Here is a 204,544-nt window from a genome sequence, read left to right as displayed (position 1 = left end):
TCAAGACTCCTTTATCATGGCAAGCCAGTGGAATTTAAAAACTATGTTTATTGGGCCTCCCTGGTGGCACAGGCGTTTGAGCGCTGCACTATGAAGCAATCCGCAGCCTCCGCAGCACGAGTTGGATCCCCGGCCAGCCAGGGAGAAACCCACGTGGCGAGGCAAACCTCTCCTGTTTCACCCTCTGCTCCCCTCAGCAGTGTATTTCAGTCAGTCTGCCTGTTCTGTTCCCCACTCTGTCTCTGGTGAATCCTCTCACCCTCCCGCACATCTGGCCTATACCCTGATTCTTGTATAAATGAATAAATCTTTAAAAAACAATTAAAAACAAACAAACAAACAATAGGAGGGGTCCCAGCCCCCACCCATCTCAGTATCACCCTATTGGCATGGGCTCAGTAAATATTTGTGGACTGAATGACAGATGGACCCAGAAGTCCTCTGTGATAGAGGTGGCTGAAACAATGGCCATGGAAGGCAGTGGAAAGATGCACTGAATCGATCCTGGGGCCTATAGACTTGTTAGCCTATAACAGGCATCTGAGAGGAGAAAGGACACAGCAGGAAGGCATGGCAGATGGGGGTAGGTGCCTGAGCAGGGTTTTGAAGGTAGAACTGGGTTTTTAGGAAAGGGTCTTCTAGAAAGAGAAGTTGAAATCTGAGTTGGTCCTGCTCAGGAGCCTCACTCAGAAAGCTTATTTGAAATAGGCCTGGCTTTCCTATGACAGTCACACAATCACAGCCTCATGAGCCTTGCACAGGCCACACTAAGTGATACACTGAGTGCTCCCTACCCAAGGAGGGGGGAGGTAAACCCAGGCAGCAGGCATGAACCCCATGCTTCAACCCCAGCAGCACTCCAGGGTGACCACCTACTCTAGACACAAGTGCCCTCTGCTTTCAAAGCACTCTGCTTGGTCCCTTCCTCCCTTGGCTGCTCCCTCCTGCCTGCACTGCCTTCAGGCAGGGAGGCCTGAGGCTCCTCACCTGACTGCACCTCCCCTAACTTATGTTCTGCTCTCTTTCTACAGGGCCCTTTCCTAAAAACCTAGTTCAGCCTTCAAAACCTCGCTCAAGCACCTACTCCCATCTGCTGTGCCTGCCTGCAGGTGCCTCACACAGAGCAGCTCCTTGTAGTGCCTGTCGGTCCCTCTCTGGCCTCACTGTCTCCCCTCACCTGCATGCAACATGAGGCCAAATACCCAGACCCAGAAGGGGCTGGTGCTGAGGAGGTGTTTTATACTGACTGCAATTCTTCATAGGGTTTGCGTGGATAGAAAATCAGTATGATTAAAAATTTGCATCTCAAGATGGCAACTCAGACTCAAGATTCCAGCAAGAAAAACATGCTTTCCTAAATAATACCCAAGGCAACATTAAAGGACATTTTAAAAGGAAAGCCATGCACCACCCTTCCAGCCTTCAGCATCACTGTGTCCATTGTTCTGCACGCCCTGTTAGCCTAGCTGCAGAAAAATATACACGGATAATGATGCTTTCGTTTTCTGCCAACTCTGCAGTCTTTCTGCTGTGGTTTTCTTGCCTTTCGTATCTAAGGGATATAACTTGGAAAAAAGATCTATTACCTACTGTGGCATTTTTGGCTCTTGCCTCTCCCTTTCTCTCAGACTGTGAGGGTCAGGAAGGTGCTGGGGGTTCATTTCTAGATGTTTCCTGTCAGAGATTTACCAAGAGCCCTTTGGGAGCTTACCTCCCATAGGTAGAGATTTTCCAGTGAGGGGAGGGGTGGGAGAGGGGTTCCTGCAGGCAGAAACCCCCATCTCTTCTCATCCCTCCTCCCATTCTTCCCTCCTGCCTGAGGGGTTGACCTTCCCAACCCCTCACAGTTCAGTCTGCTACAGGGCAGCTGGTGCTCCCCTTAAAGTTCCCATGCGAGGGCCTCCCTGGTGGCGCAAGGGGTTAAGCACCGCACTATGAAGCGATCCGCAGCCTCTGCAGCATAAGTTTGATCCCCAGCCGGCCAGGAAGCTACCCACATGGCGCAGCACTGTCTTGCCCACTGCTTCCCTCAGCAGTGTACTTCGGTCATCTGCCTGTTCTGCTCCCCACTCTGTCTCTGGTTAGTCCTTTCACCCCCCCCCCCATCTCTGGCCTGTACCCCGGCTCTTGTATGCATAAATAAATCTTTAAAAAAAAAAAAGCTCCCATTCAAGGAGCCATCCACCCCTTTCAGTGGGCTGGGCTGGGAGAGGGCGTCTCCCTGGCAGAGTATCAGCGCACCTACTCTCTTCCCCTCCCCAGGACAAGCTTCTGGACAACAGGGGATCAGGAATGCCCAGGTACCACCTGATATATTTTCACGTGTCGAGAACATTAAACCCAGCTAGACCAGGGCTTAAAATCATCAAGATAAATGTTCTTATAATGAAAATATCTGCCTGTGGGTCTGAGAGTGGTGATGAAGATCTGAGAAAAAAGCCTGAGACATGGTGTGAGCATATATGTGCACATGAGTGTGATGTGTGCTTACATGTGTGTACAGGGGTGTGAGGGGTGTGACACATGCACACACGTGAGCGTGCAAGTATAGGTATGATGATCACATTCTTCATGGCTTGTGGCTATCCCCTGAAGCATGAGTAAGACATGGCCAGGGAGGCCTGCTCCCAAGGGGAAGGGCAAATGTTCCAACCTGCATCACCCTACACAGAGTGCCCGGTCCAGACTGAGTCAGCAGAGGGGCCAGGGTCACCCCAGCCTGAGGAAGAGCAGTGCTGGGTGCACAGTAGGCACTGAGAAAACACTAGCTCCTTCCCTCCCCCTCTCCTCCCTCCCCTGGCTTCACAGCAAGTGGAGTGGGCAGAAAGCCTGGGATTCTGATGCCAAAGTCTTTATGGAAGCAATGAGAAGTCCAGCCAACATTGCTGGGGAGAAAGGGTGGAGCTGCATGGCCCATGCAGACAGCAGAGGAAGAACCAGGGTCTGAGGACCAGGCTCAGGCAGCAGGCCCAAAGGTCAGGAGGAATAAGCAAGGGAGTGGGGGGGTGACAGCCTCGATGAGGGGGTAAGACGAATGCTAAGTATTCAGGCATAGCCAGGCTCTCACCTGACAAAAGGTGGAGGGAATATTTGGGGAAGGTTCTGGGGCTAACGGGGAGAATGGGGTTCCAGAGAATGGGATGAGATGCCTGAGGTAGAGGATGGGGTGAACGTAGATCCAAATGCACGAGGGGGAAACAGAAGGAGTTAGTTCTCCATCAGCAGTTAGAGCAGCACAAGGGTGAGGCTTCACTGAACATTAGATCCTTATCAGCAGCTGCACGGTACCTGGCTCTGGGCTGCACCGCAGATGTCGCCTGCCTAGCAGTGAGCAAGGTACACAAGGCCACTTATCTGGTGAAACTCGCTTTCCGGTGCAGGAAACGGGCAAAGACAAGAAGACAAACAGGTAAGCCCAATTCATGCAGCGTGTGATAGGTCCTCAGAAGAGTAATACAAATGAGGAAGGAGAGAGACAACCCTGGTGAGTCAGAGGGACACTTCTGGAGAGGGGGCCACTTAGCAGAGCCCTGCAAATGTCCTGGGAGTGGCCAAGCCAAGGCTCAGGAAGAGGGTCCCAGGAAAACAAATGACAAGGGCTCAACATTGAGCTGGGAGTGTGCACTGCAGGCAAGGAGCAGCCAGGAGGCCAGTATGGCTCAAGGACTACATGTGGGGGAGTAGGTCTGGCAGGCGTGGGACATAGGAGCAGCCCCTACTCCTAGATCCCTTCCAAATGCCAGCATCTCATCTCAGGGCCACCTGTCTTTGCTCTGTCTACCAGCCTGCTGAGACTCAATACCTCTGTTATTCACAGTAGCTCAAAGGTGGAAACAACCCAAATGTCCACTGATGGATGAACGGGTAATCAAAATGTGGCATACTTAGTCACACATCACTTAACAATGTTTTGTTCAATAATGAACTTCACATATGATGGTGGTCCAATAGGTCACAGCATATTGCATATGTGTGTAGTAAGTTATACCTTCTAGCTTTGTGTAACTGCATTCTATGACCTTCAAACAAGGATGAAATGGCCTCACGATGCATTTCTCAGAATGTATCCTCATCATTAAGCAATGCATGACTGTATGTACAATGGAATTTTATTCAGCCTTAAAAAAGGAATGCAGTTCTGATACACATTATTGTATGAATGAATCTTGAAGACATTATGCTATGTGAAATATGCCTGATACAACAGGGAAAATATATAATTCCACTGATATGGGTACCTAGAATACTTAAATATTAGAAACTAAAATAGTGGTGACAGGCTGGAAAAGCGTGAATGGGGAGTTACTGTTTCCAGAGCACAGGTTTCAGTTTGGGAAGATAAAAGGGTTCTGGGGGCCTCCCTGGTGGTGCAAGGGGTTAAGCACAGCACTATCTGAAGCTATCTGAAGCCCCTGCAACATGAGTTCGATCCCTAGCCAGCCAGGGAGCTACCCACATGGCACAGCAGACCTCTCCTATTTTGCCCGCTGCTCCCCTCAGCAGTGTATTTCAGTAGATCTGTCTGTTCTGCTCCCCACTCTGTCTCTGGTGAATCACCCCCCACACCTCTGTCCTATACCCCAGTTCTTGTATGCATAAATAAATAATTAAAAAAAAAGGTTCTGGAGATGGTTGCCAATGATGCTTGCACAACAGGAATGTACTTAAAGCTGCTGAACTGTACACTTAGATGTGATTAAAATGGTAACTTTTATGATACAGTTTACCACAATAAACAAAGTAAAACAAAAGGAAAGAAATACTTTGACACACTATTATGTGGATGAACCTCAAAAACATTATACTAAGTGAAAGATGCCAAACCACAAAAGGACACATAACTTATGATTCCATTTATACGAAACATATCTTTTATGATTCCACTTACATATGCAGAATAAACAAATAGATGGAGATAGAAACAGACAAGTGGTTCTGGGGATTGGGGGCAGGAGGAAATAGAGAGCAATTATTGCTTAACCGACATGTGGTTTTCTTTTTAGGGGTGATGAAAATGTTTTGGGAGTAGATCAAGTGGTGGTCACATAACACTGTGAATGTACTAAATGCCAGTGAGTTGTGCACTTTAAAATGGTTAATTTTATGTTCTGTGACCTTCAGTTTAATTTAAAAAAAGACGGGGGGGGGGGTGGAATAATCAAAGAATGGCTCCACTGGGCTGCAAAGGTCCTCTTCTCACTGCAGCCCCACTGTGAAGCAGTCCCCACCAAACCCAACCACAGTCTGTGCCTGGTCTTTCCCTCCTGTGGCAACACCGAGGATTGTGGTCTTCATGGTCGTCTCCTCCTCAGGTTCTTGGTTTGGTCCTCCCCTTACCTCTCTGATGTTTCTGCTTCAATCAATGAGTATTTATTTAATCATTTTTTTAAGGTAATTCACTTCAAATCTGTTTCCCTTCCAAATGAACTTCACTCATCAGTCTTTAATTATCATAGAGCAGTGACTAGAGGATCCTAAATGCTCAAAAAATATCTTGCTTCCTCTCTGAAAGCTCTAACAGAAATTGGACATGGATCCAGAACTTCTAAAGGTCTAGGTACAAAAATACAATAGACATTTGCACTTGGAAGCTCATTCCAGAACCCTCTGTGACAGTAAAACCAAGGAAACCACCCCAAAACTGTGGTCCAGTCACATAATGGGATATTCACAGCTGGGAAAAGGAAGGAGAAAGGTCTAGTAACTCTGCCTCTGACTTTGTTCCCCAGGCAACTCCTGTGACACACCCTGTGTAGTCGAGAACCTGAAGAAGGGCTCAGGCAAAGCTGGAGGCATCATAGCTTAAAGGCAACATAGCCCCTTCAGCTGCCCCTACAGGAGGAAGCCCCCACTGGCCGGAAGCACACCACCACCAGGCAGAGATGAGAGTCGCACAGGCCGGCACTTCATGTGACAGCTCAGAACTGTGCCTCTGGGAGAGTAGACCAGGGAAGCAGCCGAGTAGTGGCTGGACCCTTCAAGAATGCCCAGACTGGTTCTCCCAGAGCAGTAGAGGATCCTGCCTCGATAAGCCCAGTCCCTCCTGTGGGTATAGATGACCAGGCCTTAGCTCCCCACAAGAGGCAGGTATGTGAGTGGCCAAGTGGGTCAGGTCAACCTGCTGACTGAGCATGAGGCTCTGGGAGCACCTTGCTCCAACACAGAGCTGCCGCTCCTCTGCGGGGAGCTGCGTGGGTTGTCAGCATCTTCTGTGCTGTGCCCTGACTCACAACGCACCTCTTCTTTCACTCTGCACATGAGAACAATCTGTCACTGATGAAAAAGGAGAGTGCACAGAAGAGAGTAGGCCAGACCGGGGTGGGGAGTGGGGGCGGCAAGGAATCTGGTCATTTTTAGCTCATGCAAGACTTCACGTTCCTCATTCCAGTTAACCCTTAACAACAGCTCTATATAAGAAGTTCAGATGAGGAAACCAAGAGAGGAAGTGAGGTGTCTAAGGCAAAGCATGACTGGTACCTAGGCCTCTCTTACCCCAAACCTGTGCCCTTACTTCCATATTGTTCCATACCCTCCTGACCTGAGGCATTGCCACCTGCCCTCAGAGAGCCAGTTCAGTCAGGAGCAATCTTAGGGTCCCAGGGACATGGGGAGAGCATCAGGGCACAGGAGGCCAAGAGGAACTGAGGAAACCATTTCCATGGTGGATGCTTCCCCAAGGGGCAAACTCAAGGGTGCTCCAAGGACAGAGCTGGCAGAGGAGTCCTTGGCTCCTGGCCCTCACTCCTCACCTGAGCACAGTGGGCCAGTTGTAAAGCTCTCAAGAAGGGAAGCGCTCAGGAAACAGGGTCCACTTCTACACATCTTTACTTGGTAGGCTTGTGTCTGACAAACAGGACCAGCCATGAGGAGCTCACAGAACACCGAGTTCTCCTGCTTCCTTTACAGCTCACTCACAGAGAATAGAACCAGGACCACGTAAAGGCGACAGATGGAGTCCTATCTATTTCAGCCAAGTATGTGACTCATTTAAACAAATTCCAGTTTTCAGAGATCTAATAACTACCTCCTATTGAAAAATAAAAGAATAAATTCTTCAGCAGCAAACTGAGCCAATGATACACACAAAAAACAAGAAAACTGTTTTGGTGTCATTCTGAGACTAGATATAAAACAGGCTAGACTGAGACTCAGCCTTCACTCTGAAAGAGACACCCTGGAGCTGACTTTGGGGAGGAAAAAAACAGCACTGAAGGGATCTGTATCACCAGAGCCTTGGGTCCAGTCTACCAGCTCTGGACCTGCATCCCCCTCCAACTTTTTGGGCCAAAACAAACAGCTACAAGTTTGCGCTGGACAAGATGTTATACTCAGAAGACCAAGCTCAGCAAAACCATGCTTTACTAAGAGCTCTTGAGGCTTTTGGTCACTCACACATCTCATGAAGACTTGGCAAGAAAGCAGAGCTGAGCCCACCGGATGCTGCCATGTCCAGGAGAACAAGTAAGCACCTCCTTAACTTCTGCAGAACCTTTGGAGAGGTCTCATGTGTGGTGTTAGGCAGCTCTGATGATTACTACCTGCACTACACACCACCTCCTTTACTCCTCTAATTTTCCTGGCCATATTTCCAGGCAACCTTCCCCTTGGTTTCCTTTCTCTGGAGCCCAGATCTTCCCTATGCGCCTTCTTTTTCGCGAACCCACCCTCCTGTCTGATCTTCCAGCAGGGTTTCTCTGATAGATTGGTCACAGGTGCTAAGAAAAAGAACTGGGCCTTCCTAACCTGCTTTAACCCAGTCTTGAAGATGACTCCTCACTTTCCCTTCCTCATTTCCTGCGGGTCAGAAGCAAACTGTGTGAGTGATAACATACAAAAAACCAGAAACACTGTTTAGGTGTCATTCTGAGACTGGCTGCCTCAGTCTGTCAACATTCTCTGTCACTGGCTCCAAGGTAGGGTCCTGGGCTGTGATTATAGCCTCCACTCATTCTCAAGGTTTCAGGTTACACCATCATGCATATCATATAGAGCAACCGAAAGAATTTTCCTAGCAAACCTCAGCAATCTTCAACAACTCCCCTGCCACCTTTAGTCTCAAATCCAAAACCTTCGACCTGCCATTCCTAACCCTCTAGCCTCTGACCTCACCACGCCACTCAACCTAATGTCCTCAGTCCAGCCATCCCTCCCAGTCAGATTGGTCTCCGCACAGCTCCTGCATACGTCACTGTCTTCCTCTCCTAGGAGAGCTTCCTCTCCTAAAGGCCAAACATCCCAGCCACCATCCCAATCCCAGGGCCAGAATCAAGCCTAGCTCATCAAGACCCAGGCTCAGGTCACCCAATCTAGGGTCCTCTTCTGAGCTGCTCTTTCTCTCTCCTCCTCCTGAACTGACACAGTTGTTGTTGGCTTCATCCACCCACCATCTGAGCACCAATGCATATATTACACCCCAAGATACTTGATAACGGGCCACTTTCTTCCCACAGAGGTTTCTTCCAGCAGCTAGCGTGCAAGGGCCCATCCCTGTGCAGCCCCTGGCAGCAGGCCAGAGCATAAGCACAGAGCAGTCCTCCCTCACTGATTAGATGGGGAAGGAAATTCAAGGGGATTCTCTTTACTAGGCAAACCCTTAAGAGCAAAGTCAGTGCTTAAAGATTCTTAGGATCGCTCAAAACTCACAGAGTAAATATGAATTGATGAAGAACAACGTCTGGCTTTATACCAAAGAGTAACAGTATTACTTTTTTAAAACTCTGGAAAAGATTTCCAGAAGACTGGAATGAAGAGATTGGTGAACCTTCTTTCCACTAAAACAAACACTGAACTCAAGAAAACTGTGAAGAAAATCAGAACAGTAAGAGTCTGTGGCACTTGGGCCACAACCCCCTCCATCTACTCATCCCTGGCTCTGACTTATCGAAATGTGATTGCAGGGGTGGCCAAGAAGACAGGGCTTCTTGCCCCCTCACCCCCAGCTTCCATTTTAAGGGTATAATTTCACCCCCAAGGTAGGGAGGCCTCCAGATTTCTCATTTCCCTCTTATAACACCATATACAATCATCCAAAGAAAATAAAATATTGGGCCTCCCTGGTGGCACAGGGGTTAAGTCTCAGCACTATCCCCCTGTGGCCTGAGTTCAATCCCCAGCCAGGAACCTAACCTATATGGCACAGCAGACCTCTCCTGTCTTACCTGCTGCTCTCCTCAGCAGTATATCTCAGTAGATCCACCTGTTCTGCTTTCTAAACTGTCTCTGGTGAATCCTCTCACCCCCTGCACCTCTGGGCTACACCCCAGCTCTTGTATGCATAAATAAATAAGCATTTTAAAAAATTAAAGAAAAAGAAAATATTTAGATACACACTTAAAAAAAAAACTCTTATAGGAGCCTTATGCTAAAAATTACAAAATACAGATTTAAAAAATACACCTAAATAAATCAGGAGGCATACTATGTCAATGAACTGAAAGACTCAACATATAAAAGATGATGAGTCTTCCCAAATTGATTTTAGGTCTAATGCAATTCTTACATAAATCCCAGTAAGATTTTTAATAGACACTGACAAACTTATCTTAAATGTATATGGAATAGTATGGGCTCTAGAACAAAAGTCATCTTGTCAAAAAATAGTCAAGTAGGGCCTCCCTGGTGGCACAAGGGATTAAGATACAACCTATAAAGCTGTCTGCAGCCGCTGCGGCACGAGTTCAGTCCCCGGCCAGGGTGATACCCACATGGCGCAGCAGACCTCTCCTGATTCCCCTGCTGCTCCCCTCAGCAATATATTTCAGTCAATCCGCCTGTTCTGTTCCCCACTCTGTCTCTGGTGAATCCTCTCACCACCCCCCCAGACCTCTGGCCTGTACCCCAGTTCTTGTATGCATAAATAAATAAATCTCTTTTTTTTAAAGATTTATTTATTTTTATACAAGAACTGGGGTATAGGTCAGAAGCTTGGGAGGGTGAGAGGATTCACCAGACAGAGCGGGAAGCAGAACAGGCAGGCGAACTGAAATACACTGCTGAGGGGAGCAGCAGGCGAGATAGGAGAGGTCTGCCGCACCATGTGGGTATCTCCCTGGCCAGCCAGGAATCGAACCCGCACTGTAGAGGCTGAAGACAGCTTCACAGCACTGCATTCAAACCACTGTGCCACCAGGGAGGCCCAATAAATAAATCTTTAAAAAAAAAAGTCAAGTGGCAGGAATTATTCTATCCAACATCAACTCTCTCCATGTAACTACAGAAATCAAGATAGTGTGGTATCCATAAAAGAACAGGCACAATAAATCAATGGAATAGAACAGAGGATTCAGAAATAGATCCATACAAATAGTTACTTGGCTTTTTACAAAAGTACAAAGCCTACGCAATGGGGGAAGGATAGCCTTTTCAACAAATGGTGTTCATGCAACTGGACATCTGCAGGCCAAAAAGAAAAGAACTTTTCCCTAAGCCTCACCTCTTACACAAAAATTAATTCACAATGAAAAATAGATGAAAATGGCAGGAAAATCTTCAGGATCTAGGTTAGGCAAAGAGTTCTTAGACTTGATACTAAAATTATGATCCATTACAGGAAAAACTGATAGAGAGGACTTCACCAAATTTAACAAGTTTTGCTTTGTTAAAGCAATGTAAGAGAATGAAAAGTTAGAGACTAGGAAGAGGTATTTGAAACCACATATCCAATAAAGGACTGGTATCCAGAATATATAAAACTCAAGAGAAGAAAACATTTAATTAGCAAAACAGGCAAAATAAATTAAGAGACATTATACCAAAAAGGATACACAAATAGCAAATAAACATATGGAAAATGTTCAATGTCCGTAGCCATTAAGGGAAATGCAAATTAAATCCATAATGAGTTAGCATTATAGACCTATCAGAATAACTAAAATAAAAACAATGACAATACCATATGCTGACAAGGATGCAAAGAAACTGGACCTCTCATACACTGATGGTGGAAAGGTGAATGGTACTGTCAAACTGGAAAACAGTTTGGCAGTTTCTTTAAAAACTAAGCATGTGGGGGCCTCCCCGGTGGCACAGCGGTTGAGCGCTGGGTTGTTAAGCTGCCCGCAGCCTCTGCAGCGCTGGTTCGATTCCCAGCTGCTCCCCGGGTGCCAGAGGAGGGTCCCACATGGCACACAGACCTCTCCTGCCGCCCACTGCTCCCCTCAGCAGTGTACTTCTGTCCTCTGCCTGCTCTGCTTCCCGCTCTGGCTCTGGTGAATTCTCTCACCCTCCCTCGCTTCTGACTGTACCCAGTGCCTGTATAAATAAATAAATAAATCTAAAAAAAAAAAAAAAATCACTGCTATCTATTAAAAAAAAAAAAACTAAGCATGTGGGCCTCCCTGGTGGCGCAAGGGGTTAAAACACAGCACTATGAAGCTATCCACAGCCACTACAGCACAAGTTCAATCCCTGGCCAGGGAGCTGACCCAAATGACCATAGCAGACCTCTCCTGCCACACCTGCCGCACCCGCCGCTCCTTCAGCAGTACTTTTGGTCTATCTGCCTATTCTGCTTCCTGCTCTATCTCTGGTGAATCCTCTCACCCTCCTGCACCCCTGGCCTGTACCCCAGCTATTGTATAAATAAAAAATAAATCTTAAAAAAAAAAAAGAATCAACTATTAATAGACACAACTTAGGTGAATCTCTAGGGAATTAGGCTGAGTGAAAAAAAAAAAAACCCAAAAAGATTATTTAGTGTGTGCTTCCACTTTACATTTTTGAAATGACAAAAAAAATTTAAGTGGAGTCAGTTGGTGGTTGCCAGGGATGGGAGAGGCAGAAGGGAGGTGGATGCAGTTGTAAAAGAACAACACAAGAGATCCTCATGGCTGGAACTTTTCAGAATCTTGACCTTGGTACTGGATACAAAATCTACATAGGTGATAAAACTATATACACTATAATAAGCACACACAAAAATGAATACAAGTAAAACTAGGGAAATCTGAATAAGACTGGGGAATTGTAGGAATATCAGTATCTTGGTTATGATAATAGAGTACAGTTTTAGAAAATGTTACCACTGAGACATTAGGAAAAATGTAAAAGGAACATCTCTACATTATTTCTTACAAATGCATTTGAATCTATAAATAATCTCAATTTTCAAAAAACCAAATATCTCTCAAATTATCCTACTCCACTGGCTTGCCATTTGAAAATGATATAAATAAGAAATGCATTGATATTTAATCATTTCATAATGTTACTCTGTCTTCATTCTAAACCTTATCAGAAGCCACAATCTTTTATTTCTTTTATGATGAAAAAAATACATATTTAGAATTAGCCAGCTGGGCTAGGCTTAGATGATACCAATTTGCTGGCAATATCCAAAGCATCGTAGTCAGGAGCCAATGGAACACATGCCTTCTCCCTCAGGTCTGATCAGGGCCTTGACCTTGGCCACATCACTGTCACAGAACTTCTCACGGCCTGTCTGACCTGGAGCTTGACCCCCACTCCCCACCTCCTGCCACGAACAAAGTGTGCTGCTGTCTTCTCTCTTCTTCATGGCTGACTGGGAGCCACTTGATGACGGCGCAGCTCTCCAGTTGTTTCTCCCGGGGGTGCGCTCCCCGGACATCAGGGTTGTCTGCAGAGTCGCAGCGCCCCGGGCCTCTGAAAGGTGGGTGACGTGCGGGTCTTCTGTTTCCTGTGGCTGTGGACGGCTCTCAGCACTGCTTCCTGGCCTGCAAAGCTTTTGCTTTGTCTTCGACTTTGGCAGGAGCAGGGGCTTCCTTCTTTACTTTTGGCACCATCTTCATGAAAAGGCAGAATCCACAATCTTTTAATAATAAATATAAAATGAGCTTTAAAAATCTCTGGAAAGTAGCTATTTTTTAAAGTAAAGGCAAAATAAAGACCTTCTCAGATAAACAAAAGCAGAAAAAACAGTTAGTAGGAGATTGCCTTATATGAAATAATAAAGGACAATCATAGCTCAATAAAGCTGTTGAGGGTATAAGGAAATAATAGAGGAAGTTTTACAAGCAGACAGCATTCAACACCACACAGTAATTTGAATCTACACAAAAAAACAAAGAGTGCCTGTGAAGGTAATTATGTAGATACATATAAAAGAAAGTGCAATCTTCTCTTTTATTCTCTTAAATGATTAAAAGGCCATCTCATAAAACCATGTGTATGTGTTACTGAACTTATAACATATAGAAATGCAATGTGTTTGACAAAAAGAGTACAAAGGAGGTGTTGGGAAGAAAGCTGTACTGAAGTAAGGGAATGACATTAGATAGTAACTTGTAGTCACAAGAAAAAATTAGGATAGTCAGAAATGATAAATAAGAAAGTTAGTATAACAAAATCCACAAATATATATTTGTTTTCCTTTGTTCTCTTAGCTTCTTTAAAAGGTCTATATAAGATTACACATAACATAAAATAATATTATATAGAGTAATAATAACAATGTATTGTTGGATTTGTAACATATACAGATGTAATAGGTAACAGCGCAAAGAGAGAGGGGAAATAATGGAGCTATATAGGAATAAAGTTTTTATATTTCAATGTAATCAAGTTGGCATAATAAAGTCAACTCTAGGGCCTCCCCGGTGGCGCAGCGGTTGAGCGCTGGGTTGCGAGGCTGCTCGCGGCCTCTGCAGTGCCGGTTCGATCCCCGGCTGCTCCCCAGCCACCGGAGGAGGGTCCCACATGGCGCGCAGACCTCTCCTGCCGCCCGCTGCTCCCCTCAGCAGTGTACTTCGGTCCTTCTGCCTGCTCTGCTCCCCGCTCTGGCTCTGGTGAATTCTCTCACCCTCCCGCGCTTCTGACTGTACCCAGTGCTTGTATAAATAAATAAATAAAAATCCTTAAAAAAAAATATATATAAAAAATAAAGTCAACTCTGTCAAGGTAAGAGGTATATTGTGTGTAGTCTTAAAGCAAACAGTAGACAAATAAGTTAAATACGTGTAACTTAAAAGTCATCACAGTAATTAAGATATTATTCTAGAAAGTGTCCACTTAATACAAAATAAAGCAGTAAAGGAGGAATAGAGGAATAAAAAAGTATGAGATAAACAGAAAAGAAAAAGCAAACTGGCAGACTTAGGTCCCACATATCACTATTATTATTTAAATAAACATTGGTTAATCTAATCAAAGTGTAGAGATTATCAAACTTGATTTAAAAAGACTCAAATACATGTTATTTATAAAAGATAATCTTGGGCCTCCCCAGTGGCACAGCAGGTTGAGTGCAGCGCTGTGAAGCTGTCTGCAGCCTTCGCAGCACCCGTTCAATTCCCGGCTGGCCAAGAAGATTCCCACATGGCGTGGCAGACCCCTCCTGTGGCGCCCACTGCGCCCCTCAGCAGTGTATTTCAATCGTCTGCCTGTTCTGCTCTCCACTCTGTCTCTGGTGAATCCTCTCACCCTCCCATGCCTCTGGTCTGTACCCCAGCTCTTGTATAAAAATAAATAAATCTTTAAAAAAAAACAAAAACCAAGTCAAATCTGAATGCACTTTAAAAAAAATAAAATAAAAGATAATCTTAAATTCAAAGATACAAATAGGGTGAAATATTTTTAAATGCTTTAAAATGATTACCAAGCCAAGAGCAACCACAGAGACTACACTAATACAGTCTCTATACTATAACAATATCAGTATACTGATACTTTGCTGATATCAGACTATACTAATATCAGACAAATAGACTTTAGAACAAAAGAAAATGTTACTGAGGTGGAGACTGATAAAAAGGGGCGATCCATTAGGAAGATTTAAATTATATATAATTATTATAATTATATACAATTATATGTAACTAATATATAGCTTAAATACATAACTATATACAATTACAAACATAAATATATATATATATATATATATACTTAACAACAGAGTCCCAAAATACATGAAACAAAAACTGAAAGAATTAAAGCGGAAAGTAGACAATCCAACAATAGTTGGAGTCCTTCATACTTTATTAATAATAGATAGAATTACAAGGCAGAAGACCAACAAGAAAATAGACTTGAACACAATAAACCAATTGGAATTAATAGGCACCTATAAGACACTAACCAACAACAGCAGAATGCACATACTTCTGAAGTGCACTTGGAACATTTCCATGTTAGATCATAGGGTAGACCATGAAACAAGACTCAATAAATTTAAAGGATTTAAATAATACAAAGTATGTTCTCTGAACACAACACAATTATTTCAGAAATCAATAACAAAGAAATTTGGAGGATTCACAAAATAAGTGTTAAGTTAAATAACACATTCCTAAATAACAAAGAGATTGAAAAGAGATCACAAGGGAAATTAGAAAATACTTTGAGATGAATGAAAATGTAAATGCAGTATACTAAAACATAGGATACAGTGAAAGCAGGGCTCAGGGGAAAATTTATAGTTATAAATGCCTCTATTCAAAAAAAGAAAGACTTCAAATCAATAACCTAAACTCCTAACTTAATGACTAGAAAAAAAAGAGCAGACTAAACACAAGGTAGGTACAATGAAGGGAATAATAAAAATTAGAACAGAACTAAATGAGCAGAAAATAGAAAGAAAAAGAGAAAATTGTGAAATGAAAAGCTGATTCTTTGAAAAGATCAACAAAACCAACAAATCTTCTTGTGATGAAAACACTCAAATGACAAAAACCAGAAATGAAAGAGAGGATATCATTACTAACCTTAAATAAATAAAAAGGATTACAGGAGATTACTATGAATAATCACATGCCCTTAGGCAATTTAGATTTAATGGACAAATTCCAAAAAAGATGCAAACTATCAAAGCAGGAAGAATCCTCACTGGCTTCTTCACAAAAATTGGATAGAAATAAAAAATCTGAATAGATCCATAAGGAGTAACAATTGAATTAGTAATTTAAAAACTTCTTATAGGGGCCTCCCCAGTGGCACAGCAGTTGAGCGCTGGGTTGTGAAGCTGCCCGCAGCCTCTGCAGCGCTGGTTCAATTCCCGGCTGCTCCCCGGTCACTGGAGGAGGGTCCCACATGGCGAGCAGACCTCTCCTGCTGCCCGCTGCTCCCCTCAGCAGTGTACCTCGGTCCTTCTGCCTGCTCTGCTCCCCGCTCTGGCTCTGGTGAATTCTTTCATCCTCCCACGCTTCTGACTGTACCCAGTGCTTGTATAAATAAAAATAATAAATTTAAAAAAATAAAAAATAAAAACTTCCTATAAAGAATAGCCCAAACCCAGGCTTCACTGGTGAACTCTACTAAACATTGAAAAAGAATTCATATCAATGTGTAAGAAAAAAAATTACAGATCAATATTCCTTACAGATGCAAAATTCCCCAAGAAAATACCAGCAAGCTGAATTCATCAACATCACAAACAAGTGGGACTTATCCCTGGAATACAAAGATGGTAATGTCTCAGATCTATAATTTGCCTGCTAGTTTTTTCTTTTTTTCTGACCCTTTGTTCAGTTTCCAAATATTCTTTCTATAAGTGAAACCATCCAATAATTTTCTTTTTCCTTCAGACTTATTTTGCTTAGCATAATCCCTTTCAGCTCCATCCATGTTGCTGCAAATGGCATGAGTTTATCTTTTTGATCGCTGAGGAGTACTGCATTGTGTGTATATAGCACATTTTCTTTTTTTTTTTTTTAAAGATTTATTTATCTATTTACACAAGCACTGGGTACAGTCAGAAGTGCGGAAGGGTGAGAGAATTCACCAGAGCCAGAGCGGGGAGCAGAACAGGCAGAGTGACGAAGTACACTGCTGAGGGGAGCAGCGGGCAGCAGGAGAGGTCTGCGTGCCATGTGGGACCCTCGCCCAGGGGCCGGGGATAGAACCAGCGTTGCAGAGGCTGTGGGCAGCTTCGCAGCCCAGCGCTCAACCGCTGCGCCACCAGGGGAGGCCCACACATTTTCTTTTTCTTTAAGATTTATTTATTTATGCACACAAGAACTGGGGTATAAGCCAGAGGTGTGGGGGGTGAGAGGATTCACCAGAGACAGAGTGGGGAACAGAACTGGCGGACCCACTGAAACACATTGCTGAGGGGAGCAGCGAGCGAGACAGGAGAAGGTCTGCTGTTCCGTGTGGGCCAGCTCCCTGGCCAGGGATCGAACTCTGCCGCAGTGGCTTCGGACAGCTTCAGAGTGCTGAGACTTAACCCCTTGTGCTACCAGGGAGGACCTATACCACATTTTCTTGATCCACTCATCTGTTTTTGTGTGGCCCCATTTTTGCTAAGCCTCAGGAGAAAAGGGGACTAAGCATAGCTTTGTGTCCCCTCCTAGGCAACACATCTTTCCCCAGAGCATTGATTTCTGGAGTAGGTACCACTTTATTATTGTGACCTAATATTTTGCTTAGAGCAGTCCTTGGGCACTCAGGGGTCACAAATTTTGTTTGGTGATTAAATATTTGTTACTATAGGGCCTCCCGGGAGGCGCAGCGGTTGAGTGCTGGGTTATGAAGCAGCCTGCAGCCTCTGCAGCGCCGGTTCGATCCCCGGTTGCTCCCAGGCCACCGGAGGAGGGTCCCACATGGCGAGCAGACCTCCCCTGCCTCCCTCTGCTCCCCTCAGCAGTGTACTTCGGTCCTTCTGCCTGCTCTGCTCCCCGCTCTGGCTCTGGTGAATTCTCTCACCCTCCCGCGCTTCTGACTGTACCCAGTGCTTGTATAAATAAATAAATAAATCTTTTAAAATAAATAAATAAATAAATAAATGTCTGTTACTATAGAAAATGAAATGATGCCCCTCCCTGCTGGGTAGCCCAGCGCTCCCTGTGACCTAGTCTGGGATGGGAATCTGGTAAACTTGCTCCCTGTGCCTGGTTCATGCAAAGTAACCACACAGACTGTGATCGGTGGTATCATGCTCCCAGGGGAAGCCACCATGGGTAGGACTTCCTGCCCCAATTCCCCAATGCACCTCCATTCTCTCCTCTCTTTGTCTCTCCTCCTTTCATAAACTCAGCCAGACAATGGGGTCAGACCTGGGGGGGGGGTGGGTCTCTGTTAAGTATCTCTAGAGGCCTGGGCGTGACTTCCTAAGGTGTGGCTTGTGATCCTGGGGTTTTAAGAGGCCCATTCTACAGACAAGTGGCAAGGAAAGCCTCCCTAGGGGCCCTGTCACAGGCTGATATGGCTATGAGGGCTAGTGGCCTACCTCTAGGGTGCCCTTGCTGCACACCTGCTTAGAGAGAAGACATTGGCAGCATCCTTAGGAAAGACCCAGTTGGGACAGACCAAGCTTCTAAATCCAGGAGAAACCTGGGCCCACCCACTGTAGATTCTCCACAGGGAGGCCACACTTTGCCAAGACTGAGCTTAAGCACCTGTTTTTCTGAAGAGTTCCTTTGCGAAGCCTGGTGAGTCGCAGTAGCTGTTGATAGTTGCTCAGCATTGTTCTGCTATGAGAAAAGGAGCAAAGGCCCTCCCTGACCCTAACCTCAACACCAAGCTTTTGGACTAAGGCAACAGTCAGAGCAATGCCACAGGGAGGCTGTGGTCATGGAAAAGAGAAAGAGGCCAGAGGCCAGGACCTGGCTGGGAAACAAAGGCCATCAGATAGAAAAGAGCATGGTTCATGCTCTTGGACCATTGTTCATGGTCCAAGAACAAAAGGGGGCCCAGAAGCAGGTTCTGGAAGAAAAGCTGAAACATAGCTCTGCATGGGAGTCTTAGGATGGATGAGAGTCTGAGGCTACTGGAATAAGTTCTCCTCTTCCTGGACAAGCAGTGGGACCCAAGAGCCATCCTCCATTTTGTTGTGTGCACACCTTAGCAATCGTTCTGACCCACATGGCCTTCTCTGTCTTACCTGGATACCAGATTCTCTGGGGTATGAGAGACCCAGGAGAAAGGACCACACATGGAAGAGGTTTAAAGGTCATCTTGACATGCTGGCCAGCAGAAGGGATCCTGCAGGTGACCCCTGAGGTTAGAGAGTGAGTTTTCCACTCAATGGGGAAATCTGTGCAATGAGCCTTGGCCAGCAGTTACATCTAACAATGCCTCTACTCCTGGGAAAGATAGGAATTTGACTGTGCATCCAAAAATGTCTTAAAAAGCATTGCTGCTACCTTTCTACTTTTCTTCAGGGAGCTGGAGCCCCTGCCCAGTGGCAGGGGGCGTCAGCTGGACAAACAGCCCAGAAGTGGGGAGTGGAAGTGAACTTCTATCGGAGCCCAGAGGAAAAAGCAAAACTAGGGTATGGTCGGAGGGGACACAGGAGGCAGACTCCATCTAAACAACCAGCTCACAGTAATATGTCCTGGCTGGAAATAGGCCCATGTACTATTGCTCCCCCTTTGCTCCCATATATATTTCTAACTTTTCATTCACTGAAAATGACCTCCTGCTCATTCGAACACAAGCCTCGGGGTCTTGGTATGTGTGGGTCATCTTGCCTAGAAGGCTCAGCCCCCTCGAATCTCCTACATGCTTCTTTGGCCCCTTTTCACCTTGCAGACATCCCATTCCCATATCCTCACCCTGGCACCACTTTCTCCAGCACTACTTCTCATGGTTTCTGATCCTATTCCTTCATCAGTATTTGCATTTGAGTGTGATTAATGTCAGTCTCCCCAACTAGCCCTTAGGTCTTCAAGAATAGGGCTATGTCTGCTTTGTTCGCCATGGCAGCTCAGACCATGGCATAGTGCCCAAGAAGAGGAGGATGGACAAGTTTCCATGAGCCTGGGTTCCTTAAGGAGGCCTCCCTGAGTCTAAGGGTACCTGAGAGCTGTCCCCAAGAGAGGCATCTGGCAGATGCCACCTATCCACTGCCCTTCCCCTACTGCACATGTAGCTGACGGATCCGAGGAGGCCATGAAAATGAAAGTTGATCTCAATAATGAAAAGGGACTGGCAAGAAAAGCACAATCCCATCCTCTACAAAAGCAGAGACTGGAGAGCCTGGCAGTGCCAGCTCTCAACTAGGGCAGCTGAGCTCAATAGACAACTGGAGACTGGTAGCCTCAAGATGCTTGGAGGTCAGGCTAGAAGAGATTGAACAGGTCATCAGCGAAGCAAACAGCTGGGAGACGGTCCTTGCTTTGAGAAAAGAGGGGAGAGGGAATAAGGGGAAGAAGAGTAGGGAAGATGAACTAGCCTTTTGGAATTTTCCCTGAGTTTACCTCTTATCTTAGTCTCCCTTGCTCAACTGTGAGGCTGCTTTTGGGGCCACCCCAGGTGTGTAAAAGGGGCCTGTGCAGGCTGTGTACCTGTACTGGGGATCAGAGCTCTCCTGGGCCCTGCGCCACATTGAGCCTCTCAGCCTGCCCCCTGGAAATCTGAAAATGGAAGAGAGAGAGAAAGGAAAAGGAGAGAGGGATATGTGAGCTTTGAGTTGCCAAGATTCCCAAGGAGCCCAAAGAAGCCAGAAACACCAGATTAGAGAGAAACAGCAGGGAGAACAATAAGAGAAACAAGCAGGGGTGTCCAAGTCGGCTGGTATTTCCCACCGGAAGTGTTCTTTCACCATCCACACCCTGCTCAGCCATTCTCAATGACCTGGGGTCCCAGGAAAAGCCGGGTCTGTGTCTGGGGAGAGGTCTGCTCCCTTCCCAAACAAAAGAGTTTTAGGATCTGTTATGGACACCAAACAAAGTCTTTAAATCAGATTAATTCCATCATGGAACAGGCTCAAGTTTTCCCAAGGAAAAGGTCCTATAAGCCCAACACTAAGTACTATTTCAGCCCTACAGAAGGTGTAGGGTAAGTGATGGCACAGTGCATGAAAGGTAAACAAGGAGGTGCCGCTAAAACCAAGGAGGGGCTTTCCAGAGGAAAGCTGGTCAAATGTAGCTGAACCCTTAGGCGGCTAAGAACAAGAAAATGCCGTCCTAGGAGGAGGTAGCAGGGTCAGGGAATGTGTGCACACGTGCATATGTGTACTTGTGCACATGTGTTTACATGTGTCAGGGGATGAGCATCCCCTGAGGTCATCTGAGGCCCGGCCCTCAGCAGGTAGAGAAGAAATGCTGCCCGAGGCTGACAGGACATGGGCACTGAGAGCTATGGTGAAGGCTCCAGAGCTCTGCTGCTCCTTTCTCGCTCCTTCCTCGAGACTGAGTGGTTTTTCCTGGGCTCTTCACGCTCACACAGACCGTGGAATCCAGAGAGCCTCACTGTTCTGTTTCTTCCACGAATCAGAGCCTGCACAAACCTAATAGTCAGTGAGGCTAATCACGTATGTTGAACGAACAAGAGACTGAACAAAAATAAACAGTGAACAAAATGTTGCACAAAGAAACAATCTCAAAGTGAGGCTGCGTGTTTTGGGAACAAAACCTTCCCTGGGGATAAAGCAGGGTCTCTGGAGAAGTTAATCTGTGATGGGAAGATACTGCTAGTGACACCTGCATCCTGTGTATCAAAACCCACCCTCACATCCTCCGATAATACCCACACACTTTACCAGAACCACCTATAGTTTTGAGTCTTTCTCCTGAAGGCGGTACACTCCCTGAGGGCCAAAATCTTACAGTTTATTCACTAAGATAGCGCCTGTGTCCATGGCAGCATGCAAAAGAAAGGACTGAACAATCTCTGTTCTCATTCCCGACTGCACCCTGAGGACTCTGGGGCCTGGCACAAGGGTACACACCACAAAGTGGGTCACTCCGTGGAGTCTCTGCAGCAGAGACCTCGCCCCCAAACTCCATCGAGTGGGGCCTGCACTCTTCTCTTTTCATTCTGAAGCCTCATATCCCAAGACCACACTGAGGCTGTCTCTTGCTTCCCAAACCCAGCCCACTTGACCTAGGGGCAGGGAGGGCGCCAGACCAGTTCTGCACACCGGATGCCGAACCCCTTCACTAAACATATAAAAGCTTCCTCATCCCAAAGTAGTCAGGAAGATTCACCCAGCAGACGCTGGAGCTGGGAATCTCAGGTTCTTCCTCCCCCTTCTGTTTCATCACCCACACTCTGCTTAGCCATTCTCAATGACCTGGGGTCCCAGGAAAAGCCGGGTCTGTGTCTGGGGAGAGGTCTACTCCATTCCTGAACAAAACAGTTTTAGGATCTGTTATGGACACCAAACAAAGTCACTGACATTCCCATCCTATGGGGTTCTTGCTATGGCGTTCTTGAAAAAACATTTTTTGCTCTCTGACCTCTGTATGCCAACCCGTGGTCCTGACCCTCCATTAGTCAGAGCTACACAGAGGAAAAAAGTGTATATACACAAAATTACTGTTAGCACCAAGGATCATTACTATCTTTTCAAAGGCAATGCGTGCCCTTATAGGAATGTCATTTTTTTCTCTCAGAACTAAGGACTAAGAACTAAGGAAAAGGAAGCTGAGGGAACCTGGCAGAGGCCCATGTTCCCTGCCAAATCTCAACAGGAGGTGAGCCTTAATGGCTTGTGGGGTCACTGTCCCCCCAATCCCTTGTCGCACAAGCCTGTGAGTTCCCAAGTGAATGCTCAGACAAGGAGTACAAGGGGCACAGGGTGCTTTCCCAAAAGGAAAAACTTCTCGCTTCCTTTCTTTGTGCCTCAGAAGACAGGTTCTCAGCACCACCAGGCAGACCCAGAGCGGTGAGCTGGAGTCTTGGCAATTGAAGGGGTGGTGTCTCCCCCAAGAGGCCCCACCAGGCTCTCTGGCTCTCTGAGTTGAGAACAGAGAGGACATGTTTGGTTTCATCACTCCACACTAAGGGCTGTAGAGGTTTCTACCAGTTAGAAAAGAAGCAGGTTGTGTAGCTCTGGCACCTGTCCCTGGAGTCCTGGATGGGTTTTCCAGCTCCTCACACCTGACTGGGTGCTGGGGAAGGGACAGCGCAGAGACTGCCTGCCGCTCCTCAGTCTGTCTCCACAGCTCAGGCAAGCCAAGGCGCACACCAGGATGGCCAGGGAGCTGCAAAGTACTAGTAAGAGCAGGGGCTCCTGGGTGGGCTCCTATCACATTCTGATAAAACTAGGGAGTAAAGGGGTTGAGTGGGGAGAGATAGTGTGGCAGGTGTGGTCTATTGGGAGCATGCAGAACAAGCTGCCCTTTTCTGCCTGCTCCCCACAGCCCTTCTTCCACAGGCTCAACCTGCAGCACAGCTCCCCAAAGGTGCCTTGGCAGGAAGTTTCTTTGACCCTGGCAATCGGCACTGAGCACTATCATTTGCAAAACAACTTTCAGTACAGGAGGGAGCAAGGATGAATTGGGAAAACCCTGCTCCAGTCCACCGGCTTCTGAGCCACTGCAGGTGCCACAGTCGGCATCCCAGGCCCTGGATGCAGAGAAATGCATGACCCAGAGTTTAAATTATGGTATCTCTACCCTATTTTCCACCAGAAGATCACCACTCCAGAGCAGCTGCCCCACACCAGGGGCTCCCACTCTCTTGCCCTCTTCTTAATTCCTATATTTCCGAGGGGACCCTGCCCCACACTACTGTCTAAACTTCCTGAAGTTTCTTGAACACAAGTGAGAGTTAAGAAGCAAAGTGACACTCTTCCCATAGAGGGGGGTGTTCTCTGTGGCTCTGGTGGCCTAGGCTTCATCCCTGCCCAGCAGTGGATTCTTAGAGCCTATAGGAAGTGCCAAGTAAACTCTCCAGTCTGCAGTCCAAATTCTGTATCTGTTTTAGCAATTGTATGTGAAGATGAGGCGCATGAGGAGGGTCCTGAGCCCCCCCAAATGCTCCCTACCGAGTCAGAACTCTCAGAGGGCTGAGGCCATACCTTAATCAAGTATTGTTCAAATATGTTGTATGGCAGGAAATAAGGATGCTAATCTCTACCTGTTCACCTGTACATCCTCAGCCCTAGGCAGGAAGTAGGCACCAACTGGTATTTAATGCCAAGGCTCATGCTGAGTGTTTTCATTTATGACACTTCATTTGATAAGATAAATGTTTGTTGAATTAAATGTACTTGATTCACCCTCTTGGAACTCCAGTATTGCCTCAATTTCTTCTTCTTCCTTACTCTTTCCCTGGGTACTTGTAGGAAGCAGGTGGCATTAATAGTAAAGCATTTACAGGTGAAGTGCTACTTTATTTCTCATGGAGAACTGAATACCCAGCTGCCTACCTGACAGCTCACTTGGATGCCTCTAAAACACAGCATATCAGGAACAAAGTCTCCATCATAGTCCATCTCCGTTGCATCCAGTGTGCACCAACGTTCAAGTCAAAACTCAGGGGTCTGGGCCTCCCTGGTGACACAAGGGGTTAAGACGCAACCTATGAAGCTCTCTGCAGCTACTGCAGCACAAGTTCGATCCCCAGCCAGCCAGGAAGCTACCCACATGGCGCAGCAGACCTCTCCTAACTCGCCCGCTGTTCTCCTCAGCAGTGTACTTCATCAGTCTGCCTGTTCTGTTCCCCACTCTGTCTCTGGTGAATCCTCTCACCCCCACACACACCTCTGGCCTGTACCCCAGTTCTTATATGCATAAATAAATAAATCTAAAAAAAAAACCCTCAGGGGTCTGCCTGACTTCTCTCTTTTTCTAGTTCTGTATAGCCAACACTTCAGCAATCCTTCTGGCTCCACATCCAGAATATATTTAGAAGATGAGCAGTTTTCAGCACCCTCATGCCCTCCTTGCTTCCCAACCCCCACCCCTGTCCTGGTCCAGTGACATCCTCTCACACCCAAATACTATCCCAGCCCCTCACTAGCTCCCTGCTTCTGCCCTTGCCCCTCAGGCGTGGCAACACATAAAAAAACAACTTGTGGATCTACCATTTGGTTTCAGAAATCCTACTTCTAAGAAACTATCCCACAGATACATAGGTAAAAATACAAAATGGCATATACAGTGAATTCCTCACTGTGGTGCTCTTTGTAAGAACAAAAGATTGGATACGGGGCAACTGCTGTGGAAGAACCATGGCAGTTCATATGCAGAGCACTGTGCAGATGCAAGGAAAAGTCAGGAGGATTTCCATTTCTGTTACAGGGTGATCTTACAGATATGTGAAAAAATGCAAAGTACAGAAGAAGGTTTGGAATCTGTTATCATTTATATTGAAAAGAGAGATAAATAAATGCATACTTTCCCTTATATTTTCAAAACACAATGGAAAAAATGACAAAAATGGCTTTGTCAGAGAGAAAAGAACAAGGTAGAAGGGAACAAAATGGAACCTGACCTCTCTCAATATACCTTGGTTTATTTGCAATCACACATAATTTTAAGAAAATCAAAAAAAAAGTAAGTTAGATGGCATTATTGTTCTCAATTCTTCACCTTTGTGGATTGGCTGCCTTTTGCCATGTGACTCCCCAACTCTCTAGCTGTGGCACTGTTTTCCAAACATGGTCTCAGCAAGACTTCCAATCCCACATGGTCTTATAGAACCTGAACATCTCTCCTCTCAAACTCGGGCAGGACTTTGTGATTGTCTCAATGACAGAATGCAGCAGAAGTAACATGTATAAGACTAGATCGTAAAAGATAATACACCCTCTATCTATCTCTCTCTTTTTCAGAACACTCTTGGGACCCCACAACCAGGTAGTAAAGAAGCTCAAACTAGCCCACATGGAGAAGCAGGAAGGCCCGCAGTAGACAACCAGTATCAACTGTGACACATGAAAATGGTGAGGACATGGTAGATGGCTCCAGTCCACAGCCTTCAATTGAGTCTTCCAGCTGAACCTCCAGACACTGGCACAGAAATAGACCATCCCACTGTCAGCTGTCCAAATTTCCGACCTACAGAATCTGTGAGCGCAGTAATGGCTGTTTTATGCCACTAAATTTTGGGGTAATTTGTTACACAGCCATAGTAACCACTCCCTTAACTTTGGGTTTAAATATTAATTGCTTTGACTAAAGGAACGCTAGCAGATGTGTCATTTAAAAGAGAGGCTTTAGGGCCTCCCTGGTGGTGCAAGGGAGTGGCATTAGGGCCTCCCTGGTGGTGCAAGTCTCAGTACTATGAAGCTATCAGCAGCCACTGCAGCACGAGTTCGATCCCCAGCCAGGGAGTTAACCCACATGGCACAGCAGACCTCTCCTGTCTTGCCTGCTGCTCCCCTCAGCAGTGTATTTCAGTGGATCCGCCTGTTCCGTTCCCCACTCTGTCTCTGGTGAATCCTCCCACCCCCCGCACCTCCAGCCTGCACCCCAGCTCTCGTATGCATAAATAAATAAAATTTATTTAAAAAAATAAAATTTATTTTAAAAAATAAAAGAGAGGCTTAAAATCTGTGTGTGTGTGTGTGTGTGTGTGAGAGAGAGAGAGAGAGAGAGAGAGATTAGGCCTGCCGTCTTGTGTGTCTGCATCACCATGGGGAGAAGATGCCCTGGGTCACCAGCTATCCAAGGAGGATGAGAGAAACAAGCAGCAGACCTGGACTCAACTGCAGCACAGAGTCCAGTCCGGATTAGTGAATTCTAGCCAGCATGAAATGTAGGTCTAAGAATAAAAATTGCTGTTTGAGCCACTCTGTTTTGAATGGTTTATTATGCAGTAATGATGATGGCAACAGATATCTAATCAAAAAGCAATCCTTACAAAATGAACAGAAACTGAGAAAAAAAGAGCTTCACTTTATATCCTCTTAATAGCATAACCACACAGAGAAGAAATATCTCTAAAACTCAAAATCACAGAACTTTGTACATCCTACAAAGATATAAACTAAGGATGAAAGAAACCACAAGGAACTCTTAAACAACATTCATTAGTATTATAGTTAGTAAAAATATGCAAATTATTCTCTTGAAACAAATACATACATACGCTACACACATCTTCTACATATATGCAAGGTTTGTTTAGATCTTGATTTGAACAAACCAAATCTAAAAAGTCATTTTTAAGATAATCAAGGAAAGGGCCTCCCTGGTGGCCTAGGAATTAATCTTAACACTACCGCCGCAACAGCCTGAGTTTAATCCACAGTCAGGGAAGTGACCCACATGGCACATAAGACCTCTCCTGTCTCATCTGCTCCCCTCAGCAGTGTATTTCAGTAGATCTGCCCGTTCTGGTCCCCACTCTGTCTCTGTGAATACTCTCACCACCCCACCCTGCCCCTCCAGCCTGCATCCCAGTTCTATGCAAAAATAAAATAAACAAAATCTAAAAAAAAAAAAAGAGGAAAATTGAACATAGGTTTTAGGTTATATTAAGATCTAGCTACTTTGTTGGCTGTGATAAAGGCATTGGAGTAAAATAAAAACACCTTTTAACTATTAGAAGGAAGTACATCCTCAAGTATTTGTGATTGAAATGACACGTATGGATGTTAACTGAAATACTCAAGCTAAGACAAATGTTGGAGGAATACAGATAAAAACAAGTTGGCAAAACACTTCATTGCTGAAGCTGGGTGGTGGGTTTACAGTCCATCTCTTCTCCTTCTATGTGTGTTTAAAATATTCATCTGCAGAGCACCTGCTGCCCCTGGGGACATGCACACTACAGAATGAACGCCAACACACCTCAAAGATCAGCATGACACCAGCCACCGAGGAAGGACGGGCCTATAGTGCATTCCCTCCACAGGGCACAGAGGCTAATGTGTGGCTGGAGTGCCAGGAGCGGTGGCCTCTCCAATCCAGCCATGGCTCTACCACTGTCCTCAGCTAGCAAACCCAACCCAAGCTGGCAAGACGTTGGCCTGGAGAGCCCAACACTGGCCACCCGAGGTCAGACATAGGGGTCTGGGAAGTGGGCTCACAGTTTTGCAGCATAACTTCTGAAACAAGCACACTGCCTTAGTTATTATCCCATTTAGGGGACAGAGTCTGGATTCAATAAGACCTTCACCTGTCTGGAAAGGATCTCTAAGCACAACCAGAGAAACATGGCAGAGACCCAGGCAGGCCCCCACAGACTCACACAGGGTGCACAAGTCCAGGATGAAGGGAAAATGGTCCTTGCACGGAGATGACCAGCAGGAGGCTGAACAAGGGCGGGGGGTAGTGCCAGAGCATGCTCAGAAAAGTATAGGAAAGTGTTGTCAGGCTGCATGAGCAAAGGGCACTTGTCCTTCAGACTGTGTCAGTCACAGTCCATGTGACATGCTGAGCTCTGGCCTGAGCCTCCCTGCCCTTAGGATAGTGAAGCCTTGGGCAGCGCAGCCCAAGTCACACCCCAGCAAGGGTCCCAGGGACACATTCCAGCCACAGAAGCTGAAGAAGTCAGTCTAGAGAAGAAGACTGGAGCTGAGGAGGTGAGAGCACACGGAGCTCCTGCTAAACCTGTGATCAAAAACATCAGCTGTGCCAGAGGGCAGAGCCTGGACCGAGAGGTGGGAGGAATAAGGAAACCCACTTTAGACAAAGAGAAAGTAGAACTTTCCAACAGTGAAATAATCTGTTTGGGAGGGAACAAAGGCTCTTAACCACTGGGGTTTTCATACCAAGGCAAGGTTCCTGCTTCAGAGAACACGAGAGCTGACATTCTGGCATCCGTCAGGAGTTAGATTAGATGCTCAGAATAAAAGGACAGGACCTTGATGTTGGAGGAGACCTAGCCTGAGCCCTCAGAACTCACGGAGCTGCAGAAGGAAGTGCATAGAGCCACACCCTTCTCACCCTACGAGTGAAGGAATCTGCACAACTGGAGGGAGCAGAACTATAGCCTTTTTCAGACCAGCCTTTTCCATGCGCCAGCTTCCCCCACCACGAAACACTGGCCAATCCAATTCCCCTGGAATTTATGTACCCACTGGCTGCTGCCAGAGCCCCTGTGGGATATGGATATATGGATAGAACAACACTCGGGAGATAAGAAGCCGAACGCAACTGGGAACAAGGAGCCAGCAGCAGGCTCTGCTAGCCTAGGTGGGAATCTTGCCGGCTGGTCAGCCAACCCAGTAGAAGAGCTGCTGCCTACAAGGAGCAACCAAAAGGCAAGGTGCCAGCCAATCCCTCTTGGAATCAAGGTTCCAGGCTTGGGCCTCCCTGGTGGCGCAGGGGTTAAGTTTCAGCACTATCAAGCTATCAGCAGCCACTGTGGCTGGAGTTCGATCCCCAGCAGGGAGCTACCCACATGGTGCAGCAGACCTCTCCTGTCTCCCCCCACTGCTCCCCTCAAAAGTGTGTTTCAGGGCCTCCCCGGTGGCGCAGCGGTTGAGCGCTGGGTTGCGAAGCTGCCCGCGGCCTCTGCAGCGCCGGTTCGATCCCGGCTGCTCCCTGGCCACCGGAGGAGGGTCCCGCATGGTATGCAGACCTCTCCTGCCGCCCGCTGCTCCCCTCAGCAGTGTACTTCGGTCCTTCTGCCTGCTCTGTTCCCTGCTCTGGCTCTGGTGAATTCTCTCCCCCTCCCGTGCTTCTGACTGTACCCAGTGCATGTATAAACAAAACCATCAAGCAAACAAACAAACAAACAAATAAATAAATAAATAAATAACATGCCTCTATAAAAAAAAAAAGTGTGTTTCAGTCAATCTGCTTGTTCTGCTCCCCACTCTGTCTCTGGTGAATCCTCTCACCTCCCCCCTCCCACCCCTCTGTCCTGTACCCCAGTTCTTGTGTGCATAAATAAATAAAAATAAATCTTAAAAAAAAGAAAAGGTTCCAGGCTTGATTGTGAGGTCATCTTGTCCACTCTAAAGATCTCTGAAGCAAGACAGAAGAGCAATCTTCACTTAAAGCTCTTCAATTAACCTGAAGTCTGCACATCCATTGTACTTGTTTCTTCTCCCCCGTGGGGCTGAAGAACAATGGGAAGCACCACTGTTCCTCATCTCACAAAAATAAATTGTCAGACATACAGGGGACTTTGGATATCATCTAGTTAGATCTCTCATTTTACATATGGAAAAAAACTGAGGCCCTACTCAACCTGTACAGCCAATTTGGGGCAATGTTTTAAGGATTGATTAAAACCTGAGTTTCTGACCCCCACCCAGGAGGTTTCCACTATTTTTAACCCCCATCACACACTACGCTGTCCTTTGCTCAAATGTCCTACTTCCTGGCCCTTTTCTGTCCTCCAAGCACTCCCCACCCTCTTGCTAAATTTTCCATCTTCTCAGAGCAGGAGGCAGGAAAGTGACGCGGCTCTCCAGCTGTGCTCAGTGTATGGCATTTCAGTTTGCTCAAGTCAGCTAGCTGGCTGTTCTTCTAGATCTCTCATATTAGGCCTCTGGAGCTCCCAACAGAATAAGCTAATGTTGTGAATGTGTTTTGTAAGCTGTAAAACACTACACAAATACATGCTGCACTATTTTAAAATATGAAATAATACAATTCCTTTAGATCACGCTCTCATGTGTCTTACCTCTGTGAGACAAAGAGAAAGCCAAAGCAAACTCTAATTTAAGGAAGTTGAGGGTTAAGATTTGTATCTCTCTCTCCCACCAAACTGTGCACCCTTGAGGGCAGCACCCATTTCCTGCTCTTTCCTTTGTTCCTCAGGAAAAGGTCCCCCAGGAAAAGCATGCAGAAGATGCTCAACAAGAGTTTCCTGAATATGCGGATAAAATTTTACTTTGAACTCCTTCTACCTTTTTTTTAAAAAAAAGATTATTTATTGGGCCTCCCTGGTGGTGCAGCGGTTGAGTGCTGGGCTGCGAAGCTGACGGCAGCCTCTGCAGTGCTGGTTCATTCCCCAGCCACCAGCGAGGGCCCCACATGGCGGGCAGACCTCTCCTGCCGCGCCCGCTGCTCCCCTCAGCAGTGTACTTCGTCAGTCTGCCTGTTCTGTTCCCGCTCTGGCTCTGGTGAATTTTCTCGCCCTCCCGTGCTTCTGACTGTGCCCAGTGCTTGTATAAATAAATAAATAAATCTTTAAAAAAAAAAAAAGATTTATTTATTTATGCATACAAGAACTGGGGTATAGGCCAGAGGTGCGGGCAGTGAGAGGACTCACCAGAGACAGAGTGGACAACAGAACAGGCAGATTAACTGAAATACACTGAGCAGCAGGCGAGACAGGAGAGGTCTGCTGCGCCATGTGGGTTAACTCCCTGGTCGGGGATCGAACTCATGCTGCAGTAGCTATGGATTGCTTCATAGTGCTGACGCTTAACCCCTTGCACCACCAAGGAGACCCCTCCTTCTACTTCTTTTTTTTTTTTTTTTTAAAGGGAGTTTATTACAGACTCGAGTCCGCGCTCATGGCACCTACCAACGCATCACATCGGCAGATATCGAGAGCCCCGAACGAAGGAAGCAGGGTTTTTTTGTTGTTTGTTTGTTTTAAAGATTTATTTATTTATTTACACAAGCACTGGGTACAGTCAGAGGCACGGGAGGGTGAGAGAATTCACCAGAGCCAGGGCGGAGAGCAGAACAGACAGACTGATGAAGTACACTGCTGAGGGAAGCAGCGGGCGGCAGGAGAGGTCTGCACGCCATGTGGGACCCTCGCCGGGCTGCCGGGGATCGAACAAGTGCTTCAGAGGCCGCAGGCAGCCTCGCAACCCAGCGCTCAACCACTGCACCACTCCTTCTACTTCTAAGTAGAATTTAATTGTAGAAATATAAAAAGTATAAACAACCCTTGTTACCTACTTGCAAGTACTGCATGCAGACATGTATTGAATGTACGGCAGGACTGCAGGGAAATTTCCTTACCTCCCTTTCTTCCCAAGCATCCAATGCCTTATTGGTTCTTCCAGCATTCTTGGGAGAGACAGTTCCATCTCCAAGCCAGAATCACTGGAGAACTTGGGCTTCTCTGAGTACAGGGGGCAGTCCCAGATTGGGGGGGGGGTAAAGGGAGGCTGTAATCTTTGTGAGAGCTCATCAACAGGCTATCGAGGCTCTTTGCTTTCATCAACAGTTGGGATCCTGAAGCCAACCCTTCTATTTCTCCTCAGGGAAAATCTCTTCTTCACATATAGCTGTGACAGTGGCCCTACCCATGTCAAGAACAGCCAGGACTCACACTCTAAGCAGTTCTGGATTTGATCCCAGGGGTGAGTAAAAGTCCCTCGGAGACTCCCAATGTGCCTCCATGTGACTCCCCTGATGGCATGGAGTAGGGGTATTAGGTAAAGGGTGTCTGCTAGAGCAAGGTTCTCTTCAGAACCCTATATGCCCATAAGAGCAAAGAATAGGAAGGAGGGATCAGAGCAGTCCTGTGACTGGCCTGAGTCCCAAGGTGCAGCACACATGAATCAAGCAGAAGGCTAACCCGCTCCATCCCACGGGCACAGCTGACCAGAACCTAAAGTATAAGGCACATGGGCTGAGAGAATGTCAGGGGCCAACAAATCCTCACTAGAAACAAAATCTGCAAGGCAGGAGACAACACATTCCACCTCCATTACCACAGCAGATTTTGGGAGGGCAGGGTCCCAGTTCATCCCCCAGCTAAGACCAGTTTCTACCATTGTACTGGTGAATAGGTAGCAAAGAGCCCTGCAGGAAAGGAACACTGATACAAATGCAGTATCAACACCTGCAATGCATGTCCCTGGCACCAACTGAGAGGCCTGGGACAGAAGACCCCACCGCTAGATTTTCCACCATGTCCCAGCATACCAGGAGAGCCTCGAGTCCTAAAGTGACACTGGGCCCTTGCTGCAGGCATGCAGGTCTCAGCCACCATTTCACCATTTAAAACTGTGATTTCTGAGCAGGAAAGATGTGCAAGTTTATGCAGGTGGAGAGAGGAATAAGTGTGTAAAACATCTACAAGCATGCTTGTGATGAAGCAGGCATTCAGGAATAGTAGTTATAACTGTTTTGCCATAGCCAGCTCCAATTTATTTTATATAGGCTAGAGACCCCAGGAACAGATTCCCCCCAAATAGCCCATACATGGCAAGGTCTGTCCCTCCCCACCTCCATCACTAACAAGAGAAGGGGCCCCATTTTAGACACACAGGATTAATGACAAGAGAGAGGATTTATAGGAGCCCAAATCCTGTCTCCTAGCAGCCCTCCTCCTTACATATGCACGGAGAGCGCCCCAAAACTGAGGTAGAAAAGCATGACCCTGGAACCTCTGAAAGTTTTGTCTTCTGAAACTCATATCCTAACCAACTCAAAGGAGAAAAACTTTAGGAAAAGAACAGGAAAGTGACCCAGTGCACTGTTCCTTGCTTACCACACTCATGCAAATTCTGGCTCTACATTGACTGAACTCCCAGTTCTTCCTGTCAAAAGCCCTCAACATATTCTCTTTTAAAAACCTAAAATTGGGGCCTCTCTGGTGGTACAAGGGGTTAAGGTGCAACCTGTGAAGCTGTGCGCAGCCACTACAGCATGAGTTCAAATCCCCGGCTGGCCAGGGAACAACCCACATGGCACAGCAGACCTCTCCTGACTCGCCTGCTGCTCCCCTCAGCAGTGTACTTCAGTCAATCTGCCTGTTCTTTCTCCACTCTGTCTCTGGTGGATCCTCTCACCGCCCACACCTCTGGCCTGTACCCCTGTTCTTGTATGCATAAATAAATAAACCTTTAAAAAAATAAAATAAAAAATAAAAACCTAAAATTTCCTGGCCAAAAGAATTAAATTTGAATCTGAATGGCTTCTAGATATAATTCCCAGTTTATGGGTAAACAGAGGACAGAGGAATATCTTAAATGACACCAGAGGGATACAATCGCATAATCCAGAATACGAAATACCTTAGGACAAATGATACCCTTTCCAATCATAAATGACTAGAGGAAAACAGAAGGAAGCTATAGGTTTAAAGAAATGGAAGAGATACATCAAACAAATTAAATGCATTAGATTACAGTTCCAACAAACCAACTGTGAAAATAAATTCCTAAGATAATCATAAAAACTGATTTTTGCTGAGATTAAACAGGGATTGTTAGGGCCTCCCCAGTGGCGCAAAGGTTGAGTGCTGGGTTGTGAAGCTGCCCGCAGCCTCTGCAGCGCCAGTTCGATCCCCGGCTGCTCCCGGCCAGGAGGGTCCCGCATGGCGCACAGACCTCTCCTGCCGCCCGCTGCTCCCCTCAGCAGTGTACTTCGGTCCTTCTGCCTGCTCTGCTCCCCGCTCTGGCTCTGGTGAATTCTCTCACCCTCCCGCGCTTCTGACTGTACCCAGTGCTTGTATAAATAAATAAATAAATAAATCTTAGAAAAAAAAATAATTCTTAAAAAAAAAAAAAAACAGGGATTGTTAGTCTGCTTGGATGTGACTATGATGCTGCGGTAACACACAAAGGCCTTATTTTGTGGAAATACATAATGAAATATTGATAATACATTGGGCTATCTGGAAGTTGCTTCCAGGAGGGAAAGTGAGAGAGATAAACTTGGTCAGTCAAGAGTTGATGATGGCTGTGAATGAACAATGGGAACACGGGGGTTTGTTAGCTTATTCTCTTTGCTCTAATGTACATTTGAAGTTTTCTATAACACTTTTTAAAGATAGCCTTTCTCTCCCCTAATATCTCCACACTTTTTAAAATCAGCAGCATATTATCAATGTGAATAATACTGGGAACAACTGTATTATCATAACCACCTCTCCCTGACACGGTACAAAAATGGCTGCCTGCTTTGAGTGAAATTTAGATATCATCACCACTCAGAAGTTAGATGACTTTAATGCAAACCCCATGACATGTCCTCCATGAGAATCCTGCCACCAGGGCCAACGTGATCTCTAAATGGTAAAGGACCATTGACCATTATTTCCAAACCTAGCAATTGTGTGCTTTCATTTTATCCTTACAAATTAGTCTCAGATTTTTCCAGACTCTGGTTGTTAGCTGACTTATTATAACAAGTCTGGTTAATTGCAGACCGGAGATACTGCACCTGACCACCCACTTCAAGAAAGGAACTCGGGGTGTGGCTCTCAGAGCAGCCCTTTCCACCTTCCCACAAATGAGCAGGTACTCTGTGTCCAGCTGTCTTTGGCTCACAATGTCTCCATGGCATATGGGCTGGAAGTGAGCAAGAGGCAACCTCAACCTTGATCAGAGATTTCGAAGGGTAATAAAGAGATGCCTCCTCCAGTTCATCCCACCTCTCCTCCATACTCCTGAACTCGGTCCCATTCTGCTCACTCTCTCTACGTGTTTAGGCCACACCCATATGCCATTTCTGCCTTTCTCTACCTCTCACCACTATTTTTCCAGCATGCCTTTTGAAGCCTGGCTCTGCCTCTCTTCTAACTTGACACTGCTTCTATAAGTACTGCCTATTTGACACTTCCCAGCACTGAACTGCCCACAGTGTTGCTCATAGAATCCTTCAATGATTTGTCTCTTCCAGAGATGTCTGATCAACCAGACTGCAAAGTACTAGAGAACAGGGAGCACTGGATGCCCTTTCAGATCCTACACGAAGTCCAGCATAGAGCCTATTTTTGGTACTGATAAATACACCTTGGCTGATTGACTGAAGATGAATTTGCAAATGTCAAAATACGTGCAAAGCACAAGACTGGTGTAGATGAGACAGTCTGCCACTGATCTACACGGCTGCTTTGTGCAATTTTTTAATTAAAGGTGCTTCCTGGGCTGATAAAATTTCATCTTGAATTGGTGGTTTGGCATGGGTAAAACCTTATCGACTTGAGCACTTCGCTGCATACCTCTGTAAAAACAGGTAACTGTATCCATGACTGTATACATGAATGAAAGGTTTCCCTTCCTTTAGGAAGACGCAGCTCACACAGTTTGGATAGTGGAGCCTGGGGCAGCGTTCAGCCTTCCCTGATCTTCTGCTAAGCAGAACCTATATAACTGTAAATACACCCCTTAGACCAGAAGCAGAGAGCCCCGCCTTGTAGAACTCTCCAATGTCCATAGTGCCGAATCATCCAAAAGGGCTAAGTGGTACATGGATGTGGTGGTGCTGCTACTCATGGAATTCAGGTCAGGCTCTTCAGCCACAAATGCTGTAGCCACCCCCTCACAGAGCCCAAGTGAGCTGAGTATGAGCAGGAAAAGACTAATTCAGCCTGGGGTGACAAGGGGTAATATGGCAACAGGAAAGAGTCAGGATTCAGCTTCCCCAAAATCTTAATTCTGTTTCCCTCTGGGGTTAGTAAAATGATCTTCCCCCTTACCTCACCTTCCACCTACCTCTATGAGGTTTCCAACTGCTCCCAAATTCACAAGCTTGCTGGAAACTGAGCTAATGCTCTTTCCCTGAATGCCCAGAAGCACATGCCACAGGGTTTTTTCTCCATCAATGGGCCAATCTGTTCAGCGGCATCTCAGAACAGAACATGCTAAATTTGGCATCAGGTACCTGAGACGCTCTGGTGAGAGGAAGCAGAAACCATTCTGATGCTGAAGGAAAGGTAAGCCATGGAGGTGCTGCTCAGCTGAAATGCTGTGACAAACTGAGCTTCAGCTTAGAAGAGTAAATTCCCCTAGTCCTGAGCTTTAGGGACAAACAGCTCACACCCTGAGCCTGACAGCCACAGGACCTTGGCGCCACAGGCCCATTTGTGAGCCTTACCCACAGCCAGGAGAGAGATTATGTGACTGCTGATCCAGCAGGAGCCATGGTTCCTCTAACCCATGCTGGGGTTTAGCCCTGTAGCAAAACTCAGATAGAGGGAAGTGAAACAGTAAAAAGGAACACGAGCAAGAGACACCATCCTCCTTTCCATCCTTATAAAATTTCACATTCTGGGCTCTACAACATCAGACCAATGATGAGCAGAGTAGCCTGTTTGGTTACCAGAAGAGAAATGTCAAATTCCCCATCTAAAGAGCTCTCCAAACAAGGGTTTTTTCCATTCAGCTATGGATGCTTTCCCCATGGAGGGAGGGCTCTAAAGCCTGGATGAGCCTCCTTCAAGCTAAAACTCAAACAGCAGTTCAACACATAGCAAAATGGACGGTATTTTCAGTGTTAAGAACTGTGTGCTATCTAACTGCATTACTGTAATAGCTAATGTAAAATGGACAAATTCCACCTCTAAAAGGGATGCTCACAGGCTGGCCTGTTTGCGGTAGGTTTCAGGGTACTAAAAGCTGTTCATTACTATTAGCTGTCAAAAAAATTACTTCTGAGGAGATAAACACATCAGAGGCATAGTTGGGCAGCTGAAAAATAAAAAATTATGCTCTCTTACAACTGGTGAGCTCCCACACCAAGGCATCATTATCAGCAGACTCACACGAAGACATAAGCACTCCTGGTTTTGCTACTCCCCAGGCATATCTGGCGTAAAGATAATACCTTCATTTTATTCTGTTGTCTCTTGGTAGCTTTCCTGAGTTTTTGGTCTACTGATTTATTACATATTGGTATTCTCTTCCACTGCATTCAGAACCACTTGACTTTTTTAGAAACTAGATTGGCATAAATTCTAAACAAACTGTCTTCACAGTATTTGGTCATTCATGTTCTAGTTGAAGTAGTCTGTGTGGATTTCACGCTTTTCCACTGGCTTGAGGTGGTAATAAAAATCATAAGACAACAGGAACATATCCGGTGCCAGATGATTCGACACCATTTTTACTTCACCCCAAAGTGTTTTTACTAAACCTTGGTGAAAGCACATGACCTGTTAGTATCGCTGAGCTTAAATAACTACCTTTTGGTGTCCAGAGGCATTTTCCTCCCTCCCAAGATGGTTATGGTTACTAAATACCTGAGGACAGCACATGACCAAGTTCATGGTTCAACAATTTCTATGTCTCTCTGCTCCTCACAGTGACAATTATCTTTCCTGACAGCCACTCCCATTGTGCTCTTTCCTCGACCCAACACAATGGACACATGCAGACAGAGTGGACGTTTTCCATCCCACTATTTCCCAGTGCAGAGGGAACAGAGTGAGGTTACATAAGCCCCTCCTGAGTCCAGCTTTGGGGGGAAGAGAATTTGGGGTTCGTGACGGAGTCATGGTCTGTAGGCCCCAGCTGACCCTGCGCTCACCACCCTGCCTTGCCAAGACAGGGAGGTCGGAAAGGGAGGGTCACTTGGCAGGACCACTTAGTTCACCCCAAGGGGGATGCATTCAAAGTGCGACCAGACTCCGACCTAGCTGTCCAACCAGACCGTGGACGGCGGGCCCTGGCCCCGGCCTCAGACTGCAGCTCCCCGCCCCCCACCCCCACCCCGGGTGCCGCGACGCGCGCTTACCTGCCCGGGCCGGGGCCGCCAGGGCCGGGGCCAGGGCCCGCGCCGGGGCCGGGTGGTCCCGCAGGCACCCGAGCCGCGCCCGCCGCGGGGAGCTGTCCGCCGCCGCCCGGTGCTGAAGGCGGCTTCCCAGCGCCGGGGCCCAAGCCCGGACCCGGGCCTCCGGGCGGCAGCGGCCCATCGCCAGCGCCACCCTCCAAGCTGGCCTCGTTGCCCATGGCGGGCAGGAGGGCGGGCGGGGTTGGGGTAGTGCTGGGCCCGGGCCGGCGGCTCCCGGGCGGCTGCTCACACGCTCGCCGCCGCCATCTCCCAGCTCAGCTCGCGCCTCCGCCTGCCGCTGCGCATGCGCACAGGCGTCCCGCGCGCCCCTTCCCTGCACATGCTCCCCCCAACACCACCACCCCTCACGCGCGCTCCCGCCAGCCCGAGAGGACGCGTGTCCAAGAGCTCGCGGCGGGGTCGCCGGGAAACTGCCACCAGAGCGAGCGCATGCGCTTTTGGGGACCAACGCAGCCGGCGTGTTACCTGGAGCCCCGCAGGAGTTGGCGGGAGCCGTCCACCCCGCGTGAGAAGAGGCCGGAAAAGGGGGGTGGAGGTGTCACACCGTGCCTTCCTCTGGATTCAGTGGCGCTTCCTGTCCTGGGGAGCTTGGAAGGGCGGGGCGGGCCGGCGGGGGGTGTCTCTCCTTCGTGTAACCTCAGTACGTTAGCTGGTAGGCTTCTTAGGGACAGGCCTCTGAGAGGAGCCACTCCAGTGTGACCTGAAAGGATATTTAGGAGTCGAAAAGGTAAACGAACAGGGGTCTTCAGAGGTGCAAAGTCATGGAAGTGTTACGGAGCAATCCCCATATAAAACGGGTTGCCTGGCTGTGGGTCCTCACCAGTGTCTTTTGGCTTTGGTCTGGAGTGGGGGTGGAGTCCACAAAGCCTGTATGCAATTAGCTTTAGGACATCCTTTTCCCCTAACAGAAGGATGTAGAAAGAGGATACTGGGTGATGAGGCCGGACTGTGACAGTCTCCAAGGCCAGCTAGGGAGTGAATATCCAGATGACAATGGAAACCATCTGGAATTCATGGTGAGTCCTGGTCCCACCGGACAAGAGCCCCAGGAAGCCTACCTGGAAAAGATGGAGGGTGTGTCAGGGCTGCCCTGAAGCCAGCTGGATGTTAGCCTCAGCAGGCCTTGGGACAGTGACCTTGGGGATGGAAGAAGATCTTGAGCTATGGCTCCCAGGGACTGTCTAGGTGAGGGGCTGCAGGCCACCTCTCATTAATCTGAGAGCTCACCAAACTAGCTTTCCATTACCACATTTTTACAGTGTTTGCATATTACTCAGTGATCTGCTTCATGGCTTCTCACATAAGCCTGTGCTTTCCTGAGGGAGAACACTTCCTAGAAGAGCCAGACTATATTCCAAACAATTCCTGGCTTCATAAATCATGGCTATGTACTTGAGTACACTTGGACCTATTTTACAAACCCATTTAATTCTCCTAACAATGAAGAATGCATCAGATGGGGTGTCATCAGTTCTGACCTGACCTGGAATAATCCAGGGATCAGTGAGCACTGATAGCCAGCCTGATGGACCGACCCTGGCTGAGTCTTCTATACACTCCAAATTGCTCCTTCCGGCCTCTGGGAAGGAGTTTCCATGAAGTCTGACCTGGCGGGCACTCCCTGGGTTGATGAGAGCCTCTCCACCTGTCATGATGTCCTTGCTGTTTCCTCCTGTGCTGCAGGATGTTTTTATCAGCTTCCTGAGTGTCTGGTGATTACAGGTGCACATCTAGGCTCCACAAGGATCTGCATCTCAGCACCGTACCTTCCCAGATGGAAACTAGGCGACTGCCACGGGCTCACCAAGCCTCCATTGCCTAGCCTGCAAAGTTATGATAACACTAGCCCTTCTAACATAGGGGGTTGTGAGGGTGACGTGCTGATCTAAGTAAAACAAGGGCAAGTACCTGGCATACACATGACCAACTCTTATTGTCTCTAGTGAGTGGTCTGGGCTCAGAGGGTTGGTGCCGCACCTTTTCTCCTAGAGAGGAACATGAATATAGGCAATATAGGCAAGCTAATGACCTGATCTTAGCCCCACCCAGACTCTCTGGCTTCACAGACACACCAGTCAGGTGTGAGTTGGGCTACTTGGAGAGAAGGATGTTTGTTTTCTGTTTCTGTAAAAGTCATGGGAGCTGCGGCTTTCCGCAGATTTAAATCAACATGTTCCTGGTTCCTATGGGGGTAATTAGCCCTACCCAGCCACCAGGCCTGGGGAGTTGCCCTTCACAGCGCAAATTCCTGCCTGTTAGCTGACCCCCAGAGTCTCTGCTGCCTTGGTGCAGACCCAAAGGACAGCACAGTGGAATCAGGAGGACCAGGAAGTATGGGTGAACGGCGCCTCTGCCTTCCTTTCAAATTCTCAGTTCCATGTCTTCTGAGAAAAAAGTCCCCAGGAATATGCCTGCCCTACCTGCATCCAGCCTGGAATTCAGACTAGGGGCTCCCGCTGGCCATGGGATGGTTTTTGTCTCGGGTTGTCTGGGACTCTAATTCAGTTTTCCATTTTTATTCACTGTTCTAGGGTTGTTTTCTTCCTCTTGATCAGACTAGAGACGCCTCAACAGCAGGACCTTGTACAACTTGTCCTGTCCCCTGGGCTGGTCTTTAGCAGGACCTCAGGGACTGATGTTTGGGCTGAGTTCTCCATGGTGCTCTGAGCAGTTCCTTCATCTGCACTTCCAAAGGGCTTCATCAACCACCAGTCTTCAAGGCAACCCAGAGGAACCTTTGGTTGTAGCTCCTGCGCATTTAGGTTCTTGACTTATTAAGTACCAGGGAGGGTCCTGAGGTTGCCTTCAGAGTTTCTCCTCATTGGAGGACTCATAGATGAGACATCTACACTCACCTAGGAGAATTCACTAGCATTGACTGTTCTTTATGATAAGTAAATGAACAAATCTGTGTGCAAAACAGCTGTGTGGTATGGTTAGTACCATCCTTCCTGGATCCAGCTGCTGCCTGGCTAGGGACTGCATGGGCCTGGAGACCCAGCAGGAATTTCCCTAAATTTCACTGACTGAAGGTAATGTCTTCCCACTTGAGTGTGATATGGAGAAAGGCTGGATGAGAGAAGAAGCAATTCATATGCCAAAATAAAACTGATGGATGAACACACATCCACTTACTTTTCCAGTCTGCATTCTCAGTCACTTGTAGAAAACCAGAGGGGCAATGCAATCAGGGGTGGCCAAGAGTGGGGGGGGGGGGAGGGAGGGGATACATCCAGGTGGGAAAAGGCTCAGTTAGAGCGAATTTACTGCTGGGATTTGTGGAAGTGATTAGTCATTCGAAGGAAAATCTTGGGAGAATAAAGACCTGGCAGGGCTCCAGGAGCTGCACTCAAGGCCGGTTGGGTCATGGACAAGGCAATATGCAGATCAGCTCCAGGAAGGTGAAAATGGGCACAGTGTAGACATTGGGGCTTTCCTGCTTCCCCACGTCCATTTCACTCTGGGCTGCTACTTTCTTCCACAGAGAGGCTCAGGGTCCAAAGATGGCGACAGGCAGGGATGAAGAAGAATGGCAAAATTTGCAAGAGGAAGCAGAGAGTGAAGAAGGATGACTGAGGGTAGTCATGGGTTACAGGGTGCCATGGGATCTGGACTCTTCCAGAGAGGCTGGGAGCTGGGAGAGCTGGCTCCTAACTAAGGGATCCCCTGAGCTCCACACTCTTCATTTCGTTCTAGTGCTGCTGAGCCCTGTCTCACCTCCCGGTGAGTATCAGTTCAGGAAATTGGCTCCCTGTCTCCACTCTTCCTCTGGGATGGGAAAACAGAACCGAAGAGGAAGGAAGGAAGAAACAGAAGGCTTTCCTCCTGGCTGAGCTTTGTTGACACCACCCACTAACATGGGGAATAAGATATTTCAGGCTGGTATGAGGTTACAGATGAGACCCATCTGTGTCCTGCACAGCAGCCCACCTGGATTGGCCTGGATGATCTTTCTTGTATATGAGGGTTTTCCACACTCACCTAGAATTCACTAGCATTGACTGTTCTTGATAAGTAAATAAACAAATCTCTCAGTATGCAAAACAGCTGTGTGATATCTTTCTACTTGCAGCAAGAGTGTTGCTTCCCCATCAGAGGTCCCACCCCTCCCCCATCTGTCCTTTTTTACAAGGTAGGAACTCTTCCAGCAGCCCCTGGAAGTTTCCCATGCACTCAGTAATGGTGGGAGACAAGCCTATGGCCCTTGGTAGAGTAGGAAAAGGAAACGAAGCTGGAAGACACAAGATTTGCTTGATGCCTTGTCTGCATAATTCCTTTCCTGTTGCAATGTACAAATCTTTACTTACAGTATGTTTTAAAAGCCACTAAAAAAAAATCATCAGAAATGTTTACCACCAGCCTAACCCCACCGCCTATGCATTGCTCCCAAGAAAGCTAATTAAACCCCTTTGCTATTACAGTTATGTGCTTCTGAGGGCTTGTTATGACAAGGAAAAATAAGGAAACCAGGGTTTCTCCAAGATGTAAGTATCCAAGTCAAAACATGCAGTTTGCCTTGCCCTTCTAAACTCCCCTAGTTAGGCCTCTGGGTTGACTTTGCCTGTTTCATTTGTGTGTGCTTGAGCTTATCCTCCTTCAGCCACTGCATACCCAGCTCCAACTCGGTGCCAGATTCAGAGGTAGATCTTCCCTGGATGAGCTCAGTTTGCAGAGGAAAGAGACAAACACACAAATCATTTCTCATAACCTAAAAAAAAAGTGCCACTTCAATCCTTATTGCCATCCTTTCCACTAGGATTTCCACTCTGTACCATACATGGGGGTGGAGGGATAGACCAGGCCCAGATGGAAAACCTGATGCCTTCTCCTAACAAGTCCACATGTCCTACCCCAGGCAACAGAAGTTTAGATATGACTTGGTCACTTCAGGGGAAGGGGTATCTTGCTCAGTCCTTCCAGCAGGTTCAGTTCCACGTGTTCATGGAAATCCCTTAGAGGGGGCCTTCTGTGGCTCTACTACTATAAACCCAATCACATTACTGAGAATCACCCTTTACCACCAGGATTTCAGGCATGGGATGCAGCCACTCTCTCTACCGACTTTCATCTTTGTCCAGCTCAAAGTGTATAGTGATAGAGCTTGTCTGTCCCATCATCTTTCCTGACTGCCCAGGAAACTTCCAGGGACTGCTGGAAGAGTTCCAGCCCTGTAGGAGGATGGACAGAATCAGGGAGGGGAGGGGTCTTGGATGGCGAAACAATACTCTTATGGCAAGTAGAAAGGTCCATAGCCCCTGAGGCCTCTGCCAGGATAGATGATTTCAATTCCATTAAATAGAAATTCCAATTACATTTGAGTCCTAGGACAAGAATAACACCGTGCTAGAACCCACATATGCAGCAGAAACCAAGATCGTTGAACCTACTCTACCCTCACAGAGCTTGCACTCTCCAGGTCTGGTCATGCCTGGCTGCTGCTCAGACAGGCCCTGACCTAGAGGGCTTGGCTTCTGACCCTCAGTGCATGACCGCTGTTCTGTCCTCTGGTGGTGGATATGGCCAAAGCACCACCAGGCCAAGCAGTGAGGACTGAAGTAATATCCAGGCATCGGAGTTTCTGAGGAAAGCTCTCCCTGGTGCCCCAGGTACTGGGCTGGGTGGCAACCGGTATCACTTGGGCAGCAACATCTGGATTACCATGCTATTTATGTACTAATTACCCCTCCAGCTGAGAGACCTGGCATGGGCTTCAGCTATCTGGGAAGGTGGTCTTTTTGACAAGGACATGAGAGTGCAGTCTGAGGAGTTCCTAATAAGGCTGGATAAAGCACATCCTCCATTTTCCACCAAAATAGCAGAAAAGTTATGTGTTCAGATGAACCCGGTCCTCTCCTAAACTTTGGTGATGCCAACCAAGCACGCTTCCAGATCTCCTTGGGGCTCACAGGGTGAATATGACCTCCTGGCCCTGCCTGGCCAGTAGAAAACTGATGCTGGAATCTAGGGCAGGGTTTGGGGGACATAGTGGTTGCTGAGTTGGAGCCATTGGGATCACAGTGAATGACTCCTCAGCTTTTAATTTGCACTCAAATCACTGTATTGGACACAAGAAGACAAAGCTGCCTTCCCTCCCTCACTCTCCCCACACACACCACATGTTCCTTAAACAAGAGTGGAATTTCATCCCCTTAGCATCCACCAGTCCAAGCTCTTTGCCCAGTCCAACAAGGCATGTGTCCTGAGAATGAGTTCATCTGGGACAAAGCTGATTATAATCCTTCAGGCACACCCAGAGACAATCTGTTGCCACCTCCAGGGGTGGGGTGCTCCAACCTGGAGCTCCAGATTGGAGCTCCCCACCCCTGGCTGCTTGTCACAGCCAGTCCATTCACCTTTCTCTCCCAAGACCTTTTATGACAGAGGTCCTGGAGGAAGCAGGAATGAACCCTGGAAGGGAGCAGCTATTTTGGCAAGTCCCAAACTTGGCCTTTGTCCCCTAATGCCTGAGGCTGTGATACAGTGAGGACAGAAGGCAACAAGTACCCTCAGTCGTGTAACAAGTAGCCTCAAATCACTGTATTGGACACAGGAAGTCCAATACAGAGTTCTGGCCAGCTGCCAACTAGATGTCCCCTGCCATCCTAAGCATGTGCCCAAAGCTGTGGTGACAACTTTGGTCAAGGTGTTCGTTGGGGCTTTAGGGTGCCCAGGATCAACCCAGAGAAAGTTATCTGCTGCCCCGGCCCATCTGCTTCCAGTGCCAAATGTGGGGCACGGACTAGAGGGGCCACCCATCAAGCAACTGGAGACATCTTCCATCTAGGACCCTCCCAGAGCCCATAGCATTTTTTAGGTCGTGAAATCAGAAGCTCTCAGGCTGGAGGGAGTGGAGACTTGGAGAGCCTAAGACATAGGCCGAGCCCTACTGAGCGCTAGCCGCCACCGGTAGAAGCCTGGAGGCATACAAAAGTGAAGGGGAGGGAGTGTACACAGAAAGGGCGCTTGTTTGTTCAAGTAATGCACATCTGAACTTGAGGGTTGCTGGTGGGGTCGCAGGAGAAGTTATTCAGACGCCTGGGGTCCATACTTGCCCCTCCTATCACCACCGACAGGATCCGAATCCCAGCTAGCATCGCCTCAACGCCCTCAGGAACTGCGTAGGTGTGGCTAAACGAAAGACTCACCCAGCTATACCTCCAGAGTGAGGCCTAACTCAGCAGCTCCCGGCAGCCAGCCCGGCGGTCTCAGCTGCCCACAGCCACTCCGCCCCGCCAGCCTTAGGCCTTGGTCCAACTCCACGCCGTCGTCGCAGCTCTGCTCGAGGCGAGGTCCCGCCCTCTCCTCCCTGGGGGGCCTTGACCCCGCCCACCCCTGGCCGCACCCAGGTCTAACTCCGCCCACAGCCCGACTCGGCGGCCCCGCCCTCTGCTGGCAGGCTTGCTCTGGCCTCTGGCGCCACCTTCTGGGAACCCGTGGGCTATGTCCTTCCATTGAGCCCAGGGCTGCAATGTGCAGCCCTCTGCTGGGTTTACCTGACACCTGGAGCCAATGCCAAGGTTGGCTGCTGCTTTGTCCCACCCGGAAACTGCCCAGAAGCACTGTCTTAGCCCCAAGGAAACTTCCATGGGACATGAACAGACCAATTTTACTCTACCCTAGCTGAGACTCCACGGTCACCCCACCAAAGCTGGGGGCAATGGAGGTAGTGAGGGGCCGCTCAAATGGCCAGGTCTCTGGGGTGACTACCTCAGGCTACCCTCAGGCCTCCCTCCTGCAGGAGTACCTATTCCCATCAGATGGGAACCCTCTCTTTGAAACTCTTGTATTATCTCTTCTTCTGGGTCTTCCAGAATCCCCATAAAGGAAATGGTACCCAGCAATTCCCAGTGAGGGCTTCAAGTAATATTTTGCTGCTCTGTAATGTGCACAAAAGTTTAGTCAGAAAAAAAACTAGAGTTTGGCCCTCCCCGGTGGCGCAGCGGTTGAGCGCTGGGTTGCGAGGCTGCGCGCGGCCTCTGCGGCGCCGGTTCGATCCCCGGCTGCTCCCCGGCCACCAGAGGAGGGTCCCACATGGCGTGCAGACCTCTCCTGCCGCCCGCTGCTCCCCTCAGCAGTGTACTTCGGTCCTTCTGCCTGCTCTGCTCCCCGCTCTGGCTCTGGTGAATTCTCTCTGTACCCAGTGCATGTATAAACAAAACAAACAAACAAACCAGCAAACAAATAAATAAAGCATGCCTCTATAAAAAAAAAAAAAAAAAAAAAAAAAAAACTAGAGTTTGGTTTCACACTTTGAACTGAACCTGCCTTGCACTAGCCATAAGACCTGGCCCTTGCCCTGTCTGAGTTTCCAGACACCTTGCCTCAAGATAGTGATTGACAAGGTAAGCACAGCAGGAAAAGAGTAAGAAATAAGCCAATTTGTATTTTTAAGATACGGTAATACAGAGAGGAGTAAAGCTGACCTTCAAAGACTGGTGCTTGAGTGGGGACTTCTGCGCTTTAGAGGACCCAAGGGCCTCTCCTAGGAGCTTTTCAACCTGTTGCAAACAAGGCCAGGTGGGGCTGCATGAAGGGGAGTTGGTCCCCACCAAACTGTTGATATTCTAGAGGGCTTGGCTCACCAGAAGTTTCTAGACACCTCACTATGGTCCCCTTTTGTAGGCAGACACATTGGGAGTGATTCATCCTAATTCTACCCTCTATACCTGCACTAGTTCCTAGGGTATCTCAGAACACCTTGGAAAGGATTGCTGTCCCCACCTCACAGGTGGTCAGAGGGATCCCAGAAACTTACTCTATATGAGAGGTGGGCAGGAAGAGATTTACATGGATCTGAAAGCTCCCTCTTTCCCTCCCCCACAATGTCCCTTTCCTTCTGCCCCTTCCCTCCACCACCCTCTCTCCAGATCAAAAGACCTTAACCAAAGAAAGGTCACACAGACAAGGTAAGAACACTGGGGGGCAAAGATGTGCTGGGCCAAGTATCAGGGGTCCTCAGTGAGATTAGGGCAGGGCAAAGACCAAGGGTCCTTGTGGCTTCTCTTCCTCATGCCCTGCCTACCATAATTACTACTCTCTGTTGACACTGAGGATCCCTTTACTCACGTTCGTTGCAGTGAGTTCACTGATAACCCAGTGGCTTCAAGTTAGACTTTAAGCGGAATTTCCTGGGGTTATGAGATCAAGAGCAGGGTCATTTTCTGGGCTCTCCTGCTAGTCCCGAGGGGTGAGGCGTCTCTGAATACCTACTGGGGGCAGCATTTCCTGGCATTTGTGTTTTTTCTTAAGTAGTTGTTTGACCCTCAACAACTCCCCAAACTGGGACCTGGCTCTACCTGCAATGTGGAGCTCCGACAGCTGTGAGCAGAACAGCAGTCTGGGGCCTGTAGGTAGAGATGGTGAGGACCCCATGGCAATGGAGTGAGCCCAGAAGAGGTATCACTTAGTTGTTCTGTGACCCTTGATCCTATCTCTGAAAACACAGCTGTGGCATCCGCTGTCTCTCACACCCTGGGCACCGTCCCCTGACCACTAGTTTCTTTCTGAGTACTGAGTCACACTAAGCCTGAGTACTCAGCTGGCCTGCTTGTCCCAAAAAAGGGCACTTAAGGAAAGGCTCCCAGAATCACTAGGTCCAATCAGGGCAGAACACCCTTACCAGAATCCTTTCTCTCCTTCTCCCCACTCCAAAGCCTAAGCTGCCTTGTGACTACCTGGGAGATTTACTAACCCACAAGGCAGTGTGGGCAGAGCTAGGGTGATGCTACAGCCAGAGGAATCTTTAAGTCCTCATCTTTAGAAGCCTGAGGGACCCTGCCCAGGAGTTGCAGAGCCTGACACACTCTGGGGCAGACAGACTGTAGCAGGACCTGTGGGAGGAGGCGCCATCCTCCCTTCCTACCCAGTCTCACTGGGGTTTCTGCACGCCCCACCTTACATTGAGGAAACTGAAGCTCCAAGCCTATTTCAGTTGGTTTGCAGCAGAAGAGGTGCTAAGGGGGCCTGTGTTTTGGCAGAGCTTCTGGAACACACCCGCCTGCGCTCCAGAGGCACAGAAATGGAAAGGCCGTGGAAGCTAGCTGGTCAGCTGCTCAAAGGCCACCTCTGAGTAGGCTGGCTGGTTCCCATCTTCCTCTGTCACATGGACTCCAGCCCCACCACCACTCATCCTAGAACATTAGGGGCCAGAGAAATAGATGCTTGGAGGCAACGGCATTGTAATAAAGACACTGCTTTTATTTAGTTTGATATGTTTCTATACAGAATGCAGAAAACACATCTTGAAATCATATAGAAGGAAATAAAAACACATCAGTGGTTGGTGAACACTTGAATGTGAGATTGGCTCTCTGTCTCACAGAGTTCAATGGCCATCGCCAGCCCAGCGCTCAGGGGAGGAGGCGGCCTGCAAGGGCATTGTTGCTGTTGTTATTCCGTTCACTGCCCCATCGCCTCCGGTTGCTATGGCAACAGGCCATTCTGGGCCAGCCTGTCTCAGCATGGCAGTGCCCAATGGTGGGGTTGCTAGGGGCAACGGAGCTGTTGGAAGGCCTTTCAAAGCCCTCACCTGGAATACTGGGAATTGTTTATTTTTTGACGAAGTCATCAGAAATAATCTCACCAGGTCAGACTCTGCCCGTGCTCCTGACTCTGGGACAGTGGGGACACTTTGGCTTGGAGGCACAGGCCCAGTCGCCAGAGGTCCGCTGAGCTCTCATCTACAGGCTCCCCCAACAGAGGCACTGCTCACTATGTAGCCCCCCACAAGGATGGGCAGGGGAGAAGGGGTGGGTCCTGTGGGAGAAGGCGCAAGGGGAAACGCTCTCCAGAGAAGGGCAGGGTGGAGAAACCCTCCCTTATAACTGGCCCTCCCCTCCTGAGGCAGCACACACGAATCCTCTGAAAAATGGTTCGATATGGCTTAGAAGTGGCTGCTCCGTGTGCAAAGGGAGCCTGGGTCCACCCACCTGCCCTCAATCATGGAAGGGATACATTATTGCAAAAGGCATTCCTCCCTCAAAGGTACCCAAAATAACTCCCAGATGTCAAGAAAGTCATGCTCAAAATGGTTTCTTCCAGCCGAGGAGAATCAAAGCAGAGTGGGCACCCCTGAGTCACCCGACAGAGACGCAGATGGACAGACAGACATTCTGCTACAAAAGGCAAAAGAAGTCCCAGTGTAATTCCGGAATTTAAACTGTTAGGGAAAAAGGGAGGTGGGGGGGGGCGGGGTACGGGGTAGGAATCAAAATGAGCAAAGCCGTCAGTTCCATGGAATCAACACTAAGAGCTTGTACAAACTGCTGTAAGCATCACCATTTTTAAACTTTTTTTAATAAAACAATTTGAGGCTGTATAAAAACTTTAGTAAAAAATTAGCTTTGAGAGCCCACAGATTTTTACTATGAACTATATTGCTGGCACTCCTCCCCAGCCACCAGACCTTTTCCAGCCACTGAGGCCTATTGTCTGGGACTGCAGTGCCAGAGGAGGGGTGAGGTGGGTCAAGGTAGGGTTCTGGACGGTTGGGACAAAGCGGCCAAAGTCAAGTGAGGAAAGAGCATCACATGACATAAAAATATTGCATCTTCACCAAAATGTCCCCCACTGAGTGTTTCAAAAACCATGATATTCCTTTTAGAAGGGAAAAGAAAAACACAGAAGGGTAAAAGAAAGAAAGGTGATGTAGTAGAGTCCCTCGACCTCCTCAGGTCCCACCACGAGCAGCTGGCCCACCCTGGAGCACCTAGGTTGGGGGCCATGGCCACCACTGCCTCTTGGAGTCCCCTTTCCATGAAAATGAAGACCCCTAGATGGCGGGCCACTAGCGTGCATGGGGTGAGGGTGCGGATGTCCACGGCCCAAGAGGCCCCTCCAGCTTCCAGCCCCTGGCAGCAGCGGGAGAGCAAGCCCAGCACCAGGGCCGGGAGGCCCCCAGGCAGGCTCTGGGGTATCAGAGCAACCAAGTTACATAGTGTGAAAAAATAGGATTCCTTTGATAAAAAATACTGTCCCTTGGTCTTCTCTAAGTTTGAAACACCCTGGGAGCTTATTTTTAGCAAAGCAATTCCCCATACCCACCCCGAAATTATACATACAAGTTTAGGTAAACAGCAGATTAAATGTAAAAACTTAACCTTAACTTCTGAAAGTCCTTTGAACTTAATCTTTAGCTACTGTTTTCCATGTTACATCCTGCAGCTAGACACACGTGAATAGAAAAAACAGTACAGTTAGTGTTAAAGGCAAAACGCAGAGAGCCGGGGGGCCGCCCAGCACTGCCTGCAAGTTCATTCACGGTTCCTCGCTCCCTCCATCTACCTCTACTCCAAACAGTGCTTTCAGAGCCAGCCATCAAGAACGTAGCGAAGAATTTTCTATGAACAAACAAAAAGCTGTTAGGCAAAAAATAAAAGTAAAAATGTCCCCAAAGTCTCTCCAGCTGCTTTGGGGTTTAGGAGGACCAAAGAGGGTGGGCTTGTCCAGGCCCTGTGTGTGTCAGTATGTGCTAGGTCAGGTGTCGGCTCCCAGTGGGCGATGGTCTGCAGGCCACCGGTCTCCACAGACAACACCATGTTGTCTCCAGGGCCCTGCCCTACCCTTGCCTCCACCCAGGCGCTTGTGGGTTAAGGGGGGACATAGGGCGGGGGCGACCGGTATGGGGTCATGTTCTTGGGACGGGAGCCCTTGCCCTCCATGGGGGCTGTGAAGGGCGGAGGTGGCTGGTAGGGAGGAGCATTGGGATCCTCATCCCGCAGGGGTGTGTACTCTCCCACGGTGTCCTGGTTCAGAGGAGTGGTCTCGGGCACACTCTGGTTGGGGTACTCGGGAGGGGGAAGAGGGGCTTTCTCCTCCTGCAGGATGAGTGGCATGCTGGAGGAGGGGGGGGGCTTTGAGTCATCCAGCTCATCCGCAAAGATGATAGGCACCCCCTTCTTGATGAAGGTGGCCTGGTCCTCAAGGGTGAGTTTGCCCTTCCGCTTCTTGCGATAGCAGATCATGGCGATGATGCCAGCGATGAGCAGGATGGCTGCAACCACCACAGCCGGAATGACTGTGTGCAGGTAGACATCATCCTCGCTACTCTTCTCCGGGTCCCTGTCTGGCGCTTCGGTGGACGGTGCCACTGAGGATGTCCTCCCAGGTGGCATCACAGGGATAAACTGTACATGCCGGCAGCTGCCAGCACCTGTCACAGTAATGCTGAGGGCCTTGAAATCGGGCTCCAAGGCATTGGAGAAGGCGGCCCGAGGTTTCCCATCATCCTCAGCAATCCTCTGGCTCAGTCCCGTGATCTGCTCCTTGGGACAGGGCTCCAGGGGGAGTGTGTTGTTGGTCCATTCCACCACAATGGAGCCCCGGGTGATATTCTGCAGAGTGATGGTGCTGCAGTTGCGGTCCCCAAAGGCAAAGGCTAGCTTCTTCACCAGGGCAATCTTCTTGTGTATGTCATTCACCACTGGTGCTGGTTCACCCATAAACACAGCCTTGAATCTGGCAGGAGCCCTGTCCCCTTGAGGGCGCCTGTGGACATGGATCTCAAAGGCATCCACAGCTGATAGCCCCCCCTTGTCTGTGGCATGCATGAAGTACTCATGCTTACCCACGTGGCTGCTATCGGGCAGGCCATACATGAGCTGGCTGTTACTATTGAACTGCACCCAGGACTTCTCGCCTACCAGCTGCTGCTCCCGAAGCTTCAGTGTCAGCTTCAGCTTGTCGGTAGTAGTGTCCTCTTTATCATAGAAGGTGTCAGGCGGGATCTTCACCTCAAAGTAGGTGCCAACCCAGGCATCTACCTTGTCAATGTGGTTCTTGAGCTCTGGGCGCTGGTTGGGTTCTCCGCGGGGCATGCCGCTGGTGGTGGTGCGGATGCGCGTGGGCGGGGAAGCAGTTTCCAACCTGGTGATAGGAGCCTTGGTGGTGACCCGGGGCACTGGCCGGGGGGTCCGTGGTTTCTTGGTTGGTCTGCGGGTGGTGGTGGTTGAAGAGTCAGTTGAAGGCGTAGCGGGTTTTGGTGTGGACACCCGTGGCTTCTTGGTGGTAGTTGTGGGAGGGGTAATAACTGCTGTAGGCTCCACATAGCCAGGAATCGTCATGGTTGGGCGAATCTGGCCAGGAACCGTGGTGCCAGCTTCTGTTACCCTAGTGGGCTGGATGGGGCCTAGGGTTGGGGTCTGAATAATGGCACCACGAGTCCGAATGGTGACCGTGGGCTTCCCAGGGACAGGATCCCTGACTGGCGGAGCTATGGTCTCTGTTGGAGGAGCAATGGCTGGAGATGTGGGGGTGGGCACGATCCTGGATGGTGGCTCCTGGATGGCTGTAGTTGGAGGCCCAATGGCAGTGACAGGTGTGGGTGTGGCATGAATCTGTCTCCGGATGCGTTTGGGAAGAGGGGGCTTCTTGTTGGCGATGTGCCAACCCACCACAGGGTAGCCAAGCTGGGCAGACATTGCACCCTCCCTGGCAGGAGCCTCCACACCACGAATGTCAGGCACGGTGTTCTGATTCAGGGAGCACCCGAGTTTCCAGGAGAGCAGGGCCCCATTCTCTACCACCTTTTTTGCATTTCCCGGGCCAGCCATGAAAGCTGACATATCAAACAGTCTATTATTCACCACCGGCACTAACTTCATGTTATGAAGCTCCACTTCTGAGAAGCTCCGCATCCTGTGTAAAAGGTCAATCCTTTGCTTTGGGGTCATCTTCGTGAGGTCAGCATCCAGAATCACAGTCAGGACAGTCACAGGCTCATCGGCAGCACAGGCAGATGACATCACCTCACCAGGGTCTGGTGAAGTCGCTCGCATGGACTGTGGCTCGCTGTGGTCTTCAGGGTAGACCTCAATAGAGAACACGCTGGAGGTCTGGGGGACATGGCTCCCATTGGCCCCCAGTCGTGCGGCATTCACTGAGATGTAATGTACACCCTTATCGGTGTCAAGGGGAAGGCCCTCCAGGGTGTGACTCTGTGGATCCCAGTGTAGCCAGGATGGCAAGGCCTCCTTTCCCGCCGCTGATACCTAGAAGAGACACCAGCACGAGGTAAGTGCTACTGTCACTGCATAACCTAAAAATGATCACAACAGTTAAACACTGGCCTATCCTGAACTGTGTCATAAGCTTGAGGTACAGTTCAGAATTCTTAGTGGGGAACTAACTCCTTTCTCCCGGAGTTCATTTACACCTGTCACTAAAGCCTGGGGTTGCCAGATGGGCTACTTGGGGAGGCAAATGATTCACCCAAGGCCACACAGTGGGGAAACAGTGATGCTGGCACTCACAAAGCTTATCCAAGGCGCAAAGCTCAAGAATGTTCCAGATTTTTATACTCGTGACATGCTCTGCCACCTACTTGCCTACTCTCCCTGCAAAGCATCTCATCCCTCAGCACTCCTTCCCAACCTCACCGCAGACTTCTCCCCTGCCCTGTGCAAACACCACAACTCTGCTTGAGTCATAGGCCTGGCATAGAGTGCTTTTAGAAATCTGGGTGCAAGGAACAACTCAGTACTCCAGAATGACTCTCCTTACAACCACCATGTTAAACTCAAACCTAGTGGAACATCTTAATTAACCCTGCTTTTCTCTTTTTTCTCTTTTTAAAGATTTATTTATTTATGCATACAAGAACTGGGGTACAGGCCAGAGGTGTGGGGGGCAGGAGTGAGAGGATTCACCAGAGAGAGAGTGGAGAACAGAACAGGCAAACTGAAATACACTGCTGAGGGGAGCAGCAGGCAAGACAGGAGAGGTCTGCCTCATCATGTGGGTAGCTTCCTGGCCAGCTAGGGATCAAACTTGTGCTGCAGAGACTACAGATAGCTTCACAGTGCTGTGCTTAACCCCTTGCGCCCTAACCCTGCTTTTCAAAAGCTCAAGAAAAACTGCAATGCCCAGGATGGGAGATTGGAAACAAATATTTTAAAAGTGTCTACTATCATAGGCATTTCAAGGAGTTCTGGTCCCTAAAAGAGTTCTTGAGCCAACTAAGTTTGGGGAATGTATAGAGCCCATCTCTGATGCTGGAGAACCCAGGCACGGAAGCAGACTTGAGCTCTTATCATTACCCCACCCAATAGCACAGCACCTCCCAGACTTATTTCAGGTTGGAAGCCCTTTTCCACAGGGACATAACAGGTATTACTCAGAACACCCAAAGGAATACCACTATAAAAACATCCACCACTGCTGGCAAGACAGAAACAAGACTTGCATCTCGCCCAGCCTCCATCTATGACTTCTTTCACCTTTGGGAAATACCTATGCCCGCCTGCAGCACAAGAAACATGGCACCCACTCTCTGGTCTACCTGGAGTCACCAGTTACACCCTCCTATATCATCCAGTGCAGAGACACACTGACCAACAAATGGCATGCCTTGCTGTCAGTCTACGCCCAGGACTGCCCTTCACTGATGCTTATCACTGTGACAAAAAGGCCACAATCATGTTTGCTGGACTCCCCAGTGGGTCTGGTTCTTGGAGCTTCGTTCTGTGAACAGACAGGTGCCTACATGACTGGGGAGGAGACATGGGTACTCATTCTGAATCTTCTCAGCTTGTACATGATCTTCCCTGAACCAAGGTATCCAGGCAGCATGCTGCAATTCCATCAACTTTATCAAGAGACCAGACACTTAGATCCCTATAAACAGGTTTCCTACCTCCAGCAAACATCCAGAAGACATCTGACATTAGGAGTTACTGTACTTTTCTCACTGCTCTGAAATCACTGAGGGTCTGTGAATGCCATTTCTTTTGTGATACCTCATCCCATTAACTCTAAAGTGCGCCATCACCCAGTCAATGCACAACTAAGAACCCTGTCTCATCACTCATCATCTATTGCAAACACAGCCACCCCTGGAGATGGTAAAATATCTATAAATATGGATCTCTTCACATCCATGAAAGATACTAAATATATTTTTCCTCTAGAATCCTTTTTAACTACAAAAATAACTTATTTCAAGTGTTTTGACTGAAAAATCTTTTCAGTTCAATTATGTTAAATACAAAAACTACCACATGCACAAATAAGTATATAAAGCAAAAACTGACTGCTTTTGTTTTGCAAAACACATGAAACAAAGATGTAAGGCCTAAATGTAGTCAGGGAATTTTAAAATGTTTTACAGAAGTGGGTTAGGAATGAGCGATGGAGAATAAACAAGTCAGGCTAAGACCCATGTCTCAGATCATTATAACAAGAGGATAATGGTCACCACCAGGATGACAGTATTCCAGGCAGAGGGAGGGCAGAGACAGGAGAAAGGGAGGATCTGGAATGGAGCTCTGGGTGAAGTTAGCCAAAGAGAAGACACTATAGAGGACACTGGTCCCGCAGGAGAAACCAGGAGAGGTTCCAGAGGTGTCTGCCAATTAGGTGGCCAGGCTGATGGGCCATTCCTGAGTTGTCAGGCAGCTAGGCCTGTGTGTTCCACCAGCACAGTCAGTAAGCAGCCCCAGTGTTTTCCCAGCTATCTCCAGCTACACACTTTGTAACAGAAGGGCATCTTATAAGGGGGAGGTGGGGGGAAGACCTCGCCTTCTCAAAGTTTTCCTGCCTGACTCATTTCCTACTCTGCTCACCCCAAGAGCCACAGTTCCACTGTCAGATATTTCCTAAGGAATAAATCTTTGGCCAAGGCTCCAACACAATCAGCCTTGGAAGACATACTCATTTAAGCTATGGTAAATAACTTTATAACATTAATAATATGCAATAAAAATAGTAAACATTGAGGAAAAATCCCAGATTTTTACCAAATAAAGTTCTAATGCTTAATTTCAAACTGAGATATGGAAGCTCTATTTTGATTACTGAAACAAAATTTTTTCACTATTATCTACCCACAATTTTACAACCCTGTCAGAAAAAAAGCCAAGCATCTGCAACCTACATACACCTGCCATCCTCTCTGCAGATTCTGGCTCCTCAGGATCCTAAAGCCCTGGTCACAGGACAGGTGTCCAACAATGGCTCCACAGAGGCTAAAACAGACAGTCACCAGGGTCTTGGGAACTCCGCAAAAATGAATATTCCAAAACCCATGTATCTCCAAGCATCCTAATACTGGGAACTCTGTCAGATCCAGGCAGCACTTTGATAGGCAATGATTTATTTTATTTTTTTAAAGATTTATTTATATATATATATAAGAACTGGGGTACAGGCCAGAGGTACAGGGGGTGAGAGGATTCACCAGAGACAGAGTGGGGAACAGAACAGGTGGATTGACTGAAATACACTGCTGAGAGGAGCAGCGGGTGAGACAGGAGAGGTCTGCTGCGCCATGTGGGTAGCTCCCAGGCCAGGGATTGAACTTGTGCTTGAACTGCGGATAGTTTCACAGTGCTGCAACTTAACTCCCTGTGCCACTAGGGAGGCCCCAATGATTCATTTTAATAGTAGGACCACAGGAAAAAAAACAAATCTGAGCTCCACAAGGAAACTAGCCAAGTCACAGGCAAGTTGGCATATCTGCAATTTCAAGGTCATTTGGGGAAAGCCCCTGAAATGGGAAGTCTGAACATGACTGAAGGGCTGGCAGCAATCACAGTTCTCAAAGGAGTCCACTAGTGGCCCTTTCCTCCTGAGGGCACTCAGTTGAGGAAATGCTCATGGATGCAACACCTGCTCTACCAGAAGCCCCTTGGCCCACAGGAATCCTGACACCCCCCTCCCAGCTTTCAAAACTTCCAAGCTCTAGAACACTTATTTTTCCTTTCAGTGCCAAAGGGTAAAGTGGGATATGAAGAAAGTTTGCTCTGAGACTCATAGCCCCCACAACAAGCCAGGACTCATACCTGTAACAATAGCCTACCTAAGGGGAAGCACCAATCTCCAAGAGCCCTGGGCTGAATCCCAGCTTTAGATAAGTTGAGACTTGACCGAACATCAGCCCCAGTTTTTTAGTCTGTGAAAAGGAAAAGGAGGCCACCCAGGCTCACACGGCCAGACACATGCTAGGTTCTCTGTCAGTGAAGGTTCTATGCTTGTTCCCATGGATTGAGAGAGGACCCACTGTATACACAATATGAGGCTGAGGCACAAACAGGTCTGGGGCACATCCAGGCATCACAGCCCAGTCCTCCTTCCCCACTGGCCTTGGACCCATCACACAGTGAGAGCTTGTTTCCCAGTTCATACCGCTAACCAGAAGCTCAAAGCAGCAAGGCAAGTAAGGGGAAGACACAGGCAAGGGGAAACCAGACCCTATAGGGGAACAAAGCTGAGGCTGGGGACTCCCAAGGTCTAACTTACTTTTTATTTATTTATGTATACAAGAACTGGGGTACAGGCCAGAGGTACAGGGGGATGAGAAGATTCACCAGACAAAGCGGGGAACAGAACAAGTATACTGACTGTAATGCACTGCTGAGGGGAGCAGCGGGCGAGTTAGGAGAGGTCTGCTGCACCATGTGGGTCAGCTCCCTGGCTGGGGATTGAACTCATGCTGCAGTAGCTGTGATTGCTTCATAAGGCTAACAATTAACTCCTTGTGTCAACAGGGAGGCCCATAAATAAATCTTTAAAAAAAAAAAAATCCTGATCCATAAAGTACAACTAAAAACATTAAGAATCAAGATCACAAAATCTGGGTAAACCCATAAGGAATTCTAAAGACTGCCCACTGAGCAATGCCACAATGAATCACCATGACCAATGACTAGGGAACTGCCAAATGTGAAGGTTTTGGTCATTCCCCAGTCTATACTAGTAGATGACTATCAAACCGATTCCTTGTTCAGTTCTGGGACATTCCCTCCAACTGCTTTGCTCTCTCACAAGTACCTTCAAACACCATTTGCTAAAGATAGAGCACCTGTGCTAAATCTCAAGCAACACAACCAGTGTTTCTCACCCCAAACCAGTACCCTTCCACACTAGAGAAAGAGCAAATGGACAGAAGAGCTTCCATTATTTAGTTCCTTGTCCAAAAGCAGTTTTCCAGGGCCTCCCCGGTGGCGCAGTCAGTTGAGCACCGCGCTGTGAAGCTGTCCGCAGCCTCTGCAGTGCGGATTCGATCCCCGCCGGCAAGGGTCCCACATGGCGCGGCAGACCTCTCCTGTCACGCCCGCTGCTCCCCTCAGCAGTGTATTTCATCAGTCTGCCTGTTCTATTCCCCGCTCTGTCTCTGGCGAATCCTCTCACCATCCCGCGCATCTGGCCTGTACCCCCGTTCTTGTATAAAATAAATAAATAAATAAATCTTAAAGAAAAAGCAGTTTTCCAGGGCCTCCCCGGTGGTGCAGCAGGTTGAGCGCAGTGCTGTGAAGCTGACTGCAGCCTCTGCAGTGCCGGTTTGATTCCAGGCTGGCCAGGGAGATACCCACAGGGCGCAGCAGACCGCTCCTGTATCGCCAACTGCTCCCCTCAGCAGTGTCTTCAGTCCTTCTGCCTGTTCTGCTCCCCACTCTGTCTCTGGTGAATTCTCTCACCCTTCTGCACCTCTGACCCATACCCCAGTTCTTATATAAATAAATAAATCTTTAAAAAAAAAAAAAAAAAGGTAGTTGTCCACATACAGTTCAAGTCTAGTTAGGCAGATCTGAAAGACAAAACTGAAGAAGTAGGCTCTCTCTAGGGCCTGATTACATGACTACTAGCTTGGGAAATCAAGAAAACATAAGATTTATCATACAGAAAACTGAAAGGCAAAACTTCACCCATTGTGGGACTTACAAGTGAAAAGCAAAGATACCAGAAAAATGGGTGAGCACTTTCATTGCTGATGATGGCCAGCAAAGAGGGATCCTCAGGAAAAAAAAAAAACAAAAAAAAAAACCTGCCTTTGTTGAGAACTTCCTCACATTCTACAAACCTTTTGCAGGATCCTTTGGGACTCAGTGGGAGCACGCTCTAATTAACTCCTCTGGCCAAAACAGCCCTTGGGGATGAGGTTTGGTCCTTCCCTGAATCCCCCACAGAAGTGCTAGAGGGTCTTCTTGGTGGTTTGTTTCAAAGTAGCACAGACTGCTATCCTAGGACAACCAACTGTTTGGATCTTTGTGGGCCTGTCTTAGCAAAGTCCCTCCAGTCCCTCAGCTGATGTCAACTGTTTGCATCTAAAAACAAAAATTACTCTTTCCCCTCAAAGGATACGGGGGACAGCTTAGCACAGTTATAGCCATTAAATTATCATAATTAGTCACTCAATTCTAAGTCCTGACATCATTTATTTGATTTTGTCATATTCTTTCAGTCCTTGTCAGTAGTTTTTATTAAATACATAGAAGCCTAAATTTTCAAGTATTGGAGTTGATGAGTCTGGGTAAATGCCATTCTAACAACCCACCCCCAAGGATGCCTTACTTTAACAACCCACATTTCCTGGTATACCGTGTTCACAAGAGGTCCATTCAGAATCAGGGAACACCCACTCAAGGCAGGAAGAAACTACAGTTCATCTCTTACAGGCAGGGTTGCCACAAAGCTCTCAAGCATCCAAAGAAATGTTCCTTTCATGAGCTCCCCTTCCTGGTCAAAAAGAGTGCCCATTGTTCTCAGGGGAACAATTAGGGGCCCATGCCAGCAACTGAAAACACAGTCCCAGGAAGGGTTGCTCCCAGTTTGCAAACATCTTGGACTGAGGGAAAGTCCACATTGTCTCCAGGGAAGGAACAGAAATAAAAAGTCATCCACATGGGATCTACCAAAATGAGACATCTAAAGGGAGCTCTATAGTGCCCAGTTCTCTCATGAGATGCAAAGATATCTCTCCATGAACACACAAAAGGAAGGATTAGAATGCCTCAGGCATATAATCACCTTCCTCAGTCAGAGGAGGCACCAATCCCAAAGGAGGCAAGAGGCAGGATGGGTAACTTACACTATGGCCAGCTCAAAAGTCTGATCTGCACAGCAACGGCCAAGCTGGTTTCTGTAGGATCCATCCCCACTGATCCTGATGAGAAAGGAGGGTGCTTTAAGAGCCCCTTCTTGCATCATCTGTCAATGGTACCCATCTAGCAGTTAAGCTAAGGTCAGTAACAGCAAATTGATTCTTGAGGCAGAGCTAGACAACAGTATGGGAAGCAGCAGGTGCTAGCTAGGCTGACTGAACAAGGACTGTCTGGACATGAAATGATGTCCGTCATGGCACAGAGTAGAGGATCTAGGAGCTCAGGTCTATATTCTTCAGGCAGGCAGGTCTCTTCTTTGTCTTGACCTACTTCATTGCTGCCTGGTGTATAAAGACTCAGGAAGCCCTTGTTTTAGGAGCTGATGTTACCTGATGGGCGCACTAGCTGATGCTAAGCAGCACACCTTTGCTACTCTGACTCCCAGAATTGCCACAATCTCTGCAAATAGCCAGTATAACTAACAGTCCACACAGGTCAAACAAGGCAGCCCGTGCAGCTCACTTAGAATGAGACTTAACTTTCTATCCTTTCAAGAAACTGTTGTTCAGTCTCTTACAACACCAAATTAGTCCATCACCAATCCCCTCACCAGTCAGCAAGTATGACAAGTATCTAATCTCATCAGATCTCATGCTCTGCCTTAAGTTCTCATTAGCAACACAGTCATGAACAAATTGGCTGGAAGACCTACCCTTATCTGGCATTCCCACATAAGGCTTGAGAAAGTATTGTTTCTTGCTGCCCCTGACATGAGCAGGCATTTCTCCCTGCACACAGGCAGGTAGAATTTGATAATCCAAAATCTTCTGTAGGTATTGAAGGTGTCCTCATTGCCTCTATCAGCCCATAAACATTTGAGAGCCAACTATGTGATGGGAGTCAAACAAGCAGACTAACAAAAACCAAGAATTTCAAATACAAAAATTTGCTAAGAGAATCAACATAGCATGCTAGGGAAAGTTGTTTTCATCGGGATGGTAGGAAAGAACTCCAAAGCTCCAGATGATGTTAAAATTGAGTCTGAAACAATTGGTTTTATCCGTGCTGAAAGGTATGAAAAAGCCAGATGCCTTGGGTGGGCCCTGAGCATGCCATGTTCATGGAGCAGAAGGAGACCAGTGTGGCTGGGACACTGCACGCAAATGGAAAAGGGAGAGAGAGGAGGCCTGAAGTCAGATCACATGGGGCTTGATCCTAATCGCAGTTTGATAATGGGGTGGTCTTAGCAGATTTAAAAGACAAAGATGTCTCTTGCCTCAGTGTGGAGAACAGACTAAGGGGGCAAGAAAAGAGGTGGTGGACCTGAGAAGAGGTGAGTCAGTGATAGATGGGATGATAGGATATGGATAATCCTATCATCCCATGGATATGCTACAGAGGTCCCAAAAAGTCCTTGGAACCAAGACCTGAAATATTCCTCACATACCTAAGAATAGGCAGTGATTCAAAGTGACATTCCAAAAAAAATACTTAATGGGCCTCTCTGGTGGCGAAAGAGGTTAAGTAGCAGCACGATGAAGCTATCCAGAGTTACTGCAGCACAAGTTCGATCCCCGGCCAGGGGTGACCCACATGTTGCAGCAGACGTCTCCTGTCTTGCCCTCTGCTCCCCTCAGCAGTGTAGTTCATTCAATCTGCCTGTTTTGTTCCCCACTCTGTCTGGTGAATCCTCTCCCCCCGAACAACTCTGGCCTGTACCCCAATTCTTGTATGCATAAATAAATAAACCTTAAAAAAAACCCTCAATGACCAAGGGGGTAAATATTCAAGTTACAATGAATTAAAAAAAAGTTTAAAAATATGTCCAGTCTGATCCCAAGTTTGGAATATATCTGTGTATGTGACATGGACACCTGAATAGAAAATAATGGAGGAGTTTGCTGAGTGATTTTTCTCCCCTTTTTTATAATGTACGTTTATAATCATTATTATAATGGGGGGTGCTTTAAAATGAAGACCTAGCAATCCTATGCTATGGATGGAACAATCAAAGCTTCAGGAATGAGGTCAGGTTTTCTGATCTGATTTCCCACTCCACACAACCTAAAGAGTCACATTATCTTCATCTATTTTTCTACAGGCTGACCAGCTGGAAACCAAAGTCTGCTTTCTATAGATAAATGTGTTCTAATAAAATCCTGTCTTCCCAATAAAATCTCTTTACTCCCCTGGTGAATAAGCCTGTGACCTGTCTCTCTGCCAGATACAGCAAATATCCATCTCACAATATCAATTTAAGGCATCTCTGGTCAACGCTAATGCATGTAAAACACGCCAGAGGTGACTGGAACAAGAGCAACTACTGCAGGGTTTGGATATTTCAGAAGATGAAATATGAAATTAGGCAAGAATTGTACCTCCCAAACTACCAGTCTTTATCTAGCAGTCATACTAGCCTCTGGCTTGCTGGGATATTATAAAAATTATGTGGAAATCGTTACAATATTCTGCAACTAGAAAGAGTTCTGGAAAGTAAATCATGGATCCCCTAAGATCACACCACCACCATGACCTAAAGAGAAGGAAGCCAACAGGAAAAAGGAAGGTAACACAGGGAAGGTATAGGTAAGATGTGGGTTCACCAAGATTCAAGGGAAAAGGGGCACAGACCTACTTTTCAATAGGAAGAATGGTTTAGAATTTGTGACCATTTCTAATACATGTGCCTGGGGCTTGTTTATCAGAAAGGAACAAGTTAGTAAGGACCCACTCGAGCCTGTGTGTGCTTTAACCAGTGCAAGTTTCCCAAGTCCAGGTCTTAATAAATAGAACTTTCCATTTCCTGTTTTATGGAATACCATATCTTGGAACCTAGCTGTTGTGCTACAGGAGAATCCAAACAGGGCCTCCCCAGTGGCACAGAGGTTAAAGTCTCAGCGCTATCAAGCTATCACCAACCACTGCAGCATGAGTTCAATCCCATGGCCAGCCAGGGAGCAACTCACATGGCTCAGCAGACCTCTCCTAACTCACCCGCTGCTCCCCTCAGCAGTGTACTTCAGTCAATCTGCCTGTTCTGTTCCCCACTCTGTTTCTGGTGAATCCTCTCACCACCACCCCCACAACTCTGGCCTGTACCCCAGCTCCTTTATGCATAAATAAATCTTAAGAATATATATATATATATATATATATATATATATATATATATACCTTAGAATATTCTTCGTTTATTTTCAAGCCACTAGGGAAAGAATGCTGAAGGGCAGGGGTCAATAAGTATGCCTATGAGCCTACTGTGGCTTGCTACCTGTTTTTGTGTGGGCCATGAGCTAGAAATGGTTGTTTCATTTTCAAATGATTTAAAAATAATATTTGATGTGTGAAAATGATGTAAAATTCATATTTCAGTTTCAGTGTCCACAGCCATGCCCATTCATTTATATATTACCTATGGCTACTTTTGCAGTACACAGGTAGTGTTATGGCAGAAACTGCAGGGCTGGCAAAGCCTAAAAAGATTTACTGTCTGGCCCTTTAAGAAAAGGCATGATGATCTCTGTTCTAGGAGATGGCCATATATTGAGAGGTACGCAACATCCCCTGGCCGCCATGCAAACTGACTCAGGATCTAGTAGAAATGTCAAATATCAGACAAAGGGATGGTGTTTCTTCACACATAAGTTTCCTGTTTCACCCAATTTCTATCCTGGGCCAGCCAAGACACTCTTCTGTTACATGGGTCACAGATCCCCTTGCTCTCTGGATTGCTTCCCCGAAAGAAGATAAAGAAAGGCTAATTTTGGTTGTTAAGTAATCAAATATTTTGGTAAACAAACATTACCAATTAGAGCAATACTCCTATACTTGTTTATACTTTATTTTATACTTTATTTTAAAATAAGGTTCAGAACATTTAAAAGTTCCTATTACTTTGGTTTAATCCCATGGTTTATGAAAGGTGACTTTTTCCTATAAATCAGATCCACAACTTGATGACCAAGAAATCCTCCAGAATATGGATGTAAAAGGCTTTTTAAAAGTGACACCCTGAAAATGGCACTAGAATAAAGGCCTATGATGTTATTCTGAGATATATGGGGAGTCTCTTATGAACATTAGTAGCTATCCTTCTCTTAAGGGACAATTAGCAAAGATCCTAAAGAACTGTGCTCAAAACTATTGGAGTCTAGAATTTGAAAAACTAAAATCAAAACTTAAATGCAAGATGATAATTCTTCCTCATTTACACTTTATATCCAAGTCTCACCTTGATGACTTCTCCATTGGAAGCAATTAAGTCTGTTGGAATGGTCACTCGAAATGAGCGTCCAACGACAGCTGTGCCATCAGGAATGCCAACCACTGTGGGAACAGCCTCGTGGAGGTCTGACAACACCGAATGCATAGATGCCTCAAGCTGGTTCTCCCAGTCCCTGATGGCCTCTGAAGGTTCGCTGGGCCAGCGGGACTGCGCCATGGCCACGGTGAGCAGCAGGAGAAAGGTCCTCCCCCAAAGTGGGAGCAGCAGTGAGAGGCCCTCAGACATTCTCATCGTGGGCAGTCTGCTTAAGTTGATGGTCTCACTAAGAAAGGAAGCAAGTGATGTAGTCCCACAGCTGGGTCCTCACCCTCTGCACACTTGCTCCATCCCAAAGCACCCAGAGCCTGAAAAAGAAGAAGAGGAGACTCAAACTTCAGCAACACCCATGGTTTCAAAGTTGTGCACAAGCAGAGACTACTCCCTAAATATACCTGCCAAAATTATCTACTGTGGTATGGACCAAGCCTCAGCCTGTACTGTCACCAGCTACATGCAACTACTGAGCACTGGAAACGTGGCTGACCCATTAAGTGAATTACATACTGCATTTTGGAAACTAAGCATAAAAAAAGAAAGTAAAATATCTATTAATGCTTTTAAAATATTGATTTTATATTGAAACAATACTTTTGGACACAATAAAATACATTAACATACATAAATTAATATCAATAAATGGTAAATACATTAAACGTTATTGAGATTAATTCTATCTGCTTTTTTTTTAATGTAGCTACCAGAAAATATTAAATGACATGTGCTCACGTATTTATTTGGCCACCTAACTTCTAGTATACAGGAAATATAAGGGTCATGAAGAGATCAGACAAATTTAGAACAGAAAACTTTCTACAAGACAACAGGCCTGATCTGGGCCTCTCTGGTGGCTCAAGGGGTTAAGATGCAACCTATGAAGTTATCCGCAGCCACTGCAGCATGAGTTCAATCCCCAGCCAGGGAGATACCCACATGGCACAAGAGACCTCTCCTGACTCGCCCGCTGCTCCCCTCAGCAGTGTATTTAAGTCAATCTGCCTGTTCTGCTCCCCACTCTGTCTCTGGTGAATCCTTTCACCCCCTCCCACACACCTCTGGCTGTATCATAGTTCTTGTATGCATAAATAAACAAATCTTTAAAAAAAAATAGACCTGATCTGTCCAAATGTTGATACCCCTAAGCACAAAGGGACTGTTACAAATTTAGAATCAGCAAACAGATGCAGTGTGTGCATCTTGACTGGATCCTGGATTTGCTTAAAAAAAACCACACACGCACGAGCACACGCACGCGCGCACACACACACACACACCCCCCCCACAATCCCAAAAGATGAATTAGGGTATTTTGCATATAGGCTAGACATAAGAGTCATTGTTACTTTTCTTAGGTGAGATGGTGGTGGTATGACTCTGTAAGAGACAAGCAACAATTTGAGTATTTAGGAATTTATCAAAAAACTCTGCAACTCACTTTGAAATGGTTCAAGGGAAGGAAATGTGTATAATTATAGAGATACAGCAATGTGGCAAATATAGGATCTATTAAGCACTAAAAAATACTTCAGAAAAGAACAAATATTTGCAAGAAAAGTGAAGCACCTGCCCGTTCCTCATACCCCAAGCACAGGCCTTGTTTATTACACACAAGTTTAATTATATGCAAACTCCATGCCAGTGAACAAAATTTATTTGGCATCTCTTATCCCCCAGCCCCACAGAATTAGAACCCTGCATAGTGTCCCTCTCCCTCCACTTTAGTTCAGGTACCTGCTCTAAGGCTGGTAGTCACACAGGTGCACTGACAGACTTGGGTGCCTGAAGGTAACCAAAGATCAGGAACGGGTTCCCATTCTAGAAAAGGATTAAGTCCTGCCCTCAGCCAAACTGTTGAGGGGCCAGGTTACTTTTTATTTATTTTTTTAACCTGAGCAATGCAGGGTAAATAAAAAAAAAAAAAATTACTAAAGAAAAGTTTACTGAAATAAGGTGGTATATTCTTTTTTTTTTTAAATAGAGGCATGTTTTATTTATTTATTTGTTTGTTTGTTTGTTTTGTTTATACATGCACTGGGTAGTCAGAAGCGCGGGAGGGTGAGAGAATTCACCAGAGCCAGAGCGGGGAGCAGAGCAGGCAGAAGGACCGAAGTACACTGCTGAGGGGAGCAGCGGGCGGCAGGAGAGGTCTGCGCACCATGTGGGACCCTCCTCCGGTGGCCAGGGAGCAGCCGGGGATCGAACCAGCGCCACAGAGGCCACGGGCAGCTTCGCAACCCAGCGCTCAACCGCTGCGCCACCGGGGAGGCCCAATAAGGTGGTATATTCTAATTTTTTTTTTTTTTTTTAAATAGAGGCATGCTTTATTTATTTATTTGTTTGTTTGTTTTGTTTATACATGCACTGGGTACAGTCAGAAGCGCGGGAGGGTGAGAGAATTCACCAGAGCCAGAGCGGGGAGCAGAGCAGGCAGAAGGGCCGAAGTACACTGCTGAGGGGAGCAGCGGGCGGCAGGAGAGGTCTGCGCGCCATGTGGGACCCTCCTCCAGTGGCCGGGGAGCAGCCGGGGATCGAACCGGCGCCACAGAGGCTGCGGGCAGCTTCGCAACCCAGTGCTCAACCGCTGCGCCACCGGGGAGGCCCAAGGTGGTATATTCTAAAGTCAATGTAAATCCAAGCCAATCCCCACGGGATTTTTTTTTTGTTTGTTTGTTTGTTTTTTGTTTTTGAACTAAAAATCATGAGACAGAGCTACAACCCAAGAAGGTAAAACAATTTTGAAGCCTGGAAATTCTATCCTAGCAAACAGGGGCATCACAAAATTACTGTATTTAACAGAGTAGACAGTGGACTGTAGAACCAGAATGAAAGCCTAAAATCAGCTTGCAAAAGAGCTGCTCAAAAACACTGGGTAAGTTGCCATCTATGTAGAAAAACAAACACAATTAGGTCCCTTCCTCACTTCTTCTCACAGGTGAATCAAATCACAAGTGAATCAAATACACAAGTGTAAAAAAATCACAACTTAATTTTTTTAGAATATAGCAGAATGTCAGAATAAAGGATTTTATTTTAAAAGACATTAAAAAACAAAACATAAAAGACAAAGACATCTAGACTTCCACTTCTAGGGAGATGGAATAGTTATATTTTCCCCTAGTTTCCCATTAAATACTATGAAAAATTCTAGATACTATATCTAAAATAAACATGAATAAAAAGTCAAGAGAAGATAGGTCAGCTAAGGACCCCAGGGCTCAAGGAAGACACAGAGGTGAATCCCTGGGTTTTCTTTTTGCTTCATATATTTCAGAACTAGAGCTGAAGAAGTTGACAACCCAGAAATGCCAACAGATGAGATGAAAAAGTTCCTAACTAAAGCTTGCTCTCTTTAGCCAAAGGAGCAGAAGGGGATAGCCTAACAGAAGATGTTTAGACAATAACAGTTCTATTCTAGTTGCACACCACAGATAAACTGTCGACCTACTCCCGCCTCTGCTGAAAAAGACTAAGTGTGAGGTTAGACTTCCACCTGAGGCATCCATCACAGTAAGGCCTCCTTAATATTCCCCCAAGGAGGTAGTGTCAGAGAAGGTCAAGTAGGAAATGTGGAGTTTACTTCAATATCCAGTGTTTACTGTACTTAGGGTGGTGATAGTCTCCTCAGACCTCTGTAAAGTACCTCCAAATTTAAGATTTTTCTTTGAACTCTTTGGTGTTTTTTTATATCTCCCATTTTAACTGTGTGCTTTTATATCCCTTTTATAGCTTATTTTATCACCTTTTTTTAAATTTCTAGGTCTTTTGTTTTATACTATCTTAAATTGTAACTTCAGCATTTTCTCTAGTGTTGCACTGTGCTTCCTTTAATGACCTTTTCCTTTCTTATATATTTAACTCATATTTAATAAATGGCTCAGCTGAATCAACACCCCACAAGACTGTAACTTGTGGAAGGGCAGAGACACTGTTGCAATCATTGATGTATGCCAAAGCACACACAGTTATCAGACACACACCTAATGAATGAATAACACGATAAAAGACTTTTAGTTTCTTCCTGTGCCTTTACTCTTTAAGTTTACTAACTTTTCTAGTTAATTAGATTCAGATGATCTTTTACATTTCTCATCTCATTCTCCATTTTAAAATTCTCAGTTTATTTGAAAACAGCAACAGTAGGAGACACACCCTGTGCTACCAGGAACATAAGCTCAGTCTGCTATCTGTGGGCACATGACGACATGGGGTATCTGTTTCATAGGCATGACTAAGTGCTCTGCATTTAGCAAGCAGGCAATGTCCAGGGCACAACTCCAACTGCTATGTGTTGGCTTTCTATGCTCTGAGGAGAAAAGAGCTTTTTGCAAGTTGGCAAAAACAGCCTCGTGTCTTTCTGATGCTGGATTCCTATAAGCAAGAGTCTCCCCATGCTAGGAACTTGGCAGGCTGCATTCACACACCTATACTAGGACATCCTCTGGAAGGTTTTACAGTGATAATTCGGAGATGGAGGCACTGCATAGATCCTCCCCTTCAGCGACCAACGCCCAAAGAAAGGTAGCACTCATCCACTGTCTACACAGAGCCTGTGACCTCAACATGGTGAGAAATGCTGCTCAGAAACCAGAGAAAGACTATGGCCAGATCACCCGGTCTTCCTGACATAGTCACTCATTTAACACTGTACACACACTCACATTTTATCACTAGGAAGTATTAGAATAGGCTAACGATATAACTGAGCTGAACTTACTAAGGTCTGGCTGATAGAAGCTACAGAATAGGTAGTGGAAACAGTTATCTCATTCCTCTGTGCAAGCACCCAGCACCAGTGTCCACCACTAAGCCTATGCTCAGCACTGCCCCAGGGCCAGGGAAGCCCAATTCTGTCAAGAGAGACCTCTGCAGAACCTAAATGAACACATGTTCAATAGCCATGGCACACAGTGTGTGCAAAGTGGCTATCAGGCAGTTCCACTCTTTAGTCCTGGATATTCCACCCAGGGGCTGGAGGGGGAGGGCTGGGGGAGGCTAAAAGTGCTGGAGCCTGCTAAGGCTGGACACCATACAGCCCACTGGGACCCTGCTGTCCCAGAGCACTCACTCAGGCTGCCCTCTCCCTCTACTTTCAGTAAAAGCCTGTACTCTTGCCCCAAGAGCACCAGCACTAGGAAAGAAAGTCCAACAGTAGCCTAGATACCCCTCTCTTACCCCTCCCTAGGCCAGATATACATTCAGCAGCAAACAGTACAACTGAGGCAGCATGTCCACAAAAAGTTGCTTGGGGGTAAAGAAGGCAGAGCTAGGCAGCCTCCTGGGGTAGTTACCCAACAATGAAAGGACAGTATGGGGTATGAAGACCTGGGAGCCCCAGACTCTACAACTCACTTCAAGGAAGTTCCCTCACCCAAGGGAACCATAGAAGGGAGTGAGCCTGCGATTTTTGCACGTACCAATGGCACTGCCAATGCTTACTTTCTCCAACTGTGACATTGGGACTGTCCGGTAGATAGAAGTAAAAACTCAAGTTTCCAGCAGTGCCTAAAAAGCGACATCCTTTATAAATCAAAATATATAAAAGCCTTCCTAAAGGCAGGTATATTTTTAGTTTACCAGATAATTCAGCAGGAACACAACTGGGGAAAAAGCATTTTATAGTGATGGGTGAGGATCTCAAGCATACCAGTCAGAGCTGGGCTGGAAAGAATCTTTCTGGTCCTTCCCATTACCAATACTAATCCCCATCTATATTGGACTTTAGTATGTGGCTTGTGATGGGGTCAGGGCAAGGATACAGGCCCATGAGTCACAAGGTGTTATAACCCTACTACTCTAGGCAGATAGCCTTGGGTTCCTAGGAATTAGAAAGGGATTCCTCTGGAACCCCAGCCCTGGAAGTAGCTCTGTTCCACTTAGGCTGCCTCCCCAGTTCAAATAAGTGCCCCTCTCCCACAGGAGGCTCAGTCAGTAAGTACCTTCCACTCAGTAAATATGAGGAACAAATACATAAATGGTATGAACTCAATTCAACTCAAAACCTCATATGCAGAAAATCCACAGAGAATCAAAGTAAGAATCTTAACTAAAAACTTACTTTCTAAGAATGAAGAAAAAGTGTGATTCAACTTGTACAAAAATGAGACAGAGGCAGCCCCCCCATTCTCCAATAGCTATGTTAGCTAAAAATAGTACTTAAAGCTGTCAAATTGCTACCATTCACTATAGCAATTAAAACATTTGAGGAAGATGGGATTTTCTTTTAAAAACCAAACTAAAGGACCTCCCCGGTGGTGCAACACGTCTGACTCGCCCGCTGCTCCCTTCAGCAGTGTCTTTGGTCCTCATTCTGCTGCTCCCCTCAGGAGTGTCTTCAGTGGTCCTCAGTCCATCTGCCTGTTCTGCTCCCCGCTCTGTCTCTGGTGAATTCTCTCACCCTCCAGCATATCTGTCCTGTACCCCAGTTCTTATATAAATAAATCTTTTTTAAAAAAAAAAAAATTTTAAATATAAAAATAAAAACCAGGGTCTCCCCGGTGACGCAGCAGTTGAGCGCTGGGCTGCGAAGCTGCCCTCAGCCTCTGCAGCGCCAGTTCAATCCCCGACCGCTGGCGAGGGTCCCACATGGCGCGTAGACCTCTCCTGCCGCCCGCTGTTCCCCTCAGCAGTGTACTTCGTCACTCTGCCTGTTCTACTCTCCACTCTGGCTTTGGTGAATTCTCTCACCCTCCTGCGCCTCTGACTGTACCCAGTGCTTGTATAAATAAAAAACTCTTAAAAAAATAAAATAAAAACCAGGGCCTCCCCGGTGGCGCAGCAGTTGAGCGCTGGGTTGCGAAGCTGCCTGCGGCCTCTGCGGCGCTGGTTTGATCCCCGGCAGCTCCCCGGCCACCAGAGGAGGGTCCCACATGGCGCGCAGACCTCTCCTGCCGCCCGCTGCTCCCCTCAGCAGTGTACTTCGGTCCTTCTGCCTGCTCTGCTCCCCACTCTGACTCTGGTGAATTCTCTCACCCTCCCGTGCTTCTGACTGTACCCAGTGCTTGTATAAACAAAACAAACAAATAAATAAATAAAACATGCCTCTATTTAAAAAAAAAAAGTTTATTAAATAAATAAATAAAAATAAAAACCAAACTAAAATAATAAAATGGCATGTTTGAAATGGTTTTAGAAAAGTCAAAAGCGGGCCTCCCCTGGTGGCACAGGTGGTTAAGTGCCGCGCTGTGAAGCTGTCCATAGCCTCTGCAGCACCCGTTCGATACCGGCCAGGGAGCAACCCACATGGCAAAGCAGACCTCGCCTGTCTCGCCCGCTGCTCCCCTCAGCAGTGTATTTCATCAGTCTGCCTGTTCTGCTCCCCGCTGTGTCTCTGGTGAATCCTCTCACCCTCCCGCGCATCTGGCCTGTGCCCTGGTTCTTGTATAAATAAATAAATAAATCTTGAGGGGGGAAAAAAAGTCAAAAGCAAAATTTTTGCAATGGCTTTAGGTTTCCATCTATAAAAGGCTTTTGTCCACACCTCAGAAGTAAAAACTGAATATAAAATATAAGTCTTCAGCCTCCCTGGTGATGCAAGGGGTTAAGTCTCAGTACTATGAAGCTATCAGCAACCACTGCAGCATGAATTCCAATCCTGGCCAGGGAGCTACCCACATGGCACAGTAGACCTTGCCTGTCTCGCCCACTGTTCCTCTTAGCAGTGTATGTCAGTCAATTCTCCTGTTCTGCTCCCTACTCTGTCTATGGTGAATACTCTCACCCTACCCCCCACACCTCTGGACTATACCCCAATTCTTGCATGCATAAAGTAAATCTTAAAAAATAAAATGTCAGTCTCACATTAATATAAAAATTTTTGTGGAAGGTCAAAACTGCTCAACCTGATGGCCAACCAGATGTACTCAACACAATGGAAAACAATAATGTGACGTTACTGTTAACTTGGGCTTTAAATACCAGAAAAACAAGCAGATTTCACTACTCTGGATTAAAAACAGGGTTTTTTTTTTTGTTTTTTTTTTTTCATTTCCTGGCATCAGATGAAGATGTTAAGCTAAGTCACTGGTGAAGACCGAAGGAGTCACCCTAAAATTAGGCACATCTCAGGAGGCAGGTGAGGTTTCCCTGGTAAGAGACAAGTTTCCTGACTGACCTGTGTGCCAGAGGTGTCAGGGCAACTCTGGCAAGACACCCTCAGAGGCTAGGGAGTCCACCAAAGAAGTCCAGGGCCACATACTTAGCTAGAAATTTTTATTTATTTAGTTAGTTATTTAGTTATTTATTTATTTAGTGGGCCCCTCGCCAGCGGCCGGGGATCGAACCGGCGCTGCAGAGGCTGCGGGCAGCCTCACAGCCCAGCGCTCAACCACTGCGCCACCAGGGGAGGCCCAGTCAGCTAGAAATTTAAATGTAGAATATGTGATGGGAGGAAAAAAGCATCTGAGAGAAAAGCACTATTATAGTCTATCAAACAGAAAAGCTATTTTGAACACTCTTCTCATTTGGAAAACTCTTACAAACTCTCACTTATCACAGATATCAAAAGCAGAGATCCAGGAAGAACAGTGGTTTCTGCTGAAGGTGGTTTAGTTTTTTAAATGAAAACAGGAAGGAAGCAAGGGTTCCATACCTGGGTACACACCCACGCAGGTGCAATTCAGAAAGTGAAGAAAGACATGGTTCAAAACCCAGGGCTGAATGGTCACTCTCTACTGGACTGTGGTTTTTAATCTGGGTAGATTTTTAACATCTCATGTGTTCACTGAAAAACTATTCCTTCTACACTTCATTGCACTCCACAAGCTGCTGTTAAACATTACTCAATTACTAAAGAAAGTCACTTAAAAGTGGCTAAGATGGTAAACTTCATCTTTTACCATAATTTCAAAAATTTAATGCCCAAAATGATAACTTTTGTTATGTTAATGTTACAATTATAATAAATATTAGAAAACAAAAACACTACTTGGTCATACAAATTAGACTTAAAAAAACAGGGGCCTCCCTGGTGGCGCAGCGGTTGAGTGTTGGGCTGCAAAGCTGCCCGTGGCCTCTGCAGTGCCGGTTCGATCCCCGGCCGCTGGCGAGGGTCCCACACAGCGCATGGACCTCTCCTGCCACGCCTGCTGCTCCCCTCAGCAGTGTATTTCTTCGGTCTGCCTGTTCTGCTCCCTGCTCTGGCTCTGGTGAATTCTCTCACCCTCCCATGCTTCTGACTGTACCCAGTGCTTGCATAAATAAATAAATAAATCTTTTTTTAAATAAAAAAAAAGAAAAAGAAAAACAGGAGGCTCAGTTCTAGCCTTTTAATTATGAATGCCCAGGTAGGGTACTGAGAACAAAAAAAGTAAAATGAGTCCAAAGACAAAGGACCAAGCTCTAACTGTCCATTTGACTGCAGCAGCTGAACAGGGACGAGGGTGGAAGTAGGGGAGTAAGTGCAGGAGGTGGGCAGACTCAGTAGAATCCAAGTGGGAATGCATTACACCACAACTGGATATCCGGATGCGGCATCCAAAAACCCAATTAAAGTGATGTAAAAAATGTAAAAAATAAAAAATAAAATTTAAAAAAGTGAAAAAAAAGTGAATTACAGTTATCTCAAGACAGCCCAACAATAATTAACACTTCAGTGTATATTAACTACCTACCTTGTGCTATGTGTGAAGGAAGCTTCTTTTGCTATGCAGTCTTCCCAATTTTCAACCAAAAATACTCAATTAAGATTTACATACATTACTAAATCATAAAACAGAGGTAACGAACCAAGTACTTATATATATATATTTTTTAATTTTCCTTGATTGTAAATTCTGAGAATTTTTTTTAAGATTTATTTATTTATACAAGAACAGGGGTACAGGCCAGATTCGCGGGAGGGTGGGAGGATTCACCACAGACAGAGTGGGGAGCAGAACAGGCAGATTGACAAAGTACACTGCTGAGGGGAGCAGCTGGCACGGCAAGAGAGGTCTGCGCGCCATGTGGGACCCTCCCAGCGGCCGGGGATCAAACCGGTGCTGCAGAGGCTGCGGGCAGCTTCACAGCCCAGCACTCAACCACTGCGCCACCGGGGAGGCCCCCCTTACATATTATTAATGTAAACAGGTGTTTGCTAAGTAGGTGCTTACTAAAAAGTAAGTTGCCTCTTGAGTTGCCCCAAACTCCCCTGCTCATCTTAGTACAAAGGTAGAGGACTACACTGTGAAGGCAGAGTGTCAGTGTCTGTTAAGGTCAAAGCTAGACGCCAATGAAGGGCTGTCCAGAGAGGAAGACGGGAGAAGAGATCCCTGGCAGGGGTGTTAGAGGCTTAGGAGCTTGTTGTTCTCTTCCCCAATAGATGTATGGCACCAAGAAGGCACTCAGCATAAACAGGAAAAGGGTTTTACTAAATCCCCAAAATTATTCACCAAGCACAAAAGCAGTAATCACCTGCTTTCACACTTAGAAGTTAAAAGCTGAACTGATACTTTTTTCCATTATAAAAGATTAAAAATAAATGCTATAGGTCCTAACAAACATGCTAATCTGACTTCAATGAATTAAGTTTAGAAAGTATGCTGACTGCTGGTCTTCTTGACCTAATTGGCTAATCAGACTCCGAAACAGAAGAGTGAGATGAAATGTCAGAGTGGCGCCAGGCACCCCTCAGCTCCCTACTCAGGTTCCCCTTGCTGTAGCCCTTGGCCCTGCCTCTCCGTATGCGCCTCAGAAGCCCAACAGGGGTGTCAGGGACCCAAGTGACCTTGCATCTTCACTGTTAATGTGCCATCCCATCGTAGCCGGTGTTTATCTATGCAATACTTCAATCTTTAGTATTTAAAGTGGTGACCTGCTTTTGGCCACGTTCTCATTTTTGGACACATTCTTAAAGCTCAACCATCAAGAACATTTCACTCATACCAGACATTGTCAGAGATCAACAAACCTTGTTTATAAAAGGACAAGACACAACTAGCACCCACTCCCTTTGCTCAGGCTTTCTTGCTAGCAAAATTCCTTCCCTCCCACATATGACTCGGTCTAATTGGCCCTCCTACCCACCTCAGTCTTGCCACAGCTACAAAATCTAAATTATTACAAACTTCTCTGCTAAGTCTTTTACTGGTGTGTTTCCAAAGGCTGGAGCAAAACTGCCAAAAGATGTCCTTGCAAACTCTTGGAAACTGCTCTACAATGCCAGACACTCTATGACCAAGCAGCGAAATGGCGCACAAGGCCAATAAAGCTGAACAGGACAGGGAGTCTGCCATGTCTGCTTGGGATCAGGTTTGCCTAGCATAGCACCTGAAAGTAACAGCTCCCAGTGACCTTGGTGAAAATTCCTGGGCCAGGTCCCACTGGCTCCTGCATTGCTGATCTTGCCCAAGCAAAGGACATTAGGCTGCTCCTTAAGAATCACAGCACAAATTTAAAGAAGTGTCCAGTTCAGGTATAGCTCAACACTAAGAGAGAGAAAACCCATTATTCCCAAGTGTTCTCCTCTTCTAAGCTCCAGTGGATCCCCAACCACTGTCTGCCAGGATAGATTTACACCAAGGTTAACATAACTCAAGAAATCTTTAAAAGATGCCTTTGTCCTCACCTCCTGCTGTCCAATCTCCTCTTTCTACAGGCTTTGATCATTCCCTTCACACGAAAGGAAAAAATACATTTCTACACAATAATAATTATTTGGAAATTCCTGTTTTAAAACGAATCCAAGCATTAAGAATTAAAAGGAAAAAGGGGTAGAGAAAGAAGAAAAAAATGCAAGAGAAATCTTCTGTCTCATCAAAAGGGTACAGCTAGCAATAATTTACAAATTCCCAAGTAGTAGGGGGAAACCAGCAGCTATGAAGTACTTTTCCATGGTGGCCACAATCTCCTAGGGCACAGGTGTTGTTTCTTCCTCCAAACAGTGTTGAGATATCCTCATTTTCCAAGCTAGGTCAGTGTCAGGCATGGATGAACTCCCGCCAACCCAGTTTTATTGTTCACATGCTTTGTCTTCATTTCCCACTAATCTTCAACTGGCTTCTAAGGCAGTACACAGGAGGCTGCCCTTCCCAGTCTCTATGTAAATCATTACTTGTGCTGGAAGCTCTCTATTTAAAGGACAACCTCTTTTGTAAAGGTAAAATTTATGTTTTACTGTATTAAACCAAATGCTCTGTAGTTTTAGGAATAAACCCTAGCTCAGGCAAGGGTAAATATGATACTGTGAGAGATTTCATGGTACTGTGCTCTTAACCCAACCCCTAGAGGCATGAGGACAGCCAGTGCCCTCCCTGCTCAGAACTTCCTGAGGAAAAGGATAAGACACAGAAATCACAGGCAAAATAGAGAACATGAGTAAATTAGATAGAGCTGTGATTCCATCTTCTCTGACAAAGCTGCTTTTGTGGCATTTGACTGACAAAACAGGATTTGGCCTTTGTCCCTACATTTGTCCCTCCACCTAATTATCCCTTGATAAAATTTCTGTATGGAGGAGAGGGGGATACTGAGATAAGACCAAACTGCAACAGGAACAGGGGAAAGCACCCTCAACACCCTTACCAAGTTGTTCATCAAAAGGCATCAAGACATGCTGGGCTTGAGAAGTTTCTTACCTGATTGAGAAAATGGCCGCAAGAAACAGTCCTCTCTCCGTAGGATATCTTCCAGATCTCCTTGACTATTACAATCCAAGTAGGTATACCAGCTATGAACCAGCAGAACCACAGGGGAAATAAATAGGGAGCCACAGGCTCCTTGAAGATGCTTTTCATGCCAAGGAAGGGCACAGACCTCCAGTATTCTGCCAACCTTTTAGACCATTATCTGCTACATTCAGCAAATGCTTACAGAAAATTCAAATTTCTTTGGGAAAAAGAACTTAAAATATAACAAATTCACAGTAGTACTTATCTGGAGAGCTGGGAGTCTTGTTTTTGCTTTTTAATCAAGCTCTCTTTATAAACTCACAATTCACAGAAACCTCAAAAAGTCGCTAAAGTTCTTTACCTTAGGCGACTTAGGGTTAAGAAACAGGAAGTCGGGCCTCCCTGGTGGTACACCAGGTTAAGACACAACCTATGAAGCTATCCGCAGCTACTGCAATACCAGTTTGATCCCCAGCCATGGAGCTACCCACATGGCGCAGCAGACCTCTCCTGACTCGCCCGTTGCTCCCTTCAGCAGTGTATTTCAGTCGAACTGCCTGTTCTGTTCCCCACTCTATCGCTGGTTAATCGTCTCACCCTCTGTACCTCTGACCTGTACTCCAGTTCTTGCATGCATAAATAAATTAATCTTAAAAAAAAGGGGGGGCATGGATGTCCTTTAAAAAAGAAAAAAAGAAAGAAACAGGAAGTCACCCAGCACACACTGTTGACACCAAAGTTTCCACTTCACAAACCCAAGTTGCAAACTTGAGAAGCAGCTTCTACAACACTGTAAACAACTGCAGCTAATTCAAAGAAAGCTAATTTAAAGTTTGCAAATATATTTTTCAGAGTACTTGCAATGCATCCAGGATCTGTGTGACACTGACAGTGATGCCAAGGCAGTGACAAGGCCTCAACCTCCATAGGCATTTTTTTTTTAAGAGATTTATTTATTTATACAAGAACCGGAGTACAGGTCAGATTGCAGGAGGGTGAGAGGATTCACTAGCGACAGAGCGGGGATCAGAGAACAGGCAGACTGACGAAATACACTGCTGAGGGGAGCAGCAGGCGAGACAGGAAAGTTTGGCTGTGCCATGTGGGTTTCTCCCTGGCCGGCCGGGATCGAACCTGTGTTGCAGAGTCTGCAGACAGCTTCACAGTGTAGCACTCAACCGCCTGCTCCACCAGGGAGGCCCTCCATGGGCATTTAAGACTCAGTGAAGGCCTCCCTGGTGGCACAAGGGGTTAAGCACTGCACTATGAAGCAGTTCACAGTTCTTGTATGCATAAATAAATAAATCTTAAAAAAAAAAAACAAAAATAGGGCCTTCCTGGTGGTGCAAGGGGTTAAGACATAGCCTATGAAGCTATCCACAGCCTCTATGGCATGAGTTCAACCCCTGGCCAGGAGCTGACCCACATAGCGCAGCAGACCTCTCCTGTCTCGCCCGCTGCTCCCCTCAGCAGTGTATTTCAGCCAATCTGCCTGTTCTGCTCCCCACTCTGTTTCTGGCGAATCCTCTCACCCCCCACGCCTCTGGCCTGTACCCGTTCTTGTATGCATAAATAAACCTTTTTTTTAAATAAAATTAAAAAAGCGTTCCTTACTACACTAGGTGTCCCTTGAGGGTTGGAACAGGGTCTAATTCACCTGGATACTGTGCTCAAACTGGTTCAGTGGGTGCCAAATAGAAGGGCCTGGCTAGGGTGAAGGAGAGTACAGATCAGCATCAATCAGGGAAACTCAAGCCCTCAGAGTATGGTCTCCACTTCTCAGACCTGTCTGTTCATTCAAGAGTATGGGGAGATAAAGGACATAAGGGTCTAGATAGATTCCTGTTTCCCCTTGGTCTTCCCTGGGAAATGGACCCACCATCACCACCTAATGATGTGGGTCAAGACACAGCCTCCCAGCCAAGTTCAAAAACAAGCCTGAGGGCCTCCCCAGTGGCACAGCGGTTGAGCGCTGGGTTGCGAAGCTGCCCTCAGCCTCTGCAGCACCGGTTCGATTCCCGGCTGCTCCCTGGCCACCGGAGGAGGGTCCCACATGGCGCGCAGACCTCTCCTGCCGCCCGCTGCTCCCCTCAGCAGTGTACTTCGCTCCTTCTGCCTGCTCTGCTCCCCGCTCTGGCTCTGGTGAATTCTCTCGCCCTCCCGCGCTTCTGACTGTACCCAGTGCTTGTATGTATGTATCAATCAATCAATAAATAAATCTTTAAAAAAAAAAAAAAAAACAAGCCTGAGACCTGAGAGAGTATGTACTGGATCTTTTCCCCCTCCCACCACCTGGACCACTCCAGTCTCACCTGTCATCTCTTCACTCCCACCCCACTAGTCTTGGTCACCGCCTTGTCCAAGATTCCTGGCTCATGCCTGACCTCTGGTCACTCTACTCTGGACTCCACTTTCTACAAGTTGGGACATTTCATCACTGTCCAGTGCAGAGATGTCTACTACTGAACCCTCAGATTCTCAGTTTATCTTTAGGATTGGGCTCCAAGTCTCACTTTTCTGAGAGACCTCCCTTCCTTCACCAATCCAGGAATTTTTCTTCTATGCAGGTATGCACAATCCCTGCCATTCATTTAACAAAGAGTATGTTCCACAGCAAATTCTCCTGAACACAGAACCACGGGTGTTCCTATAGCACAATTATATGCCAATTAACCTGAAGTGCTTACTCCCATAACATCTAACTCAGCTCTTCAACTGGAATAGGTGCTTAACAAATATTTAGTTGGTGAGTTAACACAAATCAATGTTTTTCCTCAAATGTGGCTTTATACCAAAGTTCGATCTTTCCCCTTCCTTTACCTTTTCAAAAACACCTAGATAACTCCAGTGTCGGGCATGAGGTTCTTTCCCAGGAAGAGGGAAGCAGAAGGCACCCCTTTCTAATGCCTGGCCACCAAATTCCAGTAAGCTTTCTTCCTCAGCGACCAGCTTCCTTGGGTGAATTTTGGTCCACCAATTGGGAAGGTTTATTTAGTAACACCCACTTCTCCCTCTGTGAGGCAGGCTAAATTTCTTCAACTGAGGACACAGGCTCTGCTAAGTTTTGGAATGGTGGTTCTACACCATGGCTACACATTAAAATCGCCTAAGCAGGGACACAGAATGCTGATGCCTGGGACCCACCCCAATGATTGGGGCACAAATTCCCACCAACTGTAAACTCTACTTTTAAGACAGCAGTTCTGAAACATAACAGGAGGTAATAAGCAGTACGATTTAGAGCCCACACCACATGAATAGGCACCGAGAGAGATTTAAAACTGAAAGTAGGGCCTCCCTGGTGGCGCAAGGGGTTAAGATACAACCTATGAAGCTGTCTGCAGCCACTGCAGCATGAGTTAGATCCCTGGCCAGGGAGCTACCCACATGACACAGCAGACGTCTCCTGCCTCGCCCACTGCTCCCCTCAGCAGTGTATTTCCATCGATCTGCCTGTTCTGTTACCCACTCTGTCTCTGGTGAATCCTCTCATCCACCACACCTCTGGCCTGTACCCCAGCTCTTGTATGCATAAATAAATAAATCTTTAAAAAAAAAAAAAAAAACTGAAAGTAGGGGCCTTCCTAGTGGCCCAGGGCTAAGTCTCAGCGCTATCACCACAATGGCCTGAGTTAGATCCCTCGCCAGAGAGCTAACACACAGGTAGCGCAGCAGACCTCTCCTGTTTCCCTTAGCAGTGTGTCTCAGTAGATGTACCTGTTCTGCTCCCCACTCTGTCTCTGGTGAATCCTCTTACCCCTGTACCTCTGGCCTATCCTCCAGTTCTTCCATGCAAAAAATAAAATCTTAAAAAAAAAACCACAAAACTGAAAGGGGCTAGAATACACAGGGACTTACCCTTGTGTTCATCATCACACCTGACCAATCCTCACCAGAACAAGGACTCTATACTGAAATTCTCTAACTAGAGTCTCAGAAGTTTCTCCTAAATGTTCTGGCCCCCTGATAAAGCACATCAATGCTGCTAAGAGGCAGCACTGGCACCACATGGAATACCCAGGAATAGTACTAGAATTTTCTCTTTTATGACGTGTCTACTCTTTTACCCACCTCAGGGTTGCAGTGGCTGCAGCAGTCCCTTGCTCTGATTTTTGGCATGAGCCCAATCACCTCAAATTGGCCTCCAGGTGCTAAGCTTGTTTTCTCATCAATGAAATGGGAACCATAGTGTCTCTGGTCTTCACAGGGCTCAGTCAGGATGAACTGGGGGTGATACATCGGCCATTCAGACTCAGTCCAGTGCCTGAACAGATGACACTCTCCATAAAGACTTCCTTTTTCAATGACCATGGTCCACCCTACATCCCACTGCCATAATGAAGATCATGTTCTGGATGCTGCAACACCTTCAGACTGGCATGTGACTCCTGCTCTTCACAGTGACCCTGCAGAACAGCTAATATTTCCTTTATGACATGAAAAAAAACTGAGGTTCACACCAATGAAGAAGCAGAAGAGGCAGAGTCAGGACTTGGATGCCCAGTTTGCCAGGTTACTTGCCTGAGCCACAAGTGCCATCACGTGGCTCTTGCATTCCAGGCAGCTCATGACAGCTGCTCATGGATCAGATCCACCCTCCCTGCCTGGCACCAAAAAAAAAAAAAGCATTTGTCAGGTTTGTCTAACTCCCCCTCCAGTTCCTAGTTCTTAAATGCTGCTTCCTCAGGGAACCTGCCCAAATTAGCCTCCATTATCTGATTAGGCCTCCTTTATATCATTCCTTCTTCATGAAAGTGAGAGCAGGGGCCAAATCTGATTTGTACACACAGTCTAATGATACACAGAAAGGAAACAAAGGTCAGAACTTCGTCTTCACATGACACAGGTACCCACCTGCCAGAGAACTATACAAAGATCACCTGAAACATCTGCTCCATTACCTCAAAGGATACAGCATGATTACCCTGACTCAGAGTCATGGAGCTGGGCTTCAGGCAGTCCACAGCCTGTCTATGAACATTCCTATATATTCTCCCTATTTAGAAATCAACTCAGCTCTGATTATTTCCCTGCATTAAGTAGAAACAAAATTCTTTTTGAGGGCCTCCCCGGTAGCTCAAGGGTTAAAGACAGTGCTATCAAGCTATCGCCAAAAAAAAAAAAAAGCTATCAACAGCCACTGCAGCACGCATTTGATCCCTGGCCAGGGAGTTGACCCACATGGCACAGCAGACCTCTCCTGTCTTCGCTTGCTGTGGCCTGCACCCCAGTACTTATATGCGTAAATAAACAAATCTTGGGCCTCCCTGGTGGCACAAGGGGTTAAGATGCAACTTAAGAAGCTATCTGCAGCCACTGCAACATGAGCTCAAGCTCTAGCCAGGGAGCTAACTACATGGCGCAGCAGACCACTCCTGATTTGCCTGCTGCTCCCCTCAGCAGTGTATTTCAGTTGATTTTCCTCTTCTGTCCCCCTCTCTGTCTCTGGTGAATTCGTTCATCGCCCCCTCCCCATACCACTGGCCTGTACCCCAGTTCTTATATGCATAAATAAATAAATAAATCTTAAAAAATTCTTTTTGAGGCAGGTTGCTCAACAAATAACTTGTTGCTCAAGTTCATATGATCATACTGTTAATATCAGGTTTTATTTGTTCCACTTATAACACAAATCAAAAACTGGACATTCATGAAGCTCCTTTATTTAACTGCAACATAAATAACAGAATATATAATTAGATTTATTTTAAAAAACAGTAAAATCCATAATCTGCCTTCTAAAATTAAAAGGAACCAAGCTCCTTGTGGAAAGGGCTGATGCTAGGCTGGAGCAAGGAGTCTGGATATATTTTGTTGCACCAGAAAATCAGGGAGTGGTCAAACATGAGAACATGTCAAAAGAACACAGGAGAGGGGCCTCCCCAGTGGCGCAGCGGTTGAGCGCTGGGTTGCAAAGCTGCCCGCAGCCTCTGCGGCGCCAGTTCGATCCCCAGCTGCTCCCCGGCCACCAGAGGCGGGTCCCACATGGTGCGCAGACCTCTCCTGCCGCCCGCTGCTCCCCTCAGCAGTGTGCTTTGGACCTTCTGCCTGCTCTGCTCCCCGCTCTGGCTCTGGTGAATTCTCTCACCCTCCCGCGCTTCTGACTGTACCCAGTGCATGTATAAACAAAAACAAACAAATAAAATAAATAAATAAAAACATACCTCTATTAGGAAAAAAAAAAAAAAAAGAACACAAGAGAAATCTTGAAGAGGATCCCATTGGCCAAACCATGCCATTCTGGGCATCAAAATGAATGGCAAAAATGTAGTGTATCACACTGAATAATAATATGAATATGAGCTAATGTAAATAAACCAGTGAGGTGAGAAAGACAACTAATGTGAAAGAAATGATGGTCTTAGTAGCATAACTGGATGCTGACAGTAAAGGGTCAACAATTGATGAGGAACAGGACATGTTACAGTCTCAAGATAACCCCCATAAGTTATTTATTCAATGCAAACACAAAAAACAGCAACTTTACAATAGAGATAACTACCAGGCACCTTTTTAATCAGAGTTGATCATCAGGACAAAACAGTATCTTTTGTCCTCTTACATGGGACCTATCAAAGATGCTACTGAGACAACTGAGAAAATTTGAATATGGACTGTAGATTAGATATTACACCGAGATCAAATTCTTTTTTTTTTTTAAGATTTATTTTATTTATGCATCTGAGAACTATGGTATAGGCCAGAGGTATTGGCGGGGTGGGTGGTGGAGAGAGGATTCACCAGAGATAGTGGGGAAAACAAGTGGATTGACTGAAATACACTGCTAAGGGGAGCCGTGGGTAAGACAAAAGAGGTCTGCTTCACCATGTGGGATAGTGCTGAGACTTAACCCCTTGCGCCACCAGGGAGGCCCTATGTCAAATTCTTGATCTTGATAGTTGTACTATGATTATGTAAGAGGATGTCCTTATGTTTAGGAAATATACAATTAATTATTTAGAAGGAAAAGGGCATGATGGCTGCCAATTACTCGTAAATGGTTCAGGAAAAAAGATGTATGATAGAAAAAAGAGAATCATCAAGCAAACAAGGCAAAACATAAACAAAAGATGATTCTAGGGGAAAAGTGTTTAGGAGTTCCTGTACTGTTGCTGAGGTTTTCTATATTTTGAAGTTTATATTAAAATTTAAAAGTCACAAAAATATATGCTATGTAAAATGGAAAGAAAATACATAGGAACGAATGTGGAACATGGTCTGCTTCCCTCCCTACACTTCAGTTCTTCCCTGGCAAAGCAGGGATACTCCTTAACAGTTGTGAGGCAAAGTCAGCAGACCAGCTCCTAAACTGACACCCTCTCCAGCCCTCACTCCACCACTCACCTCACACCCCAGCATTCTGTCCAGCAGCATTCCAGGTTCCAGGGAGCAAACTCCCAGACTGCAGGATTCAAAACACACAGCCCACTGAGCCCCCAAGTCCTCCAAGTTTGTAAGGGAAAATGAGGGTATTTTAAAAGCATTTTCCTTCACAAATACTACAAACACAAAATATACCAAAAAAGGACTTTATTTGTTTTAAAAGTGACTTGGGTTGTAATGGAAGAAAATGTCACAGTAGAGCCTGAAATTACTACACGGGGCTATATTTGCTTAAGATTAAAAATAGTTATCTTCCCCTCCCAGCAGCTTCCCTCCTGGAGGAAAAAAAAAAATCCCAGAGCAGACTTTCACCAAGTTCAGAAGTCCCACAGCAAAAGGTAGATCTGGGCAAGCTAAATCCAGTGTTTCCAGTATCAGATTCCCCACTAATGAGCACCAGTCACAATTCAAAAGACACAGTCTCACCAGGGCAGAAGTGAAAAGCAGATTCCCACCCCGCCCAAGTCCTCAGCTTAAGCAGGCTGGTTTCTTTAGCTTAAGCAGGCTGGTTTCGTCATTTAATGTACCTCTGAACACAAAAATAAGAACATCTCTTTTTAGTTTATTTCTAAAGCTCAAATGAAGTCATATACTTCATAATTGTAATTTTTAAATTTTACTAGAACTGGGGCTCCCTGGTGGCTTAGGGGTTAAAGTCCCAGCGCTTGCATCACCAGCCACTGCAGCATGAGTTCGACCTCCCATTAGGGAGCTGACCATCATGATGCAGTACACCTCTCCTGTTTTGCCCGCTGCTCCCCGCTGCAGTGTATTTCAGTAGATCTGCCTATTCTGCTCCCTACTCTGTCTCTGGTGAATCCTCTAATCCCCCAAACCTCTGGCCTACACCCCAGTTCTTGAATGCATAAATAAATCTTAAAAAAAAAAAAGCCTTCAAATTTACAGTCCCTCCTAACGATATGAGACTTTTCTCTTACTTTCACTAAAATTGAGTTATTGTCATACTCCATTACTAACATGAGATTGAAGAGAAAGGAACGTGAGGCAGGTTACAACACAAGATAGCCATTTGCCCCACTCTACTGCTTGATTAATGGGCATGGTGGCAGAATATGTCATAAATTCAAGCTGGAAGTAACGGTACTTCATAGTTAGTTGGTATGAGAGTATGGGAGGGTGAGCACGCAGACAACTAATGAATCAAAACATGGTGCTATGTTTTTCTTAGTCAAACTCGACTACTTCAGAGGAAAACTGCTATGCAGAATTTATGAGCTAATTACTCCAAATAATAAGGTATCTGTGATGCTCCTTGCTCCCACTGTGCATCCCTGGACTAATAACCCTCACCCTCTGGACCAGGGCACGTCCTGGGCCAGCCCCACCACAACTTCAGAGCAGTGGGAACAGATACAAGTGTTGAGCACAAGTAGGACAGGAGAGGGAAGTTAGTATTTTTTCACTGTTTTGAAAAACATTAACCTCTTCTGAGCCTCCCCAGTGGCGCAGCGGTTGAGCGCTGGGTTGCAAAGCTGCCCACAGGCTCTGCCTCTGCAGCGCCCGTTTGATCCCTGGCTGCTCCCCGGCCACCAGAGGAGGGTCCCACATGGTGCGCAGACCTCTCCTGCCGCCTGCTGCTCCCCTCAGCAATGTGCTTCGGTCCTTCTGCCTGCTCTGCTCCCTGCTCTGACTCTGGTGAAGTCTCTCACCCTCCCGCGCTTCTGACTGTACCCAGTGCATGTATAAATAAATAAATAAATCTTAAAAAAAAAAGAAAAAAGAAAAACATTAACCTCTTCTAAGTCATATTTCCAAATCTAAGAGTGACGCATGTTGTCCTTCAACTGTGCAGCAGGGACTATGGGGACTGCTGTAACCCAGCTGTCTTGGAGGCCAAACCCTCCAGACTCTTGGGGCACTGGGGAAAGAACTATCCATACCAGGCAGCATCTGGGTCAGACAATTATTTGTCTAAGCATAGAAGTCCTTGTCAGCCCACTTATCTTTCTCTCCAACCAGCCTCACTAGTACACATGAACAATGAACCCAACAGAAAGCGGTGCCCACATGAGCAACTGACATTCCAAGTCCTAAGGTGACCCTCCCAACTCTATACCATCCTGGTTCCTGGGTCAAAGACTGCCTAGAAAAGCTAAAGGACACAGGAAACTCCAAGATGAGTAACAGGAACTGGGAACCATACTCCACCATCAGGACCAAGACCCAAATGCCCAGAGAACACCAGGACCAGAGAGGAGCTCGAAGCAGAAGTAGTTATATTAGCTTCCAGAGATATACACTGAACTACTGATGGGTGAAAGGACAGGCTGAGATGTGCTACAAAGTAATGTGGGTGTGAGAGTGCATGGGAGTGTGAACACTTCAAGACTGATCATTGATTGATGGCTGCTGGGGCTGGTAAGAGGCACATGGGATTCACTGTATTACTCTGTCCTTTGGTATACTTGATAGTCTCCATAACAAAAAGTTGAAAAATAGAATACAACAAAGGGCATGTAAGCAAAATTTCAAGTAATTAAAATCGCAAATATATTTGTCCAACAATTCTATCTCAGTATCATTTATGATGGTGAAAAACTAGAACAATCCAAATGTTGACCAACAAGAAAAGTAGTAAATTATGGTATATTCATGTGTAAAATACTACATAACAACAAAAGAAAACTTTGGTACATAATCACAGATGTCAGAGACCTACTGTTTCATAAAGAAAATGTATGTATTAGAACATACATACACACACACACACACACACACACACACACGGGCCTCCCGGGTGGCGCAAGGGGTTAAGACGCAACCTATGAAGCTCACCACAGCCACTACAGCACAAGTTCGATCCCTGGCCAGGGAGGTGACCCACATGGTGCAGCAGACCTCTCCTGACTCGCCCACTGCTCCCCTCAGCAGTGTGTTTTAGTCGATCTGCCTATTCTGTTCTCCACTCCATCTCTGGTGAATCCTCTCACCCTCCAAAACTCTGGCCTGTACCCCAGTTCTTATATGTATAAATAAATAAATCTTTAAAAAAAATGTATATATATGTATATGTATATATACTGTAATTCCAGCTAAACAAAGCTCATGGACAGAAGTGAGTGGTTACCTTTGAGGAGATGTTGATTTGGAGAAGAGCACCAGGCACCGTATGGAAAGGTTCTATATCTTGATCTGAGTGGTGTATACATACATAAAAATGGATCAAGCTGTGAATTTATGATTTATACATTTTACTACATGCATATTATACTTCAGAAAAAAAACATAAATATATAGGAACATCCAAAAAGGAAAAAAGCAACACTACTAGTTACTAGGAGGTTAACCAAAAACATCTTTACCTATAAAAGTATAGATTTTCAGGGCCTCCCTGGTGGCACAAGGGGTAAAGATGCAACCTATGAAGCAATCGCAGCCACTGCAGCATGACATCGATCCCCAGCCAGGGAGCTATCCACATGGCGCAGCAGACCTCTCCTGACTCGCCCACTGCTCCCCTCAGCAGTGTATTTCAGTCGATCTGCCTGTTCTGTTCCCCACTCTGTCTCTGGTGAATCCTCTCACCCCCCACACCTCTGGCCTGCACCCCAGTTCTTGTATGCATAAATAAATAAATCTTTTTTTTTAAAAAAAAGTATAGATTTTCAAAGACTAAAAGATGAGAAAATTCAATTCTGATCTGGGATAATTTCAGTCATGGCCTGACATCTGCTAACACCTGAGGTGAAAGCAGGGACTCCCTCTAAGGATCTTCACTGTTAGCCAAGAACACCATAGCAGCCAACACCAGAAAACATAGCTTTAACTCCTGCCTTACCACCTCAGCTACTAGCCACAATTGTGGTCCTGACCTCACCAAATTCTGAATTATTCATTTTTTAAAAGTAGTGGTATAAATCTCTCCTATAGGAGATTGAGCCCTCTCCTCACCACCAAGCCTGCAGTTGGGGCCTGACACCCACTCATACAGACAGTTCCTGAGCAGTTATCTGCAGTCTCTGCAGTCCTTCCTCCAGCACAGCCCACGCCTCCCTGATTCTGGAATTCCTGATATTCTCTTCCCTAAAGAGTAACTCTCAGTGGGCCTCCCCGGTGGCGCAGCGGTTGAGCGCTGGGTTGCGAAGCTGCCCGCAGCCTCTGCAGCGCCGGTTCGATTCCCGGCTGCTCCCCGGCCACCAGAGGAGGGTCCCACATGGTGGGCAGACCTCTCCTGCCGCCCGCTGCTCCCCTCAGCCGTGTACTTCGGTCCTTCTGCCTGCTCTGCTCCCCGCTCTGGCTCTGGTGAATTCTCTCACCCTCCCGCGCTTCTGACTGTACCCAGTGCATGTATAAACGAAACAAACGAACAAATAAATAAATAAATAAATAAAAATGCCTCTATAAAAAAAAAAAAAAAAAAAAAGAGTAACTCTCAGTAAATTTGGATTCATAAAGCAAGAAAATAAAACCTATTCTATCTTAGGCCTGAGTAACCATGGTAGACATAGAAAACAACAACAAAAACAACAATTTATTTGGCTTCAAAATTATTTAAGTAGAAGATAAATGAAATCTGAAATGTTGTGGAATAATAGCAAAACAAGCAAAAACACCACAGGCACATGCTAAATGTACCAGCTCTGGGGAAAGGTCAGCTAAATCCTGGCAGAGCACATAATACCTCCTCTCACGGGCAATTCCCACCTAAAGGTTCAGGGACTCTGCACATGCAACTATTTAGGTGATCAAAATCAACACCTTCATTCTACAGATGGTGAGCAATCAGTCAGGATAAGGATCTCTCTCCTAAACCTCATACAAATATTCTCCCACCAGAACACCCTATAAACAAAGGGGGAAAGGAAGAAGGGAAAATTGAAGAGAAGGGATAACAGCAGCAACAGATAATGAAAGGCAGGTGGGCTGAGAGTTAGGGCAAAAGGACAATGTGAAGGAAGAAGAGAGGACCTGAGAGGGAATAGCTTTATGAACCCACCCTGGAAAATTAGGCCAGGACACTAGGTGCAGGCATTTGCTCTTCTAACACCTTTCACACTGTTACTGCAAAGCACTGACATGGAGAGCTGGGTCTGGCTTCTTCCAGAAGCAGTGCTATGGGCACCTGCTAAAAGCAAAGTGTGGAACAATGGGAAAGCAGCACTCCTGAGGAAAGACCCAAACCACCCCAACCTTTAGTACAAAGGGTACAAGGAATGCGACCTTCGGATTCAGCTGCTGATTCAGGACTACAGAGAAGAGGAGTGCTCTACTGCACCCTGAGACACAATCTACTAAATCTAGACTGTGGGAGACTCCACAGTTTAATGAGGGCCCATGATCTTCAGCAGTTAATTGTGAGGAAAAGGAATAGAGGGAAATCATAGGAAAGAAAAGTAATGGGAGGAAACTATAGATTAAAAAAAAAACAAGTTCTAAAAAAAAGTCCAATATTTAACTATAAGGCCTAAGGATACACATTTCAGAGATAAAACCATAAAGAAACATAAAGAAATGGATACAGGGCCTCCCCAGTGGCACAGCGGTTGAGTACTGGGCTGCGAAGCTACCCGCAGCCTCTGCAGCACTGGTTCAATCCCCGGCTGCCAGGAGGGTCCCACATGGCACGCAGACCTCTCCTGCCGCCCGCTGCTCCCCTTTGGTCCTTCTGCCTGTTCTGCTCCCTGCTCTGGCTCTGGTGAATTCTCTCACCCTCCCGTGCTTCTGACTGTACCTAGTGCATGTATAAATAAATAAATTAATTAAAAAAAAGAAAGAAAGAAATGGATACAAAAGGAGAATATGGGGATCACCTGTAAAAGGAGAGAAGGGACTGTGGAAAGAATGGGGTCCAGGGAGAAACCACTCATGGTGCCAGCAAACATCTATTTCTTGACCTTATGATTCACTAAGCAATTTTTTTTCTTTTTTTTTTGGGGGGGGGTGGTTATTTTTGGTTTCATTTTACAAAATGTAATGAAAAAAAGTTTTTAAATATATGAAAGAAAATAAAATAAACATAAGACCAGTCCTGGAAAAGCTTGGATACTTTGCAAAGCAGCACATGCAGAAAAAGAACCGAGGCAGGAGGAGTGAACAAAAAGGGTGGCCTGGAAATAAGAGGGTGGGCACCTCTTTCTAATTCCAGGATTCAGCATCAGGAATGCCCCAGTGGTCACTCACTATCTCCAACAGCTCTGCTGATTGTCAGGCTAACACTGTAACTACAACTTACATGGTATAGAGCTATGGCGTGGTTTTTTTTTAACGGGGTGCCAAAAATCCCAGCATGTCCCCCTCAGTCATATTTGCTGTCCTGTAGGTTGTTTTGTTTTTTTTTTTTTTTAAAGATTTACTTATTTATGCATACAAGAGCTGGGGCACAGACCAGAGATGCGGAGAGTTGGGGGGGGGGGGGTGAGATGATTCACCGGAGACAGAGCGGGGAACAGAACAGGCAGACTGACTGAAATACACTGCTGAGGGGAACAGCTGGTGAGTCAGGAGAGGTCTGCTGCACCATGTGGTTTCTCCCTGGCACGCTGGGGATCGAACTCATGCTGCAGAGGCTGCATATCGCTTCATAGTGTGGTGCTTAACAACCCTTGTGCCACCAGGGAGGCCCTCCTGTAGGTTTTCCTGACTCCTACAGCCTAAAAGGTTTGGTTTAACTTGCTACTCTGGAAAAGCACACCAGCACTACCTTTCAATTTGCTCCATGCCTCAACTCTGGGCAAGCCCAACTTCTGTCTCAGTTCTGTTCACAAGCTGGCTCTATCTACACCACCCTAACTCCATGGTCTCAGGGCTAGCCGAAGTCTCTGTACCTCTTACCCCTATTGCTAGTTTGATCCCTAATCACCACCTCTACTGTCCCCACTGCCTCCTACCTTTCTCCAGCTGACTTGGGAACTCACAGAGCAAACCCAGCAAAATACCTCCACTCACAGTAAATGCTCCTCTCCCACCCCCCACTTCAAAGGTTCATCTTCTCTAATCTCTCCCTCTGCATCTTCCTCAATTATCCCCCAAAGTCTCTCTCTCTCTCACACACACACACTCACACACCCCCATCACCACCACCACCATCATCGTCATCATCAAACCAAGAGGATTTCCAACCTTCCACTTTGACCAATCCTAGAAACCCCACCTCACCAGAATGAGCTAAGGCATGACATTAGGTACAAGAAATGGTTCAACAGGTCATAAACTCATCTGTGTGCCCAAAACTCAGCCTGGCTTTGAAAATAATCTAGTCTTGACTGTCAATAACTAAGGTGCTCTCCCTGATCCCTCACATCACCCTCTGAGATAAGTCTAGTCCCCCACTCCCCCTTGTGAGGAATCAGAGGCACACTGACTACCCATGGTCACTGGCCAGGGGCAGGAAGCCTCGGTCTCGCCACACTTTCTTCTGAAAAATACCAACTGAGGATAAGTAATCTTCACTTTTCTCTCTTTGCATAGACAGGGCAGGGTTAGGGCTCATACCTGTCTCATCCATTACCAAATCCATCCCCAGGACAAAGCACAGTGCCTAAGACATCAGTTATGTTTTGATAATAACAAAAGCATCTATTGAATGAAACAATTAAAACCCAGTACCAACAGGGTCTGCCTGCTAGATACCTACCAACAGTCCTTCCAAAATCCACAGGCTAGCCTGTTTTGTAAAGCTACTTAATAATTACTCTTAAACACTTCCTAGATCGAATTCCTTTTTTCAGACTATAAACAAAGATTCATTACATGAGTAATGCATATAAAGCACTTAGAAAAGCACCTCATACTTTAAAAATATATATATATATTACATATATATATTTTATATATATACAGTTTACAAATAATCCTGTCACCCACATTCTCTTATAGGTATGCTTCTGTGCTTCAGACAACTTAAAATGAGCAGACAAACTAAGGAACACAGACATCACTATGTACACCACTGGATGTTCCTGCTTTCTCCACCCCAGATCCACATATGAAATAAAACTGCCAAGATTAATCTCTGACACACACACACACACACACACACACACACACACACACGCATGGAGTCCGCACTGCTGCAATAGAAATGAACTTGCTTCCACAGTGGGTTTCTCCTGTTCTAATGAGATTCTAATCAGCTCCAATACAGAGGCCTCCTCTGCACTGCTTATTCTGTCTGCACTGCCCAGGACCACTCCCGTGGGCTCTGCTTCCCTCTGGCTTATCAAAGGATTGAGTGAGTATTTAGAGATTTTCAGCTCCCCTCTGGTCTTGTCATGTCCTTATCTGATAATAGTCTCTAACACAAAGGTCAGAGACCAAATGCCACCATTATTTGGAAATCACCTGCAGCATTCTCTGCAGGGAAACCAAAGAGCAGCTTACCCCAGCATGGAATCATACAATGCAGTGCCTTCATCACCTAAAGAATGAAACCCAAATTTTTTCTTTAGGACAATTATTTGTTGTTTACAAGCTGTATCCAATACCCTCTTCCTCCTCACACTCTGGAGTTCTGTGCTAGATTTGTACCTCAAGGAGTAAAGGAAGCCCAGAACTTCATAGTACTCTGAACTTCATTGTTCATCTTTTTTTTTTTTAAGATTTATTTATTTATGCATACAAGAACTGGGGTACAGGCCAGAGGTGCGGGTGAGGGGGTGAGAGGATTCACCAGAGAAAGAGTGGGGAGCAGAACAGGCAGACTGACTGACATACACTGCTGAGGGGAGCAGAGAGCGAGACAGGAGAGATCTGCTGCTGCACCGTGTGGGTCACCTCCCTGGCCGGGGATCGAACTCATGCTGTTGTAGTTGCGGATAGTTTCACCATCTGATGCTTAACCCCTTGCGCCACCAGGGAGGCCCCTTGTTCATCTTATTAACAACAACAAAAAAAAAAACCCCTCAAAATTCCTGTCTGAAGAGTTCCAAACCCTATAGTTTTGCTGAATGTGTTCCAAGTATACAATCCACCACTATACCACCTTCAACCATTAGCACCCACTCTCTCTCGATCTCTCAAAATGCACCTAGTGGTTGATAAGTCAAAGTTTTCTATCATTCTATCATTTACCCAGTAAAGGAAATCATATGGTCACACAAGGAAAAAATAAGTATATGGGTATAATCTTTTGAAAACCAAGGGTTTTTCATACCAGGCATGCACTACTACAATATAGTAACTCAAACAGAAATGTTATACAAATTTAAAAAAAGAGGATGCACCTCTAGTTACTCAACTTACAGGGCAACCTATCAGTCTGATCCTTCTACCTCACTGGTTAAGTTTTAGAAAACAATTCTGGGAACAAAGAATCTCTATAGAAACTCTAAAAACCTAAACAAAGTTGTAGTTAACAAAGACCTTCCTCCTCAAACTATTTTAGTCCTTTGCTCATTTTGATGCCTCCCAGGCAGGACCACCCACCTCAAAACACTGCAGAACTCCACAAGTGAATGAGCAATCAAGGTAGACCATATTTCCGGGAGGTACCAATGCTCATGTCTAAATCTGCTTTATTTCATAACATACCTGGTACATATAAAATAACTTCATATAATTATAAAACACAATTACAAAACACACCCTGAATCTATCTCTCAAATTAAGAAATACATCTAATATCAGACACTTAATTTACCCAGAAAAAGAACAGATACAAAAATAACAAATAGCAATTATAGAAAGATGCAAGGCACAGTATTTTATTTCCTCCTCTCAGCCTATGAGGAGGATATTCTGCCCCAATTTTACTGAGGCAAAGAGGTCAAGGGTCTGGGCCTCCCTGGTGGCGCAAGGGGTTAAGCACCACACTATGAAGCAATCCGCAGCCTCTGCAGCACGAGTTCGATCCCGGGCCGGGCCAAGAAAACTCACATGGTGAAGGAGACCTCTCCCACCTCGCCCGCTGCTCCACTCAGCAGTGTATTTCAGTCAGTCTGCCTGTGTTCTGCTCCCTACTCTGTCTCTGGTGAATCCTCTCACTCCCCTGCATCTCTGGCCTGTACCCCAGCTGTTGTATGCATAAATAAAATAAATCTTTAAAAAAAAAAAAGAGGTCAAGGGTCTTGCTTAATGCCACATTAGGATGGGAGAGTCCTAGGGAATTCAGTACCTCAGGTCCAAATTTCTTCTGCTGAGGGTACCCAGCATTTTCACTGTCCAACCATATCACACTGTGCCAAAAATCTTGCCTGCCTTGACAAAAAAGCAAGGACCCTCAGTGGGTAGACCTCACCTCTTGGAGGTCATGACCCGAAATACCAGACATGGTATGACCAGGCACTCTGAAAGAAGAGCTCTCCTTTAGAAAACGCAATACCATCTTAAAACAAGTGCTGGCAATTGCAGTATGACCTCAGCATGGCAAGTATGTTTTATTTCTTTATTTGACAAAAAGAAAACACCACTCCCAATCCTAAAACAGAGTAGTGCTCAGGCAGAAGAATAATACAGATTAGATTTTCTTCCTGTAGAAAGGTAGGAGGAAGGCAAATATCCAGGGTAACGCCAGTGCCAGCTGCTCCTTTCACAGACACTTCCACAGATGACAAAGATATCACATAAACTTAAGCACCATGGAAAGAATGGAATATTTTACTTAGAAGCTCAAGTGTAACTTCCAAACCATTCCCAAATCTACCTATCTCTATTAGATGAGAAAAGTTCTTAGCCGTCATGCACTCAATCACAGAGACCTCAAGTTGAAAAGCCCTTCACCAACTTCAGAAGGACCTAACCAGGCCTTCTCTAAAACCACCAATTGGTTCATGTATTCTTCACAAAACCTGCTAGCACAAAAGCTGATGACACATCTGGCTCCCTGTCTGAAGGCAACATCCCCCAAAAAGAAGCCTCTCACCATAAATACCTCATACATTTTTCTCCAGGGAATCACTGGCCTGGGGTCAGAAGAACTTCCTGATGAGTAAGGCAGTTTGCTATCAGGAGACAGCACCCATATCTTGAACAAACCTGTTTTTAAAAAAGCCAAGTCCCCAGTCAGGAGAATCATATTCTAGCATTTTACATCTTTAATGAGTTTACAGTTGATTTGGGCCAAAATAATTTTTTTCTAGCTTTACTGGTATATAATTGAAGGTCAAAATAAATTTTAAAAACAAGAATTTAAATCCAATTTCATTCACAAATAGACTAATCCTATGCTTCCAGTGAGACCGTACATTAGAAAGACCTACAAGGAGTACCCAGCTTCCCGTGACCAGACACTCGGCACCCCTGGGAGCAGCAGTCCTGCCTCTCCAAATATAGCCTCAGAACTGCTGCAGAAAGGCGCTCAAGGCTGCAAAGGGGTCCACAGGAATGACAAAATGAGAGGGCAGACCCAAAAACAAACAAAGTAAAGGCCCATGACTCAGACACTCCTAAACAGCAAAGGCAGCACAGCATGTAAAGAAGTGACTGCTTTCTGGGCTCCTGGCCCCTCAGCACCCAGTAACCACAGCAGACTGGACAGAAAGGCCACAGAAGGCCTGACACTGAAACGAAGGACTGTGCCCGTAGGCACAGTCCACAATGGGCCCCATTCTCCCTGGAAACTCATGGCAGGAGCAGTGGGGAGGCCAGAACATTCCTTCACCCCTTGCATGGAAGAAAAGGGCACAGGCAGCCCAGGGCACCAGAGGCCGGCATGAGAAGAAAGCATGAGCAGCCATATTCCTTTCCAGCTGTATGAATCAAAAAAGGACCCCTCCTAGGAAAACTCCAAGGGAGACCTGAAGTGTCACCAGATTAACTCCAATATATTAGATGGCCTACACAGGAATATCCTATCTGCTCAGCAATGCCCAGCCAGAAGAAAAAAAAACCTCAGGGCTTTGAGAGAAAGGGGCTCCCACGTGTCCTCTCAGCACAGGGCTGGTTCTCCGAGCAGAAGAATCAATATTTCCTGCTAAGGATTTCTTTCCAGAACCAAGAAATTCAGTTACTTTTAAAACTACTTTTAAAACTGGAAAAAATACATCTTCCCATTAACACAGTGTTTCTGAGTATACTGCTGACCCTTCTGACAAAATATTATGATCTTTTCCAGGTAAGCGGAAGTAACAGCTGGTAGAACAAACCCAGAGAAGGAGAAAATAAGACAGGAATTCTACTGTTATCTATTTGTGACTTTAATGAATTCTATTTTTAGATCTTTAATAAAGCGCTTCTCTTCTAGTCTCCTCCCACCAAATTTCTCTACTCAGGCTAATTCAATCTTCCAAACATCACTCTAAAGTCTAAAAATATAAGACAGGCCTCCCTGGTGGCACACGGGGTTAAGCACCGCACTATGAAGCAATCCACAGCTTCTGCAGCATGAGTTCGATCCCCGGCTGGCCAGGGAGAAACCCACACAGTGCAGCAGACCTCTCCTGCCTCGCCCGGTGCTCCCCTCAGCAGTATATTTCAGTCAATCTGCCTGTTCTTTTCCCTACTCTGTCTCTGGTGGATCCTCTCACCCCCCGCATCTCTGGCCTGTGACCCAGCTATTGTATGCATAAATAAATAAATCTTTAAAAAAATAAAAATATAAGACATTTATTCAGGCAAGCTTAACATAACAGGTAGAGCAACGGTGTTTTCTTCATTTTCCACAAGACTGTCAAACCCCCCCAACTAAAGTGCTACCTATAGGGTAGTCTCCAGTTTCAAAAAATAATCTAGGGCCTCCCTGGTGGCGCAGGCGGTTGAGCGCCACCCTGTGAAGCTGTCCACAGCCTCTGCAGTGTGGGTTCGATCCCAGCTGGCCAGAGAGAAACCCACATGGTGTAACAGACCTCTCCTGTCTCGCCTGCTGCTCCCCTCAGCAGTGTATTTCGTCAGTCTGCCTGTTCTGTTCCCCACTCTGTCTCTGGTGAATCCTCTCACCCTCCCGCACATCTGGCCTGAACCTGGTTCCTGTATAAATAAATAAATAAATATTTAGGAAAAAAAGACAACCTACCAGCACAAGCAGGAATATACACAAGACATTCAGTGAAGCAGTCCATAGTAAAACAAGGACCCAGGAAATGGATGGTATCCTAGGTTCTGATTAATAGCCAAATAAAATGGAAATGCTATTTGGAATTCCATTATTGACTATATCATTTTTCTTGGCAAAAACTGGCTAGACAATCAACCCTGCCCTGGAGAACAATTCAGCTAATTAAAAGAGGCACTTATGGCAACCAACACAGAGCTGGTTCACTTCTGCCATCAAAAGTATTGGGAATCTTTTTAAGTAATCCTTTATCAACCTTTGGAATGCAAGTGGGAGGTTGTTTAAAACAGAGATGATCCTAACATTTGCAAAAACAAACACCTTCCAATTCCACTACACTATTTCAATGCAGATACCAATTAGAAAGAATTCCAGCAGATTCTTCTTCATAGATTACCATACACCATATATATAAACTCAACATCCACAGAAATGAAGAGCTAATGCCAAAACAGGGAACAAGCTATGCACTGCCCACTGTTTTCTTGAATATGACACATCCTTCCCAAGTGCTTCACTCATCTACACGCTCCCCTGTATTTAGAGTATCAAGGGCCATGACTTCCTCAGGAAGAATGAATCTGTGGCTACAGATATTCCCAAAGTAAGGGAACATCACCATGGGATCTCTTTGTGGATATAAAATTTGCACACTCACACAAGTCACAGAAAAGGGACTAGTGAAAACATTCAAAAATAATACTTGGGCATCCCTGGTGGTACAAGGGGTGTAGCACAGCACTGTGAAGCTGTCTGCAGCCACTGCAGCACGAGTTCAATCCCCAATCGAGTTCAATCCCCAGCCGGCCAGGGAGCTACCCACATGGCGCAGCAGACCTCTCCTGTCTCGCCCGCTGCTCCCCTCAGCAGTGTATTTCAGTCAGTCTGCCTGTTCTGTTCCCCACTCTGTCTCTGGTGAATCCTCTCACCACCCCTCCACACCTCTGGCCCGTACCCCAGTTCTTGTATACATAAATAAATAAATCCTAAAATAATAACAACAACACAAACCGGCCTTACTTGACATTATTGAAGTACTCCCACAAAAATGTAAGTCACATCTCATTTTTCCAAAAGCTTTATACTTAATATTACGATAAAACTCTCAAGAGCCAGGCCTCCCCGGTGGCGCAGCGGTTGAGCGCTGGGTTGCGAAGCTGCCCGCAGCCTCTGCAACACTGGTTCGATCCCCGGCTGCTCCCCGGCCAGCGGAGGAGGGTCCCGCATGGTGCGCAGACCTCTTCTGCCACCCGCTGCTCCCCTCAGCAGTGTACTTCGGTCCTTCTGCCTGCTCTGCTCCCTGCTCTGGCTCTGGTGAATTCCCTCACCCTCCCGCGCTTCTGACTGTACCCAGTGCTCGTATAAATAAATAAATAAATAAATCTTTAAAAAAAAGAAAAAAACTCTCAAGAGCCTCCCTCGTGATGCAAGGGGTTATGTTTCAGCACAATGATGCTTTCAGCAGCCACTGCAGGAGGAGTTCGATCCCCGCCCAGGGAGCTAGTCCACATGGCACAGCAGATCTTTCCTGTCTCACCCGCTGCTCCTCTCAGCAGTGTAACAGTCTATCCACCTGTGCTGCTCCCCACTCCATCTCTGGTGAATCCTCTTACCTCCCTGCACCTCTGGCCAAAACCCCAGCTCTTGTATGCATAAATAAATAAAATAAATCTTTAAAAAAATAAAATAAAATCCCACGGTTGGGTCTCCCTGGTGGCACAGTGTTAAGTCTCAGCGATATGAAGCTACTGGCAGACAAAGCAACACAAGTTCGATCCTGGGCCAGGGAGCTAACACACAAGGCAGAGCAGCAACCCTCAGCAGTGTATTTTAGTCAATCTGCCTATTCTGCTCCCAGCTCTGTCTCTGGTGAATCCTCTTACCACCACTCCCCTCCTCCCGCACCGCTGGCCTACACCCCAGGTCTTGCATACATAAATAAATAAAATAAATCTTTAAACTAAAATAAAATTCCATGGTTAATCATTTGCTGAGAATGGGATTACTCATAACCTTTCAATTTTACAGAAAACTCTCTTTTTGAATACCTTTACCTTACCTTCTAGTGCTATGCGGCTTTAATAGTCTTATCTTCCTGGAGAGCAGAGGCCCTGCAGGAAAAGAAGGAACCAATATTGGTGAATGCCCACAACCAAAATACAATTACTTCAACGACCAACTCCAAAGGAAGTGGGGAATGCGACCCAGTCTCTAGCCCACACTGCCAATTAGTCATCCGTCTTCGTCAAAGGGCCAACCCAGGACCAAAAATTATAAAGTTTCAAATATATAAAATAAATTCCAATGTCTAAAATTTTGGCAGCAGTATTATTGAAAACAATTAGATCAAGAAGGTACAACTGAGAAATAAAACCTCAACTACTAAATGCACAGGATAAAGACATGCTGTACAGGATAAAGACATTCAGTCATAAAAGTGATATTTATATTCAACTTATTGGTCCCACTAGAATTCTGTTTTTAAAATAGAAATATAAACACACTGCTACAGTTCCATTCAGATTTCATTTACTCAACAGAGAATGCTAAACAGCCTCACCGACTCAGACACCCTCAGTCATACAATTGCATCCATCTTTCCACTCTTGACTCAGAGCAAGGCTAAGAAAATGCACAGTTAGGGGCCTCCCTGGTGGCACAAGGCATTAAGTCTCAGCACTATGATGCTATCAGCAGCCACTACAGTAGGAATTTAATCCCCGCCTAGGGAACTAACCCACATGGCAGAGCAGAACTCTCCTGTATCACCTGCTGCTCCCCTCAGCAGTGTATTTCAGTCGATCTGCCGGTTCTGCTCCCCACTCTGTCTCTGGTGAGTCCTCTCACTCCCCCCTACCCCCCCCACACACACATCTCTGGCCTATGCCCCACTTCTTGGATGCATAAATAAAATAAATCTTAAAAAAAAGAAAAAGAAAGAAAGAAAGTGCACAGCTATCAAACCCAAGAAATAGGGCCTCCCTGGTGGCACAAGGGGTTAAGTCACAGCACTATGAAGCTATCCACAGCCACTGAAGCACAAGTTCAATCCCCAGCCAGGGAACTAACCCACATGGCGCAGCAGAACTCGCCTGTCTCGCTGGCTGCTCCCCTCAGCAGTGAATTTTAGTAGATCCACCTGTTCTGCTTTCCACTCTGTCTCTGGTGAATCCTCTCACACACACCCCACACCTCTGGCTCACACCCCAGCTCTTGTATGCATAAATAAATAAAATAAACCCTTAAAAAAAAAAATAAAGCAACAGCACAACAACATCAGCAGAAGCACAGAAACACATGGAGTATGGAGAAAACTTCCTCCAGAAAAGGAGGGAGAAATCCTTGACCAACACACTAAAGAACATACTACTTGAATTTATTCTCACCTGAGTTCCCTTTAATTTCAATACTCTTTAGACCCCATCTGGGTTCTCTCAACAAGCTCACACCAGCATTTCTTACTTCTCTGATACTCTGGAAGCTTCCAGCCCCCAAGCAGTAACACTCTGCAGTGCTCAAATCGAAACAACACACAGGGAAACCTGGCTATTTAGTCAAACTACCCATCACTGACTTCCTATGAAAGCTATAAAAAAGGCATGCCTCACTCTTGTACTTGTCCATCCACTAAAATGGTCTTGTCACCACTTACCATTCTCCTAGGTTAGTTGTACAGCTCTTATCAAGAAAGTTATGACCAAAAAGACAAACACATGTAAAGGGGCTCTGACTCCAGATCACCATGGGTCACCCTTAATTTGCCGTGAATAGGTCAAGTCTATGAGCCAATGGCAATTTTTCAATCAATCCAGCCTAAAGCCACATTAGCCCATCATGATTTTTAATCTCCCAAACTGTAGACATTTTAATATACATTGGTCCCCTATCCCACCAAATGGGTCCACAAATCATGAATTCTCCTTCATAAGTTCACTGGCTCCTCACTATTACTCTCTGCCATCCTGGCCTTCAATTACACCCCTGAGAGTTTCAAAACTGGTCTCCTGGCTTCTCATCCCTTCCTATCAGGAGCACTACCTTACCCTGAACTTCCAGGAGCTACCCCACTGGCCCAGCTCAGTCTGTTGCCCCACTTTTCCCCAGAGGACACTTCCTGTGCCTCCAGCCTGTCCACAAGTTGTCCTCAGACACAGCCTAGTCTTCGAGCCCCCAGTGGCCTTTTCTGTTCACCCAACCAGTCCCTAGTCTTCCCTGTCTGCCTCAAAGACTCATGCTTTCTCTTTCTGCAAGATAGGGATCCTTCTCTTAATTCTGAGCACTTGACTGATGTCACCTCACATCCACCTCTTTTCACTATCCGTACCTGCCCCTTCCATTCAAAGATAGATTGGAAACCCAATCTCCTTAGGTTACTTCAGCATGGTGGCCAGAGCAACCAGTACAGACCCCAGGAAGGCACTGGCAAACACTTATTTCTGAGAATGGTCCCTCAAAAGCTTATTCCTGTGCAGTCCCTCAACATCTCATCCATATATATCACCCCAGCATTCTGCCTACCTGGGCATGGTCTTTGCCAGAGAAGCACTCAACCAAGGCCACCATTACTAATTTGATACAACACAAATGAAGATGGGTACAGACAAATGTTCAACAAGGGTTCAAATCCTGGCTGCCACATGATGACAGCTGTGCGACATTAGGAACATTTCTTCATGTGTGAGTCACTTTCCTCAGTCAGTATAAAGGATTCTCATAAGTATTAGAATGGTGCATGTAGGGGGCCTCCCTGGTGGCACAAGGGGTTAAGCATCAGCACTAAAGCTATCTACAACTACTGCATCACGTGTTCCAACCCAGCCAGGGAGGTGACGCACATGGCGCAGCAGACCTCTCTTGTCTCGCCTACTGCTCCCCTCAGCAGCAGTGTATTTCAGTCAATCTGCCTGTTCTGCCCCCCATTCTCTCTGGTGAATCCTCTCACCCACCATGCACTTCTGGCCTGTGCCCCAGTTCTTGTATTCATAAATAAATAAATCTTTATTTAAAAAAAAAAAAGAATGGTGCATGTAGAGCAGAAACACAGAAGGCACTTGTCTAGCTGATGTCAGTCCATCACATCACTGACCCAAGAGAGCAGGAAAAGCAGAACAGTGTGAGGTAAAGGACTGAATATTCGCTCATCTGTCTCAACAAGAGTGAACAGTGAACACACATCTACTCTGCAAAGTTTATACCAATCATGCCCCAAATTTAAGTGAGATAAAAGCTTTTATCAATCAAGCGCCATGCCTAAAAGCAAACAAAGAAACAAATAAACCCAGTCTAAGTAGTCCCAGAGTCCTTCCAAGCCCCACCATTCTCAACTCAATATTTAACAGACAGCAGGAAACTTACAGAAAAGGTGATTTAAATCTTCGGTTCAATGTTTAATCTTCTGGCCCACACACTTCTGAATGCTGGCTCCTCCCCCACCCACAGCTTGGCATCCCCTCTGTTCAATCTTTTCAGCCTCTCTTCTCAGATGACTCCTCATACCTCCTCTACTGGCTGACTTTACAGCTAGAGGTCCTAACACCCTCAGCTCTCCCTGCCTTTACCTACATGACCACCAGCAAGATTTTTCCAAACACAGCTCTGAACCAAGTCATTCCACTGAATAAAAGACTTCCCAGGCTCCAGCACACTTAATATGAAGTCTGAACTCCTGCGCACATCAAGAAAGGCCCAGGGTTCCCACCTGTCAAGCTGGAGTACTCACAGGTGCTATTTTAGGCACTCATGTCTATGTGGTTCCTTATGTTTGGACTTTGCTGTCCCCCAGCTAATTCCTGCTGGCTCTGAAATCCCCAGTTCAGGAATTCCCTCTCTCCTCAGGCTCCCAAAGCACCAAGTGAGCACACCTAGTGGGCAGACACAATCAACCATAGCTTCCCCAATCCCAGCTGAATTCCTCAAGGACAGAACCAGTCTCTCTTACATGGGCCTCTGAACCTACTACAGAATTTGGCAAGTAGTAAAGCTGAGTATTTGTTAAGTTAATAAAATGCATTTTGCCAACTCAATTTTTCAGAACAGTGAAGACTTGCCCCGTGCTTCTTTTCATGTTCCAACCAGGTATTTGTTGCCCCTATAATACTACCTACCCCTACTTTCATATAACATTCCACAAACCTTGAAACAGCTCATATTGTGCAAGAAACACATTCCTCCTATTTGGAACTCCAAAAACTCCTCTACCGCCTTAAAAACATACATCATGTACTATCCTATTATTCGTTGGATCCATGGCAAAGTTCAATTCAACTTCTCCAAATTCAAGCTATAGATTTGTGTCTTCATGGGTGAATTTTTTTAAAAACAGGGACAAAATCATGAACAACAAAATCTTTGAACACGAAGTAACTGATAAAGCTACTTCATCAGTAATTCTATTCCACGTACACCAGACTCCAAAATACCTGGTAGCACATCCAACTCTTTATCTGGACAAACGTCCTATAAACACCACCCTCCCTGCGCGAAGTCTGGGTACCACGCCAGGAATCACTTCCACTCGCTTATTTAGGAAACTACCGGACGGGCTCTTAAGTTAGAACTCTAGGCTACCAAGGTGCTGTCCCAGGCTCTAGCTCTCACTAAGGAAAATCTTCTTGATCACTGTTGCAACTAACGCTGAAGTCAGTTTACAAAACCAAAAAAGCTTCAAGTCATAGAAACTAAATCCTGCATTTCAAATTGAGTTTATATGAAATCAACTTCGAATTGATGGCATAAGGATTCTAACCCGAGAAAGCATTTCTCTGGGGACATTTCCAAATATATCCACGGGTGAATTTGGCTTTGGAAACACCAGTGAAAAGGTGAAAAGGTAGTAAGTTGGTTTCCAAAGAAGCATAAGGGGGGAAGAGGCCGACCGCAAGGTTCAAAAGAGCTCAGGACCCAGCGGCTGCAGTGTCCCCGCCCCGGGCCAAACAGTCTCCGGCTCCAGCCCGACCGGGCCGCGCGACCCTCTCCGCCAGCCCGGGAGGCAGCCCGCAGGCCCCACACGCCCGCGGCCGACGCGCAGGCCCGGCGTTCCCAGGAGCGCGGGGCGGGCTGAGGCCTGGCCCCTCGCCGAGGCGCGCAGCCCGGCCGGGCCCCTGTTCGCCCCGAGCCCTCGCCAGCGCAGCGAGGAAGAGGGCGGCTCTGCCCAGGCCACGCCGCCGCCTCAGCCGCAAGGACGTCCGCGACGGTGTCCCCGCCCCGGCCAAGCAGCGAGCAGCAGCAGGTGTTCCTCGGGAGGCTCGGACGGCGACGGGGATGGGGGCCCGGGCGGCCAGCTCGGCGACAGGGGTCGGCCGGCCCACTCACCGAGCGCCGGCGGGCGGGCCGCGGCAGGTGCTCCCTCCTCCCGACTGCCGGAGGCGGCCGCCGCCGCGCCGCCGCTCCCCGGGGACTCGGCGCGAAGCCGCCGCCGCCGCCGATCCCGAGGAGCGCCGCACCGCAGCCACCGCGCGAGCACGTACCGGGCGGTGAGAGGGCGCCGAGCGCGAGGGCGGGGCGCGCGGCCGGAGCCTAGCAACCGCCTGACACGCGAGTGCCGCAGCCAATCCCGCGCCCAGCTCCGCGCGGCGCCGACCGGCAGTCCGCGCGACTACCGCTTCTGCCTGCGTCGGCCGCCCGCAGCGCGCCGCACCCGCGCGCAGGCCCCGCCTCCGCCCGCGCAGCGCTGCTCATTGGCCCGCCACGCCCCGGCCCGAGGACACGCCCCGTCCTGGAGGCCCCGCCCCGCGGCCGGCCCGGTCTGTCCCCGGGACACGCCCCGACCCCGGGTCGCCCGGGGAGTTCAGGATCGAAGTGGAGGAGGGGCGCGTTGGCCTGAGAGGCGTCGGGCCAGCCCGGGGTGGTCACGCTCGAGAACTGGCCCCGCCACCATTGGCCACCCATCTACTGTGTTCGACTCACTTCTCTCGCACGCAAAGCAAGGGCTGTTTGTAAGCTCTCAAAACAACCAGCAAGCGTCCTTTATATTGCGGAGGATGACGGTCTTGTTGCCCGGCCCTTACAGGGATGGGGAGACCGAGGCGAGGGAGTGACTGACTCTGTGGTCCTAGGCCCCTGCTGGCGGGGCGCCCCAGGACTAACCCTTGTCCCCTCCCCCTAACACCGGAATCCGGAATCCGAGCCTCCTCGGCCAGCTGCCTAAAATAGCTCTGACCCGCTGGCTCCAGTCACTCACTTCTTGTGGCCCGCATTCTTTCTGAGAGTGGGGGAGTAAGGGACAGGAGCTACTCTAGAGATCCTTCAGGGGTAGGATCCTAAAGACGAGCGCCTTCACCTCTCCCCTCCTCCCTCCTGTCCCCCACCACAGGGCTACCTGGGGCCGGTTAAAGGCCTGGTACCTGACAACTAAAGGAACTGAGCCGTTTCTGCAGGAGTCTGGGGATGGGACGCGTGGTGGTCTCTGCTCCCTGTGTCAGCCCCTGCACAGGATATGCCTATTCCCTCCTGTGGCCGGGCTGGAATTGCCATGAACACATTGTAAACACAACTAGTTGCTCGGATGGGGAGGCCTCCCCTCTCTGAACTCCCAGCGTCCAGATAGTTCTGGGGATCTCTGCTTTCTCCACTCCTTAGAAGCATCTGGGAGAACCACACATTTCAGAGAGAGCAGAAGGAAATTCTCCATGTCCCAAATACACATATATTTAAATGCTACAAAGCTCATTCACATAACTTAGAAAAGAAAAACCTGGGGCCTCGCTGGCACAAGGGGTTAAGCACAGCACTGTGAAGCTATCCGCAGCCTCTGCAGCACAGAGTTCAAACCTGGGCAGCCAGGGAGCTGACCCACATGGCATAGCTGACCTCTCCTGTCTGGCACTGCTCCCCTCAGCAGTGTATTTCAGTCAGTCTGCCTGTTCTGTTCCCCGCTCTATCTCTGGGGAATCCTCTCACCACCACCACCACCACCACCACCACCATCCACCTCTGGCCTGTACCCCAGTTCTTATATGCATAAACAAATCCTTAAAAAAAAAGGGAAAGGCCCCAAATCATCCCTTAGATGTTAAAACTGAAAGATTAATGACCTCTCAAACCTAGCTCTCAAATTCTGCTTTGAAAAGGCAAAGAATGCAGAAAGTCAGAGTCTCTAAACAAAATGAGTGAATTTTCTTATTCACTCCTTCAGTTTATAGAGTCTCTTCCCCACCCCCCAAACACACACACACTAGGCACTGCTTTGCAGCCCTAGATTCTGCTAGGTATTTTAGTATCTAGGTAGGTAGGTAGGTAGGTAGATAGATAGATGATACTCTATATCTATATGTATATATTATATGTGCATTGTATTATATGCATGTATATATGTATATGTGTGTATATGTATATATGTATGCATGTGTATATATTTATATATGCACATATAGTGGATACTGGCCTCATGAGACACCTCCCTCCTGCCATCTGCACAGAATATGCTCACCACTCTTCATTCTTCACTGACCATCCACGGATGTGAGAGTAGCTCCCCTTCTTCCTTTCTGGCATTGGACTTGCTAGGTGAGACACCAAACTTCATTCTGGCCTGCAAGGACCCAGCATCCCATGCCCAAGCAAAGCTCTAACTAAGGGAGGATCTCCATTTCAGCTACCAGAAAGTGCAATAGGGCCCTATTGCCAGAAGGTGCAGTAGGGCCTTCCCCATCCTCGAAGGGTACGACAACCAGAATTAGCCTGAAGTCCTTACAGCCAAATCCTTTCCAGTCCCTACCTCTCCAAGTTGGGTCAGTTGGAGGTTCTGTAGCCCCAGACTGGCCCTGATGCTCTCTCCCTCCCCTGCCTCCAACCTTGGCAGATCTCTCCTGTTTTCCTCTGCCCAGGCCAAAATAACTCTGACCTCTGGCCTTATTGCTCTTTTTCTTCTTTTTTGTCTGGAATTATTCCTTTGGACCTTAGCATGTAGGAGACCTGGCTGGTCAGAGCTGGACCAACTTTTTGGGGGTTAACCAGCCCCCTCTTGAGCACAACCAGTCCCCATGGAGCCCATAGCAAAGTAAAAAGTGAGGACAGCTGTCTTCATGTGTCCCTAGGTTGGGTGGGGGCTGTATCATGAGAGTCAAATCCTTTTATCTTCCAGGAAACTGAACAACCCACCCCAGGTATCAGCCCCAAATCACCAGGGCTCTCCTTTAGGAACCATTCTGGAATCCCAGCGGGGTCTAGGCCATCCTAAATCAGGTTTGCTGCTCACAGCCAGTTGGAAGATACCAAGAGCTACTACTCTGAGGTTCCATGTGGTGTGAGCCTGGGTAGAACTAATCAGGAGATCATGGAGAATGGTGTTCTTCAAGCCCAATGGTTTCTTCTGCTTCCTCCACTTAGACCAGGAAATCTTCTCATTAAGGTTTGTCTCCCCCATTGGAGCATGAACTCTTGAAGCCAGAAACCAATCAGCTTTGTCACTCATTTCAACCATCACCTAACAGCCTACACATAGCAGAGGCTCAATTTCTGTCTGGAAAAGAAAGAATCGGGGAATGCTACATGCCTCACTTCCACTTGCTGGAAATCATCCCTAAGGGTCCAAGCCCTGAGCAAAGCCCAAGTGCTTACTTGGGGTTGATGTGATTTATGTTAAAGACCTTGGTTTTAACTCATACAAAATTCAACAGACACCTACATGGACCAAACTTCCCTCTGGTCTAGGGATTCCAGGACTTCTTACTCTGGTATATTCCCAAGGGCTAAACGCCAGTGCCCAGCCTCAGACTCTTTCAGTCCGAGGGAGGCCCCAGCTGCTGATTTTGTCCCAGGCTAATGGAGAGGGACAGGAGTTAGAGCTGGCTGAGGGTGGAGGCTCTTAATCCAAATGCAGAGCCTTCAGGTCTGCCTGGGGGCAATGGGCTGACCAGCAAAACCAGCCAAGTCAGGGCAAGGGAGGGGTCCCTTTTGTCTGGATTTAACAGAAGGCAGTTTGTCTGGCAATTCTGGCAGAAAGAAAGGGCTGATAAGTTCATCCGGGAGAAACTGCCAGCAGGCGTGTTTGTGGGTCACCACCAGCCTTCCAGAAACCAGTTCCTTCCTTTACAGGGCCCTCAACTTCCAGACCCCTTCAAAACATGTCTGATATATGGGCCTTCCTCTGTTAGCCAGGCAATAATCTCCACCTCTAGCCCTCCAGAGACAGGGGACAGGAACTCCATAGGAAGAGTAAGTGTTAGTTATATGAATATAAGTCCCTTCTTCCCCCTGGACAGACACATGTCCACTGACTCCTCCATCAGCCACATTCCACTCCCTGCTAACTCTGAGATAAGACAGTCCCCCAAGGTCGACTTTGGGTGACTGTTCTCAAAACACTGGATTTGTAACCTTGAATACTGGACTAACGCCAAGATTAGGTCTGGTCTGACCTGGCAGCCAATGGAAGCAAGCAAAGCTGAGGAGCAAACTTGCTAATTCTCTTTGGTAGCTGACCAGTAAGCCCCTAAACATGGAGTTTTAGGGGAAGCCACCTACACTAATCTGGTTCAACTGGATTGAGAGGCACTTCTCTGTTCTTAATCATATGTCCATGCCTGGCTCAGGGCAAGGCCAGAGGCTCTTCCAGTGCAGAGATGCCTTTTATTTCAGAGCTGACCTGTCTCATCAACCTGGGGTCCCCTTGGAGTCCCCTCAGTCAAGATACATGGATGGGCTACCAAACAACAGCTGATTCTGACTCTGTTATTAAGGCCGACAGGAAAAAAAAAAAGTCAAGGGTCCTCCCTGGTGGCACAGAGGTTGAGTCTCAGGGCACTGTCAGGCTTTTGCCAGCCTGGGTTCTGATCCCCAGGTAAGAGCTAACCCACATATATAGCGCAGCAGGCCTCTCCCGTCTCACCTGCTGCTTCCCTCAGCAGTGTGTTTCAGTGGATCTGCCTGTTCTGCTCCCCAACTCTGTCTCTGGCAGGTCCTTCTCAGCCTTCCCCCAACAACACCTCTAGCCTGTGCCCCAGTGCTTGTATGCATAAATAAATAAATCTTTAAAAAAGAAATAAAGGTTAAAAGAAAGGGGGGGAAGACAGTAAATAATCAGATAGTTATAAAGGGATGGGGGGGGCAGGGAAAGAGATCAGGATGTACTGGGTATTATAGTTCATCTGAGAAGTCCTCCCTTGGAAGGGAGGACTGCAGGAGGTGAATGAGAAAGTTCTGGGACTTCTTAGGGAAGGAGAGGAACAAACCTAGGGAATGGTCTGAGTGAAGGCAGAGGAAGAAGTGCTCAGGCGTGGGGAACCCTGAATATTGCCATGGCCTAAGCAGTGAACGGAACAGAGATGGTGAGAGGGCAGGCCCTGGGGCTGGATTTAACCAGGCAGGGTTTATGAGATGTATAGGATCCCAGGAGCAAGGGTCAAGGAAACTAAAGGGGGATGAAATGAGAAAGGGAGTAGGGAAGTGCCCTCAGGCCTCCTGGGAGGAATGTAGCTTGGTGAGGAGAGCGGGGGGGGGGGGGGGGGGGGGGGGCCTAGGAGCCCCTCCTTCCCCTGGTAGGTGGAGAAAGAGAAGCGTGAGAGCAGGCAGGTGTAGGGCAGAGATGGGGGTCCTGCGGGGGAGGGCACTGAAGTCAAGTCAGAACAAGCATCTAGAGAGAAAAGGTATCACTTTCCCTGCCTCCACCTTCCCCCAGGAATGTAAAGAGGAGGTAACCTTCCTTCCAGTCACAGAGGACGAAGCCATATGGGGGAGGGGATGTCCCTGTGGTGGGAAGAAAGACTCCCCTGTGCTCAGGCAGCTCCTGGTATGTGCCATAAATAAAATAAATCTTTAAAAAAGAAATAAAAATTAACAAAGGAAAGAGGAGGAAAGACAGTAAATAATCAGATAGCTTTGGGAGAGACAGTCCACCAGAGAGGGCCTAGCACCTACTCCCTGGGAAAAGGTGGAATTAGGGAGAGAATGGGGGAGGAGAGAAAGGTCTGCCCCAAATCAGGTTCTAAGACAAGCCATAGACAGGAAGGAGGGGAGATCAGGTGGGGTGTTACCTGGCAAGCATGTGAGGCCTCAGCTGGCTACCCCAGCCATCTTCCTCCTGCTCTTAGGGCTGGTGACCTTTAAAGGTCCCTCCCTGACTGCCATCACCTGTGAATGGCAGGAGCGGGTCTTTGTTCATCAGGTGGGTTCAGTAGACTGTAACTGATAAAGGAGCCCAGGGACTAGGAAGATCTGGAATGGAAAGGACTGGAGGCTGGGCTCAGAATAGGCCCTCAAAGTAAAAGAGACCCCAGGTTGAAGCCAGGGCTGAGGGCCTCTGGGGCGCAGCATGGCTGGATGCAGACATGGTAAGGGGTTTTTCAAAGGCCCTGAAATGTCTCAAGAGTTTTTCCAGAAAAGAAACATTTCATCTCTACCTCCCCATTCCCATCTCTGTGTCCCCAAGCACATGAAGGAAAGTGGCAACAGGTACAGAACAAAGATGGGACAGGTAGGTACAGCAGAAGCAATGCTGCACTGAAGCCTTGGCCTCAGAGTCAAGGCCCAGCAGCTTCTCACCCCATGTTGGGGGACTCTAGGAAGGAAGGCTGACCCCAGCTGACCCTCTGCCTTCCCTCTGCCTGAAACTCCCCTGTACTCACCTGCTGCCTGGGGCCTTCAGGGATTGGTTCAATATAAGCACCCAGATCTTGGTGCTTGAGAAGGGCAGAGAAGTGGGAGCCCACAGGCCTTGCTTGTTACTGTGCCTACAACCACTGGGGCCAGCCTCACCAGTAAATCCCCTCTGCTCCAGGAGGCAGGCCTACTTACCCTCACAGCAGATGTTACTAGTGGGGTGCTCAGGGTCCAGGTCCTGAGGACTGGGTGCACACAGGCAGGGGCTCTGGTGCCTGCCTCTGACTGACTTGGGTAAACCTTCTCTAAACCCTTTCCTTCTCTCACCCTCTGGGCCAGAGCTTTCCGAAAAGCCTATGCTTATTTACTCTTTCCTAGGAGAAGGACCAGGACACAGGTGCAGATAAGGTGCTGAAGGGGGGGTGGGGTAAATGGAAAAAAACCAAGGCAGATACCAGGGTGGGGGAAGGTCCCTAAAGAGTCCTGAGAGAAGCAGTACAGCCCAAGTGGATGATTTTTGGGGAACCACTGAAAGGGAGAGGAGAGCACTTAGCTCTCCTGGTTCCCATCCCCTACCTCCCCCCCCCACACACACTTCCCTCCCTGAGGAATTCTAGTTGCATCAGAATACACAGGGGCCAAAAAAAAAAAAAAATTAAAAAAGAAGAAAGCAAGAAGGAATGCTGGAGAGCCTGGCTGGCTGGCAGATGCTTCCCCTCCCCCAATGCCCTCCCTTCCTCCCCCACTTGCTCTCCACCTCCTTTCCCATGACCCTGCAGCCGGGGAGCTCCCTCACCTGTTGCTGCCCAGGCTTCCCCCACCACCCTCACCCTTCCGGGCCAGCAGCTGTTCCCAGACAGCTGGATCAGAATGGGACACTGACTCCTTCACCCCTGCCTTGATGACCCTGCTGGCCCACCCACAGCCCTATCTTTCAGATGTCATTGACCACAAATCCTGGAGACCCACCACAGCTGTGGGCAGCCTGTACCCCCAGAAGAAGCAACAGCTGCCGCTGTTCCCAGGCTTCCTCCAAAGTCAGCTGGAGGGCCAGGTGCTAGCCGCTACCCTGCACATCCCTCTTGCCCACTTGGGTTTCTGAGCACTTCTTTCTGCCAGAACTGTGGCCTGAAGGGAAGACAGGCAATGGGGTCCTGTCCTCAGCTGAAGACTGCCTGCAGCGGCACCACCTAGTCTTCATAAGCCAGAGCTAAGTCCCAAACCCAAATCTATCTGTGATCCTAGCCTGCTCCGAATCCTGCCTGACTTCCCACTTCACCCTGACCTGCCTGGTTGGGTGTCTCCCTTCCAACTTACCCTACTCCTCAGCTCTCCACTTCTCCCTCTAGATCTCCACTTTCTCTTCTCTAAGTTCCTCTTTACCCCAGTTTTTCTTTGCATGTGACCCCAGGCACATTAAGTCTCTTTACATGTCAGGCGTCTGCCAGGTCCCCTCAAGCCTACCCTTGTAAGATATTTCCTCCTGCTTGGCCTACTTCATTCCTGCTCATCCCCTGTTTTATTTCCAGGCAGGGGAGAATATCCCCACTCTGCTTAGTCCACCACATAACTATGGCTTATTTATAGTTTATCCTTAAGGCAGAGTGGAGGGGGCCTCCCCTGATGGCGCGGTGGTTGAGCGCTGGGCTGTGCAAAGCTGCCTGCAGCCTCTGCAATGCCGGTTCAATCCCCGGCCCCTGGCAAGGGTCCCACATGGCGCGACAGACCTCTCCTGCCATGCCCACTGCTCCCCTCAGCAGTGTATTTCGTCAGTCTGCCTGTTCTGTTCCTCACTCTGGCTCTGGTGAATTCTCTCATCCTCCCGCGCTTCTGACTGTACCCAGTGCTTGTATAAATAAATAAACAAATCTTAAAAAAAAAAAAAAAAGAAAAGACAGAGTGGAGGACCTGTGTCTACCTATTCCCCTCCTCCGACATGGAAACCTCTACACTTGAGGCAGGGACTGGCATCTAGAAGGTATCCAATAAAATTAGAATAAACATTTGATTGTAAATGAAACCTTTTGGGGGGCTTAAATCTGTGCTGGAGACTTGTAACCTTCTGGAAAAATACTGTCCCTCCCCCACAACACCAGAGAGTCCAGTTGGCATCTTGGAGCCAAATTCCATAGGTCAACATTGCCTTGAGGAACTTTCAGCCACCTGCAGAATAAATGTAAGGCCCACCCTACACCACCCTGGGCTGAATTGTTATTATTCGCCCTGTGCTATGGATGAGAAGATTGAGGCCCAAGGGTTAAGTCACTAACCAGAGGGCACATAGAAAGTGGTTAAGCTGTGGATCTATGTTCATGTTTATAACCTTCACTACGCCTGGCTCACTGATGCTTGCTGAGTGAACAAATGAATACAGTCACATAAACTATAAAATGCCAGGACTCATTCACCCCTGGGGTCCAGGTCACAGAGGCCTTGTGCTCAAAAGAAACTGGCTGGTCTCTGTCTCCTTCCCCACTTACGCACATGGCCATTAACCATCCTAACCTTCCCTAGGTAGGATCTTAACACTATTGATTTGTGGGAGTAATCAGGGAGAAGTGAAGGAAGGAAGAGACTAAGGGCAAGTTCAGTGAAGAAAACGCAGAGGTCTCCTGGCCAGCCAATCCCTTTCAAAGAGCAGCAAAAAAAAAACCAAAAAACAAAAAGAAAAAGAAAAAAAGTAATAATAAAGAACACAAAGAGCAGCAGAAAGGCCTGGGGGATAGGGGTTGGACAAAGGTCTTCTCAAGGTGGCCTGCTTCTGCAGTTCTGGTCTTTAAATCTAATCCATTGCAGTCTTTAATTTTAAAGGGCCTGAGTTCAATCCCAGCCAGGGAGCTAACCCCCATATGGCGCAATATACCTCTCCTGTCTCGCCCGCTGCTCCCCTCAGTGGTGTATTTCAGTAAATCTGTCTGTTCTGCTCCCTATTCTGTCTCTGGTGAATCCTCTCACCTCCTGCACCTCGGCCTCGGCCTATACCTCAGTTCTTCTACACATACACACACACACACAAACACACACACACACACACACACACACACACACGCAAAGGCTGAGGACTGGACGGAGGTAGGGGAAGTAGCCAAATCAAATCACAAAGCCCTTTACTGAGTACCTAGTCTGTTCTCATACTTGCAAGAAGGCCAAAGGCAGAGAACTAGAAGTCATAGCCTGAGCAACTGAGAAGTATACGTTCTCATTCCTCAGTGGAGGAACAGCACAGCAAAAAAGGTGAGGGGAGTCAGGCTGCCTGCCCTGACCTCAGGAAGTCACCTGGAGGAGAGGTCACTGCAGCTGGGTCATTGGAGGGGAATTTCCTGCTGGCTGGGTGAATCCCCAGGGGTGATTGAGCAGAAGCAGAGCCTGTCCAGGCCTGACCGGAGTGAGACAAGAGTAGGACAGAGGTGACTGAGGGAGCAGGCCCCAAGCGGGCAGCCTAGACTTTGCTGGAACTTGCCTGAGTCTGAGCATAATGATCTGGAGTGGGGGCCAAGCAGGAGAGCCCAGGGAAGCAGTTAGGGGAACTGACAAGATAGCCAGCTGGACAGCCTCTTGCTGGTGCTGCATTGCCCAACACTAGAGTCATCTCGTTTCAGATTCCTTTCATAATAGGATAAAATGTACCAACAGGGAGACCCGGACCCTGGTGGAGTGACTTCAGCAGCATGACAGTGGGTCCCAGGAAAGCCAGGGAAACACAAGCATTCCTTGGCTCCCTGTCCCCAGCAGCTGCAGGAAGCTGCTTCAAGCTCCCAGCTGTGCCGGGCAGCTCCCAAGGACTGGAGAAAGTTTTATTTTCTGCCTTCTTCCTGATTGGACACACAAAGTCCTCAATGGGGGCAGCTGAATATTCCACCATGGTAGGACCCAAGAGAGGTGGTGGAGCTGCCAAGAGACAATTGGGAAGGCAGTCTAGGGCCTGTCTGGAAACGGAGCCTGGGAAAGGGTTGTCTTGGGTTCATTCCCTGTGATAAGGTCCCCAACCTTTGTTACCTCCATAATCTGAAAAAAACTTGATATGTGCCCCATAAAAAAAGCACTCCCTAGGGGGCCTCCCTGGTGGTGCAAGGGGTTAAGACACAACCTATGAAGATATCCCAGCCACTGCAACAGGAGAGTTCTATCTCCAGCCAGGAAGCTACCCACATGGCCCAGCAGACCTCTCCTGTCTCACCCACTGCTCCCCTCAGCAGTGTATTTCAGTAGATCTGCCTGTTTTATTCCCCACTCTGTGTCTGGTGTATCCTCTCACTGCCCCCCACGCCTCTGGTCTGTACCCCAGTTCTTGTAGGGCCTCCCCTAGGGCCTCCCCGGTGGCACAGCGGTTGAGTGTTGGGTTGCGAAGCTGCCAGCAGCTTCTGCAGTGCCGGTTCGATCCCCGGCTGCTCCCCGGCCACCAGAGGAGGGTCCCACATGGCGCGCAGACCTCTCCTGCCGCCCGCTGCTCCCCTCAGCAGTGTACTTCGGTCCTTCTGCCTGCTCTGCTCCCTGCTCTGGCTCTGGTGAATTCTCTCACCCTCCTGCGCTTCTGACTGTACCCAGTGCTTGTATAAATAAATAAATAAATAAATCTTTTAAAAAAATCCCTATACACACAGTCTTGCCTATAATTTAAAAGAGTCACAGAACAGAAAGTCCTGTAGCCCTCACTGGCCCTCTAGGTTAAGACCCCCTATAGTGGGCCTAAGGTCAAAGAAATTCCAGTCTCATTCTGGACCAATTGGCTGTAGGTCATGGAGCAGCTTCTGGCAGGCTTGACTTGCACTACCCTCTAGAGCAAGGGGCCCACCCCCTCTGCTGCCTCCTTGGAGCTACTTCAAACCATCCTACTGCAGACAGTAAAATGAAGAGCAGGTGCAGACCTAGCTGGGAATCTAGACCTGCGCTCACCAGGGCTGGGCTGCCCCACTCACACTAGGCTTCCTCAGATTTCCAACAATATCTGTGACCAGCCCCCCCTACCTTCTGTCAATCTAACCCATGCGAATGGGTCTGGTTGCCAACTTGTGAGCCTGTGGGAACTTTTTTTTTTTTTAGAGGCATGTTTTATTTATTTATTTGTTTGTTTTTGTTTATACATGCACTGGGTACAGTCAGAAGTGCGGGAGGGTGAGAGAATTCACCAGAGCCAGAGCAGGGAGCAGAGCAGGCAGAAGGACCGAAGTACACTGCTGAGGGGAGCAGCGGGTGGCAGGAGAGGTCTGCGCGCCATGCGGGACCCTCCTCTGGTGGCCGGGGAGCAGCCGGGGATCGAACCGGCTCTGCAGAGGCCGCGGGCAGCTTCGCAACCCAGCGCTCAACTGCTGCGCCACCAGGAAGGCCCGAGCCTGTGGGAACTTTTAGGGCTGGGGGCTCTCGTTCACACATATGTACTCATCAACACATCTTCGGTTTTTTTTCTTTTATTGGCTGTATCAGTCATTCACTATATTTACTGAGTACCTACTATGAACCAGGCCTCACGCTCAGCATAATACAAATGTAAATCATGCCTATACTCTGGGTTCCTGCCTTAATCTCATGTCAGCTCAACCTTTGCCCATCAGTTGGTCCATTTTGAAACTGAATCCCTTTTCTATTCATTTAGGGCTTTTGGCAAGCTGCCCAGTGAGCCCACTCTACTCACCTTAACAAGGCCCACCCCGGCTTGTTATCTAGCAATGTTCTGCTGTCATCTAGCAACTTTGAACCAGAGAAGAGGAAAGAAACTCTGTCCTATGATCCAAGAGGGTAAGGTATGTTATGCTGGCTGTGTTTCTTGCCATTCTGTTCAGAGACTTAACACTACTAGACATTACAGTATATGTAAACTGATATTTTGGGGGCCTCCCTGGTGGTGAAAGGGATTAAGTAGCAGCACTGTGAAGCTATCTGCAAGCACTGCAGCACAAGTTCGATCCCTGGCCAGGGAGGTGGCCCACTTGGCGCAGCAGACCTCTCCTGTCTCTCCTGCTGCTCCCCTCAGCAGTGTATTTCGGTCAGTCTGCCTGTTCTGTTCCCCACTCTGTCTCTGGTGAATCCTCTCACCCCCACACCTCTGACCTGTACCCCTGTCCTCATATGCATGAATAAATAAATGTTTTTTTAAATTAAGACCTGATTCCCAATCTAATCTGGTCTACTTCTGCCAGAGTTGAATGTTTTTTTTTTTTAATTTTTATTAATTTATTTTCAGTAGAAGAACTGGAGTGTAGGCCAGAAGTAGGGGGGTAGTGAGAGGATTCACCAGAGACAGAGTAGGAAGCAGAATAGGCTGGTTGACTGAAATATACCACTAAGGGGAACAGTGGGTGACACAGGTCTGCTGTGCCATGTGGGTTAGCTCCCTGGCTGGATCGAACTCAGTTCATAGAATTGTACTAAAACTTAACCCCTAGGCCACCAGGGAGGTCCCTCCTGCCAGAGTTGATGGTCAATTATCAGCTACATGGCCGTGGGCAAGTTACTCAACCTTTCCATTCAGTTTTCTTACATGAAATATGAGAATAATTGTGATTCCTACCTTGAAGGGGAGTGGATTGAGTGAAGAACACAAGTATCAAGAGAGCAGTACTTGGCATACAGTGAATGCTAAATTAGTATTAATGGTTATTGTTATTGCTGCTGTTATCCTGCTTTGTTTAGTCAGTATTGCCAGGTGCTTTCCCCACCTGGATCAGAAACTTTATTGCTATTAGAGACCCACTATGCCTTTTGACTAGGATACCATTTATTTAGTACATGTTTATACATATATACTCTGGAGATGGAAGTTCTTATTGTGAGGTTGTAAACAAATTTAAGGATTTTCTGTATCTCCAAACACAATGAGCAACGTGTATGCCAAGGAATGAGCATGTGTGTGCACAGACAGCACAATCTTAGAGGAGGCTGACTTTCATCAGGTTCTCAAAATGTCCAGAGCCAACAGAAATTGGGAAGGACTGGGCAGAGGGTGGCTTATAGGAGACTCAGGCAGCATTCAAGTGTGGGCCAAGTGAAAGGGAGCCTGGTCTGGTCTGCTTGTTTTTGATTTTTTTTTAAATTTTAAAAAGGATGGGTTTATTAGGAGAAGGGGAAGAAGAGAGGCATTTGTATAGTCACAGGTGGGCAGGAGAGCTACTGCTCCTGCTTTGCAAAGGGAAAATGTTTGTGAAAAGAAACACCTGAATAGTAGTCACAGGCAGGCAGGAGAGCTGCCTATTTTTGATTATTGATGGGATTCTCTATATAATAGTTGCCTTGATAATATTAGGGGATAATATCTGGGAAAGACCTTTGGAAAGTTGATACTAAGGTCACAAATAACACAAATATCAACAAATAACATTCTACCTCCCAAGAGAGTCTCACCAGGGGGGCTTTATTCTCATGGGCAGGTGATTCTACTTACCAGCAGGTGGCGCTGCTGTCCCGACGGTGCTTGAGGGTTACCAAGAAGGAACCTTGTTCTTAGAGGCCTGGAACTGTGATTTGTCCCAGGTGATGGTGCCAAGGGGTTACAAAGCTGTTCATTCACGAATTCAGCAAGCACTAGATGAACAGCTACTTTGTGCCAGGCTCTGTTCAAGGTGCTGGAGATTTGACCAGGATCAATTCAGACAATGTTTGCAGGGCTTAGATTTTTAGATATGTTGTCAAATATGTTAAGCACTAGCCACAGGAAGCTTTTGAACACTTGGAATGTGGCTAGCCTGAATTGAGAAATGCTATAAGTGTCAAATACACACACTTAGTAAATAATAAGGTAAACAGACTTTTTTAAAAAAGATTTATTTATTTATACAAAAACTGGAGTACAGTCAAAGGCGTGGAAGGGTGAGAGAATTCACCAGAGACAGAGCAGGGAGCAGAACAGGGAGACGACTGAAAACACTGCTGAGGGGAGCAGCGGGCGAGGCAGGAGAGGTCTGCTGAGCCATGTGGGTTTCTCCCTGGCTGGCTGGGAATGGAATCCACGTTGCAGAGGCTGTGGACAGCTTCACAGCGCTGTGCTCAACCCGTTGCCCCACTGGGGAGGCCCTAAACTGATTTTTTAACTCTTAATTTTTGAAATTATTATGTTTTGGGTTAAAGTAAATATCTGATAAAAAATAGTATGACGTGGGCCTCCCCGGTGGTGCAGTGGTTGAGCGCTGGGTTGCGAAGCTGCCCACAGCCTCTGCAGCGCCGGTTCGATCCCTGGCCACCAGGTGAGGGTCCCACATGGCGCGCAGACCTCTCCTGCTGCCCACTGCTCCCCTCAGCAGTGTACTTTGTCAGTCTGCCTGCTCTGCTCCCCGCTCTGACTCTGGTGAATTCTCTCACCCTCCCGTGCTTCTGACTGTACCCAGTGCTTGTATAAATAAATAAATAAATACTTAAAAAAAAAAAATAGTATGATCTGCTCTTATTTTTCTATCATCACTGTAGGAATTACAAAATCATATATGGGGCCCTCATTTATGGTTTTCATTATATTTCTGAACCGTAATTTTTTGTTGTTGTTTGTTTTTGCGTGGAAGAACTGGGGTGTAGGCCAGAGGTGCGGGGTTAGGAGGGCCTGGTGAGAGGATTCACCAGAGCAGAATAGGCAAATCTTTTTCTTTTTTATAAATATTGTTTTTTTTTTAATTTTTTAAAAAAGATTTATTTATTTATTGGCCTCCCTGGTGGCACAGGCAGTTGAGCGCTTCACTGTGATGCTGTCCGCAGCCTCTGCAGCACGGGTTTGATCCCAGCCGGCCGGCTGGCGAGAATCTCACATGGTGCGGCAGCCCTTTCCTGTCTCGCCCACTGCTCCCCTCAGCAGTGTATTTCTTCAGTCTGCCTGTTCTGTTTCCAGCTCTGTCTCCGGTGAATGCTCTCACCCTCCTGTGCATCTGGCCTGTACCCGGTTCTTATATAAAAGTATTTCTTTATGCATACAAGATCTGGGGTACAGCCCAGAGGTGTGAGGGGTGAGAGGATTCACCGGAGACAGAGTAGGGAGCAGAACAGGCATATTGACTGAAATACACTGCTGAGGGGAGCAGCAGGAGAGTCAGGAGAGGTCTGCTGCATCATGTGGGTTAGCTTCCTGGCTGGGGATAGAACTCATGCTGCAGTGGCTGCAGATAGCTTCATAGGTTGTGTCTTAACCCCTTGCGCCACCATGGAGGCACAGAACAGGCAGATCTACTGAAATACACTGCTGAGGGGAGCTGTGGGCAAGACAGGGGAGGCCTGCTGCGCCATGTGGGTTAGCTCCCTGGCTGGCCGGGGATCAAACTCGTGCTGCAGTGGCTGGTTATAGGTTGATAGTACTGAGACTTTAATCCCTATGCCACCTGGGAGGTCCCTGAACAGTGAATGTTGTTATAGACAGTAAATAAACAAATAAATATGGACTATGATATCAGGTGGGGATGGAATGTCCATGGAATAGGGAAATAGAGATGTCTCTGCCATAAGGGTTTTTTTTATAGAAGGGACTCTGAAAGCTGGGTAGAGGATACCCTTTTATAGGAGACATTTACTTATACAAAGGAAAATCTTGACTTGGAAGAGTGTCTTCCTCACCATACTGGGAAGACCAGGTCTCTTTAACATTCATTACTGGAGAAGGCAACAAGATAAGTGCATAACCTTTATACCCTTGTTTACAGTGCCTTTCCTGGTAACCTCCTATTGCTAACCTTCCCATTTTCCTTCTGCAAATCCTTTGTCTTTAGCTGAAGTTATTAAAGGAGATGACTTAAACCATGTTGGTGAGTTACTCGGTTTTTCTGGGCTTCTCCCATGTATACAGGAGGTATACTTTTTTGGATTGTTTGTTTTCTTGTTCATCTATCTGATGTCAATTTTAAAAAAAAGATTTATTTATTCATGCATACAAGAGCTGGGGTACAGGCCAGAGATGAGGGGGGTGAGAGGATCCACCAGAGACAAATTGGTGAACAGAACAGGCAGATTGACCGAAGTACACTGCTGAGGGGAGCAGCGGGCGAGACAGGAGAGGTCTGCTGCACCATGTGGGTTGCTGCCTGGCTGGCCGGGGATAGAATTTATGCTGCAGAGGCTGCAGATTGCTTCGTAGTGCGGTGCTTAACCCTTTGCACCACCAGGGAAGCCCTGATGTTGATTATTATCCAATTTAGAAGAACCTAGAGGGAAAGGAAGACTCGCCCTTACCACTCTCCCCACACGGCTAAGGAGTGACAGAAATGAGAAAGTAAACGAACAGTGGTAGATGAACACATGAAACTGAGGACAATGTGGAGGCCAGTGTAGTGGAAGCAGGGAGTAAGAAGTGTCACAGGAGAATTAGGAGAGGAGGGTCAGAGGTACAATTCAAAAGATTATTGTCATATGAAGAAAATCAGCAAAGCTTGAACTAGAGATTTTGAATCATCTATAGGATGGCACCATAACAAAGAAATATCAAAAAGATCAGTTGTGAAAAACGTTGCGGCTGTGTCTGCCAAAATGCAGCAGACCTGGCAGCCAACTTGAAGAGACAAGTCCACGTATCCAAACAAAGACTTTTCCTGTGATAGACTTTTGCATCTTAAATTCTTGCTTTTCTCACAGGTGGCATCTGCTACAGAGATAACAGTTCCCTGAATTAGAGTATGCATTTTCTATTCTGTTAGGATGTCAGAAAATTATAATTTTTCCAGAAAAAAAATGATTTGTTATTTTGCTATGTGCTTTAATGTGATTTTTTTTTTCCTTTTCTGTTAAGAATAGCTCCTCTATCCCAAAGATAAATGAAATGGATCCAAGCTGGGGGTGGTGGGCAGGCCAAGCAGCTTATTGGGACATTCTTTCTACCAAGCTGCCCGCATTTCCCTGGTTAACCCTCAACCTTGACTGTAAAATAAGTACTTCCTTTCCTCATTACAGTGGTATTTTTTTTTTAAAGATTTATTTGTACAAGAACCAGGGTACAGGCCAGATGTGGGAGGGTGAGAGGATTCACCAGAGACAGAGTGGGGAACAGAACAGGCAGATTGACGAAATACACTGCTGAGGGGAGCAGCAGGCGAGACAGGAGAGGTCTGCCGTGCCTTCTGGGTCTCTCCCTGGCCGGCTGGAAATTGAACCCGCACTACAGAGACTGCGGACAGCTTCACAGCGCTGTGTTCAACCCACTGCACCAACAGGGAGTCTCCAATTTAAAGAAAATTAAAAAAAATTAAACTATTTAAGAACAACAACACAGCAGTAGCCCCATCCTACAGGAATTGCTAGAGGGACTCCTTCAGTCTAAATGAAAGGACACTAAACAGTAACTTGAAGTCATAATTAAAAATAAAGAAAACTAGTAAAGGTACAGTATCAAGTTAGAGTGTTGTCCAACTCATGAATCATTTAATAAAGAAAGAAAATAAAGAAATTGAGGGCCTGAACACTGTAAACCAGGTAGACCTAACACACATGTAGATAAGTCTCTACCCAACAAGAGTAGAACACACATTCTTGTCAAGTGTATATGTGGGACATTCTCCAGGATGTTACTCAAAAAGTGGAAAGAAATTGGTCCTCCCTGGTGGCACAGGCAGTTGAGCACTGCACTGTGAAGCTGCCCACAGCCTCTGCAGCACCGGTTCGATCCCCGGCTGCCGGGAGAGGGTCCCACGCAGCGCACAGACCTCTCCTGCTGCCCGCTGCTCCCCTCAGCAGTGTACTTCGTCAGTCTGCCTGTTCTACTCTCCACTCTGGCTCTGGTGAATTCTCTCACCCTCCCGTGCCTCTGACTGTACCCAATGCTTGTAAGAATAAATAAATAAATCTTAAAAAAAAAAAAAGAAAGCAAAACAAAATAATTTTTTCTAACCAACAGGATAGAGAGAGAAGGTTCAGTTACTGATCAATGGGGTGAGGTAGATTTGAAGCTACAGGAATTGACAAGGTGTGACAGAGGCCAGTGGCTGCTGAGGTAGGGGCCTCTCCCCCACCTCCATCCCCGCCCGGGGGAGGGGAGTATGAAGACCTGCTGCCAAGTGGGTGGCTACCTTCTACAGCAGCTCTGAAGAGAAAGGAGAGAGGGCTCATGTCCATTGCACCTTTTGTTTTTTTTTTTAAAGATTTATTTATTTATGCATACAAGAGCTAGGGTAACAGCTAGAGGTTTGGGGGAGGGGGTGAGAGGATTCATCAGAGACAGAATGGGGAGAAGAATAGGTGGATCTACTGAAATAACACTGTTGAGGGTAGCAGTGGATAAGACAGGAGAGGTCTCCTTTGCCATGTGGGTAGCTCCCTGACAGGGGATCAAACTTGTGCTGCAGTGGCTGCAGATAGCTTCATAGTGCTGACTCTTAACTCCTTGCACCACCAGGGAGGCCCCATTGCACCTTTTTTTAACACTTGTAAAAATGCTTGGCTCTGCCCCCTTCCCGGCAGCCTCCTTGCTCAGGAGTGGAGTTTGGACCTTGGCACTGTGTGGGTGTCCTCTCCTCCACCTTGGGTGGTGCCAGAAGTCAGGGGGGTGGAGTATAGTCCTTCAATTGGACAGCTGCCCTGAGGGCCCCAGAGTGCAAAGTTCAGTTGCCCCAGTATGTTGCAATAGAATAGGTAGAAGTGTAAAAACATACTCCAATGGTTAATTTTATAAGTCTACTTGACTGGATCACAGTATATCTAGATATTTACCCAACTGTTACTCTGGAAATATACCTGTAAGCATGTTACTGGGTGATATAAACATTTAAATAGGTTGGGTAAAGCACTTTGTCCTAATATTGGTGGGCTTTATCCAGTCATGAGAAGGCCTGAATAAAACAAAAAAGCTAGGTAAGAATAAGCTCCTCTTGCCTGACTTGAGCTGGCACATTGGTCTTTTCCAGCCTTTGTACTTAGACTACAAAATTAGCTTTCTTGGGTCTTGAGGCCTGCCAACTTTTGGACTGGAATTTACACCATTGGCTTCCCCTTTCTCCGCCCTTCAGGCTTAAAATATAGACCATGGGAATTCTTAGCCTCCTCTATAATCTCATGAATCAGTTCCTTATATTATCCATCCATCCCTATCTATCTAACATACTCAGTATTTTTACTTTCTTGAACATATGGAATATTATGATATTATGTTCATGTTTTAATGGGCTTGTCTACTATTATCTGTGTCTGTTTTTATTTCTGGGCCTCTTTCTATTATTTGATTTTTCTCTTCATTATAGGTCATATTTTTCTGCTTCTTTGCATGATTGTTATTTTGCGTTGGAAGCCAGACATAGTAAGTTTTATCTTTTTTTTTTTTTAATTTATTTATGCAGGGCCTCCCTGGTGGTGCAGCGGTTGAGCGCTGGGTTGCGAAGCTGCCCGCAGCCTCTGCGGCGCCGGTTCAATCCCCGGCTGCTCCCTGGCCATGGGAGGAGGGTCCCCCATGGCGCGCAGACCTCTCCTGCCGCCCGCTGCTCCCCTCAGCAGTGTACTTCGGTCCTTCTGCCTGCTCTGTTCCCCGCTCTGGCTCTGGTGAGTTCTCTCACCCTCCCGCACTTCTGACTGTACCCAGTGCATGTATAAACAAACAAACAGACAAATAAATAAATAAATAAAACATGCCTAAAAAAAAAAAAATTATTTATGCATACAAGAACTGGGGTACAGGCCAGAGGTGTGGGGGGTGAGAGGAGTCACCAGAGACAGAGTGGGGAACAGAACAGGCAGATAGACTGAAATACACTGCTGAGGGGAGCAGTGGGCGAGTCAGGAGAGGTCTGCTGCGCCACAGCATCCTGGGGGTGGGCGGGGATCTAACTGGAGTTGCAGTGGCTGCAGATAGCTTCACAGGTTGCGTCTTAACCCCTTGCGCCACCAGGGAGGCCCCAATTTTAGTCTTCAGTGGGGGTATGGGAGTTCTAATTTGTATTACCTTAATGAATAATCACATTCAGCATCTTTTCAAGTGCTTATTGGTGATCTTTTGTGAATTATTTGTTTAAATCCTTTGCCTATTAAAAATGGTGTTAATATCTACTTTTGCAATCAACGTTGGTCAGGCGCTATGTCCATTTGCGCTCAAGGTTTTACATATTTTAACTGACGACCACCCCGGGCAGAAGTATCAGAAGGTGACTTGACAAGTAAAGAAGGTTCAGGGCAGCTTAGAAACAGAATGGCACCTCCGTTTCCGGGAGGTACCCAGAGCCTGTGAGGTGATTGGCTGAAGGAACACTTCCTCAGGAACTTCCGACTCCTGACCCACCCTGAGCATCGGTAATTGGCTGGGCTGGCGTAGCGCGCGGCCTGCCGGGAGTTGTAGTTGTTGGGCTTCTGCTGGGACGCCGGAAAGGACCAGTGGTCCTAGCCCAGGAGCGGCGGTTGTGCTTGGTCGCGGCCGCTAGCATCATGTCCCGCGTCTCGGTGCCCTGCCATGTGAAAGGCACCGTGGCCCTGCAGGTGGGCGACGTACGGACCTCCCAAGGCCGGCCCGGCGTGTTGGTCATCGATGTCACCTTCCCCAGCGTCGCGCCCTTCGAGGTGAGCTAGCCCCGTGGGCGCGACGGGGCTCCTGGGCGGGGCTTACCTGGGACTAGGGCGTGTCTCTAGGTATTTAATCTTTCATTAAAAGCCTCTACCACGTGCTGCCCTTGTGAATCAGTTAATCATTTATTTATTACTTCATTTAACACATTTACTAGAATGCAGCTTCTTGCCCTGGGTTCTAGACCAAGGCATGTTGTGAACCAGATAGAGATGAGAGATCAGGTAGGTTCTGGCCACTGGCTGGGAAGCATTAGACTGGTAGGTAGCCCCAAACCTGCCTCTTGCCCATTTCAATAGTTCCTGTGGGAGGTTAGATTCATCTTATCCTTCATTAGGTCTTCCAGACGCTCCAGCTTCCAAATCAGCTGGCAGAATAACTGGACCCTGCAGGCCCTCAACAAAGAGAGCAAAGTCCACTTGCTAAGTGGCACTTTCAGGGCCACTCTGTTTGCCCTGCCTGCCATTCAGCCTCCTGCACTTTGTCTTGTGAGGTGTGCTTTCTCCCAAAGCTGTTCCTTGCTTTAGCTGGGACACTTCTTTAAAGGGCCCAACCCTGGAAATCCTGATTCAGTAGGTCTGGGGTGGAGATACAAGATATTTTATATCTTAAAAAATACTTCCTTGGTTGATTCTGGTAAGTGTCCAGTGATGAAAACTGCTGTAGGTATACTGATTCACTTGCTGTTAACAGATCTGCCAAGCCCTCTCACATTTCTGTGTGCCTGTGTAAATGCAGCTTTCACACTCACTAACTTTCCTGATCCATTGGGTGAACTTTTCCTCCTTCAAGCCTCATGTGTATATTTTCTGCCTCCTCCAGAGTTAGGACTCTGACCTCTGGCAGCATCTTGGACATGTGGCAAGTTCTGCAGTTGTGTTTTGTTTGTATGATCTACTCATTTAGACTGTGAGCTCTTCTAGGAAAGCAAAATTTTTCTTGGTCCTAGTGGATGCTTTTTGAAATTGTTGGGTTGGTAGAAGAGACCATTCCAAAGGGGAGGAGGAGATGGTGCCTTTGAGCCTCTCAGGCCCTGGACCTGGGTCTGATTTGTCATGGCAGTTGTGTATATTCTAGTTGCAGGAGATCATGTTTAAGAATTACTACACAGCCTTTCTGAGCATCCGTGTTCGCCAGCATACCTTGACACACACACCATCCAAGTGGGTGACCTGCCTACGGAACTATTGTCTGATGCCTGACCCACACAGTGAAGAGGGAGCCCAGGAGTATGTATCACTGTACAAGCACCAGGTCAGCTGGGACTCAGCATAATCAGGGAAACCCAGATGAAGTCTCACAGAGGCCTGGGGATTGAGCCAGGAGACCAGGAGGGAAGAGGAGGGCCAAGGATGGCCTGGTCTGTGGCCCTTTGACCTTGGAGAGAATGCTGTTCTTTCCTTCCTAAAGGCCTGGGGAGGTAGCTTCTTGGCTCATTGCTGGTTGGGAGGCTTCTGGTAAGTGAGCTTACCAGCTTCACTTAGTCCTTTTGTGTGTGTGTGTGTGTGTGTGTGTGTTAGATGCTGTGTGACATGGCTAGCGTACTGGAGCTACGCCTGATTCTGAGACAACCATCGCCACTGTGGCTGTCTTTTACAGTGGAGGAACTTCAGATCTACCAACAAGGACCAAAGGTAAGTGACTAGCTCAGAACCATTGATTGGCTCTTTCCCAATTATGGCTGGGAGAGCTGGGGGTGGAAGTGCCAGTGGACCAGTAAGTATGGTGAAACTCAGAAGGATGCCTTCATGGAAATAAGCTAGGTGGGAGTGCTGGAAGCTCATGATGAGAGGTGAGACCATGTCTCTATATCTCCTGACTTTTAAGGTCACCCACTTCTTTCAGAGCTGGGGCCATCAGGTACCAGGAGATATTCCTGTTCCTTATGTTCCTGGGTTCTCCTGTGTAGCAAAAGAGCTTAGGTGATCTTATTGCCCCTTGGGCCTCTGTGGACCCCTGAGCAGGGTTTTCCCAGTGTTTGAGACTCTCCCTCTGCTCCCAGGAACTTGGAATTTGGTCACAGGACTCCCTTACTCTTCCTTTGCTTTTGCTTTGCAGAGCCCCGCTGTGACCTTCCCTAAGTGGCTCTCCCACCCAGTACCTTTTGATCAGCCTACTCCCCTCTTGGAGGTAAGCCCCTCACCCTGGGTAAGAACTGTGTGTGAATAGCCCTGGTGTCTAGCAAAGACCCAGGCGAGCCCCTTTCTGCAAGAATCTGGGGTTGGACCCAGGGCTCTTGGTTGACTCTTTGCCACCTTCCTCCTGGGTGCTCCATAAGATTTGAGGCATCTTTGTGTGCGACTGGACCACCTACTGCACATCATGCCCAAACCTCATGTTCACAAGTCACCTGGGAATGTTACTGGTGTCAGCTGGAGGGCCCCACAGCCCAATGTGGCCTCTCTTGAGCTTTAAGGGCACTGCTGGGGAAAGACCCATGGCCACTGACCCCTCCTTCTGGAGCAGGGTCTCCCAGACCCCAGCAGGGTATCCTCCGAGGTGCAGCAGATGTGGGCGCTGACAGAGATGATCCATGCCAGTCACACCTCCACAAGGATCGGCCGCTTTGATGTGAGTGATCACTTCCCTCTGCTTGGCTTTGCGGGTCAGATCACTTCCCTTTGCGGGTCAGATCTGATGCTCTTTTATGTTGCAGGTGGATGGCTGTTACGACCTGAACTTGCTGTCCTACACTTGAGCTGTGGCTCATAGCCAAGACATTGGCCTTCCATGCCCACCCAGGACTGGTTTGGGCCACCAGAGGACGAAGTGCTTTCCCTGGGCATTCCAAATGTTGCCTGCTTGCCCATTCTGTCTGGGCCATATCACAGATTCAAGATTCTTAGGGGCTCACTGTTTTACTTCAGCATGAGTTCCTAGTGGGAGTACACGCTGTCCTCACCCAACTACGATTCATCTCTTCTATCCTAAACACACTCCAGTTATACTTACTAAGAATTTTCATGTGCCCTCTACCCCTCCTGCCAACATGCACATCCTGTCTTCTGCCTGCTCCCCTTATCCTGAGTACAGTGGGCTGGTGACCTATTAGAGCCTGCTCTGTTTTCCTTGCATTGGGAAGCTACTGTAGCCATGCCACTCTGGTAATTTGGAAGCTTGAGAGAGAAAAGAAACCTCATTTCTTCCTTCTTTTCCCTCATGTTATGCCCACAAAAAGAAATTCCTATCTAAATTTCTGCTGCATGCTTAGGGATCAAAGCCAAATTCTCTTGTCCCCTGAGCTGGCTCCTGGATGGGTTTTCAGATGGCCCACTTGTTGGCAGGTACCTCTGGCAAGACGGGCCTGAGACCTATCTGTCATCTGACACAGCCCAAAGCACATCCTTGTCCTTTCTCCCAGTTGCCTGCTTCCAAGAGTCATGCTCAGAGCGATAAGGGATAAACTTGGGGGTTGGGGGGATGGAGGAGATGAAGGGGTTCAGATGAAGTGTTCTCATTGGTATCTTTTAAGAGACTGAGTTCCTCTACAACCCCACGCCAGCCACTGAATAAGGCAGACTGTTCTTACAAGAAAATCCTGCTTCTCTTAGGGTTTTCTTGGCTTTGTCCCCAGGAGCTATTATGAAGCAGTACTGCAACATGCATTGGACCTGGACAATTGCACATTGTGTGACTGAACACACAAGGCCTTCTGGAGGAAGGGCAGCTACCTTTTGGGCACCCTTTGCTGTCACCCATGAGTATCTTTGCCTGCCTGGTCATTTACTTAGCCTCATTCAGCTTTTGCGGAGGAAATAATGACTAGCCCTGTGCTCAGCGAGCCGGGGCTCTCAGTGTGTACTGAGAGGGAGGTCCCTAGAATGTTAGGGGCTGTACTTCATTCAGCTGTGTCGCCAGGGCCTAGTGTGCAGCAAGATCAATAAATACTTGTGGAATGCATGACTGTGCTGGTTGCCTGTGTCTGCCCAGTGGGAGAGCTGGAGACCCTCACAAAAGCCCAGGTTCCTGTGGTGCCAGGCTGGCTCCTCCCTCCTGTGTAATCTCCCTTCCCTCCCCCCTCCTCCATTTGATTTAATACTCCTGTTGTCCTGAAAGGGTGATTCAGGCCTTTCAGCCCTTTGCAGAACTTTGATCCTTTGGAGGATGGGCAGTCGGCTGGGGGAGGTCTAGCCCCCACCTGATTCTGAGCCATCTAACTGGCTGCTCTATCTGCCTTGATCTGCTGGAAGTGCCTGCGGCTGTTTTCCCTTTTCCCTGCACCTGAGAGACATGCCACTTGGTGCTCTTAAGCTCCGCCTGCCCTTGGGGTTGTCTGCCCTCGGGGCTACCCGCCCCCTCTTCTGATACCCCTTGCCAGAGAGAGACGAATCCAAACAGGGTCCGGACTACATCTCCCAGCGTGCCTGGCAGAGTTGTGGCCTGTGTGTGCCGGCTGCACCAGTTGCGGGCAACAATGCAGCAGGCTGTGAGCATGGTGGCCCGTCTGGGCTTACCTCTGCAGGCGCTCCCCTGGACCCTGAGCCGTCCGTTCAGTTGCTCACAGGTGGGATAGAGGGTGCTGGGGCGTGGTGCCAACCATAGGGGGCGGGGGTGGGGGGCTGGGGTCTGGGCCCCGGTGGCTCTGAGCCTGGCCGCCTGCAGGATGTGCTCCGCCGGACAGCACTCTATGACTTCCACCTGGCCCATGGCGGGAAGATGGTGGCGTTCGCAGGCTGGAGTCTGCCTGTGCAGTACCGGGACAGCCACGTCGAGTCACACCTGCATACACGCCGGCACTGCTCCCTCTTTGACGTGTCTCACATGCTGCAGGTGAGCCAGGGCTTTCTCCTTGTTCAGGCTGCGCAACCCTGGGAACTGGATTCCAAGGACAGCCCTCGGAACAGTTGGAAGTCTCGGGGTCACAGACTATGCCCCCAGTTAGCTCAGAGGGTCTCATGAGCATCCCCTCTTATCTCTCCAGCTGCTTCCACTTAGTGGCTTGCTTTAATATCCTGGATTTTCCAGGACTGGCACTCCTTCTCATCTACTGTCCTAGGTATTGGTTTGGAAAAGGGAGCTTTTCAGGAATGTGCCAGTCCCTTTAAGTTCTCTAATCCCCTCAGTATGCCCCATCCTGTGTAGGTGGCTATGGGGGAATTGCAAGGTGGGGCTTCTGCCACCTGTAGAACCAAAAGACTGCTTATGCATTTTAGCTGGGTTAACCATGCTGTGCATAGCATGGAGGATGCCACCTTGCCCAGTGGTCTTCCAGATTGCTGGAAACTTCTGATCTCTTTCTTAGACCAAGATATTTGGTTGTGATCGGGTGAAGCTGATGGAGAGTCTAGTGGTTGGAGATATTGCAGAGCTAAGACCAAACCAGGTGGGCCCTTTTACTTTTATTTCTGCTCATTGGATGTTCTTAAGTCATGAGCCAGCAAGCTGGCTGAGTACCTACTTGGGGCTTGGGGACACACAGGTGGATCACAGTTTCTCAGGATTTACAGTCTCGGGAGACAGGGTCCCACAATCATGTCCAGATACCCAGCCATCTTTCCTACCTACAGCCAGGTGGGGGTTGGGGTGAGGAGGCTGGCTATCCTGTCCTCACCACAATAAGCTTGGAGGCCAGAACCTAGGTTTATGTTCCGTTCTATCACCTTCCATGCTGCCTAATTCCTTGCCATTTGAAAGTGTACTCCCTAAATCACCTCCTTGTCACTATGATCTTGTTAGGAATACACTCTCAGGCTCTGTCCCAGATCTGCTGAACTAGAATCTTCATTTTAACAAGATCCCCAGGTGGCTGCTGAGGTCAGCTGCACAATATTTTGGGGGCACTGCTATGGAGCACATGAGTCATCAAGATGAACTTTGAAGCTCTTGTCATGGGTCTCAAGGAAGGTCTGGGTGGGTTGAAGCAGCAAGTCATGGGTTAAATGTGAGGTAGGACTCTCAGAAATGACTGGGAGGGTATAGAGGCCCCATCAGATCATAGAGTGGGGTAGGAGTGAGAATTTTCTCAGTGCCTGAGAATCTAAGACCCTGGGATTGGACTCAGCCTTGCACCTTGCATAACTGCAGCTCTATCATTAGGGTTCACTAGTTTGTGGTGGCTGAGTGAGTACAAGAGTGTTTCTGGCTCACACTGAGCCTTGTCCTCCTGGACCTGGAGGCAAAGATGTTCTGTTTTGATACCAGGGGACACTGTCGCTGTTTACCAGTGAGGCTGGAGGCATCTTAGATGATTTGATTGTGACCAACACTTCTGAGGGGTACCTGTATGTGGTGTCCAATGCTGGCTGCCGAGACAAGGACTTGGCCCTAATGCAGGTACAGCCCCCTGTGTTCTGTGTACTCTGTCTTCCTTGCTCAAAGAGCAGTATCCTTATTATCCAGGACAGGCCTGGTATGGACAAGGAGTTCAGATAATGACTCCCTGAGTGAATGAATAGTAGGTCAGAGCAGGTCCTTCCTGAAACATATCAAGTTTTAGAGGGGTGGAATGGGGGAGGTAGGAGGTGAAGCTGACCTTGGCCTCTAAGTGAGGGTGGAGTGCTAGAGCCTGATGTAAGAGTTGACAGACCTGGGCTTGGGTCAGCCCTATCATTTAGTATTTACATTAACCTGTAAGATGGGAAACGGCTTAATCTGCCCAGCTCTATAGTATCTGGCACACGGGAGGTGCTCAGTAAGTGGTTCCAGAAGCTGATGTGGTATTTCTGTCTTTCCTTTCAGGACACGGTCAGAGAGCTTCAGAACAGGGGCAGTGATGTGGGCCTGGAAGTGGTGGATAATGCCCTGCTGGCTCTACAAGGTAAGTGGGCCAGATTTCGGTTGGAGCTGACCTTTGCCTTTCTGATTTCCTCGACTGCTTAGCACAGAGGCCATATCAAGGGGAAGGGGTGGATGGTGTGATGTTTTTCTGTCATAATTTTTTAAAAAAGATTTATCCATTTATGCACATAAGAACTGGAGTACAGGCCAGATGTGCAGGGGTGAGAGGATTCACCAGAGACAGAGTGGGGAACAGAACAGTCTGCCATCATTTTTAACTTTGGTATTGTGTCCTCCTTCCACCTGCCACAAAACTCTATAGACTGAGGGCCAGAGTGTCTTCTCTCACCTGCAGACTTGTTCAGGACTTGTTCTAGTCCCTGAGTGAGGGCTATGGTTCAGCTTTGAGGGGCACTGGGGCCTGGAAACTTGGTCACTGGTTCCCTGTGCCCAGGCCCCACAGCGGCCCAGGTGCTACAGGCTGGTGTGGCAGATGACTTGAGGAAATTGACCTTCATGACCAGCGCTGTGATGGAGGTGTTTGGCGTGTCTGGCTGTCGTGTGACGCGCTGTGGCTACACAGGAGAGGATGGCGTGGAGGTGTGTTAAGAAGTGGGTGCAGGGTAGAGTGGGGCACTGGGCACGGGGCCAGTTATCCACACCTGCTCTCTTGTGTCCCATGCAGATCTCGGTGCCGGCAGCAGGTGCAGTCCATCTGGCAACAGCTCTGCTGGAAAATCCAGAGGTGAAGCTGGCAGGGCTGGCTGCCCGGGACAGCTTGCGCCTAGAGGCAGGCCTCTGCCTGTATGGCAATGACATTGATGAACATACCACGCCTGTGGAAGGCAGCCTCAGTTGGACTTTGGGTGAGCTGGGCTAGCACTCAGGAATGGGATCCTGAGGGTTGGAGTGGTCCTTCATGAGACCGGCGAGCCTCTAGCTGCTGCCAAGGTTGGTCAGCCCGGAGCAAGCCATTCAGCCTCCCTGAGCCTCCATTCCCTGAAGATTCCACAGAGGCTCTGCCCATTAAAAGCTGAGGACTCTCTGCAAACTGAGGGGAAAACATGGCCTCTAAGACGAGGGGGCAGGAGATGGGTGGGTGGCAGACTGAATTGCAGGGGTGATTTGGGGCATGGGGAAGCTGAATGAAGGGTAGTTGATGCTGGATGGATGTTACTTTTTTCCTTATAACTAGGACTTTCTTTGCAGGGGACTATGGACTGTGGCTTAAGTCTAGTGTTTTATACTCCAGGGAAACGCCGACGAGCTGCCAAGGACTTCCCGGGAGCCACAGTCATTGTCCCACAGCTGAAGGGCAAGGTGCAGCGGAGGCGCGTGGGGTTAATGTGTGAGGGGGCTCCAATGCGGGCACACAGCTCCATCCTGAATACAGAGGGTACTGTGATTGGTAGGTGGACCAGGGAAGTTGGACAGCCCTTGTCCCTTCCTCAGGAGGGTGGGAGCACTGGGCTGGCAGGGTAGTACTGATACATGGCTTCTGCCTGGACAGGTACTGTGACCAGTGGTTGCCCCTCGCCTTGCCTGAAGAAGAATGTGGCGATGGGGTATGTGCCCTGTGAGTACAGTCGCCCAGGTACTCAGCTGCTGGTAGAGGTGCGGCGGAAGCAGCAAATGGCTGTGGTCAGCAAGATGCCCTTTGTGCCCACAAACTACTATACCCTCAAGTGAGATGGGATAAAGGCATGGCCCTCCCCTCCAGGAGCCTAGGACAACATTCTATGAGGGTTTTGTCAGGAAGCTTAGGCAGAACACACCTGGGGTAGGTGGTGGCTAGAGTAGAGGTTGGTTCTGGTTGTGTTTCAGGATGGCCATACCAGCTGTTTCCCCCTCCTCCCATACTACTCAACTTCAGAACCCAGTTCTGGGTAGTGGACCAACTCACCAAATGTCCTGTTTTAGCCTGTGCTCCCACCAGTCTCATCCTTACTTGCTGGAAGGCTATAGGAAGCACCACTTCTGGTATTTCTCTTACTTGGTCAATTGCTGGCTGTGGAGCAAAGGCTCATCTTTAGGGGGAGAATAATGGCTCCCCAACCTACCTCACCATGGTTTCTCACAATGCAAAGGGTTACTACCTGGGCAGTACTGGCCACCTTCAGTCTGTTGCTTCTCCCTGGGAATGATTCCTGACTCACAGAGGGTTGGTCCAGTTGGACTGCTGTGCCTATATGTAAACTCTGGGATGGTTAAGGGGGTACAAACTCATTCTTCCACATTCCCAAGTTGGTCCAGCCTGTTGCCCAGTAGCAAACAGTGCCAGGTTTACCACTTGTTCTGAGCCCCAATGTTGTTATAGGGCAGGCTGAACCTCTTTCTGGACTTGTTTTACCCTGGGCTGACCATCACCCCCGGGGACCATTCCTGACCTCCACTGATTCCTAAAGTACATTAAATGAGCTTCCTTCTTGCCATTGTCTCTAGCATCATCGTTCTTTGTCCACAGGGTTCCTGGAGTGCCAGTCCAGTCCTCTTCCCTGGCCTTGAGACCTTAGAGGGGCTAGGTCTTTTAAGAACTAGTGGGGATATTGCCCCTATTGGCATTTACCACCCTTCTAGGGAACTGACATCTATGCAAAGCATTGCATTCTAGGTTCCCGGGGTGGGGGGACAGTAGCCCCCAGGTTGTCCTCTCCAGTTTTCCCTGTGCATGCACACCCTTACGTTGTCTGAATAACCACACAACTGATGCACTTCCATATTTAATAAACCATACCCTCAGTTTTGCATGGGATGAAATGTAAAGCCCTAATTCTGTGTGGTAGTATCAGTGGGTGGGTCTGGGGCTACGAAATCATCATCCTGCCAGCCTGAAGATATCTCTGGAACAGGTACATATACATGAGTTCAGTGTTAGTCTTACTTCCAGTCTCTGTTGCAAAGACAGTATAGGCAAAGTCTACCAGGTAGAATCAGGACATTGAACAGAGGATGCAGGCAGTGCAACACTGAGGTAGCTGGTGGCCCAGGAGAAGCAGACAGAAGTACCACTATCAGGGAAGGAGGCAGGTCCAGGCCACACTGCTTTGAGGAACTGATGTTTGCCACCCATACCTTTGGATGTTTTCCTGGCCCACTGTGGAAGTGGCAGACTGGCCTGACCTGTGGCTCTTCCCTGTTTAGGGTTCCTGGGGATTGAGATGGTTCTAGTAGGGAGGAGCTTGTGGGCTCTTAGGATGAGCCTGTGGTTCCAAGTCAAGATAGAAAGTGATGCTGCAGGGCATGGGGCCTGTGCAGTTGCTCTGCACTAACTGCTGTAAGAGGATGGAATATAAACCCACAACTAATGGGCCCTTAAGCAGTGGGAGGTCACTCCTGGGGCTCAGCCTCTTTCAGGCACCCAGCTTCCCTCCAGGAAGCATTGAGAGGAATATGAGTATGATGATTGGGGAAAAGACAATTTCCACAGCCTGGTTTATACCTGGAGAGCTCTTGGTGCCATGAAGGTGGGTGTTTGTTGCCCCTTGCCTTATACTTAAATGGCTAGCTAAGCAGCCAGAGTATAAGGTCATGTTCCTACCTTCCTACTGATAAAGCAAAACCAAAGAAGTTTGGGATTGGTCCTAGGTTTTGGCACCAAAAAAACAATAAAACAAAAACTAAATTCATACTTAGGGGAGCACTAACTATTCCTTACAAATCCCAGAGCTGGTCAACTTCAAGGCTTCCTCTCAGAGGGACAAATCTATATGGACCCATATCTCAGGAAAGGGGAAAAAGGCAAGACAGAAAATGTACTACTGGCCTTCCCAGCCCAGGGACTTGGTTGCTGACCCCTGAGAGAGAAGGTATATGCCTTCTTAAGACATCCAGATAGGGTAGAGGCAAACTCTATTTGTCCAATACCTGGAGCTGCTGGAGGCAGTCAAGAGCAATGCAGATAAATCCCTGTAAACACTGAGGTACTCTTTGCCCCCAACCTGACACCCCTGCAGTCGTCTCTGGGGTCTGGGCAACAGCAGGACCCAATGTAGGAGCCAGAAGACCTGGTGATATCCCTGGAGACCCCTCTGCTGCCTTTCCTTATTCTCTGTGGGTTTTGAGAGGTTCATTTGCTGCTGTTTCCCTAAAAGTGGGGAGAAGAAAAAGGGGTTATTTCATCGCCTACACACCAGTCCCTGATAACGACTCTCTTTAGTCCTATCTTGGGGGAGTGAGCTGGGCTCAGTAAAGCCACACTGTAATTTAGACCTCTTTGCTGGGCTCCCACAGCAAGCACTGAGCCTGCCACCTCTCCCCTTATAATGACTTATAATGGTGTTCCCATACTTCCAGTCATTTAATACAAACCTCAGCAGTGGCAGATCTGCTAATTGGGCCCCTATATCTTACTTGCTACGAATCAGGTAGTTATAAAGGCCAATTAGCTACAGCCTTGCTGAATTCTTTAATAGCTCCCTGAGACTTGGGATAGGGCTTTGTAGGTCCCTCCATGCCTTCATGTTTGAGCTCCAGCATCAGAGCCTTGTCTGTGCTTCCATTATATCACCCTTGTTTTTGCCTCTGGGCCCATTCTATTAACCTGAAATACACTTTACCACCCCTTGGTCTTTGTCCTCAGCGAGGCTGTCATGGGAGAAGCCTCTGATGCACTTGGATCTGCACTGCTGCCCTCCCCTTTTATTTTTTTTTTTTATTTTTTTTATAGAGGCATGTTTTTATTTATTTATTTATTTATTTGTTTTGTTTATACATGCACTGGGTACAGTCAGAAGCGCGGGAGGGTGAGAGAATTCACCAGAGCCAGAGCGGGGAGCAGAGCAGGCAGAAGGACCGAAGTACACTGCTGAGGGGAGCAGCGGGCGGCAGGAGAGGTCTGCGCGCCATGCGGGACCCTCCTCCGGTGGCCGGGGAGCAGCCGGGGATCGAACCAGCGCCGCAGAGGCCGCGAGCAGCTTCGCAACCCAGCGCTCAACCGCTGCACCACCGGGGAGGCCCTGCCCTCCCCTTTTAAATGTCTGTCTCCGGCCTCCCTGGTTGCCTAGAGGTTAGGTCTCAGCGCTATCAGGGCTAAGACCTGAGTTGTGATCCCTGGCCAGGGAGCTAACCCACATGTGGTGCAGCAGTCCTGTCTCCCCTGCTGTTCCCCTCAGCAGTGTATTTCAATAAATCTGCCTGTTTGCTCTCAATTTTCTCTCTGGTGAATCCTCTCACGCCCTGCACCTCTGGCTTACACCCCAGTTCTATGCTAAATAAATAGATAAATGTCTGGCTCCCCTTGTGAACAAAGATTTAGTTTGTTGCTATCCTCAGGATTTAGGGTGACCTAAAGCTGAATGAATGCCCTAATAGTTCATGTTTTACAGATGAGGAGGTGGACTCTGATGATGCCAGTCAGTGCACTAAAGACAGTCTCCTGCCTTTCCAACTGAGGGACTTGCAGTAGAGGGAATCCACTTCATCTTGCCAGACTTGCCACTTCATCGCTCTGAAACTGATAATACCACCCACTGCACAGGTTGCAGAACAGTATTCTATTTGAAGACCCTGGATCTTGCTGTAAAGGCCTATTCTAGTGGACTTCTACTCTGAAAACTTCCCTACTTGGTCTCTAGCATAACAGTGTTCACAGCCTGTCAATCATGGGGCGAGGCTGGGAACAGATTTACTCACCAGGAAGGGAAATGCGTGGAGCCATCAGGTGTGGATCCGTTCTGGCCGCCCAGACCTGGGGGCAGGAACACATCCTGAGCTGCAGCAGACTGGAGGTGGGGATCTGAACAGGCATTAGCCTGGGTCAGGTTAGAGGTTATAGGTATTGTTTGGTGGAGTCTGGTGGGAGCCTTGAGTATAGTGGTGATGTCTGGTGGGGGTTCAAAGAAAGTTATATGATGGATGAATTGCTGGGGCTTCTGGAGTGAAATGGTTGTTGGCATAGATCAGAGCACAGCATTAAATTCTGATGTGGATCTTAGGGGATAAATGGTAGTCTAGGGGGGCTTTGGGGAGCCCAGTGATATAGTCTGGTGGGGGTGGGGGCGACAGGCTCACGGAGATTGGTGGGGAGCCTCACCTGGGCGGTGATACAGCCCGGTCACCGTGCTCCCGTAGAACCCCCACGCCAGCTGGATGCCCAGGAGACTTAACACCAACCACAGCAGCAGCAGCTTGAAGAGGGTCACACGCATGTCCTGCGCCTCCCATTCCCGCAGGAAATCGCTGCCCAGAGCACCCAGTGCTCCCAGCACCGTGGCGGGTAGAGCCTGGAAAGACTGCCCAGACCAAGGCTCCGCCATGACAGGCCCGCGCCCTACCCGAGAGGTTGTCACCGTAGTTCCCACTGCGCAGGCGTCGTGTCTTCCGGGGCCAAGTCCGTTACTGCGCACGCGTACCCAAGCAAAGAGCGCCCACCTCGCTTGCGCGAAGAGTTGGCAGTTTGGGGAGGAGTGTTAAAACTGCGCACGCGCACCCAGCCCCACCCTGCTTACTTAAAGGATGAGTGACTCGGGGAGTATAAAATAGCAACCAGGTCTTTTATAGCCCCGGATTTCCCGTGATGCCCCACGCGGCTGTAATGATTGGTTAATCGCTTTGCTTTCAGGGCGTGGACGCACTCCGGAGCAATCGGGGCTGAGCTGTAAATGCGCGCGCGCGCGCGGGGACGCGACCGCGGCCGGCTCGAGCCCGCAGGGCACTCGGGTGCGCGCACGTCGCTCCCCGCCCTCCCGCAGCCGTCCGCCCTCGCTCTCGCTCCCCGCCCGCCGTCGCCGTCCTCCGTCGGTTCCCTCGTTTAGTCCACTGCCGCCTCCTCAGCCACCCGCCCTAGTCTTCGAGCTTGCGACTCGCGGACAGGCGTCCTCGGCGCGGAGAGGCCGGACTCGGAGTCGTCGCCTGAGGTGAGCGAGAAAGGTCCCTTCTGGCGCCGCGGCGCCCGGGCCCGCCCGCCCGGCACTCTTCCGGCCGCCCGGCCGCGGCCCCGATGCGGCCGCGCCCCACCTGCTGCTCTGGGCTGGGACCCTGGACCCTGGACCCTGGACCCTGACCGTGACTCCGGGCTCGAGTCCGGCGTCCTGAAGCCGCGGCCCCGCCCGGGCAGTCCCCGGAAGCGCGCCCGCGGCCTCCGGCGCCCCTTCCCCCGCCCGGCCAGGCCTGTTGGAGTCCAAGCCTCCCGCCCGCGGTTCCCGGCGCTTCCTCTCCGCTCGCGGCGGCGCCGGGCAGGGCGGGGGCTCGGAGCCGGGCCCGCGAAGCGCGCGTGGCTGTCGGAGTTGAAATGGGAAAGAAACTCTTTACAACTCCATTTTGCCTTTTGCATTTAATATGAAATATGAATCACCGTTTTATACTGGGTGAAGTCCAGTTATGTCTCGGTAGCTTTTCTTTTTTAATAGTGTTGGAGATTGTGTAAGTAAAAAGTAGTGTTGAAATTTTAGGATTAGGAATCTTCGGTATTGAAAAGAACGGAGTTGGTCAGTTGGAAAGGATTTTTTCATGATTTCAGCTATGTTGCATCAAAATAGAGTGCTTGCAGTTTTGCAACAAGTTAGTGTCTTGTTTAGGAATCACCTAAGCATCTATCCTAAATTACTGATTCAAATCAATTAGAAGTGCTCTCCCACTGAATAGCATTTCGCATTCAAGTTGATTTGGTCAAAAACTATGGTTAGTAGTTTAAGGTGGAAAATTGACATCCTTTTTACCTTAGAGTTGGTTTCGCTTGTGGCTTTTAACAGTTCGGATTTAAAATTTTTTCCCGTGTTGGTGACTTGTATCTTTGTTTTAATAGTCTTTTGAAGTAGATGTTTCTTGCAGGTGTGTAATCAGATTATATTCTTCCTTGCCAAATCTGAAGAGGAAAAAGTACTTTAAAAACTATTCTTTAAAGTGGTGTATGGTCAGAGAATTTTTCAGCCACTTAGTGTCACACACCCAAATGTGTGATGTGTTTGTAACATGCTCACTCACGATCGTCACCTTGGACATGGTTAAATTGGTACAGATACTGTTTTGAGCATTTGGCACAAGTGACATTGGACTGAAAATACAAGGCTAGTTCTTAGTTGTAAAGGATAAATTACTTAAGTGTTTCTATTAAGTGCCTTGATACTACTACTTTTGTAGAGCACTGATGGCTCTTGGGGTAATACAAAAAAAATATAAAATGGAACTTCTTTTTGAGTCAAAGTCTAAAGCTTTAAAACCTCTGTTCTCATAAAAATATGTACTGGAAGGAAAAAGAGAATAGGAAATTCAATTTTTTAATAGATCCAAAATTTTAGACCTGAAAGGAATCTTTACGACTTGTAGTTCTACACTACCTGCAGATGAGGAAACTGAGTCCCAGAGTCTTCAGTAAATTTTCCAAGGTCATATGTATAGTCTCCTGCAAGCCAGAACTGTTTTCTTTGTAAGGTATTCTTCATTTACTCCCAAACCTCAGGCTTAAAGTCTGCTAAAATTCAGGATTTAGGACTTAATTCCATTCAAATATTTTCTCCTCTTACATATATTGATAGAATTTGGGAATTTTATTTTATAGACAAATTTCAATTCTTTAACTTTCACAGCACTGCCCTTTCTAATTGGATGACCCTGAAGCAGTTGATGTGGGGAAATGTTTACAGGGTTGCTGCAGGTATTGGGGTCTTCTTGAGGTACCAACTTCTTTCAGAGGGTGACCCAGACACCCCTGCTCCAAAATCAACATAATTAGGTTAAACTAATTTGTTATCAGTATGCAGGGGGCTCATTTGACTATTGATTTGGAGGTGGGTTGGGGAGAAACTGGATTTGCCAAGTAAATAGTTCCCTGTGTTTATGTGCATGGTGATGATTTTGTTGGAGTATTTTCATAGTCCTGATTCCTTTTTTGTTTGCCAGTTAATTTCCTTTAAAAGTATATCCTGGTTATGTGGAGGTGTAAGTTATTAGGAGGGTGAAAACTGGTAGATCTTCAGGTGTTTCCTGTCCATGGGGTGGAGTCCAAGCAGTGACTGGAGGAGGTTGAGTTGCTCTTTTGCGACTTCATTGTCCTTGAGATGGCAGATTTATGTTAACTCAAAAGAAAGACTAAATCGATTTGGACTTGATGGGTTTCCATAGATTATAACTTGGGTTTGATTGCATCACAGCTGCTACTGGTAAAGATATTCACTAGATTTAAAAATTAGCCATGAATTTGTAGTTTTAAAAAGTCCCTGTTTTCCTTTTCCATTACCATTTAGTTTATCCCTTAATGCACCTGGCCAGTGGATCTCAATTTTCCTGCACCTACACATTAATGTAACTAAGTTTTAAATTTGTTTATACTCTGCTCTCGGGAGACATGTTCACTGTTAAGTATTTGTGAGAAAACTAAATCTTAATTTTCCAAGGTAGTTTAAAGTTTGTAATCATTATAAAGTTCCTATTTCAAGTGTTTCTGTTTCAAGTGACTCATTTTTAATCTGTGGTGCTGTAGTATTAAGTGAAGGCCTTATATACTCATAATTATGGTAATCATGTGACTGAAAATCAGGTAGGCATTAAAGCTGCTCGTTCTGGGTGTTGGTCTGAGTTTATAGGTGCTTCCTCCTGATGACTCTGAATACATTTTTATACCTAATAATCACCAAAATAGGAGATACACTCTGTTAAATTACAGCCAATTTGTCCCAAATTGAGCCTGATTTTTTTTGTTTGAAGAGATTGGGTAAAGTAAACATTTTAATCATGTTTATGATAGTATCTTAATATTCATGTAAAAGGAAAGAACATAAGCAGCCAATAAAGTAAGTGTGAAGTGGAGTGAAGGAGAAAATAGTAGCTAAAATGAAATTAGAGAGGTTTTACAGGAACTAGATCATGTAGGGACTTTAGGACATGGGAAGTTCTGGGGTGAGAAATCTGAATGTTTTTAAGCAGGAGAATGATGTGATCTGATACTAAACAACTGTAATTGCTCATGGAAAGTAGGAATAGATGTGAGTCTTTTCTCATTTTAAGTAGTAAACTAATACTGATGATTTCTGGCAAAAATATTAGAAGTGTTCCTAATATATTAAAAAGTGAAATGAAGTCACTGAGTCAAGGAAATTAATATTAAATTATTAAGCAATAAGCATTAAATAAATTAATAAAATATTAATTTATTTGACTTAATGACTTGAGCTTTTTTTTTTAAGCCATTGATTTTCTGACAGTTGCCTTTCACCCTGTAATTTCTATGTAATACCAGTATTAAAAGAAATGTAACTTAATAAAACAAGACATTAAAATGCTCACAGTCTAGTAGTAGGGATATGGATGTTCACTCTATGTTTTAAATTCTTTTTAATGTTAGAAAATTATTATAGTATTCATCCAATTTGATTTTTGCATTTAAAAGGGCAACATTAGTTTATGTGGAGAAAGTAAGGTTGATTATGAATGTTGTTAAGTGAGGGAAGCTTAGGTTTATATAAATGTAAGTTTTATGGTGTGTCATTTAAGAATTCTATACTTTTTCCCTCGCTGAACTCTTTAATTACTTCATGGAACTTTGGATAAGTCCATTTACATCCTGTGCTTTTTTTTCCCTCTCCTTATAAAATGAGGAGACATAATTCCTGATTTTTTTTTTTTTAACTTTTTAGTGCCTTTCATCTGAAAATTCAAGGGATTCTGTAGAACTTTTGCCATATACACCGTGGTTCTTGCAGCACATTTGTAAGGTATGTAAACCTTCATTCGCCTCTCCCCATGAAAGATAACTATTATATATGTTACATATTAATGTAAGTTCTAGAGAAATGTGGGTGCATTACTACTAATGGTTTCCTTCTCCACTGATCTAGAGATCTTTATCTTATTCTATATCTTGTCTCTCTGGTCTTATTTTCCTGCCTCTCCATAAGATACTCGTCTAACTTCCTTTTTCTCTTTTCAAAGTGATATATATATATATATATATATATATATATATATATATTTTTTTTTTTTTTTTTTTTTTTTTTTAAAGATTTATTTATTCGTACAAGAGCTGGGGTGTAGGTTAGGGGTAGGGGGGCGGGGGTTGTGGTGAGAGGATTCACCAGAGACAGAGTAGGGAACAGAACAGGCAGATTGACTGAAATACACTGCTGAGGGGAGCAGTGGGTGAGACAGGAGAGGTCTGTTGCACTATGTGGGTAGCTCCCTGGCCAGGCATAGAACTGGTGCTGCAGTAGCTGTGGATTGCTTCATAGTGCTGACATTCCTTGTGCCACCAGGGAGACCCTCTAAGTGATACTTCTTCTTCAGATGAAGATACAGTTCCTCTCCTCTCAGTTAATTTTTAAAGATGTTGACACACCATCTTATACACATAATTTTCCTACTTCTGAACCATTCTCATTCTTTCTATTTTGTATCTTTAAAAAAATTATTTATTTATTTTTATTTAATTATTTTTTAATATTTTATTTTATTTTTTTTATAAGATTTATTTATTTACTTATACAAGCACTGGGTACAATCAGAAGCATGGGAGGGTGAGTGAATTCACCAGAGCCAGTGCGGGGAGCAGAGCAGGCAGTAGGACCGAAGTACACTGCTGAGGGGAGCAGCGGGCAGCAGGAGAGGTCTGCGCGCCATGTGGGACCCTCCTCCAGTGGCTGGGGAGCAGCCGTGGATTGAACCGGTGCTGCAGAGGCTGCGGGCAGCTTCACAACCCAGCGCTCAACTGCTGTGCTACCAGGGAGGCCCTAATAATTTATTTTATGTAATTCTTACGTCATTTTTCATCTTTGCACAATGTATGCATTTTCGTTATGGTTATATATCCCATACAGTTGCATCCCCCCCCCCCCATTTTGACTCTAGTCCTTCCTCTCCCTGCTTCCCCACCCCATAATTTTTATTTATTTACACAAGGGCTGGGTTACAGGCCATATTCATGGGAGGGTGAGAGGGTTCACCAGAGACAGAGCAGGGTGCAGAACAGGCAGATTGACGAAATACACTGCTGAGGGGAGCAGCGGGCGAGACAGGAGAGGTCTGCTGCGCCATGTGGGATTCTTGCTGGCCAGCTGGGATCAAACCCACGCTGCAGAGACTGTGGACAGTTCCACAGTGTGATGTTCAACCGCTTGCGCCACCAGGGGAGGCCGCTGTTTTGTATCTTTAATGTCAAGTTTTTAATTAAGTAGTTTGGTCGTCTTACTGCCTGTGCTGTAGGTTTATCTAATTATCAGTAGAAAATAAGCCAGGGCCGGGCCTCCCTGGTGGCGCAGCGGTTGAGCACTGGGTTGTAAAGCTGTCCGCAGCCTCTGCAGTGCCGGTTTGATCCCCGACTGCTCCCCGGCCACCGGAGGAGGGTCCCGCATAGCGTGCAGACCTCTCCTGCCGCCCGCTGCTCCCCTCAGCAGTGTACTTCGGTCCTTCTGCCTGCTCTGCTCCCCGCTCTGGCTCTGGTGAATTCTCTCACCCTCCCGTGCTTCTGACTGTACCCAGTGCTTGTATAAATAAATAAATAAATCTAAAAAAAAGCCAGGGCCTCCCTGTTGGTGCAGGGGGTTAAGATGCAAGAAGCTATCCACAGCCACTGAAGCCCGAGTTGATGCCCAGTCAGCCAGTGAGCTTCCACATGGCACAGCAGACCTCTCCTGTCTCGCCTGCTGCTCCCCTCAGCAGTGTGCTTCACTCGGTCTGCCTGTTCTGTTCCCCACCCTGTCTCTGGTGAATCCTCTCACCCTCCACACCTCTGACCTACACCCTAGATCTTGTATGCATAAATAAATAAATCTTAAAAAAAAGATTTATTTAAAAAAAAAAAAACGCCATCTAGAGAATGAGGATAAAAGGATGGTGCTCCCTCTCACTAGAGGGGTCAGAAATGATAGTGGCTTGTAGGGAGCAACGTTACCTGCAGGTGTAATAGCCCATCCAGGGACTGTTAGTTTAAACTGATTACAAATATGGGGAATAGGAGCATCTTAATTTAATGGAAACTGTCTTAGTCTGGTACCGTTTTGACCTTTTTTTTTTAATTCTCCTTTGTTCATTCTATATATGGGAAGTAAGCTTATTAGGGGGATGAATATTCTTTCCTGTGAGATGAGCTACCTGGCAGTAAAGGAGTATGATGGTAGCAGTTTTGGTTGACTTGAGTCCTCCTTGTTGTGGTAAGAGGAATAGCCAATCTAGCTGGTGGTGTCATTATTCATTCAACAAATGGTTGTTATATGTTAGGTACTATTCTAGGATACATCAGAATAAAATAAAGAAGGTCCCTGTGTTCATGGAATTTTGTTTATTTGTTTGATACTATTTTCCTAAAAATACAACATTTGATTTGGAACTGAAAAGTCCTAACTTAGAATCATTCCATCTACTTTTCTCAATATTAGTTGTTAGTAATCACATCATTAATAACTCTGCTCGTTTGGTTTTTATTCTACTATGGAAGACTGACAGACAAGTAAGGAGTGGGCTTGCCTTTTTTATTTTATTTTTTTAGCATGAGAGGATTCACCAGAGACAGAGTGGGGAACAGAACAGGCAGATCGACTGAAATACACTGCTGAGGGGAGCAGCGGGCGAGTCAGGAGAGGTCTACGCCATGTGGGTAGCTCCCTAGCCAGGGATTGAACTCTTGCTGCAGTGGCTACAAATAGCTTCATAGGTTGCCTCTTAACCTCTTGCGCCACCAGGGAGGCCCAGGCTTGCCTTTTTTAGGGAGAGGCAGAAAGGTTTTATTGGCTGGAGCCTAGAGAGTATGCAAGAGGAATGGATGAAATAGCTTTATTAGGGGCCAGATCTTACAGGAAACAGGAACTAAAGTCTATTCATAGTGCATTGGGAAGCCATTGAAGGGTTTTTATAATAGGAAAGATATGATTTGATTAATTTATATTTTTGGCTGCTTTGTGAGAATGGACTATCAGGTAGCAGACTTGGGAGGAGCAGGGAGATATGATGGATATTCTTTAAGCCCAATGACAAATCACGGTGGCTTGGATAAAAACAGGAACAATGGAGGTGGTGGTATTCATGATATTATAAAAGAGTACTGATATTTTTTTTTAAGACTTTTAATTTATTTATTTATTCATGCATACAAGAACCGGGGTATAGGCCAGATGTGGGGGAGGGTGAGAGGATTCACCAGAGACAGAGGAGGGAACAGAACAAGCAGATTGACTGAAATACACTGCTGAGGGGAGCAGCGGACGAGATAGGAGAGGTCTGTGGCACCATGTGGGATTCTCGCCTGTCAGCCAGGATCAAACTCACACTGCAGAGGCTGTGGACAGCTTCACAGCGCTGCACTCAACTGCCTGCGCCACCAGGGGAGGCCCGTGCTGCTGATTTTTTTTTTTTAAGATTCATTTATTTATGCATACAAGAGCTGGGGTACAGGCCAGAGATGCGGAAGTGGGGGTGTGTGTGTGAGGGGATTCACCAGAGACAGAGTGGGGAACTGAACAGGCAGATTGACCGAAACACACTGTTGAGGGGAACAACGGGCAAGACAGGAGAGGACTGCTACACCATGTGGGTTGCTCCCAGGCCTGCTGGGGATTGAACTTGTGCTTCAGAGGCTGCGGATTGCTTCATAGTGTGGTGCTTAACCCCTGTGCCACCAGGGAGGCCCAGCATGCTGATAATTTTTGGTGATAAATTGGAAGATGTGATTTCTTGAAAACCTTGATCCATGATCAGAGATTAAGCCCAGTACAACTACTGGACATAAAAGGGTAACAGTCTTGTGCCACTGGGCATGATATTCTTGTTGCTGTTCTATGAAATGGTTCCTTTAAGTACCTCTGAGTAATGCATTAAGCTGGTCTATTTGATGGCTTCCCTTCTAAGAGGGTAGACTATCTCAGAGTTGTTTTTGCAATTATTTAAAAAAAAAAAAACATTAAAAAAACAAAAAGTAGGGGCCTCCCTAATGGCGCAGGGGTTAAAGTCTCAGTGCTATCATGCTGTCGCCAGTCACTGCAACATAAGTTTGATCCCCGGCCAGGGAGCTAATGCACATGGTGCTTCAGACCTCTCCTAACTCGCCCGCTGCTCACCTCAGCACTGTAGTTCAGTAGATCTGCCTGTTATTGTCCCCATTCTGTCTCTGGTGAATCCTTTTACCTGGCCGCATCTCTGGCGTACACCCCAGTTCTTGTAAGCATAAATAAATAAAAATCTTTTGCCTTTAGGCAAGGTTAAACTTTGCTCTTTTAGGTTTGCTTAAACCAGGAATGCTGATGATTTATCATTACAAAGAATTTCTACTATAGAAGAAAACTCTGTCAGATTATTTTATTTCTCTGCCCCTTAGAACCTAGATCTGTAAAATGGTAACACCCATTTCATGGGAGTTTTAGGTTAAATAGTATATGACCACAGGGCTCAATGCATAGTAACTTATTACCTTAGTGATATACTTGTAATTCTGTTAAATTCTTCAAGAGAGTTTGTCTTTCAATATATCAGTGCATTGTATTATATAGTGACTGTTTACTTTGAGAGTGACAGTTAAGGATTATATTGGTGGGAGGCTTACAGCTTAGTGCCACCTAAACAGAAACATGATTTGTTAATCTTTTTCATCTTCTTGGCTTTTGCTTGTTTAATTGTAGGATTTAGTATGTTGGAGGAGTATATGTCCTAGGATTTCACCAACATTTTATAAATGTTATTTGATATAAATAATAATGTGATAACATTGGCCAATATAAATCACAAATTGTCTAGATTCACTCTTGGGTTCTAGCTGTGACTGCCATTATTTGACTCTGGGATCATTTAGTTCTACTCTCTAAGCATCAGCAAATAGTAGCAGCAGAGATGTCACTCTCCAACAAGTGGACAGAAAAGGCAGAAAAGTAATGGAGTGGAGATTTTTTCCTATCATCTGCTGCCACCACCTTTTATAATTAAAAGGTTCTTGAACAGTGTCTAACTTGCCACTTCATAAGCGTACTCCTGTGAACTGTGGCTGAAGAATCTTTAGTAATGAAATCAGAGGCATTTTATTTATCATGTGCCAGCTATGTGCACACTTCATTTATCTTTCAAGCTTTAGAGATTGCACTTTCCATTGATTAAGTTTTCCAGTTTTACTAACCCTATATCCTGATCAGCATCTTAAGACATAGTCCCTAAAGCTTCTGGGAAAATGGAAAATGTTCTGAACCATTTTGTCAGTTTAATAGAGGCCCTTAAAAAGCAGCCACCACCACCCCCAATAAAAACTTGATTTTTTGTTTTTCTGGGTGGCAAGAAAGAGGAACTAAAGAACAGTGATAATTATTTGCTGAAGCTCTAAAACAGAGATCCAATTCCATTATTTAAAAAAAGTGTTTTGACTTTAAGCATATGGTTGAAAATTCTACTTTCATTAATGTACTTTGTTATTTTTACCTTGTTCTTTTGGCAGTTGTGTCTGTATCGTGTAGATGAGTTCTCTGGTGTCTATTCCATAGACCCGCTGGGCAAATGTCATGCTACTTTTCTGGTTTACTTTTATGTAACCTTCTTTGTCCCATGGGCTTTGAGGGGCTAAAGAAGTACGTTTAAGGGACCTCCCTGGTGGCGCAAGGGGTTGAGTTGTAGCACTGTGAAGCTGTAGAGTTCGATCCCTGGCCAGGGAGATAACCCACAGGGCACAGACTCTTGTCTCATCCGCTGCTCCCTCACTGGTCCTCTCCGCCCTCCCCCTGCCCAGCCTGTACCCTGGTTCTTATATGCATAAATAATTAAATCTTTTTCTTTTTCTTTTCTTTTATTTTTTTTAAATGAATGCGTCTACCTCTGAGACACTTTTTTTTTTTTTTAAAGATTTATTTATTTATACAAGCACTGGGTACAGTCAGAAGTGCTGGAGGGTGAGAGAATTCACCAGAGTCAGAGCGGGGAGCAGAGCAGGCAGAAGGACCGAAGCACACTACTGAGGGGAGCAGCGGGCGGCAGGAGAGGTCTGCGCGCCATGTGGGACCCTCCTCTGGTGGCCGGGGAGCAGCCAGGGATGGAACCGGCACTGCAGAGGCTGCGGGTAGCTTCACAACCCAGCACTCAACTGCTGCGCCACCGGGGAGGCCCTCTTTTTCTTTTTAAAGTGAAGTACATGTAAGGTGACTTCCTAATGTTGTATAACAATTCAATTTCTTTTGCCATGAGACAATTTTATCATATATGACGATTTTGTTGGAAATTCTGTGTTCAGAGTACTTTGTGGGAAAATTCTTTTCTGCATGAAGTGTCTCATGTTTAAAATTTCCAGTTTTTGGAGGAAATGTTTTATCTTGAGATTTATTTATTTAGGCATATAAGAGCTGGGGTACAGGCCAGAGATGCGGGGGTGAGAGGATTCACCAGAGACAGAGTGGGGTACAGAACAGGCAGACTGACTGAAGTACACTGCTGAGGGGAGCAGCAGGCGAGTCAGGAGAGGTCTGCTGCGCCATGTGGATTGCTCCCTGGCCAGCCGGAATGGAATTCTTGCTGCAGAGGCTGCGGATTGCTTCATAGTGCAGTGCTTAACCCCTTGCACCACCAGGGAGGCCCTCTTTTGAAGGTCTTATATTCATAAAAAGAAAGGAGTATAATGTCTTGTTAAGAGCATGGGCTCCATTGTGAGGTTGAGAGCAAGTTAATGCTAGCTCTGATAACTTGGTAGATTATGACTGGACAGTAATATAATCCCTTTGTAACTCAGTTTTCTCCTCCATAGAATGGAGATATTAGTGAATTACTACGAGGAATCAGTGACAGAGAAGCAAATAGCCTCAATATCAGTCATGTAGCCCTTCAGTTTTTATGATTTAAGTTACAGCTTATATTACCTAATAATCACACTTTATAATTTTTTAAAAGATTTATTTATGCATACAAGAACTGGGGTACAGGCCAGAGGTGCAGGGGGTGAAAGGATTTACCAGAGACAGAGTGGGGAGCAGAACAGGCAGATCTACTGAAATACACTGCTGAGGGTAGTACGGGGCGAGACAGGTGATGTCTGTCGTGCCATGTGGGCTGCCTCCCTGGCTGGGGATTAAAGTACTGGTGCAGTGGCTATGGATAGCTTCATAGTGCTGTCACTTAACCTCTTGCACCACCAGGGAGGCCCCCAATCACACTTTAATTTGGAAGAGATACATTTTTAGAGTGGTGTATAGTTCTAAGAATTCTTAGGATAACAGAAGAGGGCTCACTACTGGGTCCCTGAAATTTAGGAATAGTGGTTCTAAAACTTGGTTATTCTGAAACAGGGGTTCCAGTTCTCAAAATTGTTATTTTGAGAGGTATTTTGATTTTTCAAAATCATGTTTATTGAGGTGTAATTTGTATACAATAGAATGTACCCACAAGGTCTGCCGCGCCTTGTGGGTCTCTCCCTGGCCAGCCGGGAATCGAACCCGCACTGCAGAGGCTGTGGACAGCTTCACAGTGCTGCACCCAGCCCACTGTACCACCAAGGAGGCCCCACAATGTGAATATTTAACACCACTGACCTGCGTGCTTAAATATGGTTAAGATGGTTAATTTTATGTGTATTTTACTAGTCTTTGGAAGAAAAAAATGCACTAGATAACAGTAAAATCATACAAGTTTTGCAATTAAAGATCTATTTTCTTCATAGCCCAGTGTGTAGTCCTCCTGCTCTCATAGTAATGTTTCCTTTGGGACTTTAAAAATCCCATGTTTGAAAATAGCCATATTTGTGAATCACTGTTCCTAAGTATCAGGAGACCCAAGTATGTATGAAACACAATGTAAAAGGGGTAGAGGGTGTTGAAGTAAGCACTTTTCCCACCTTAATGTCCCAAAGTTCCTTTTTTTTTTAGAGAAAACCATGTAACTGTGTCCTTAGTATCCATCTAGAGATACTATATATTATATACATACATACATTAATTTTTTTATATGCAGATTATTGCACTTCAACAGTTAGACATTTTATTCTTTCCCTTTAACAGTAGTCTTGGTGATTTTTAAAAAAATATTTATTTATTTATTTATTTACTTACTTACTTATTTATTTATAAGCACTGGGTATAGTCAGAAGCGCGGGAGGGTGAGAGAATTCACCAGAGCCAGAGCGGGGAACAAAACAGGCAGACCGATGACATACACTGATGAGGGGAGCAGCGGGCGGCAGGAGAGGTCTGCGCGCCATGTGGGACCCTTGCCGGCGGCTGGGGATCCAACCAGAGCTGCAGAGGCTGCAGGCAGCTTCGCAGCCCAGCGCTCAACTGCTGTGCCACCAGGGGAGGCCCAGTTTTGGTGATTATTAAAGTATACACTTTGGAAAATAGGTAGTTCCTTAAATAGTTATAAAATTACCATATGACACAGCAGTTCCACTGCCATATATGTGTATATAAATTGAGAAGAAGTACATAAATGCTTGTTCATAAATGTTCATAGCAACACTCTTCAAATAGCCCAAGGATGAAAACAGCCCAAATGTCTATCAACAGATGAATGGAAAAACAAATGTGGATTGTTATTCAGCTACTTGGAAAAATGAAGTGCTACAACATGATGGATCTTGAAAACATACTAAATATAGGAAGCTGAACACAAGAGGCCACACATTGTTTTATTCTATCTATGTGAAATATCTAGAAGAGGTAAATCCATAGACAGAAAACAGATTGGTGGTTACCAGTTTGGCGTGGTGAATCTGTTTTGGAACTAAACAGTTGGTGATTATACAATATTATGAATGTACTAAATTATTACCTATTGTACACACTTTTATTATTTTTTAATTTTATATATTTCTTACATCATTTTTCATTTTTGCACACTTATATGCATTTTCTTTTTTTTTTTAAGATTTATTTTTATTTATTTATCTGGTACAGGCCAGATGCGTGGGAGAGTGAGAGGATTCATCAGAGATAGAGCGGGGAGCAGAACAGGCAGACTGATGAAAATCACTGCTGAGGGGAGCAGCAGGCGAAACAGGAGAGGTCTGCTGTGCCATGTGGGACCCTTGCCGGCCGGCATCAAACCAGTGCTGCAGAGGCTGCAGACAGCTTCACAGCACTGCACTCAACTGCCTGCGCCACCAGGGGAGGCCCTAGTATATGCATTTTCATCTTGGTTATGGTCCCCATACAATTCCCACCATCCTTGTTTTGCTCCTATTCCCCTCTCTCACCTCTGTAGTGTATCCCTGGTTTATAGTTGCTTATTGATTCTGATTTTTACTTTATTATAATTAATTCTTTTCCTGGTACCTTATTTAGGTTTTCTAAATTACTGCTATGAGTGGGACCATCCGGTATTTTCCTTTTTCTTTCTGGCTTATTTCACTGAGCATGATCCCTTCCAGCTCCATCCACGTTGCTGCAAATTGCATGAGTTTATCTTTTTTGATTGCTGAGTAATATTCCATTGTGTATATGTACCACATCTTCTTGGTCCAGTCATCTGTTTTTGGGCATTTGGGTTGTTTCCAAACCTTAGCTATTGTAAATAGTGCTGCTATAAACATAGGGGTGCAGGTCCCCTTTTGAATTAATGTTTCTGTGTCCTTTGGGTAAATACCTAGGAGTGGAATTGCTGGATCATATGGAAGCTCCAACTTTAGCAGATTGAGGAACCGCCACACAGCTCTCTGTAAATGGTTGGGCCAGTTTGCACTCCCACCAACAGTGCAGGAGAGTTCCTCTTTCTCCACATCCTCGCCAATGTTTGTTGTTGCTAGTCTTTTTAATATGTGCCCTTTTCACTGGTATAAGATGGTATCTCATTGTAGTTTGGATTTGCATTTCCCTGATTACAAGTGATGTTGAACATTTTTTCATATGCCTGTTGGCCATTTACATTTCCTCTTTGGAGCAGTTTCTTTTTAGTTCCTCTGCCCATTTTTTGACTGGGTTATTTTCTTTGTTGAGTCTTGTCAGCTCTTTGTAGATTTTTGTGATCAGTCCTTTATCACTAGTGTTGTTGTACACATTTTAAAAAGACAATTGTTTTTATTTATTTATGCGTAGAAAAACTGCAGTGTAGGCTAGAGGTGGGGGGTTGAGAGTATTCACCAGACACAAGAGTGGGGAGTAGAACAGGGGAATCAACTGAAATATACACTGTTGAGAGGAACTGCGGGCAAGACAGGAGAGGTCTGCTGCAACATGTGGGTTAGCTCCTTAGCCGGAGATTGAACTAATGCCACAGTGGCTGGCGCTAGCTTGATACACATTCAAAAGGTTACGTGATTTTTTTTTTCCCCCTTAGTGAAAAGGAGAAAAATATTTAAATAGATTTTCGGACCCTGCCTAACCTGAAGAGTTTTCAGCTGGCTAGCTGTGGAATCTTGAGAGGAATAGAAGTATTAGCCAGGCTCTAAAGTACCTGAATGGGGCCTCCCTGGTGGAGCAGCGGTTGAGCGCTGGGCTGCGAAGCTGCCCGCTCCCTCTGCAGCGCCGATTCGATCCCTGGCCGATCCCTGGCCGCCTGGCAAGTGTCCTGCATGGCGCGCAGACCTCTCCTGCCGTGCCCTCTGCTCCCCTCAGCAGTATACTTCATCATTCTGCCTGTTCTGCTCCCCACTCTGGCTCTGGTGAATTCTCTCACCCTCCTGCGCTTCTGACTGTACCCAGTATTGTATAAATAAATAAATAAACCTTTAAAAATAAATAAATAAAGTATCTGAATGTAGATTGTCATTGCTGAAACACCCCAACAGGCCATTAGGCAGCTCATTAGGGCTACCTCTTGGTCATTCTTCTCTCTATATCAATCCTCTAGGCAAGCATTATCTTGACAGCAGTGTAAGTGGATAGTGAGACTACACAATGTCAAATCCTGATGCTGTATACCTATTTAAGATTAACCCTGGAGGGCCTCCCTACCGTGGGGCCTGAGTTTGATGCCAGGCAGGGAACTAACCATATATGGCACAGCAGACCTCCCCTGTCTCAGCCGCTGCTCCCCTCAGCAGTGTATTTCAGTAGATCCACCTGTTCTGTTCCCCACTCTGTCTCTGGTGAATCCTCTTACCCCGTGCACCTCTGGCCTGCACCCCAGATCTCATATGCAAAATAAAAAAAAATTATTAAAAAAATTAACTCTGGAATCTTTATTTTGAGGTGATTTTATGCTCTCATTTAGAAGACAGCAGGTATGTTCCCTAAGGTGTGTTTAGGTGTGTTTCTTGCCCTCATTACCCCCTGCCCTCAGGAAGAATTTATTTAAGTTTGGAATGATTCTCTCTTGGCATTGAAGGCTTTTTAAATTTTCCTCTGCTTGCCTTTCATGTACCTTCAACCTACTGTTTTTAGTTGCCAAGTGCCATTGCTACAAAAAGGAGAGCCTTGAACTGACTTCAGTCCTTGACCGTGCTTGATCAGGATGGTCAAATAATGATAATACAAGGCTCAAGCTCATTATGAACAAATGGACAGATGATAATTTGAGTCTTTTTTCCCCAGGGGTATCCTATGCAGACTGTAAACAAAAGACTTTATATTTTCAGTTTAATTTCCCAAGTGTTTAATTTTTTTTATTGTATGGCAGGCACAGTTCTAAGTATGAGTGAATCTGGATTTATCAGGACAGATTTCTGGTGTTTCTACCCCCCCCATCCCCCCAACACACACACACACACACACAGGTATCAGGTACTAGGAATGAGTAGTACCTAAGGAGCCTGATCTCAGGGAAGATCTTGAGAGAGTGAGTTGCCTTAACTATGAGATTATGTAAGTAGGGGAAGGATGGGTAGGTTGCATTCAGGATAGAGGAAAGAAGGCAGAAATCATGGCTTAAATAATAAGTGCCCTGGCCAGGATATTTTATTAGTTTCATTGAGGGTGGGTATATGGTTTAGGTTTTATACTTTCATAAATTAGTCTTGAGATTTATAGTTATTTCCTTATCTGCAATATGACATTTTGGGCTGAAAATCATCCTAAATATTTTTGGCACTACTTGCATTAACACTATTCCTTCCCACAGAAACTAGGATTGACAAAACTTGGGGTTGGGAGGAAGATTTTATGTACACAGGATCATCATTCCTCATAATGAAGTTGATAATATTTTTGTGTGTCATAAAATTTACTTAAAAATTTTTCAGGCTTTCCAAAAGATTAGGCAAGTTTTGCTTTTATTATACTCATCTGTACAATACTGATTTATGACAGCTTAATTTGGAGAAAGAAATGAAACATGTTTATATATAAACTTTTCAACTGGATTGCATTACTGAGGCATATGTATGTCTCAACATAAGTCTTATGAAGTTAACCTCTAGTCTCTTGTGCTTACTATTTTCTCCCCCCTTTTTACTGTTATTTTCTTTTGTCTTTCAAATTATTAAAAATGTTTCTTTTTTAGAAAAGATTTATTGTGCATACATAACTGGGGTACAGGCCAAAGGTGCAGGAGATGAGAGGATTCACCAGAGACAGAGTGGGGAACAGAACAGGCAGATTGACTGAAATACGCTGCTGAGGGGAGCAGAAGGCGAGAGAGGAGAGGTCAGCTGTGCCATGTGGGTTGCTCCCTGGCAGGCCAGAGATTGAACCCATGCTGCAGTGGTTGCGGACAGCAGTTTGCATCTTAAACCCTTGTGCCACCAGGGAGGCCCTGGATTCTGTTTTATTTATTTATTTATTTATTTATTTATTTTTAGATTTATATATTTATGCATACAAGAGCTGGGGTACAGGCCAGAGATGCGGGGGTTGAGAGGATTCACCAGAGACAGAGTGGGAAGAGAACGGGCAGACTGACTGAAATACATTGCTGAGGGGAGCAGCGGGCGAGACAGGAGAGGTCTGCTGCGGCATGTGGGTAGCCATGTGGGTTGCTCCCTGGCGATCAAACTCATGCTGCTGAGGCTGCAAATTACTTCATAGTGTGTGCTTTAACCCCTTACGCCACCAGGGAGGCTCTGGATTCTGATTTATTGATGAACCTGTGGGACATGAGATTGTCTTTTGCATTTTCTGTTGGGAATTTAAATATTTAGGTATTTCAAATTCTTTGAAGCAATTAATGTAGTAAAAAGAAGTAAGTGATGACCAACGTTAAATTGTATTTTTATATTTTGGCTGGTTGAGCAATGGTAGAGCCTTGTAGTCATTACTGTTTCTTTTATGTAATTAGTCCCTTTGAAGACTTCTGAGGTAAAATTACAATTATCTCAAGTATGCTTAATTAGTCATTTTTAAAACTATGATTTATCTGCATGGAAATTTATTATCTTTCTAAAATATTCTAAATATTTTATTCCAAAATATTGATCTAGCAGAAGAAGCATAGTTAGTTGAATTATTTCTACCTGTTTCTTGACTAGAGAACTGTTTTGTGCCTGCCTATAATGAAAATTTGGCTGATAAATGTCTGTAATGCATTCATTATGACCTAGTAGCACTATCTCAAGCATGTTTGGTGATTCCTTATTTGCCAAAAATTAGCAGAAATTGTGCAGAGAGGCAGATATACTGTGACTCTAAGGAGGTAAGTATTGCAAAATGTGTGGTTCCTAAATAAGTTATCAAAATTATTCACTTAATTTAGATTGTGGAATTCAAATTGCTGTTAACCCTTCAGTTTAGCTTAAACTTACACAATACTCAGCCCTCAACTCACATAATTAAAAGGCTCTTTGTTTTAATTTACCAAGTTAAATAGCAGGAGATGATTCTCTGAGATAACAGGATTATCAGTTATGGAAAAACCAGACTTGAGGGTGTTAGAAAAAGTTTTTTAAGAGTATTGAGAGGGGGCCTCCCCGGTGGCGCAGCGGTTGAGCGCTGGGTTGCGAAGCTGCCCGCGGCCTCTGCGGCGCCGGTTCGATCCCCGGCTGCTCCCTGGCCACCAGAGGAGGGTCCCACATGGCGCGCAGACCTCTCCTGCCGCCCGCTGCTCCCCTCAGCAGTGTACTTCGGTCCTTCTGCCTGCTCTGCTCCCTGCTCTGGCTCTGGTGAATTCTCTCACCCTCCTGCGCTTCTGACTGTACCCAGTGCATGTATAAACAAAACAAACAAATAAATAAATAAATAAAACATGCCTCTATTTAAAAAAAAAAAAAAAAAGAGTATTGAGAGGGATTTGATTGTGTGTGCATGCATGCTTGTGTGTTTTGCAACAAATCACATTGAGTTAAAAGATTTTCATTAACTCATTCAGAAAATTCTGAAAACCACAACACATTTGATGGCAAAACCTAAACTGAACTGGTGAGAAGTTATTTTTGTTTTTATCCTACTTAGTGTGAATGTTCATTTATTTTGCTGAATAACTGTTAACCCATTGGGTTTATTATGGAGTATTTAGTCTTAGTATCATATTGCTTTTCTAAAATTTGAAAATTCTGGATTTAAAAACTTCTGACCCCAAGACATTTGGATGTAGAATTGTGGACCTATTGTTTTTGGGCAGTGGGAGATAAGCTACATGGTTTCTGTGGAGGGGGGTGGGGTGTGTGTGTGTGTGTGTGTGTGTGTGTGTGTGTGTGTGAACAAGAGGGTAGAATTGAGGTAAAGATGGGATATGCACTTTGGAAAAACAAACTTTTTAGGGAAAGAGGTCAGGCGATATTATAAACTCATCTTCAAATTTTGGACAGTTGAAATTTGAAGGAGGGAATTGCCATATGTCCAAAAATAAGGCCTAGGTCTCTCTGGTGGTGTAGGAGGTTAAGCACAGCACTTTGAAGTTGTCAGGCTGGCCAGGGACCTATCCACATGGTGCAGCAGACCTCTCCTGTCTAGCCCACTGCTCCCCTCAGCAGTGTATTTCAGTCAGTCTGCCTATTATGTTCCCTACTCTTGTCTTTGGCAAATCCTCTTACCCCCCACATCTCTGGCCTGTACCCCAGTTCTTGTATGCATAAATGTATAAATCTTTTTAAAAAATAAACAACTGGGCTTCCCCGGTGGCGCAGCAGTTGAGCACTGGGTTGCAAAGCTGCCCGCTGGTTCAATCCCTGGCTGCGCCCCACCCGGTCCCACATGGCGCGCTGACCTCTCCTGCCGCCCCGCTGCTTCCCTCAGCAGTGTACCTCGGTCCTTCTGCCTGCTCTGCTCCCCGCTCTGGCTTTGGTGAGTTCTCTCACCCTCCCGCACTTCTGACTGTACCCAGTGCTTGCATAAATAAATCTTAAAAAAAAAATAAACAACTGTTAAAAAAACAAAACCAAAAATAAGGCCCAATTAATTACACACCTTTTTTTAGATATTTTATATAATTCTTACATCATTTTTCATTTTTGCACAATGTATGCATTTTCATTTTGGTTATATTCCCCATACAATTGCACCCTCCTTATTTTGACCCTAGTCCTTTCTCCCGCCCCCTCCCCCAATAGTGTGTCTCTGGTTTATAGTTGCTTGTTGATTTTGATTTTTACTTTGTATTAATAAGTCTTTCCTGGTCCCTTATTTAGGTTTTCTAAATTCCTGCTATGAGTGAGACCATCTGGTATTTTTCTTTTTCTTTCTAACTTATTTTGCTGAGCATGATCCCTTCTAGCTCCATCCATGTTGCTGCAAACTGCATGTGTACTTTCTGAGTATTGAGTGCTCTAAACATTTTTTGTGTAATATTTTATTATGCTCTTCATACCAACCCTATTCAGAAGATTGAACTCTCCACTTTACAGATAGGGATGGTTGTGAAGGGGCAGATAGAGCCTGGATTGCCTTCCATTGTATAGCTTTTAACACTACAGTTAATTGCCTCCTTTCTACTCTACTGCTGCCTATAACTAAAATTAATTTCTAATAGACCCTTTTACTTTGGCTAGTCTACATGGAGCCTGTCCATGTAATCAATATTTTGATCTTATTGAGTAATTTTTATGGTAGATGCCATATGCTCATATACACCTAGGATGGAACTATGATTTTGAAACCCAAAGGTATTATCTGATCAAGTAAGATTGGTGGTCGTGTTTTAGTTGGGGAGGTGAGGTCAATAGAATCACCTGAAACCCCTAAGAATGTGTTCACTGGCCTCTGGCAGAGTCTTTGCATGGGTTAAGGATTGTAGTGAATGTGATTACACTTTTCTCCAACTACAATAAATAATTATGATTATTCACAAGGTATAATAATAGAGGTGGTGATGCACAGATTCCAGGCCCTTTCTCTGCTTGGGAACACTTTCTGGAATGCAAGAAGGAAATGCTATAGACTTTAAAAATGCTTGGCCTTAAATAATAATTTCCATTTTAGGAAAAGCACTACTATATTCAGGTAACCTTGACAGAGTGGGGAGCAGATCTACTAAATACACTGCTGAGGGGAGCAGTGGGGGAGACAGGAGAGGTCTGCTGCTGCGATTGCTTCATAGTGCTGCCACTTAACCCCTTGCGCCACCAGGGAGGCCCCTCTCCCTACTCTTTTAAGTTTTGTTTCATACATGAATGCAGGAACTAGCTAGTTTTATATTCAGAGGATTGTTACTGTTACTTACAGGTCTTGTTTGAAAAGAAGTAACTTCCTACTTGAATAAAACATAGGCCCAATTCAAAAAAGAAGGGAAGTAACTTAGAGGAAGTTAGTTTGCAGCTTAATGTCTAATATTAGTAACTTGAGCTTTTGAAAGTTTCCTTTCAAAAATTTAGAAAATTAACTCTTTTTATACCAAACGTGGGAAGACTAGGCTTCTCAGTTGAACATATATTTCTGTTCAGTGCTGTATTTGACCCTGTTAATAAGCATTGTAGGGAAATGAAGACGCAGTCTTTTTTTTATTGGTGTTTATGGAAAACAGTAGATAACAGTTAAAAATTAGCTGTTATGTGCTAGGTATTGTTTATTCTAAGTGATTTCCTGTTAACTCATTTAATAATAACCACTATCCTGTGAGGGTAAGAACCATCATATACATATGCTGTTGGTATAGATAAGGAAGTGGAAACACACAGGTATTAAGTAACTTGCCCAGAAAGTCATAGCTGTTTTGTTGATTTTTAAAAATATTATATATATATTTTACATCATTATTCATGTTTTGTACAGTGTTTGATTTCTTTTCTCAGGTGTAGTTGCCAGAGAATTCCCACCACCAAGTCACCAGTGAACCATCACCATAGTCTCTTGTGCTCTTCTGGCCCATTTTAATTCCTCTCCCTCCCTTGCTGAATGTCTCCATTTATAGTTTCCTGCTGGTTTTTTCTCTTTTGTTTTTCCTGATCCTTTATTTGATTCCTCTTTATTTCTCCTTTAAGTAATACCATCCGGTCTTTTTCTTTTTCCTTCTGAACGTATTTCACTGAGCATAATCCTTTCCAGCTCCATCCATCCATGTTGCAACAAATGGCATGAATTTTGAGCATGCCATTTGAGCAATCTGTTTTGATTGCTGAATAGTATTCTGTTGTGTATGTATACCACATCTTGAGCCAGTCATCTGTTTTTGGGCATTTAGGTGGTTTCCATATTCTACCTATTGTAAATAGTACAGCAATAAGCGTAGGAGTGCAGATTTCCTTTTGAATTAATGTTTTTGTCCTTTGGGTAGATTCCTAGGAGTGGAATTGCTGGGTAATATGGTAGATCCATTTTTAGTAATTTGATGAGCCTCCACCCAGCTTTCCAAGAGTCATAGCTGTTTTGAACCTAACACCTGGCTCCTGAACCTCCTGTCTAGCAGTGCAAACAAAGCAACAAGTGATGTAAGCTTACATAGTCTTTTGAGAAACACCACTTAGTAGACTAAATGCTGTAGTAGTTTTGGGGATGAAGAATTTATATTGGAGTAGCCAGGTTGATCTCTGTGGGAGGGTGTAACTCTTAGCTTTTTAAGAGATAAAGGGGGTGTGTGTGAAGAGTTGTAGGAATCTGCACTTAGCAGTTTTAAACTGTACTTGAACATAGATAATCTTGTTTTACCTCTGTATGAAAGAAAAGGGGTGAGCAGTGTTGGTTGGCCAAGGGACGATGTGGGGGAGAGAGGGCAGTATTCCTCTGTAGCCTCCAGGAGGTCAGATCCCAAAATGAATGTTTGCACATATGCTGCTTTCTTCCTTTTTTTTTTTAATGTTTATTTTTGTGTAGAGGTGTGGCAGGGTCTGAGCGGAAGTGAGAGTATTCACCAGATTCAGAGTGGGAAGCAGAACAGGCAGATTTACTGAAATAAACTGCTAGGGGAACAGTGGGGGAGATAGGAATTGCCTGCTGTGCCACATGTAGGCCATCTCCCTGACTGGGGATCAAACCCAGGCCTTAGCGGTGACAGCACTGAGACTCGCCCCTAGACCACCAGGGAGGCCCCTGCTTTGTTTCTTCCTTAAAAAAGAAAAACCATAGTATATACTGCATAGATTTTTCCAAGTCCATACATTTTAAAATTTATTATTAATCTTTTTCAAAAACACAATACATCCATTTAGTAGAATCAGATAGTGAAAAGGATTTATGGTCCTTATCTAACGGCAACCATTTTAAGAATTACTTGTGTATTTTTTGACAGTCTGTGTGTACATTAGTGTACATTAGGTCATTGTGCTTCAGGTTTTAGGACAATATAGCACTACCTTCTTTAGTTTAAACTGCCTGTTTCCTTTTTCTAGCCTCATTTGTCCACTGATGATTTTGTTTCTTAACTGAGAAAAATGAAAAGAGAGTCTACCACTACATCTATGAGCTCACCTGCATTTGGCTATTATGGTCTTCTGTAACTGCAGAGTAGTCTCTTAGGAGTTCATGGTTCTATCAAAAGTCATCTTTTCTACTAATATGCGGATCTCAAAATGCTGCTCTGACAGTTCTCCCCTCTCCTGCATCAGTTTCTGTGTACAGTTTGTTAGCCAGATCTTAGTGATCCCACCAAACTGCTAGGGAAGTCTGGAAATAGGGTCTTTATTATTGGACACCATGGCCAGGAGAGGGAATGATAAATATTAAGGCAGACAAGCCAGTAGTCTCTGTGCCACACCTTTCGGACTTTAACATTTATAGGTAACAGTTTCATTGAGATATAAGTTATGTACTAAACAATTCACTCATTTAAAATGTACAGTTCAGTGGATTTTATAGTCACAGAGTTGTACATTCATCACAACAATCAATTTTAGGACATTCATTACCCCCAAAAGACATTCTTAAATTCTTCAGCTGTTACTCACCATTCTCCCTATCACTATTCCCAGCCTTAGGCAGCTACTAATTTTTCCATTTCTGTAGACTTTCCTATTCTGGATATTATAAATGTAATCACATAATATTTAGTAAACTGTGAGTGGTTTTTATTTAATGTTAAGTTTTGAAGGTTCATCCATGTTGTAACATGTATTTCCTGACTTCTTGGAAAAAAGTTTCATACCACCTACCTCAGTGCCCTCATCTCAGTCTACCACAGTTGTCTGCTCCTCCCCCAAGGCCAATTGAAAGGGATTTCCTGTGTTGCTAGAGACTGCCTATTTCCTTTTTTGCTGGTCATGTAATACGAGCCCTTACCTTGAAATGCCCTCTTCCTTTCTCATGGTGACAGTTCTCATAGCTTTCTGTTCTCTTCAAATATCTCCTTTATCTGCCCAATGACAGATGAGTGGATTAATAAGATGTTCTGTATATACACAATGGAATACTAATTAGCTATAAAAAAATGAACTCTTCCCATTTGTGACATTATGAATGCACCAGGAGGGGCTTGTTAAGTGAAATAAGTCAGCAAGAGAAAGACAAATAGTGGATGATTTCTCTCCTGGCATGTAGAATAACTAAACAAAGGAATAGAAAATCAACCAAAACACCCTAGAAATCTAACTGCTTTGTTAGATTTCTTTTCATATGTGTTATCTGGAAAAATTCAAACTGTAGGGTGGGGAAGAACAAAGGAGAAAAGGGGCCCCCTGGGCTATGGTGTAGAATTATGGCAGTTTAGATGGTGGGTGTGGTGGTGTAACATACATCTGAAGAGGTATGACCCTGTCCCCCCAAATTATATACATTGTTGTGAGTTATTTTTACCTCAATAACAATAATACAATATATATAAACAAAAACCAAAATCATCTCCTTCATGCCCACTTTCTTTGTGTTGTTAACAGTCTTTGTGGATAGATCACTGTCTCTTCTCATTCCACGCACTTGAGGACTGTGCTGTTCTACTGTGCTGTTTTTACCTGGGCACTAATCTTTTTTACTGGTTGAGGAGAACTGTGTGTAGGATTGGGAAGATGTCTCTTATATGGGTCATTCTACTGCATCAATCTTCTCTCTTCTCTTGGGTACTGTCATTAACTTCACTGTGGTGTTCTCATCCCTGTCTGGTTCACTTCTAGTTATGTTGCTGCCAAGGTGCTTTGTAAATCACAGATTTGATTGTGCTGTTCTATTAGCTTCCTGTTGTTTATACTAGCGATAGAATATAGCTTGCTGTGTATGGCATTTCAGATCCTCCAGTGTAACCATTACTTATCTTTCTAGCCAGATTTTCCAGTAGTCTTTCAGGCTGTTCCCTCACATTACAAGTGTTAACGAGTCACCGTTTCTCAACTCCTACAGGAGTTGTCCTTATTATTCAAGGCCCAGGCCAGATGTTACTTTCTCTGCAGCCCTTTGGCTTGCTTTTCTCTATTCATACAGCATGGATAAGCTTCTGTTACAGCACTTAATTACATTATGTTGTTTTCTCTATGAGTGTTTTCCAGATAAGACTGCTCTTTAGCACCTAGAACAGGGAATGGTTCTTAGGAAAACCTTGGTTTGTGTTAGGCTTATCAAGTGTAAGATAAGAATTGAGACAAGGCCACAGGGCCTGGCAAGGGAGGTAATCATTGTGTTGAAGTGGTGGGTGGAAGAGTGACTGAGGAGGAAGCATAGGGGATGGATGGGGTAACTTAATATTTGCTGTGAATGTTTTCTAGAAAAATCTATAACAAAATTATGGGTATATCTTCTTTGGCAGATCCTTGTAGCAAGAATTCTGATGCCAAATAGCCATGGGAGAAATTAGAATAGCTTTGTCTTGTAGACATGTGATGATGGACATGTTCTTTGTTTGCAGTATCCAGTGTGATAGTTACATGTGGCTGTTGAGTATTTGAAATGTGACCAGTGTGACCAAGAAACTGATTTAAAATTTTAATTAAAATAGTAAATAGTCATAGGTGACTAGTGGCTACTGTGTTGGGCTGTGAAACTAATGATACTGGCTTTGGAAGTGAATGCAGCCCAACATATTCTCTCTCTTCTGTGTTTATTTTCAGTTTATAATGTTCAAGAGGCTTTAAAAGGGCAAAAAAGCCTAGAGATGTCTGGGTTTAATATAAGACCATACTGTAGTGGTGTCTATTTTGATGCTGGCAGTGATGGTTTCTTCTGACTCCCAGCATCTTTCATAAATGGTCATCTGTCCATGAACAATGAAAAATGTAGTACCAGAAACAATCATGAAATATTTACAAATTGGACTTGAACATCTGTCTTTAAAAAAAAAAAAAAGATTTATTTATTTATACAAGCACTGGGGTATAGGTAAGAGGTGCAGGAGGGTGAGAGAATTCACCAGAGACAGAGGAGGGAGCAAAACAGGCAGAAGGACCAAAATACACTGCTGAGGGGAGCAGTGGATAAGGCAGGAGAGGTCTGCTGCACCATGTGGGATTCTCGCCGGCCGTTATCGAATCCGCGCTGCAGAGGCCGCGGAAAGCCTCATAGCGCTGCGCTCAACCTACTACATACACCACCCGGTAGTCTTTGAAACCAGTTCCTCTGCATATCAGTTTGGGTAGCTGAGATCACAGTGAGTTCATCTGGTGCATCTCTTTCAGAACCCAGCAACCACCCTTCAGGTGAATGCCCCCTTTCACTCTTTTTTTTTTTTTTTTTAAGATTGTTTGATTGATTGATTTATACATACATACATACAAGCACTGGGTACAGTCAGAAGCGCGGGAGGGTGAGAGAATTCACCAGAGCCAGAGTGGGGAGCAGAACAGGCAGATGGACCAAAGATACAGCTGAGGAGAGCAGCGGGCGAGGCAGGAGAGGGCTGCACGCCATGTGGGACCCTCGCCAGGCGGCCGGGGATCGAACCGGCGCTACAGAGGCTGTGGGCAGCTTCGCAGCCAAGCGCTCAACTGCTGCACCACCGGGATGGCCCTCATCTTTTTTTATTCTGACAAAATTATCATTTAGGTCTTTGACTTTCTTCCTGCTTTTGAATAATTAAAATGAGGGAAGTCTTGGGCCTCCCTGGTGGCACAGGGGGGGTTAAGACACAACCTGTGAAGCTCACCCCAGCCACTGTAGCAAGAGTTCAATCCCTGGCCAGGGAGCTACCTACATGGCACAGCAGACCTCTCCTGAATCGCCTGCTGCTTCCTTCAACAGTGTACTTCAGTCAGTCTGCCTGTTCTGCTCCTCACTCTGTCTCTGGTGAATCCTCTCTCTCTCTCTCTCTCTCTCTCTCTCTCTCTCTCTCTCTCTCTCTCTCTCTCTCTCTCTCACACACACACACACACACACACACACACCCCTTTGGCTTGTACCCCAGCTCTTGTATGCATAAATAAAAGATAAATTAAAAAAAAAATAAAATGAGGGAAGTCTTACCTAAGGGTGTTGAGGAGAATTTCACAAATGCTTCTTTTGAAAGATGGGCTGAAATTTTACTTTTGTGGGCCTTCCTGGTGGTGCAGGGGCTAAGTCTCAGCAATACCACGCTATTGCTAGCCACTGCAGCATGAATTCGATCCCCTGCCAGGGAGCTGACCCACATGGCGCCTCAGACCTCTCCTGTCTCTCCCGCTGCTCCCTTCAGCAGTGTATTTCAGTAGATCTGCCTGTTCTGCTTCCCACTCTATATGGTGAATCCTCACCTCCCACACCTCTAGCCTACACTTAAGTTCTTGTGTGCATAAATAAATAAAAGAAATTTTTAAAAATTGAAATTTTACTTTTGTATGCAGCAGCTATTGGTAAAATAGACAGTGGCTTTTTTTTTGTTCACTCATCAGCAGACATATAGAGAGTCTACTGGTGTCTGGCACTACTAGCTTGGCATTGGTGTCATAAAGATGAGTAAAACTATCCCCGCCCTAAATTAGCTTTCAGTTAAGTAGAGGGAGTCTTGTTTAATTAAATAGGAATGATAATAAAGTGTACAGTTGTTAGGATATAAAGAGGTGGTGTGGGGTGGGAAGTCAGAAAAAAGTGACTTTCATTATCTTGAAAGGTAAATATTTGCCAGATAGGCATGAGGTGGGAGGTTTCCTTGGCAGAGGGAAGATGTGTCTCAGCCAAATATGCCTTTATTTTTACAAAATTTGTATTGTAGTGCAGGTGATAATAGGTCTAGCAGTGAATTGAATTCTTTACCTGGAGTCTTAGAAGATGACCTTTTATTTCAAAGGATGTTGAAATTGCAACATTCCTACTCTAGTGCAGTTTTTTTTTTTTTTTTAAGATTTATTTATATAAGAACTGGGGTGCAGTCAGAGGCGCGGGAGGGTGAGAGAATTCACCAGAAACAGAGCAGGGAGCAGAACAGGCAGACAGACCAAAGACGCTGCTGAGGGGAGCAGCGGGCAAGGCAGGAGAGGTCTGCCACAACATGTAGGTTTCTCCCTGGCCGGCCGGGAATTGAACCTGTGCTGCAGAGGTTGCTGACAGCTTCGCAGCGCTGCATTCAACCCGCTGTGCCACCGGGGAGGCCTGCAGTTCTTATTCTAATTTTTTTTTTAAAGAATTACTCCCTTTTTTTTTTTTTTTTTTAATTTTATGTAGAAGAACTGGGGTGTAGGCCATAGGTGTGGGGGAGTGAGAGGATTCATCAGAGACAGAGTGGGGAGCAGAACAGGCAGATCTACTGAAATATACTGCTGAGGAGAGCAGCAGGCCAGACAGGAGAGGTCTGCTGTAACATGTGGGTTAGCTCCTTGAACTCGTGGAAGCACTGAGACTTCTTCGCCACCAGGGAGGCCTTGTAGTGCAGTTCTTAAAATGCAGAAGGTGTCTGCTTGTGGGTAGCTTTGTGATCCAGGCTTAAATTTCTGAACTTTTATCCTTGAGCTGATATTTCTATCCCACTATCTAATTCTTACCTAATTCTCAGTAAGGTTCTAGTTTGTCACTTTAACTTAATTGCTTTAGTAAAACTGACTTTGTAGACAGTTAATGTAGTTATTAGTGGTTGGTTTATAACCATATAGTAAGTGCTGGATAAATTTTGTGATTTGAAGTGTCTCATGAATCCTGTGGTTGCCTAAGTTTAAGCAGCTTTCTGCTTTTTTTTATTTCAGGTAAACTTCAGTTTTGTGTTTTATAAAATCCCAGATCACAGCAATATTTGCAACAATTTGTTAGCTACATTTGTCATTCTGGGGCCTTTGAAAAACTGTCAGGTGACTTCACAGTTCTTCATTTAAGTAAAATTTTCACTTTGGTTCCCTGTTTCCCTCTTTGATTATTTCTTTGATATTAATAACCATGACTCCTTTAAGCTTTGTTGAAGGAGTTTTGTTTCTTAGATACTCACATTAAAATTTTTAAATTTTCCTTGGAATCTTGAGCGCAGGATTATGTTGTATATTTTTCCTGACTAGCGGGGCCTTGTGGTGTAGGGGTTAAGTCTCAGTGCAATCACCGCTATGTCCTGAGTTTGATCCCCAATCAGGGAGCTAACCCACATATGGCTTGTCTGCTGCTCCCCTTAGCAATGTATTTCATTAGATCTGTCTGTTCTGCTCCCTACTCTGTCCTAGTGAATCCTCCCTCTCTCACACACGCACACCTCACATACACCTCTGGCCTACATCCCAGTTCTTCTATGCATAAACAAATAAATAAATCTTAAAAAAAAAAAGAAAAGGTGTTCCTTCCTTCCCAAGTCAACTTTTGCCATAATACAAATTCCATTTCCTTAAATGATTCAGCTAGGTGTGAAGAAAACAAAGATTATATTGCTATTGTATAAAGGGTAAATGACAAGCTCCACTCTGTTAGTTGCATTTGCATTTTATAAGAGCCTTTAAAGCTCAGACCTCCAGTAGATGATTAGGAGATGACCTTTCTGGATTCCTCCTTAGTAACTCTGTCAACAGAGTTTGTGATATCAGAGGAAAACAATAAAGAATGTCATGATATGAGTCATGGAGAAAGAAATGTTAAATAAAGATTAAAGAACTTGTGCTCGAGGAATTGATCTGTCCCCCAACCAAAAAAATTGTGTGCACAGTACAGTGAATTTCAGAGTGAACACATGCTTGCAGTCACCACTAAGATGAAGAAACAGCACAACCGACATCCGTTCCTCCTAAGTCATTCTTTCCCAAAACAACACCTTGTTTAAAATTTTTTGGATTTTGACCTTTGGGCCTGGCTTATTTTGTTTAACAATCTTTCATTGGTATACTTATCTACACATTTCTATGAGTTTATAGCTAAGAGAATGTTCTACTTTAGTACACACTAAAATAGTTTTACAAAGTAGTTGTTCAGACCCACGCAGTAAATTTGGGTTCCAATTGCTTCCATCCAACACTTTTTAAATTTCAGTCAAGCTGATAATGTGTGTAGAAAAATTTTGTTGTGACTTCAGTTTTTGCGTCTGATGATTTAATGGTGATAAACACCTTTTCTATGTGTCTTGGCCATTTTTGAAAGCTGCTTTTGTGAAAAAGGATTAATTTGGACTAACAAGTTCATTCTTACTGGGAAAGTAAGATACCTATGAAACATGTTAAAATGTAGTTTGAGGTTAGAAGCCAGAGAAATAGCAAAGGAAGTCTTATCGCTAAGATGCAAAGAAAAATGTTTCAGAGAAATTAATAGTCACTAAGATTCTCCCTGGGTACCTGGTGTTTCTTTTTACCCATTATGGTAAAGGTACTTAATCAGAGATTCTTAAAGTTTAGCGTATATCAGTCATTTGGAGGTTTTGTTTAAACCTAGATTCATGAACCCACCACCAGAGGTTTTGATTCAGCAGGTGTGTGGTTGGGGCTGAGAATCTGCATTTCTATCGAGTTCTTTGGTGATAGTGATATCACTGGTGTGGGTATCACTTTGTAAACCCCCAAATAGAGAACAGCGATTCTTAAAGAAGCTGCATAGTTGGAGGGTTATCCCTATGGAATTATTTTGTTAATTGAAAACTAATGCTTAGGGCCTCCCCGGTGGCGCAGCGGTTGAGCGCTGGGTTGTGAAGCTGCCCGCGGCCTCTGCGGCGCCGGTTCGATCCCCGGCTGCTCCCCGGCCACCGGAGGAGGGTCCCACATGGCGCGCAGACCTCTCCTGCCGCCCGCTGCTCCCCTCAGCAGTGTACTTCGGTCCTTCTGCCTGCTCTGTTCTCCGCTCTGGTTCTGGTGAATTCTCTCACCCTCCCGCGCTTCTGACTGTACCCAGTGCATGTATAAACAAACAAAAAAAAAACAAAAACAAATAAAGAAAGAAAGAAAGAAAACATGCCTCTATATAAAAAAAAAAAAAAAAAAGAAAACTAATGCTTACAAGGATTAAGAATATAGGACATTGGGCCTCCCCGTTGGCGCAGCAGCTGAGCGCTGCACTGTGAAGCTGTCCGCAGCCTCTGCAGCGCCAGTTTGATTCCCACCGGCCAGGGAGAACCCCACATGGTGCAGCAGACCTCTCCTGCCTCTCACGCTGCTCCCCTCAGCAGTGTCTTCGGTTCATCTGCCTGTTCTGCTCCCCACTTTGGCTCTGGTGAATTCTCTCACCCTCCCGCGCTTCTGACCTGTACCCCAGTTATTGTATAAATAAATAAAAATAAATCTTTTTTTTAAAAAAAAAGAATATAGGACATTAAGACAGTCATCAGTGTCTTACAATGTTTACTTTTGGTCCAGTGAGCAATTATTTTTAATTTCTAATTCAGTTTATTCTAGAAGAGTCTAGAATGTACATTAAACTCGAGGCTAAATGAACAGCTTGAATAAATAGCTCCAGAAGGCTTCAGGAACCTCTTCAGACAAATGTGAATCAACATCATGGTCATACAAGTGTGAGGAAATCACCAAAGACTGCTGTGTGAAATGGAGAGAATCGAATGTAAATGTGTGGTTGTGGTTTACCAACCCAAATTCAAGCAGCAGCCACTCCAACAGAAGAAACTTCTGATGGACAGACCACTCCCACACTTTGCAGTTAGGTAAGCGAAGCAGGCAAAGTGCAAATAGGCTGTAGTCACCCAAGGAATCAAACTTGTAAAAAGAATTGTGAAAAGGGCTGACCATTTTATCAGTCTTACTGTTGCAGAAGCTTCAGCTTCCTGAAGCTCAGAATGCCACAACCCTTGCTTGATATCACCTGTTCCCCAGTGAGAATAAATAGACTTAAAACACACTATAATCAAGGGTTGACTTCATAACAACTCCAGCATACTTGACATTTGTTATTCTCTTCTACTCTGGTATGTAAATGATATTTTTTTTAGTGTACACCTTTTCTGTGGTGACAGCTTCCCCAATAAGAACATGCCTCTTGTTTATCCATGCAAAGGATTTCCTTCATACCTCTCCAGAGGAGGAAAGGCAAATACACAAGAAGAAGCACCTGGCGCAGAGCCCCAGTTCCTACCTCATGGTCATGAAGTGCCCAGGGTTCTTGCTATAAAATCACCACCATCTTGCCATGCACAAAGGTAGTTTTGTGTGTTGACTGCTGTACTGTCCTCTGCTAGCATACTGGAGGAAGAGCAAGAGAGATGCACCTTTAGATGAAAGCAGCAACAAAAGCACCCTGAATCCAGACGAATAGGAAATCATCCCAATAAACACAATTTGGGTTATAAAATTTTTTAAAGGGGCCTCCCTGGTGGCGCATGAGGTTAAGCACCACACTGTGAAGCAATCCGAGGCCTCTGCAGCACGAGTTCAATCCCCTGCCGGCCAGGGAGCTGACCCACATGGCGCAGCAGACCTCTCCTGTCTTGCCCGCTGGTCCCCTCAGCACTGTATTTCACTCACTCAGTCTGTGTGTTCTGTTCCCCACTCTGTCTCTGGTGAATCCTCTCACCCCCTGCATCTCTAGCCTGTACCCCAGCTCTTGTATGCATAAATAAATACATCTTTTAAAAAAATAAAATTTTTTAAAGGCTAGAAAATGAACTGGGGGAAATGTGAAGTAAATATAATTTTTAAAATCACAAGACTTTGGTCAAGTACATTAGAAACTCAACCAGTTAAGGAGAGATGTTCAGTTAATCAGTCACCCTAAGTTATATATTAACTAATTAATTGAATCTTTTGCAGTTGTCATCAAGGTTTGCCTGGTTAGGCAAAGGAAAAAGGACACTAAGTGCTGCATGATTTTGGGGTAGGAGGAGGAGGGCAAATAAATGTTTACGAATGTGGATTCAGGAATAGATTGCCTAATTAGTTCAGTGTCCAGTTTTGCCCCTTGATAGCTAGTTTGGTGGCATTGGACAAGTTTGCCTTTCTGTAAAATGATAGTCTTAGACTCTTATAGAGCAGTTGAGTATTAAACATGTTAATATAAAGTAAAAAAGTATAAAACATTTGCTTTTTCTGGCATTTTTCCTGTTATCTTCTACAAAACGGCAGGAGACGTGGCATCTCCACCTTTAGCTAATAATGCCTATGGTTCCAGGTATAAGTAAGAAAAAAAAGTTGGGGAGAGGGTTGCAAAAAACAAAAGATGACCTAAATAAATGGAGAGACAGTCTTGTTCATGGGTTGGAAGACTTAAAATTGTAAAAGTAGCAATGCTCTTCAAATTAGCCTGTTGATTTAAAGGAATCCCTATCAGAATTCCAACAGGGGCCGCCCTGGTGGCCTAGGGGTTAAGTCTCAGTGCTACTACCACCACACTAGCCCACAGGTCCAACGTGAGTTTGAACCCCCGCCAGGGAGCTAACCCATGTGGTGCAGCAGACCTCTCCTGTCTTACCCGCTGCTCCCCTCAGCAGTGTATTTCATTAGATCCTTCTAGTCTGCTCCCCACTCTATCTCTGGTGAATTCTCTCACCTTCCACGCGTCTGGCCTGTACTCCAGTTCTTGTATGCATAAATAAATCTTTTTTTAAAAAAAGAAAATTAATGTATGTTCACAACATACTGGCCTTACACTCAGTAAAATCTAGTAACTCAAAACTTCTTTCCCCATTGGTAAAATGAGAATGAATGATAATGACACCTGCTTCAGGAAGTTTAGGATCAAGTTAGTTCCTAGAGAGAAGACCAGAAGAATTAGTGTAGGACATTTTTTGAAGAAGTAGTGTATCAGGTAATAGGGTGAGGCAGAACGTAATTGAGAGTGACCCCCAGACTGTAATTAGTGGTAGTATCACTATCAGACAGAGCAGTGAAGTGTATTTTGTGGCTGTCCTCTGAAGGGACCAGGGAGGTGTGTACCTTAGAAAATGCATCATTATCATAAAAATGCCAGCAGACAAGTCACCCTGAAAGGGGGCATTGCTCTGAGTATTTATGACCATGTCAACTAGGATTTGCACATCACAAAAAAGACATTCCACCCTCTCTTCCTGCTGCTGTTAAGGGGAGGATGTTTATGTTCAGATAGCTTTATTTCCTCCTGTGGAAGGAAGGTGGTGTTTTCCAGAAACCATTCATTCCCATTCTGTGTTCCTCAGCAGCAGGGCCAGTCTTGTCCTCCTGAATTCAGATTAAAAGCCAAACATTGGTAAGCTTTGAGTCTTTGAACAAATAAAACAAAGCCGCCTCCTGCTTTTTAATACAAACTCTGAAATGGCAGTTAATAGGTTTCTTTTAACTGTTTAATGCTTTAACCACCAGATCTTTGAATGCCAGCCACAGATGGACATTCATGTGGCATTGTTGAGTTCACCCTATTGCTGTAGCCTAAAGCATCAGGCATTTTGGACACATTACGTAGTATTGACCTTTTTTTGATGTGGTCATCAGTAAGTTTGTGAGTAGGCTTCTATTAGGTGAACTGTGGGGCTTTCAAGTTGTCTTATAGAATGTTCCTGTTACAGATTGTGAACAGTGCATTCATTATACACAATTATGGGGGAAATCCTATATCCAGAGTACTCTACCAATTTGTGTGTGTGTGTGTGTACCAGAGAACTACTAAAAGACCTACCGCTTTTTAAAGCTTGCTGTGTAGTTCAAGTGTCTTGCCTTGACCAATCTAATGAGTTGATTAACTGGGCCTTTATATAAAAAACTAAGCAGATGTAAGTTTAAAAAAAAAAAAAAAAAAAGAATGGTACTGTTAAAAGCAAGGTACCAGATGCAAGGCAGACTCCTCTATATCCAGGTCATAGTCACCTTCTTTTCTCATTGTTGTGTAGGTTTTCAGAGTATGCAGCAGCCACTGGATGACACTTTACTCCCTTTCAGAGAATTTTCTTAGCCTTGTAAATCAAAGGGTAGGAATGGCACTGACATTTTGGATATTGTACCCCTAAGAAACATTGCATCCAGTACATGAGACTAAAAGGGAAGCCAGGCAGAAGTAGTTGATAAGCCAGGCAGAAGTAGTTGCAAGTTAACATACTTTGGTAGTCTTTTTTTCAAAGGAATCTCATTGAAATTCTCTATTGAGTATTCTTATATATCCAGGCCTAAGTTGTATTTCACACTGAAGACTTTTTTTTTTTATTTTATTTTATTTATACAAGCACTGGGTACAGTGAGAAGCGCGGGAGGGTGAGAGAATTCACCAGAGCCAGAGAGGGGAGCAGAACAGGCAGAAGGACCGAAGTACACTGCTGAGGGGAGCAGCAGGCGGCAGGAGAGGTCTGCGCGCCGGTGGCCGGGGATCGAACTGGCGCTGCAGAGGCTGCGGGCAGCTTCGCAACCCAGCGCTCAACCGCTGCACCACCAGGGAGGCCCACACTGAAGTCTTAAGTATTTTTGTGCTTGTAGTAGTTTGACTGGAATTTCAGTTTTCTGATAAATCATTCTATAAATTTTCTTTTTTTTTTTTTAAAGATTTATTTATTTATTTATACGAGCACTGGGTACAGTCAGAAGCGCGGGAGGGTGAGAGAATTCACCAGAGCCAGAGCGGGGAGCAGAGCAGGCAGAAGGACCGAAGTACACTGCTGAGGGGAGCAGCGGGCGGCAGGAGAGGTCTGCACGCCATGCGGGACCCTCCTCCGGTTGCCAGGGAGCAGCCGGGGATCGAACCGGCGCCGCAGAGGCCGCGGGCAGCTTCACAACCCAGCGCTCAACCGCTGCGCCACTGGGGAGGCCCTAAATTTTCTTTTTTAAGTTTCCTACTGCTGAGTCCTGTGAAACAGTCATTGCTTCAGGAAAGTTTGATCAGAGAGTACCAAGCTATCAGGTTTTTAAAATTGGTGTACTTGGGAAATATGCCCATTCTTTGAGCTTTTTGTCTTCTCTGCATGGATCTTATTCATCCTGTCCTTGCCACATTAATTCAGCAGGAAATATAGCTCCAAATGGGATAGGCTAAGTCAGAAGTGATTCCTATCCTGCAGGAACTTAAACTCCAGGAATGGATGTGAGTCAGACACACAGAAATACAGCTGCTGAAGTGAAAATATATTATTGAGTAAATGAATATAATAAAGATTCCAGCAGAACTTCCAGCCCAGGTGCAATGAACTCTCCAATGCAGGTATAATTAATAAGTTTTCTAGAGATAAACAAAACAAAACATTAAAGACCATTATTTTTAAAAAGTCTTTAAATATTATACAAATCCTCCTCAGTGTACTTTTCCCGTGTATTAAGTCTCAATCTTCTGTTGGTAATTTTTTATAAATCCTTTTTTTATAAGCTTGGTAGGTCTTCTCAATTCCAAAACATATCTATATTGTCAGACTCTTTTTGTGAGTTTTCTGAAGACAAAGCTCAGCAAGTAACCTTTAGAAATAACAAAAACTAGTGGCCTACCCGGTGGCACAGCGGTTGAGCGCTGGGTTGCGAAGCTGCCCGCAGCCTCTGCAGCGCTGGTTCAATCCCTGGCTGCTCCCAGGCCACTGGAGGAGGGTCCCACATGGCGCGCAGCCCTCTCCTGCCGCCCGCTGCTCCCCTCAGCAGTGTACTTCGGTCCTTCTGCCTGCTCTGCTCCCTGCTCTGACTCTGGTGAATTCTCTCACCCTCCCGCGCTTCTGACTGTGCCCAGTGCTTGTATAAATAAATAAATAAATCTTTTTTTTTTTTTTTTTAAAGAAGAAATAACAAAAACTTGAAAATGACCATACCTAAAATTATGGTTTAAGGCAAAAGACAAGGCTGTTTGCTTAATTTTGTGACATGCACACACACATATATATTTCAGAATAATCAGAATCGTCCAATAATATTATACCAGACCATACTAGGTTTTAAAAATCTCATATATTTTAAAACACTTTAACCGATTTTTATATATGCTGAAAAGGTGTAACTTTTCCCCTCAATTACAATGTTTTTTTCTATGAAGTTTTAACATCTCTAGATTGGTCCAATGTGTTTTAGCATTTTCCTACAAGGAAAAATAATTTATTCAGAGTCCTAAGACACATCAAATCATTTTACTGATCAAAAACTTTATTATTTTTGAAATTTGACTTCAAGAAAAATTTTGTCACAGGCTTAAATAAGTACATATAGATTTTTATAAAACAACACTAAATTACCCAGACTGATAAACTAGAGGTTTTTTAAAAGTAGATATATTTTTACAGTGCTCAACAATACTAACAGGACTGTATTTTTCAGTTAACCAAGTCTGAGGGTAAAAGAGAACCAAGATTGTGGATAGCCTAAACAGTTTTTGTCATCAAGAACCAGTAAAAGCAGTTTAAAAATACTTGAGTCTTTACTGCAAATGAAAAAGAAATTCAAGTTTGTTTTTTTGTAAGTACACTACTGATAATAAACTTAAGTATTTTTTTAAAGATTTATTTATGCATACAAGAGCTGGGCTACAGGCCGGAGATGTGGGGGATGAGAGGATTCACCAGAGACAGAGTGGGGAACAGAACAGGCAGATTGACCAAAGTACACTGCTGAGGAGAGCAGCAGGCGAGCCAGGAAAGGTCTGCTGTACCATGTGGTGGGTTGCTCCCTGGCTGGCTGGGGATTGAACTTATGTTACAGAGGCTGCAGATTGCTTCCTAGTGCGGTGCTTAACCCCTTGCACCACCAGGGAGACCCAAACTTAAATATTTTTAAAACAAGTCATTCTAGTACATAGCATTTTTTTAAGATACCTCTCTCAGATCTTCAACACTTTTTCCTTCCTATTTTGCACAATTTTTTTCAAAAATAGCCATTTTGTTTGACACAAAATTTTCCAAGACCTTTAACATACCTGTTTTAAATACATTTCTTAACACATCTCACTTTATTTGCAGGAGTTTGAGAATAGGAACTGGGTCAGAGAGATTTGCAGTTGAGGTGCATAGAAGTAGTATTTGAAGGATTGAAATCCCCAGAGACAGGTGGAGTATTGAGTGGAGGGGACAGCCTTGGGGAGACTGATTAGATGTGGAGACCACAGCTAAGGAGACAGAAGACTGAGACAACACATCATTATATTTTGTCAGGGTGGTAAATTGTAACAAAAAATGTCAATGTAAATTGTAACAAAAAAATGTCAATGAGATTGAGCCCCAGATTTTTTGTGAAGGTATGCTATTGGTGACTTGAGAAAATTTCAGTAGAGGTTTCTGCAGAAGGCAGATTTGGAAGAATTTAAGCAAATGAGTGGATATGAAGCTACAGAAATGTATACCTTCTGTATATACAGGCCAGTGAGAAAGGTAACTAGAGGAAAACATGGATATGGGGATATTTATTGCTTTAAAAGAAAGGCACCCTGCATTTCATTGTAGACCGAGAGGAGGGAGTCAGTAGAGAAGGAGAGAAGATTCGGGATGCCACAAGTGTCAATATTTATGAATTGAGAGGTGATAGATGTCCTGAGGTTAGGTCTAGGCAGGAATAAGAGACCCTTGTTAATAATAATTGCTGTTCACCTGGTGCCTCCTGTAAGTGGTCAGACCTCATGCTTTCTGAGATTCCCACTTCCACTCTAAGGGGCTTCTCTATTGCAGAACTATGATGTGGGCTCCTGGGAATCAATGAACTGTCTCCTCTTGAGTCTGTTGAGTACAAAGTGTGGAATTACATAGGACACTGCTATTTCTTTGGCACCCATTTCTGTTTGTATATAGATGGGAAAGATAATTGTGATATTATTGTCTTTGTTTTCTTTGATAGTAACTTTAATTATAATATGCTGAAGTTTGGTCCCCAACCAGAACAAATTTTTTTTTTTTAATTTGGGGGAGGGGCCTCCCCGGTGGTGCAGCGGTTGAGCGCTGGGTTGCAAAGCTGCCCGAAGCCTTAGCAGCTCCGGTTCGATCCCCGGCAATCCCTGGCCGCTGGGCGAGGGTCCCACATGGCGCACAGACCTCTCCTGTCGCCCGCTGCTCCCCTCAGGGTGTACTTTGTCAGTCTGCCTGCTCTGCTCTCCCCTCTGGCTCTGATGAATTCTCTCACCCTCCTGCACTTCTGACTGTACCCAGTGCTTGTATAAATAAATAAATAAATCTTTTTAAAAAAAAGTTAAAAAAAAAAAAGAAATATGGGGGAAGACTAGTTTTGCAATAACAGAGAACATGAACTATTTTCTGTACCTTTTCAGCACTAGGAGAGTGCTCCCTTTTGATTAGAATGAGGGTGGCACAGTAACTTATGCTGAAGGTTTCAAACCTTTAAAGCATAAGTTTTATTTTTTTGTTTTCTTTTTTCTTTTTTTAATTTTTTTATTTTTATATTTCCCATACAATTGCAACCCCGATTTTGACCCCAATCCCTCCTTCACCCCCCCCCCAAGAGTGTCTCTGGTTCATATTTGTTTGTTGATTTTGATTTTTTTCTTTCTTATAGTTATTCTTTTTCCTGGTCCATATTTAGGTTTTCTAGATTCCTGTTATGAGTGAGACCATCTGGTATTTTTCTTTTTCTTTCTGGCTTATTTCGCTGAGCAACATCCCTTCCAGCTCCATCCATGTTGCTGCAAATTGCATGTGTTTATCTTTTTTGAGTAATATTCCATTGTGTATATGTACCACATCTTCTTGATCCAGTCATCTATTTTTGGGCATTTGGGTTGTTTCCAAAGCTTAGCTATTGTAAATTGTGCTGCTATAAACATAGGGGTTCAGGTGCTCTTTGGAATTAATGTTTCTGTGTCCTTTGGGTAAATACCTAAGAGTGGAATTGTAAAGCATAAGTTTTAAAAGAAATACATAGTAACTTGCTTACTGTTATAGGCAACTTGCATAGATGTGTTATAACTAACTGGAGAAACAGACCTCTACTCAAAGTTCTTAAGAATTATTTCTGGGACCAATTTGAGCCTAGAAAATTATATATCTAAAAAAAAAGAAAATTATACATTTGGCTGAGAGCGCAGCGTGATTTCCTTTCTGAAGCTGGCAAGCCACATACTTGAAAAAAAAAAATGCTGGATTTTAGCAAAGTAGAAAGGAAAGATACTAAAATAAAAAAATTTCCTGGGTCATTTCAGGAAAAATAGCCAGTTTCATTTTCTGATGTTTGGACTTTTTTCTTCTTGTATTGCCATAATCCCCTGATCCCAGAAGTCACCTTGTAATTGTGGACTTTCATTTTCATTTTGTCCCAGAATCACTTGTAATTTTTTTGTTACCATGTATGTAGGCTGAGTGGTTTTACCTTTTTTCTGGGCCAAATGTTCCCCAAGGAAAATTTTCTAGAGTCTTTTTGATTGCTCTCAGGCATTTTCATTTTGTGCGTCTTTAACCACATTGGATTGAGAGAGATTCTTTTCTTTTCTTTCTTTTTCTTTCAAGATTTATGTATACAAGAACTGGGGTGTAGGCCAGAGGTGCAGAGGGTGAGAGGATTCACCAGAGACAGTGGGAAGCAGAACATGTGGATTTACTGAAATAATAACACTGCTAAGGGGAGCAGCAGGTGAGACAGGAGAGATCTGCTGTGCCATGTGGGTTAGCTTCCTTGTGGGGAATGGAACTGGCAATAGCTTGATAGCACTTTAACCCCTATGCCACCAAGGAGGCCCTGGGCTATACTTTTAAACAGCTAGTCTTAGTATTCTCTTGAGTGCATGATCCTTTAATTAAAAAAATTAATTGAACACATTTTCCCCTTAGGTATTTCCTTAATGTGCTTTCATTACTAGTAGTATCCTCAGCCCACTCTATATTTTTTTTTTACAAAAAAATTTTGAAATCTTTTAAAATCCCTAGGTCACTTCACATGTTTGTTTAAAACTTCATTATAGACACTCAGCCAGGTACATATTCAATGTAGTATTGTCACACTATGTTGAGAACTCACAAATGAGTGATCACAAAACTCTCAGTCCTTCCCACTGTGGGACCTTCTGCTTCTATATTGCACATATATAAAACATGTATATTAAAATTTAAAGCTAGGGCCTCCCTGGTGGCAGAAGGGATTAGGACCCAGCCTGTGAAACTGTCAGCAGCCTCTGCAGCACGAGTTTGATCCTCGGCAGGTCAGGGAGCAACCCACATGGCGCAGCAGACCTCTCCTGACTCACCTGCTACTCCCCTCAGCAGTGTACTTCGGTTGAGCTGCCTGTTCTGTTCCCCGCTCTGGCTCTGGGGAATCCTCTCACCCCCACACACCTCTGGCCTGTACCCCAGCTCTTGTATGCATAAATAAATAAATCTTTAAAAAAAAATTAAAAGCTAAATTGTTTTCTAGACTAGAAAAAATTAACTTCTGTTTCCTTCATGTACCCTAATGGAATATCTCACCCACCCACTTTAGACAGTATAGTTATTTTAGTGAGTATATGTATTGTTGAGGATTAGTTTGACTGTAGGTAACAGAAACCTAAAATAATCACCACCAAGACAGTTCATTCACATAAAGAAATGTGACAGTAGGCAATCTGGGACTAAGATGATGGCTCCCAAGATTATGGAAGATCCAGGCTCCTTCTACTTCTTGTTTTTCTAACGCCAGAATGTGACACTCATCCCTGTGTTCCAAGTTGTCTATTTAGAAAACAGCCTTGACTCAGGGGCTTAGCAGTATGAAGGAGGAAGGAGTTGAAAAAGGAATTGTGCCTTCACTATAAGGAATACATTCTGTAAGTCCCATAAGATAAATGCTGATTACATCTTGTGAGCTAGAACTTTTTGTGTGGCTGTACCTAGTTTTAAGGGAAGCTAGGAGGAAATACAGTCTTTTCTTTTAGCTGGGTAACAGTGCACAACTAAAATTTGGGGTGGAAGGAATTCAGGTGACTGATCATTAATCCCTGCCACATGGAGGTAGTCTTCATGAAGTATAACCCACATAAATTATAATTCACCCATTTAAAGTGTCCACTTCAGTGCCTCCCTGGTGGCGCAGCGGGTTGAGTGTGGCACTGTGAGGCTATCCGTAGCCTCTGCAGCGCCGGTTCGATTCTTGGCCTGCCAGGAGAAACCCACATGGTGTGGAAGGACCTCTCCTGTCTCGCCTGCTCCTCCCCTAAGCAGTGTCTTCGGTCTGCCTTTCTGCTCCCCATTCTCTCTGGTGAATTCTCTCACCCTCCTATGCCTCTGACCTATACCCCAGTTCTTGTATAAATAAATCTTAAAAAAATTAAATTAAAAAAAATAAAGTGTGCACTTCAGTGGTTTATAGTATATTTACAGAATTCTATCAGTCATCTCATCATTTTAGAAAAATTTGATCCTCTTAAAAAGTGACTATTTTTTGTCTTCTTTAGTTGTCATTCCCTATTACCCCCCCTCTTAACTGCCTTCCCTAGGCATCCACTAATTTGCCTTGTGTCTCTGTTTACCTGTTCTGGACATATGAATGGAATCACACAATGTATACTTATTTATAATTAGTTTCTTTAACATATATGATGTTTTCAGGGTTCATCTGTGTTGTAGCACCCATCAGTATTCCCCTCCCCCTTTATTGCCAAACAGTATTCCATTGTATTGTTGTGCTATGTTTCATCCATTCATAAGTTGCACTTTGGTTTGTTTCCAATTGTTGGCAAGGATAGATAATGCTGCTGTGAACATTTGTGTACAGGTTTTTGTGTAGACATGTTTTCACTTGGATATCTAGGAGTAGAACTGCTAGATCATGTCTAGTCAGACCGTTTATTTTTAAATTGGGTTATTTGTTTATTTTACTACTGAGTTGTCGAAGGTTTTTTTTGTTTTTTAATTTGGATCCAAACCAGCATCTTGACTGCAACCTCAGGTGGGACCCTGAGCCAAACCACCAATCTATGCTGCTTTTTTTTTGTTAAGTTGTAAAAGTTCTTTATATAGTTTAGTTATAATCCCTTATCAGGTACCTTATTTGCAAACATCTGTTCCTATTCTGTGAATTGTCTTCTCATTTTCTTGATGGTACCTGTTGAAGTACAAGTGTTTTAAATTTTTTATGAAGTCTAGTTTATCTTTTCTCTGTTTGTTTGTTTGGTTGCTGGTGATGAGTATATTTGCAGTATATTGTGCTAAATACATTATTCATAAAAGGTGGAAGCAACTCTGGTGTCCATTAAGCAGATGAATGTATTTTACAGTTTTAGCTTTTCCAGCTAAGTATAATCCCTCTTGAGTTATTTTTTGTATGTGATGTGATAGGATTTTCTTCAGGCTTTTGCATGTATATTCAGTTTTCTCAGCAATATATGGTGAAATGATTATTTTTTGTCTTCATTAAATTGTCTTGGCATCTTTGTTGAAAATTAATTGCCCCTACATCAGAGGGTTTAATTTCTGAAATTCTGTTTTGTCGGGTTTTTTTTTTGTTTGTTTGTTTGTTTTGGAGTCTGTTTACCTATGTTTTTATCTTTATGCCTGTGTAGCTTGATTACCGTAGCTTTGTATTAAGTTTTAAAATCAGGAAATGTGACTCCTACAAGTTTGTTATTTTTCAAGATAGTTTTGGCTATTCAGGGTCCAGTGAATTTTCTGAGCAGTTTGTCATTTTCTTTCTTTCTTTCTTTTTTTTTTTTTTTTAAGATTTATTTATTTATTTATACAAGCACTGGGTACAGGCAGAAGCGCGGGAGGGTGAGAGAATTCACCAGAGCTAGAGCGGGGAGTAGAACACGCAGACTGATGAAGCACACTGCTAAGGGGAGCAGTGGGCATGGCAGGAGATGTCTGTGCACCATGTGGGACCCTCGCAGGTGGCTGGGGATCAAACCGGCGCTGCAGAGGCTGCGGGCAGCTTTGCAGCCCAGCGCTCAACTGCTGCGCCACCAGGGGAGACCCCAGTTTGTCATTTTCTACAAAGAAACCAGCTGGGCTTTTTTTTTACAGGAATTTGTAGATTAACTTAGAGGATATTGCCATTTAACAATATTCCAATCCATGAGCTATGAATGTCCTTCCATTTTAGAGTTTTCATTTCTCTCGGTAATATAGTATTCAGAGTATGTTTTGTACTTTTAATTTATTCCTGTTCTTTTTGATGCCATTGTAAGTGAAATGTTTTTCTAAATTTCATTTCACTGATTCATTGTTAGGATATAAATATATAATTGGTTTTTATGTTTACATAAACATTTGTTGATTCTAATACATACATATATTTAGTGAATTCTTTAAGATATTCCATATATAAAATCATGTCTTCTGCGAATTGAAATAGTCTTATTTTTTCCTTTCTAGTCTAAATGCCTTTTATTTCTTGCCTAATCGCCTGGCTAGAATTTCTAGTATCATGTTGGATAGAAGTCGCAGGAGTGGACATCCTTGGTTTTTTGTGTGTTTTTTTTTTTAATCTTTTATTTTATTTATTTTTTTTTGCCTAGAAGAACTGGGGTGTAGGCCAGAGGTGTGGGGGTAGGAGTAAGAGGATTCACCAGAGACTGGGTGGGGAGCAGAACAGGCAGATCTACTGAAATACACTGCTGAGGTGAGCAGCAGATGAGACAGGAAAGGTCTGCTGCACCATGTGGGTTAGCTCCCTGGCCGGGGATCGAACTCATGCTGCAGTTGTTGATGATAGCTTGCTAGCACTGAGACATAATAACCAGTGCCCTGCCAGGGAGGCCCGAGATCCTTGTCTTATTCCTAATCTTGGGGAAGGCTTTTGATTTTTTTTTTTTCACCACTAAATACAATGTTAGAGTTTTTGGTATGACATTATGGTACTAAGTGGAAAGGTATAATAGTATTTTGTATGTGGGTATGCTAATAAAGGCCTGTGCTGTGTGATTTAGGGCATCCCCGGTGGCGCAGAGGTTTAGCGCTGGGTTGCGAAGCTGCCCGTAGCCTCTGCGACACCGGTTGGATCCCTGGCTGCTCCCCGGCCACTGGAGGAGAGTCCCACATGGTACGCAGACCTCTCCTGCCGCCTGCTGCTCCCCTCAGCAGTGTACTTCGGTCCTTCTGCCTGCTCTGCTCCCCACTCTGGCTCTGGTGAATTCTCTCACCCTCCCGTGCATCTGACTGTACCCAGTGCTTGCATAAATAAATAAACAAACAAATAAATCTTAAAAAAGAAAAAGAAAAGTGTGATTTATAGCCTGAAGCAATTATGACTTTTGGGCATTTTATATAACACCTTTGTTTTATGTTTCAGCAATGGCTGCCATCCGGAAGAAACTGGTGATTGTTGGTGATGGAGCCTGTGGCAAGACTTGCTTGCTCATCGTCTTTAGCAAGGACCAGTTCCCAGAGGTGTATGTACCCACAGTGTTTGAGAACTATGTTGCAGATATTGAAGTGGATGGAAAGCAGGTGAATATAACTTCCATAATAATTAGTACTGTTACTTAACAGGAAGTTTTGGGGAATTCAGCCCCTTTGTCTCTTCTGTACATCATATAACAACAAAAATTTTGAAATAAGAAATCCATTGTCATCCTCCTATCTTAGCCCAAATTTATTAATTTTTAACTGCTATCCAGATTTTGTCTACAGCTGTATGTATTTCATGTGGGGAAACTTTAATATCTATTCTTTTCAGCTTTATTTATATTTCAATTTTAGTTTATTGCCACATGAAAAATGCTAAAATGAACCTCTTTGGATGGATGGGCTTGAAAATAAATTCTATCATAGTATTCATTGAGAACTGAGTATTGAATTACTAGGTCAAGAGGTCCTTATCAGCTATACTGATCACCACCAGTACTATGATGTTTAAACAACATCTTTACTTATATTTAATTTAAAAAGTTTTGGGTGGTTTTTTTTTTTTTTTTTTTTTTTTAACTTTAAAATAAATAGACTGCCACATTTGTTTCTATTACCTTGGTGATGAGAACAGTGTTTTCCCCCATGTTTATCCTGAAAGCCCACTGGCAAGACTGGGGCAAAGCTTTTCTGGAACTCGTTTATTTATTTATTTTTTAATCTCTGCTCCCTTTTGTGTCAGAATAACATCTTACCCAGTGTTCTGTGCAACTCCCTTTGCAAATGGGTCAGCTGAAAACAAAACTAGAGCAAAGGGCTCTTCTCCAACACATTCAGTCCTCTGGGGCATTTAGTCACATATTTCATGCTGCCAGTACATAAAGTATTGACTTGCATAATTCCATCTCCTGTCTCCCTTCTCATTTTCCTGTTTTACCTACTAAGCCTTTTTGTCCCAGTGTCCCTAGCTCTTTTGTTTCACTGTATATGGAAAGCATATTAGGATAGCTGTTAACCATTCTATGACTTCTCATTATAGGGTCTCCCAATAATTTTGAGCTCTTTATTTGTAAAATGGTATAAGCCATTTTACAGGTGACATCAGGATTCTATTCAGTAAATGAAAGCATATGGAAGCACCAAAGCACTTTACAAATTGGGTTGAATGGCATACTCAAAACTTTTTAATTTGTAGTCCATTTTTATTTGATTGCATTGTGGGTCACAGTGATTACGCTCATGCTACGAGAAATCCTAAGGCAAATAAATTCCAGCTTGAAAGAACTCTTGAGTTCTACCCTGCGGTGGCCCATCAATACAGAATATTGCCGATTCAACTGCTGTCGGTTTACTGTACAGGTGCTTAGATAACAGGTATTTCCGTAGGCCTGATAGGAAGACTGATTGTATATAGAGACAGGACCTAGTTATTTGGAAATGTGCTGACATCTTTCAGCCTGCTGTCGCATAACGGTATTGTTACCAGTAGTGTCTCACACTACTGGCACACACGGAGACGCGGTGACTTGAGGAAAACAGAGCCAGGCTGGTGTTTTCATGGCGTATTTCTCAAAAGAGTGTATGCAGCTGTGTTATCATGTCGTTCCATCCGACTCGGAGTTGCTGGGTCTCTACTTGCCCATCAGTTGGAATATTTTCCTCCTGTAGCAGTACATGTTTTGGGGGCAATAGTATCTCTTCTGTCTTTGTGTAAACATCATCTGGGCTTGGGTGGTTTTGGAATGGGGATCTTCCCCATAAGAAATTTAGAGATCTTGACTTAAAAGCTTGAGAAATAGTTGAATATTATTCTTACACTGCCAACTTGGAACATGCCTAACCCTGGTGATACCTAGGAGTACCCTCTCATCCAAGGAGAAAAACCCTGAAAAAAAGGTGGTTCATTTGGAAGGCTTAGAGCCTAGCTGCCTCCCTCTGAGCAGCTCTCCTCAAGGTGGTCGAGGGAGCTGCCTGGGGATTTTTTTTTTTTTTTTTTAAGATTTATTTATTTAGGAACTCCCTGGTGGTGCAAGGGGTTAAGACACAACCTACAGGGCCTCCCCGGTGGCACAGCGGTTGAGCACTGGGTTGCGAAGCTGCCCGCAGCCTCTGCGGCGCCGGTTCGATCCCCGGCTGCTCCCTGGCCACCGGAGGAGGGTCCCACATGGCGCGCAGACCTCTCCTGCCGCCCGCTGCTCCCCTCAGCAGTGTACTTCGGTCCTTCTGCCTGCTCTGCTCCCTGCTGTGGCTCCGGTGAATTCTCTCACCCTCCCGCGCTTCTGACTGTACCCAGTGCATGTACAAACAAAACAATCAAACAAACAAAAAAATAAAATAAAAAAGACATGCCTCTATTAAAAAAAATTTTTTTTATTAAAAAAAAAAAGACAACCTACAAAGCTATCCGCAGCCTCTACAGGACAAGTTCGATCCCCTAGCCGGCCAGGGAGCTACCCACATGGCACAGCAGACCTCTCCTGACTCACCCGCTGCTCCCCTCAGCAGTGTACTTTGGTTGTTCTGCCTGTTCTGTTCCCAACTCTATCTCTGGTGAATCCTCTCACCCCCTGCACCTCTGGCCTATACCCCAGCTCTTGTATGCATAAATAAATACATCTTTTTTTTTTTTAAGATTTTTTTTTTTTTTAAGATTTATTTATTCACCAGAGACAAAATGGGGATCAGAACAGGCGTACTGACCGAAGTACACTGCTAAGGGGAGCAGCAGGCGAGACAGGAGAGGTCTACTGCGCCATGTGGGAGCTCCCTGGCCAGCAGGGATTGAACTCGTGCTGCAGAGGCTGTGGATAACTTCACAATGCTGGGCTTAACAACCCTTGCACCACCAGGGAGGCCCTACCTGGGAATTTTAATTTGACAGTATTAACAGAGCCTAAGGGAGTCATCTAAGATTGATTCTGGGATCATGTCCCAGAAATAGGCCTACCAAAAATGGAAGTACCATTCTGATGTGAGACAAGCTCAGCACCCCAGAGTCATTTATCAGGAGAAAGTCTGAGTTCTACCCTGCGGTACCTATACCTATGAGGTCTGGAAAGCCAGGGTTCAGAAGAGAAGGAATAAACTCTACCATTCTGAGATTAGGTTTGTTAAAAGGATTGGGCATCAACATACCATAGATACACATACCAAGCTGATTATATGTGTATGTGATAGAAGTACAGTGGTCCTTGTGGAGGTTGTGAGTGATGCATCTAGGGGCAGAGATTAAAGGTGGAAGAAAGGACTAGCCACCCATCAACTGTAAGGAAGGAATGATATTTAGAAACTAAAATTTGGTTTGTGAAGGTGCTAAGAAGGGTATTCCTAGCATTGAAGGGAGAGCTCTCTGAGACCCAAAAGACCACTTAGCAGAGGATGTTAAAAATCTACTCTGGTTCTAAGAAGGAGTGATATGGCTAACTGCAGTGCTGGACAATGTGGAATGAGACCTATATCCAGAGTCCAGGCAATAGTTTGCCCTCTGACCACAGGAGGGTGACCTGGTTCCCAGGTGTGAACAGAGAGTACTCTCCTACTTAAGTAGATATATTCATTCAGACATTTTTTAAACAGTAAAGATAAAGTCAGAAGCCTTTCCCGTCAGCTCGGATTTTGCCTAAAACCCAGCATGGTGTTCCTTACCTACCAAACCAAATGCAGTGTTGTCTCCATGTTTTCCACAAAGGAGCAGACTGATGAGATAAACTAAGGAAATGTTTGTGTGGAAATGTATTACAAAATGTTACTCAATCTTGTTTTTCCATGTCTTTCCTATATGCCTTGGTGGAATGTTATTTACAATTTGATTTCTCCTCTTGTTCATCCACTTTCTTTCCTATAAAATTTTTTATAATTAAAAACTTAATAGCTACAAAGTTATTTTTTATTTCATATTTTGAACTAGGTATCTATTTATTAAATATGAAGATTGAGAAACAATTTAAATTGTTTTTAAGTATACCTTCCAACTTCAGATTTGATTCTTACAAAAGTGTTTTACTATTTTAGACAGTTTTCCATTCAAATGTATCACGGTAAATCATAATACTGAAAGTGGGCTACCTCTTTGGAAAGTGGGTAGTAGAATTAATCTTGCACTCTCTTGTGTTTTTCCCATCACAGGTGGAGTTGGCTTTGTGGGACACAGCTGGGCAGGAAGATTATGATCGCTTGAGGCCCCTCTCCTACCCAGACACTGATGTTATACTGATGTGTTTCTCTATTGACAGCCCTGATAGTTTAGGTGAGTGACGCTGTATGTAGAGTGATGATTTCACTGCTCTGTGCCTAACTCACACCTGGTTTCTCACCTTCTGGGCATCAGGTGGCAAAAGAGTAGACATTAGTTTCAAAGAAGGAATCCTCAATGGCCGAAGTCACACAGCCCTGGGACTATAGAACCTGGGTTTTGGGTCCCTTTTCTTTCTTTTCTTCTTTTTTTTTTTTTAAAGATTTATTTATTCATTTATACAAGAACCGGGGAATAGGCCAGATGCGCAGGAGGGTGAGAGGATTCACCAGAGACAAAGCAGGGTATAGAATAGGCAAACTGATGAAATACACAGCAGGGAGGCCTGCCAAGGGCCTTTTAAAAGTTTTATATTGGGGGGGTCTCCCTGGTGGCCCAGGAGTTAAAGACAGCGCTATCAAGTTATCGCCAGCCACTGCATATGAGTTTGATGCCCTGCCAGGGAGCTGACCCACATAGCGCAGCAGACCTCCTGTCTAGCCCACTGTTCCCCTCAACAATGTATTGCAGTAGGGCTTCCCCGGTGGCGCAGTGGTTGAGCGCTGGGTTGCGAAGCTGCCGGCGACCTCGCAGTAGATCTGCCTGTTCTGCTCCCCACTCTGTCTCTGAGTCCGCTCACCCCTTACTCCTCTACCCTGGACCCCAGTTCCTATATGCATAAATAAATACTTTTTAAAAAAAATTTTATCTTGGCTAGGGAGTAGGGTGGGAATCCCAGTAGTAGTTTTACTCCAATACAATGTGCTATGGGAACTCAAAAGTCTGTATTAAGAATGAAAATGAAGCACCTCCCTGGTGGTGCAAGGGGTTAAGACGCAACCTATGAAGCTTTCCGCAGCCACTGCAGCACAAGTTCAATCCTCGGCCAGGGAGCTACCCACATGGCGCAGCAGACCTTTCCTGCTGCACCTGCTGCTCCCCTCAGGAGTGTATTTCAGTCAATCTGCCTGTTCTGTTCCCTACTCTGTCTCTGGTGGATCCTCTTACCCCCACATCTCTGGCCTGTACCCCAGCTCTTGTATGCATAAATAAATAAATCTTTTAAAAAAAGGAACTTCTGTAAAAGACCAAATAATATTTTAGATTGTGTTGTCTATGTTCTCTGTTACCATTGCAGCATGAAACAGCCATAGAAAATAAATGAAGGAGCTTCACTGTGTTCCAGTTAAACTTATAAAAATAAACTCCAGACAAGATTTTATTTGCTAACCCCAATCTAGATTATGTATTCCTTTTCTGTGGCTTTCTGCAATTTCCAAAGGCCCTCCCAAAAAGCTCTGTAAACCCATGTAAAATGACATACCCTAATGTGATCAGACTACTTTAGGGGTATAGAAATTACAGGTAATTGCCATCATTGAATTAAAAAGTAAGAAATTAAAGTTTTAAAATTTTTTATGATATTATAAACCAATGATAAATCAGTAAAATTTAATTTAAAACAATAAAGTCATGGGCCTCCCCCGTGGCTCAGTGGGTTGAGCGCAGCGCTGTGAAGCAGTCTGCAGCCTCTGCAGTGGGGGTTTGATTCCTGGCCAGCCAGGGAGATACCCACATGGCCCTGCAGACCTTTCCTGTGTTGCCCACTGCTCCCCTCAGCAGTGCCTTCGGTCCCTCTGCCTGTTCTGCTCCCTGCTCTGTCTCTGGTGAATCCTCTTACCCTCCTGCACCTCTGGCCTTGTATCCCAGCTCTTGTATAAATAAATGTTAAAAAAAAAAATAAGTCATTCATGAAAAGTAAAGCCAAGACAGAGACAATTCACTGCAGTTTATATATCCTAAAGCAGGGGAGTAGGGAAGATTGTTACAGTAATAATTATTGAGCACCTACTTAAGGAACTTTTATTCTAGATGAAGGGAGGCAGCAGAGTAAAAGCATTAACCACTCCCCTTCCTCCCTGCACACAAGTATCAGTAATTCCAATAATAGTAAATATTACAAATAACCTTTGTAGAGGTAGGTATGGAATAAGCCATATTAGCGGACTCCTTTTAGAGGATGACCATAGGATGGTGTGAGCTTCACTGAAAATGGTGATTTCTGAATAGGTACCTGAAGGAGATAAACAAGGACATCACAATATGCAATAAAATAACCTTTTTGGTGCCAAGTACAAGGTCACTGAGGCAGAGAAAAGAAGGAATGCAGGGCCTCCCCTGGTGGTGCAGCGGTTGAGTGCTGGGCTGTGAGGCTGCCTGCAGCCTCTGCAGTGCCGGTGCAATCCCTGGCCACCAGCGAGGGTCGCACATGGCACGACAGACCTCTCCTGCCGCGCCCGCTGCTCCCTTCAGAAGTGTATTCCGCCAGTCTGCCTGTTTTGTTCCTTGCTCTGTCTCCGGTGAATCCTCTCACCCTCCTACGCTGCTGGCTATACCCAGTGCTTGTATAAATAAATAAATAAATCTTTTTTTTAAAAAAAAGGGAATGCTGTGTAGCCATAGCAGAGGGAGTGGGAATAGGAGTTGGAGAGCCATGTGGATAGTAGTATGGCACTCTCCTTTCATTGTGAGGTGGCAGGTTCAAACAAGGGAACAATGTGACCTTGCTTATATATATATATTTTTAAAAGATTTATTTATTTATACAAGCACTGGGTACAGTCAGAAGCACGGGAGGGTGAGAGAATTCACCAGAGCCAGAGCAGGGAGCAGAGCAGGCAGAAGGACCAAAGTACACTGCTGAGGGGAGCAGTGGGTGGCAGGAGAGGTCTGCGCGCCTTGTGGGACCCTCACCTGGTGGCTGGGGATCGAACCAGCGCTGCAGAGGCTGGGGGCAGCTTACAACCCAACGCTCAATCGCTGTGCCACCGAAGAGGCCCCTTGCTTATCTTTTAAAGTGAATGCTGTCACAGCTGAACTGAAAACTAATAACCACAGGGTGCAGAGATTAGGGCATGTTTCGGCATTATTTGGCTTTTCTGTTAAATACGCTGGCCCTTTTTTTTTTATTTGAAGATTGAGACATTACACTTCTTTGGGAACCCTTTTGTTCCAGAATTGGGCTTTGTGTTTCAAGTTGTCATGCTAGTGATCTAAGGAAGTCTGTAGCTGCTAAAATCATCTCTATACTGATGGGCCCAATATGGTGGATGTGAGAGGTTGAACTGGGGCTGTTCATCCATCATGATGTACTTACACGACCTTTCTAGATGAATGCAGTATTGGCAAGAAGCTACAATTGGTTATCACTCTCAAAAGTCACACGTGAGTGCCTCCCCTGGTGGTGCAGCGGTTGAGCGCTGGGCTGCGAGGCTGCCCGCAGCCTCTGCAATGCCGGTTCATTCCCCAGCTGCCGGCGAGGGTCCCACAAAAAAAAAGTCACACGTGAGCCATGGAAATACCACTTAGTGGTGGCCATGCTGAGGGCTTGTGAACAAAGTGGAGGGAGAACATGCAGATCCCGGGTCAGCTGTGCTCCAGCACGGGGGCTCCTGTGAGCTCTAGTCAGAATCATCTGCTGACAATGACAGGGATGGTCCATGGGCAGCCTCTGTCATGGGGCAGGTGACACCATTACAGAACCACCATGTGTTCAGAATCATTTGTTCCTCCAAGCCTTTCTTTGGGCCCTGCCTCTAGAGTTTCTGAACTCTTTGGTGGGGCTGAGAAAAGCTGCCGATTCTGTGCTTCAGGGTAGGGGCTTAGGTTTTGCTTTTTTGTAGTTTGAAACCAGTGAAATTTCGGGCCTCCCCGGTGGCACAGCGGTTGAGCGCTGGGTTGCAAAGCTGCCCGCAGCCTCTGCGGCGCCGGTTCGATCCCCGGCTTCTCCCCGGCCACCGGAGGAGGGTCCCACATGGCGCGCAGACCTCTCCTGCCGCCCGCTGCTCCCCTCAGCAGTGTACTTCGGTCCTTCTGCCTGCTCTGCTCCCCGCTCTGGCTCTGGTGAATTCTCTCACCCTCCCGCGCTTCTGACTGTACCCAGTGCATGTATAAACAAAACAAACAAACAAACAAAATAAAACATGCCTCTATTAAAAAAAAAAAAAAAGAAATATGAAACCAGTGAAATTTCATTAAATGTCCAGCATACTTGTAGTTTATTTGCAGTTTAACTAGGGGTCTTGGAATTCAAGAGAAAATTGTATGTATCCCCAATTATGTACATTTTGCTTCTTTCAGAAAACATCCCAGAAAAATGGACTCCAGAAGTCAAGCATTTCTGTCCCAACGTGCCCATCATCCTGGTTGGGAACAAGAAGGATCTTCGGAATGATGAGCACACAAGGCGGGAGCTGGCCAAAATGAAGCAGGCATGGTCTGGGGCAGGGCTGTCCTCCTGTAGCATTCTTCCAACAGTCCACAGTTGGAGGTTCAGGGAACCCAGTAGAAACCCTCACATGCCAGGCTATTTTGGCATCCTAGAAGTTTCTTCTCATCTGGCCCTCATTGTCTGGGGCCAGCACGCAGGGGTCCCTAAGACTCCCATGTCATATGAGAGAGAACCTCCTGTGAAGTAGAGCTGTGACCTTAAGCACTGCCTGCCTGAGAAAGGATCATCACAACAGTAGTCAGTGCCCCAGTTGGAGGAACTTTGTCAGACTCCGATTTCTCTTTGTAGTTATACCTTGGTATAAGTGAGGCCACAGATAAATAAATGGGTGACAACTGAAGGATCAGGAAATCTGAGGGAAAGGAGTTCAGACAGAGCCCAGATACTTTATAAAGGTGGCGTCTTGGCTTCTGAGAAGTCCCCTAACCCTGAGACGGCTGTCACTGCAGGAGAAGTGCCTTGAGAGAGAGACAGCCTAGCTTCTCCCATTGGGGTTTCTCTTTCAGGGTCAGGGACTCCAGTCCTCTCTGCGCTAACCACAGGAAGACCCATAGCTTACTCTGGATTGACAGCTTGAGTAATTTTGCCCTTGATTCCTCCTCAGTCTTCCAGCAATCCTCTGACTTCTTCCTTTTTTCTCTCTACTTCCCAGAGAAGAACACATTTGAGAGAGAGATTATATTTGGGGTTGGGGGTCACTTCATGGGACAGAACTCAAATTGAGGACTTGCCAACTTTTCAAATAAGTCTTTCAGCGGAATTTGAATATACTGTGCCTATTTACTCTGTATGAAACACTATTAACTGAAAGCACTCTTCTCTCTTGTCAGGAGCCAGTAAAACCTGAAGAAGGCAGAGATATGGCAAACAGGATTGGCGCTTTTGGGTACATGGAATGTTCAGCAAAGACCAAAGATGGAGTGAGAGAGGTTTTTGAAATGGCCACGAGAGCTGCGCTGCAAGCCAGACGTGGGAAGAAAAAATCTGGGTGCCTTGTCTTGTGAAACCCTGCTGCAAGCACAGCCCTCATGCGGTTAATTTTGAAGTGCTGTTTATTAATCTTAGTGTATGATTACTGGCCTTTTTTCATTTATCTATAATTTACCTAAGATTACAAATCAAAGTCATCTTGCTACCAGTATTTAGAAGCCAAACTATGATTAATGATGTTCAACCTGCCTGACCTACCAGGGTCCTTCTGACACTTCTCTAACAGCCCTCTGCACTCCCACCTGATACAACCGGCGCTAATTCAAGGAATTTCTTAACTTTTTGCTTCTTTCTAGAAAGAGAAACAAAAGTTAGTAACTTTTGTGAATTAGGCTGTAACTACTTTATAACTAACATGTCCTGCCTATCATCTGTCAGCTGCAAGGTATGGTGAGTCACCACTTCAGGGCTTTATTCCGTAACAGATTTCATTAGCATAGCTCTGGGGTTGGTATTCAGTTTTTTCAAATGTGCTGGACCAGAAAGACCCAAGTCCATGCAGCTGTGGCAAAGTTACAGTTCTGTGGTTTCATGTTAGTTACCTTATAGTTACTGTGTAATTAGTGCCACTTAATGTATGTTACCAAAAATAAATATATCTACTCCAGATTAGATGTAGTATTTTTTGTATAATTGGATTTGCTAATACCAATGTTTGTCATCTTCACAGAAAGTGTATTGGTTTTTTTAAAAAAAAAAAAAGTGTATTTGAAAATAAAGTCAGATGAAAAATTCCTTTTTAAAATTCCCGTTTTGTCAGTTTCTCTCATGAAAGATAATGGTCATATCACCCGTTTTGGCCTCACATAATCCCAGCACTCCCTCCCCAGAGCTGGGCTAAGAATGTGGCATAACCTATCTCACCTGGACTGCAAGATCGGGCTCTAGGTCACCGTGATCTCTTCACTGTATCCAGGTTCCCTCCCAGAGGCGCCACCAGTTCTTGGGTGGTACTCAGTTTCTCCTTTCTTCCAGCTGACTGAACTTTATTTCTGTACCAGTTAATTTTTCCAACTAAACAATAAAGGCTTTTTTCTAAACTTCCTGCATCCTGGTGTTTGTGTTACTCTCTCCAGGGCTGGGAGTGGAGGTGGGGGGCGGGCCCTGATGGACTCAGCCTAGTTCACCTTGGAGGGTTCAAGGTACCAGCTTACCCTACCACCCCCACCCCCAGTCTGGGCTTCCTCTTAGTGTAAATGATTATCTTGCATCACTTTCAAGTTCAGAATGGTGGTGAGATAGGGAATGTAGCCTGTTGGGGATACACATGGGGCAATCCAAAGTGCTTGCTTTATCTCAGGAGAGTGCCATTTTTGTTCCTATTTTAAGTGTCTTTTACTTCCATATCTGATCTCTAAAGTTGACCGGGGATTGAGGATGGCCTGAAATTAGCTGGGTCCTCTGAGAGGCCCTGCATGCAGTTGGCCTTTACTCTGGGAAGTCTGAAGCAGACCCTGAGGAGCTCCTCAAAAAAGCCTGTGTGCAGCACTGGGGTGTAAAAGGAGGGAGACTGGTGGTCTTGGACATGAACATGCCCCAGGCAGTCCTAGAATGCAGGAAAATGAGTTAGAGCCCATTTTAGGAGCCTGAGGCTGGCTGTCTCCGCCATTGCCTAACTCCTACAGCCACAGCCTCGTAAGAGACAGAATTTGTCTTGCAGTTGCCACCAACTGCAACCGCCACAGCACACTAACTTGCTGTATACACCTTGCGACAACAGGGCATATGCTGTAAGATTACTAACATGGCATAAGCTGGGAGTGCTGTGTGGCCCGGGGCAGTGCCTACTGCTGTTGCTGGTCAGTCCCGAGCTGGGACCCAAACCCTAACTGAAGAACCTTTGAGAAAACACCGAGGCCTCTTGGGCCCCGGCCCTGGGCGTGGTGACTCAAGCGGTCGCCAGAAGGCCGCCCTTCCTGGGCAGGAGCAGACGTGCCCGCGGCTCCGCTCATTCAGGGCGGTGCCTGCATCCGGCGCGACCGCAGCCCCCCTCCTAGCCGGACATCAGCCGAGGGAAGGCGGAGGCCGGATGAGGCGGGACCACAGAGGGTGGAGCGCCCGGAAAAGTGCCTGGGCCATGTGACCCCCCGCCGCCGGCCTGTTAAAAGCAGGCGCCGCCGGGCCCAGTTGCTTAGTTCGATTCTCGCGTTCTCGCCTGGCGCCATGTCTGCTGCTCAGGTCACCCGGGCCGCTTCTGCGGCCCAGCGCTCCGTGTACTCCTTCTCTGCGCGCCCGCTGGCCGGCGGGGAGCCTATGAGCCTGGGCTCCCTGCAGGGCAAGGTGCTGCTGATTGAGAATGTGGCGTCGCTCTGAGGCACAACGGTCCGGGACTACACCCAGATGAACGAGCTGCAGCAGCGCTTGGGGCCCCAGGGCCTGGTCGTGCTCGGTTTCCCGTGCAACCAGTTCGGACATCAGGTGCGCCTGGCGCGGTGGAGAGGGGTGGGTGTGCCCCACGGGAGGGAGCGCAGGCGCGGCGGCCGCTGGGCTCGGGGAGGCTGGCCACCCATTGCTTCCCTCCGTCGCCCCGGCTGAGATTCATTCAGCTCCACCCCGGAGTACGCGAGAAGGGCAAGGGCTCGCTGACTTATAGTTGTTTGCGGCCAGAAAGGTTTCCCTTCCCCTCGCGGCTCCGGGTTTCAGCCCCATTTACCCCCGCCGCAGGAAAATACCAAGAATGAAGAGATCCTGAATTCTCTCAAGTACGTCCGACCCGGCGGCGGATTCGAGCCCAACTTCATGCTTTTCGAGAAGTGCGAGGTGAATGGCGCGCAGGCACATCCGCTCTTTGCATTTCTGCGGGAGGCTCTCCCGGCGCCCAGTGACGACCCCAAGTCGCTCATGACCGACCCCAAGTTCATCATCTGGTCTCCGGTGTGCCGCAACGACGTATCCTGGAACTTTGAGAAGTTCCTGGTGGGCCGGGACGGTGTGCCTGTGCGCAGGTACAGCCGTCTCTTTCCCACCATCGACATCGAGTCCGACATCCAAGCCCTGTTGTCCCAGGGGTCCGGCAGTGCTTAGGGCGCCCTTCCATCCCTGCTGTTTCTGGCAGTCACAGTGCTGTCCTCGGGGGATTTTATCCATGACGGTGTTTTCTCTAAACCTGTATGGAGAAACACCTGATATCCGGGAAAATCCCCTGAGGTGGGTGCTAACCTTGTCCAGAACAACGCTCCTCACTAATAAAGTGCCAAGTGCAACAGAACTTTGTGCATGTCCTTTGTGAGTGCCAACTGGGGACATTTCCTGTATATTTTCACTGACGTAGTGCTGGGGCTTAAGCCTCCTCCTAGCCACATGATAGGAAGCCTGGCTCCTGTTCCATTGTTTCGCCCTCTGCCAGGACATGCACTGGGGCCACTCCAATGCCGTTAGGAAAGTCCTTTTTAATTTTCTTTTAATTTTTGTGTAGAAGAACTGGGATGTAGGCTAGAGGTGCGGGAGAGGGTGTGTGTGTGTGTGTGTGTGTGTGTGTGTGTGTGTGTGTAAGGATTCACCAGAGACAGAATGGGAAGCAGAACAGGTGGATCTACTGAAATACACTGCTGTGGGGAACAGTGGGTGAGATGAGAGGGCTGCTGCGCCATATGCGGGTCACCTCCCTGGCTGGGGCTGGTGATAGCACTCAGGTGGTAGCAGTGATAGTGCTAAGACTGAACCCTGAGGTCACGCAGGAGGCCCAGGAAAGCCCTTATTCCAAAAATAGGAAGACAAGTCAAAGACTGATTGCCTAACCCCCATGGTAAGCCTCTCCTTCCTGAGTGTTTGCTGGAAATGCCTTTCACAAAAAGTAACACCCTGGGTTCTTACATTCAGAGAGGCCCACACAACCCATTTTAGGCAGTTTGAAGCTCTTGCAATATTATAAATTCTTTTCCCATTACTATGCTAAATCTTTTGAGTATCCGTGCTCAGTGTTGACATTTGCTCTGAAGCTGCCATTACTAGTTGATACTGCAGGAGGAAGCTAGGAAATGGGCATAGACAGTCAGGAACAGGGTGCCCTAAGCCCCTAAGTCTTTTACAGCCTGATTGAGAAACAACTGCACACCAGGAGGGTGCCCCCACTTCCAATTCAATTAAAATGGAATGTTCAGGGCCTCCCCGGTGGCGCAGTGGCGCAGCAGTTGAGCACTGGGTTGCAAAGCTGCCCGCAGCCTCTGCAGCAACGGTTCGATCCCAGGCTGCTCCCCGGCCACTGGAGGAGGGTCCCACATGGCGCAGACCTCTCCTGCCGCCCATTGCTCCCCTCAGCAGTGTACTTCGGTCCTTCTGCCTGCTCTGCTCCCTGCTCTGGCTCTGGTGAATTCTCTCACCCTCCCGCACTTCTGACTGTACCCAGTGCTTGTATAAATAAATAAATGAATCAATCAATCAATCTTTTAAAAAAAAAAAAAAAAGGAATGTTCAGAATACCAACATAATAGCACAACAGCAACGGACTAAAGCTGGCTGGACCAAAGCTGGTTTCAGAGAAGAAGGCTGGGTAACGGAAAACTCAGTGTGCCTCAGTAGCCTAGGAGACCCCCTCGGGCCCAGCCAATCAATGACACACAAAGCTGAGACACCAAATGGCCAAACCCCCACTCCTTGCCCACTGTACCTACTTGTCACCTCAGTGGCTACACATTCAGGACCCCTCTCCACTCGGGGAGATTTCCTATGCTCCCTACCTGTCTATCACTAAACCTCTTGCTTATCTGTAACTCTGGTCCTGACATTGAATTCTTTAGTTACCAAAGACGAACCGAGGAAGAGCCCACCTAGAGTCTTTGGATGGCCTGCTCCACAAAAGCCCCAATTAAACACCTCTCCTGTCTTCAGAGGAAGAAACCTCACCATGCCTTGCACTTCACTTAGCAGTTGCAGTCATCAAACTCAGGGTAGGTAGGGTCCTATCTTAGAGGCCAGCTGCTGCTTCTCAGGCATGGCTCAAATCCATTCTCTCCATCTGTTGGTCCTGCTGTCAATAATCTTTCTAGACAGACCTGGAACCACTGACTATAATACATAGTACAGTGCACTCTTCAGGGCTTGGATACAACTCTGCTTCTGGGCAGATAAGGACCCAGAGATAGGTTGGCAGTGCCACTCAGTCCAGAATATGGGTCAGAGGCTTTCCGATCCATATTTTTGCTCACATTGACTTTAGAGTTCGTATTTGTGGCTCAAGTCCCTTCTGTGTCTGAAGAAAACATCAAAACCTTTTTCTCCAATCCTAAGCATGAATCTTTGCTGCTGTCCTCCCTTTCAGTGTGCCCTCACATCTTTCAGGAATTAAGCACCTGTTCTGGTGCGCGCGCTCGGGCTCACGCACGTGCTCTCTCCCTCTTTCTCTCTCTTTTTCTCTCTCTCTCAAGATTTATTTTCATTTTATTTATGCATACAAGAACTGGGGTGTATACCAGAGGTGCGGAGGGTGAGAGGATTCACTAGAGACAGAGTGGGGAGCAGAATAGGCAGATGTGCTGAAATACACTGCCGAGGGAGAGCAAGTGGGTGAAACTGGAGAGGTCTACTGTGCCATGTGGCCAGGGATCGAACTCAGATCACAGTGACTGTTGATAGCTTGATAGCACTGAGACTTTAACCCCTGCACCAACCAGGCTGGCCCCTATGGCTCCTCCTTATCATAACTCCCCGTGGCTATGAGGGAGTTCAGCTCTGCAGTTCCTCTAGGTGACCAAGGCAGAACTGTCCCCACTTTAGGTCACAGCCTACCTATACTCCCCTCAGAACTCATTTTGATTGCACTGGCTTCCAGACCAGGGGTTCAGCAGACCAGGCTGCTTCCAGAGTAGGTGAGAGTTGAGGAGGTGAAATGGGATTGGCCTTTCCAGGTTCACAGGGCCTAGCAAATGTTTGTCAATTAATATAAAGAGAACTTTTCACTCAAACAGGGTCAGGGCTTTTTGAGGATCATTTGTAGACATCAAACCTGACTCCTGGAATGGTGGGTAGCAACCTACACATCTGGGTGTATATGCAGGCCATCCGTGACCTCCTTAACCTTGACTTCTCCAAAATCCTTTCTTTAAATCCTGCCACACTCATCAGTGAGTCCTGTACCATGTGTTCTGCAGGATGCCAGGGATACAAACCTCAGGAAAACAGAAAGATGAATAATTACTAAAACTACATGTTTAGTTCTATGCAGTAGTATGGATACTTTGAGAATAAATAAGAAGGCTGGCCCAGTGAAGCTGTAAGATCAACTGCCATAGCCAAGGAAGAAGCTGATAGAGGGTTGATAGGGAGTGTGTGAGGACCTGAGGTGGGAAGGTGGCATCACTGACTGAGTTGGACAACACAAGGAGGAACAGATTAGAGGAGAAGATGTGTTTGGCCTCAGATGTGTTGCCTGAAACAGCAAGATAGCGCTATCTGGGGCAAATGGTCACAAGTGGCTTGGAGAAGGAATATGGGCTGGAAACAAAAGTCTAGCCAAGGAGAGAGTAAGTAGCCACTGGAAAGGATGTGGTCACCTGGGAAGAGTGGCAAGAAAAAGATTAGGGGATCTAGGGCAGAAGACTATGGATTTACAAAGGTGGTAAAGGTGCAATTGGAAGGAACAAGTAAAGAGTCAAGGAGCCAAAAGAGACAGTTCAGGGCCTCCCCGGTGGCACAGTGGTTGAACACTGGGCTGCGAAGCTGCCCGCAGCCTCTGCAGCACCGGTTCGATCCCCCGCCACCTGCAAGGGTCCCACATGGCGGCACTCAGACCTCTCCTGCCGCCTGCTGCTCCCCTCAGCAGTGTACTTCGGTCCTTCTGCCTGTTCTGCTCCCCGCTCTGGCTCTGGTGAATTCTCTCACCCTCCTGCGCTTCTGACTGTACCCAGTGCTTGTATAAATAAATAAATAAATCTTTAAAAAAGAAAAAGAAAGACGGTTCATACAGAATGGTCAGCTGGGGGGGCCCTCTGGTGGTGCAAGGGGTTAAACGTCAGCACTATGAAGCTATCTGCAACTACTGCAGCACCAAGTTTGATCCCCATGAGGTGACCCACATGGCGTAGCAGACCTCTCCTGTCTCGCCCACTGCTCCCCTCAGTAGTATATTTCAGTAGATCTGCCTGTTCTGCTCCCCACTCTGTCTCTGGTGAATCCTCTCACCCCCGCACCTCTGGCCTGTACCCCAGTTCTTATATGCATAAATAAATCTTAAAGAAAAAAAAGAGGGCCTCCCCGGTGACGCAGTGGTTGAGCACTGGATTGCGAAGCTGCCCGCAGCCTCTGCAGCACCGGTTCGATCCCCGGCCGCCGGGCGAGGGTCCCACATGGCGTGCAGACCTCTCCTGCCGCCCGCTGCTCCCCTCAGCAGTGTATTTTGGTCCTTCAGCCTATTCGGCTCCCCGCTCTGGCTCTGGTGAATTCCCTCACCCTCCCGCACTTCTAACTGTACCCAGTGCTGGTATAAATAAAATAAATCTTAAAAAAAAAAAAAAAAGAATGGTCAGCTGGGACAAGCTCTTGTGCACTGAGTGTTCTTCAGCAAGCACAGTTTCTTTCCTTTTTTTTTTTTTTTTTAAAGATTTATTTATTTATTTATACAAGCACTGGGTACAGTCAGAAGCGCGGGAGGGTGAGAGAATCCACCAGAGCCAGAGCGGGGAGCAGAGCACGCAGAAGGACCAAAGTACACTGCTGAGGGGAGCAGCGGGCGGCAGGAGAGGTCTGCGCGCCACGTGGGACCCTCCTCCGGTGGCCGGGGAGCAGCCAGGGATCGAACCGGCACTGCAGAAGCTGCTGGCAGTTTCGCAACCCAACACTCAACTGCTGTGCCACCAGGGAGGCCCAGCAAGCACAGTTTCAAAGGGGCAGCTGGAGCTAAAGCCAGATACCAAGTGCCCAAGATTGTAGCAGGTCCTGTTCTAGGAGCTAAATATACAATGCCCAAGAATCACCTGGCTGCTCATTAAAACTTAAGTTCCATGACCCACATCCAGAAATGCTGATTTGGAAAGCCTAAGGACAAGGATCCAGCTCAGGGACCTACTCCCGCAACCCATGAGGAGACATGTTCCAACACCTTCTCTTTTCCTGCAAATGGTCAGTGTAGCCCAGGCCACTTTTCACTAATTTCCAGGACAGGAACCCAGAATTTTACAAAGCAACTCCAACCTCTTTTATCTAAGGCTGCCTCTAATACATGACCTTCCTTGCCCACTTTTTTTCCCCCATCTCATTTTATGCCTTGAAGTTTCCAGGAAAGGGAACTCTCTCGAGTTGCTGGTGATTAGTTTCCTTTCAGGCTTTAAGCTTCCTGCCTCCTTAAGTGAAAGTATTTTCCAACTGTCTCTTCTTCAGCAAGCCTCAGATTAAAGCTAGTTAATACTTCACCTTCCCAAGAAACTGGACATCTCCCCCAACACATACAAACACACACTCCCACACCTACACATTCCTTTTTTTTTTTAAAGTTTTATTTATTTATGCATACAAGAACTGGAGCGTAGGCCTGAAGTGCAGGGGGTGAGAAGATTCACCAGAGACAGAGTGGGGAGCAGAACAGGTGGATCTACTAAAATCACTGCTGAGGGGAGCAGTGGGCAAGACAGGAGGGGTTTGCTGCGCCATGTGGCTTAGCTCCCAGGCCAGGGATGAAACTCCTGTCATAGTGGCTGGTGATAGCGTGATAACACTGAGACTTTAAGCCCTGTTCCACCAGGGAGGCCCCAACACCTACATATTCTTTATCACTCCACCATGTAACAGGTACTGGCTCTGACCTGTACTCACTCCACATCACTGTGAATCAGCAACTCAAATAAACAAGCAAAAGTGAAGGAATCATAGTGAGCCTGCCTGAGGACCTAGCCTTTGGTAGAAGCAGCTGCAGAACATTGCTTCATCTGGGAGCAGGCAGTAGCATTTAGGCCACAGACCTTCTGAGAAGCGGAAGGGCCCTGCTGTTACTCAACTAGGTTCAGAAGTTTCCAGAAATGCCATGCTTTTATTGCCCATGTTTGTTTTCGGTTTGTTTTTTTTTTACATTAAATCAAATAAAATTCTTTTTACATATATCAGCTCGCCATGATGTACACTTTAAACACCTCACAATTTCATTAGTCAATAATACTTCAGTAGGGCCTCCCCGGTGGCACAGCGGTTGAGCGCTGGGTTGCGAGGCTGTCCGCGGCCTCTGCGGCGCCGGTTCAATCCCCGGCTGCTCCCCGGCCACCGGAGGAGGGTCCCATATGGTGCGCAGACCTCTCCTGCCGCCCGCTGCTCCCCTCAGCAGTGTACTTCGGTCCTTCTGCCTGCTCTGCTCCCTGCTCTGGCTCTGGTGAATTCTCTCACCCTCCCATGCTTCTGACTATACCCAGTGCTTGTATAAATAAATAATAAATAAATAAATAAATAAATAATAAATAAATCTTTAAAAAAAAAAATAATAATACTTCAGTAAAGCTGAAAAAAATATGATAAAATGAGGTCAGGCACTTATACAATTAGCCCTTTATCAGATGACTTCCTTATTCTAACTGTCTCAACATAAATCTACAAATACCATTTAAAGCAAATTTATTTTAGAGAAGCATTCCTGACCTGACTGGTCTAAGTTTTAACTTCTAAAGTTTTAACTCTTAGATAATGCTGATTAAAAAATATTGGTTAAAGATCTCCGTAAGAGTAATCAGCATGGATTTACAAAGCATGAAGATTAATTCCTGTGAGAGTTCCCAGAGTTTGGCAGGTTTTTGTTATTCCACTCACTAAACAGGCTGGAAAAGCATACTTTCACACACAGGTGTGACACACTTGGGCTGGCATTAAAACAAAGGCCAGCATGTCACACAAGTTACTAGACACATGCCTCACATCAGGCACTGTACGACTGGGAGCTCGGAGCAGACGTGAGAGGAGTTCTTGCCCAAGAAATGAGGTCTCATGGGCACCGGCTGTGGATGGCATAATTCTCACTGCCTTCCAGAGAGGCCGTGTACACATCACACTGCTAATTTCCACATGACAGTCATTCTAAGCCCCTCCTCCTGGCCAGATAGCATAATTCACTTTCCTAGCCTCACCTACTGCACAGTTAGAGGTAGGTAACATGATCTTGGCCTAAGGGAGGCGCAGGGTCTCCTGGTAAAGCCCCTAGGATCCCAGAAAGCAGGAGAGAAAGGGTTACTCGCTTCCTTTTTTCCCCAAAGATTTATTCATTTATTTATACAAGCACTGGGCACAGTCAGAAGCGCAGGAGGGTGAGAGAACCCACCAGAGCCAGAGCAGGGAACAGAACAGGCTGACTGACGAGATACACTGCTGAGGGGAGCAGCAGGCACAGCAGGAGAGGTCTGCACGCCATGTGGGACCCTCACCGGCAGCCAGAGATCGAACGGGCTCTGCAGAGGCTGCGGGCAGCCTCATAGCCCAGCACTCAACCGCTGCACCACCAGGCGAGGCCCCTTTTCAGTAGAATTTTTGAGTACGTTTTTGAGACCAAGGCAGTCCTCTTTTTTAAAAGCACCCGGGGATCGAACCAGCGCTGGAGAGGCTGCAGACAGCTTCGCAGCCCAGCGCTCAATCGCTGCGCCACCAGGGAGGCCCCAAGGCAGTCCTCTTAGTACCCTGGTGAGATAGAAGGCCAAGAGGGAAACAGAAAAGCAAATACTGAGCCCTGACATTCCTCAGCTTTTACTTACCTAAGACTCAACCCCAGACATGTCATGTGAGAAAACAAAATGAAAAATCACCAACTAGGCAGGCTACTTGCTGGTGGATATTTTGTTAGTTTCTTTCCCAGAAGTATTGAGACTGACATGACATGACAGTGATATGCTTTGTAGGGCCCAGCAGCCTTTCCATCACTCATCCTATAGACAGCTCCAGTACCCCTCCCAAGCCCAGTGAAGTTGTGGCTCACAGGACCAACATAGGAGACCACAAAGCAGGTCAGTTAACCCAAATGCCTAGAGTTCGAGCAACACCCTGGGACAAGTGCAGCCAACCATGGGTGCTGTCTTACAGTCCTGCAGGCTGCCTGGCTCCACAGAGAGGCAAATGGAGGGGAACCGAGTTTCCCTTCAAAGGAAGAATCTGTTAATTCAGGCTTCTCTGTCCCTAGTATGTTAATATGCCCAAGCACATATGCGTGTGATTCCAAAAAAGGATGTTGATTCCCTCAACATCCCTTGCAGTCTCATCATGCATCCGCAAAGGACAGAGGGAACATTAAGTACACCTTTTTTCCAATTAAATTTCCTTCCCACAAAGCATGTGACATGACCCTCTGCATACCTGTAGCACTTCTATCACACAACATTGTAATTACATGCGAAAACATCTTCCCCAACCACACCAGCTGTGAATCCCTAGAGGGTAGGGACCATCCGTGCGTAACAGATTATACTCAACTGAAAAAATTATTGGAATGTGGATAATTCTTTCATTTATTCATTATGATGATTCATTTCATGCATCCATCCAAAAAATGCATAAAGACAATCTGCTCTGTGCAAAGGGCAAGCCACACACACAAATCAACATCTAAATATTGAATACTTGGTTTTACATGAAAACACTGATGGTAAGAGAAGCAGAAGAGGAAGAAAAGGCACTGGTCACACCCACCCTGCCCAATCAGGGCTGGTCACCAACCCTGGATTAACAGGAATGGAATTTGTCCAACAGCATAAATCTCCAGTATAGGAAAGGTATTCCCACTTCTTCTGAGATTCCTTCAGGTTTTTCCTTTTGTCACCTGTCCCTATAAACTAATCCTTATATAACAGAGGTTATAAAGTCACTCTTAGGATGTTTAATTCTTCGAAAAAGTAGTTCTAGAGCCTTTTTCTTTTTCTCAGTCTCCTGGTCAGGTTAAGGAAATACAGGCAAAAAGAAAACAAAAATATTTCTCACCTGAT

At 46.0% G+C, this 204,544-nt stretch overlaps 6 protein-coding genes and 2 long non-coding RNA genes across 18 annotated transcripts; 6 read left to right on the top strand and 2 right to left on the bottom strand.

The window, feature by feature from the left end:
• Nucleotides 1-12,478: 12,478 nt before the first annotated feature.
• Nucleotides 12,479-26,065, top strand: LOC119260235 (uncharacterized). The gene is made up of 3 exons (XR_005128725.2): nt 12,479-12,628; nt 16,297-16,381; nt 25,421-26,065. It is a non-coding gene; the product is annotated as an uncharacterized LOC119260235 (long non-coding RNA).
• Nucleotides 26,066-38,358: 12,293 nt separating this feature from the next.
• On the top strand, nt 38,359-42,010 carry LOC119260229 (uncharacterized). Of its 4 annotated transcripts, none has more exons than XR_005128723.2 (5): nt 38,359-38,481; nt 38,885-38,992; nt 40,508-40,738; nt 41,461-41,554; nt 41,673-42,010. It is a non-coding gene; the product is annotated as an uncharacterized LOC119260229 (long non-coding RNA). The 4 variants fall into 4 exon arrangements; XR_008551319.1 differs by lacking the exon at nt 38,359-38,481 and adding an exon at nt 38,538-38,703; XR_008551320.1 differs by lacking the exon at nt 38,885-38,992.
• A 6,125-nt stretch (nt 42,011-48,135) lies between these two features.
• DAG1 (dystroglycan 1) lies at nt 48,136-110,891 on the bottom strand. Of its 7 annotated transcripts, XM_054693967.1 has the most exons (5): nt 104,492-104,540; nt 99,085-99,136; nt 87,168-87,232; nt 64,023-64,420; nt 48,136-52,963 (listed from the first exon to the last, which is right to left on the bottom strand). In XM_054693967.1, exons 4-5 carry the CDS (start codon nt 64,305-64,307, stop codon nt 50,564-50,566), a joined length of 2,685 nt encoding a protein of 894 aa, XP_054549942.1. In that variant the 5' UTR covers nt 64,308-64,420; nt 87,168-87,232; nt 99,085-99,136; nt 104,492-104,540; the 3' UTR covers nt 48,136-50,563. The 7 variants fall into 7 exon arrangements, with proteins under 7 accessions (XP_054549942.1, XP_037385007.1, XP_037384998.1 ...); XM_037529110.2 differs by lacking the exons at nt 87,168-87,232; nt 104,492-104,540 and adding an exon at nt 110,757-110,891; XM_037529101.2 differs by lacking the exon at nt 87,168-87,232.
• A 13,895-nt stretch (nt 110,892-124,786) lies between these two features.
• On the top strand, nt 124,787-128,909 carry NICN1 (nicolin 1, tubulin polyglutamylase complex subunit). The gene is made up of 6 exons (XM_037529061.2): nt 124,787-124,991; nt 126,073-126,249; nt 126,516-126,629; nt 127,054-127,125; nt 127,462-127,566; nt 127,652-128,909. Exons 1-6 carry the CDS (start codon nt 124,860-124,862, stop codon nt 127,691-127,693), a joined length of 642 nt encoding a protein of 213 aa, XP_037384958.1. The 5' UTR covers nt 124,787-124,859; the 3' UTR covers nt 127,694-128,909.
• Nucleotides 128,910-128,960: 51 nt separating this feature from the next.
• On the top strand, nt 128,961-134,453 carry AMT (aminomethyltransferase). The gene is made up of 9 exons (XM_037529050.2): nt 128,961-129,499; nt 129,598-129,765; nt 130,238-130,318; nt 131,137-131,268; nt 131,674-131,752; nt 132,167-132,312; nt 132,398-132,578; nt 132,965-133,120; nt 133,223-134,453. The coding sequence occupies exons 1-9, from the start codon at nt 129,410-129,412 to the stop codon at nt 133,399-133,401; spliced, it is 1,212 nt and encodes a 403-aa protein (XP_037384947.1). The 5' UTR covers nt 128,961-129,409; the 3' UTR covers nt 133,402-134,453.
• On the bottom strand, nt 130,588-138,310 carry TCTA (T cell leukemia translocation altered). Its single transcript, XM_037529079.2, has 3 exons — nt 137,744-138,310; nt 137,344-137,398; nt 130,588-135,796 (listed from the first exon to the last, which is right to left on the bottom strand). Exons 1-3 carry the CDS (start codon nt 137,964-137,966, stop codon nt 135,754-135,756), a joined length of 321 nt encoding a protein of 106 aa, XP_037384976.1. The 5' UTR covers nt 137,967-138,310; the 3' UTR covers nt 130,588-135,753.
• A 73-nt stretch (nt 138,311-138,383) lies between these two features.
• Nucleotides 138,384-193,406, top strand: RHOA (ras homolog family member A). 2 transcript variants are annotated; one of them, XM_037529030.2, is made up of 6 exons: nt 138,384-138,566; nt 142,281-142,358; nt 183,104-183,261; nt 187,285-187,405; nt 191,531-191,661; nt 192,512-193,406. In XM_037529030.2, the coding sequence occupies exons 3-6, from the start codon at nt 183,106-183,108 to the stop codon at nt 192,683-192,685; spliced, it is 582 nt and encodes a 193-aa protein (XP_037384927.1). In that variant the 5' UTR covers nt 138,384-138,566; nt 142,281-142,358; nt 183,104-183,105; the 3' UTR covers nt 192,686-193,406. The 2 variants fall into 2 exon arrangements, with proteins under 2 accessions (XP_037384927.1, XP_037384932.1); XM_037529035.1 differs by lacking the exons at nt 138,384-138,566; nt 142,281-142,358 and having other exon boundaries at nt 183,102-183,261.
• A 1,353-nt stretch (nt 193,407-194,759) lies between these two features.
• Nucleotides 194,760-195,913, top strand: GPX1 (glutathione peroxidase 1). The gene is made up of 2 exons (XM_037520430.2): nt 194,760-195,089; nt 195,336-195,913. The coding sequence occupies exons 1-2, from the start codon at nt 194,835-194,837 to the stop codon at nt 195,693-195,695; spliced, it is 615 nt and encodes a 204-aa protein (XP_037376327.1). The 5' UTR covers nt 194,760-194,834; the 3' UTR covers nt 195,696-195,913.
• Nucleotides 195,914-204,544: the final 8,631 nt, after the last annotated feature.

The sequence above is a fragment of the Talpa occidentalis genome, unplaced genomic scaffold (genome assembly GCF_014898055.3).
Source record: "Talpa occidentalis isolate TD23 unplaced genomic scaffold, MPIMG_talOcc4v2.1 talOcc4.10, whole genome shotgun sequence".
Classification (NCBI taxonomy): Eukaryota; Metazoa; Chordata; class Mammalia; order Eulipotyphla; family Talpidae; genus Talpa; species Talpa occidentalis.
This window is presented reverse-complemented; position numbering and strand designations above follow the sequence as displayed.

What these genes read in the sequence shown, in the direction of transcription:
- AMT (XM_037529050.2), top strand. Translation starts at nt 129,410, where the DNA reads ATGCAGCAGGCTGTGAGCATGGTGGCCCGTCTGGGCTTACCTCTGCAG. An exon ending in ACGTGTCTCACATGCTGCAG is followed by an intron (nt 129,766 to 130,237) that starts GTGAGCCAGGGC and finishes TCTCTTTCTTAG; the next exon opens with ACCAAGATATTTGGTTGTGA. An exon ending in CAGGAGAGGATGGCGTGGAG is followed by an intron (nt 132,313 to 132,397) that starts GTGTGTTAAGAA and finishes TGTCCCATGCAG; the next exon opens with ATCTCGGTGCCGGCAGCAGG.
- TCTA (XM_037529079.2), bottom strand. Translation starts at nt 137,966, where the DNA reads ATGGCGGAGCCTTGGTCTGGGCAGTCTTTCCAGGCTCTACCCGCCACG. An exon ending in CGGGCTGTATCACCGCCCAG is followed by an intron (nt 137,399 to 137,743) that starts GTGAGGCTCCCC and finishes TCCTGCCCCCAG; the next exon opens with GTCTGGGCGGCCAGAACGGA. An exon ending in TCCACGCATTTCCCTTCCTG is followed by an intron (nt 135,797 to 137,343) that starts GTGAGTAAATCT and finishes CCCCACTTTTAG; the next exon opens with GGAAACAGCAGCAAATGAAC.
- DAG1 (XM_037529110.2), bottom strand. Translation starts at nt 64,307, where the DNA reads ATGAGAATGTCTGAGGGCCTCTCACTGCTGCTCCCACTTTGGGGGAGG. An exon ending in CCAATGGAGAAGTCATCAAG is followed by an intron (nt 52,964 to 64,022) that starts GTGAGACTTGGA and finishes TGTCTCTTCTAG; the next exon opens with GTATCAGCGGCGGGAAAGGA.
- NICN1 (XM_037529061.2), top strand. Translation starts at nt 124,860, where the DNA reads ATGTCCCGCGTCTCGGTGCCCTGCCATGTGAAAGGCACCGTGGCCCTG. An exon ending in TATCACTGTACAAGCACCAG is followed by an intron (nt 126,250 to 126,515) that starts GTCAGCTGGGAC and finishes TGTGTGTGTTAG; the next exon opens with ATGCTGTGTGACATGGCTAG. An exon ending in AGCCTACTCCCCTCTTGGAG is followed by an intron (nt 127,126 to 127,461) that starts GTAAGCCCCTCA and finishes CTTCTGGAGCAG; the next exon opens with GGTCTCCCAGACCCCAGCAG.
- RHOA (XM_037529030.2), top strand. Translation starts at nt 183,106, where the DNA reads ATGGCTGCCATCCGGAAGAAACTGGTGATTGTTGGTGATGGAGCCTGT. An exon ending in TTGAAGTGGATGGAAAGCAG is followed by an intron (nt 183,262 to 187,284) that starts GTGAATATAACT and finishes TTCCCATCACAG; the next exon opens with GTGGAGTTGGCTTTGTGGGA. An exon ending in TGACAGCCCTGATAGTTTAG is followed by an intron (nt 187,406 to 191,530) that starts GTGAGTGACGCT and finishes TGCTTCTTTCAG; the next exon opens with AAAACATCCCAGAAAAATGG.